Source organism: Hypanus sabinus, chromosome 22 (assembly GCF_030144855.1).
Source record: "Hypanus sabinus isolate sHypSab1 chromosome 22, sHypSab1.hap1, whole genome shotgun sequence".
In the NCBI taxonomy this organism is placed as follows: Eukaryota; Metazoa; Chordata; class Chondrichthyes; order Myliobatiformes; family Dasyatidae; genus Hypanus; species Hypanus sabinus.
The window spans coordinates 4,016,340-4,304,697 of NC_082727.1; the positions used below are offsets into that span (position 1 = coordinate 4,016,340).

General features: G+C 42.1%; 2 protein-coding genes across 2 annotated transcripts in view; both read right to left on the bottom strand.

The window, feature by feature from the left end:
* Positions 1 to 106,983: 106,983 nt before the first annotated feature.
* On the bottom strand, positions 106,984 to 218,783 carry smc3 (structural maintenance of chromosomes 3). Its single transcript, XM_059946990.1, has 29 exons — positions 218,592 to 218,783; positions 203,332 to 203,407; positions 199,767 to 199,805; positions 199,030 to 199,097; positions 198,208 to 198,279; positions 197,170 to 197,249; positions 193,480 to 193,558; positions 190,234 to 190,351; positions 188,859 to 189,034; positions 188,359 to 188,439; positions 187,678 to 187,842; positions 178,225 to 178,346; positions 173,586 to 173,799; positions 172,676 to 172,779; positions 171,471 to 171,570; positions 163,075 to 163,235; positions 162,385 to 162,526; positions 161,853 to 162,003; positions 151,607 to 151,760; positions 148,323 to 148,473; positions 147,650 to 147,808; positions 145,162 to 145,269; positions 144,196 to 144,304; positions 139,763 to 140,010; positions 126,678 to 126,890; positions 124,814 to 124,984; positions 120,952 to 121,129; positions 113,638 to 113,744; positions 106,984 to 107,573 (listed from the first exon to the last, which is right to left on the bottom strand). The coding sequence occupies exons 1-29, from the start codon at positions 218,604 to 218,606 to the stop codon at positions 107,502 to 107,504; spliced, it is 3,633 nt and encodes a 1,210-aa protein (XP_059802973.1). The 5' UTR covers positions 218,607 to 218,783; the 3' UTR covers positions 106,984 to 107,501.
* Positions 218,784 to 278,607: 59,824 nt separating this feature from the next.
* Positions 278,608 to 288,358, bottom strand: part of dusp5 (dual specificity phosphatase 5) — a 15,038-nt gene continuing 5,287 nt past the window's right edge. Inside the window, exons 3-4 of the mRNA XM_059946991.1 lie at positions 284,323 to 284,542; positions 278,608 to 282,053 (exon numbers count right to left, since the gene is read on the bottom strand). Of these exons, the coding sequence (XP_059802974.1) occupies positions 281,659 to 282,053; positions 284,323 to 284,542 (615 nt within the window). The 3' untranslated portion in view covers positions 278,608 to 281,658. The remainder of the gene's footprint in view (positions 282,054 to 284,322; positions 284,543 to 288,358) is intronic.

A 288,358-nucleotide genomic window follows, 5' to 3' on the forward strand; every position in this document is an offset into this window, starting at 1 on the left:
CAAACCATCTCAAGAATGGGTTTTTTCTCAAAGTATAATTCAGTCATTATGTCAGCAGACCACTTCTATAAGGAATGATGAAACCTTGGTTGAAACATTCATTCAGGCAGACTAATGTGTACCCTGGAATTATCAAGAGCTCCACACAAACCGTCTGCTCCAGATTTTACAGATTTTATAAACAAGAGAAATCTGCAGATGCTGGAAATTCAAGCAACACACACAAAATGCTGGAGGAACTCAGCAGGCCAGGCAGCATCTATGGAAAGAATACAGTCAACGTTTCAGGCCAAGACCCTTCAGCAGGACTGGAGAAAAAAAGATGAGGAGTAGATTTAAAAGGTGGGGGGAAGAGAGAAGAAAACACAAGGTGATTTAGATGAGGGCATTGAAAACTATATCAGCAAGTTTGCTGACGATACTAAACTGGGTGGCAGTGTGACATGCGAAGAGGACGTTAGGAGAATACAGGGAGACTTTGATAGGCTGGGTGAGTGGGCAGATACTTGGCAGATGTCACTCAATGTGAATAAATGTGAAGTTATCCACTTTGGAAGCAGGAACAAGAGGGCAGAGTATTGTCTGAACGGTGTAGTTAGGTAAGGGAGAAATGCAAAGAGACCTAGGAGTCCTAGTTCACCAGTCAATGAAGGTGAATGAGCAAGTGCAACAGGCAGTGAAGAGGGCAAATGGAATGTTGGACTTTGTTACAAGGGGAATTGAGTACAAGGGCAAGGATGTCCTTTTGCATTTGTACAGGGCCCTGGTGAGACCACACCTGGAATATTGTGTACAGTTTTGGTCTCCAGGTTTAAGGAAGGACATTCTGGCAATTGAGGAAGCGCAGCGTAGATTCACTAGGTTGATTCCTGGGATGGCAGGGTTGTCTTACGCAGAGAGATTGGAGAGATTGGGCTTGTACACGCTGGAATTGAGGAGATTGAGAGGGGATCTGATTGAAACGTTTAAGATAATTAAAGGATTTGATAGGATTGAGGCAGGAAATATGTTCCAGATGTTGGGAGAGTCCAGTACCAGAGGGCATGGATTGAGAATAAGAGGTCAGTTATTTAAAACAGAGTTGAGGAAGAGCTTCTTCTCCCAGAGAGTTGTGGAGGTGTGGAATGCACTGCCTCGGAAGACGGTGGAGGCCAATTCTCTGGATGCTTTCAAGAAGGAGCTAGATAGATATCTGATGGATAGGGGAATCAAGGGATATGGGGACAAGGCAGGGACTGGGTATTGATAGTGAATGATCAGCCATGATCTCAGAATGGTGGTGCAGACTCGAGGGGCCGAATGGTCTACTTCTGCACCTATTGTCTATTGTCTATTGTCTATTGTGATAGGTGAAACCGGAAAGGTGTGGTAAAGAGCTGGGAAGTTAATTGTTGAAAGAGGTAAGGGCTAGAAAAGGGGAAATCTGATAGGAGGGGACAGAGGGCCATGGAAGAAAGAAAAGGGGAGGAGCACCAGGCGGAAGAGATGGGCAGATAAGAAGATAAGGTGAGAGAGGGAAATGCGAATGGGGAATAGTGAAGGTGGGAGTGGGCAGTGGTGAAGGGGGGGAATGGTGAAGGTGGGGGGGGGTTGGGCAGTGAGTGACATCACTAGAAGACTGAGAAATCAATCTTCATCAGGTTGGAGGCTACCCAGCCGGAATATAAAGTGTTGCTCCTCCAACCTGAGTGTGGCCTCATCACAACAGTAGAGATGGCCATGGACTGACAAGTTGGAATGGGAAGGGGAAGTGGAATTAAAAAAGATGGCCACTGGGAAATCCCGTTTGTTCTGGTGGACAGAGTATAGGTGCTTGGCGAAGCTGTCTCCCAATCTATATTGGGGCTCACCGATACACAGGAGGCCACAACAGGAGCATGGGGCTCAGTATATGATCCCAACAGACTCACAGGTGAAGTGTTGCCTCACCTGAAAGGCCTGTTTGGGGCCCTGAGTGGTAGTGAGAGAGGAGGTGTAGCATTTGTTCCACTTGCAAGGATAAGTGCCAGGAGGGAGATCAGTGGGAAGGGTCAAATAGGCAAGGGAGTCACCTAGGGAGCAATCCCCCCATAAAGCAAAAGAGTTGGGGGTGGGGTGGGGGGGGGAGATGTGTTTGGTGGTGGGAACCCGTCGGAGATAGCAGAAGTTATGGAGAATTAAGTGCTGGATACAGAGGTTGGTGGGGCTGCAGGTGAGGACAAGAGGAACCTTATCACTGGTAGGGTGGCAGGAGGATGGGGTGAGGGTAGACATGTGCGAAATGGAAAAGACGCAGCCGAGAGCAGCATTGATGGTGGAGGAAGGGAAGCCCCTCTCTTTGAAAAAGGAGGGCATCTTCTTTGTTCTGGAATGAAAAACCTCATCCTGAGAGCAGATGCAGCGGAGAATAGAGAAAAAGGAATGGCATTTTTACAAATAGCAAGGTGGGAAGAGGAATAGTCCTGGTAGCTGTGCGTGTGCATGATATGAAAATAGACATCAGTAGATAAACTGTCTCCAGAGATAGAGACAGTGAAATTGAGAAAGGGGTAGGAGGTGTTGGAAATGGACCAGGTAAGTTTGAGAGTAGGGTGGAAGCTGGTGGCAAAGTTGATGAAGTCGACGAGCTCCCATATAGAATATATAATCATATAATATATCAACAGGGCAAAAAGGGATCAAAAACTGTTCATTATTGAGCATTTGAAACTGCGATTCTTTGATGGTGGCTTGCTAAATGTTGTGGTTGGAATGAGTTTACCAGTGTGCACATGGCTAATCAGAGGCAGAAGGTTTCCTACTATTCCAGAAACCAACTCTGCCACTTAATTCAGACACCAATGCTTCTGCCATTCCAAAGAAACATTATTCAGAATCAGAAACAGGTTTAATATCACTGACAAACATGAGTTTGCGGCAGCAGGACAGTGTAATACATAAAACTTACTATATAGTAAAATAACCATATAACAATTACAGCACGGAAACAGGCCTTCTCAGTCCTTCTAGACCATGCCAAATGCTTACTCTCACCTAGTCCCACTGACCTGTACTCAGCCCATAACCCTCCATTACTTTCCTGTCCATATACCTATACAACTTTACTTTAAATGACACCTGCCTCTACCACTTCTACTGGAAGCCCGTTCCACACAGCTACCACTCTCTGAGTAAAGAAATTCCCCCTCATGTTACCCTTAAACTTTGCCCCCTAAGTCTCAACTCATGTCTTCTTGTTTGAATCTCCCCTACTCTCAATGGGAAAAGCCTATCCACGTCAACTCTATCTATCCCCCTCATAATTTTAAATACCTCTATCAAGTCCCCCCCTCAACCTCCTACGCTCCAAAGAATAAAGACCTAAATTGTTCAATCTTTTCCTGTAATTTAGGTGCTGAAACCCAGGTAACATTCCAGCAAATCTTCTCTGTACTCTCTCTATTTTGTTGACATCTTTCCTATAATTCAGTGACCAGAACTGTACACAATACTCCTAATTCGGCCTTACCAATGCCTTGTACTATTTTAACATTACGTCCCAACTCCTATACTCAATGCTCTGATTTATAAAGGCCAACATACCAAAAGCTTTCTTCACCACCCTATGCACATGAGATTCCACCCTCAGGGAACTATGCACCATTATTCCTAGATCACCTTGTTCTACTGCATTCTTCAATGCCCTACCATTTACCATGTACGTCCTATTTGGATTATTCCTACCAAAATGTAGCACCTCACACTTATCAGCATTAAACTCCATCTGCCATCATTCAGCCCACTCTTCTAACTGGTCTAAATCTCTCTGCAAACTTTGAAAACCTACTTCATTATCCACAACGCCACCTACTTTAATATCATCTGCATACTTACTGATCCAATTTACCACCCCATCATCCAGATCATTAATGTATATGACAAACAACATTGGCCCCAGTACAGATCCCTGAGGCACACCACTAGTCACCGGCCTCCAACCTGACAAACAGTTATCCACCACTACTCTCTGGCATCTGCCATCCAGCTACTGTTGAATTTATTTTACTACTTCAATATTAATACCTAATGATTGAACCTTCCTAACTAATCTTCCGTGCGGAAATAAGAATATATAAAAACAAATTAACAGTGCAAAAATCCAGCCAAATAATGGAGTAGTGATCATTGGCTCATGGATCATTCAGAATCTATTGGTGCAGGGCAAGATGCTGTTTTTAAAACTGTGTGTGTATGTGTATATATATATATATATATATAGATATATTCAGGCTCCTGTACCTCCTCCTTGATGATAGAAATGAGAGTCTTAGATATGAGGTTCCTTCATGAGTATTGAAGCTAAAATATTCATCAGTTCTGATTCATGAAAGTTCATTGGAATTTGCATTGGCAATATTTTTGTGTTCATACCATGTCACTAAGATAGATAATCTTGTTATTAACATTTTGTGCTTGAAAGATCTTGCTGTGCATGTTGACAGTTACATTTCCTATGTCACAATACTAACTAAATTTTAAAAGAACTTAACTGCTCACAAAGCATGCTTTGCACAACCTGAGATTGTGGAATGGAGAAGTTTTTACTAGTCAGGAAATTGCTGAACTTTGCTTATGATTTTGAATGCATTGGATAAAACTGGCATTGCAAATCAATAATATCATGCCCAAAGTTCCTTGTAATTACCGCTATAGGATTGTTTCTCCATGCAATGGGATATTCACTTTCATCATTAGGTTGGGGGCTGAAAATTTTACCCTGTGTTAACTACCTCAGCAAATATAATCAGTCAGATTCAGTACCCTTCAGAAAATATCAAACTGGTTCGGCAAATAGATGTTTTGTGAGCCAGTTTGTCGAAGCAGAACTATTCTTGAATGCAGAATTTGGTGAAGTTTTAACTAGAATCTTCCAAGTTTCATTGGTAGACTTTGCCTAAAACCTAGAATTAAAATTGGAATAACTTTGTGCCAAATATATTGCTATAGTTAGCAGAATATTGTTTCTGAAATGTCTGTCCGTATATTTACAGACTTACATACATGTAGGTTATTTATCTTTACTGCCACTTCAGCACATCTTCTTGCACCATCTGTGAACCATTGTGTGCTTCTGTGCTCATCACTCTTTTTAATATTTATTTATTTGTAGTATGTCACTGTTTATGCCATGAGCTTCACATGGTCAAGAAATTTCATTGTACCCTGGGGCATATCACAATAAACCAATCTGAATCTGAAAGTCAGACACATATTCCTCTTCTCATTGAGTTTGACCTTCCTGTCACATAGTGCAACAGTCCATGTTTGTTAAAACTCCTACTGGAGCTTTTAAGTATTGGCAACTTTAAGGCTCTATTGTATTCAGATTTTATCCATTAACATCAAATGGGCCATTGGAGATCCTTGAAAGATATGGGTGGAATAAATGAAAAAGTATTTTGAGCACCAACCATAAAATATCTCAAATCTGCAAAAAAAATTATGCTTATCTATGAAGGGAGGGGAGTTAGAATCAAAATCAAAAGCAGGTTTATTTTGTATGTGTTGCTCAGATTTCCAGCATCTGCAGATTTTCTCTCATTTGAGCAGGTTTATTATCTCTGTTATTCGTTCTGAGGCAACAGTGCATCTGTCCTGAGGAAGGAACTTAGCCTAAAATGTCAATTGTTCATTCCCTCCATAGGTGCTGAGTTCCTCAAGCATTTTGTGTGTGTTACTCACTTCTATAAGCATTCTTGCTGAATTAAAAATTAAAATCACTAGCATGAGATGGTCCTTTTATGTGAATTAAGCTATAATATCACTGGGTTTTCAGAGAGTTAAAATTAGATTCCAGAGGCCCTTTTAAAAAATTGGAAGTTTTAATCTGATATTGAAAATGGTATTGCAGAAATGCAGAAATTATTAATGGGCCTTAGTGAGCTGACCAAACTTAAAGTGTTAAAATTTCCAGTTTGCCCCGTCAGCTTTATCAAATATCCAGCTGTCTCAGGAAGTTGCACAATGTCCCACAGAAATACATTTCAAAAAGTACAATCTCGGTTTGTCTTGAATTCAAGCAGCTGAGACCTGTAGTCATCCAAAACCGACACTTCATCCAATCCAAAGCCTTATTTATACAAGTTTTAAGAACTAGGAGACAACAGTTAAGTATTTACTTCCAACACTGTACTGAAGCCAAATGAGTTTCACAAGGGCATACAACGTTGCTGTCAAATGAGTGTAACGATTGATCGATTAGAAAGATATTTCATTGTGAAATTCAAACTGAACTGCACAATATTAGATTGCATTGTATCCACATAGTGACTGGAGAGCTGTAACCCTAGATTAACTGAATTCATGAATGTCTGGCCCTTGGTTCATATGATCTAAGCAAGACTTTTTTTAAAAAAGTTAATCCAATTATATCTATCTAAAAGTAACCAGTCAGACATAATTCAGTTTTTATCTAGGGCTGTTTAAGAAAACAAACTTGTACATATTTAAAAGTGGATAAAAAATCCTCTCTCTGCCAAACTATATTTAAAAAGTGTAAACAAAAGAGAGATATTAGGATCTGGAACTAAACAGAACCTATTCGACTGGACAAATAAGTGGGTTGTAGAGGGAAAGGGACAATAAACATTTCAGGTTAGCACTTCTCATCACGACTGAACGAGGGAAGATATCCAGTTGGAAGAGAGCAGAAGGGGCAGCAGCTGGTGTATCCTGGCGGGGAGAGGTGGAGGAGGGAAGGGTGAAGGCTGGAAGGTGGAGACAGCAAAAGACCGCGGTTAACGCAATCTGAAGGGAAAGGAAGGTGGAGAATGAAACCAAACAAGAAGGGCTGGGCAGCTAGGGACAGTGGGAGGAATGGTGAGGTGATGTCCAGCTGAGGGAGAGGAAGAAACCTGACTGACAGGAGCTGGGAAAGGTGTAGGCAAAACTGGGCAGATTATTTATTGAGATGAAGTGCGGAGTAGGCCCTTCTGACCCTTTGATCCGTGTTGCCAGCAATTCCTCAATTTAATCCTAGCCTAATCATGGGACAATTTACAATGACTAATTATGTCAGGTATCTGGAGCACCCAGAGGACATACAAACTCCTTACAGTCAGCGGCAGGAATTGAACCTGGATTTCCTGTACTGTAAAGTGTTGTGCTAACCACTATGCTACAGTGACACTCGAGCAGGATGAGAGAGGGGAAGTAGATTACCTGAGATTGGAGAAATCAATATAGATAAGGTGTCCTTCTTCTGGTCTGAATTTGGCCTGAGCTAGACAGGGGAAGGGTATGAGGACAATATGGGAAAGGGGAGTGGAACTGACATGTTGATAATTGTGAGCTCTGAGTGGTCGTGGTGGATGGAACACAGTGCTCGGCTGCAGACAGTGTTTCACTGGATGGAACACGGTGCTCGGCTGCAGACAGTGTTTCACTGGATGGAACACGGTGCACGGCTGCAGACAGTGTTTCACTGGCAGTATCATTAAGTGTGAGATCCTGCAGCAGGTCAATTATTCATCAACATATCAACAGCTCCTTTTCCCCCACAGATTCTGCTCAGCCTGCTGAACTCCTCCAGTAAATCGTTTTTATCTCAACTATGGAATTGGATTATGGTTACTTTGTGCTTTATCCTAGCGACATTGAAGAGTCTTTTAGGTATGCACGTGGATGACAGAAAATTGGAGAGTTATGAAGAAGGGATGCGTTAGATTGAACTTTGAGTTGCTTAAAATGTCAGCACAATGTGGGCCAAAGTGCTTGTTCTTACTGTACTGTTTCATGCTCTTCATTTCAATCAACACACCTTAGGGCATTTGCCTAGCAAAGCTTTATCCTGTTCTGAATTGACATTGGACCATAAGACATAGGAGTAAAATTAGGCCAGTTGGCCCATCCAGTCCACTCTGCCATTCCATCATGTCAGATGTATCATCCCTCTCAACATTCCCCCCCTACTATATTTCACAACCATACTAATCAAGAACCTATCAACCTCTGCTTCAAATACTTCCAATGACTTGGCCTCCACAGCTGACTGCGGCAATGCATTCCACAGCCGATCACAGGTGATGAACTTTGTATTAGGGGATAATGAGAAGGTGCATAAATTTTATCTCCTAAATGACAGGTTGTGTGTTTTAATTTCTAGACCCTAAAATGTGAGCACAAAATCTAGCTTGGCTCTCTAAAAGGATGCTGCACAATCACGTGAGACCTGAAACCAAAGATACACAGATCCACTCATGTGAATGTAGAAGATCCCATGTCACATTCTGAGGAGTTCTCCTGTAGTCCTGGCCATTATATCCATTCCACATCTGATCAGTATATCATAGATGGTTATGAGAAAAAATCTGTGTGACCTTTGGTATCATGTTTTCCTTTTTACACAATAAAATACTCTTCATTGACTGTAAAGTCACATTATAGAAGTTGATATATAAATGTGTCCACCTGCAAACTTTATCACCTAGGTCATAATGACATTATAGCTCATTCCTTTTATGACTGTCAGCATTGCAAACGGAAAACTTCAGCTACGTTTTCTATGATCCTTCGGGGGGGAGAATATCCACCTATTGCAATGCTTGTACTTTTTGTGACATTTACTATGATATTCACATAACCAAAAGCATATCATCAGTTTAAATGATTTGTCCCTGAGGATCAATTGCATGCAAAAAAATGCAAAACTTCCCTTGGAAAACAAGATGATAAGGAATTTTTTCGCCAGAGGGTGGTGAATTTGTGGAATTCATTGCCACAGATGGCTGTGGAGGCCAAGTTATTGGGTATATTTAAAGTGAAGGTTGATAAGTTCTTGATTAGTAAGGACATCAGAGGTTATGGGCAGAAAGCAGATGAATAGGCCAAGAGGGAAAAGTAGTGGACAGAGGGACGAAAGGCCTAATTCTGCCCACGTATCTTGTGATCTTTTGGTCTTATTAAATCAGATGATCTGGCTTCACTTGGAGCTTTAGGTTTTCAAATAGAACCGGGGAATGGAAGGAGAAGAGGAAATGGAAGAATTGAAATAGTTTGTTGTTTGAAGAGCCAAGCGTCTGGAACACCTCGGTCAGATCAAATTGAAAAAGGAAGCCACACTGTTGGCTTTATAAGGAGTGCATGACACAAGCAATGAAGCAGGAGAGTGGGGGGCAGGGGGGGAAGGGATAATCCGATACTGGAGACATTCTGCAAAGACTTTAGCTCAGCAGTCTGCAGATTTAGCAATTCTTTAGCCACACATGCGCTGCCAGCCACACTCTGCTGAATTCTAAACTCCCAAACAAATCTCAGAGCACATCACACTTTACAACAATCTGATTGAATATTTGGGGGTGACAGCACCACTTATCAGATAAAGGATTTCTGGAAAAATTTAGGCTGTGTGCTGAAATGCAATTTTGCTAAACCCTGGCGGGCAAGCACGCATGTCTTAAATGCTATGAGGTGAGCATGTGAGCGTATCTATTATTTATGCCGCAGATATTTTTAAGCTGTTGATTGGCTGGAACACTTTGCTGCTAGCAACTCATTCTACGAACCGCAAGCCTCACCCCCAATCTCATCCTCCCACTGTGCGGAAGGCCCGGACAAAAATCATTTTCACCTAGTTCAATCCATAAACTACTCATTTGTAAAGCAGACAGACACAAATACACATGGATCATGTTTGTTAGCAGATTTCTAGCTATTACAGCTGTGAGCCAGTAAGTTGAGCAAGGATCAAAGGCAAATGGAGTTGCTATTTTTTTGAGGGGGGTGAATGTTGGTTGGTGTTTCCCCATAGTTTAATGACAAGTATACATGTACGTATATCCTGTCAGGACAGTTTCTGTCTTATTGTATTTAGAATAGTGAGTGTGTGTGTGTGATTTACTACATATAGTAACAGGGCATCACAGTAGTGTAACGCTTTATGGGTTCAGTTCCAGCCACTGCCTGTACGGAGTCTGTACATTCTCCCCGTGACCATGTGGGCTTTCTCCAGAGGTCCCAGTTTCCTCCCACATTACAAAGGCATATTTGGAGCATACCATGTTGGAACTGGAAGCATGGCAATTCTTGTGGGCAAATGTTGCACTTAATTGTACATTTTGATATCTATGTTACAAATACAGCTAATCTAACCTCAATATACAAAAAGAAACAAACCTTCCTTCTTATATGTGTGCCTATTCAAGAATGGTCAGACACACAAAACAAAGTGCCCACATGCTCACGAAATGTGTACACAATGCAAGTGCAACCCCAATTACCCTTGAATTATACTCAAAATTATTAACCAAAATTGCAATCCTCAACTCTCATAATAGAATGCAAAAAAAAAATGACTGAATGATTCTCATTTCATTCTAGAATAATTTAAATGCTGTCTGGTGTGTATTTGCACTTTATATGATAATCCATATTTGTGGATTATCCATTACTATAGTCCATTACTATAATAATCACTGAGAGCCACACATCAAAAATACCTATATGACCTCTACCTAGTTATTTCCAATTAGATTTCCAGCAAAGAACTGACAAATTATTTCTATAGCAGCCATTTCAAAGGGAGATTAATTACTGTCATCTTAATTAAAATTCCACTCGATATTTGAAAAATGAGGAACAAATATTTCAGTCTGGGGAGGAAGGAATGGATTATGTTTCTGTTGAAGTAGTTTTTTTTTTGCAAAAGGGCTTTACTTTAATCTGGCAGGAACACACATGTTTCAAATTTCTCCTGAATATTTCTCACAACTGGGAAGTCTGTGGCCTCCTTTTAATTGCGTGAAAGTCGGACTCTGGAATAAGCTTGTAGATATTGCTCGGTATTATGTTTGGTTTCTGTGGACTTTCGCATTATACAGGTAGTGAAAGGTTCCTCTTTATAATTTGCTCGTTCGTGACATTTGTGAGGTATTTATGAATTTATATTTATAATCCCTATTTCACTGAGAAAACGCTAAAGAATTGTTGGTTTTCCTCGCAGGATAGGCTGCTGGTACTAAAATATGCGATTGGTCCCAACACACTCGGGACACGCGGAGACGATTCGGAGATGGTTTTGTTTCAAGCATTAATACCTAGCATTAAGATCTTTGTACAGAGCCGATGGCGACTTGATGTAGAGAGCGCAGATTAGGAAAATGTCTGTATCTTGGAGTTGAAAGTCGGAGAATGAAAGTTTTCTCAGGAACCATGCTGCTAATTTGGCCAAATAGAAATCCGGGCACCGAAGACGTTTGGAAGAGCTTAAGGCAACGGTGACGAAGGTTTTCGGCCCGAAACGTCGTCACTACCTCCTCCCATAGATGCTGTCTGGCCAGCTGAGTTCTGCCAGCATTTTGTGTCTTTTATTTATTTCCAGCATCTGCAGATTCACTCGCGTTGCCTTAAGGCAACGGTGTATCATCTGCCCCAAGTTTCGCTAACAAGTCGTGAGCACACAACAAGGAAACAGAAACATTTCATTAGTTTAAACACGTACTTCAAGAAAGTACCAGGATAACTAAGTGAAAATGATAAGATTATGATATTTCTGGCTCAGAGTTCACTGACTATTTACCAAAATGTAATTTTTCCAAAAATGATCAAATATGATGCGGTATGTAAGGAAAATCAGAACTGTGCGAGTGGCAATCACAGAGTTAAATTTTCAATTTGTTAAGGATACTACGCTTGAAATTAAAGCCCAAGCATAATGATTTCAATTAACAGCATTGAAATTTAGACCAAGACCATAAGATAGAGGAGCAGATTTAGGCCATTTGGCCCATCGAATCTAATCACCCTTTCATCATGGCTGAAACATTTTCCCTCTCCGCCCCAGTCTCCTGCTTTCTCCCGTATCCCTTCATGCCCTGATTAATCTAGTTTATTTTGCTTCTCGTACAAAAATTAGTTTATGAGGAACGTTTTCCAAATTGTTTATCAGTGCTTTCAGAGTCCTCTTAATAGTCCAATCAAATAGAACTGATATCCACGCTCACGTACATTTAAATACAAACAAAATCACTTGTAGATCCTATCACAGGCATCAGCATCTAAACGTACAAACAACGACACAACCATACACACAACTACAAACACTGACACAGCCGTACAATCACACACACACACACACACTCACACATACACCTATACACACCGACACACCCATACAATCACACACACGTACAAACGCCGACACAGCTATACAATCACACACACACACACACACATACAAACACCATCACAACCATACAATCACACACATACGTACAAACATCGACACGACCATACAATTACACACATGTGCAAACACCGACACAACTATACACACACACACACACACACACACACTTACTTGTAATCCAGTCACAGAGACGATCACATAAGAACAAATCTTAAAATCCCTGTAAAGAAAAATAAGTTTACCGGCGACAAGTAAAAGTTCAAACGTGTACACACACACACACACACACACACACACACACACACACACACACACACACACACACACATACCCACACACACACACACACACACACATACCCACACACACATACACACACACACACACACACATACCCACACACACACACACACACACACACACACACACACACATACCCACACACACACACACACACACATACCCACACACACATACACACACACACACACACACACACACACACACACATACCCACACACACACACACACACACACACACACACACACACATATACCCACACACACACACACAGATTCCCACTGTGTTGAATAAGCCTCAGGATTTACAAGTCTAATGCGGTTATTATGGTTTGCGGGCTGAGTATCAAGTAATGAGCCACGGTCTCGGTATTACTGGGTTGTTCTCGGAACAATATTTAAAGGGAGACGAGTCTAACCGCTGATTCAACGTATTTTGTGCCATTGTCGACAGTTGCGGTGAAGCCTGCATGAATTCTCGTCGTTCATGGTCCAGAAAGTGGGGACAAGCATATTTTGGCACATTGTAATTTGCAACAATTACCCCCTGAAGGGAATAAATATCCCGCTGCACATTTATCAAATGGTGCAATAGCGTTTCAGGACGAAACATAAAGTACTTCAAGGTGTTTACAGTATAAAACTGAAAAGAAATCGTAAACATTTTGAAAGTTGTCCAAAATATTAAATTAAAAATTCGAAAGAAAAACATTAATCTTCACCCAACTCTGCTAGAGTGTAATAAATAATCGGAACTGGGTCGGATATTGATATCATAATTCGCTGTGCATACATTTCGTTGTTAATTACAAGTTTGATCAATAGAAAATAGAACAAGTGTTCGTAGTTATTGTTGATAATAGTGCGAGCGATTTCAGAGAAACTTGTACAGGAACTTAAATGTTTAAACAGACAGATTGTAAACAGGTGGGCAACAGGGAAACCTAATGATTACTGGCCGCGCATTGCGAACGCCCCTGGCACTATTAATTATAACCTGTGGTTTGATCTGTTGACTTTAAAGCCTACATGAAAATTGAGACAAGAGGCAAAAATAACACCTCGTTCAGTAATGATATTCCAGGGAAGGGCGTGTTTAGGTTGGTTACCATCCTTCCTCAGAATGTTCGACAACTGAAACCGATGTAAACCGAAATAGCGCAGTAACTTGCTTAATTCGGCGAGATAATGACTATTACCACCAAGCGAATAACTATTAAGCCTAAAATAAATCTCCTGGGGGTTCACTCAGTATCTTTCGGTTGCTGGTTTCCAAATGATGGATCAAGTCGGAGTGGATGGACTTGAGCGAAACCTCACTGAGAGAGTGTCCTACAACGCTTCAGACAGTACCCCTTTGACCGCGTTTTGGTGTCTCTGAAAACGACTTGAAGGACTGTTTATCAGTGAAGGGACTCAACCAGAAACCACAGCCATTGATGCTGCCTGCTTGCTGAGTCCTTCCAGCGTTTTTGTGTACGTTGGTACGTTGAAAGTCCGACTCTGAATAGTAAATGTTACATTGGCACTATGGATTTTGATGGGCTTTATAGGAAGGGCCTTCTTAAAGCAATTCCATTGCTAAACAACCAATAATAAATGTCTTTGCAAACCTTTTGAGTTTTGCTCTGTGCTTGCTTTCGTCCTTTTGTAAATGCATTTTATAAGAAATGGTGTTATTTTTGGAATAAAAACGCTATGTGACATTAAACAAGACATTTCTGCCATGAAGCTCAGTGAGGCAGAGGGACAGAGGGTATCCACTTAACGCCGGGGTCACAATCACTGATTATATAGCATTTTGAAAAATGAGACAAAACGCTGTTGTTACTGCAGACCTGAAATCAAATGTTCCCCGGCCTGTTCAACATTTGCCGCATTCCTTATTTTTTAAATAAAATCTAATTCGTGTCTGAACCACATCGGCATCATAATGGGAAGAATGCCGATCAAACTTCGAAAAGGAACAATATGAATCTAATGGAAATGGTAGGAATTAACAGACGTGTTTGATTGCCTTTTCGTTGCTCGGAATTGAGTACAACATTGCTGTATAAAGGGGTGTTATCATAATATCGTGTGCAAGGCAAAAGAACAAGAAAATACTGCAGAAACTGGAAATCTAAAATTAAAACAGAAAGTGCTGGAAATCCACAATGGGAATGGGAGCAATCATCGACAAAAAAAAAGGCGACATCTTTACTGGAGTGATTAGACTCAGGAAACCAGGAGGGCGCCCACAAGCCTGGCCTCCTATTCAATACGATCACGGCTGATCTGTCCGGGAGCGCATCTCTTCTTCTGTGTAACACACACACACAAAATGCTGGAGGAACTCAGCAGGCCAGGAAAAAAGCACAATCGAAGTTTCGGGCCGAGACCCTTCAGCAGGAAGGGCCTGTTCTGTGTAGGTTCCCAAATGACCTTAATTTCTAATTCTTTCAAATGTATATACAGTATGTACCTCATATTAAAATACCTCCCAGTGATCTAGCCTCCACAACCTTCAGGGACAGAGAATGAGAGATTCCCCATTCCCTGCAAAAACTTAATTCAGTCTTTAATGACTTTCCCCTTCCGCTGTAAGTACGTTCTTTTGTTGGAGTCTCTCCCTCTTGTGTAAACGTCTCCAACATCTCGTCATTATGTTTCCGTAAAAAAACAAATTATATGGGAGCAGAGTGAAGCCGAAACCTTTGATCAATAACCAATCAACGTCTGTTTTAAATATACTGTACCCAGCGAATGTAAGATCACCCCTCCTCCCTCTAACCTGAAAAGAATACAGACCCGACCTATCTAATCTTTGCTGATTCCAGAAATTAACCAGTAAATCTCTTCGGCTTTCCTCTCACGTATAAGTCTGCATACAGTATTACATACACCGGGAGGGCGACACGCTTCGTGCCACGGACTTCGGAGTTCAATCCCGATGTCTTCTGAAAGGAATGCGTTAGGTTTCTCCCCCGGTGTTCCGGTTCCATCCCACAGTCCAAACACGTGCCGGTTATTGACATTGTCCCGTGTTTATGTTAGCAGTAAGCCGGGGGTTAACAGGCTATCTCTAAATAAAGGGGTCCAGTGACAAGAGAACCTGTCGCGACAGTTCAGACATTATTTGCTTTCAATATCGTGAAGGTTTTAGACGAAGCTCATTATTTCTGCAGCTGATGCTGCGCTTTTAACGACAATTTCAAGCAAGTGCCTTGTTTGTTTTCAGATTGTACGCTGCAAAAATATGTGAAAGTCATCTTCCAAAGATGTGTGTACAATTCCAAATGCGACAGAAAACAGGAGCTGCCTAAATATTGACTTGAAGACAAACGTTAACATGCATCTTTCCTAAAGTAACATACTTTCAGCAATCATAAATAACAAAAAATAGACATGAAAATAATTTTGGAACAGCGGGAAGTCCACGCTTCAATTTGTTGCAATCATTCCAGGTGATTGACTTTAAAAGACGTTTCATTTCTTCCCAAGCAATTTAAATAATCGTATCTGCAAGGTGAATCTTTTAAAGTGAATGCTTGCTGAATTGTAAGTAAACTTCGCAATTTTACATCAATTCTTACAGACTCCGATTTAGTTCATTAGGGGCAAGTTCATTCTAAATCGAGATCCCATTCTGACGCCCGTGTTGTCGGGAAAGATCCACTGTTTTACGAAGTAGCAGATATTATATGATCTCTTAAAGAGGATCCCTTAACGGGAACTGGGACTGACTTGTCGAAGTATTGCCATTTTCCGACAACGTACAAATCGCTTTAGGAAGCTACTGTTTTAGAGGTTCGAGCGCACACTAAAAAGAAATTTTAGATTTTATCTGGAACTATTTTCTTCCAAAAGTAGTACTAAGCACAGAACTTGAAAATCTTGCTTGGTTAGGGGACTGAATTGTGAACCGAACTGCCTTGAGCTTGAGATGTGCGCTACACATTTGAATGTGGATACTATATATCTCTGGAGCGGGTTATATGCCTTTGTGCGAGCTCAAAGAGGACTTTACAGGAGGAAACATAATGTGTAAAATCTTTAATGAGACATTTGAAAGGCCATCATAATTTCATTTTGAAGAAACTGTCAGATTGGAATTACTACCGTTATCATCCAGTTTCCAAAACGGGCTTTGAATCTCGCCATTACGTAAAAACAAAAATGCAGTATGTAATGGTACGTCTTTTCCCGCTTTTGCACAACAATCTTCCACAAACTCCCAGTAGGAACAGTCAATATTCTAGCACTGCGCAGTCGCTACATGCGTCAGCGATTTGCATCTTCGGCACATGATCGTACAATTTAATAAAATAGTCATTCCAAACATTATGACTAAAAATGTTTTCCTTGAGGGTTCTCTGCAATTTTCCATGCTATCAACTCAAATCGATAAAATAAAAATTAACGAGATTTGCTTCCCATTTGAATTTATAGATTTATCCATCTATTATAGTTTGATTTGAAATGAGATTATCTTAATGTTGCATCCAAGTGTTTACACTTCATTTTGCTGACTTTAAAGAGATCCATTTACTTGTGATATTAAATATAGATCAGCATTATCCCGCATGTTTACCGTTCTAAGTCATTTCCCTTCAATTGATTTTATCCTTACATTTTATCTCCCCCAGTGCGCATGTCTTACCATATCTTGGACCGAGGGACGTTTACAGACCTCAGGAAGCAAGGACGTGCCAGTGTCGCCATCGGCTCTTCTCGTTAAGGGAACATATCTGGGTTTTGCCTCATTAAGAGTTGAAGTAAACACTATTCAAATGCCCATGTTGTAATAACCTCGGAGCTTCAACGTGTTTCCTTCTGCTATGCCCAACTTCTTATTTTCTCAAACCAGCTATTCGAAGTTTTCTCCTAAACATCCTGCCACAAGTGGATCTAATTAAATGATCTTAAGATAAACAATGTTAAAAATGATTGCTTTATTCGCCATCAGCCATTAAACTGAAAACAAGTCCCAGGCATCGAAATATCTTCCATTTATATACTTTTAATGAAACTAGGTACCCTTCTTCCAGTTACAAAAAAATCCTTTTGTCAGAAATAATACAGTGTGTTTATTTGGTAAAATGTAAAGGAGTTTGTTTGTAATTCAAGAGAGTTGGGTAATAATGTGCATTGTTACTGAATGAAAATTTCAGACAGTTAACAGCAAAGTTTGAAACTACCCCGCTATGATCTGTAGCTTACAGCTTTCTAGAAATTACTCTTTGCCTTGTCCTAATGTATAGGCAAATTTGGAGAGAATGTTTACAGTATTAACCTATTTGTCAGTTAAATATAAATGCAAAAAATATATGTAGGTATTACATCCAATATTAAGTAATGCAAGCAACTACTTTATAAAGTTACAATTTATAATCCATTAACAAAATGACTTAGGCCAACTGAAGTGGGGGGGAGGGGAACAAAGATATTTAAGTTTTTTTTCGCTTTCACATTATTAAGTAATCGTTGCCTGGTGAGAGTTCTTAAAATATTTTTTAAATTGAAAAGATCCATTGCACACCTAATAGCTAAGAGTCCAGTACTAGTGACCTGTAATACACACCAATCGCTTACTCTTGACGAATAAAGAATTGTTGAAAATAACCGCGACAATTAACCAGTAAAATACTCTCACTTTCTCTCCACACCAGTCGAAACATTGAAAAAAAACGCCTCCGAAACACCGTTTTCTCTGCTCCCAATTAAGTATATATTGTTTAAAAAACAATCATCTACCCTTACCAAATAAGTTATGGAGAACTTTGATCATTAACTAGTAAAATACTCTCTCGCGCTCTCCCCCACTCCACCATCCCAAGCTCCTCAAACACAAAATTTTGCCTGCTCCCAATTAAATATTTATTGCTTAAAAACACAGCTGCACAAATTGGCTCAGCTCATAAAAAGTGACAGCCGTTTCTTTAATATCAGGCAGGGGCTCCAGATGGGCAGTTTGTGATGCCGACTTCCTCTCACCGAGTTTTCGAACCGCTCGGGCAGATGATTTCTGCCGCGTTTATGGATCGCCTGTGCGTTAGTCATGGTACCAACTAAACATGCACATTTGTTCTCCGCTTTTGCCAGAGGGGGAAAACTGTGGATTTTTATGCTTTTCGGGGATATGAAAGGATTTGAGTAAATGTTCTGATTACCTTGATGTGGTGGGTGGCTGCCCTGCTGATGTTTCTGGATCGGAGCCCGGAGTTTGGGCAGCCATGTCACCAGTATTTCTATCGGGTTGTTTGTTCATACCGCAGTCACTGGTTTGTTTCTTCTTGCCAGCGATACCTGCTAATACTCAGCCTCCCCTCTAATCCAGTCCCAACAAGAGCACTACGGCGAAAAACTCCCCGTCGCTGTCGCTTTAAAGAACGGATGGGACCCGGCTTGATGTGCTCAAAGTTGGAGCAAGCTGCCGAATCCTCGGATTCTCCGATTTCTCCTCCGGGGATCTCTGACAACTTCATTCACTCTCTTGAAGAGCGCCTTCAAAGGGTTAGGCAGGAAGCAGGTGAATTTTCGGAAGAAACAGACAGAAAGTCAATGGGTCGCCCAGCTCCTGCTGATAGGCCAGCCTGTCTCCCAGTAAGTGCAATTGACGGACAGCAGACGAGAACATCGACATGCCCTTCTGTAGTTGATGCGTCTGGAATGCTATTAGTCACCCAGTAGGTGCAGAATCAGCCCGCAAGCAGCTGCTATTCTGATACCCCGGACAGCAGCTGGGTCAGATTGCAATGTGGCCAGTGTAGAGCTCTCAGACACACCTCCTCTGGATACCCCGTACCCTGTATGACAGTGCAGTCTCACTGTCGTAAATCAGGAGAGAAATTGTTGATTAAAAATAAGCCAGACCACTGCTTCGCACCCAAAAAGGAGCGGCAGTTAATAATATTACTATAAGTACATGAATGACAGGTAAAGTGTCTTGCATTGGCCTTTTCTTCAGACATGCACCTCAGTCACATATTAGTCTCAGTGATATTTCCCAGAATCGAACTCTATATAATACCAAAGGACATGTTTTTAAGGTGAGGGGGTGCGATTTCAAAAGCAAGTTTGTTTGTACGCGGAGAGAGCTGGGTACCCGGAGTAAGCTTCCTGGGATGGTGGTAGAGGCAGATACATGAAAGGGTTTTTAAGAGACGTTTGGATCGGCTCGTGATCTTGAGTAAATAGGAAACCATAAGATACAGGAGAAGAATTAGGCCATTTGGCCCGTTAAGTGTAGTCCATCATTTCATCATGGCTGATCCAATTTTCCTCTCAGCCCCAGTCTCCAACCTTTTCTCCGTATCCCTTCATACCCTGACCAATCAAAATTCTATCAACCTCTTCCTTAAATACACATGAAGATTTGACCTCCACAGCTGCCTGTGGGCAAAGAATTCCACAGATTCACCACTCCCTGGCTAAAGAAATTCTTACTCAACTCCGTTCTGAAAGGATGCCCCTCTATTCTGAAGCTATGTCCTCTGGTCTTTGACTCTCTCACCATAGGAAACATCCTCTGCACATCCACTCTATCGAGGCCTTTCACCATTCAATAGGTTTCGATGAAGTCACCCCTCATTCTTCTGAATTGAAGCGGATGCAGACCCAGAGCCATCAATCCTGGAATCATCTTGGTGAACCCACTTCGAATTCTCTCCAGTTTCAGCACATCCTTTCTAAAATAAGATTCCCAAAACTGCTCACAATACTCCAAGTGAAGCCTCACCATCATACCATTATATTCTATAAAGCCCCAACATTACATCCTGGTTTTTATAATATAGAAACATAACATAGAAAACCTTCAGCACAATAGAGGCCCTTCAGCCCATAAAGCTGTGCCGAACATGTCCTTACCTTAAAACTACCTAGGCTTACCCATAGCCCTCTATTTTTCTAAGCTCCATGTACCTATCCAGGAGTCTCTTAAAAGACCCCATTGTTTCCACCTCCACCACTGTCACCAGCAGCCCATTTCACACACTCATCACTCTCTGTGTAAAAAACTTACCCCTGACATCTCCTCTGTACCTACTTCCAAGCACCTTAAAACTATGACCTCTTGTGCTAGCCATTTCAGCCCTGGGAAAAGCCTCTGACTATCCACATGATCAATGCCACTCATTATCTTGTACACCTCTATTGAGTCACCCCTCATCTTCCGTCGCTCCAAGGAGTAAAGGCCGAGTTCACTCAACCTATTCTCATAAGACATGCTCCCCAATCCAGGCAACATCCTTGTAAATCTCCTCTGCACCCTTTCTATGGTTTCCACATCCTTCCTGTAGTAAGGTGACCAGAATTGAGCACTGAACTGCAAGAGGGGTCTGTCCAGGGTCCTATATAGCAGCAACATTACCTCCCAGCTCCTAAACCCAAACCCACGATTGATGAAGGCCAATGAGCTGTTTGCCTTCTTAACCACAGAGTCAAGCTGTGCAGCAGCTTTGGGTGTCCTATAGACTCGCACCCCAAGATCCCTCTGATCCTCCACACTGCCAAGAGTCTTATCATTAATACTATATTCTGCTATCATATTTGACCTACCAAAATGAACCACTTCAAACTTATCTTGGTTGAATTCCATCTGCCACTTCTCAGCCCAGTTTTGCATCCTATCAATGTCCCGCTGTAACCTCTGACAGCCCTCTATGCTATCCACAACACCCCCAACCTTTGTGTCATCAGCAAACTTACTAACCCATCCCCCCACTTCCTCATCCAGGTCATTTATAAAAATCACAAAGAGTAGAGGTCCCAGAACACTTCCCTGAGGCACACCACAGGTCATCGACCTCCATGCAGAATATGACCAGTCTACAACCACTCTTTGCCTTCTGTGGGCAAGCCAGTTCTGGATCCACAAAGCAAGGTCTTCTTGGATCCCATGCCTCATACTTTCTCAATAAGCCTTGCATGGGGTACCTTATCAAATGCCTTGCTGAAATCCATATACACTACATCCACTGCTCTTCCTTCATCAATGTGTCTAGTCATATTCTCCAAAAATTCAATCAGGCTCATAAGGCACAACCTACCTTTCACAAAGCCATGCTGACAATTCCTAATCATAGTATGCCTCTCCAAATCTTCATAAATCCTGCCTCTCAGGATCTTCTCCATCAACTTACCAACCACTGAAGTAAGACTCACTGGTCTATAATTTCCTGGGCTATCTCTACTCCCTTTCTTGAATAAAGGAACAATATCTTCAACCCTTCAATCCCCCGGAACCTTTCCCATCCTCATTGATGTTGCAAAGATCATCACCAGAGGCTCAGGAATATCCTCCCTTGTCTCCCATAGTAGCCTCAGGTACACCCCATCCGGTCCCGGTGACTTATCCAACTTGATGCTTTTCAAAAGCTCCAGCACATCATCTTCCTTAATACCTACATGCTCAAACTTTTTAGTCCACTGCAAGTCATCCCTACCATCAGAAAATCCTTTACTGTAGTTCATACTGAAGCAAAATATTCATTAAATCCCTCTGCTGTCTCCTCCGGTTCCATACACACTTTTCCACTGTCACACTTGATTGGTCCTATTCTCTGACATCTTAACTTTTTGCTCTTCACATATTTGTAGAATGCCTTGGGGTTTTCCTTAATCCTGTCAGCCAAGGCCTTCTCGTGGCCCCTTCTGGCTCTCCTAATTTCATTCTTAAGCTCCTTCCTGCTAGCCTTATAATTGTCTAGATCTCTAGTATTACCTGGTTTTTTGAACCTTTCATAAGCTCTTCTTTTCTTCTTGACTAGATTTACAACAGCCTTTGTACACCACGGTTCCTGTACCCTACCATCCTTCCCCGTTTCATTGGAATGTACCTCTGCAGAAGCTCACGCAAATATCCCCTGAACCTTTGCCTCATTTCTTCCGTACATTTCCAGGAGAACATCTGTTTCCAATTTATGCTTCCAAGTTCCTGCCTGATAGCCTCATATTTCCCCTTACTCCAATTAAACATTTCTCTAACTTGTCTGTTCCTATCCCTCTCGAATGCTATGGTATAGAATTGTGATCACTATCTCCAAAATGCTCTTCCACTGAGAGACCTGACACCTGACCAGGTTCATTTCCCAATACCAAATCAAGTACAGCCTCTCCTCTTGTAGGCTTATCTACATATTGTGTCAGGAAATCTTCCTGAACACACCTACCAAACTACACCCCATCTAAACCCCTCACTCCAGGGAAATGCCAATCAATATTTGGGAAGTTAAAATCTCCCACCACAACAACCCTGTTATTATTACGCCTTTGCAGAATCTGTCTCCCTATCTGCTCCTCAATGTCCCTGTTACTATTGGGTGGTCTATAAAAAACACCCAGTAGAGTTATTGATCCCTTCCTGTTCCTAACTTCCATCCACAGAGACTCTGTAGACAACCCCTCCATGACTTCCTCCTTTTCTGCAGCCGTGACATTATCTCTGATCAACAGTGCCACGCTCCCACCTCTTTTGCCTCCCTCCCTGTCCTTTCTGAAACATTTAAAGCCTGGCACTTGAAGTAGCCATTCCTGCCCTTGAGCCACCCAAGTCTCTGTAATGGCCACAACATCATAACTCCAAGTGCTGATCTACGCTCTAAGCTCATCCGCTTTGTTCACAATACTCCTCACATTAAAATAGACACATCTCAAACCATTGGTCTGAGTGCATCCCTTCTCTATCACCCGCCTATCCTCCCTTTCACACTGTCCCAAGCTTTCTCTATTTGTGAGCCAAACTTTCTTCTTCCATCAGTTCCCACCCCCCAGCAATTCTAATTTAAACTCTCCTCAATAGCCTGGGATTCAAGTGCAACCCGTCCTTTTTGTACAGGTAACATCTGCCCCAAAAGAGGTCCCAATGATCAGGAAATCTAAATCCCTGCCCCCTGCTCCAATCCCTCAGCCATGCATTTATCCTCCACCTCATTCTATTCCTGTACTCACTGTCACAGGGCACAGGCAGTAATCCTGAGATTACTACCTTTGAGGTCCTGCTTCTCAACTTCCTTCCTAACTCCCTGTAGTCTGTTTTCAGGACCTCCTCCCTTTTCTTACCTATATCATTGGTATCAATATGTACCACGACCTCTGGCTGTTCTCCTTCCCACTTCAAGATATCATGGGCGCCATTGGAAACATCCCAGACCGTGGCACCTGGGAGGCAAACTACAATCCATGTTTCTTTCCTGCGTCCACAGAATTCCCTGTCTGACCCCCTTTCTATAGAGTCCCCTGTCACTGCTGCTATCCTCTTCCTTTCCCTCCTACCCTTCTGAGCCACAGGGCCAGACTCTGTGCCTGAGGTGTGACCACTGTTGCTTCCCCCAGATAGGCCGTCTCCCCCAACAGTATTCAAACAGGTGTACTTATTGTTAGGGGTGACAGCCACTGGGGTACTCTCTAGCATCTGACTTCTGCCCTTCCCTCTCCTGACTGTTACCCACTTATCTGTCTCCCCAGACCCTGGAGTGAGTACCTGCCTATAGCTCCTCTCTATCACCTCCTCACTCTCCCTGACCAGACAAAGGTCATCGAGCTATATCTCCAGTTCCCTAACGCAGTCCCTAAGGAGCTGCAGCTCAATGCACCTGGTGCAGATGTGGCCATCCGGAAGGCTGGGAGTCTCCAGGACCTCCTACATCTGATACTGAGCACAGAAAATCAGCCTCACACACATACTTCCTGTCTGTATTCTGCACAGATAACCTATCTCATTTGACCCTTTATCGCTGAAGCCCCATTGAGCCAAAGCCTTCCTACTCTGTCTCCCTTTACTCCATTGCCTACTTCTAAGACCCACACTCTATAAAGCTGTCTTCTTTTTAAACTTTTCTCGCTGTTCTCACTAGCTGACCTCCACGTGCTTGCGCAGTCATGCCCCATTCAAACTGCTGAAGAAATAATTTATATTCTAGTCCTCTTGAAATGAATGCTAACATTGCGCTTGCCTTTCTCAACCTGCAAATTAACCTTTAGGGAATCCTTCCCATATCCCTTTACATCTCCTTTTTTGTATTTTCTCTCAATTTAGAAAATAGTCAATCCTTTAATATCTTCTACCAAAGTGCATGACCAATCCCTTCTTGACACTGTACTCCATTTCCCGTTTCTTTGCCCATTCTCCTAATCTGTCTAAATCCTTCTGTAGCCATTCTACTTCCTCAAAACTACCTGACTCTCCACCTATCTTCATATTGTCTGCAAACTTTACAACAAAGCCATCAATTCCATCATCCAAATCATTGACATAATTGACTTCTCCCTAGTAATGGTAATTTCACAAATTTCATGACCCCTGACACCTGGAATTTCCACCATACTGCTAGTGTCTTCCACCACAAAGACTGATGAAAAATACTTAATTAGTTTGTCCACCATTTTGTTACCCCCTATTACTACCTGTCCAGCATCATTTTCCAGTCCAATATCCATTCTTACATCTCTTTTATTCTATGTTCAACGTTTTATGATTTCAGTCACAAAACTTTCTGTCCATGTGTATGATTAGAGCTTTTTATACTGTAGGAATGGGTTCTTGCATGGCTTAAATTAAACTCTGCATTACTGTTTAATTAGTCCCCTGTGCTTCTACACGTCTTCCCAAACATAAAAGCATCACACAGTGTAGGACCACATGAACATTTTGAACTCTCCTCACCCCACACTGAGTTGTTATAGGCCAGGTTATCCATTTCCCATACAGCATTGTGCAGCCCATTATTCCAGGTCTGAGAGCCGGTTAAATAATGTCAGTGCAGAATGCTGAGGGGCAGTTTCACTCCAGTATCGTCTGTCGTAGACAAATAAGATGTTAATGGAATGTGAGGTTGTACCTCCTTGCGCCTCCTTTAAGCAAAGTATCATGAAACTGAAATAAAGACCATTTAACCCGGCTGTAAAATGTACCTTCACTCACCTCAACTCGTTTGTTTGCTTGCTTGTTTATTTATTATTCACACTATTTGTCTTCTCACGGTTGCCATGGTAGCACGCACACAAGCATGACACTATTAAAGTGAGGAGTATTCTGGAGTTCCAAGTGCAATCCAGTGTTGCTGTGCCTGGAGTATCTGAATGCGTGGGTTTTATCTGGGTTCCTCGGTTTCCTCCCACAGCTCAACGGTGATTTAGATAGGCTAGTCAGTCATTCTAAATTATCCTGTGATTAGGCGAAGGTTTGTTAGGGGCTTCTGGGACACTAGTTTAAAAAGCTTACTCCATGCAGTATTGCTAAATAAATTTTACACTCAGTTGTTTGCCTGTCATTGCTAATGTGTAGTTTTTCACAAATTATATTGAATGTCTGTATTTTCCTTTAAGTGACAGCAAGAAAATGAATCTCAGGGAGTATATAGTGACATTGATAATAAACTTACTTTGACTTGGACTTAAATATAAGAGACTGCAGATGCTGGAAATCTTGAGCATCACATACAAATTGCCAAAGGTGCTCAGCACATTAGGCAGCGTCTATGGAGATGAATAAACAGTCAATGAGTTCCTCCAGCATTTTGTGTGTGTTGTTTCAGTTAAGGCAGCTGTTTCTGTCTTAATGTAAGGGAGCAACCAATCGGGAAATAATACTCAGTTATCTTACAGACCCATGAATTTTTCCGATAAGCTAGCGGGGATATGTTAAACATGTTGATCTTAGACCAAAACATAGACTATACTTTCACCTCCATAAATGCTGCCCAACTTCCAGCAAGTATTTTCTGTGTCTGAAAAATGCAGATTGTTTTTCAGATATTTCAAAGTTGAAAGTAAATTTATTATTGAAGTATGTATATGTTACCATATACTAACCTGAGATTCTTTTCTTGCAGACAATCACAGGAAAACAAGCCAATACAACAGAATCGATGAATAAACTACTGACCACCAATATGCAAAATACAACCGTGCAAATAAGTTTAAGTAAATAATTAACACTGAGAATGTTAATTGTAGAGTCCCTGAAAGTGAATCCATAGGTTGACTTTTGAAGTTATCCATGCTGGTTTGTAAGAAAAATTCTCCTCAAAGACAGGAGAACTGAAACAATCACCTACGGAGTTTACTTCCCACACTGCCCTGTCTGTGACTTTAGATGCAACAATCATTCACAAACCGACTTGACCGGAACTCATTAATGCAACTGTTCTGCACATGCTGAGAATATTGAATAACACGCACAAAATGCTGGAGAAACTCAACAAGTCCATCTTTCAAAGTTTCTCCAGCATTTTGTGTGTGTTGGTTGGCACTCTATCCACCACTGTAAAAAAAAAGTCACAAGATGAACTGCTCACCACTTGATTGGCACTTTCTAAATCCACCACAACCAAAGCTTTCCTCTTGGTCACACGCCAGCTGAACCACCCCGGTGTCACTTGGCAGAATATCATTGATCCTTCGTCAATGATAGGTCAATCTGTCGGAACTCCCTACATAAAAACACTTTGAATACACCTCCACTGAGTGGACTTCAGCAGCTCAACACCTTTTGAAGATGTTATAGGGGGAGAGGCCCTGCTGTAACTCCAACATCCCATCTGTCAGGCCTCCAGTCTCCACCCAGCTTACTGGGGTCACCTGCCAATCCTTTCCAACAAATCACCTGCAGTCTATTTGAACCTGGCTCTCAGCCACAGTTCACCCATCAAATCCTCAGCTAGTTTCTTCTAGCCTTCAGCTACCTGGTTGACTTGACATGTTATTGACATCTGTTATTGTTATTTTACACATTAGTAAAATATTGTTTACAGCTAAATCATCCCTGCTGCCCTGCTTCTACATCAAGCCTCCCCTACATTTCCTATGTGGGGCCCAGAGCTTCACCACACTGAATCTACAGAGTACATACACCCTGTTCCACATTGGCCAGCGGATGAGTGGAAGTCTTCTTTCATGACACCCATTGGCCACTACAAATGCTTGTTGATACCGTTTGGACTTTCCAACACTCCAGCAGTTTTCCAAGCCTTCATCAACGAGATCCTCTGAGACATGTTAAACAGGCATGTGTTCGTCTCCCTCAATGGCATCCTCATCTTCTCCAAGGATCCCAAGATCACGTCTGTCTTGCATGTTCAGTTCTTCAGCATTTCCTTGAAAAGCAGTTGTATTTCAAGTTACAGAAATGCCAGTTCAAAGGCCCAGTCAATTCCTTCCTGTGTTAAATCGTTTCACCTCAGAGCAGAACCACGGACTCAGAGAAAATTCATGGTGTTGTTGAATGGCCTGGATGGAGCTCCTTCAAATACTTACTGCACTTCTTGGGCTTCAACTTCTATAGAACTACAGTTAAATTGCCACTCCTCTTAACTCCCTCACCGAATCACCTACCTGGCTGATTGCCTTGGACTGCACTTTTGGTGAAGAAACTTCACCATTCTCCACCCTCTGAACCCCTCTGGACCTTCTGTGGTAGAGCTGGACACATGGGCCCCGGGGCAAACCTCTCTCAGCAAGGACCAGGCAGCAGGTTGCTCTCTCGTGCCTTCTTCTCACACAAATTCAACTCTACATAGTGCCATTATGGAGCAGGAAACAGAGAGCTACTCACCATTCAATGGGTCTTGGAGGAACGGAGGCATTGGCAGATTGGAAACATGAGGCGCTTCCTGATCAGGACTGACCACCAGAACCTCATCCTACAACAGAACCACCAGCTTGCTGGGCCGACTTCTTTGACCATCTCCTACTGCCTCAGCTCCAAGAGCACTAATGCATTTACTCTGACATGACAGTTCAACCCAGCTGAAACAGAGGTTGACCCTCAGCTCAACACTTCACCTTCCCAGTTCCTTTTCGAGAGTCTTGAGAACAAGATTGTAGACCCCTGCAACACAGGCCTGCACGCAGGCACTCCAGTGAGCCCACTCTCACCCCTATCCAGCACAAGACAGACTCTGGACTTACTGTGGTGCTGGGTCTGGTGGCCCACCGTCTACATCAGTTTGTCCTCAATGGGCCCAGTCCAATTCCTCCAACCAATGCCCTCTGGACTCCTGTCACCCCTACCCATCCCATGACACTCGTGATCCCACATTGCCATGGATTTCATCACTGGTTGGCCACCTTATGATGTAGCCACAGTGATCATGACAGTGGAGGACCAGTTCTGCACAATGGCCTTCATCATTTCCCTTCCCAAAATCCATCAGCCGTTATGTCAGACCAGGACCCACAATTGTCTCCCCTTCTGATGAGCCTTCTGCTCCCCCCTCTGAACCTCAGTGAGTTTGTCCCCTGGCTATCAACCACGTATCAATGTTCAACCAGAAAGAGCCAATTAGAAGGTTTTGTGATGCTTCACCACCTCTAACCCTTCCATATGGAAAAGGTATTTGATCTGAGCTGAGCTCTCGCACTATCTAGATACGTTCTCTGCCGTGGGTCTCACACCCGTTGAAGTGCTTCATGGTTACCATTGTTCCCTACAGAGGAGCCAGCAATGGAGGTCACATCTGACATGGCCCTGGTTCACTGATGCCAGAATGCTTGGAAAAGGGTACAGAGAGCCATCCTGGTTCTCAGCTTTGTCTACTGTTGCCGGGCAAACCCCTGGCAGTGCCCAACTAGACTACTCCAGCATTTACTCAAGCATGTCTGGCTGTCCACTCGACTCCGCCCCTGCACACCAACTCCAAGAGCTCTCGCCCATCACTTCAACCCAGTCACTTACCATCTCCAGCTGTTGTGCACAGACCACTCAACCCAGCTGGGCCTGCACGGCTGCTAGCATGGATGCTGGGAGGTAGTCCAGCTTAAACAGTTTGCCTTTTGATGGATTCACATCATTGTAGGTATGCAGTACCAGATCAACTGGGAAGGTATGGACAGGAGGAGAGATATTGGGTGTCCTCCACTTTCATCTTAGATCCAGTGCACATCGAGGAGTTCCAGTGGACCCATCCAAATCAACATAGGCCATCAGATGCCAGCTGTTTGAAAGGGATGCATTTAGTCAGCTCTGCACATACAGGCAGCCCCCAGTCTCCATGCAGTTAAGAGGAATCACTTGCAGCCTATTTAAACCCAGCTCTCAGCCACAGTATTTGTTCGCCCATTGAAACAGCCAGCCTCTGCCAGTTGCTCCTAGCCTTCAGTTGCCTTGTTGTATTTTGAGGCCTGTTAGTCTGCTTGTGGCCCATGTCTGGTAGTCTGAAAGTCCGGGTCAAGGACTGGAGGTTGGAGGCCCTGTGTCTGTGATTCTGAGAGTCTGGGTCAGGGACTGGAGGCCAACGGTCCTGTGTTCGTTATTCTGAGAGTCCAGGTCAGGGACTGTCTGAGAGTCTGAGACTCTGGGTTAGGGACTGGAGGTCGGAGGCCCTGTGTCTGTGATTGTGAGTGTTGTAATGTGAGCATTTTATAAGTAAGTTCATACTAATCGGGAAGCTGCTGGTAACGAGAGGCTGGTTCCGGGGTCAGCGGGGTTTCACTTCCGGTGTGCATTGTATATAGTTCCACCACCCAGGCTGCACGAGGTACCTGGAAGCTTCTGTATTATAAATATCATTTGCCGTCCCAGATGAAGATGTTCTTTTGGCCATGAAATTGTCGAGTGGTCCTTTTTTTAAAGTAGAAGTTACCACATATTTTTGGCGACAAGGTGAACTGGTTTTGCGGATGTGTCAGCTCGTTTCGATCAGGAGCTGTGAGAGGACGAGGAGCCTCACGTTTGGATGGCGACCTTATGCCAAATACAAGACTGAACTGAGTCTGCAGGATGGCTGCTTTTTCTGGGGGAGCGAGGGTCATTTACCCCCGGCCATTTACAGATTGTGGAGGAAATTCATGAGACTCACCCAGGGGTGTCTCGAATGAAAATTGCAAGATCCTACGTCTGGTGGCCAAGAATGGATCAGGATCTGGAGAACAAGGTAAAATCACGCACACAATGTCAGACCAATCAGAACATGCCACCACCAGCTCCTTTGCACCCATGGGAGTGGCCTGTCTACCCCTGGTCTAGGCTACATTTGGACCGCTGGCCCCTTTATGGGGCAGATGTTTCTTGTAATGGTGGATGCACATTCCAAATGGATCAAAGCTCACATCATGAGCAACATCACAGCCCCCTCAACCATAGACAAACTCAGGCAAGTGTTTGCGGTCCACGGGTTGCCTGACACTCTGGTCACTGATAATGGCCCGACGTTCACCAGTGAGCTGTTTGGTGAGTTCATGCAGCAGAATGGCATTCATCACATTCGGACGGCCCCTTTCCACCCAGCCTCAAATGGTTTGGCTGAGCGGGCTGTTCAGACAGTGAAGGAAGGCCTGAAGCGAATGACTGGGGACTCTCTTAGTACCCGGCTTTCACGTTTCCTGTTTAAATACCGCCTCACGCCACAGACTACGACTGCACGCACTCCAGCAGAGATGTTGATGGGGTGTAGGCCTAGGTCAAGATTGGACCTGCTGCGCCCGGACATGAAGGCAGAAGTGGAGAGAAAGTAGGAAAAGCAGAAGGAGGGACATATTCAACACGCGCGAGACAGACATTTAGAACCGGATGACAATGTCTATGTGAGAAACAATCAGCAATGGCTACCTGGTGTTATTCTTAAGCAGAGTGGTCCAGTCTCCTATGTTGTTAAGCTCACTGATGGGTGTGTTTTCCGCAGAAATCAGGACCATGTGCACCTGCGTCATGATTCCGGCTCGGAGGTAGACAGTTCCATGGAGTTTCCAATGGTGAGACAGACTACTGGGGAAGCATGTCCACCAGTAACTTTGCCAGAGAGTGAGACGCTGGCAGAGGGGTCAGGATCCCCTGAAGAGGATGGGCATTCTCACGTGGTTCCCCTCTCATGTCCCCAACACTAGATCCACCCAAAACATCCTCACCAGCGATGCCTGCTGGGTCACCGGGGTAGTGCGTAGATCGCAGCGCCCTCACAAACCACCTGACAGACTGAATCTTTGATTGGATAGCTTCTTTTGTTGTTAGATTGAATGTTGAATTTGCCACGATTTTTAGGTGTTTTGTATTGGTAACCTGTCGATAATGATACCACTGTTTTTATTTCCCAGTTCTTCTATATTTGGGGAATGTTGGATTTTAAAGGGGGAGAAGTGTTGTAATGTGAGTATTATTATCAGTAAGTTAATACCAATCAGGAAGCTGTTGCTAACAAGAGGCGGGTTCCGGGGTTGATGGGGTTTTTACTTCCGGTGTGCATTGTATGTAGTTCCACCATGCAGGCCGCACGAGGTACCTGAAAGCCTCTGTATTGTAACTATCATTTGTCGTCCCAGTAAAAGTTCTTCTTTTGGCAATAAAATTGTCGAGTGGTCCTTTTGTAAAGTAGAAGTTACCACCCTGAGAGTCCGGGTCAGAAACTGTAGTTCGAAGGCCCTGTGTCTCTGATTCTGAGAGTCTGGGTCAGGGAATGGAGGTTGGAGGACTAAAGCATCCTATCCTGAGATTGGAGGATTGTGTGTGTGTGTGTGATGTTCTGCTGAACATTGTGGGCATACTATGTTGGTGCCGGAACATGTGGTGAGACTTATCTAAGCACATCCTCAGATATGTTGATGTTAATGGAAACAACATATTCCAATGTGCATTTTGATGTACGTGTGATAAATAAGTAAAACAGAATAGAACCTTAGAACATTACAGCACAGAAACAGGCCTTTTGGACCTTCTTGGCTGTGCCAAACCATTTTTCTGCCTAGTCCCACTGACCTGCACCTTGCCCATATCCCTCCATACACCTCTCATCCATATACCTGTCCAAGTTTTTCTTAAATGTTAAAAGTGAACCCCTATTCACCACTTCATCTGGCAGCTCATACCACACTTCCACCACTCTCTTTTCCCCCTTCACCCTTAACCCACGTCCTCTGGTTTTTTTCTCCCCTGGCCTCAGTGGAAAAAGCCTTCTTGCATTCACTCTATCTATACCCATCATAATTTTATGTACCTCTATCAAATCACCCCTCATTCTCCTACGCTCCAGGGAATAAAGTCCTAGCCTATTCAACCTTTCTCTGTAACTCAGTTTCTCAAGTCCCGGCAACATCCTTGTAAACCTTCTCTGCACTCTTTCAATCTTATTAATATCCTTTCTGTAATTCAGTGACCAAAACTGCTCACAATACTCCAAAATCGGCCTCACCAATGTCTTATACAACTTCACCATAAAATTCCAACTCTTATTCTCAATACTTTGACTTATAAAGGCCAATGTACCAAAAACTCTCTTTATGACCCTACCTACCTGTGACACCACTTTTGGGGAATTATGTATCTGTATTCCTAGATCCCTCTGTTCTACTGCACTCCTCAGTACCCTACCTTGTATGTTTTACCTTGGTTTGTACTTCCAAAGTGCAATACCTCACACTTGTCTGTATTAAACTCCATCTGCCATTTTTCAGCCCATTTTTCCAGCTGGTCCAGATCCCTCTGCAAGCTTTGAAAACCTTCCTCACCTCCAATCTTCGTATTATCAGCAAATTTGCTGATCCAATTTACCACATTATCATCCAGATCATTGATACAGATGACAGATAACAGTGGACCCAGCACTGATCCCTGTGACACACCACTAGTCACAGGCCTCCACTCAGAGAAGCAATCCTCCACTACCACTCTCTGACTTCTCCCATTGAGCCAGTGTCTAATCCAATTTACTATCTCACCATGTATACCTAGCGACTGAATCTTCCTAATTATCCTCCCATGTGGGACCTTGTCAAAGGCCTTACTGAAGTCCATATATACAACATCCACTGCCTTCCCTTCATCCACTTTCCTGGTAACTTCCTCAAAAAACTCTAATAGATTGGTTAAACATGACCTACCACGCACAAAGCCATGCTGACTTTTACTAATAGGTCCCTGTCTATCCAAATACTTGTAGATCCTATCTCTTAGTATTTGAATCTGAAAAGTTCATAGCTTTCTTATTTGACCAGCGGTCAATCTAGACATCGGAAGTTTTGAGGAGAGGGGACTTCAATAAGGTCCACTGGTTGTCCTCTGTATAAACGTATAAAAGGAAGCAGTATAAAGGGTCGCTGCAATGAAAAAGAGCTGTGACCAGTGACCAATCTGTGCTTGGGATTGATTACTAAGAGCAAATTAAAGGAATGTAGAGGCAAGCACAGCCGCCATCATCTGAGTGGACAGAGTCAGAGTGGTGATCTTGAGGCTTCAATGAAGAGAGGCAAAGAAGTCAGAGAAAACAAAGGAAAGAAAAACTCAAGGTTAAAATTTTGTTTCTCCTTCCCTTCCTTATACTGCTCAGCTAGGACAGTAGAGATGTCAGGCAGGATAGTGAAATGCTTCTCTTGTGAGATGTGAGAAGGTAGGGACCCCTCCAGTGGCCCTGATTACCACAACTGCAAGAAGTGCATCCAGCTGCAGCTTCTAACAATCCCTGTTAAGGAGTTGGATCTGGAACTGGATGAACTCTGGATCATTCGGGAGGATGAAGGGGTTGATAGACAGGACACATAGAGAGGTAGTTATATCTAAGGTGCAGAACACAGGAAACTGGGTGACAGTCAGGAAGCGGAAAGGGGTTAAGGAGTCAGTGCAGAGAACCCCTGTGGCCAACCCCCTCAACAACAGGTAGATCATTTTGGACACTGTCGGAGGGGATGACCTAGCAGAGGAAAGTCACAGTGGTCAGGTCTCTGGCACTGAGTCTGCCCCTGACTCAGGAGGGAAGGGGGAAGAAGATTTTCTAAAATCTGAGGTGCAAAGGGACTTGTTAATTTTCTGTGAGTCTGTGGTGAGAAAGGCAAATGCAATGTTAGCAATTATTTCAAGAGGACTAGAATATAAAAGTAATGTTGAAGCTTTATAAAGCACCGGTGAGGCCTCAGACTATTGTGAGCAGTTTTGGGCCCCTTATCTTAGAGAGGATGTGCTGAAACTGGAGAGAGGCCAAAAGAGGTCCACAAAAATGTTTGCAGGCTTGAACGGCTTGTCATATGAAAAGTGTTTGATGGCTCTGTGCCTGTATTCACTAGAATTCTTCTCATGCATAGTTAACATGGCTTTGTGAAGGGAAGATTGTGCCTCACGAGCCTGATTGAGTTTCTTGAAGAGGTAACAAAAGAAATTGATGAGGGTAGGGCAGTGGGTGTGGTCTACATGGACTTCAGCAAAGCATTTGACAAGGTTCCTCATGAGAGACTCATCCAGAAAGTCATGAGGCATGGGATAAGTGGAACCTTGGCTGTTTGGATAAAAAATTGGCTTAAAGGAAGAAAGCAGAGGGTAGTTGTGGAAGGGAAGTATTCTGCCTGGAGGTTAGTGACTAGTGGAGTGCCGCAGGGATCTGTCCTGGGACCCCTGTTATTTGTGATTTTTATAAATGACCTGAATGTAGAGGCGAAAAGATGGGTGAGTAAGTTTGCAGATGACATGAAGATTGGAGGAGTTGTGGATGGAGCTGTAGGTTGTCGAAGGTTACAAGAAGATATAGACAGGCTGCAGAGTTGGGCAGAAAAATGGCAGATGGAGTTCAATCTGGACAAGTGTTAGGTGATGCATTTTGGAAGGACAAACCAGAAGACTGTGTACAGGATTAATGGTCAGTTACTTAAGAGTGTGGAAGAACAAAGGGACCTTGGGGTTCAAATCCATACATCTCTCAAGGTCGCTGCACAGGTTGATAGGGTAGTTAAAAAGGCCTATGGGATGCTAGGCTTCATTAACAGGGGGATTGAGTTCAAGAGTAGAGAGGTCATGTTGCAACTCTACAAATCTCTGGTGAGACTGCACTTAGAGTATTGTGTTCAATTCTGTTCACCTCATTATAAGAAGGATGTGAAAGCTATGGAGAAGGTGCAGAGGAGATTTACCAGGATGTTGCCTGGATTGGAGAACAAGTCATATGAAGCAAGGTCAGCAGAGCTGGGACTTTTCTCTTTGGAGCATAGAAGAACGAAAGGGGACTTGATAGAGGTCTACAAGATTATGAGAGGCATAGATAGGGTGGATAGTCAGTACCTGTTTCCCAGGGCACCAATAGCAAACGCCAGAGTGCATACGTACAAAATTAAGGGAGGGAAGTTTAGGGGAGACATCAGGGGTAAGTTTTTTACACAGACGGTTGTGAGTGCCTGGAATGACTTGCCAGGGATGGTGGTGGAGGCAAAAACATTAGGGGTATTTAAGAGCCTCTTGGACAGGCACATGGATGAAAGGAAAACAGAGGGTTATGAGATACTGTAGGTTTAGTACTGTTTTTTAAGGATTATATGGGTTGGCGCAACATGGAGGGCTGAAGGGCCTGTACTGTGCTGTAGTGTTCTATGGTTCTATGTTCTATGGTATTCAGAAGAATAAAGGGTGACCTGTTTGAAACCTATCAAATATTGAGAGGTCTTGACAGAGTGAATGTGGAGAGGATGTTTCCTATGGTGGGATTGTCTAAGACCAGAGGACACAGCCTCAGAATAGACGGGCATCCTTTTAGAACAGAGATGAGAAGGAATTCCTCTAGCCAGAGGGTGCTGAATCTGTAGAATTTGTTGCCACAGACAGCTGTGAAGGGCAAGAGGTTGATAGATTCTTGATTGTTCAGGGCATGAAGGAGAATGCAGGAGACTGGGGGTGAGAGGGAACATGGATCAGCCATGATGAAATGCTAGAGAAAACTTGATGGGCCAAATGGCCTAATACTGCTCCTATATCCTATGGTCTAATCACACTGATTAGAGCAAAAAGAGTCATAGGAGACCAAAACTAGAGGATCTGAGAAATATTTGGAGGGCGCAAGGTTGAAGGAGGGAATGATAAGCCTATGGATATATTTGAAAGAAAGGTTGAGAGTTGAAAAGCCATTAATGAGGAATCAATGGGTACTCAGAGTGTGGCTTGGTACCAATTAAGATAGGAGCAGCAGAGTTTGGTTCAGCTCAACTTCATGACAGGTGGATGACAGGAATTTGGCAGTGCTTGTCTTTTACTCAAAATCCAACTTTTAATGCAGCATTTAAAACCATGGCACACAGTTTCTACAGACTGTAATAAAGAAATTTCGTTTTGGGATTGTGTGCAATTATGTAAAAAATGCTGGCTTTGAGTTGAGATGTTTTCAGTTGTATATCCTTTTCGATTTGGATCCACATCAGACCCTGATGACAATCTCAATCGGAGAGGCCCCTGGATGGCAAGCGTGAGAAATGAGAAATGCTACTCACACAGTGGTTTGGGGAATGTTGGCTGCAATTGGCAAAGGAAGATTATAAAGAGCAGGGAAATAGGGTCAGAGTTCACAATTCCAGTTGCTGCTGTTAAAGAAGGAAGGCAAGCAATCATATCCTTGGAAAGACCCCGCTACACCTGGTACTGAGTGAAAAATAATCAATACGGATTCTAAACCCACAACCAGCTACAGATAAGTCTTTAAAGAAAAAAAGCACAAGTGAGTCCACAGATGCCAGAACTCCAGAGTAACACACTCAAAACACAGCAGTTCAGACAACATCTATGGAGAGGAATAAAGAGCCAAATTTCTGATGCCCCTCCTGCTCCAGCCTGAGAGTGGCCTCATCATAGCAGACCTCTCCAAGAAAGTTTCCTCTTCAGCCTGGTACCATTTCTACCTATCACCCCCTGCTCTACACTTCACCTTTCTTCCCCCTCACCTAGTATCACCAATTATCTTCTAGCTTATTTTCCTTCCCCTCATCCCCTGCCCCCATCCTTTTGATTCTGGGTTTTCCCCCTTCCTTTCCAGTCCTGAAGAAGGATCTTGGCCCGAAACAGAGACACTTTGCTCCTCTCCATAGATGCCTCCTGATTTGCTGAGTGCTGTTACGAATGAGGAGCAACTCTGATGGGCCGAAGGGTGCAAAGTCGACCCCCCACCTTTTTGAGAATCGCAAAATCGCTATTATTTCGGGTCTGATACCAAGGAAATGAGAGAGAGACAACACAGAGATACACAAAAGTGGAATGTCTCCTCCTAACAAAAGTGGAACAGAACCACTGATTACTGCTATTGTCTCTTGGAGAAGGATTGTGTATTGAGTACTGTTCTATTCATTGAAACCCCTCAGGGGGCAACCAGAGTGGTCTGGTTGATGGGTTGCATCATCCCAACCTGATTGACACCTGAGACCCCATGAGTGTGGATAAAAGTAAGGTCTAGGGAACACCCCTCAGACACACCAAGAGAGACGCTACAATACCGGTGGGGGCTTGTGTGTGTGTCCACCCTTGCCTGGGTGACGAGTCCATCACAGAAGAATGGTCTAGCTAAAGGACGGAGGGGTCATACGTGAATGGCCACAACAACAACAGCACATCGACGAATCAAGGTCGAAAAGGAAAGTCGGCAAGTCAATAGCTGTTACTCTCTCTCTCTCTCTCTCTCTCCAACAATTGCAACACCACGATCAACAACTACTGCAGCCTGCATGAACTGAACTGAACTTTATATTTCCATCGGACAATTCATTATCCCCTAGACAACAATAGAGTTTATTTCTTATTGATTATTATTATACCCGCACTTTTAGGTTTAGTATTGATGACGTGTGTTATCTGTATATTTGCATTGGTGTTATTTTTGTGTATTTTTACTAATAAATACTGTTAAAAATAGTATCATCAGACTTCAACAGATACTCCTGTCTTTGCTGGTAAGATACCCAGTTACGGGGCTCGTAACAACTTGGGGCCTCGTCTCGAGATTTGATACCAAATTGGAGGGCCAGTGCATCGGGCTTTTAAGTCCAGACTTGGATCTGGTTGCACAGGTAACCAGACAGGAAACCAGCAAAGATGGACATAGACGAATTTGCAAAAAACCCGACTCCGGAGGCGCTAGAGGATGCCACAAAGTCGGACTTGGTAAATATTGCGAAAAAATTAAAACTCACAGAGGTGAAGTTGTCAATGAAAAAGTGAGAGATACAGAGGGCCATAGCTCAGTATTATGTTAATAAGGAGGTGTTTTCAGCTGAGGTAGTGGAACCTATCCATGAAAAGGTACCAGCTATTGGGACAGCTCAGTTAGAGTTGGAAAACTTAAGGTTGGAACAGGAGAAAAGGGAGTATGAGCTCCAGCTAAAGGAGTTAGAGGCGAAGAGGGAGCATGAAATTAGGTTAAAACAGCCGGAAGCAGCTGAAAAGGAGAAGGAGCATGAAAGAGCTGAAAGGGAGAAGGAGAAACAAAGGCAGCACGAGCTGGACATGGAGAAGTTAAAGCAAGAGAGAAGGGTCCAAGGGGCGGACAGAGAGGAGAGGTTTAATGTTAGTAGGGAGTTTAGGTTAGTACCTTTGTTCGAGGAGACGGATGTTGATAGTTATTTCTTGCAATTTGAAAAGGTGGCAGTGAATCAGAAGTGGCCCAGAGATCAGTGGGTGGCATTGTTACCAAGTGTGTTAAAAGGGAAGGCACAACGGGCATATGCGGTGTTGTCTGTGGAGGAGGAGGAGTATGAGAATTACGAGGAAGTAAAACAGGCCATTCTTCGGGCCTACGAATTGGTACCTGAGGCATATAGACAAAGGGTCAGAGATTTAAAGAAAGTGTGGAATCAGACGTATGCAGAGTTTGTCTATGAGAAGGTTGTGCTCTTGGATCGTTGGTGTGCGGCAGAAAGGGTGGAAGAGGATTTTCGGCATTTCAGAGAGTTAATTCTGATTGAGGAATTTAAAGGTTGTGTTTCAGATGATATCCAGATGTATTTGAACGAGAAGCCGAATAAGTCCATATCCGAATTTGCCAGGTTCTCAGATGAATATGCCCTAACCCACAAGACAAAGTCTTCCTCGAATAAGAGTTACCAGAAAGACAGTAGGAACGGTAGAGAAAGCCCGCCGGCTGAGGCAAAAATTCAGCCGAGAGCTAGTGGTAAGAGTAAGGAGGAAGAAAGGCAGGCTGGCAGGAGGGTTCCTGGCTTGACCTGTTTTAATTGTGGAAACGTTGGTCATATTGCATCTAAGTGCTTTGCTCCGAGGAAGGAGACAGGAAAAGGGAACACAGCAGTCCCCACAGGCTCTATTGAGTTGATCAGCAAATCAACGAGAAAGCCCCAGGTAGATAAAGTACAAGAGGGGCATGAGAAATTTATTTCAGAAGGGACCGTGTCTGTGAAAGAGGGAGAAACACCAGTTCCAGTGCGGATCTGGAGAGATACTGGAGCTGAGCAGTCATTGATTCTCAGTAAGGTATTAGATTTTGGTCCTGAGACTGGAGAGGTAGTTTTGAGAGGCATAGGAAAAGGGACAGAAGCTGTACTTTGCATGGGATCATTATAAATTGTGATCTGGTATCTGGACCAGTTGAAATAGGGGTGCGATCAGAACTTCCGAGAGCTGGTGTGGACGTCCTTCTTGGTAACGATTTAGCAGGTGGTGAGGTTTGGTCAGCAATGAAGCTGACGAGCCAGCCTGTAAGTGTTGAGGACCCACCCCTAGGTTCCAAGATGTATCCCGCATGCGCGATCACTCGCAGCATGTCGAGAATGGCAGCTGAGAAAGAGACCAGTTTAAATCAGTCCAGTATCGATTTGGCTGAGACATTTTTACTGACCCTGTATCAAGAGGGGTTGGGGGGTGGTAAAACGTAGAAGAGGGAGGTGAAACAGAGTAAAGGAGAGGAAGTAGACCTACCCTTAGCCAAGAGGGAATTTAAAGAGGCACGGAGTAAAAATGAGAAACAGAGAAGGCTGTTAGAAGGTCCAGGGTTGGACATGGATAACCATATAACCATATAACAATCACAGCACAGAAACAGGCCATCTTGGCCCTCCTAGTCCGTGCCGAACTCTTAATCTCACCTAGTCCCACCTGCCCGCACTCAGCCCATAACCCTCCACTCCTTTCCTGTCCATATACCTATCCAATTTTACCTTAAATGACACAACTGAACTGGCCTCTACTACTTCTACAGGAAGCTCATTCCACACAGCTATCACTCTCTGAGTAAAGAAATACCCCCTTGTGTTTCCCTTAAACTTCTGCCCCCTAACTCTCAAATCATGTCCTCTTGTTTGAATCTCCCCTACTCTCAATGGAAACAGCCTATTCACGTCAACTCTATCTATCCCTCTCAAAATTTTAAATACCTCGATCAAATCCCCCCTCAACCTTCTATGCTCCAATGAATAGAGACCTAACTTGTTCAACCTTTCTCTGTAACTTAAGTGCTGAAACCCAGGTAACATCCTAGTAAATCGTCTCTGCACTCTCACTAATTTATTGATATCTTTCCTATAATTTGGTGACCAGAACTGCACACAATATTCTAAATTTGGCCTTACCAATGCCTTGTACAATTTTAACATTACATCCCAACTTCTGTACTCAATGCTTTGATTTATAAAGGCCAGCGTTCCAAAAGCCTTCTTCACCACCCTATCTACATGAGACACCACCTTCAGGGAACTATGCACTGTTATTCCTAGATCTCTTTATTCCTCTGCATTCCTCAATGCCCTACCATTTACCTTGTATGTTCTATTTGGATTATTCCTGCCAAAATGTAGAACCTCACACTTCTCAGCATTAAACTCCATCTGCCAAAGTTCAGCCCATTCTTCTAACTGGCATAAATCTCCCTGCAAGCTTTGAAAACCCACCTCATTATCCACAACACCTCCTACCTTAGTATCATCGGCATACTTACTAATCCAATTTACCACCCCATCATCCAGATCATTTATGTATATTACAAACAACATTGGGCCCAAAACAGATCCCTGAGGCACCCCGCTAGTCACCGGCCTCCATCCCGATAAACAATTATCCACCCCCACTCTCTGGCATCTCCCATCTAGCCACTGTTGAATCCATTTTATTACTCCAGCATTAATACCTAACGACCAGACCTTCTTAATTAACCTTCCATGTGGAACTCTGTCAAAGGCTTTGCTTGAAGTCCATATAGACTACATCCACTGCCTTACCCTCGTCAACATTCCTCTTAACTTCTTCAAAAAATTCAATAAGGTTTGTCAAACATGACCTTCCACGCACAAATCCATGCTGGCTACTCCTAATCAGATCCTGTCTATCCAGATAATTATTAATACTATCTCTAAGAATACTTTCCATTAATTTACCCACCACTGATGTCAAACTGACAGGTCTATAATTGCTAGGCTTACTTCCAGAACCCTTTTTAAACAATGGAACCACATGAGCAAAACGCCAATCCTCCGGCACAATCCCCGTTTCTAATGACATCTTAAAGATCTCCGTCAGAGCTCCTGCTATTTCTACACAAACTTCCCTCAAGGTCCTGGGGAATATCCTGTCAGGACCTGGAGATTTATCCACTTTTAAATTTCTTAAAAGCGCCAGTACTTCCACCTCTTTAATTGTCATAGGTTCCATAACTTCCTTACTTGTTTCCCACACCTTACACAATTCAATATCCTTCTCCTTAGTGAATACCGAAGAGAAGAAATCGTTCAAAATCTCTCCCATCTCCCTCGGCTCCACACATAGCTGACCACTCTGATTCTCTAAGGGGCCAATTTTATCCCTCACTATCCTCTTGCTTTTAATATAACTGTAGAAACCTTTCGGATTTACTTTCACCTTATTTGCCAAACCAACCTCGTATCTTCTTTTAGCTTTTCTAATCTCTTTATTAAGATTCCTTTTACATTCTTTATATTCCTCGAGCAATTCCTTTACTCCATGCTGCCTATATCTATTGTAGTCATCCCTCTTTTTCCGAACCAAATTTCTAATATCCCTTGAAAACCATGGTGCTTTCAAACCTTTAACCTTTCCTTTCAACCTAACAGGAACATAAAGATTCTGTACCCTCATAATTTCACCCTTAAATGACCTCCATTTCTCTATTACATCTTTCCCATAAAACAACTTGACCCAATCCACTCTCTCTAAATCCCTTCGCATCTCCTCAAAGTTAGCCTTTCTCCAATCAAAAATCTCAACTCTAGGTCCTGTCCTGTCCTTCTCCATAATTATATTGAAGCTAATGCTATTGTGATCACTGGACCCGAAGTGCTCCCCAACACATACATCTGTCAGCTGACCTATCGCATTCCCTAACAGGAGATCCAACACTGCCCCATCTCTAGTCGGTACTTCTATGTATGGTTGCAAAAAACTATCCTGCACACATTTCACAAACTCTAAACCATCCAGCCCTTTTACAGAATGAGCTTCCCAGTCTACGTGTGGAAAATTAAAATCTCCCACAATCACCACCTTGTGTTTACTACAAATATCTGCTATCTCCTTACACATTTGCTCTTCCAACTCACGCTCCCCATTAGGTGGCCTATAATACACTCCTATCAGTGTTACTGCACCTTTCCCATTCCTCAATTCCACCCAAATAGCCTCCCTAGAGGAGCTCTCTAATCTATCCTTCCAAAGCACCACCATAAGATTTTCTCGGACAAGCAATGCAACACCTCCTCCTCTGGCCCCTCCTACTCTATCACACCTGAAGCAACTAAATCCAGGAATATTTAGTTGCCATCACACCCTTCCTGCAACCATGTTTCACTAATAGCTCCAACATCATAATTCCAGGTATCAATCCATGCTTTAAGCTCATCCACCTTTCTTACAATGCTCCTAGCATTAAAATAGATACAGTTAAGATACTCTCCACCTCCTCCTCTCTTTTCATCCCTAACAATGCATTCAAATTTATTATCCTTTTCTTTCTTCTCCCTTACATCTTTGGGCTGAGCGCATCCCTTCTCCATCACCTGCCTTTCCTCCCTCACACACTGTCTATTTACTTGCTCTACTGGTGAACTAACCTCCTGTCCCATGGTTTCCTCAAATTGATTCCCGCCCCCCCATCTTACTAGTTTAAAGTCTGCCTTGTAGCCCTAGCAAACCTCCCCGCCAGGATATTGGTCCCCCCAGGAATCAAGTGTAACCCGTCCTTCTTGAACAGGTCATGCCTGCCCCAGAAGAGGTCCCAATGTTCCAGAAACTTGAATCTTTGCCCCCTGCACCAACCCCACAGCCACACATTCATCCTCCACCTATTTCCATTTCTACTCTCACTGTCGCGTGGCACAGGCAGTAACCCCGAGATTACTACCTTTGCGGTCCTTCTTCTTAACTGCCTTCCTAACTCCCTATACTCACGTTTCAGGACCTCTTCCCCTTTCCTACCTATGTCATTGGTACCTACATGTACCACGACCTCTGGCTCCTCACCCTCCCACTTCAGGATATCTTGGACGCGATCAGAAACATCCCGAACCCTGGCACCAGGGAGGCAAATTACCATCCGGGACTCCTGATCACCTCCACAGAACCGCCTGTCTGAACCCCTGACTATCGAGTCCCCTATTACTATGGTCCTCTTTCTTCTATCCCTACCCTTCTGAGCTACAGGGCCGTCCTCTGTGCCGGAGGCCCAGCCACTGTCACTTCCACCAGGTAGGCTGTCCCCCCCAACAGTACTCAAACATGAGTACTTATTGTCAAGGGGTACAGCCGCTGGGGTACTCTCTAGTACCTGCCTCTTCCCCTTCCTGACCGTGACCCACCTATCTGCCTCCCGTGGCCCCGGAGTGACCACCTGCCTGTAACTCCTCTCAACCACCTCCTCACTCTCCCTGACCAGGCGAAGGTCATCGAGCTGCAGCTCCAGTTCCCTAACTCGGTCCTTCAGGAGCTGCAGTTTGGCGGACCTGGCACAGATGTGGACGTCCGGGAGGCTCAGAGACTCCAGGACCTCCCACATCCGACACCGAGAACAACAAGCTGCCCTCACACTCATACTTCCCAAATAACTGAAAATAGCAAGAACTAAAAGATAAGCCTACTGTGCCCTCTTCCGCCTCAGCCCCCTGAGCCCAAGCCCTACATTCTGCTCCTGGCACACACCGCTGCCCGCAAACGAAGCTGCCCGCTTCTTAAGGCTGCGTTCTTTTTATATCTTCCCTCCTTCCCAGGCCTCCTCACGCGCCTGCGCAGTCCCACCTCTCAGAACTCCGATCTGAGACGCAATTGGACAATTTGAAAATGGGCGCCACCGCACTTCCTCTCAAAGCCTCGCTGTCCTCTTCCAAAAGAGAACTACCTCACTCAGTATCTCCTTTATATATCTTCCCTCCTTCCCAGGCCTCCTCACGCGCCTGCGCAGTCCCGCCTCTCAGAACTCCGATCTGAGACGCAATTGGACAATTTGAAAATGGCCACCGCCGCACTTCCTCTCAAAGCCTCGCTGTCCTCTTCCAAAAGAGAACTACCTCACTCAGTATCTCCTTTATATATCTTCCCTCCTTCCCAGGCCTCCTCACGCGCCTGCGCAGTCCCGCCTCTCAGAACTCCGATCTGAGACGCAATTGGACAATTTGAAAATGGCCGCCGCCGCACTTCCTCTCAAAGCCTCGCTGTCCTCTTCCAAAAGAGGATGATCTCTCTGGCTTGACAGAACTGTTTGAAGAAGTTGAAAATTTTAAATGTGTTCCCAATAATGAAATTAGGGCAATCCTAGATGAAAAGGATGCCATTACCTGCTGGGTTAGCAGATGAGGTTGTTTTAACCCACAGGGTTGAGTTTACTCTGGAAGGGAGTTGCCCAGAGAGTAACTGGGAGGATCAGGGGAACTTAGAATTTGAAAAGGGGACGGGTATTGAAAGCCTGGAAGAGGCAGATGTCCCATCTGAGTGTGTTCAAGATGTGGATGCATCTGGTACTGAACCTAATAATGAAACTCTGGAAAAGTCTGAGGTATCTGATTTAGTTGAAAAGGAATGCAGTCCTTTTGGGTCAGATGGACTTGGTTCAGTGAAGAAAGGGTTAACCTTGGTACTAGTGGGAAGTGAGAATTCCCAGTTGTTTGTGTTAGAAGGTGTGTTAAAAGTTAGAGAGGAGATGGAAGCTGGTCATGTGAATATTATTATTGAAGGGGAAGGGAAAAGTGTAGTTCCTAAATTGAATTAAAAAAAAATTAAAGTCTGGATTGGTGTCAGAAACAGTAACCAGGCTGAAGGAACAATGGCTTGTTAACAAGGTGCCTGTGAATCAACTACAATTTGATTTGGACTGTAAAGGTACCCCACTCGCTAAAGTTATTCAAGGGTGTGCTATGAAGAGGCAGAATTTGAAATGTTGTTTCGACAAAGAGGGATCACTTGCAGATGTGAAACTGAAAATTAATAGAATGAAGGGTCCTGAAGATAAAATTAATGACTTGCTTAAAAATAAAGAATTGTGTGGAAGTTCGAAAGATGGACTAAGTTTGGAAAACATTGTTGATAAAATAACTCCTATGAAAGGAGTATGCGAAAGCCTATTCCACACTGGTGAGCAAGCTAACCACGTGAGAGTTAAGTGGAAAAAAAGGCGAAGGTTGACAAAATGCCACTTTAAATAACAAGATCTGGTTTTGAGGGATTTCGACAAAGCATGTAAATAATAAAGACAACACCATGGAAGATTGACTGTTAAGTTTAAAAGTAAAATAAAGATTAGTATTTGCATAAACTTTTGTAATGTACTATAGAATAATCACACATGTATTGGTTCACATTTTGTATTATATACTTAAGATCACAACCCTTTAGTTTTGTTTTTGCTGAAGAAAAGGAATAAAAAAATAAGTGGTTATTAAATTGGAGTCTGATGCTACAGGAATTTATTAAGGTACAAGATATTAAGATATTAAAGGAAGTGACAATGTAATTGATAACTGTTTAGATGCTAAATTGAATGTATAACTGTATTACTCTGTAGTGAAAACTCTTGTATTGTGTTAGATTCTGAAATTCGGTAAGGCTCTGTATTAGTTAATTTTCCCCTTTTGGTGAAAATTCTTAGAAGGATGGGGGTGTTACGAATGAGGAGCATCTCTGATGGGCAGAAGGGTGCAAAGTTGCCCCCCCCCTTTTAGAGAATTGCAAAATCGCTACTATTTCAGGTCTGATACCAAGGAAATGAGAGAGAGACAACGCAGAGATACACAAAAGTGGAATGTCTCCTCCTAACAAAAGCGGAACGGAACCACTGATTACTGCTATTGTCTCTTGGAGAAGAATTGTGTATTGAGTACTGTTCTATTCATTGAAACCCCTCGGGGGCAACCAGAGTGGTCTGGTTGATGTGTTGCATCATCCCAACCTGATTGACACCTGAGACCCCGTGAGTGGGGATAAAAGTAAGGTCTGGGGAACACCCCTCAGACGCACCAGGAGAGACGCTACGAGACCGGTGGGGGCTAGTGTGTGTGTCCACCCTTGCCCGGGTGATGAGTCCGCCACGGAAGAATGGTCTAGCGAAAGGATGGAGGGGTCATATGTGAATGGCCACAACAGCAACGCATCGACGGATGAAGTTCGAAAAGGAAAGTCGGCAAGTCAATAGCTGTTTCTCTCTCTCTCTCTCTCTCTCTCTCTCTCTCTCCAACAATTGCAACACCGCGATCAACAACTACCGCAGCCTGCATGAACTGGACTGAACTTTATATTTCCATTGGACAATTCATTATCCCCTAGACAACGATAGAGCTTATTTCTTATTGATTATTATTATACCCGCACTTTTAGGTTCAGCATTGATGACGTATATTATCTGTACATTTGCTTTGATATTATTTTTGTGTATTTTTATTAATAAATATTGTTAAAAATAGTATCATCTGACTTCAATGGATACTCCTATCTTTGCTAGTAAGACACCCAGTTACAGGGTTCATAACAGTGCCTCCAGCTTTTTGTGTGTGTCCTTTAAAGACAATAAAGAAAGATTCCAGAACCTACAAAATCACTTGTGTGCAAAGACTAATATACCCTAGAGTAAACTTGTTAATTTAAAAATCTATACAGCCTAAGTAAATGTGATCACAATGTGTCAACTGTCACTTGGTTAGGAGCACATATACTTGAGTAAGAAAATCTGTTTCTGGATGAGATGCTCTGTCTTTAAAGTTCCTGTTATCCAATCTCTGCAAATTTCCTTAATCAATATATGTATAGTCTTAATCAATACAATTTAATTGATGTGTTGGCCTGGATTAGAGAGCAAGTCTTATGAGGAGTACAAGATGGTAAGAGGCCTAGATCGAGTGGACAGCTAGCGCTTTTTTCCCAGGGTGGCAATGGCTAATACAAGAGGACAATTTTAAGGTGATTAGAGGAAAGTACAAGGGGGATGTCAGAGGTAGATTGTTTTATGCAGAGTCCATGGAAGGTACTGCCGGGTGTGGTGGTAAGGGCAGAAACATTAGAAAATTTAAGGAATTCCTAAATAGACACTTTGATGGAATAGAAATAGAGTGGTATGTGGGAGAGGAGGATTACATTGATCTTGGGAATAGATTAAAAGGTCATCACAGCATCAGTAGCTGAAGAGCTGGTTGTGTGCTGTATTGTTCTTTGTTCTCTGTTAGTCATCATCTCTAAAGCCAATCATCTGGTCATTACAACAGAGTGTTGATGAGAACTTCCCATCAGCAAATTTTATATGAAAATAGTGAGTGGATTTTAAAGGCCTTTAAAACATTTTGAGACAATATGAAAGATGCTATTTCAATGCAGATATTCCCTTAAAGCTTTTTTTGCTAACTACCTTACAACACAAAGTTGAAGATCATAAAGCATTCCTCCAGCAGTGAGGCAGGAGTTATCAGTAATAAGCTGATCCTCCAGGGTTTTTGTCTCCTCCATGAAGCTGTGGAATGCAGCTGAAAGAATCATTTCCTCTCGCTACCACTACACCTCACCATGCATCCCCGTGTTCCACCACAAATCTCCATGTATCCTCATGGATCACCACACCTCTTCACCTATCTCCATGATCAACTACACCTCTTCCATGTATTCCCATGGTCAACCACACCTCTCCATTCATCCTCATGGTCAGCCACATCTCCATTTACCCTCATGGTCAACCACACCTCTCCGTTCATCCCCGTGGTCAACCACATCTCTCCATTCATCCTCATGGTCAACCACACCTCTCCGTTCATCCTCATGGTCAGCCACATCTCTCCATTTACCCTCATGGTCAACCACACCTCTCCGTTCATCCCCATGGTCAACCACATCTCTCCATTTACTTTCATGGTCAACCATACCTCTCCATTCATCCCTATGGTCAACCACAACCAAGCAGTTCATTAAATAAAAGTCAATTTCTTAAAATCCCTAGCAACAGGGGTTTTAAATAAAGTCAATCAAATGCTGTGTCCTGATATCAAGCAAGAGTTATACAAGTCAAGAGGCACATGAAAGCTTGTCTGATGAGGAAAGGTATATAAAATCATCTAGAGGTATATAAAGGTATATAGAGGTATATAGCAGCACATAGAGGTATATAAAGGGATATAGAAGCATGTCTATAAAGGTGAATGGTATGTTGGCATTCATAGCAAGAGGATTTGAGTACAGGAGCAGGGAGGTTCTACTGCAGTTGTACAAGGCCTTGGTGAGACCACAACTGGAGTATTGTGTGCAGTTTTAGTCCCCTAATCTGAGGAAAGAAACTCTTGCAATAGAGGGAGTAAAAAGAAGGTTCACCAGATTGATTCCTGGGATGGCAGGACTTTCATATGAAGAAAGACTAGATCGACTGGGCTTATACTCGCTGGAATTTAGGAGATTGAGGGGGATCTTATTGAAATGTGTAAAATTCTAAAGGGATTGGACAGGCTAAATGCAGGAAGATTGTTTCCGATGTTGGGGAAGTCCAGAATGAGGGGTCACAGTTTAAGGATAAAGGGGAAGCCTTTTAGGACCGAGATGAGCAGAAATTTCTTCACACAGAGATTGGTGAATCTGTGGAATTCTCTGCCACAGGAAATAGTTAAGGCCAGTTCATTGGCTATATTTAAGAGGGAGTTAGATATGGCCCTTGTGGCTAAAGGGATCAGGGGGTATGGAGAGAAGACAGGTGTAGGGTTCTGAGTTGGATGATCAGCCATGATCATACTGAATGGCAGTGCAGGTTCGAAGGGCCGAATGCACCTACTTTCTATGTTTCTATGTCTGATGAGGAAAGGTTGAGTGAGTGAGCACTTTTCTCTTAGAGTGGAAGATGAGAGGTGACTTGATAGAGTTGTACAAGATGATAAGGGGCATAGATCAAGTGGGCTGCCGAACATCTATTTTCCCCCGGGGAGTATATAGCTAATACCAGGCAGGCTCAATTTCAAAGTGATTGGAGAAAAGTATAGGGGGATGTCAGAGTTAAATTTTTTTACACAGAGTGATATATGTGACAAATGCCCTGCCAAGGGTGGTGGCAGAGCAGATAAATTAGGGACATTTAAGAAACTCTTAGATAAGCACATGACTGGAGAGCGATGTAAGAGGGAAGGGTTAGATTGATCTTAGAGTACGTTCAAAGTTAGACACAACATTGTGGCTGAAATTGCCTGCACTGTGTTCTATGTTCTATGCTCCATGCTCCAATGAAAAACTATGTTCTATGCTCTATGCTCCAATGAAAAACTATGTTCTATGCTCTATGCTCCAATGAAAAACAGCTTGGGAAGAAGGTAAACTGAAGGGCACAGCGCACAGGCAATAACGGCAAAGGACAGAAAGTCAAGAAAAGGAAATGCAATGTGGCAAAAATATAAATCATGGGTTTCCCAACGCTGTTTTAACAGGTTCCCAAGCAATCCATGCAAATACAAATTACTAATTCAATGTGCAAATTTTAGCATACCAGTTTGAGATTTTAAAATATTTTAGTCACGGTGTATTAGCAAGATACAGCATCAAAACCAGCTTTTCAGCCCACTGAGTCTGTGTTGCCTCACATTCTCATCAACTCTAACCCCACAGCCCCTGATTTTACCACGAGCCAACACACAAGGAGAAAGTTATAACAGCCAATTATTTGGGATGTGGGGGAACTCACAGGATCACAACTCTACACAAACAGCACCAGACATCAGAGTTGAACACAGGTTACTGGAGCACTGTTAGTTAACTAGTTTTTGTACATGAGATATACAGTATGAGTGATTAGATTGGTTATGTTTCCTCATTAATAATTCATTGTAATTCAGTAATTACAGTTTAGTGTCTTGATTTTATATCATCTCATCAACATCAGAGTACGATGGACAAATATCCAGCCAGGTGTGGACAAAGATCGGCCAGGTGTGGACAATATCCAGCCAGGTGTGGACAAAGATCGGCCAGGTGTGGACAATATCCAGCCAGGTGTGAACAAAGACAAGTCAGGTGTGGACAAAGACCAGCCAGGTGTGGACAAAGACTGGTCAGGTGTGGACAAGTACTAGGCAGATGTGAACAAAGACCAGCCAGCTGTGGACAAAGATCAGTGAGAATGTGGGATGGTGCCAAGTTCACCCAGATCAGTAGCTTCAGGGATCAGAGATATGTGTAGATGGGGGACGTGAGGGCCAGAGGCCCCCTAGGTCAGCAGGTCAGCAAGTCAGCAGGTTAGCAGATGGAGGCCTGGAGTTCATGGTCCTGTCATTGATGAAAGCTGGGGTTGATAGCAAAGGTTGAAGCCTGAAGGTCAAAATCAGAGGCCCAGAGTTTGTGAGTCTGTGAGTCCACTGGAGGCTGGAGGCTGTAGACCCTGAAGTGGCCTGCCCTGAGGGTGGAGGACTGTCTGTGTGTGTGAGCAGGTGGGTGGGAGGGAGGAAAGGAGTTTGTTGTTGTTGCTAAATTCTGGGGCATGCTGTCTGCTATGCTTGCACCGAACGTGTGGTGACATTTGCCAGCTGCCCCCAGCACATCCTCGGGCTGTATTGGTTTTGAACACAGACCATGGACAGTATTTCACTGTATGGTTCAATGGGCAATTAGATTAATAAATCTGTGTCTGATGGAAGGACTACTCTGCCAATCTGTTACAGATAGGAACAATCTCCTGGTGTACAACTGTTCATTCTGTGTTAGTAGACATGAATCAAACAGCGAGTGACCCTGGCCAGAGAACAGTGCAGGAAATTTGGGTAATTTTACACAGATTAGAACGACCCCAACTGAAAGAGTGAAACTGTTCAAATCAGAACGAGGTTTCAGGGCAAGTTTTTGCAAACCAGCCAGCTGACTTCCAGGACGCACAGTAAAATTCATTTGATTTCAAGCGGCTTAAATTTTCAAGCATTTTTTAGCCACCAAACCCCAATTAAGCCTGTGCAGCTGCAACAGAGGTTTCAGCCATTGCCTTTCCTCTGCCAATTAAAAAATAACAACAAGGAAGCTTCTGTTCACATCTTTGAGCTTCAAATAATCTCACTTCTCCCTGCCAACCCAAAGAAAATTACAGCAGGTTTGACTTTAGAGGTTCTTGTGAAAAAGACAAGGGAGAGGTGTGATGGGAAAGGGACGGACACATACAACAAACTGTTGTTGGTGGTGGCGCTGTGACGTAACACTACTACAGGGTTCAATTCTGAAACACACAGTGAAATGTATTGTTTACCGAGGATGTGCTGGGGCAGCCCGCAAGTGTGGCCACACTTATGTCACTTACGTAGCATGCCCACAACTCACTAACCCTAACCGGTACATCGTTGGAGTGTGGGAGGTAACTGAAGCAGCCAGAGGAAACCCACGTGGTGATGGAGAGAACTGCTTACAGACAGTGATGGGGATTGATCTCCTGATCACTGGTGGCACAAAGTATTATACAGACTGTACACTACTGTACCATGACGTGGAGGGAGACCAGCTGGCGGTGACTTTCCTATGCACCTGCTTCCAGTTGCAAGAGGTCAAACTGCAAGGTGCTTTGGAGATTTCATGCAAAGCTTTCCTCTTAACCATTGAGATTCGTGGCCATGTATTGTGTGACACACACTTGCTGAATGGTTTTCAGTTTAGAATTGATCCCCACTCACAAACCAATAAAAGAAAGCACAATCTCACAGGAGAGAGCAACATTCTACTCTCCGATAAATTTATTCTGATCGTGATGTTCGCTCCCTTACTGTGATGTTCAATTAACAAAATACTAATACCTCCTTGCCCACCTCTCAAAATGACATCCAACAATTTGATTCAAATAATCAAGGGGTCTTGATGAAGGGTCTCAGCCCAAAACGTCGACTGTACTCTTTTCCAGAAATGCTGCCCTGGCCTGCTGAGTTCCTCCAGCATTTTGTGTGGGTTGATTCAAATAATCCATTGTTTGAAAGGGTTGGATGGTCTGTCTCAGACAGGGTTAAAACTGCCTGATTTATGGGCACTCCAAATGCATAAGCTCATATGGAGTGATAGAGACATAGAAATTACAGCTCAGAAATAGGCCCTTCGGCCCTTCTAGGCCATACTGAAACTTTTAAAAATGCTTACCCCTATCGACCTCCACCAGGACCGTAACCTACCATAGCCTACATCCTTGTACCTATCAAACTTTGCTTAAAAGTTAAACTCGAGCCTGCACCACTTGTACTGGCAGCTTGTTCCATACTTCCACAACTCTGAGTGAAGAAGTTTCCCATCATGTTCCCCTTAAACTTTTCACCTTTCACCCTTAACCCATGACTTCTGGTTGTAATCCCATGCAACCTCAGTGGAAAATGCCTGCTTGGATTCTCATAATGTTGTGTAGCTCTATCAAATCTCCTCTTAATCTTTTACATTCTAATATATACAGTCCTTACATGTTCAATCTTTCCTTATAACCCAGGTCCTCCAGTTTTGGCAACATCCTTATAAATTTTCTCTGCACTTCTTCAACCTTCCTGTTGGTAGGTGATCAGAACTGCACACAATTAGGCCTCCCAGACATCTTAAATAACTTCCACACAAAATCCCATCATCTGTACTCAACACTTTGATTTATGAAGGCCAATCTGCCAAAAGCGTTCTTTATGATCTTACCTACCTGTGACTCCACTTTCAATGAACTATGGACCTGTATTCCCAGATCCCTTTGTTCTACTGCATTCCTCAGTGTCCGACTGTTCACTGTGTAAAGCCTACCAGGTTGGTCCTACTGAAGTGCAAAACCTCACATGTGTCTGTATTAAATCCCATCTGCCATTTTTCAGCCCATTTTTCCAGCTGGTCCAGATCCCTCTACAAGCTATGACAGCCTCGCTGTCTACTACACCTCCCATGTTGGTGTCATCCACAAATTTGCTGGTCCAGTTAACCACATTATCATCCAGATCATTGATACAAATGACAAACAACAAAGGATCCAGCAACAATCCCTGTGCACTCCACTAGTCACAGGGCTCCAGTCAGAGAAGCAACCTTCTACTACCACTCTCTGGCTTCTCCCACAAAGTCAATGTCTAATCCAATTTACTACCTCATCTGTAATATCATTAAATTCAAAAATTCAACAAATGAACATGTGTTCATTCAAATATCCTATCAATTATTTCCCTCTCTCCCTCTCTCTCCCCTTTCTCTCTCTCTCTCTCCCCTCCCCCTTCTCTCTTTTCCCCTCTCTACCCCCCCCCCCCCACTCTCTCCTCCTCTTCCTCTCTCCTCCTTTCTCTCAGATGGGAATTATATACAGGCCTCCAAACAGAAGCCATAATGTGGGGTAAAATTATAATGGGAGATTAAAAAATGCATGTCAAAAAGGTGCCGTTATCATGGTGATGGGGAATTTCAATATGCAGGTAGATTGGGAAAAATCAGGTTGCTGATTTTGGATCCCAAGAGATGGAATTTGTAGAATGCCTCTAAGATGTTTTTTCATGCCCTTGAGGTTGAACCTACTGGAGGATCAGCTATTGTGGAGTGGGTGTTGTGTAATAAACTGGATTTAATTTGGGAGCTTGAGGTAAAGGAACCCTTAGGGGCATGTGATCATAATATGATATAATTCACGCTGCTATTTGAGAGGGGGAAGCTGAAGTCAAATGTATCAGTATCACAGTGGAGTAAAGAGAACTACAGACGCATGTGAGAGCAGCTGGCCAAAGTTGATTGGAAGGGAACCAGGCATGATGGCAGAGCAGCAATGGCTAGAGTTTGTGTGAGCAATTTGGAAGGTGCAGGATAGATACATCGCAAAGAAGAAGTATTCTAAAGGCAGGATGACACAACTGTGGCTGACAGGAGAAGTCAAAGCCAACATAAAAGCAAAAGAATGGGCAAATAATAATAAATCAAAAGTGGAGGATTGGAAAACATTTAAAACCAACAGGAAGCAAATAAAAAGCCATGGGGGTGGGAGGGGAGATAGAATTTGAAAGTAAGCTAGCCAATAATATCAAAAAGGATACCGAAAGTTTTTCAAATATATAAAGAGTAAAAGGGAGGTGAGAACACATATCTAAAACTGAAAAATGAAGCTGGAGAGGTAGTAATGAGGAACAAGGAAATTAATAAGTATATTGCATCACTCTTCATTAGCAGAATGCCAGAAGTTCAAGAAAGTCAGGGCACAGAAGTGAGTGCCGTTGCTATTACTAGGGAGAAAGTTCTTAGGAAGCTGAAAGGTCTTAAGGTAGGTAAGTCACCTGGACCAGATGGTGCACACCCCAGGGTTCTGAAAGTGGTGTTTGAAGAGATTGTGGAAGCATTAGTAATGATCTTTCAAGAATAACAAGGTTTTGAAATGGTTCTGGAAGTCTGGAAAATTGCAAATGTCACTCCTCTTCAAGAAAGGAAGTTACAGGCCAGTTAGTCTGACCTCAGTGGTTAGGAAGACGTTGGAGTCGATTCTTAAGGATGTGGTTTCGGGGTACTTGGAGGCACATAATATGTCAGTATGCTTTCCTCAAGAGAAGATCTTGCCTGACAAATCTGTTGGAATTCTTTGAAGAAATAACAAGCAGGATAGACAATGGAGAGCTGGTGGATGTTATGTACTTGGATTTTCACAAGATGCCACACACGAGGCTGTTTAACAAGTCCATGGTATTACAGGAAAGATACTAGCATGGATGGAGCATTGGCTGATGGCAGGAGGCAAAGAGTGGGAATAAAGGGAGCCTTTCAGATTGGCTGCCAGTGACTAGTGGTGTTCTAAAAGGGTCGGTGTTGGGATGGCTTTTTTTGACGTTGTATGTCAATGATTTGGATGATGGAATTGATGGTTTTGTGGAAAAGTTTGCAGACAATACAAAGATAGGTGGTGATGTTGGGGAAGCAGGGAGGCTGAAGAATGATTTAGACAGATTAGGCAGATAGAATACAGTGCTGGCAACTGTATGATCATGCACTTTGGTAGAAGAAACAAAAGCATTCTAAATAGAGAGAAAAGTTAAGAAATATGAGGTATAAAGAGGCTTAGGAGTCATTGTGTAGGATTTCCTAATGGTTAACTTGCAGGTTGAGTTGGTGGTGGGGGAGGGACATGTGAAGTTAGTACTCATTTCAAAAGGGCTAGGGTATAAAAACAAGGATGTAATCCAGAGGCTTTATATGGAACTGGCGATGCCTCACTTGGAGTATTGTGAGCAGTTTTGGGCGCCTTATCTAAGAAAGGATGTGCTGACATTGGAGAGGGTTCCGAGGATGATTCCAGGGATGAAAAGGTTATCATACACTGAATGTTTGACGGTCATGGGCCTTTATTCCCTGGAGCTTAGAAGAATGAGATCTCATTGAAGCCTATCAAATGTTGAAAAGCCTCAATAGAGTGGATGTGGAGAGGATGTTTCCTATAGTAGGGGTGCCTACAACCTACTATATCTTGAAGGGCACAATCTTGGTCTAGAATGGAGATGAGGAGGAATTTTTTTAGCCAGAAGGTGGTAAATATGTGGAATTCATTCTCACATGTGGCTGTGGTGCTCAGGTCATTGGGTGAATTTGTGGCGGAAGTTGATAGCTTCTTGATTGATCAGGGCAAGGTAGGTTACAGGGGGAAAGCAGGAATGGGAGAATGGAATTGAGAAGGAAATAGATCCAACATGATCAAATAGGGGAACAGACTCAATGGGCTGAATGGCCTAATTCTGCTCTAATGTCTTATAGTCTTAACATTTCCCTAGACTCCACCGTTTACTGTGTCTGTCCTGTCCTTACTTGTCTTCCCGAGGTGCAGCATTTCACATTTATCCAATTAAATTACACTTGTCATTCCTTAACTCCATTACCTAGTTGAGAAAGATCCCTCTATTTTATAAATCCTGATAATCATCTTCACTGTCAACAACATCGCCTGTTTTGAATTTAAAGATTTAAAAAGATATCAGAGGTGCAAACTATTTTGATTGTAAAATAATATTGTAGGATAAATTATTTATTGCGCGAGGCAAATAAAGAGAATGGGGATAGAAAAGTTTCTTAAATTTAAGTGCATCGTCTTCCTCCTGGTGGATCATTCTGCCTTGAAGTGCAGTCGAGGAAACATTGCAGAACTGTGAATTGGAAGGATTAGGTGTTAATTAGAAATCAGCAGGGAATAGCAACAGATGGCAGAGACACCACCCTTGATTTTTAGATCAAAGTCAAGGTCAAACTACAAATTGTGGTTCAGAGCAAAAGTGTAATTTGAGATGAGAGGCCATGTCATTTGGGCTTTCCTCAGGGCACAGGTCAATCTTGTCATGCTATAGATTTAGATATCAGGTCCTGCCATTCTTTCTTGTTTATGCATATAGCATTACACATTTGAATTCGTTAAATAAAGAGTTACACATTACAACTTCACGTGTTCATAACGTATCAATGCCTAACGTGATAAGATTCTCACTATTCGTTTCAAGATTAAAGGGTTACCATTGCTCAAAACAGCATAGCAGAAAATTATACTCGTGGAAAACTTGTAGGTAATTTCTGGATAACAAGAAAATCCATGCCAACAAAATTAACGGAGGATAATTTTAGGATAATCAGAAACTTCTTTTGCACATTATTTGATTGTGAGTAGCTTTTCATTGATTCTATTGTATTGCTTTGTTCTACTCTGAATGCCTGCAAGAAAATGAATCTCAGAGTGGTATATGGTGACATATACATTGTATATATACATACACTCCCTTGTTCTTCTAGATAGTGTGAGATTATTTTACACCCATTTCATCTGAAAGATAGTGCTCTGACACTGGAACATAAGGCATAAAACTCTGAATCATTTTGCCTCCTAACCCCTTTGAGATGGGCTAAGTCAGAAAAGCTAAAGAAGTTTATGCTGACAGAGATAAGTAATTGCAAATGTTTGTCGCTTCGTTTTAATGTCATTATTATTGATAGAATTGTCGGCATTTGTGACCCATCTGGTAGCTTAATTGCCCAGGTTAGAAAGTTGCAGGCTCACAAGCATTGTGTATAAAAGACCAGGTTGTGGAGTGGAGTGAAGCACTGATGGAATGATATAAATCCTCTTCCTTTGTTTTTGATGTTGATTCAGAAGATCCCAATGCACCATTTTGAATCAAAGGATGAGAGTGAGGTTCAGGTCTGTTACAAACACTTGTAACTATATCCCTATATTCTGCATTCCTTTAATGCTTTTTCCATGAGCTATCTCAAAGTCTGATGTGATGTATGAATTGTATGGATAGCATGCAAAACAAAATTTTTCACTGTACCTCTGTAATTGTGACAATAGTAAATCATTTAGTTATTTCTTAGTGGTCATTTTCTAACTCTCTATGTGGGAGCTTGCTCTGTGCAAATTGGTTGTTGTTTTCCCTCCATTACCACAGAAGCCATAAACACATGCGTGGTTGTGATGTGTGTCCAGACACACCAACATCTTCTCCAAGGAACTTCACCCTGTTGCAGTGGAGAGGCTTGTGAGCTCCTGAGGTCCAGGAGAGGTGTCTTAAGAGAGGAACTTAAGCTCCTAGTCGAGACATCCATGATGGTAAGGTTCCAGAGAGAGATAGAGAGAAGCAGACAGAGAGAGAGTGAGACAGTTACACGGAAAGTGAGAGATGAGCAAACGGGGGGGGGGGGGGGAGAATGAGAGGCAGATAGAGTGAGTGACAATGACAGACTGGCAGAAAGAGAGCGAAAGCGAGAAATACGTTCAGTGAGAGAAGGATGGGTGGTCAGAGAGAGAGAGAGAGATAGAGGAAGAGAGAGAGGAACACAGGGAGTGAGAGGGGGAGAGAAAGGCATAAGGAGATACAATTATACAAGAGGTTTTCATGAACTGTTTTGCAGCCAATATTTCTGAGTTGTGATTTAAGGACATGGTTAAGGACCTTTTCATAGGTGAGAAGACACTTGCTGTTCTTGGAAATTGGACCTTTGTAACTTTGAGAGGGGTTGGTGCTTCATTGCTGCATTATAGTACATTATAGGAGTTGGTTTTATATTCAGATATTGAAATAGAGCCATGACCTCTGACCCAGATGCCAGAGTTCAAACTGCAGAGCCATAGCTTTTATGAATGAGTAGATGAGTTACCATCCTGTAGAACCCTGAAGTGCAAGGAAATGCATAAATGTCATCAAATAGTTGGATTAAAAGGTACCCTTCCAGGTGAGGCAGAAAGAACTGTGTAACTCAGCCAGCCTGGTCTTTTTCATTTGCTGCTCACAATGTGGCCTTGTTTACATCTACAGGAATCACGTGTAGACTGGGCAACTGTTCTTCAGAGCGTCGGACTCTGGCCACAATGCCTATCTTGAACTCGGCAGGTCAGGTAGCATCTATGGAAAAGAGTAAACAGTTGATGTTTTGGGCCGAGGTGCTTCTAAGAGAGTCAAGGGGACCTGAAGAAGGGTCTCAGCCCGAAACATCGACTGTTTGCATTTTTTCACAGCTGCTGCCTGACCTGCTGAGTTCCTCCAGTATATAGTGAGTGTCCCTTTCGATTTCCAGCTTCTGCAGGTTTTCTTGTGCTTTTGGTTTCTATTTGCATGTTATTTTAGCTTCCCTTCCCAATCCCACACTGAGCGGTCTGGTCCACTGCCAGGTTGAGATCAAATGCATATTAAAACAACCACACTTGGATACCCTCCACTTCAATGAAGATAAGATACCCTGTGCATTGAAAGACAATACAGTGAAGTATGTTGTTTGCCCAATAAAACCAATGTGGAATTTTCTAGCTTCAGCACCTGTAACTCAAATCCCCTTTGTTCCTTTCTCACTCTCTCCAGTCCACTCGAGAGTCCTCTTCCTTTGTTAAATGTTTCCATTCCCAAACCTCCTATATCAAGCCTTGTTTTCCTTCTCCACTCTTCCATCTGTCTCTCACCAACAGCCTATCTATTTGGGCTTCTACTCCCTTGGTTCATTTTTCCCATTCCCCTCACCCTCCTGAACATAGTCTCCATTTCCCTCTCCACCTTCTCAACCAATTCCTACTCTTCTCATCAAAACCCTTTTCTGTGTCCACCTACCACCTCCCTCCCCTGTGTTTCAATACTCCTCCACCTGGCTCCATCTGCCTATTATCTCTCTCATCAGGTTTCTCCTATCCTCTTCCACACTGTCTCACCCATCCCCGTTCTACACTCCCTGTCCTGATGCAGGGTCTCAAACTGAAATGTTGACTATTCCTAAACACAAAAGATTCTACAGATGCTGGAGACCCAGAGCAATAAACACAGAGTGCTGGAGGAACTCAGCAGGTCAGGCACCATCTATAGAGAGGAAAAAACAATTGGCGTTTTGGCCCGAGACCCTTCATCAGGACTGGAAGAGAAGGAGAAAGATTCCAGAATAAAGGGTGTGTCTTTGACTATTCCTTAATCTTCACAAATACTGCTTCATCTGCTGAGTTCTTCCAATAGTTTAATTTTTGATCAATCCATCAACATCCTCCAACTGCCCATCTATCAATTATTCATGAAAGCTCTATTTTAGTTACCTATCTATCTACTTATCTTTCTTTTCCATGGTGTGATAGAGTGTAAAACGACCCCTATTATAACAGGAAACTATTCTTACAATCTATTTAAACAGCTTTTGTTACTAAAGGAAAGCTAGTGAACATTTACAAAATCCACCACATCAATTCAGAAGCTTTTACAACTGTTAGTGCTGTTTGCCAATTAATGTAGTGATAATTGATGTCTGGATCTCATTAGTCATTTGCTAAAATGCTTTGAACCAATTAAAGCATCCAGCTGGGATTAATTATTGTTATAAAACTGTTTAAAATCTGTAACAGTTTACATAGGAGAGACTAAAAAATGTCTAGTGTCACATTGCCGATATACTGTGACAATTTCAAGATGTTTTGCTTATGTAATTTAAAATATTTCCTAAGTGATAGTTACATTACATAAGACAGAACGCATGATTCAGATGACAATAGAGTTTTTTTAACGTGAACTTCGCATGGGAAATTTCTGCCCGCTATTGGTTGCTTGTGAAAACATCTCCAATTCACTTGGAGGCTCCTGCTAAAAGATGTTATGTGCTTAAAATAAAAATGGAATTTACTTAAAACTGACCCATGAGCTGCTAAATTTTGCTTAGAATTTTTTTTAGTTTAAGAGAATTAATATCAGGTTAGACCAGGGGTCACCAACCTTTTTTGTACCACGGACCAGTTTAATATTGACAATATTCTTGCAGATCGGCCAAGGGGGGGGGGGGGAGGTGTTAATCACGACTGGAATATAGATGATAAGTCAACTATAAGTGGCTTATAAGTATTAGCATACTTAAGTGGCTTAGCACTTATAAGTGGCTAATACACTCAATTTTGCTTCTAAAAGGGTTTATCTAATGAATTTAATATTAAACACACAGCGCATATTTTTCTTGCATGAACATAGTGTTAAGTCAATTATAACTCACTTGTAAGTCAATAGCATCATAACATTTTAAGTAACGTTTGGATATTAAACACAGCACATATTTTCTTCCTATGAACATATAAAATTATTGCAACACACCAGTGAGAGGACAAGGTAAAGGCCGGAGGTCCCCATGCACAACGGTCACAGTCCGGAGGGAGCGACCAACTGTGCGAGGAGTGCAACAGGGCGTGTGCCAGTCCCCCTTGTAGGTAGGTAGGATCTATCGGCTGACAAAATTTTGGCTTGAGGAATGACTTTCAGTAGATTGCAGTGAGGTAGCTGCTCTGCTACTTATGAAACCCTGAGCCCAAATTAGGTCATCTGTGAATATTTTAGCATCGGGTTCCCCACGAACATTCTATGCGCTAAGATGGTTTAGAGGCGGCGCCCATCTGTCCGTGCTCCAGGCCAGTAGCAACGGCACTTCTCGCCGGCTGCGTGAGTCGGCCCGTTACCCCAGGCCAACCAAAGATCCCTGGTGTGAGGGTATCACTGTGTTTAGGCGACTGCTGACCTCGCGTGGGTAATGACTTCATATGCGTAATGACCTCAAGTGCGTTCAAGTTCAACAGTGGGCGTGACAGGGAATAAGGAAAGGTGCAGCTGACTCATATCGTTTCATATCGACAAATCATATTGTTTTCTCATGGGCCGGTAGCACACGCTTTATGGCCCGGTACCGGACCGTGGCCCAGTGGTAGGGGACCACTGGGTTAGACAGCACTAGAGGGAAACATGTCACTGAAAACATTTTTATTTCATGTGGTAATTCCACCAATTTTAAAAGTTTAAAGAAATATATTTTAATGAAGCTAGAATAAAAAGTAAGTGTGTTTTATGTTGCCAGCTGAGTGTATCGGTGCTTAAAAGAGTTTTTAGTTCTTGCTCTAGCAAATGAGTTTGTGTGAAAACTTTACCATAATACTGAGGAGTGTTTGATAGCTCTGGGCCTTTACTCACTGGAGTTTGGGAAAATAAAGGGAGATCTAACTGAAACCTATTGAATATTATGGTACAGTGGACATGTAGAGGATGTTTTCTATTGTGGGGAAGTCTAGGACCAGAGGATGCAGCCTCAGAATAGAAGGATCTCAGTTTAGAACAGAGATGCGGAAGGATGGGTGAGTAAGTTTGCAGATGACGCAAAAATTGGAGTTGTGGATGGAGCTGTAGGTTTTCGAAGGTTACAAGAGAATATGGAAAAGGTGCAGATTTGGGCAGAAAAGTGGCAGATGGAGTTCAATCCGGATTAAGTGTGAGGTGATGCATTTTGGAAGGACAAACCAGAAGGCTGAGTACAGGGTTAATGGTCAGTTACTTAAGAATGTGGATGAACAGAGGGACCTTGGGGTTCAAATCCATACATCCCTCAAGGTCGCTGCACAGATGGATAGGGTAGTTAAGAAGGCCTATGGGATGCTAGGCTTCATTAACAGGGGGATTGAGTTCAAGAGTAGAGAGGTCATGTTGCAACTCTACAAATCTTTGGTGAGACCACACTTAGAGTATTGTGTTCAGTTCTGGTCACCTCATTATAAGAAGGATGTGGAAGCTATGGAGAGGGTGCAGAGGAGGTTTACCAGGACGTTGCTTGGTTGGAGAGGAAGTCATATGAAGCAAGGTTAGCAGAGCTGGGACTTTTCTCTTTGGAGCATAGAAGAATGAGAGGGGACTTGATAGAGGTGTACAAGATTATGAGAGGCATAGATAGGGTGGATAGTCAGTACCTGTTTCCCAGGGCACCAATAGCAAACGCCAGAGTGCATACGTACAAAATTAAGGGAGGGAAGTTTAGGGGAGACATCAGGGGTAAGTTTTTTACACAGAGGGTTGTGAGTGCCTGGAATGACTTGCCAGGGATGGTGGTGGAGGCTAAAACATTAGGGGTATTTAAGAGCCTCTTGGGTAGGCACATGGATGAAAGAAAAATGGAGGGTTATGGGGTAGTGTGGGTTTAGTACTTTTTTCAAGGAATATATGGGTCGGCTCAACATCGAGGGCTGAAGGGCCTGTATTGTGCTATAGTATTCTAGTGTTCTAGTGAATTTCTTTAGCTTTAGAGAGTGGTGTATCTGTGGAATTCATTGCAACAGTTGGCTGTGAAGGCCAAGTCATTGGGTATGCTTTAAATGGAGGTTGATAGTTTCGGAGGTGTCAGTGTTGCAGTTGAAAAAGAGAAACTATGAAGCCATGAGGGAGGAGCTGGCCAAAGTTGACTGGATGGATATCCTAGCAGAAAAGACAGTGGAACAGCAATGGCAGGTATTCTTGGGAATAATGCACAACGTGTAAAATCAGTTCATCCCCTGGAGAAGGAAGGATTCAAAGGGGGGAAAGGGGCCACAGTGGTTGACAAAGGAAGTCAGAGATTGCACAGCATTAAAAAAAAGGAAGTATGACAGAGTTAAGGTGAGTGGGAGGACAGGTGATTGGGAAGTTTTTAAGGAATAACAGAACTTAACTAAAAAGGCAATACAGGGAGAAAAAATGAGGTACGAATGCAAGCTAGCCAGGAATATAAAGGAGGATAGCAAAAGCTTTTTTAGGTATGTGAAGAGAAAGAAGATAGTTAAGAACAATGTTGGGCCCTTGAAGAATGAATTGGGTGAAATTGTTATGGGAAACAGAGAAATGGCAGAAGAATTTAATAAGTACTTTAGATCTGTCTTCACTAAGGAAGACACAAGCAATCTCCCAGATGTATGGATGGGCTAAGGACATAGGGTAACAGAGGAAATGAAACAGATTGACATTAGGAAGGAAACGGTGATGAGTAGACTGATGGGACTGAAGGCTGACAAATCCCCAGTCCCAGATGGTCTGCATCCTAGGGTACTAAAGGAGGTGGCCCTGGAAATTGCGGATGCATTGGTAATCATTTTCCAATGTTCCTTAGATTCAGGATCAGTTCCTGAGGATTGGAGAATGGCTAATGTTATCCCACTTTTTAAGAAAGGAGAGAGGGAGAAAACAGAGAACTATTGACCTGTCAGCCTGACATCGGTGGTGGGGAAGATGCTAGAGTCCATTATTAAAGATGAAATAGTGGCATATCTAGATAGCAGTGATAGAATTGGGCCGAGCCAGCATGGATTTACCAAGGGTAAATCATGCTTGATTAATCTGTTGGAGTTTCTCGAGGATGTAACCAGGAAGTTAGAAGGGGGAGATCCAGTGGATGTAGTGTACCTCGATTTTCAGAAGGCATTTGATAAGGTCCCACATAGGAGATTGGTGGGTAAAATCATGGTATTGGGGGGAAGACATTGACATGGATAGAAAACTGGTTGGCAGATAGAAAGCAAAGGGTAGCGGTGAATGGGTGTTTCTCGGAATGGCAGGTGGTGACTAGTGGGGTGCCACAGGGCTCGGTATTGGGACCACAGCTGTTTACGATTTACGTCAACAATTTGGATGAAGGCATTGAGAATAACATCAGCAAATTTGTTGATGATACTAAGCTGGGTGGCAGTGTGACATGTGATGAGGATGTTAGGAGAATTCAGGGTGACTTGGATAGGCTGAGTGAGTGGGCAGATACTTGGCAGATGACGTTTAATGTGAATAAGTGTGAGGTTATCCACTTTGGGAGTAAGAACAGGAAGGCAGATTATTATCTGAATGGTGTAGAGTTAGGTAAGGGAGAAATACAAAGAGATCTAGGAGTCCTTGTTCATCAGTCACTGAAGGTGAATGAGCAAGTGCAGCCGGCAGTGAAGAAGGCTAATGGAATGCTGGCCTTTATTACAAAGGAAATTGAGTACAAGAGCAAGGAAATCCTCTTGCATTTGTACTGAGCCCTGGTGAGACTACACCTGGAGTATTGTGTACAGCTTTGGTCTCCAGGGTTAAGGAAGGACATCCTGGCTATAGAGGAAGTGCAGAGTAGATTCACAAGGTTAATTCCTGGGATGCCTGGACTGTCTTACACAGAGAGGTTAGAGAGACTGGGCTTGTACACACTGGAATTAAGGAGATTGAGAGGGGATCTGATTGAAGCATATAAGATTATTAAGGGATTGGACAAGATAGAGGCAGGAAATATGTTCCAGATGCTGGGAGAGTCCAGTACCAGAGGGCATGGTTTGAGAATAAGGGGTAGGTCATTTAGGACAGAGTTAACGAAAAACTTCTTCTCCCAGAGAGTTGTGGGGGTGTGGAATGCACTGCCTCAGAAGGTAGTGGAGGCCAGTTCTCTGGATGCTTTCAAGAAGGAGCTAGATAGGTATCTTATGGATAGGGGAATCAAGGGATATGGGGACAAAGCAGGAACCGGGTATTGATAGTAGATGATCAGCCATGATCTCAGAATGGCGGTGCAGGCTCGAAGGGCCGAATGGTCTACTTCTGCACCTATTGTCTATTGTCTATTGATTAGTAAGGGAGTCAAAGAATATGTGGAGAAGGCAGGAGAATGTGATTGAGAGGAATCAGCCATGATGGAACAGACTTGATTAGCCAAATGGCCTAATTCTGCTCTCATGTCTCACTTTGAGTAATCAGGGACATTTCAAGTGCACTTTGCCCCGGTTTTGAAATTGTCTCCAAAATGTTTACCTCTACTCCAGTTAAGCCAATTGCTTTCTCAAGCTTCTCAGTTCACTTGCTTCATATCATTAACCTTTCTGAAGAGGCTCTTTCAGCCCAATCTGTTCCTTCAAACTGAATTACCCATCCTGGATCTTGGTCTGAAGTTCAGAAACTTCTGAGTCTTCTTTACACTGGGTCATTCCATTCCCTCAGAGACAAGGGTTGTCACTGCGACGGGGGAAACAAAATCATCTCTATCTATTATACCCCCCAGCATGGGAAACAATCATCTCTATCTATCATACCCCCCCCCAGCATGTGAAACAATGACATCTCTATCTGTCGTACCCCCCCAGCATGGGAAACAATCATCTCTATCTATCGTACCCCCCCAGCATGGGAAACAATCATCTCTATCTATCGTACCCCCCCAGCATGGGAAACAATGACATCTCTATCTATCGTACCCCCCCAGCATGGGAAACAATGACATCCCTATCTATTGTATACCCCAGCATGGGAAACAATGACATCTCTACGTATCATACCCCCCCCAGCATGGGAAACAATGACATCTCTATCTGTCGTACCCCCCCCCAGCATGGGAAACAATGACATCTCTATCTGACGTACCCCCCCCAGCATGGGAAACAATGACATCTCTATTGTACCCCACCCCCAGCATGGGAAACAATGACATCTCTATCTATCGTAACTCCCCCCAACATGGGAAACAATGACATCTCTATCTATCGTACCCCACCAGCATGGGAAACAATGACATCTCTATCTATCGTACACCCCAGCATGGGAAACAATGACATCTCTATCGTACCCCCCCCCCCAGCATGGGAAACAATCATCTCTATCTATCGTACACCCCAGCATGGGAAACAATGACATCTCTATCTATCGTACCCCCCCAGCATGGGAAACAATGACATCTCTATTGTACCCCACCCCCAGCATGGGAAACAATGACATCTCTATCTATCGTAACTCCCCCCAACATGGGAAACAATGACATCTCTATCTATCGTACACCCCAGCATGGGAAACAATGACATCTCTATCGTACCCCCCCCCCCCCAGCATGGGAAACAATCATCTCTATCTATCGTACACCCCAGCATGGGAAACAATGACATCTCTATCTATCGTACCCCCCCAGCATGGGAAACAATGACATCTCTATTTATCGTACCCCCCCAGCATGAGAAACAAAAACATCTCTATCTATCGTACCTCCCACTCCCAGCATGGAAAACTAAAACAAGCTGCACACTGAATATGCAACATTAGAAATTACGCCAAACTGGAAAGAAATTAGAATACTTGAAACATTCAGCAGATCAGGCAGGAACCGTACAAAGAGCAGCTGAGTCAAAGACAGGCAGACAAAATGCTGGCGGATCTCAACAGGTCAGGCATTATCCAACGAATAAACAGTTGATGTTTTGGGCTGAGACCCTTCTCCAGAGCTGAGGAGGAAGTGGGGAGATGCCAGAATAAAAAGGTGGGTGTGTAAGGGGAGAGAGACTAGCTGGAAGGTAATAGGTGAAGCCAGGTGGGTAGAAGACGCCAAGGGCAGGAAGAGAATGTGAAAGGAGAGGAGTGTGGGCAATAGGAGAGGGGAAGGAGGAGCAAGTAAGACGTAAGTGGGAGGTCAGATTTGGGTTTCGAGGAAGGGGGTGGGGTGGGATATTATTTTACCCAAAGGAGAAATCAATATTCAAGCCATCAGGTCGGAAGACACCCAGATGGAATATAAGGTGTTGTTCCTCCATCCTCAGAGGTTGCCTCAGCTTGGCATAAGAGGCGGCCATGAACTGACATGTCAGAACTGGAATGGGAATCAGGATTAAAATGTCCCGCTTGTGGTGGAATGGTGCAGAGATGCTCGACGAAGCAGTCTCCCAATTTACAACAGGTCCCACCATCGGGAGCTACGGACACTATAGCTGAGCCCTGCAGATGCACAGGGGAGTGTTGCCTCACCTGGAAGGACTGTGGGGCCCTGAATGGAGGTGAGGGAGCAGGTGGAGGACTCAGACTGGTTGCAGAGGTATGTGTCAGGAGGGAGATCAATGGGGAGAGACGAATGGACAAGGGGGTTATGGAGGGAGCAATCCCTGCGGAAAGTGGTGGAGGTGGAGTGGTCAGATCCGTTAGATGGTGGAAGTTGCAGAGGCAAATGTGTTAGATGTGGAGGCTGATGGGGTGGTAGGTAAGGACAAGAGGGCTCTACCACTATTATGGTGGTGGGAAAATGGGGTGAGTGTGGACGTACAGGAAATGGAGGAGATGTGGGTGGGGGAGCATCAACAGCAGAGGGAAGGAAAGGAAGAAGGACATCTCTGATGTCATAAAAACATAGAAAACCTACAGCATAATACAGGCCCTTCAACCCACAAAGTTGTGCCGAAACACATAACATATAACCATATAACAATTACAGCACGGAAACAGGCCATCACGGCCCTTCTAGTCCGTGCCGAACGCTTACTCTCACCTAATCCCACTGACCCGCACTCAGCCCATAACTCTCCATTCCTTTCCTGTCCATATACCTATCCAATTTTGCTTTAAATGACAATACCAAACCTGCCTCTACCGCTTCTACTGGAAGCTCATTCCACACAGCTACCACTCTCTGAGTAAAGAAATTCCCCCTCATGTTGCCCTTAAATTTTTGCCCCCTAAGTCTCAACTCATGTCCTCTTGTTTGAATCTCCCCTAATCTCAATGGAAAAAGCCTATCCACGTCAACTCTATCTATCCCCTCATAATTTTAAATACCTCTATCAAGTCCTCCCTCAACCTACTACACTCCAAAGAATAAAGACCTAACTTGTTCAACCTTTCCCTGTAAATTAGGTGCTGAAACCCAGGTAACATTCTAGTAAATCTGTACTCTCTCAATTTTGTTGACATCTTTCCTATAATTCGGTGACCAGAACTGTACACAATACTCCTAATTCGGCCTTACCAATGCCTTGTACAATTTTAACATTACATCCCAACTCCTATACTCAATGCTCTGATTTATAAAGGCCAACAAACCAAAAGCTTTCTTCACCACCCTATCCACATGAGATTCCACCTTCAGGGAACTATGCACCATTATTCCTACATCACTCTGTTCTACTGCATTTTTCAATGCCCTACCATTTACCTTGTATGTCCTATTTGGATTATTCTTACCAAAATGTAGCACCTCACACTTATCAGCATTAAACTCCATTTGCCATCGTTCAGCCCACTCTTCTAACTGTCCTAAATCTTTCTGCAAACTTTGAAAACCTACTTCATTATCCACAATGGCACCTATCTTAGTATCACTGGCATACTTACTAATCCAATTTACCACCCCATCATCTAGATCATTAATGTATATGACAAACAACATTGGCCCCAGTACAGATCCATGAGGCACACCACTAGTCACCGGCCTCCAACCTGACAAACAGTTATCCACCACTACTCTCTGGCATCTCCCATCCAGCCACTGCTGAATTCATTTTATTACTTCAATATTAATACCTGACGGTTGAACCTTCTTAACTAACCTTCCATGCGGAACCTTGTCAAAGGCCTTACTGAAGTCCATATAGACAACATACACTGCTTTACCCTCGTCAACTTTCCTCGTAAGCTCTTCAAAAAATTCAATAAGATTTGTCAAACATGACCTTCCACGCACAAATCCATGTTGACTGTTCCTAATCAGACCCTGTCTATCCAGATAATTATATATACCATCTCTAAGAATACTTTCCATTAATTTACCCAACATGTCCCTACCTTAGAAATTACTAGGCTTACCTATAGCCCTCTATTTCTCTAAGTTCCATGAACCTATCTAAAAGCCTCTAAAAAGACCCTATCGTATCTGCCTCCACAACAGTTGCCGGCAGCCCATTAATGCCTTTCATCATCTTATACACCTCTATCAGGTCACCTTCCATCCTCCTTCACTCCAAAGAGAAAAGGCCAAGTTCACTCAACCTATTCTCATAAGGCATGCTCCCCAATCCTGGCAACATCCTTGTAAATCTCCTCTGCACCATTTCTATGGTTTCCACATCCTTCCTGTAGTGAGGTGACCAGAACTGAGCACAGTACGCCAAGTGGGGTCTGACCAGGGTCCTACATAGCTGCAACATTACCTCTCGGCTCCTAAATTCAATTCCACGATTGATGAAGACCAATACATCGTACCCTTCTTAACCACAGAGTCAACCTGCGCAGCTGCTTTGTGCGTCCTATGGACTCAGACCCCAAGATCCCTCCGATCCTCCACACTGCCAAGAGTCTTACCATTAATACTATATTCTGCCATCATATTTGATCTACCAAAATGAACCACTTCACACTTACCTGGGTTGAACTCTACCTGCCACTTCTCAGCCCAGTTTTGCATCCTATCAATGTCCCGCTGTAAGCTCTAACAGCCCTCGACACTATCCATAACACCTCCACCTTTTGTGTCATCATCAAACTTACTAACCCGTCCTTTCACTTCCTCATCCAGGTCATTTATAAAAATCACAGAAGTAAGGGTCCCAGAACAAATCCCTGAGGCACACCACTGGTGACCAACCTCCATGCAGAATATGACCCGTCTACAACCACTGTTTGCAAGCCAGTTCTGGATCCACAAAGCAATGTCCCCTTGGATCCCATGCCTCCTTACTTTCTCAACAAGCCTTGCATGGGATACCTTATCAAATGTCTTGCTGAAATCCATATACACTACATCTACTGCTCTTCCTTCATCAATGTATTTAGTCACATCCTCAAAAAAATCAATCAGGCTCATAAGGCACGACCTGCCTTTGACAAAGTCATGCTGACTACTCCTAATCATATTAGGCCTCTCCAAATGTTCATAAATCCTGCCTCTCAGGATCTTCTCCATCAACTTACCAACCACTGAGGTAAGACTCACTGGTCTATAATTTCCTGGGCTATCTCTACTCCCTTTCTTGAATAAAGGAACAACATTCGCAATCCTCCAATCCTCCGGAACCTCTCCAGTTCCCATTGATGACGCAAAGATCATTGCCAGAGGCTCAGCTATCTCCACCCTCACCTCCCACAGTAGCCTGGGATACATCTCATCCGGTCCCGGTGACTTATCCAACTTGATGCTTTCCAAAAGCTCCAGCACATCCTCTTTCTTAATATCTACAAGCTCAAGCTTTTCAGTCTGCTGCAAGTCATCACTATAATCACCAAGATCCTTTTCCATAGTGAATACTGAAATAAAGTGTCCATTAAGTACTTCTGCTATTTCTTCCGGTTCCATACACACTTTCCCACTGACACACTTGATAGGTTCTATTCTTTCATGTCTTATCCTCCTGCTCTTCACATACTTGTAGAATGCCTTGGGACTTTCCTTAAACTTGCCCGCCAAGGCCTTCTCATGGCCCCTTCTGGCTCTCCTAATTTCCTTCTAAAGCTCCTTCCTGTTAGCCTTAAAATCTTCTAGATCTCTGACATTACCTAGCTCTCGGAACCTTTTGTAAGCTTTTCTTCTCTTCTTGACTAGATTTATTACAGCCTTTGTACACCACAGTTCCTGCACCCTACCATAACTTCCCTGTCTCATTGGAACGTACCTATACAGAACTCCACACAAATATCCACTGAACATTTGCCACATTACTTCCGTACATTTCCCTGAGAACATCTGTTTCCAATCTAAGCTTCCAAGTTCCTGTCTGATAACCTCATAATTCCCCTTACTCCAATTAAACGCTTTTCTAACTTATCTGTTTCTATCTCTCTCCAATGTTATTGTAAAGGAGATAGAATTATGATCACTATCTCCAAAATGCTCTCCCACTGAGAGATCTGATACCTGACCAGGTTTATTTCCCAATACCAAATCAAGTACAGCTTCTTCTCTTGTAGGCATATCTACACATTGTGTCAAGAAACCTTCCTGAACAAACTCTACCCCATCTAAATCCCTTGCTCTAGGGAGATGCCAATTTATATTTGGGAAATTAAAATCTTCCATAATGACAACTCTGTTATTATTACAACTTTCCAGGATCTGTTTCCCTATTTGTCCCTCGATATCCCTGTTACTGTTGGGCGGCCTATTAAAAACACCCAGTAAGGCTATTGACTCCTTCCTGTTCCTAACCTCCACCCACAGAGATCCATAGACAATCCCTCCATGGCGTCCACCTTTTCTGCAGCCGTGACACTAACTCTGATCAACAGTGCCACGCCCCACCTCTTTTGCCTCCCTCGCTGTCCTTTCTGATACATCTAAAACCCAGCACATGAAGTAACTGTCCCTGAGCCTTCTAAATCTCTGTAACGGCCACCACATCATATCTCCAAGTCCTGATCCACACTCTCAGCTCATCTGCTTTGTTCACAACACTCCTTGCGTTAAAATAGACACATCTCAAACCTTCCATCCGAGTGCATCCCTTCTCTATCACCTACCTATCCTTCCTCACACGCTGTTTCCTAGTTTTCTCTATTTGTGAGCCAGCTGCCTCTTCCCCAGTCTCTTCATTTTGGTACCCACCTCCCAACAATTCTAGTTTAAACTCTCCCCATAGACCTCCCCACCAGGATATTGGACCCCCTGAGATTCAAGTGCAACCCATCCTTTTCGTACAGGTGACACCTGCCCTAGAAGAGGTCCCAATGATCCAGAAATCTGAATCCCTTGCTCCAATCCTTCACATTTATCCTCCACCTCATTCTATTCCTATACTCACTGTCGCGTGTCCTGGAATGGAAAGCTGCATTCTGGGAACAGATAAGGCAGAGGCGAAGAAACTGATGAAAGTATTTTTACAGGAGAAAGGTGAGTTGAGATAACCGTGGGAATCAGTAGATTTATAAAAGATGTCATTTCACAGTTTGGCTTCAAAGATGGAAACAGAGAAATCAGGGAAAGGAAGGGAAAGGACAGACCAAGTGAATTTAAGGACAGGGTGGAAGATGGAGGCAAATCGATAAAATTGACAGTCTTCATTGTAGCAGAAGATGATTTGGGGAGTATAACTAGGGAAGCTTCAAACATAGACTGTTCTGCATTGCCAATGAAGAGTCAGATATGGCTGGGGCTCATGCAAATGCCCATGACTACCCCTCAAGTTTGGAGAAAATGGGAGGAGTCTATGGAAAAATTGCTCTGGCCGAGGACCAGTTCTGCCAGATGGAGGGCAGGGATTGGTTGGGTTTTTCATCAAGAAAAAAGCTGACATCATTAAGGGCTACTTGATGGTGGGGGGGGGTTCAGAAGCATATAGGGACTGAACATCAATGGTGAAGATGAGGCAGTCAGGACTAGGGAATTGAAAGTTACTGAGGAGATCAAGGGCATGAGAAGTGTCATGGATGTAGGTGGGAAAGCGCTCAACCAAGGGGGAATAGAATGGAATCATGATATGAGGATATGAGTTCAGTAGGGCAGGAGCAGGCAGAGACAATACAGTCCAGTTTGTGGATCTTGGTTAAGAGGTAGAAGCAAGCAGTGTGGGGTAAGGGAACTATGAGTTTGGTGGCAGAGATAGGGGTTCTCCAAAGTAGATGAGGCCAGTGATGATGTCAGAGAAGGTTTCCTGATGGTGTGGTCCTCCTCAAGGGGTAGGTACGAGGAAGTGTCTGAGAGTTGCTGCCTAGCCTCAGTGTGCCACACGACAGCACCCCGTTTGTCTGCATGTTTGATGGTAAGGCTGGGATTGGTGCAGAGAGAGTGAAGTGTAGTGTGATTGGAGGGGGTAAGGTTTGAGGAAGAGAGAGATGCCTTGTTGGCAATTAGAGATGAAAGGAGCCACAACAGGCAGGGAACCAGAGTGGGGTGTCCAAGGGTTGGAGATGAGAGAAGGGGGTCATCAGTGTGAGGTGTGGGGTGACAGAAGATGAGATTAACGTTGTAGCAGGAGTCATTGACCTTTCAAATGCCAGCAGTATTTTCTGTTTTTATCTCATACGTCCTGCAGCTTTTAATCTTCAAGTTACATTTACACCCTTCTCATAACAAATCATGGTCATCTGGAAACAGCTTTAATCGAAAACCCAGATGGCGCTGGCAATACATGCTCACAAAACTACTCCAGATTCTTATTTTGAGCTCTGATGGCTGCAATTTCCTTTTAAGAAACGTACTTACTAACCGTCTAAGTGAACCAGTAAAATTATTTCAAACACGAAAAATCTGCAGATGCTGGAAATCCAAATCAACACACACAAAATGCTGGAGGTACTCAGCTGGCCAGGCAGTGTCTATGGAAAAGAGTAAACCGTTGATGTTTCAGACCAAGACCCTTCATTGGGACTGGAGGAAAAAAGATGAAGTGAGAGAAGAAGGTAGGGGAGGGAAGGAAGAAGTTCAAGGTGATGAGAAACCGGAAGAGGGAAAGAGGTGAAGAGTTGGGAAATTGATTGGTGAGAGAGATAAAGGGCAGGAGAAGGGGGAATCTGATAGGAGAGGGTAGAGGACTATGGAAGAAAGGGAAGGGGGAGGAGCACCAGAGGGAGGTGATTTGAAGGTAAGGAGATAAGGTGAGAGAGGGGAACAGGAATGCGGAATGGTGGGTGGGGAGGAGCAATTACCAGAAGTTTGAGGAATCAATTTGCATGGCATCAGGTTGGGGGCTACCCAGACAGAATACAAGGTGTTACTCATCCAGCCTGAGTGTGGCCTCATCGGAGCAGTAGAGGAGGCTACAATCTCTTTCACCAAACAACTTCCCAGCTCTTTACTTCACTCCTCCCCCCTAACAGTTTCACCCTCCACCTTCCCTGTACCCTCTGTCTTACTCTGATTATCCTTACCAGTCCAGCCAGAGGGTCTTGACCCGAAACATCAACTGTACTCTTTTTCCATAGATGCTGCCTGGCCTGCTGAGTTCTTCAAAAATTGTGTCTATGTTGCAACGATTTTATTTTCATATATTTGCTGTTTGCCTTCTTTTGCATACTGTTTGCTTGTCAGTCTTTGTTTATGCGTAGCTTTACATTGATGCTTTTGTACTTTGATTTACTGTAAACCTGCTGGTCGTCACAATCTGGTTTAAGTGCTAGGATGCATTCCTTAGGAATATTTCACAGAACATCCCACAACCTAATGAATCATCCAGCATTGAAGGAAGTTTCCACAAGGTGGTTGGCTAAACTCTCTCTTCTGTATTGAAGGAACACATACCAATCCTCATGGAGGGATCAGAAGTGGTGAGAGTGAGCATTTTCAAATTCCTGTGTCAAGATCTCTGAGGATCTAACCTGGTCCCAATATATTGACGTAGTTATAAAAAAGGCAAGGCAGTGGCTATACTTTATTAGGAGTTTGAAGAGATTTGGCATGTGAATAAATACACTCAAAACTATATTTGTACTGTGGAGAGCATTCTGACAGGCTGCATCACTATGTGGTATGGGAGGGGCTACTGCACAGGACTGAAAGAAGCTGCAGAAGGTTGTAAATCTAGTCAGCTCCATCTTGGGCACTAGCCTACAAAATATCCAGGACGTCTTTAGGGAGCAGTGTCTCAGAAAGGCATAATCCATTATTAAGGACCCAGCACACAGGTCATGCCCTTTTCTCACTGTTACCATCAGGTAGGAGGTACAGAAGCCTGAAGGCATACACTCAGCAATTCAGGAACAGCTTCTTCCCCTCTGCCATCCGATTCACATTGAATCTTTGGACACTACCTAACTTTTTTTTAACATACCGTATTTATGTTTTTGCACTTTAACAAAATCATAATTGATTTACTTGTTTACTTATTATTATTTTTTCTCTCTGCTAGATTATGTATTGCATTGAACTGCTGCTGCTAGGTTAACAAATTTCACGTCACATGCAGGTGATAATAAGCCTGATTCTGATTTTTCTTGCAGGATCTAAAAGGAGGCATATTTGAATTTTGTTCTATCCTCACTGTAAATAAAATGAATGAAACTACAGAACACAAGTTAGGAACCACAGAGAAACACTTCTTGTAGCCTAACCTAATATTAATTGTATAATTTACACAAGGACTTTTAATGACTGGAATAATGTCACCCTAATGATGTCTGCAGGAGTTGCCTTTTATCTAACTCACATAAAAATACTCACATCAGATTGCAAAGAGATTGTAAAACTCAGGTCACAACTTGCCCTTGGCAAACACTGGGACCACAATGTCAATAAATGTCTGGAATGGAATGGACACATGCTGATGCTATCGTAAATCAAAAACAAAATGACTGATCTGCCCACCAGTATATACAATAAGGTTGTAAAATGCTTCAGTCATGCAGGCTTGACAACCAGCAAGATCCAAAATTCAAGATTGTTTAATGTCATTTCCAATACACAAGTGTAAAAAAGAATAAAATAATTGTTACTCCAGATTCGATAAGCACAAAACTACATAAAAAGATAAAGAACACCTTGATAAAAACACACAATAATTATAAATACATAAGATAGTTTAAATGCATAGATTGATTTACGTCCATAAGTGATGCTAGGAACAGGAGTTAGTTTGAGCATTATTGTTGTCATTGTTGAGGACAATGAGATTGCATTATAAAATAACACATTGGCAATCCAATCACTAAAGCCACCATGTCTACAATTAAAATGACATCTGAGTTACTCTGAGTGACACCTAAGTTACAAGTGTCTACACAGAAGGTGACTCTGACAGGAAATTATAAAGTTGTCTTGGTGGGGTTTGTGGAAGAATGAGTCAATCAGTGGAGGTGTTGATCAGCCTCAGTGCTTGGGGAAAGTAACTGTTTTTGAGTCTGGAAGTCCCGGCGTGGATAATATGCAGGCTCCTCCCTGACTGGAATGGGACAAACAGTACATGAACAGGAGGGATTCTTGAACTACAGTGCTAGGTCAGGTTTGTAATGAAAGATAAATTGAATTGAATTGAAATTATTTCTTAAATCCTTCACATACATGAGTAAAAATCTTTACGTTACGTCTCTGTCAGAATGAGCAATGTGCAATTTATAGTAATTAGTAATAAATATTCTGTACAAACGGACAGTCAATATAGCATAGAAATACAGTTGTATCACCGTTAACTAATAAGTCTGTTGGCCTGGTGGAAGAAGCTGTCCCAGAGCCTGTTGGTCCTGGCTTTTATGCTGTGATACTGCTTCCTGGATGGTGGCAGCTAGAACAGTTTGTGGTTGGGGTGACGCGAGTCCCCAATGATCCTTTGGGCCCTTTTCACACACCTGTCTCTGTAAATGTAAATGTTCACAATTACAGATACGCTGGGCTGTCCACACCACTCTCTGTAGAGCCCTGCGATTGAGGGAAGTACAGTTCCCATATCAGGCAGTGATGCAGCCAGTCAGGATGCTCTCAATGGTGCCCCTGTAAAACAGAGTCAAGGTGGTACATTTGTCTTACGGTATTGAACCAAAATTAACCTTTTAATAAGAAGACATTATTTCCTTCTGTAGTATCTTGCAATCATTACCACATGCCTGGGGTAACCAAACCCATCTCTGGTTTCAAAAAGGGCCTTGAGGAATATAAAGAAACCAGCCTGGCCTGCTGAGTTCCTCCAACATTTTGTGGGTGATACTGTGAATTGTTACCTGTTTGAATTTGAAAGGCCCAAGGACAACCTATGTTAGGATTTATTTTATTTTAGAGGACAGCACAATAAACGGGCCTTCCGGCCCAATGTTCCCATAACTTATGGACTCATTTTCAAAGACTTTTCATTGCATAGTCTTGATATTTATTGCTTGCTTGCTTGTTTGTTTGTTTGTTTGTTTATTTATTTATTTATTCATTCATTCTCTCTTTTGTAGGTCTTTGCACAATTTGTTGTCTTTTTCACATTGGTTATTTGGCTCTTGGATTTACTGTGTATTCCTACAAGAAAACAAATCTCAGGGTTGTATATGGTAACATATACTGTATATACATCAATAATAAATTTACTTTGAACTTTCTTGAGCTTTTTTTGAACATTCCTGCACTACTCAATCACACTACTAACCCATATGTTTTTGGAAGGAAGCCAGAGGATCTGAAGAAAGCCCACGTAGTCACAGGGAGAACATACAAACTCCATAGAGACAGCGGCAGGAGTCTGATCCCGTTCAGTGACACTGCCGCCCTCGCGTTCACTGAGATACCACTTGCTGCCTCCAGCCTGTCAGCCATTCCACTACCCATGCCAGTGTCTTTCCTGGTACATCACAGGATTTTATCCAGTTAAGCTGCCTCATGTGTGGATTTGATGTTAAATTTATAATTTGCACTTGATATCAAAATAGGGGAGAAAACAAAAAGACAAACAGAACACGTTTTCAGTATTCACGAGGAAATCTGCAGATGCTGGAAATTCAAACAGCGCACACAAAGTGCTGGTGGAACACAGCAGGCCAGGCAACATCTATAAGGAGAAACACTGTCGACGTTCCGGGCCGAGACCCTTCGTCAGGACTAACTGAAAGGAAAGATAGAAAACTATCCTTCCTTTCAGTTAGTCCTGACGAAGGGTCTCGGCTCGAAACGTCGACAGTGCGTCTCCTTATAGATGTTGCCTGGCCTGCTGTGTTCCACCAGCACTTTGTGTGTGACGTTTTCAGTATTATTTATTTGCTATTTATTATTATTATTTTGTATTTACACAGTTTGTCCTCTTTGGCATATCGGTTGTTTGCCAGTCTTTTGTGTGTGTGTAGTTTTTCACTGATCCTATTGAATTTCTTTGCTTGACTCTGAATGCCTGCAAGACAATGAATCTCAGGTAGTGTGTCATGATGAGTGCAAACTCTGATAACAAACTTGCTTTCATTGTAATTGGCTACTATCGTGATATGTTGGATGCTGATGTTTTCGATCCGAGCTTCAAGAATGAGGGATAAAATTCGTTGCTTATGACTAAGTGCTAGGAGAACAAAGAGATTGGGAAAGGAGGGTAGTGAAAGCAGAGACTAACAGTGAGAGAAAACAAAGGCGGAAAAGAAACACCAGTTTGCTAATTAGCAATAAATACCATTCAACCATTGTAGATAAAAGTTAACTTATCAGATAGCCCTGTTCAAAGAATTCAATACCAAAGAAGCTTCCGGAAAGAAACAGAAAAACTGTAACCACTGAACAATTACAAATACTTTGGTAATTATAAACAAATACAAACAAGCATAAGAAAGTTAATCTACAAGGAAAACAACTATTATGCACTTGAAAACTTCTGTGTGCCATTCCACCAAGGTGGCACAAATGGAAAACAAAACAGAATAAAGTTCTACTGAGAAAGTGAAGAGTGGCTGGATAAAGTGCAAGGGCTGTGACAAGGTAGACTGAGAGATCAAGAGTTCATCTTTATTGTACAAGAATCTACTAACAGTGGGAACACAACATTCTGACTATACGTGGTTAGTATAGAATGAAATCTTAGCCTAGATTCCCTGTTATATGGAGAGACTCAGGGGGAACAAGGAAAATCAAACAACTGGAGCTTTGCGGGCAAATCTGGAAAGTCAGTACAGTATTTTGGACCTGGGTTAGAACTTACAAAGGCTAATTTGTTCCTTTGCCAATTTTTTTAAGTTTGGGCTCTGCTTGACACAAATGTTAATGATCCTGGCATCTGCAAAACAACAGGTGTCTGTACTTCAGCAATGAGATGAGTGAGCAAATCTTTTACCATTCAGTGGCCAAAAGTCTGTGTTGCTGTCTGGGATATCTGGTTTGATATCTGTCCTCTTGCTGCATAGACTGTCCGTATGATGTAGCCATTTTATTAGGTACACCTGGACACTGTTTCAATATCTAATCAGCTAATCACATGGCAGCAACTCAATGCATAAAAGCACGTGGACATGGTCAAGACTTCAGACCAAGCATCATAACGGGGAAGAAATGTGATCTAAGTGACTTTAACCATGGAATGATTGTTGGTGCCAGATGGGGTGCTTTGAATATCTCAGAAACTGCTGATCTCCCGGGATTTTCACACACAACTCTCTGTAGTATTTACAGGGAATGGTGCAGAAAACAAAAAGACATCTAGAGAGTGATTGTTCTGTGTTTGAAAATGCCTTGTTAATGAGCAAGATCATAAGAAAATAGCCAGACTGGTTCAAGCTGAAAGGAAGGTGAAAGCATAACCATGAACAACAGTGGTGTGCAGAAGAGCATCTCTGAACACACAATGCATCGAACATGAAATGGATGGGCCACAGCAGAGAAGACCACAAAGATACGCTTAGTGGCCATTTTATTAGGTACAGGAGGTCCTCCTCTTCTACAAGATCCCTTCTCCGAGGATTGTCAGCTTGTCGCAATGGAGAGCCTTATGAATTCCCAAGATTGCGAGAGTGATACCTAGAATGGTAAGGTCGGGGGTGGGGGGGGCAGTTACAGGTGAAGTGATCCAACTATGATCTCCATGGGGGAGCTGGTGACACATCACAACGGCAGTGAAGGTGGAGGAAGGCTGCAGCTGTAAAGGGTGCCCAGTCATCTTGCACTCCATGCCACTGGGCCCTGATCCCGATCTGTGCAGAGGCTGCCCGTGCAGCAGTCTCCCCCATGTTAAGCAAAGTCAAACACAAGCTTGCTGCTCAATCACACTACTATAAGATCTCATAAAAAAGATTTTAATAGATATACCTCACCTCATTTCTCACTTGGGTAAAAGCATTAAGAGCACCCTCCCCAAAATTGTCCATTGTTGGTAAAATTCAATCTCATAGACCCTTCCCCAGAGGGGTTTTGGATCTGAAACATTAACTTGTTTTTCTTCCCACAGATACCGCTTGACTTGGAGAAAGTGAGATTACCTTTAGACATGACAAAGTGGGAAGAGAGGGTAGTATTATCAGTCAGAGAAAATGTCATGGTAGTGATCAGTCAGGCAGACTGGAGAACTCATCAAGTGAGACTTTACGGGTAGAACTGAGGAATACAGCAGTCAAGAGGTGATGCCGCAACTTTAAAAAAATCTGGTAAGGCCACATCTGGAGTACTGTGTACGGTTCTGGTTGCTCCACTACAGGAGGGATGCTGAGGCTTCGGAGAGAGTGCAGAAGTGGTTTACCAGGATGCTGCTTGGTTTAGGTGGCATGTGCTGTCATGAGAGGCTGGATAAACTTGGGCAGTTTTCTCTCTAGTGACAAAAGCTGAGTAGCTTTATAAGGTTTTTAAAGGCATAGACAGAGTAGGCAGAGAGTATCTGTTTCCCACAGTAGAAGTGTCTAATACTAGAAGGCGTCCATTGAAAGTGAGAGGCGGTAGTTTCAAGGAGAATGTGAGGGATAAGTTTTTTCACTCAGAGAGTGGTGGATGTCTGGAATGCATTGCCTGGTATGGTGGTAGAGCCAAATACGTTAGAGGCTTTTATGAGATGTTTAGACAGGCACATGAATGTGGAGAAGAAGGAAGAGTAGGGACGTTGTGTAGGTAGGATTTGTGTTTGGGCACAACTGAAGGGCCCGTTCCTGTGCTGTACTGTTCTATGTTCTTAGCAGCTCGTGGTTGAGCACACTGGGGGATCAGTTATTCTGGACTGGGTGTTGTGCAATGAAACAGAATTTATTAGAGAGCTTAAGGTAAGGGACCCCTAATGTTTGAGAAGAAGCTAAAGTCAAATGTTTCAGTATTACCATGGAGCAAAGGGAATTACAGAGCCATGAGAGAGGAGTTAGCCAAAGTTGATTGGAAGTGAAGAGTATCAGGGATGACAGCAGAGCAACAACGGCTGGAATTTCACGGAGCAATTCATAAGGCTTTAGATAGATACATCCCAAAGAACAAGAAGAATTCTAAAGACAGGATGATGCAACTGTGGCTGACAAGAGAATTCAGAGAGGGCATATGATAGTGGAAAGTTAGAGCTTCTACAAACCAACAGAAGGCAACTAAAAAGGTCATATAGAAGGAAAACATGGAATATGAAGGCCAGCTAACCAATAATATTAAAGAGGATACTAAAAGTTTCTTCAGAAGTATAAAATGTAAAAGAGAGGCAAGAGTAGATATTGGACCGCTGGAAAATGATGCTGGAGAGTTAGAAATGCAGGACAAGGAAATGGCGGATGAATTAATAAGCATTTTGCATCAGCCTTCACTGTGGAAGACTCTAGCAGTATGGTGGAAATTCCAGGTGTTAGGGCTCATGAAGTGTGTTAAGTTGCCATTACCAGGGAGAAGATGCTTGGGAAGCTGAAAGGTCTGAAGGTAGATAAGTCATCTGGACCAGATGATGTACACCCCAAGGTTCTGAAAGAGGTGGTTGAAGAGACTGTGGAGGCATCAGTAATGATCTTTCAAGAATCACTAGATTCTGGAATGGTTCCAGAAGATGAGAAAATTGCAAATGCCACTCCTCTTCAAAAAGGATGAGAGACAGAAGAAAGGAAATTATAGGCCAGTTGGTCTGAACTCAGTGGTTGGGAATATGGTGGAGCTGATTGTTAAGGATGTGGTTTTCAAGGTACTTAGAGGCACATGTTAAACTAGGCCAAAGTCAGCAAGGTTTCCTTAAAGGAAAATATGGCCTGATAAATCTGTTGGAACTTTTTGAGAAAATATCAAACAGGATAGACAAAGGAGAATCGATGGATGTTGTGCAGTTGGATTTTCAAAATGCCTTTGACAAAGTGCCACATATAAGTCTGCTTAGCAAGAAAAGAGCCCATGGTAATACAGGAAAGATACTGGTGTGAATAGAGCAATGGCTGACTGGAAGGACTATTTTCTAAATGAGGAGAAAATGCAAAAATCTGAGCTACAAAGGGCCTTTGGAGTCCTCATGCAGGATCCATGAAGTTAATTTGCAGGTTTGAGTCAGTGATGAGGAAGGCAAATGTAATATTGGCATTCATTTTGAGAGGACTAAAGCCAGTATGTAATGCTGAGGCTTTATAAGGCACTGGTGAGGCCTAACTTGGAGTTTTTTTTTTGCAGTTTTGGCCCTCATAGCTGAGAAAGAATGTGCTGTCATTGGAGAGCATTCAAACAAGATCCTCAAAACTGATTGCAGAATTGAAAGGGTTATTATAATATGAGGAACACTTGATGGGTTGAGCATGTATTCACTGAAATTTAGAAAAATGAGGGGTGACCTCATTGAAACCTATTGAATGTTGAAAGGCTTCCAGAGAATGGATGTGGAGAGGATATATCCAATAAAAGGGTAGTCTAGGACCAGAGGGCACAACCTCAGAATAGACGGACATCCATTTAGAATGGAGGTGAGGAAGAATTTCTTTAGCCAGAGGGTGGTGAATCTGTGGAATTTGTTGCCTCAGCTGGCTGTGGAGGCCATTGAGAGTATTTAGGGTGAATATTGATAGATTCTTGATAAGTTAGGGCATGAAAGGAGATTTGGGTTGAGAGGGAATTGAATCAGCCATGATCAAATGGCAGAGCATACCTAATGGGCTGAATGGCCTAATTCCGCTCCAGTGTCTTGTGAGTTTAGGCTCCAAGACCTGGGCCTCAGTGCCTCTTTCTGAAACTGATTTCCTCACTTGCAGATCTATGGTCCAGGTGCAGGTTGATGGGATGAGGCAGATTAACATTTCAGCACAGGCCGGATAGTAATTTCTGAGCTTCAGCATTCTGTGATTCTATGCAGACCCCAGCTAGTACCAAAAAAGGAAACCGGAAGTCCATGAGCCAGTCCGCATCCTAGCGATAGGATACGGAGAGGGTCAACGATTTCAAATTCCTCAGTGTCATCATTTCAGAGCATTGGTCCCAGGCTCAGCACGTAAGTGGCCTAACACCAGCGTCTCTACTTTCTTAGAGGTTTGCGAAGATTCAGCATGTCATATAAAACCTTGACAATCTTCTATAGATATGTGGTGGAGAGTATATTGACTGGTTGCATCATGTCCTGGTATGGAAACACCAATGTCCTCAAAGAGAAAAGCCTACAAAAAGTAGTGGATACGGCCCAGTCCATCACAGGTAGAGCCCTCCCCACCACTGAGCACATCTACATGGTGCGCTGTCACAGGAAGGCAGCATCCATCTTCAAAGACCCTCACCATCCAGGCTGTGTTCTCCTCTCGCTGCTGCCATCAGGAAGGTGGTACAGGAGCCTCAGGACAGACATCTCTGGGTTCAGGAACAGTTATTAACCCTCAGCCATCAGGCTCTTAAACCAGAGGGGATAACTTCAGTCAGCTTCACTTCCCACAACCCATGGATTGATTTTCAAGGACTCTTTATCTTGTGTTCTCAATATTTATTATTTAATTATTGTTATTATTTTGTTTGCTTTTTCTCTATTTGTGCAGTTTGTTGTTTGCACATTGGCAATTTGTCCATCTTGTGAGTGGTTTTTCATTGCTTCTATTGTATTTCTTTGTATTTATAGAGAATGCCCACATGAAAATTAATCTCAGGGTTGTATATGGGGGCAATAAATTAGATAATAAATTTACTTTCAACTTTTTTTTCCCTGGAGCACAAGAGATTGAGGGGAGATTTGATGGACGTATACAACGTTATGACAGGTCTAGAGAGGGTAAGTGTAAGCAGGCTTTTTCCACTGAGGTTGGGCGAGACGTCATGAGTTAAATGAGAAAAGTGCAACTGTTAATGTAAAACCGACATGTTCAGTCAGAAGGAGCTCTGAGTATGGAATGAGCTGTATGGATGCGAGTTCAGCTGTAACATTTAAGAAAAGTGTGAACATGTACATGGGAGAGCTATGGAGGACTACGTTCCAGGTGCGGGGGTTAATGGTACGAGGCAGAATAACAGATTGGATGAGCTGAGGGAACTTTTTCTGTGCTGTAGTGTTCTTGACTCTATATGTGGAACTCTGGACTGAGAATAAAGACTAAGGCTGGATGGTGATGTCACCTGGTAATATGGCTTTATATATTTATTTTTTCATAACTGGAGATATGAAGTTAAAATAATGATGAAACAGAAATTAAATGAGCAGGTGTTTAACGTAACTCACAGTATCAATATTCATCTACCATTGTTGGTTTAACTCTATTGTTTTTGATCAAGTCAGTGGGTAATTGCACCGACCTTGCAATAATTCTGACTGCCAGTAACACTATCTCAAGGGTTAGTAGTCCCAGAGTCGATGCGCGCATTGAATCTTTCCCAGCGCACGTGCAGTTTTCAGTCGGTGTGAGGCAGACTCTGGATGTGGCACAGAATCTAAATAGCACTGTGTGTTTAATGTTACAGTCAGCACCTGTTGTATCACAAATTATCAAAAGGTCAATCAAATTGTTGGATAAGCACAAATTAAACAGACGTGGCACAAACCCTAAACTTTTCATTTGAGTTATTAACAAATATTCCAGTAGATTTTTATCCACATTTTATTTTTACATTTAATGATATACAGTGTGGAGCCAGCCCTTTGAGCCACTTGGGTGAGAAATGCCCCCAATTTAATCCTCGCCTACTTAACATTTACTAATTAACCTACTAACTGGTACATCTTTGGACAGTGGGAGGAAGCCAGTCATGAAGAGGACATACAAACTCCTTACAAGCAGCGGCAGCGAATGAACCTGCATTGCTGGTACTGTAAAAGCGTGTGCTAACCACTACGTTGCCATGCCACTCCTCCAGATCAATTCATGTCCTAATTGGTGAGGATCTTTCACGACGGATGCCGACTTCTTGAGTCATCATGATGTCCGGATGGTGGGGAGGCTAGTCCCCATGATGGAGCTGGGGAGCTGTTATTTAGTTCTAATACATAGATAAATTCTGTCAAAGTAGTGAATGTAGACTTCAGTCCTCCTCTGAACACCGCTCTATGCTAATCATTTCATCTCTTCACTCTTAACAAAGGTGATGACTATGAAGAATTAAAATGCAGAGACTTTGGAGATCTAATTAAAACAGGTGTAACAGGCAAGTGGATATTGTTGGAATGATACACTGAAGGAATCCTGAAGCACACCCAAAAAGTGACTTACATCGTAGGTGCAATTAGTTTTTAACATTTAATAACTATGTACTCAGTGGCCACTTCATTGGGTACACATGTATATCAGCTCGTTAATGCAAATATCTAATCAGCCAGTCATGTGGTATCAAATGAACAGATAAAAGCATATAGGCATGGTCAAGAGGCTCACAACAAACATCAGAATTGGAGAAGAAACATCATCTAAATGACTTTAAACCGTGGAATGATTGTTGGTGCCAGATGGGGTGGTTTGCGTGTCTCAGAAACTGCTGATCTCCTAGGATTTTCACACTAGGGTTTTTCTCCTAGAGTTTACAGAGAATGATTAAAAAAAAAGTATCTAGTGAGTGGCAGTTCTGTGGGCAAAAGTGCCTTGTTATTGAGAGAGATCAGAGGAGAATGGCCAGACTGGTTCAAGCTGTCAGGAAGGTAACAGTAACTCAAATAACAACAGTGTGCAGAAGAGCATCTCTGAACACACAACTCATCAAACCTTGAAGTGGATGGGCTACAGCAGCAAGATACCAAAAGAGGCCCTATAAAGCCTCAGCATCAAATCCTGGTCCTTATATTCCAGCCCTCACTGCTATCATTGTAATTGCCTTCCTTGCCACCAACACAATTTGCATTTTAGCCTTTAGGGAATCCTACACAAGGGCAACCAAGTCCATTTGCAACTTGGATTTTAATTTATGCCTTTATTCCTTCTACCAAAATGCCTGACCATCCACTTCCTTAAACAATGTTCACTTCTTTGCCCTTTCTCCCAATCTGTCCAAATCCTACTGCAGACTCTCTGGTTCCTCAGCACTTCCTGCCCCTCCACCTACCTTTACATAATATGCAAATGTGGCCACAAAGCCATCTAAATTGTTGACATGTAACGTAAAAAGAAACTGTCCCAATAGCAAACTGTGAGGAACACCACTAGTCACAGGAAGCCAACCAGAACTGGCCCCTTTATTCCTACCTTTGCCTCCTGTCAGTCAGCCAATCTTCTCTGCATGCCAGTATCTTTCCTGTAATACCACAGGCTCCTAACTTGTTAAGGAGCCTCATGTGCAGCACCTTGTCAAAAACCATGTATACAACATCCACTGTTAATCCTGTCCATTATTTCCTCCAAGAATTCTAACAAATTTGTCAGGCAATATTTCACTTAAGGAAAAACATGCTAGCTTTGGCATACTTTATTTAAAAACCTCCAGATACCCCAAAACCTCATCCCAGATAATGGACTCCAGTATCTTCCCAACCACTGAGGTCAGATGAACTAGCCTTTAATTTCCTGTCTTCTGCCTCTCTCCCATATTGAAAAGTAGAGTTAGTTTTGGTTTTCCAGTCCTCGCGATCTATTTCAGAATCCAGTGATTCTTGAAAGATTATGACTAAAGCCTCCACACTCTCTTTAGACTCCTCTTTCGGAAACCTAGGGTGTACACCATCTGATCCAGAGGATTTATCATCCTTCACACCTTTCACTTTCCCAAGCACTATACTCTAAATAACAGCAACGACACTCACTTCTGCACCCTTTTCGCTTCAAATTCTGGCATATTGCTAGTGTCCACCAGAGTGAAAACTGACACTTCTTCTGTGAGGGAGGGGGTCAGATATTTTTATTGTCACTGTTTATTCTCTGTGGGGAGGGATGTCCGGGATTGTTATTGTATGTTTATTTTCTGTGGGTGGGGGTGTCAGGGATTGTTATTAAAACTTTTTTTCTGCAGGTGACAGAATCAAAGATTGTTATTGTCACTGTTTATTTTCATGGGTGAGGAGGTCGGGGATTGTTATTGACACTGTTTATTTTCTGTGGGGAGGGGGTCAGGAATTGTGATTAAGTATTTATTTTCTGTGGGGAGGGGTCGGGGATTGTTCAAATCAGGTCAAGTCACTTTTTATTGTCATTTCAACCATAATTGTTGGCACAGTACACAGTAAAAACGAGACAATGTTTTTCAGGACCATGGTGCTACATGAAACAATACAGAAACTACACTGAACTACGTAAAAACAACACAGAAAAAGAAACTACACTGGACTACAGACCTACCCAGGACTGCAAAAGTGCACAAAACAGTGCAGACATCACAATAAATAACAAACAAGACAAAAGGCACAGTAGAGGGCAGTGAGTTGGTGTCAGGCCAGACACTGGGTATTGAGGAGGCTGATGGCTTGGGGGAAGAAACTGTTACATAGTCTGGTCATGAGAGCCCGAATGCTTCAGTGCCTTTTCCCAGACGGCGGGAGGGAGAAGAGTTTGTATGAGGGGTGCGTGGGGTCCTTCATGTTGCTGTTTGCTTTGCGGTTGCAGCGTGTGGTGTAAATATCTATAATGGCGGGATGATCTTCTCAGTTGACCTCACTATGCGCTGCAGGGTCTTGCGTTCCGAGATGGTGCAATTTCCGAACTAGGACGTGATGCAGTTGTTCAGGATGCTCTCAGTAATGTAGAATGTGGCGAGGATGGGGTGTGGGAGATGGACTTTCCTCAGCCTTCGTAGAAGGTAGAGATGCTGCTGGGCTTTCTTTGCTATGAAGCTGGTGTTGAGGAACCAGGTGAAATTCTCTGCCAGATGAACACCAAGAAATTTGGTCCTCTTAACGAACTCTACCAAGGAGCCATCGATGTTCAGCAGGGAGTGATCGCTCCGCGCCCTCCTGAAGTCAACAACCATCTCTTTTGTTTTGTTCACATTCAGAGACAGGTTGACACTGTTTATTTTCTGTGGGGAGGGTTATCGAGGATTCTTATTGACACTGTTTATTTTCTATGGGGGGGGGGTCAGGGATTGTAATGGTCACTGTTTATTTTCTATGGTGAGGGGGTCGGGAATTGTTATTGTATGTTTATTTTCTGTGGGGAGGAGGTCAGGAATTCTTATTGACACTGTTTATTTTCTGTGGGTGAGTGGTCAGATACTGTTATTGTCTATTTTCTGTGGGGAAGGTGTCAGGGATTGTTATTGTTTTTTTGTGGAAGTGAGGGAATCGGAGATTGTTCTGTCATTGTTTCTTTTTGTGGAAGTGAGAGGAGTTAGGTATTGTTACTGTCACCAGTGTTTTGCTGCAGGGAGGGTTTGGGGAACTTTTGGGTCTCCAGGTTTTGTTTCTTCTCTTCTTGGTGCCGGATGATGGGTTGTTGACATTTTTTCTTTTTTTACCTCCCATAGTTTTTCTAAATGTCATGGCTATCTGGAGAATAAGAATATCAGAGTTGTATTGCCAATAAAATGAACCTTTGAACCTTTAAAATACATATTCTTTTCATCCGCCATTTCCTTGGTGCACATTACTACCTCTCCAGTGTCCTTTTCCTGCAGTTCCATATCCACTCTCACCTCTCTTTTCCTCTTTGTATGTCTGAAAAAAATGTGTTCTACTTGATACTATTGATTAGCTTACTTCATAGAACCATAGAGCCATAGAACATCACAGCACAGAAACAGGCCTTTTGGCCCTTCTTGGCTCTGCCAAATCATTTTTCTGCCTAGTCCCACTGACCTGCACCTGGACCATATCCCTCCATACACCTCTCATCCATGCACCTGTCCAAGTTTTTCTTAAATGTTAAAAGTGAGCCCACATTTACCACTTCATCTGGCAGCTCATTCCACAGTCCCACCACTCTCTGTGTGAAGAAGCTCCCCCTAATGTTCCCTTTAAACTTTTCCCCCTTCACCCTTAAGCCATGTCCTCCGGTTTTTTTTCTCCCCAGGCCTCAGTGGAAAAAGCCTGCTTGCATTCACTCTATCTATACCCATCATAATTTTATATACCTCTATCAAGTCTCCCCTCATTCTTCTACACTCCAGGGAATAATGTCCTAATCTATTCAACTTTTCTCGGTAACTCAGTTTCTCAAGTCCCGGCAACATACTTGTAAACCTTCTCTGCACTCTTTCAACCTTATTACTATCCTTCCTGTAATTTGGTGACCAAAACTGCACACAATACTCCAAATTCAGCCTCACCAATGCCTTATACAACTTCACAGTAACATTCCAACTCTTATACTCAATACTTTGATTTATAAAGGCCAATGTACCAAAAGCTCTCTTTACTACCCTACCTACCTGTGATGCCACTTCTAGGGAATTTTGTACCTATATTTCTAGATCCCTCTGTTCTACTGTGCTCTTCAGTGCCCTACCATTCACCTTGTACGTTCTACCTTGGTTTTTCCTTCCAAAGTGCAATACCTCACACTTGTCTGTATTAAACTCCATCTGCCATTTTTCAGCCCATTTTTCCAGCTGGTCCAGATCCCTCTGCAAGCTTTGAAAACCTTCCTCACCTCCAATCTTCGTATTATCAGCAAATTTGCTGATCCAATTTACCACATTATCATCCAGATCATTGATACAGATGACAAATAACAATGGACCCAGTATTGATCCCTGTGGCACACCACTAGTCACAGGCCTCCACTCAGAGAAGCAATCCTGCACTACCACTCTCTGACTTCTCCCATTGAGCCAATGTCTAATCCAATTTACTACCTCACCATGTATACCTAGCGACTGTATCTTCATAACTATCCTCCCATGGGGGACCTTGTCAAAGGCCTTACTTAAGTCCATGTAGACAACATCCATTGCCTTCCCTTCATCCACTTTCCTTGTAACCTTCTCGAAAAACTCTAACAGATTAGTTAAACATGACCTACCACGCACAAAGCCCTGTTGACTCTCCCTAATAATTCCCTGTCTATCCAAATACTTTTAGATCTTATCTCTTAGTATCCTTCCAATAATTTACCTACTACTGACATCAAAATTACCAGCCTATAATTTTCCGATTACTTTTAGAACCTTTTTTAAACAATAGAACAACATGAGCTATCCTCCAATCCTCCAGCACCTCACCCGTAGATATCGACATTTTAAATATATCTGCCAGGGCCCCTGCAATTTCAAAACTAGTCTCCTTCAAGGTCCGAGGGAACACCCTGTCAGGTCCTTGGGATTCATCTACTCTGATTTTCCTCAAGATAGCAAGCTCCTCCTCCTCTTTAATCTGTATAGGTTCCATGACCTCACTGCTTGTTTGCCGTATTTCCATTGACTCCATGCCAGTTTCCTTAGTAAATACAGATGTAAAAACCCACTTAAGATCTTCCCCATTTCTTTTAGTTCCATACATAGCTGACCACTCTGATCTTCAAGTGGACCAATTTTATCCCTTACTATCCTTTTGTTCTTAATATGCCTGTAGAAGCTCTTTGGATTATCCTTCACTCTGACTGCCAAAGCTAGCTCATGTCTTTTTTTAGCCCTCCTGATTTCTTTCTTAAGTATTTTTTGCACTTTTTATACTCAAGTACCTTATTTTCTCCCTGTTTCCTATACATGTCATATATCTCTCTCTTCTTCTTTATCAGAGTTCCAATATCCCTAGAGAACCAAAGTTCCTTATCCTTATTCACTTTGCCTTTAATCCTGCTAGGAACATACAAAATCTGCACTCTCAAAATTTCTCCTTTGAAGGCCTCCCACTTACCAACGACATCCTTGCCAGAGAACAACCTGTCACAATCCATGCTTTATAGATCCTTTCTCATTTCTTCAAATTTGGCCTTTTTCCAGTTTAGAACTTCAGCCTGAGGACCAGATCTATCTTTATCCATGATCAAGTTGAGACTAATGGTGTTATGATCAATGGAACCAAAGTGTTCCCCTACACTTCCATCACCTGTCCTAACTCGTTTCCTAATAAGAGATCTAATATTGCATTCTCTCTTGTTAGTACCTCTATATATTGATTTAGAAAACTTTCCTGAACACATTTTACAAACTCTAACCCCTCTATACCTTTAACAGTATGGGAGTCCCAATCAATATGAGGAAAATTAAAATCCCCTACTATTACAACTTTATGTTTCCTATCTGCTATCTCTATGCAGATTTGCTCCTCCAATTCTCACTGACTATTGGGTGATCTATAATACAACCCCATTAATGTGGTCATACCTTTCCTGTTTCTCAGCTCCACCCATATGGCCTCGGTAGACAAGCCCTCTAACCTGTCCTGCCTGAGCACCACTGTAACATTTTCCCTGACTAGCAATGCTACCCCCGCCCCACCCTTCATCCCTCTGCCTCTATCATGTCTGAAACATCAGAACCCTGGAACATTAAGCTGCCAGTGCTGCCCCTCGTGTAGCCAAGTTTCACTAATGGCTTACAACAGGGGTGAGCAAACTTTTTGACTTGTGGGCCACAAAGGGTTCTAAGATTTGACAGGGGGGCTGGACCAGGAGCAGATGGACGGAATGTTTTGGTAATACACCTCATAAGTGAAAATAAAATATCATGGGATATGTAGAAAACATGTGCTTTGATTTCAATTGAAAATGAACAAATGCATTACAACAAAATATCTGTCTTTGAAGTCCCATGGTATTTAGCTATTTATTGAAATGACTTTTAAAACACTGAAAATTAAATGAATAAAATACTGCTTTTTTAAATAGTAAGTTATTATTTTAAAGCACTGAAAATTCTGTTATCCTTCAAGATATTATCATCATCACTCTCCTCCTGACTGTCTTTATTTCAAAAACGGTAGGAGATGCAGGTCTACTTGTCCTGCTCCTTCTTATTCAATTGTCCCGTGCCAAAACTCAACAACGACCAGCACAAGGACAGAACAATGACAGCGCGCCAGTATGCGGAGCGCGTTATTTGATCTGGAGCGCATTTTTTATTTTGAGAACGTACGTGCACCTGCGCACTACTCATGTCCATCACTTAACAGAAATGACATGTAACATGTAAGGCTTATTGAAAAAAATATTTTCAAATGCATTTTTTACATAACACAACGAAGAAACTTATTTTTAACTTCAGTGGGAACAGTGCTGTTGGTCTCCCTTTTTAGCCAGCACATCAAAGTCTGGATTTAGTTTTGTTGTGGCAATTCTCAGGATGGATCTGAGGTGTTGGTCAGTTAACTTGGATCTGTGGCTGCCTTTGTTGATGTTCATGACACTGAACGCCTGTTCACACAAATAGGTCGAGCGGAACGAAGAGTAAAGCGCAAATGTGGAGTAATACGCTGCACCTCAACAAAGGTCAATGTATATAGAGTGCGTCATCTATTGGGAAAACGCCAGAATTGCGGGGAAAAAACGTTAACAAGGTTTATTAATATAATTTCATCAAGTTCTGCGGGCCGGATTAAAAAGCTTAACGGGCCGCATATGGCCCCCAGGCCGTAGTTTGCCCATGCCTGGGCTACAATATCATAATGCCATTTGTCAATCCACACCCTCAGCTCGTCAGCCTTCCCCACAATACTCCTTGCATTGAAATAGACACACCTCAAAAGATAATTACCACCACACACAACCCTTCTATTTGTGACTTCACATGAAACTTTAACATCATTTATTTTCACCCCTGCTCCACTATCTACTCTGGCACACTGGTTCCCATTCCCCTGCAAATCCAGTTTAACCCCCCCCCTCCCAATAGCACTAACACACCTCCCTGCAAGGATATTGGTCCCCTTTTGTAGTTCAGGTGTAACCCATCTCTCTTGTACGGGTCCCACCTGCCCCAGAAGAGGTCCCAATGATCCTGAAATCTGAAACTCTGCCCCCTACACCAGTTCCTCAGCCACATTTTCATCCTCCAGAGCATCCTACTCTTACCCTCACTGGCATGTGGCACAGGTAGCAATCCTTGTTATTTCATCTTTTCTCTCCTTGTTATTTTTTTAGTTCCCTTCTGTTGGTTTTTATAAGCTTCCAAATTCTCCAACTTCACACTAATTTTTGCCATGTTGTATGCCCTCTCTTTTCCTTTTATATTGACTGTCCTTTTGACCTCCCTGATCACTGTCTCCTAACTTCAGCTCCCTAATCAAATCTGGTTCATTACAGAATACACAACCTAGAATTGTTTTTTCTCTTGTGGACTGAACCACAAGCAGCTCTAAGAAGAAAATTCTTTGACATGAAGAATTATCTCTGCTCCTTTTCATCTATTCTGTCTGACTCATTGAATATTTCCAGCATTTATACGATTTTTTTTCAGATTTCCAGCAGTTGATGTCTTTTGACTCCCAATGGAAGTCAGAAAATTGCAAATTCTGGCTTTATTTCAAATAATAAACTGACATTTTACAGTTTATTATTTTATGCAACATCTCAAGCACTTTGCATTTTCTCTTGCAGAAGAAAGCCTTTAACAGGGAAGGAACATTCCTCAACACATGATGGGCTGTGTATCAACACATTGTCTGCAAGCAGGAACAAAGGCTAACAGTGCCCTCTGCTGTCCCAGCTGAGCCATTAACCATAAATGCCAGAAGGATGTGTTACTGCTATTGATAAACCTGTATCCAGATTTCCGGGAAAACGGCCATAAATTTGGAAGGAGTATTTCAACAAACACCCAACAAATCTTAGCAATCCCGATTTGGAATTTATTCAGCCATGCAATAAATGAGAGATTACACTGTTTTGCGATGTAAACGGATGGAGGACTTAGACAATAACTGCAGTTGCCTCCATTGTGACTTTCTTACTCTAAATGTTGCATATAGGACGTCAACATTCATCACGCTATTTTAAGTGGATCTTTTCTGACATATACAGAGGGGATGATGCCACTAGGATTTTGTCCTGACCAAAAGAAATCGTGAGATTAGTAAAGTTGGAACACATCACTTAAAACTGAATAGTTTAGCAAAGTCAGATCTTATTAAAATGGAAAGGGAGCAGCTTCTGTAAGCAGGTGACTAGACAAAGGCAAGCAGAACTTCAACAGTGAACCCAGCCCTCTGAAATATTTTTCAGTTCAATCCACTAGTTGCTGCTGTACATTGTAAATGGCATCTCAGTGGCCTAACACTGAAGGGACCAAGGAGTAACCCTTTCTAAATCGGGTATTTACTGACACTGACCACTATCTCAATGCATATTTTCTCCCTAACAGCACACAAGCTGTGATTTTAAACAAGAGGTCCACACTAGAGTCAATTTAACATGCTGACGCTGACCAGGCTCTCAGGGAACTGTACGAGACCATCTGAGTACCCGCCCTGGGATGCCGTTTGGTTATTATTGAGGTGAGTGTGACAGGACGCTAATCATTCAGACATGTTACCATGGTCTATTTAAGTCTGGAGACTGCACACCCAGAATCTGCCTTCATTGTCACCGGTGACTTTAATAGAGCGTCACTGTTACAGTCTCTCTGAAGTTTCGCCAGGTGAGCACGCGGTGAGATAAGATAGCACACTCAACCACCGCTACTCTCCCTTCCGCAACGCTTACAAAGCGATCTTCCACCACCCCCCATTTGGAAAATCAGATCACTCCTCCATCTTGTTGCTGCCAAAATACAGGCAGAAGCAGAAACAAGAGGTGGCCATAGTTAAAACCGTCCACTGTTTTATGGCTTCCATGCTTCCATGCTAAAGGACTGCTTTGATAACGTTGACTGGAATGCCTTCCATGATGAGGATATCTCCGAGTTCACGGATGGGGTCACGAGTTTCATCCAGAAGTGCATCGAGGATTTTGTCCCCCAGAAATCAGTCAGGATCTATCCAATCTAGAAACCCCAGATAACTGTTCTGTGTGAACAGAACTTACCATGCGAGACAGAGCTTACGTAGCTGGTAATCAGCAAGAGCACAAGAAATGCAGCTATGATCTGCGTAATCATCAAGACAGCAAAACAATACAGGGATGAGATCCAGACACAACTCTCCACCAACACACGCAGCTTATGGCAAGGTCTGCACACCATCGCAGACTTCAAAGCTAAGTGCACTGCCTCTCTCCCAGATGAGCTAAATCATTTTTACACTGAATTCGATGTTGCCAGCACTGAGCCCCCGAGGAGAACTGCTGAAGCAACCTGCACCTTGGTCATCTCTGAGGCTGAAGTACGCAGGTTTTTCCAATGAGTGGACAGTCGCAAAGCTGCGGGACCAAACGGCATCCCAGGGCGGGTACTCAGAGTGTGTATGGCACAACTGGCAGGTGTATTTACGGACATTTTTAGTTTCTCCCTCTCCCAGTGTAGAGTTCTCCTGCTTCAAAACATCCACTATTGTCCCTATACTTAAATAGACCATGGTAACATGTCTGAATGATTAGCGTCCTGTCACACTCACCTCAATAATAAGCAAATACTTCAATAGGCTGGTCAACGACTACATCTGCAGCATGCTACCACCCACACTGGACCTCCTAGAATTCACCTACCAACACAACCGATCAACAGATGATACCCAGCTCTACACACCATCCTTACACACCTATAGAAGCTGCACGTTTATGTGAGGATGCTGTTCTTGGACTACAGATCAGCATTTAACACCATAATTCCCTCCAAGCTTGACAAGAAACCAACTTAATTCTATTCTGCTGTTATCTATGAATGGGGCTGGTATATAAATGGGTTTACTATAGTCACATGTACCAAGATAGAGTGGAAAGCTGTTATTTGTGGGTCATCCAGATAAATCAGTCCATACGTAGTTACATCAAGGTAGGAGGAAATGAGAAAGAAATAGAATGTACAGAGAAAGTGTAATCCAGCTGACAAATGGAGTTCAAGGGTCATGAAACTGAGATGACTTTAAAGTTCAGAGAGCAGAACCCAGAGCTCTTTTAGTTTATTAAACTTGAGCAATTGCCACAAATATGTACAAGTATTATGCCATAATATCTTTTCTAAGAAATATGAAATTACCAAAGATGACATAAGACCGTAAGACCTAGGAGAATTGGGCCATTCAGCCCATTGAGTCTGCTCTGCCATTCCACTATGGCTGATTTACTATCCCTCTCAATACCATTTCTCTGCCTTCTCCTTGTAACCTTTGACTCACTGATTATCGAGGAACCTGCCATATATACCCAATGACTTGGCCTGCACAGCTGTCGGTAGCAAAAACTTCCACAAATCACCACCCTCTGCCTAAAGAAATATTTCCTGAACTCTGTTGATGGACATCCCTCAATTCAGATGCTCTGTCTTCTGGTCTTAGACTCCTCCATTACATGAAACATCCTCTCCACATCAACTTTATCTAGGCCTTTCAATATTCGATCAGTTTAATTGAGATCCCCATCATTCTTCTAAACTCCATCGAGTACAGGCCCACAGCCTTCAAAATCTCCTCATATGTTAACTCTTTCATTCTTGTGAAAATTTTCATGAAACTCCTCTGAACTCTTTCCAGCCCTCCTTTCTTAGATGCTTAAAACAACTCGCAATACTCCAAATGCAGTCTGCCCAAAGCCTTAAAAGCCTCAGCATTGCATCTTAGCTTTTGTATTCTAGTCTTCTTGAAATGAATGCATTTGACTTCTTCAACCTGCAAGTTAACCTTTAGGGAACCCTGCACAAGTGCTCCCAAGTCCACCTACACCGCTGATCCTTGAATTTTCTTCCCATTTATAAAATAGTCCACACCTTTATTCTTATATCCCTACACTATATTCCATCTGCCACTCTTTGCCATTCCCCAATCTAAGTCCTTTTGCAGCCTCTCTACTTCTTCAAAACTACCTGCTCTTCATATCTTCAAATCATCCACAAACTTGACCACAGCCATCAATTCCTTCATTCAAATTATTGACATACTAAAGTGAAAAGTGGTCCCAACACCAACCCATTAATACCCAAGGATACACATTGTACTAGTCACCAGCAGCCAACCAGAAAAGGCTCCTTTTATTCGCAGCCAATCTTCTATCCATTCTACCACATTTCCTGTAATACAATGGGTTCTTATTTTGTCAAGCAACCACTAGGGCTTAGGCCAGAGACCAGAGACCACAGACAGCAGATGTGTGGCACCTTGTCAAAAGCCTCTGATCATCCAAGTGCACAACATCCACTAATTCTCTTTGCCTATCCTACTTGTTAGTTCCAAAAAGAATCCCTTCAGGCAAGATTTCCCCTTTAGAAAACATTGCTGACTTTGGCCTACTTTATCATGTGCCTCTAAGTACCCTGAACCCTCTTCCTTGTTAATAGACTCCAAAGTCTTTCCAACCAATGATGTCAGGCTAACTGGCCTATAATTTCCTTTCTTCTGCCTCCCTCCCTTCTTAAAGAGTGAAGTGACATTTGCAATTTTCCAGTCTTCAAATTATTACTAATGCCTCCACAATCTCTTCAGCCACCTCTTTCAGAACTCTGGGGCATAATCGATCTGGTCCAAGCAACTTATCTGCCTTCAGTCTTTTCAGCTTCACAAAAACCTTCTTCCAACAATTCTCACTTCTGTCTTGATTCCCTTGAATTTCTGGCATTCTGCTAGGGTCTTCCACAGTGCAGACTGATGCAAAGTAACTTAAGTTTCTCCACAATTACTTTGTCCCCCATTACTAGCTCTCCAGCGACATTTTCCAACAGATACACTCTCCTTATATTCTTTATATATCTGAAAAAAACGCCTTGTATCCTCTCTAGTCCTGACGAAGGGTCTCTGCCCTAAACGTCGACGTTGCTTCTCCTATAGATGCTGCCTGGCCTGCTGTGTTCCACCAGCATTTTGTGTGTGTTGTTTGAATTTCCAGCATCTGCAGATTTCCTCGTGTTATCCTCTCTTATATTATTGGCTCTCTTGCCTTCGTATTTTATCTTTTCTCTTTCTATAGATTTCTTGTAGTTATCTTCTGTTAGTTTTTAAAAGCTACTCAATCCTCTAACTTCCCACTAATTCTTGCTGTATTTTATGCCCTCTTTTGCTTTTATGTTGCCTTTCACTGACCTTGCCAGCCATGGATGCCTCCGTCTCCTTTCAGAATACTTCATTAGAATCTTTTAGAATACTTCAGATTACTGTACCTGTACTGTGTGTTATGAATTTCTCGCAGAAACTCCAGCAATTGTTGGTCTGCTGTCATCCCTGCTAGTGTTTCCTTCCAATTAACTTTGGCCAGCTCCTCCCTCATGCCTCTGTATTTCCCTTTATTCCACAGTAATACCAATACATCCAATTTTATCTTCTTCTCAAAGTACAGGTGAAATCTATCATATTATGATTACTGCTTCCTAAGGGTTCTTTTATCTTTGACTCCTTAATCAAATCTGGGTCATTACATAGCACCCAATCCAGAATTACTGTTCTCCTAATGAGCTCAACCACAAGCTGCTCAAAAAGTCATCTCTTAAGTGTTCTACAAATTCCCTCAGCACCAACCTATCTGCATATTGAAATCCTCTATTATAATTGCAACATTGCTCTTTTTGCATGCCTTTTCAATATCCCATTATAATTTGTAACCCACATCCTGGATACTGTTCGGAGACCTATAGATAACTCCCATCGGGGTCTTTTTACACTTGCAGTTTCTTAATTCTACTTAGGATTTTACATCTTCCAATCCTCTGTCACCTCTTTCTAAGGATTTGATTTCATTTTTTAACTGAAGAACCACCCTACCCTGTCTGTCCTTTCGATACAATGTGTATCCTTGGATGTTCAGCTCCTAACTATGATCTTCTTTCAGCCACAACTTGGAGATACCCACATCATACCCGCCAAACTCTAACTGCACTACAAGACTATCTATCATATTCTGTATACTATATACATTCAAATATAATATCTTCAGTCATGTATTCATCACGCTTTTTTGATTTTGGCCCCACTGACTGCAATATCATCCTACCATCTGTCCTTCCTCACAGTCTCACTAGGCACTATATCCACCTGTATCACTGCAGTTCCCACTCCCCTGTCAGATTAGTTTAAGCTCTCCCAACAGCTCTAGTAAACCTGCCCACAAGGATATTGATCCCTGTCGAGTTCAATGTAATCCATTGCCTATATACAGGTCTTTCCTTCCCCAAGAGATCCTAATGATCCAGAAATTAGAAACCCTGCCCCCTGCAACAATTCTTCAGCCATATGTTCATCTGCCAAAACAGCCTATTCTTACCCTCACAGACAGCAATTCAGAGATTACTACCCCGGATGTCCTGCTTCTCAGCTTTCTGAGTAACTGCCTAGATTCTCATTTCAGGACTTCCTCCCTTATGTATGTTGTCAGAATCAGAATTAGGTTTATTAACTGTCGTGAAATTTGTTAACTTAGCAGCAGCAGTTCACTGCAAAACATAATCTAGAGAAAAACAAGTTACTTACAGAGTATGTATATTGAATAGATTGAAATCATGCAAAAACAAATAATATATATTAAAGTATTGAGGCAGTGTTCAAGAAGTTCAATGTCCATTTAGCAATCGGATGGCAGGAAACTAAAGCACCAAGAGAAAGAATCTGATAAACTCACCTACCTTTCTAATCATCTGCCTTCTCATATCCTCTTCTAGTTGCCATTTATTTCCCTTTTTCATCCTTCTTCCCCCTTCCTTTCCAGTCCTAACGAAGGGTCTCAGCCTCAAACGATGACTATTTATTCATCTCTATAGATGCTGCCTGGCCTGCTGAGTTCCTCCAGCATTTTGTGTGTGTTACTCTACAAATATCTAAAAACCAGATCTTGTTTAATTACCAACATGGATATGCTTAACATTAAAACTAGAGGTTTCTTCTTTTAGAATAACTTACTATTATTATGCAGTCCAGTAATTTGGAAATCTTCTCTGAAGTGGAACGATGATCACCCAACAATGACTTTTATGTTTATTAAAGAAATACTGAATTGACGTGATGTACTCACAACATAATGGTATTTTCTTTTTGGACGGAGAACAGATAAGCTTGTCTGAGTATTCCACAGAAGTACTGGAGGATAACGGGTTGCTTGAACCAACCAAAGCTCAATTTTTTAGATTCCTGTGCAAAACATAATTTCTTACAGAAGCTTCCTCTGCAGAACTGGACAAGTTTTTCTTGGATGCTGACACACATTCCAAAGCCTGTGCATCAAGATGTGAAGGTTAGAAAGTCACATGCAGTAATTCTTCAAATTGTACTAACCTATGTTACGATGTATACTGACTGGCCTCATCACAGCCTGCTATGGAAACACCAATTCCCTTGAATGGAAAACCCCACAAAAAGTACTGGTTACGGCCCAGTCCATCACTGGTAAATCCCTCCCCACCACTATGCACATCTACATGAAGTGCTGTTGCAGAAAAATAGCGTCCATCATCAGCAACCCCCCACTACCCAGGACGGGCTCCCTTCTCATTACTACCATCAGGACTCAAGACTCCACATCACCAGGCTCAGGAACAGTTATAATCAGACTCTTGAGCCAGCAGGGATAACTTCACATGTCCCATCAGTGAACTGTTTGCACAACCTATGATCTCACTTTCAAGGACTCTTCATCTCATATTTGGTATTTCTTGCTTATTTATTATTTTTTCTTTCTTTTTGTATTCGTAGTTTTTTGCCTTTTGCACATGAGTCTTTCATTGATTCTATTATGGTTATTAGATTTATTGAGTATGCCGCAAGAAAACAAATCTTAGGATTGTATATGGTGACATATACGTACTTTGATAATAAATTTACTTTGAACTTTGATAACACACATCACCCAAGACAGCAGTATCTGCATGTCAACATTATGAATGCTCTTAAAATAAACAGCTTCCCAATGGTAGTACAGAGATCAGGTAATACTGTGACGTCAGCAGTTGCTCAGTGGGGACCACAGTACTTCTTTATGTTTATAGAATTCTGCTGCTGTGGCCCGTCCACTTCAAGGTTTGGCATGATGCATATTTAAATGCTGTTCTGCACACAACTGCTGTAACGCATGGTAATGCTGCTCACTGGGCATTGTTTTCACAACGTTCTCTGTAAACTCTGGAAATGTTGTGCGTAAGAATCCCAGATCAGCAGTTTCTGAGAAACTCAACCATCATTCCACAGTCAAAGTCAAACACATTTCTTCCCCATTCTGATGTTTGGTCTGAACAACCACTGAACCAGATGAGACTAAAGTTGAACCTTCTGGCAGAAATGCACATCACTGTGTTTGGGGAAAAAAGGCACTGCACACCAACACCAAAACCTCATCCCAACTATGAAGTATGGTGAAAGAAGCATCAATGTTTGAGGCTACTTTGCTGCCTCAGGGCCTGGACAGCTTGCAATCATTGAAGAAACAATGAATTCAAAATTGTACCAAGACATTTTACGGGAGAATGTCAGGGTAGTGGTCCGTCAGCTGAAGCTTAATAGAAGTTGGATAATGCAACATGACAATGATCTGAAACACAAGAGTAAATCAACAACAAAATGGTTTAAAAATGTTTTGGAATGGCCTTGTCAAAGTCCTGACCTCAATCCTATAACAATGTTGTGGAAGGACCTGAAGCAAACAATTCATGCAAGGAAGCTCACCAACATCCTAGAGTTGAAGCATTTTTGTAAGGAAGAATGGCCAAAAAATTCCTTCAAGCTGATGTGCAGGATTGATCAACAGTTACCGAAAATGTTTGGTTGAAGTTACCGCTATATAAAGAGGTTACACCATTACTGAAAGCAAAGGTTCACACACTTTTTCTAAAAAATACATGTAATATTGGCTCTTCTTCAATAAATAAATATTCTTTTGTGTTATTTATTTAACTGGGTTCTCCTTATGTAGCTGTAGGACTTGTGTGAAGATCAGATCACATTTTAGGTCACATTATGCAAAAATAAAGAAAATTCTACAGGGTTCACAAACTTTCCAGCAGCACTGTTATCTCTCCCAGATTCTTACATGCCACCATATGCACCGAAATTCCCCATCACCTACCAACTTGCACCCCTCTCCCTCCTTTTCTGGCTTCTGCACCCTGAAACGTTGACTGTTTAATCCTCTTCATGGATGCTGCCTGACTTTGCTTGAGTTCCTCCAATACTCGTGTGTGTTACACAAACTAAACAGCTTTTTGAAACATCTTATTAGATATAGCTTCAAAGTAACAATTCTTTCCTTTTCAGGTCGATGGATTTAATTAGCATTTACATCAGAGTTCAACCTAAGTCAGTGCATGCAGAAAGTCAGATCACAGTATTTCCGTTATGAATTTGTATACTTTGTGAGGTGTCAAGTATTACAGCAAGTTACTATATGGTTTCTAAACCAAATTAGATCCATAAAAGAATTTGCAGCACACGCTCTCCGCTGTAACCCACAGTGGTTTAAATCTATATGTAGAATTGATAGCATCATCACTTTTAATATACTGGTGAATCAATCTATGAATCATTTCCTAATTATATGAAAGGAACATGATGCATTTACAACTTATTAAACATTTAAAGTTCATAAATGAGTGCGCAGAAATGCAAAAATATACATCGGTTGTGGACTGAATCATAGAATGAGATAACACTGCCATCATCATCTAATTCCATAAATCAAACATTACTAACTGGTCTAATGGCTTAATTGACCATATGACCCAGAAATGGGCATCACAAACAAGACGACCAATATTGGCCTGACTTTGAACCTGCAGCTTTGCATTATTTGGATCTTATCTGCAAAATCTCAAGATGCACCATACATTTCACCCTGAATCAAATTTACGATCATAGACATACATACACAGGTATAAATGACATGAAAACTAGCTACTTACAACAGCAGCAAGGGACAAACACAAATTAGCATATATTTGATTAGGGTAAGTTATACATAACAAGTGTTCAAAAGGTCATCTCTTTATAACATGAACATGGAAGCTTTAGAGAGGAGGCAGATGAGTTTTACCGGGATGGTCCTTGTAATAGAGAGTGTGTTTTATAAGGATAGGTTCAGTGAGTTAAGGCTTTTCTCTTTGGAGCAAAGGTTGAGATGTGCCTTGGTAAAATATACAAGATGATTGAGAGGACAGTCAAAGTTGGGCCCTTTAAGACAGAAACAGGTGAATTTATTATGGGGAACAAGGAAATGGCAGACGAGTTGAACAGGTACTTTGGATCTGTCTTCACTAGGGAAGACACAAACAATCTCCCAGATGTAATAGTGGCCAGAGGACCTAGGTTAACACAGGAACTGAAGGAAATTCACATTAGGCAGAAAATGGTGTTGGGTAGACTGATGGGACTGAAGGCTGATAAATCCCCAGGGCCTGATGGTCTGCATCCCTGGGTACTTAAAGAGGTGGCTCTAGAAATCCTGGACACATTGGTAAACATTTTCCAATGTTCTATAGTTTCAGGATCAGTTCCTGTGGATTGGAGGGTAGCTAATGTTATCTCACTTTTTAAGAAAGGAGGGAGAAAGAAAACAGGTAATTATAGACCAGTTAGCCTGACATCAGTGGTGGGGAAGATGCTGGTCAATTATAAAAGATGAAATAGCAGCACATTTGGATAGCAGTAACAGGATCGGTTCAAGTCAGCACGGATTTACAAAGGGGAAATCATGCTTGAAAAATCTTCTGGAATTTTTTGAGAATGTAACTACGAAAATAGACAAGGGAGAGCCAGTGGATGTAGTGTAACTGGACTTTCTGAAAGCCTTTGATAAGGTCCCACATAGGAGATTAGTGGGCAAAATTAGAGCACATGGTATTGGGGGTAGGGTACAGACATGGTCAGAAAATTGGTTGGCAGACAAGAAACAAAGAGTAGGGATTAATGGGACACTTTCAGAATGGCAGGCAGTGACTGGTGGGATACCACAAGGCTCGGTGCTGGGACCACAGCTAATTACAATATACATTAATGATTTAAAATGAAGGGATTAAAAGTAACATTGGCAAATTTGCAGATGACACAAAGCTGCGTGGCAGTGTGAAATGTGAGGAGGATGTTATGAGAATGCAGGGTGACTTGGACAGGTTGCATGAGTGGACAGATGCACGGCAAATGCTGTTTAATGTGGATAAATGTGAGGTTATCCACTTTGGTGGCAAGAACAGGAAGGCAGATTACTATCTGAATGGTGTCAAGTTAGGAAAAGGGGAAGTACAATGAGATCTAGGAGTCCTTGTTCATCAGTCACTGGAAATAAGCATGCAGGTACAGCAGGCAGTGAAGAAAGCTAATGGCATGTTGGTCTTCATAACAAGGGGAGTTGAGTATAGGAGCAAAGAGGTCCTTCTGCAGTTGTACTTACTTACTTACTACTGGTAATTATAAAGATGTTGATTCAACATAATTATGCTATTTAAGCAGGATTTTCAGCCTGTAACTTTAGCCCCTAATGTGAGGTTATCCAAAATTTAGACTTAAGTTCTCAGCCTCGCTGCACTGGTGACCTACATTAGTCTGTCCTCCTGGAGAGACCATACCTGGAGTATTGTGTGCAGTTTCAGTCTCCAAATTTGAGGAAGGACATACTTGCTATTGAGGAAGTGCAGAGTAGGTTCACAAGGTTAATTCCCAGGATGGTGGGACTGTCATATGTTGAAAGATTGGAGTGACTGGGCTTGTATACACTGGAATTTAGAAGGATGAGAGAGGATCTGATTGAAACATACAAGATTATTAAGGGATGACACGCTAGAGGCAGGAAACATGTTCCTGATGTTGGGGGAATCCAGAACCAGAGAAAACAGTTTAAGAATAAGGGGTAGGCCATTTAGAATGTAGTTGAGCAAATACTTTTTCACCCAGAGAGTTGTGGATCTGTGGAATGCTCTGCCTCAGAAGGCAGTGGAGACCAATTCCCTGGATACTTTCAAGAAGGAGTTAGATAGAGCTCTTAAAGATAGCAGAGTCAAAGGCTATGAAGAGAAGGCAGGAACGGGGTACTGATTGTGGATGATCAGTCATGATCACAGTGAATGGTGGCGCTGGCTCGAAGAGCTGAATGGCCTACTCCTGCACCTGTTGTCTATTTACACCATATATCTATAGTGGGGAGAAGAGAGAGACTACTTACTACTGAATATCCTGTATCCATCTTACATTTTTAATACTATTAAACACATTTCACTAAAGAACTTAACTAAAAAACTAAAGAACTTAAATGAGGTACTGTCCCTGTTAAAGTATGATGCACACGACCTCTTGCAGATACCCCTCAATCAAAAAGTTTGGAATTTAGTAAATATTGGGCTCAGTAATAGTAACCTCAAAACTACTGTAAGGTCATAAAAATTATCTGGATCTTTCAATATCTTTTGAGAACTACATCTCTCTCTCTCCTTCAAATAAAATGATGCGTCTCAAAATAGACTGTCAGTTTTAGGAGCTTGGTGAGTGAGAATCATGCCACCATAAAGAGACTATCACTGTGCTGGATAGGGAAGGCTCAGGGCAGATCTGGCAGCTTAAAAGTAGACTTCCAAGAGTTACAAAGAAAGATTATAAAATTTGATATTCACTGGAATTTAGGACAAGTTGTAACAATTAAGGGGGAAACTTTTATTTAAATTTACCTAGCTTATATCTAGAATGGCAGAGAGGACAAATATTCCCACTAATTGAGGAATCTGAAATGAGGAGGTGTGTAAAATTTAGAAGTTTCTACACAATGAATGATAGGGAATTCCACTGTAAGTGCCATTTAATCCTATGTTGATTGTTAAAATCCAAGAGCGAAGGAAATTAAATGATATGGGGAAGGCGGGTAATACGGAGTTAGGTCACATGCAGGGCTTCGACCCAAGATGTTGACAATTCCTTTCCTCCCACAGATGCTGCTCAATCTGCTGAGTTCTTTCAGAAGTTCTATTTGTTGCTCCTGATTCCAGCATTTGCCTGTCTCCACAAGCTTTTTGAATGCAGGGACAGGGTTCAAAGAATCAAATGGCCTCCTTATATTCCTGGAGGCATATCTACCCTTTCCCAAACTGTTTAATCCCTTTGATCAAAATTTATAAATCCTAATTTTAAAAGTAATCACCCCAGCATCAATTGTCATTCAAGTCCCTCTGCTTCTCTAGTAGCTGTCAAGCTTACATTTATAGTATGTGTTACTTTGTGATCAATTCATGCTAAATCTACCCAAAAAAGTTAATGTGTTTCCTGTCTGGTACACATACAACTTTAAACAATGTGATAAACCTTATTACTGCAGGTATTTTCTCTGGTACTATAACCACTCAGCAGGAAGGATGTGATTGCACTGGAGAGAATACAGATTCACTAGGCTACTGGAAGACTTTGGTTAGGGGAGAAACTGAACAGGTTATGGCCAACAGGAGAGGACACAGTTTTAAGGTGCTTCTTTGTAGCTACAGAGATGTCAGGGGTATGGTTTTTATGCAGAGAGTGGTGAGTGCATGAAATGGGCTGCCAGTGATGGTGGTGGAGGCGAATACAATAGGGTCTTTTAGGAGACTCCTGGATAGCTTAGAAAACTAGAGGGTTATAACCCCAAGAAATCTCTAAAGTAAGTACATGTTTGGCACAGCATTGTACGCCGAAGGACCTATATGGTGCTGTAGGTTTTCTATGTTTCTTTCTATGTTAGAGGTGGCCGAAGGTCACCTGAAAGAGATGCATGAAATTATAAAGGGTAGAAACAGTTAGTTTCCCCAGTGGAAATATCAAATACTGGAGAAACTCTTAAAAGATTTGTGAGGCAATTTTTTTTTTAAATGCAGAGTGGTAGGAGGCTGGAACAAAGCATCAGGGGACCTAAGGCCTATTCCTGTGCTGTACTATTCTACGTTAGTAGTCAGAAATAATTAGATTAAACTGAAAGACATCAGAATTGCAATTTAATAAGAATTAAATCACCATAGAAAAACACTAAAATATATTATCTAACATTTTATTGCAACCCTTTAAACGAAAATACAACAAGAGGGAAATGGTAAAACTTATACAGAACAAAGCTACTGCAATGGAAGATACAAAGTGTATAAACAACTGCAAGGAACTTTACAAAGCCAATGACATACTTAAACTTTGCATGCAGAGGGTATCTGAAGCAGATATCTTTTTTTTTAATAAAACACAGCAACAAGGAGTCATAATTCAAGCCAAATTCCTTCAAATAAAAATCTGCTCTGCTCACTTCATAAATGCCATGAAGGCTGATTAAATTTACCCTGGTTCATTCTCAAAAGTAGAAGTTAGAATTTTTAAGTAGCTATGTAAAATGCAGTGATTATATCTAGAGTTTAGTAATGATATGAGCACAATTAGTGCAAATCAAAACTGCAGATAAAAAGTATACAACTTATGTTCAATTGACTGGGAAGCAAATCCTGCCGTTATTATCCATGTGTGGTATCGTCTTCCACAAAATCTTTAGCTTGTTCAGCTGTGATCACATCAATATGACTGACCTGTATATAAATAAAGGAGCCAAGTACATAAAATGCAAAAGCATGGCAACTGAAACAAGTATTAACGAAGAAAAGGAGAATCTTTACAGGAGGAACTAGAGCAAATATTACCATGAAAAGAATTCATATACCAGTAAATTACATCAAATTCACCACACCAATTCCTGATGTTGATGTACAAGAAGTTAGCTGTCTGGGTTCTTATTCACTACTGATAAAGTTGACCTTATTCAAACACAAAAATTTAAGTTTTACAAAGTAGATGCTGAGACAATGTTTCTCAAAATGAGAGTATCTAGAACCAGAGGCATAATTTCAGAATGAGGGGTCTGAAATTCAAATAGATGAAAGAGCTGGAATTTTCTAACCTAGATAACTGTGAAGGTAAGAGTTACTGAATATATTCACAGCTGAGACTAATAAGTTTTTAAACTACAAGAGTATGAGAAGAAAGTAGGAAAGTGACTTTGAGGCCATGATTTTACAAGGCAGTCTCAAGGAGTTGATTAATTTACCTTTGCGTAAATTCTAAAATCTGTATATTTAAAAAAAAGTGTAATAAAGGAAAAGCAGTGTTTTCAGATTCCTGAGTTTTCCAAATTTATAACCAAGTGCTCAAAGTGTATTTTGAAGCTTGATAAGTTATCTTATCTACAATGTTACACATCAATGAAAAACTCTTTACTTCCATTCCAAGGAGGCTTAGTCATTTATGATATAACTTCTATTTAAAAGAAATTACTTCAACTTACAGATTACAAGGCAGGGAAGAGAGAGAATAAATCATTGGAAAAACATCATTTCTTAAGAGCCTAGAATTTGCCTGTGTTGTTTGAACATTCCTGGGAATCTCATTACAAAGTTTGCTTACCTGCTTGAATTTTTGCCCACTCTTTGTCCTCCCAAACCATGCCCCACCCATTTTCTTCCAACCTGTCACTAATGACACTCTGTAAAAACTGCATAAAATTGCCAAGTCCCAGTTTAATAGTTTTTAAACTAATAAACTTGTCTCGGGCTTCCAGCCAGGTACAGGTTATCGCTTTTAACTGATGCTTTAATCACTAATTCTGCCAACTTCATCAGGGATGACGCCTAGGCATGTCTAGTCCGGTGGTATATATATCCCATGTTGTTCGCCCCTCTTGATTGGTTAGTGCTCATCTGGTCAGGTTTCTGCTCTCCCACCTTGTTTACAATCGGATTCCAGTTCTTACTTAAGGGTGAGATCTTCTCCCTTGTTAAAATTCTTTTCTAGTTTTACTTTAATGGCTTCTTTCACCAGGCGGTCCCAAAAGTCAATGGCATGGCACAATAGTTTTGTCCCATCAAAGTTAATCCTACAGCCATTGCGAATGCAGTGTTCTGCTGCTGCCAATTTCTCCAGGTAACCCAAACAGATACATCTCCTGTGCTCCTTGATGGGGGTTTCCACTATGCGTTTCAACTGGCTGATACGCGCTGATCCATATTCACAGGGAATCCTGTAAGCGCCAGTCACCTGGATTCCCAGATCATCTCTGACCCACATAAGCTGTGATTTGAGCTTCCTTACAGATTTGTGGATGTTATTAATCTGGTATTTCTTCAGGATCCTGGCAATCCTTCCAAAAGCTGTGGAAGTAGGGAAACTACCCAGATACCCCAAATACTTCTTCAGATACATCAAAGACACCTTCATTGTGTTGCCTCATGGACTCCAGGCACTCCAACAGTTCCACAACCATCTGAACAGCATACATCCAAATATACAATTTATGATGGGAGACTGAGAAAAATGGTTGCCTCCCATTCCTGGACAGTCATATTAGATGGAAACCAGGTCAGTACTGAACCTCAAGAGAGAGAACTTGTAGGGATAGCTTTTTATAACAGTTTTTGTTCAGTCCACTAGGGATTGGCTGTGCTGGACTCAGTGTGGTGCAATGACTTGGAGTTGATAAGAAAGCTTAAGGTAATTTGAGAAGGGGAAACTAAATTCCATTGTGGTGGTATTTCAGTGGAATAAAGGAAATTACAATAGCATGAGAGGGGAACTGGCCAAAGTTGACTGGAAAGGGACGCTAGCAGGAGGACAGCAGACCAGCTATGACTGGAGTTTCTGTGAAAAATGATGAAAGTGCAACACAGGTATATTCCAAATAAGAAGAAATTTTTGAATGCAAGTAGGACATTACTGTGGCTGACAAGTCAGAGCCAAAGTAAAAGCAAAAGAGAGGGCATGCAAGGAAGCTAAAGCTAGTGGGAAGATAAGAGGATTGGGAAGCTTTTAAAACTTTGCAGAAGAAAACTGAGGAGGTCATTAGGAAGGAAAAGATGAATTATGAAATGAAACTGGCAACTAATATCAAAGATCATACTAAAAGCTCCAGTATATAAAGGGTAAAAAAGTCGAGGGTAGATATAGGACCAATAGAAAATGACCCTGAAGATATTTTAATGAGAGAGGCAGAGGAACTGAATGCTTATTTTGAGTTAGTAAATTTGCTGATGACACAAAGGTTGGGGGTGTTGTGGATAGTGTGGAGGGCTGTCGGAGGTTACAGTGGGACACCGGTAGGATGCAAAACTGGGCTGAGAAGCGGCAGATGGCGTTCAACCCAGGTAAGTGTGAGATGGTTCATTTTGGTAGGTCAAATATGATGGCAGAATATAGTATTAATGTAAAACTCTTGGCAGTATGGAGGATCAGAGTTCTGTCTAGTTTTTGTAATGTGTCATGTAACACCATGGTCCTAAAAAATGGTGTCTCATTTTTACTATGTACTGTACCAGCAGTTATGGTCAAAAAGACATTAAAAGTGACTTGACTTGACAGAGGGATCTTGGGGTCAGAGTCCATAGGACACTAAAAACGGCTGCGCAGGTTGACTCTGTGGTTAAAGCGTACGGTGCAGTGCTCTTCATCAATCACGGGATTGAGTTTAGGAGCCGAGGGGTAGTATTGCTGCTAATATAGGACCCTGGTCAGACCCCATTTGGAGTACAGTGCTCAGTTCTGGTCACCTCACTACAGGAAGCATGTGGAAACCATAGAAAGGGTGCAGAGGAGATTTACAAGGATGTTGTCTGGATTGGGGAGCATGCCTCATGAGAACAGGTTGAGTGAAATCGGCCTTTTTTCCTTTTTGAGTGAAGGAGCAACCTGATAGAGGTGTATAAGATGATGAGAGGCATTGATCATGTGGATAGTCAGAGGCTTTTTCTCAGGGCTGAAATGGCTAGCATGAGAGGGCAGTTTTAAGATGCTTGGAAGTAGGTACAGGAGATGTCAGGTGTAAGCTTTTTTTTAAACACAGAGAGTGGTGAATGCGTGGAATGGGCTGCCGGTGACGGTGGTGATACGATAGGGTCTTCTAAGAGACTCTTGCGACAGGTACATGGAGCTCAAAAAAATAGAGGCTATGGATACCCCTAGGTAATTTCTAAGGTAAGGACATGTTCGGCATAGCTTTGTGGGCCGAAGGGCCTGCATTGTGCTGTAGGTTTTCTATGTTTCTATTAGTCTTCACAGTGGAAGACTCCTGCAGTAGACCGGACATTCAAGAGTGTCAAGGAAGTGAAGTAGGTGCAGTGAAAATTATGCCAGAGAAGGTGCTCAGGAAGCTTAATGGTCTGAGGGTGGATAAGTCTCCTGGACCTGATGGAATGTACCCTCGGGTGCCAAAGGAAATAGCTGGAGAGACTATAGAGGCGTTAACAACGATCTTTCAAAAATCGATTCTGGCATTGTACCGGATGACTGGAAAATGACAAATGTTACTACATTAATTAAGAAGGGTGGGAGGTAGCAAAATGGAACCTATAGACCTGTTAGCCTGACATCTGTGGTTGGGAAGTTGTTGGAATCCATTGTTAGGAATGAGATTATGGACTACCTGCAGGCACATGACAAGATAGGCCAAAGCCAGCATGGTTTCCTGAAAGGAAAATCCTGACTAACTATCTACTGCAATTTTTTAAGGAAATTACATGCAGGGTAGTCAAAAGGAGATGCAGTAGATGCGGTGTACTTTGATTTTCAGAAGGCCTTTGATAAGATGCCACACATGAGGCTACTTTGCAGGATAAGAGCCTATGGAATTACAGGGAAGTTACTAGCCTGTGTGGAGCATTGGCTGATTGGCAGACAACAGAGAGTGGGAATAAAGGGATCCTACTCTGGCTGGCTGCTGGTTACCAGTGGAGTTCCACAGGGGTCAGTGTTGGGACTGTCGTTTTTTTACAATCGATGTCAATGATTTGGTCTGTAGGATTAATGAATTTGTGGCTAAATTGACCAATGATACAAAGGTAGGTGGAGGAGCGGATAGTGTTGAGGAAACAGAGCCTGCGAGAGTCTTAAGATAGTGTAGGAGAATGGACAAAGAAGTGACAAATGAAATAGTGTTGGAAAGTGTACCGACATGCACTTTGGTGGAAGAAATAAATGGACTATTATTTAGATTGGGAGAGAATTCAAAATGCAGAGATGCAAAGGGACTTGGGAGTCCTTGTGCAGGATACCCTAAAGGTTAACCTCCAGATTGAATCAGTGAAGAAGGCGAATGCAATGATGGCATTCATTTCGAGAGGTATAGAATATAAGAGCAGGGATGTGACATTGAGGCTCTATTAGACACTCGTGAGACCACACTTGACAGTATTGTGTGCAGTTTTAGGCTGCTTATTTTAGAAAGGATATATTGACATTGGAGAGGGTTCAGAGAAGGTTCACGAGAATGATTTCAGGAATGAAAGGTTTACCGTTTGAGGAACGTCTGGCAGCTCTTGGTCTGTATTCTCTAGAGTTCAGAGAATGAAGGGGGATCTCATAGAAACATTCCAAATGTTAAAAGGCCTGTACAGATTAGATATGGCAAAGTTATTTCCCGACAAGAGGGCATGACTTCAGGATTGAAGGACTTCCATTTAGAACAGAGATATGGAGAAATTACTTTATTCAGAGGTGGAAGCAGCTGTGGAGCCAAGTCATTGGGTCATAAGGAAGAGATAGATAGGTTCTTGATTAGCCAGGGTATCAAAGGGTATGTGGAAAAGGCAGGGGAGTGGAGATGACTGAAAGAATTGGATCAGCCCATGATTGAATGGCCTAAGACCATAAGATATAGGAGCAGAAGTAGGCCATGATCTAACAGAAAACCACTCACATGGACTTATACCTCAATAATAACAGCCACCATCATGCCTCCCAACTCAAGAGTGATTCTTTCTACTAACTGTGCAATAACTATTTCGGACCCAGAGCGTCTCCATGATGAAATATGCATGATGTTCCTAAAGGACAGGTACAAGGTGAATGAAATCAATTTGACCCTTAAGAGAGCCAATGGAAAAACCATAAAACCGAACAACAAGGAGGAATCGCCTGTCTTCCCTGTATTCCCATGGTTTCTGAATGGATCGCAGGCTGAATGGCCTACATCTGCTCCTTTGTCTTGTGATCTTGAGGATCCTGAAGAAAAATCCAGATTAATACCACCCACAAACCTGTAAGGAAGCTCAAATTACAGCTTATGTGGGTCAAAGATGACCTGGGACTCAGGATGGCTGGCGTTTACAGGATTCCTTGTGAATGTGAAGCAGCGTATGTCGGCCAGACAGAATACATAGTGGAAAACCGTATCGATGAACACAGGAGGTGCATTCATTTGGGTTACCCAGAGAAACTGGCGGCAGCGGAACATTGCATTCGCAATGGCCATAAGGTTGACTTTGACAGCAAAGAACTACTGTGCCATGCCAAAGCTTTCGGGGCCACCTGGTAAAGGAAGCCATTGAAATAAAACAGGAGGGATGGATGATGGGGGAGTCTATAATCACTGGACTAAACATGCCAAGGTATCATACCCGATGAAGATGACATAGTTTGTCATTGAAACGTCTGTTAAAAATTGCTATCTGTACCTGTCTGGAAGCCTAGGAAAAGTTTACTCGTCATATACACTGGGAAAGCACTAGATCCTTTTCCAGTTTTTAAACTGATCAAATAAATCAGCTTTTCAAAATAAATTTCAAATGTAATATAAATAGTTTACATCATCCAATTTTCTAGTGAAATTACCTTATTCCTGAATTTCACTCCATAGAACTTGTCTGCAGACTCAAGCAATTCCGGCCTGAATGTAGTTGTAATGAACTGGGCATGTGAAGAAAGCTCGGATATCATATCTATTATGAGAAAGATTATTAATAAAGGAGTAAAATAAGCAAAATTACAAATTACAAAATCATAAATATCAAGTAAATGGCAACTAGTCTAAATTAACCAACTTTTAAAGAATGGTGCTGACTACTAAATGACAGGTTCGATTTAGCAATTAGAACCAAATTATTTGAATGCAGCCATCACGACAGGAGGTCTAGATGATGAGTTTGCACGTACTGAATGCTAAGAGCCTGCCAGGTACCTAGCAGCTAAGGTAACCCATCTATTCATTTGATTTGACCTTGTACACATAGTTGCAAACATAATCCAAATATCACGCCTCTCCTCAGCACACCCACTAACAATCAAAGCACAACCACTGGTTCAGCGATTATATTAAATTTAAATTGGCATTAAATTGTAAATTCTCACTCATATTCACTATTTGTTCACTCCCCTCCCCCCAAACCTAACAAAATAATCAGGCCAAGTAGTTCCAGTAGTGATTTCTGGACTTACTAAGTTTGCCCTGTTGATTTAATAATGCACAGCCATCAATCCAAGTCTCTTTCATTCTTTATTTTATTGATACCAGTCAGAAGTTACCTTGTTCTGCCTTCTAAATTAACTCTACAATGGTTCATATACTTTTGTTCTAGTTTCTTCATTCGCTAAATCAGAAAATATTGTTTGGTAACTTGACACTTCCATTTCTCGTAACACTGCTTTGTGACAACCAGATAACTTAGGAATATAATGTTCAGCTGCAGCCCAAATACCAATACTTGTGAAGTCAATAGCTGCATCAGATTTTTATAAAGATTCATGGCATTCACCCAGCTCTTCCTTGTTTACTTTGACTCCAAAATGTTTATGTTTCTTTGGGTGGGGGGAAAAGTTCAGATTTGGTGGGAGCCTAAGATTTGGTATGTCATCAAAGACTCTAGAAAATTTCTAGATATACCATGAACAGGATTCTAATTCACTGTCCGGTATAGAGAGGCCACTGCACTGGATTGGAAAAAGCTGCAGAATGTTGCAAACTCAGCCAGCTCTTCCATAGACACTAGCCACCCCAGCACAGAGGACATCTTCAAAAGGCGATGCATCAAAAAGGCTGCATCCATCATTAAGGACCTCGATCACCCAGGACAAGCCCTCTTTGCTCCATCAAGAGGAGAATCTACAAGAGCATGAAGACATGTACTCAATATTTTAGGAAAAGCTTCTTCCCCTCCACCACCAGGTTTATGAATGGACAATGAACTGATGTACACTATCTACTTTTTTAAGCTCTTTTTGAACTACTTATTTAATTTTTACAATTTCTTATTGTAATTTAATTGCTTTATTATGTATTTTTTAAATTATATTTTATTCAGAAACATTTGAAACCCCGTAGCTTTGTTACTATCACCAGATCTACATAACGATGGTATCAGAATACAAGAGGGAGATTGAAAGCTTGGCTGAGTGATGCAATAACAACCACCTCTCTCTCAATGTCAAATAGACCAAGGAACTGATTGTAGACTTCAGGAGGGGGTAACCAGGGGTCCACGAGCATGACAACATATTTACTTCTTTAGGAGTCTGCGTTGGTTCAGCATGTCATCAAAAATTTTGGTAAACATCTACAGATGTGTGGTGAAAAACGTGCTGACTGGCTGCTTTACAGCCTGGTATGGGAACACCAATTCCTGTCAATGGAAAATCGTAAAAAAGGCAGTGGATTTTATCCAGTGCATCACAGTAAAACCCTCCCAACCACTGAGCACATCTACATGAAACTTTGCCTTAGAAAAGCAGCATCTGTCAAAGATCCTCACTACCCACGCCATGCACTTTTCTCACCGCTGTCGTCAGGTTGAATGAAGGTACACGTGCCTCTTGACTCGCACCACCAGCTTTAGGAACAGTTACTACCCCTCAACCATTAGGCTCTTGAACAAAAGGGGACAGCTACACTCATTTGAGGACTCCATTATATTGTTATTTCATGCTCATTATTTATTGCTATTTATTTGTGTCTGCATTTGCAGTTTGTTTACAGCTCACAGTTATTGTTCTATAGATTTGCTAGGTATGCCCACAGAAAAAGTACCTCAGGGTTGGATGTGGTGACATGTACTCTGATAAATTTTACTTTGAACTTCTCTGATAAAACTTATGCCTAAAATTTATTACAGCTTTTTCTTATTTAAATATATTGTTTTTTTCCCTTTATGGATGAATCACAGGACAAGACTGTGCTGTGACAATAAAATCATCTAAAAGCAAAAACTGCAGATGATGGAAATCAGAAATAAAAAAAAACAAGATGCTGGAAAAACTCAGCATATCGATGGGAAGTGCACACGACAAATGCTGGCTGACGTATGGCATGCTTCCAGCATTTTCTGCTTTCATCTCAATAAAACAAAATGAAATACTCAATACGAGAAACTCAGGTGAAGGACTGCATGAAAACAATTCAGCAACACTTAAGAAATTAAGTAGCTTTTTTTTTAAAAAACACCCACTCCAACTGTCTTTCTGCCTCTACAGGTGTTGGTTATTTATATGCAGTTTGTTACGTCCCAACATCACTTCCTGTTCACAAACTTTTTTTAAAACATCATTTCCTGCATGGGTTAATTTGGTTTATTACTTACAGTAAACAGTGTCCTAAGACACCCATCTCCATCCACTCTTTATTTCAAAGTTCAAAGCACGTTTATTATCAAAGTATGTATACTATATACAACCTTAAGATTTGTCTCCTTACAGCCAGCCACAAAATGAAGAAACCCAATAGAACCCATTAAAAAAGTTTATCAAATACCCAAAATACAAAAAAATAAATTGTGCAAACAATAAAAGTAAGCAAACAACATTCAGAACTAAAGTTCACAAAGTGAATTCACGGTCACAAAGCTAGTCCAGGATAGTTAGTTGCAGGCCACAGCCTCGGTTCAGTGCACAGACGAGTAAACTTTGCCAAGCAGCGAGCTGAACATTGGCCCATTCTTCACCCCCGAACCCCGACACCCTAACCTTTTTAATCTGGCCAAACATCGGCTTATTTCTCGCTCTCAGACCCAAGCCCTGCCACCTCAATTTGGCCTATACTTGGCATTTTCAATCTGGCCCAGTATTTAAATCTGTCAAATATTGACTTGTTCCTTGTTCTCGAGCCCGGGCCCCACCGCCTTGACCCTGCCTTGCCTTGGATCAGTCACTTTGAATCAGCTCAAATTGCAAATTAAATTTTATTATCAAAGTACATATGTCACTATATACAATCTTGAGATTTATTTTCCCGTGGGCATAGTCAGTAAATCTATAGAATAGTAACCCATCCACTCCAACAATGGCCAAACATTGGTTCGTTCCTCACTCTCAGGCCTCAGCCCTGCCACTTTGATTCAGCCCATACACATCACCCTGCAATTGTCCCACTCATTCAAGACTTCAGTTCACACTGCCAAGGTGTAATGGCAATTCACAAACTCATCTCCAAAAGGGAAGTTACAGGCTACTGGTCGTAGTGACTAGTGATCAGAAAAAAAATATGATTAATACAGCAGTTAGCAAGATTTATTTGCTGCCAGTAAGGCATCACCGTGTTTCACAACCGCCATCTTAAACCAGAAACAGCAATAACTGTGAGTCTTAAGCTTCATTCATATTGATAAACATTTAGTACTTTGGAGGAAGTATTAGGCTTATCACTATTCAGCTATCATTAGGTATGAATTTGGTCAACTCCGCGGCATAGCTATAGTATGCTGCATGTGTGTATTATCTTGTTTAACGCTGATCGTGAGAATATCAATAATATTAAGCTTTCTCAAGCTGAAAAAAGCTTCCAGCTTAGATGATTTTTGAGAAGATGTTTAACTCACTCCCTAACTTTGTACATAATGCACTGACAGGGCAGTAGAGTGAAAAGATAACCTCTTCAAAGGCATTGTCTGCGGACTGGTGACGCATCTGAATGCCGTACACTACAAAGTCAGCTTCCGACCTGAGAAACGTTGATTACCAAAATATAGAGGACAGAATACAGCACATTGATGTCTATGCACTGATCAAGGAGTCCACAATCAGCATAGCTGCAGCACAAACATGTGCCAGTGTTGAAGCAGCAAGAACGAGAGTGATTTATGTTAAACGTGAAGGTGAAATGCAAACGTAAGCTCGCATAGACATGGAGAAAGTATGTATTAACAAGGAGATTACATGTAAAAAAGCCGCATTACATGCACTCAGGGAAGAGCATGAAGCTGAGGCTGCCTTAGCAGAGGCAAGGTGTATGAAACAAGTGGTGAACCAATCAGCCATATTTTGTCATCACAATAGCCAATGTAGTTTTCCAAGTATGTCCAAACACACTTTAGCTACAAAAAAGACAATGCTCCAGCTCTACAGGTAGAAGCTGTTCACACCACTCAGCCAACATGCCTTTCACTCACTCCTGGCTTTCGTAGTCAATGTCTACAGCAGCAAAGATCCACAATACTTCCTTCTGTAGTTTTAACACAGCAAAGTCAGGATCTGCTACTGATACTATAACATCTGCAGAGGCACGGACAAACTGAGCTTACATCTATTCCAAGACACATATTTGGCAAACTTTTCTCCACAATGGTCTCATTCAGGAGCTGAAGAAGCATTAGATTTGGCTTGGTATCTAGCTTGCTGAGACCTTGTCAGAGCAGGACTAAAAGAGTTTGACAACCAGTCAGCTAGTTATCTATCCTGGAAGTCAAGATTGCAATGTTGTGGAAGAACTAAGTCTCAAACTTAGTGAAGAGCTAGACTGGGGTTAAAATGTGGAGGGGGGGGGGGGTCATTGCAACATGCAATAAAGGTTAGAGCAGTACACTTTGATAATGAAGCTACAAGTTTGAAAATGCTGTGGCAGTGACTGGACAAGCTATGGCTCTCCAGAAGCAATTTAAGAATCCCTTTTCAACAGACTAGACAATTTTACAAAGCTCTCAAATGAAGAACCGCAGAAGTTACTGGAGCTCACAGATCTGCTGTCAGAACTATAAGCTGCAAAAAAAGAGGGTCACCTATCAGGACTGAGTTTCTTGGATACTGCAAGAGGAATGAACCCTACAGTGGGGAAAGTACTGAACAACATGCAAGAATGGTGGATAACTGAAGGGTCTGAGTATAAAACAAAACATGGTACCCTTATTCCACTATCTTCATTCTATATATGATCTGTCTGCTGACATACAGAAATGCGAAATAACCCTAGTTTTATACTCTCAACCTCTGACTACAATTCATTCAGAGAGGCTTCCAGCAGAAGCATGGAAACCAAAAGTCCGATCACAATCAACAAAGTGAGGTAGAACAGTTAAAGACTGTGCAGTAAGACTGCTTTCAGGACTGTTTTGAAATTGTCCTTCTTTAAACACTTAATTAAATGATAATTTGACTTTTAGTTTCAGTACTTAAGTTTGACATTATGGATGTCAGATGGGAAGTGTTCTGCCTCTGGAGCTGCTGTTCGTTTTGCATGCAGTTTGTTAGTAAGCTATATTTAAACTATTTTCCGTGCAGGTTAATTCCAATTTCAATTTGGAGCAAACTCGGCAGAAAGATATCCATCTCAATCCACTCTATTTTCCATTGAAATAGCAATATCTCTCAGTCATAAGCTTTTTTAAACATTTAGCAGATGTACTTTGAAGTTAGTACTACATTGATTGTAACTCATTACCAACCTATTGTTAGGCCATAAGTTTGTTCTATCCACAGCATAGGTATAAAATGTTGCATGTGTGATTTGCTTTGTTCAACGCTGATTGTGAGAATAATTCAGGTGCACAATGATTCTATATTAAATCTAATATGTGTTTTACTTAACTTATTGCAGTTTCATAAAATTCTCACATTAAAAACCCTGAACCTTCTGGCTCTGAGGTGTTTAACTTCCAGCCTAGTTTTGTACATAGCATAATGTGAGGGCAACAGCCACTTTAAATATAAAGTGAAACACAACTCTGACTTAGTACAGCACAGCAAAGCAAATCAGTAAATGGACTATTACTTCTGTCTATGTCACCTCTTAAACTTTACAATTTATACAAGGTGACCCTATGTTGTTATTTCCATAACTCAGTCAATAATTAATTATCAACTTCAACTGCATGAAATGCCCTGGTTCACATTTTTACAGTTATGCCTAGGTATTCCATTTAGCAGCTCTGTAAGAGCAGCTGTTCTGCTTTCAGCCTCTTTGGGTTATTGTTGAAGATAAGGGATGATGAGATATGTGCATCATCCAATTAGGATGATGGAAGGTTTCCCTGGTGAGGGACACCAAGGTTGGGCTTGGGGCTTTTGTTCGGCAGGAGATGAAGAGAGAAGATGCTGAAGAGAACAGGATTCACCCAGTGTGGGACCGTGATTCAGTGAAGCCAGGTGCCGAGATCGATTGAGGATAGGTGAATATGGTGATACCTTGAGCTCCAAGTAGACTGTTTAATTAAAATGGGCCCTTTTCTTTACTGACCCATTAGTTAAATTAAGATTCATAAATATAGTTCCTTTAATCATATGCTGTGTACTGTCTGTTACTTCATGGCATTAATTTGTAACAGGGTAGCAAATGTCACAGCATCCACACAAATCAGGGTTTGGGATGGGAGAACCGCCTCAATCTCACAGGTTTGGTGGGTCTGCAGAGCGCTTCCTCAGACTTACACAGCCAAGGAAACCAGGATGTTTCATTTACATTGGCATTGGCATTTTTTTGGGGGGGGGGGGGGGGAAGAGAGGGACACATTAGCGTACTGGTGGCACAGTGTACCACCGACCTGCATTCAATTCCTGCCATTGCCTGTAAGAAGTTTACACGTTCTCCCTATGACTGCGTGGGCTTTCCCAGTCCAAAGATGTGTGTAGGTTCATCGGTCATTGTAGACAGTCCTGTTATTAGGCTAAGGTTATAATGGAGGCAGCTGTGTGGCCAAAAGGGCCTATTCCGCACTGTATCTCAGTAAATAAAATTTTAAAAATAAATAGTTGGGAGTAGTTAATCTCAGTTAAGGCAGATGGAGATCATGATTTCACTGATTAATATGTTGAACTTAAGGAACTTAATAGCCTACTTTCTACATTTGAATAAAATAGAACTTCACTGTCTCTATGACATTCTTTTCAACATGCCAATGAAGCAAAGCCAAGAAGTGCTTTGAAATCACCAATTCTGTTTGGAAAGTTTACCTGAAACAGCTTTTCTGTGTTGAGCATCCAGGGCCTGGTCAATTTCATCAAAGAGGTAAAAAGGTGCTGGGTCACATTTCTGAATGGCAAAGATTAAAGCAAGTGCTACTAATGATTTCTGACCCCCAGAAAGCTGCTGCATTTCTCGCATTTCTCCTTGTTTTCCCGTAAATGATACCTGCCAATGTTAGAAAAGGAATTAAAATGCTGTAAAATCTATCAACTATGCAAAGACAAGCATTGATAAATTAGATTCTGAATGGTCTAATCTCACACTCTGAAAAAACAGTAGTTAACATGAAAACCAGTCTGCTCTATTTATGAATTTAAAGGACCTGTTACTAAATTGCAGCATCACATGTGCATCACAAGCGACAACATCCAAGACAACCCCAGAACCTATAAATAAAACATGCTGACAAAGTTAAAAATCTGAAAAGAAATGCTCAACAAAACTACTAAAACTTGTCACAAGAAATTAAGCTTAGAAGTTTGTGCATTCTATTTGTGTAACAAAACATGCAATAATCAGATTGAATATTATAATTCTCTATAACTGTCTAAAACATGCTAATTTATTCTTTGATTTCACAAAAATCAAAACTAAGTTTTCCAACTTGATTCATTAGGTTTATGAAACCTCTTCATCTGTAACCATTAAGTAAAAATAATCTACAGATCATCGATCAGCCATGATCTCAAAATGGTGGTGCAGGCTCGAAGGGCCAAATGGTCTACTTCTGCACCTATTGTCTATTAATTACACTGGACAAATTTCTTTCAGAAGTGTTGCTTCCTCAGAATTTTTTGTTTGCTTGAAGCTGAACATAATCTAACTACTTGGATTACATAGCAATTTGGAGAAACAAACAATGAAATTTTATTAAATATAACACACTTAATTGTCTAACAATGCTGAACAAACCTTTTGCTAAAATAAGATCAACTTAATTTAAACTTTATTCAAGCTAAAAATGTTTTGTTGATGATTTTCAATTGTACTCAGTGTCTGATACTTCTCGCATAAGTATCCAACAATAATGAGCCAGCACTGATGGTCTGCAGCTCCGATACTATTTCTCTACGACAATGCCAAGACTTGCAGGGAAGAAGTCTAAATGGGAATACAGAAAATGAATCTTTAGCGGCATGGTTTTATATGCTGAAGCATGAGGAGGTGTTTGCTTCCCTGAGGCAAATCAGGGTGGATAATCCCCAAGGCCTGACAAAGGTGTTCCCTTGGACCCTACAGGAGTCAAGTGCAAAAATTGCCAGGGCATAAGCACAAATACTTAAATCATCTTTAGTGACAGGAGAGGTACTAGAGGATTGGAGGATAGCCAATGTAGTTCTGCTATTTTAAAAAAGGCTCTACACAGAAACCAGGAAATTGCAGGCCAGTGAATCTGACATCTGTTGTGGGAAAGTTATTGTAAAGTACTCTAAGGGGCTGGATATACACGTATTTGGATAGACATGGACTAATTACGGATAGTCAGCATGGCTTCGTGCATGGTAGATCATGTCTACCATCTTAGTTTTCTGAGGAAATTAATTAGGAAAGTAGATGAAAGCAAGGCAGTAGATGATGTCTACATGGACTTTAGCAAAGCAACTGAAAAATGCATGGTCATGCACTTTGGTAGTAGAAATAAATGTGCAGACTATTTTCTAAATGGGGAGAAAATCCAGAGACTTGGAAGTCCTTGTGCAGAACACCCTGAAGGTTAACTTGCAGGTTGAGACAGTGGTGAGGAAGACAAATGTCATACTTGCATTCATTTCATAAGGTCTAGAATACAAGAACAAGGACGTGTCGCTGAGGATTTATAAGGCACTGGTGAGGCCTCACCTTGAATATTGTGAACAGTTATGGGCCCCTCAGCTCAGAAAAGATCTGCTGGCATTAGAGAGAGTCCAGAAGAGGTTCACAAGGATGATTCCAGGAATGAAATACGAGGAACATTTGATGGCTCAGGGTCAGTACTCGCTGGAATTCAGAAGGATGGGTGGGGGGGGGGGGAATTTCATTGAAACCTTTCAAGTGTTGAAAGGTCTAGACAAAGGTCCTTGTATGTGTACAGGTACTTGGCGATTAAAGTCTGATTCTGATTCTGACAGAGTAAATGTGGAAAGGTTGTTTCTCATGGTGGGAGAGCCCCAGGATACAGGGACACCTGAGATGCAGAGAAATTTCTTTAGTCAGAGGTGGTGAATTTGTGGGATTTGTTGCCACATGCAGCTGTGGAGGCCAAGTCGTTGGGTTTATTTAAGACAAAGATTGATAGGTTCTTAATTGGAAATGGTATCAAAGGTGAAGGCTGGGAATTGGGGTTGACGAGGAGATACAAGGGAAAAAAAGGATCAGCCATGACTGAATGACAGAGCAGACGATGAAACAGATGGCCTAATTCTGCTCCTATTTCTTATGGGAGGCTGGTCAAGAAGGTTCAGTCCCTCATTATTCAGGATGAGGGAGTAAATTGGATTAGACATTGACTTTGTGGGAGAAGCCAGAGAGTGGACGAGGAGGGTGGTCTCTCTGACTGGAAGCCTGTGACTAGTGGTGTGCCGCAGGGACTGGTGCTGAGTCCTTTGTTTTTTGTCATCTATATCAATAATCTGGATGATAATGTGGTTAACTGGATCAGCAAAGTTGCAGATGACAGCAAAATTGGGGACATATTGGACAGTGAGGAAGGCTGTTATGGCTGCAGAGGGACTTGCATCAGCTGGAAAAAAGGACTGAAAAATAGAAGGTGAAATTTAATGCAGACAAGTAAGAGGTTTTGAACTTCGGTAGGACCAACCAGGTTATTACACAGTGAATGGTAGGGCACTGAGGAGTGTGGTACAACAAACTATCTGGGAATACAGGTCCATAACTTGTTGAAAGTGGCGCCACTGGTAGAAAGGGTCATAAAAGAAAGGTTTTGGCATATTGACTTCCATAAATCAATGTATTGAGTACAGAGATAAGATGTTATGTTGAAGTTGTATAAGATGTTGGTGAGGCCTAATTTAGAGTACTGTCTGCAGTTTTAGTCACCCACCTACAGGAAAGGTGTAAACAAGGTTGAAAGGGTAAACAGAAAATTTACAAAGTTGTTGCCAGGTCGGGAGGACCTCGGTTATAAGGAAAGATTGAATATTCCTAAGATTGTAGAAGACTGAGAGGAGATTTGATAGAGGTATACAAAATTATGAGGGGTATAGATAGGGTATATGCCAGAAGGCTTTTTCTACTGAGGTTGGGTGGGACTACAACCAGAGGTCATGGGTTAAGGACGAAAGGTGAGAAGTTTAAGGGGAATGTTAGGGGAAACCTTTTCAATAGAGGGCCATGAGAGTGTGGAATGTGCTGCCAGCACAAGTGGTGCATGCGAGCTTGATTTCAACGTTTAGAAGTTTGGATAGGTACATGGATAGTAGGGGTATGAGGGGCTATGGCCCCAATGCAGATTGTAGGCAGTTTAAATGGTTTCAGCATGGACTAGATGTTGTCAACTAGCTGCATGTAGTTTGGTGTTTTCTAATTGCCAAGAAAATTTTCAACAATGCTTTCCATGTAATTTTCTTCAGTCCCACTAGAAGTTCTTTAAATTGTGTGTCAATGACAACCTGATTGATTTCTGGACCAACATAAATCCTTTCCTTGATCTTGGCATCTCTAATTCTGACTTGAATTATGAATTGAAATAATAAATATGTGATTTCAAAAAAAAATGGTACGATAGTAAAGTACTCAGGAAGCAAACTCTTTTTTGTCCAGAGTTATTCAACCCTAAAAACACAATCACTGAAAACAAGGCTTGCAGGCATACAAACTGATTAAATTTTACACGCAATTGGATTCAGTTACCCTAATTCCAACTCCTGTGAATTGATCAACAGATGGCACGCTGCTCTGCGATGCACTGCCTTCACCCTCATCCTGTGACTGGCTTCCTTCTGCATCACCTTTCTTCATAACCAAGGATGCTTTACCACCTGGGACTAACTTCGTAAACACCTCACTGAAATTCTTGGATACCTGTTCAGAGTAACATTTCAAAATGTTTCATAGTTTAAAAAAATGACAACATAGATGACACATTTTCTTTTTTTACATTAATGTCACACATTGTTATTGCATCAGAATTAGCTCAAGCAGTATTGTTAAACTCAAAGCTCGCTAACATTTAACTGTTCAGCTGCCGACCATGCATAAACACACAGAGTAAAACTAGTTGTTAGAGAAATTTTTCTCCACTTAATACAAAAGATGCACTCTATATTGAAGCCTCTGCTTATCATCATCTTACAGGCAACTTCTTTACAAGGAGCACATTGTCGAAAGTCATAAAAATGCCCCATTCAGTTCCATCAATTGCATCCTATCACTACTATAATTTAGTTTGCAGATAGTTGTCAATTAATTGCTGATTAATGCAACTGTAACAAAGTTTTAATCAGCTTTATGAAGAAATTTAAGGAAGTTTAATGCAATACCTGGTATAGGCTAAAGATGTTCTGTCATTTTTCCTTGGATGAAATTTTGTCTCAACTATTTGCCACCTACCAATTCATCAATAATTCTATGCTGCCTATCAAACCATCTCCCTCTCTACTTTGCACCATAATGGCTTCCAATTTATCATAATGCTGTCTGCATTTTGCTATCACCACTGAATTATAGACAAACCATTTATTTAACAGCATAATTAAAAGCTTTTGGCCAAACAAATTCTTTAAACCTCTTAACAATTTTATGACTGTAAAAATTCGAACTCAAAATATCAAGATTTGCTTTTAAGCAAAGGGCACTGAAAACAATTGTCTGTTTAACTACAATATTCAGAAATTTAGAAACGAGTAGTTCATTCAACGAGTAAATCAGGTACTACCCTGACAATAATCATACTTACTTGGTTCTCAAGTGAAGCAAGCTAAATACCAAGCTCACTCAGCACAGGAGCAAGGAGCTAAGGATACTGTAATATTTGTTTGCAATATCCTTAGCGCCATCTTGAAACCCCCTCACAAATAAAGGCGGGGTACTTCATTCATCTGTAGCACTTTGATGTTACACATTGACTAACTAGGACACTTCAGGAGTGGTCTAACTACCCACTACCCACAATCTTGATGGCTAACCGAAGTACATGAATGTCCCACAGATCATGGATCAGACTTGAAAACAAATGGCACAGTAGTGTATGCATGACAGAGTTGCAATGGTTAGTGCAACGCTGTACAGTGCTGGTGAACGGGGCTCAATTCCTGTGCTGTTTTGTACTTCTTCTGTGACTGTGTGGGTTTCCTCCAGGTGTTCTGGCTTTCTGCCGCTTTCAAAACACATAAGGATTAGTAAGGGTTAGTAAGCTGTGTGCATGCCATGTTGACACTCGTAGGCTTTGCCCAGCACATATTCAGGCTGTGTTGGTTATTGATGGAAATGATGCATTTCACATGTTTCAATGGACATGTGACAAATAAGCAGAATCTTCTCTAAAAGTGATTTTCACTAAGCCTTTAATATAAATATCCACTCCACACTCCCCATCCCCCCACAACATTAATATTTACGGGAGTTACAAAGTTTACATTGAATGTCCATTGAGGATCAAAAATACTACATTGCAGAAAAAGATACTAGTTATTTTGAGCCATTTTTTGAACAATAACGTAGTACAGATTTAATATTCACCTATATTATAAACTATTAATATCACACAATATTTTACCTGCTTGAAAGTAAGCTGTATGGCTTCATATTTTCTCAACTCAAGTACATTCATAAGCTCCATAATGGACTTGTGGCCACGGTCAAGCTCTTCTTGTCGCTTCATGAGTTTCTCCTTCTGTTCCGAGAAATTCACAAATTGGTCCAAGGCCTTTTTGTTGACATGACTGTACTTCTTCAGCTCCTGATTACACTGTTCCAATTTCCGGAATAGCTGGAAAAGATAGGAAACAAATAGAAAAAAATAACAAACAGTAGAAAACAACTTTCAAAAAGCAAAACAACACCAGTAGGTTCTAACAAGACAAACTTTAAATTTTAAGTGCCAAACTAAAAATTTCCAAACCAATTCATGCAGTGACTGATGTAAATACAGCAAAATATTACATTATTATTACCTGTATGAGATTTATAATATTCTGGTTTTACTGAAGGTATCAATAGAGGCGCATTATATTAATTATCCACAAAGCCCTTGTTATGATCACACAGGCCTCAATCCCACCAGGAAATACCATACCTTTGTTGAACTGCCAAATTTAATACCCATTCACACTTGCATCCTGGCAGATATCCTAGTAACTGTCAGCAAGTTTGGGACTTGACACAAATCAATTAAGACTATAAGGCATAGCAGCAGAATTAGGTCATTTGGCCCATCGAGTCTGCTCTGCTATTCAAACATAGCTGATCCTTTTTTCTCCTCCTCGGCCCCACACCCCAGCCTTCTCCCTGTCACCTTTGATGCCTATCAATCTCTGCCTTAAATACAGACAACGATCTGGCCTCCACAACTGCCTGTGGTAACAAATTCCACAAATTCACCACCCTCTGGCTAAAGAAATTTCTCCACATCCGTTTTAAATGAACGCCCCCTCTATCCTGAGGCTGTGCCCTCTTGTCCTAGATTTCCCACCATGGGAAACATTCTTTCCACATCTACTCTGTCTAGGCCTTTCAACATTCAAAATGTTTCAATGAGATTTCCCCTCATCCTCCTAAATTCCAGCAAATACAGACCCAGTGCTATCAAATGTTCTACGTACGATAACACTTTCATTCCCGGAATCATCCATGTTAACCTCCTCTGAACCCACTCCAATGCCAGCATATCTTTTCTTAGATGAGTTCAAAATTGTTCGCCATACTCAAGGTAAAGCCCACCAGTGTTCCATATAAAGCCTCAGCATCACATCCCTGCTCTTGTATTCTAAGACCTATTGAAATGAATGCTAACACTGCATTTGCCTTCCTCACCTGCAACTTAACCTTTAGGGTGGTCTGCACAAGGACTCCCAGGTCCCTTTGCATCTCAGGTTTTTGGATTTTCTCCCCATTTAGAAAACAGTCTACACAGTTATTTCTACTACCAAAGTGCATCACCATGCATTTTCCAACATTGTGTTTCATTTGCCATTCTCTTGCCCATTCTCCAATCTAAGTCCTTCTGAAGCCTACCTGTTTCCTCAACACTACCTGCCCCTCCACCAATCTTATCATCAGCAAGCTTCGCAATAAAGCCAACTATTCCATCACCTAAATCATTGATATATAGCATTAAAAAAGCAGTCCCAACACCAACCTCTGTGGAACACAACTAGACACTGACAGCTAACCAGAAAAGGATCTTATTATTCCCACTTGCTGCCTCTTAGCAATCAGCTAATGCTCTAACCATGCCAGTAACTGTTCTGTAATACCACTGGCTCTTAATTTGGTAAGCAGCCTCATGTCAAAAGGCCTTCTGAAATTCCAAATACATCCACCGCATCCCCTTTATCTATGCAACTTGTCGTCTCCTCAAATTCCAATAGGTTTGTCAGGCAGATTTTCCCTCCCAAAAATCATGCTGACTTTGTCCTATCTTGTCCTGTGTCAGCAAATATTCTATAGCCCTCACCCTTAACAAGTGACTCGAACATCTTTTCAACCATTGAAGTCAGGCTAATTGGTCTATAATATCCTTTCTGCTGTCTTCCTCCTTTTTAAAAAGTGGAGTTGCAATATTCCAGTCCTCTGCCATCATGCCAGAGTCCAATGATATTTGAAAGATCATTACCAATGCCTCCACAATCTCTATCGCTACCTCTTTCAGAACCCTAAAGTACAATTCATCTGGTCCAGGTGATCAATGTACCCTGAGGTCTTTCAGTTTTTCGAGTACCTTTTCCCTTGTAATAGTAAATACACTCATTTCTCTTCCTTCACACTCTTCAACATCTGACACACAGCTAGCGTCTTCCACGGTGAAAACTGATGAAAAACATTCAATTAGTTAATTTGCTTTCTCCTTGATCCCTATTATTTTTCACCAGCCTCATTCCCTAGTGGTCCTATATCCACTCTCATCTCTTTTACTATTTTTTACATAGTTGAAACAGCTTTTACTATCCACTTTGATAATGTTTGCTAGCTTGCTTTCAAAGCTTTCCAATACTCTTATCTTTCCCTCTCTCATGTCATCTCTTTGCCCACCCAATGCCATTCTCTGGTGCTCCACTGCCCCCCCTTTTTTCTATGGCCTTCTGTCTCTTTCACCAATCAACTTCCTAGCTCTTTGCTTCATCCTTCCCCATCCAATTTTCACTTATCACCTTGTGTTTCTCTCTCCCTCCCCCCTCCACCCTTGAAATCTACCCTTCAGCTTTTTTTTCTCCAGTCCTGCTGAAGGGTTTCGGCACAAAACACCGACTGCTTTTTTCCATAGATGCTTCCTGACCCACTGAATTCCTCCAGCATTTTGTGTGTGCTGCTCTGATTTCCAACATCTGCAGATTCCTCCTTGCTGAAATGTTGAAAGGACTAGATAGAGTAGATGTGGGGAGGCTTCAAGCAAGAATATGGTGACGGTATCCAGAACTAGAGGGCACAGCATCAAAATAGAGGGGTGACACTTCAGAAGTGAGGTAAGGAGGAATTTTTTTCGTTTGAGAGCAGTAAATCTGTGGAATGCTCTGCCACAGACTGTGGTAGAGACCAAGACCTTGCATATATTTAAGGTGGAAGTTGATTGGTTAGGGCATCAAAGGATCTGGCGAGAAGGCAGGTGTATAAGGTTGAGTGGGATCCAGGATCAGCCTTGATGGAATGGTGGAGCAGACTCAATGGCTGAATGGCCTAATTCTGCTCCTACGTCTTATGGTCTTCTTGAATTATTGTAAATATTTTCTAATGATGCTAGAAAGTTCGTGAACCCTGAACTATTTCTCTATTTCTGCATAAATATGACCTAAAATATGATCTTCATGCAAGCCCTAGAACTACATAAAGATAAACCAATTAAATAAATAACACAAAAAACATACTTTTTCCTTTATTTATTGTGAAAAATGATCCAATATTACATGTATTTGTTGGGAAAAACGTGAATCTTCACTTTCAGTAACCGTTGTGCCCCCTTTATATCCATAACTTCAACTGAACGTTTTCGGTAAATGTTGATCAGTCCTGCACATTGGCTTGGGAGGAATTTTAGTCCATTCTTCCTTACAAAACTGCTTCAACTCTGAGACGCTGGTGGGCTTCCTTGCATGAACGACTTGCTTCAGGTCCTTCCACAACATTTCTATAGGATTATGGTCAGGACTTTGACTCAGCTATTACAAAACATCATTCTTTTTAAACCATTCTGTTATTGATTTACCTCGTCTTTGGATCATTGTCTTGTTATATTATCCAACTTCTATTAAGCTTCAGGTGACAGACTGCTACCCTGACAGTCTCCTGTAAAATGTCAACCTACAATTTTAATTCATTGTTCCCACAACGATTGTAAGCTGTCCAGGCCCTGAGGTAACAAAGCAGCCCTAAACTATGATGCTCCTTCCACTATGTTTCACAGTTGGAATGCGGTTTTGGTGTTGGTGTGCAGTGCCCCTCTACCTCAATACAGCAATGTGTATTTCTCCAAAAATTTCAACTTTTTTCTCATCTGTCCACAGAACATTGTCCCAGAAGCACTGTAGAACATCCAGGTAATCTTTTACAAACTTGAGACATGCAGCAATTTTTTTTTTTGAGAGCAGTGGTTTCCTCCGAGGGATCCTTCCATGAAGACCATTCTTATTCAATGTTCTTCTTATAGTGGACATGCCAACAGACTTTAGCAAGTTCTAGATTTCTGCAGGTCTTTTGCTGTTGGCCTTCGGTTCTTCACCTCCTTCAGCTCTTGGTGTGATCTTTGCAGAATGCCCACTCCTAGGGACAGTAGCAACAGTACTGAGTTTCCTTCATTTGTAGACAATTTCTCTTACTGGGGACTGATGAATGCTTAGGTCTTTAAAAATGCTTTTGAAGCCTTTTCCAGCTTGATGCATCTCTACAATTCTTCTAAGGTCCTCAGAAAGTTGTTTTGATTGAGGCATGGTGCACATAAACAGATCTTTCTTGAGAAGAGTAGGGTCTGTCAGTAACCTGACTTTGTGTCTTTTTTTAAAATATAGCCCATGGTGCCTCTACAACCCACACCTTCAATCTCATCTCATTGATTGGAACACCTTTAACTCCAAATAGCTTTTGTAGAAGGCATTACCCCAGAGGTTTACATATGTTTTCCAACAAATACATGTAATTTTAGATAATTTTTCTCAATAAATAAATAAATGAACAAGTATCATGTTTTTGTGTATTTATTTAATTGAGTTAGCTTATCTAGTTTTGGGACTTCTGTGAAGATCAGATCATATTTTATGTCATATTCATGCAGCAGAAATAGAAAAAATTCTACAGGGTTCACAAACTTTCTAGCACCACTGTATAAATAAAATGGAAATACTCAGCAAGCCAGTCCACATATATGAGAAGAGAACCAGAATTAGTATTTCAGATAGTCTCTGTAACATTGACATTTCTCTTCGCAGCCTGACCCTTTCCTACGATTTCGAGCAATTTCTGTTTTATTTAGACTTCCAGCACCTGCCCTCCCCAAACCAGATTTTCTTTATATAATTGATTAATTAATACTTTTGGAATTACTGTTTTGAATTAATACTGTTGGCGCGTGGCCTAGTGGGCAAGGCATCAGACTAGTAACCTGAAGGCCACTGGTTCGAGCCTCAGCTGAGGCAACACGTTTGTGTCCTTGAGCAAGGCACTTAACAACACATTGCTCTGCGATGTCACCAGTGCCAAGCTGCATGGGTCCTAGTGCCCTTCCCTTGGACAACATCAGTGGCGTGGAGAGGGAAGGTCTGCAGCTTGGGCAACTGCCAGACTCCCATACAACCCTGCCCAGGCCTGTGCCCTGGAAACTCCAGGCGCAGATCCATGATCTCTCGAGACCGACGGATGCCACCACCACTTTTGGAATTGTTCTGAATGTCAGGGAACATCTAGGTCGACTGCTGGCAAACCTAGCATTGTGGCTTTATATTTTCAAAGTTTCTCCAGGTATTTCACGTGGGGCGATCTAGCTTTTACAGAAAGAATCTGGCCCATATATTTTCCCATAAATCAACACCAGCAACCAGAACCATAACACCAGAACAATAGGCTCTTGCACAAAATTGTGTACTGTACATCTTTTATGATGGCTCTGAGCTTTAGATGGCTTTACAGAATGGATACATGGTCAAATCATATGGATGATAAGAATTTGCAGGAAAAGCCCAATGAATCTACCAATCTACCAAAAGCCCAATGAATCATTTCATGACTCAGCATCACAATCAAAGATGTCCTCACTGGAATGACATCTTTGAGAAATACTGATCATAGTTTATGGAGGATCTCTGAAATATACCAGAGCTTGATGCATTAACTTTGTTATTCCTGGAATCGACTGTCCCACCTGAATTTTGCTTTGAATATTACAAATTTGAACCCAAGTGTACTATTTACTGATGACTTCATCTGAAATGGAAGTCAAGTGATGTAGAGAATAAACGTATGAAGTCACCAAACTGGCATCAGTAGAAGACAATCATTACTTAAGTATTAAAGTCATTTTTAAAGTACATTACCTCAACTCCCTTACTTCAGCATTTTCAAACCTTAAACCTAATTCTGATTGCGATGACTACATTGAGGTGCATTATCATTGACATACAGGGCACTAAAATTACTGTTGAATCAGAAAGTGTAAAACAAGTTCTCTTAAAAATTGTTTGCACTGTTTTTATCATAGTAAGTAATATAGAAGAGATCCAAGACCACAATAACCTATTTCAATGTGATACATAATGCACAAAAAAAGCACAAAAAAAAACACTCTTTTGTTAGATATAAGTGCACCTCACTTCCACTTGCCACTATACTGGGAAAAACATTTTAGATCACTGCTGCAGTTAACTTTGTCAGAGGCACAGACTGCTGTCATTGAGCACTAAGAATGAGTGAATGAATGCTTAAGGTACAAGATAATTAAGCGAGAAACAACTCCAAGCCTACATACACTGTCTACTGCAACCTGTATTTCGCCTTTAGTATGGAGAATAGTTGAGTCATTCAAACAGTAGCATCAACCCACATCCTGCAGATTTTTCTGATCGAATCATCTCCAATAAAATTCACATTTATAAGAATCAGGCAGGTACAAATTCTGCCCTGAACCAGTTTCCTACCTACTAACTAGGGCAATATCCTCTTCAAAATGATGACAATAAATCTTTTCACAACACACAACTAAATGTTGTTAATATTTTGTGCTGCAACATTTGGTAAGATAGTTCAGAGAATACAACAATAAAAATATTAAGAGCCAGTACCAGCAGGTTTAATCTGACCTCCTAAACTCTGTGAAGTTAGCACTTTATTTCCATTACTGCATGGGTTTTCTCTGAGTGAGTTAAATTTGTGGACTTGTAGGTTAATTAGCTACAATAAATTGGCCCTGCTGTTTAAGTTAGTGGTAGAGTCTGAGGAAAGTTGAGAGAATAAAATGGAGTTAGTCTACAATTAATGTAACTGAACGCTTGAGGGTCAGTATGGACTCAGTAGGGTGAAGGACCCCTTTCCAAGTTGTATCACTAGAAGCAGCTATAGATTTCATCACAGGAATTATGATATTGTAGCCATTAGTGAGCTGCAGGACTGGCAGCTCAATGTTTTGGGTTTCGTTGTTTCAGATGTGACAGAGCGGAAAGGATTAAAGAGAGAGGGGTGGAATTACTAGTCAGGGAAAATATTATGGTAGTGCTCAGTCAGGACAGACTGGACAACTTGTCTAATTAGGTGTTATAGGTCGAACTGAGTAATAAAAAAAGGTACAGCCACATTAATGTGGCAATATTACAGTCCAAAGGATTTAGAGGAACAAATTTATAGAGAGCACGATGACTATTTCAAGAAACATAAAGTTGTTACAGTAAGTTATTTTAACTTTCCAAATTATCGGCTGGGATTCCCATAACAAGTCCCTAACAAGAGTGTGCACAATACTTGATCAACTATTAAAGAATGAGACAGGGCAGGTGACAGAAGTTTGTGTAGGTGAACTTCACAGGTGATACCAGTAATCACAATGCTATTAGTTTCAAAGTAAATATGCAAAAAAGACAGGTCTAGTCTATGGGTTGACATTCTAAATTGGTGAAAGGCCAATTTTGATGGAATCAGAAAGGATCTGGCAGTGTGGATTAGGATGAGCCACTTTCTGGCAAAGATGTACCTGTTAAGTGGGAGGTCTTCAAAAGTGAAATATTCAGAGTACAAAGCTTGTATGTGCTGTCAGAATAAAAGGTAAAGATAAAAGGGTACGGAACCTTGGTTTTCAAGAGATATTGAGGCCCTGGTTAAGAAAAATAGGGAGATGCATTGCAGGTAAAGGCAGGTAGGAACAAATGAAGTGCTGAGAGTATAAGAAATACAAGAGAACACTCAAGGAAGAAATCAGGAGGGCTAAAAGAAGGCATGAATTTGCCCCAGCAAACAAGGCGAATCTAAAGGGTTCTGACAGATATGTTAAGAACAAAAACATTGCAAGGGACAAAATTGGCCCTCTGGATCATCAGAATGGTAACCCATGTGTGGAGCCAAAAGATGGGGGAGATCTTAAATGATTTTTTTTGCATCTGTATTTACTCAGGAGATTGACACAGAGTCTATAAGGCAGAGTGCCATCAACTTCATGGACTATACAGATTACACTGGAGGAGGTGTTTGCTGTCCAGAGGCAAATCAGAGTGGATAAATCCCCAGAGCCTAACAAGGTGTTCCCTTGAACCCTGCAGGAGGTAAGTACAGAGATTGTCAGGGCCCAAGCAAAGATATGCAGGTGAGGTGCTGGAAAAAGCTAGCCAATGATGTTTCATCAGGAAATTAGAGGTTAGTGAGCCTGACAACAGTAGTTGGAAAGTTATTGGAAGGTATTCCAAGGGTCTGGATGTATGAGTAGTTGTATAGGTATAGACTGATTAAGGATGGTCAGCATGGCTACATGCATGGTATCTAACCAATATTAGAGTTTTTTGATAAGTTACAAGATAAGCTGATGAAGACAAAACAGTGGCTGATATCTACATGGACTTTAGCAAGGCACTTGACGAGGTCTCGCATGGCAGGTTGGTCAAGAAAGTTCGGTCACTCGCCATTCAAGGTGAGGTACTAAATTGGATTAGACATTGACTTTGTTGGAGAAGGCATCGTGTGGTTGCCTCTCTATCTAGAGATCTGTGACTAGTGGTGTGGCGCAGGGATTGGTGCTTGGTCCTTTGCTGTTTGTCATCATTATCAATTATCTGCAATGACAGCAAATTTGTGGATGACACCAAGATTGGAGGTGTAGCAGACAGTGAGGAAGGCTACCATGGCTTGTAGCATGATCTGTACCAGTTGGAAAAATGGGAGATGGATTTAAAGTGCAAGGTGTTGCAGGTATTGTGTCACCAACCTGCAGGAAAGAGGTAAATTAGGTTGAAAGAGTACAGAGAAAATTTACAAGTTTGGTGTCAGATCTGGAGGACCCAGTTATATGGAAAGACTGAATAGGTAAGGACTCCATTCCTTGGAATGTAGAAGATTTGAGATGAGATTTGATAGAGGTATACAAAATTATGAGAGGTACAGATGGGGTAAATGCAAGCAGGCCTTTTATACTGAGGTTGGGTGGGACTACAACTGGAGGTCATGGGTTATGGATGAAAGGTTAAAAGTTTAGGGGGAACATGAGGGGAAACCTCTTCATTCAGAGGGTCATGCCAGTACGTAGTGCATGCGAGCTCAATTTATAGGCTTAAGAGAAGTTTGGATAGGTACATGGAGGGCTCTGGTCCCAGTGCAGATCAATGGTATTAGGCAGTTTAAATGGCTCAGCATGGACTGGATGGCCAAAGGACCAGTTCCTGTGCTGTACTTATCAATGACTCTCTGATTCTAAAGCAGCATAAGACAATTTTTCCCCAGGAAAAAAAAAGAAAATAAGACACCAAAGAAGGTATAAAATTTCAAAATTACTTTACTGCCTAGGGAAACTTTGGAGGAGTGGGAGAGCAGCCAGATGTCCTGATACGTATTGGTACAACGACATTGGAAGAAAAAGCAAAGAGGTTCTGAAATGAGAATTTAGAGAGCAAGGTAGAAAGCTGAGAAGGAGGACCTCCCAGGCAGTAGTTTCTGGATTGCTGCCTGTGCCACATACCAGAAAGGGTAGGAGCAAGATGATATAGCAAATTAATGCGTGACTGAGAACCTAGTGCAGGGGGCAGGGTTTCAAGTTCTTGGATAATTGGGATCTCTTCTGGGGGAGGTATGAACTGTTCAAAAGTGACGGGTTGCACCTGAACCCAAGGGGAAGCAAAATTCTCGCGGGCAGTTTTGCTTGAGCTGTTGGAGAGGATTGAAACTAATTTGGCAGGGGGCTGAGAATCAGAGTGAAGGGTCTCAGGATAGGACAGATAGTAAAAAAGCAAAGATAGCATGCAGTTACACTGTCAGGAAGGGCAGACAGATGATAGGCCAAAATTGCAGCCAGCAGGATGAGTATCAATCAGTGCAATAGGGATTCAGATCAAAAAGGGTAGCAAATACAGTACTCAAAGTGTAACATCTCAACGCATGGAGTATAAGAAATGAAGTGGATGATCTTGTTGCACTATTACAGATTGTCAGGTATGATGTTGTGGCCATCACTGAATCGTAGCTGAAGAGTGGCTGTAGTTGGGAGCTGAATGTCCAAGGTTACATGTTGGAGGGTTAGGAAGGTTGGCAGAGGGGGTGGCATGGGTCTGCTGGTAAAGAATGGCATCAAATCAGTAGAAAGATGTGACAAGATGTGGAAGATGCTGAATCTTTGTGGGTTGAGTTCAGAAACTGCAATAAAAGGACCCTGATGGTAGTTATATAGAGACCTCCCAACAGTAGCTGGGAAGTGGACCACAGATTACAACAGTAAATATAAAAGGGGTGTCAAAAGGGCAAGTCATGGAAGTTTTCAACATGCAAGTCAATTGGAACAATCAGGTTCGAAATGGATCTCAAGAGTGTGAATTTTTTGAATGCCTACAAGACCGCTATTTAGAGCAGTTTGTCATTACGCCTATACTGGATTGAGTGTTATGTAATGAGCTGGAGGTGATTAGGGAGCTTAAGGTAAAAGAACCTTCAGGAGGCAGTAATCACAATATGATTGAGTTCAACTTCAAATGTGATAGGGGAAAAGTAAATTCAGATGTAGCAGTATTTCAGTGGAGAAATGAAAATTACAGTGGTATGAGGGAAGAGATGGCCGAAGTGAAATGGAAGGATATGCCAGCTGGGATGACAACAGAGTAACAATGTTGTGAGTTTCCAGGAAAAATGAGGAGGTGCAGGATAGATGTATTCCAAAAACAAAAGAAAATACTCAAATGGCAAAATAGTACAACTGTGGCTGACAAGGGAAGTTAATGTAAAAGCAAGAGACAACAAAGCAAATATCAGCAGGAAGATGGAGGATTGGGAAGCTTTTAAAAACTAAAAGAATCATTAGAAGGGAAAAGACGAAATATGAAAGCAAGCTAGCAAACAATATCAAAGTGCTTTTTCAAGTATGCAAAAAATAAAAGAGAGATGAGTGTGGATATAGAACCACTAGAAAATGAGGCCAGAGAAATAATAACCGGCACCAAGGAGATAGCAGATGAATTAAATGAGTATTGTGCAACAGTCTTCAATGTAGAAGACAGTAGCAGTGGGCCAGATGTTAAAGGGTGCGAGGGAAGAGAAGTGAATGCAGTTTCTATTACAAGGGAGAAGGTGCTCAAAAAGTTAAAAGACCTAAGGGTTCATAAGTCACCTGGGCCAGATAACTGCACCCAAGGATTCTGAAAGAGGTAACTGTAGAGATTGTGGAGGCAGTAGTAATAATCTTTCAACAATTATTGGACTCTGGCATGGCACAGAGGACTGGAAAATTGCAAATGTCACTTTAATAAGAAAGGAGGAAGGCAGCAGATAGGAAATTAGAGACCAATTAGCCATGATTGGGAAGATTGGACACGCAAGGAGGGTTACAGGGAGGCGGCTGGGGAGTGGGGCTGAGGAGAGGGAAAAAAGGATCAGCCACGATTATACGGCAGTGCAGATAGATGCACAGAAAACCTACAGCTCAATACAGGCCCTTCAGCCCACAAAGCTGTGCTGAACATGTCTTTACCTTAAAACAACCTAGCCCTCTATTTTACTAAGCTCCATGTACCTATCCAAGAGTCTCTTAAAAAACCCTATTGTATCCGCCTCCAACCCACCATCACCGGCAACCCATTCCACGCACTCAGCACTCACTGCGTAAAAAAACTTACCCCGACATCTCCTCTGTACCTACTTTCAAGCACCTTACTCCCTTGTTTTTGCCATTTCAGCCATGGGAAAAAGCCTCTGACTACCCACACAATCAAAGCCTCTCATCATCTTATACACCCCTATCATGTCACCTCTCATCCCCTATCACTCCAAGAAGAAAAGACCAAGTTCACTCAACTTATTCTCATAAGACATGCTCTCCAATTCAGGCAACATCCTTGTAAAAGTCCTCTGCACCCTCTCTATAGCTTCCATATCCTTCCTGTAGTGAGGTGACCAGAACTGAGCACAGTACTTTGTGTTGTCTGTACTTCATAGTACTTCATGTCCCCTGACATCCAGAACTTCCAACATAGTGCTCGTGTCTTCCACAGTGAAGACTGATGCAAAATATTTATTCAGTTCGTCCATTATTTCATGGTACCCGATTACTACCTCTCCAGAATCATTTTCCAGCAGTCCAATATCCACTCTCGCCTCTCTTTTACACTTTAGCAACTATAAGTTTAATACATAGCAGCATAAACACATGGAGAATAAAGAAGCAGATTACGTCAGAGAATAAATGAAGGTGACTCATGCAGTATTAAGACAGGCATCGGAATATGCAATGCAAATCATCAAATGATTCACTCAACCTGCAGATGGCGCTCATAACCAAACTTCAAGTATATGCAACACTTTTTACAAGTTTTTCAATTTAGTGAAGCAATCACTTCAGAATATGTATACCTAGTCAAAGAGGTTGTACACGCCAAATTTAGTAGCTTCCATGTCCAATAATTCTCCCGCCCAAAGGCCTTCCATTATGAAACATTAAGATAATAGCAGGTGATGCTAAATTGAAAACTTTACACTATCGCTAGTGCTGCTTAACCCCCTGCACACAATAGAATTGGGGAACAACTCATCAAATTTAGTGACTTCCACAATCTGCAGAAATGTACACTTCATTCTTCCATATATATAGTATCTCAGTTAAGCTCAAAAGGAATGTACAAAACAATCATACGGTAAAGTCAAAGGGGTGTGATTTACGTGTAATCCATGGAAGGCCAATGGAACACTTTCACTTTTATGCTAAAGTATGGGAACACCACCTGGATGTTGCCTTCCAAGTCTCACACCATCATGACTTGGAAATATAATACTCATTCCTTGACATTCATGCTCTCTCCCAAATAGCATTTGTATATCTGCACCTCAAGGACTGTAGAATCTCAAGAAGTTGGAAGTGAACTGCCACCTCAGGAGCTATTAGGTATGCTGACTCAGCCTATATCCCTTGATTGAATGAACAGTAAAAGAAATGATGCCAGAAATGACTTTTCTTTTCTATTTTGGAATACTCAGTTGTTCAAGATATAATACCTGCTTGAGACTCAATGTTTGATACTTTTCAAAAGCTTCCTGTGGCAATGAGCCCAATTCTCTGATTTTCTTCATGCATTCTTCTTTTTTCTTAAGCAACATGCCCTGCCGGTTTGTCATCTTCTCCAGCTCCTTGGTGTCATGGTTAATAGCATCCATATGATCTTTCTCCATGCTCTTCCAGCGGTCCATGCTTTTAAGACGATCCTTGGTTTCAGCTTCTGTTTTGTCTATCAAAGCTTCCAGTTCTGTAAAACAAATATTTTAGCACAATTATCTCTCCAGCGATCAGTCTAATCCAATATTAACACAGAACTCACCAGATGTTAATAGTTAACATCACAAGAACTAATCTTATTTAGATAATGAAGGTTCGTGGAGTGCTTTTCGAATATCAACTACTGCGGTGAAAAAATGCCTAATGAATATTTATTCACTTGAGTTCATTCAATTATACTATATAAATAAAATTAATCCATGGTTTCTAACCAGTTAAAGGAAGCACCAATTGCATTCAGTTGCCTGGAACACAACTCATGCTCCCAAAATTAATTTCTGATCCTGCCCATAAACTGCAATTCAAAAAAGCATAATCTTCTTTGAACAATTCACAAAAACAGTATTTTCAGCCAAGGTGACCATGGCTCGACAACAGTGATTAGAATATCCTGATTCAAAAAAATGCTGTCATCAGTAACGTCAGTATGTGGATGGAGCAATAAAGAGTAAATTGAACAAGTTACATTTAATAGAGTTAAGTTTGTAGTTAATAAACCATGAAACAATACAGCATACAACATAATACAGCATAATCACAAGATTTACAGTCAGAGAACACACTGATCATGAAGCATATAGATATGAGTACATAAGAGTAATAGAGTCACAGAACACCACAGAAACCAGGTCCTTTGGCCCACCTAGTCCAGGCTAATTCTGCCTGGTTCTATCGACCTCTCCATACCCCTCCCATCCACTTGCCTATCCAAGTTTCTCTCAAATGTGGAAATCCACTCCGCATCCACACTCTCATTCCCTTAAAATTTTCACCTTTCACCCTTAAGCCATGACCTCTACCTTTAGTCTCACCCAACTGCAGTTGAAAAAGCCCGCTTAAATTGATCCTATCTATACCCCTCATAATTTTATGTACCTCTGTTAAATCCCCCTCGTTCTCCTAAGCTCAAGGGAATAAAGTCCTATCCTATTCAGCCTTTCCCTGTATCTCTGGTCCTCAAATCCTGGCAAACCCTTGAAAATTTCAATGCACTCTTTCAACCTTATTTACATCTTTCTGTAGGTAGATGACCAAAAAATGAGGTAGACCTCATCAACATCTTATACAACTTCAACATAACATCCAAACTCCTGTACTCAGTACTTTGACCTATGAAAGCCAATGTGCCAAAAGTTTTCTTTATGACCTTATCTACCTATGAAGCCACTTTCAAGGAATTATGCATCTGTACTCCCAGAACCCTCTGTTCTATCACACTACTGCTCGATGGTCCTACTGTCCTAATGCCGCGGTTGGTCCTCCAAAAGTGCAGTATCTCACACTTGTCTCCATTAAATGCCATCTGCCATTTTCAGCCCATTTTTTGCCAGCTGGTCTAAATTCCTCTGCAAGCTTTGAAAGTCTTCCTCACTGTCCACCACACCCCCAATCTTGATGTCATCTGTAAATGAGCTGATCCAGTTCACCACATTATTTCACAGATCGCTGATATAAACAATAAACAAAAATGGGCACAGTACCAATACCTGTGGCACACCAGTAGTCCCAGGTCTGCAGTCAGAAAGGCAACCATTTACTACCACCCTTTGGCTTCTTCCACAAAGCCAATGTCTAATCCAATTTACTACCTCACTTTGAATGCGAAGCAAATAAACCATCATGGTGAACTTCCCATTCATGACCTTGTCAAAGATCTTGCTAAAGACCATGTAGACAGCAGCCACTGTTTTGCCAAAATCAACTTTTCTGGTAGCTTCCTCAAGACTCTCTGGAAAATTGGTTTGACACAACCTACCACAAAGTCATGCTGACTGTCCCTAATCAGATCTTGTCTCTCCAAATACTTATATACCTGTTCTCTTAGAATACCTTCCATTAACTTACCCACTACTGATGTCAGGCTCAGCCAACTATGAGTTCCTGGCTTATTCTAAAAGCTTTTCTTAAATAAAACAACATTAGCTGTCATCCAATCCTCCGGCACCTTACCCATGGCTAAAGACATTTTAAATATCTCTTCTAGGGACCCTGTAATTTCTGCACAATCCTCCCATAGAGTCTAAGGAAACACACCATCAGCCCCTCAGGATTTATCCACCTTAACTTTCTTCAAGACAACACCTCCTCCTTTGTAATCTGTAGAGGGTTCATGACCTCACTGCTGCTTCTCCTCAATTCTATAGACTCCATTTCTGTCTCCTATGTAAATACAGATGTAAAAATCCCATTTAACATCTCCCTCACCTCTTTCAGTTCTATACAAAGCTGACCACTCTGATTTCCAGAGGACCATTTTTGCACCTTGTTATTCTTTTGCTCTTAATATATCTGTAGAAGCCCTTGGGATTCTCCTTCACCTGTCTCCTAGAACAACTTTAAACCTTCTTTTATCCCTTCTGATTTCCTACTTTGTGTCTCTTGCATTCCTTATACTCCAGAAGCACCTCATTTCCCCCTTTCTACTTATACCTGCTATGCATCTTTTTTCTTAACCAGGGTCTCAATATCTATAGAAAACCAAGGTTCCCCAAGACTACTATCCTGTACTCTCAAAATTTCACATTTGAAGGTCTCCCACTTACCAGGTACATCTTTGCTTGAAAACCTGCCCAATCCACACTTGCCAGACCTTCCTAATATCATCCAAACTGGCCATTCTCCAAATTAAAATACCAACTCAAAGAGCAGACCTATCCTTCATAATTATCTAGAAACTAATGGCATTATGAAAGTGCTCCCCTACACAAACTTCTGTCACCTGCCTTGTCTCGTTCCCTAATATGAGATCTAGTATCACACTCTCTCTAGCTGGGACCTCTATGATCTGATTAAGGAAACCTATCTCAACACATATGACGGATTCTATTCCATCCAGCCCTTTTACGGTGTGGGAGTCCCAGTCAATATGCAGAAAGGTAAAATCACTACTATCACAACCTTATGTTTCTTGCAACACTCTGCAATCTCTCTTGAAGAGAGATTGTTCCTCTAAATCCCACAGACTGTTGGGTGGTCTATACATAACCCAATTAACAAGGTCATTCCTTTCTTATTCTTCAGTTTCATCCATATTTCCTCAGTAGATGACCTCTCCAGTCTGTCCTATCTCCCGCTGTACCATGTCTAAATCATGGCCTGGAATATTGAGCTGCTAGACCTCCCCTCCTGCAACTAATGAAGCATTTTGTATCTAAAATCTGTGACTTTACTACATGTGCTTTACAGAATAATTGTCTCAAGAGTTAACAAGTCAGATGATGTCAGAAATGTTTGTTATACAAAAAATATAACGAGTAAGTTAATTAAAACATATCAAAATGGAATTTAGGAAATGCATGTTAGACAAGGATACTGCATTTATTGAGATACAGCGCAGAGTAGGCCCCTCCAGCCATGTCACTCAGCCACCCTCGATTTAAACCTAACGTAATCAAGGGACCATTTAACCTACCAACCAGTATGTCTTTGAACTGTGGGATGAAATCATAGCACCAGGAGCAAATCCTTGTGATCATGGGGAGAATGTACAAATGCCTTACAGGCAGCACTGGGAATTGAACCCGTGTTGCTGGTAAAGTGTTCTGCTAACCCCTACTCTACTGTGCTGCCCCAGAAATGATACAGAAACAAAGGCAAAAACAGTTAACACATCAACCTGCCATTATGCAGTTAAATAGTTCAAGCATCTCAAAGGACTGAACAGTCTCTTTCTTCTGCTGTTTCTAGGGATATGGACAACAATAACAATAGACTCTGTCCTACAAATTACAAATGCAAATCTCTAAGCATTAGCATTAATGCAAACAAATCCACAACTCCACATCAGTCTCAGGCTGAAATACTAAAATTTGCAACTCCAGTGTCCTAATACTTAGACCATCACAAAACACCTACTCTGATGTAGCACAGAGAACCACTGCTTCACCTTCGGCTAATCCAGGCCTTTGGCATTTTCAATAACCCATTGTAGTGTTCTCCTATAATATACAATTCCTTTTGATTTTGTTCCCCCCCCCCAACACTAACATCAGCTATACTTTCGATCACCAAGCTTCACACTTCTAAAATACTTAAACACTAGAATATTACAGCACAGCTATTCGAAGCCTTTAATTGAATTCATGGAACTGTGTTACAATTCTATAAACTAGAACAAAAGGCAAAAAAAAGTCTGGGCACTTAAAATTGTTCCAACCTTCTGCCCTTGCAGTGGTGTCCCTCACACGCTTGTTAATGGTCTCCAGTTCAGTAGTTGTGGCTGTTAGAGCAGTGTTGCCCTCAGTTTCTCGCAGGTCATTTAACTCCTAAGTAAAGGAAGTACGCAATTAAATTCATCATATCTTGACACCCATTCTCTTCAATTTGCAACAAAGACCACAACCAATCTCAACACAGTACAGCTGGTCACAACACAACAAAACACAAAATTCCACAGAGCACACAACAGATTTACAGGATTGTGTAAATCATTCATGCCATGATAAAACATGTATTATCTAAACCAAAAGTACTGGCAGAGGAAAACATTCTGAACCTGTTAAGTGTGCATATTTTCACTGTGGGATTTCTCTGAGAGTGTACATAAACCACCGAACATTTTAAATTAAGCTTCAGAGTTAAGCACCTCTTCAGGACACACAAACTTATGCCACAAGACAATAATGTTCACTCATCCCAACACTCTTTGATCCTCTTGACATAACAGGATAATGTTATATGAAAGATATGAAGATTGTGGAAAAGGAGCAGAAGTAGCTTACCAGGATGCTGTCTGGATTAAAGGGTATGTGTAAGGCTGCACAGTTCTTTTTAAGAGTTTCAGGGACTGATGAGACACTTGATGGAGCTCTTTAAAATTATGGGATTTAGATAGTCAATCAGAACCAATCCCCAAGGTAGAAATGTGAAATACTAAAGGATATACTTTTAAGATTAGAGGGAGCAATTTTTAAAAAAATACAGTGGTAGGTATATGGAATGGGTTCCCAAGAAAATCAGACAGTTTCAAGTTTAAGAGGCACATAGTATGAAGGGAATAGAGAGATATGGGAGATGAACAGAAGGATGACAGTATAAATTAGCATCACGGGCTAAATATGTCGGAACTGTAACCAAACCACTACATATGTATTTGTTTAATCTATTAATCAAGTAACTTTACCTGCTCAACCTGGTCCAAGCGCTTCCTCAAATTTTCACTGAGATACGTCTCTAATCTGGTCATTATACCTTCTAACTTAATCCGTTCATTTAATAATTGCCGATTATCCTAAAAGAATAAATAAAAGATAAAACAGTCTTAAACTATATTATATTCAGAGTGCTGATCCTTCTCAATCTGTGCTTAAATGGAAAGCACTTTCAAGCCATCTTCTGCATATTTGCAGGTTCACAATAAATTGCAGATGCTAGAATCTAGAATATCAACAATTCCTTCGCCCTTCCCCTCAGCCCACAGATGCCTCCCAACCCAAGTTCAGGACTTCTGCATCTATTCATTTACAGCTCAAGACTAAGGCAGAATTTCAGTTGGTTGCAAGGAAACATATAGATCAGCTGGTTTAGTGGTGTAGCAACAACAACCCTGCGCTCAACATCAGTAAGACCAAGGAACTGTGGACTTCAGGAAGGGGAAATCAAAGGAACACACACTGGTCCTCACTGAGGGAGCAGCAGTTTCAAGTTCCTGGATGTCAACATCTCAGGAGATATATTCTGAGCCCAACATATTGATGCAGTTTCAGAGGAGGTTCATCAGCAGCTATATTTCATGAAGAGTTAGAGGAGAATTGATATGCCATCAAAGACTCTCACAAATTTCTACAGATGTACCATGGAAAGCGTTCTAACTGGTTGCATCGTAGTCTGATATGAAGGGGCCATTACAGAGGATTGGAAAAGGCTGCAGAAAGTTAAACTCAGCTAGCTCTATCATGGGCACTGGGCTCCCCAGCATTGAGGACACCTTCAAAAGACAATGCCTCAAAAGTGGCACCCTTCGTCACCCAGGACATACCCCCTTTTCATTACTACCATCAATGAGACTGTACAGGAGCATGAAAAACCACTAAGTTTCCCTCTACCATCAGATTTCTGAATGGACAATGAACCAATGAACATTACCCAGCTGATTTTTTGCTCTCTTTTTGCACTTTTATTTTTTTATATATACCACTGTACTTTTAATTGTTTTATTATTAATAAACAACAGATTTCATAACAAACACCAATGATATTAAATCTGATTCTGACTCTGTTTACAATCAAGTGATTTCTATACTGCAGTTAGTGAAGCCGGCTTAAGATGGATATTAACATATTGACCGATTTTACACCTGCTTACAGCTCAGTTATTTACAAATGATAAATGCCTTGAGAGTCACTTTTTATATCATATCTCAACCTAATCCCCTGATGATATAAATAACTTGGTGCATTTGCAATGTGACTAATTCTATCATGACTTTTCAAAACTTTGACCTAAACCATTAATTTAATTAGCAACTCATTTGACAAGCTCGCAGATGGAATGTGAAAAATATATTTCAATTCCGAGTCCAAAGAATAGACAATAGACAATAGGTGCAGAAGTAGACCATTCAGCCCCTCGAGTCTGCACCGCCATTCTGAGGAATGAGAATAAATGAGGGAAATTCTGAGAAATTTTCCATAAAAGGAAAATCTAGCTGATAGTCTAATGCAGTGCCCAATATAACTATTATTTTGGGGAGCAGGGTTTGCTGAATTAGCTCCAAAGTTTCTTGTATAAATCTCTAACATTCAGAAACATCTTTGGAACACAGATTACATAATACATTCTACACTCAGTGGCCACTTTATTAGAAATACCTGTTAATGTAAGTATCTAATCAGTCAATCATGTAGCAACAACACAATGCATAAAAGCAGGCACACATGGTCAAGAGGTTCAGTTATTCAGATCAAACAACAGAATAAAGAAGGAATCTGACCTAAGTGACTTTGACCATGGAATGATTGTTGGTACCAGATCAGATGGTTTGAGTTTCTCAGAAACTGTTTATCACCTGGGCTTTCATGCAAAACATTCCTCTAGAGTAAACAGAATGGCATGACAAACAAAAAAATATGGTGAGTGGCAGTTCTGTAAAAAAAATTGTGTCATTTGTTTTTATATGTCAATGTTCACTCATTGATGCCTGGGCATTTTTCATGGTTTAATGGTTCTTTAAGATTGCTTCTATAGATGGGTTTGTGTTGGCACGTGGCCTAGTGGATAAGGCATGCATCTAGTGATCTGAAGGTCACTGGTTCGAGCCTCAGCTAAGGCAGAGTGTTAGGTCCTTGAGCAAGCCACTTAACAACACATTGCTCTGCGACGACACCGATACCCAAGCTGCTTAGGTAACTGCCGGTTCCCCCATACAACCCTGCCCAGGCCTGCACCTTGGAAACCTTCCAAGGCCCAAATCCATGGTTCATGAGACTTAACGGATGCCTATTTTCTACAGATGGGTTCAGAGAGCAATCATTTCTTTCTAATTACATTTCAGATTTTTTTGTTTAACTACAAAGCTTCTACTGAACTGTATAACAAAAATTAAAGGCAGAAATTTTCAAACTCTTAAATAAGGAAACTTTATAATTTTTTGCATCACCAAACACTGTACCTGTTGGAGCTGTCGGATTTCATCATTGAGTGCATCAACTCGCTTTTGATCTTCCAGGCTAAGCTGTGAAAGCAGATCTGTGCCAAGTTCAGCCTTCAAGGACTCTCGCGTTGATTCCATAGCATGTAAACTTGCTTCTAGACTCTGCAAACTTCGTTGCTACAAATAAAATGGGGAAAAATTAACTTTATTAAAAACTTTGGTGAAAACTCAATAAATTCCCATCCAGTACCAAACATACAATTTTTATCACAGAAACTACTATCTTGTTCACCACTAACAAAATTATTATTTGCGTTACCATATTCTTAAAGAATAAGGAAATGAAAAGTCAAACTAGTGGAGCTGCCTATCATAGTTCTAATGACTTCAGGTGTGCCTGAGTGGAGTATCCATTGTGTCCTCATGACCATGTGGACTCTCCCCATATGCTCGTTTCTTCCACATCCCATGGGCGTGCTGCTTCCTAAATTAATTGATCACTGTAATGTGTCTAGTAGATTGGATTGCAGTAAACTATCGATGGGGCAGGGAAAGTGATGAGAATTTGGAAAAATATGGTTACAGGAAAGAATGATAGGGGTATGGTGGGATCACTCTATGAGTACAGCCTGAATATACTGAATAACCCATGTCAGAAAAGCGCTCAAATATTTTTTCAGTTAATTGGTACCTTAGGCATGAATGTTTTTTCAGATTGTTGCCTCTTCTCTTTCAACATCTTCATCTCTGAAAGAATGCTGTCTCGTGATGCCTTAAACTTTCTCTGTTGTGTTTCAATCTGCTGCATTTGATTCATCAACTGATCGATCTCATTATTAATCTGTATGCTGTGCTAAGGAATGGCATATTCACAATAATGTGGTGAAAGCACCCTAAGTAATATAAGCAAGCAAAATAATTTTAACCAGTGAACAAATTCGCTCAATGTTTGGGCAAAATCATTAATTCAAATGAACAAGGAAATAATGGTCCCTTTTACAATTTACCTTGCAGCATATAAACCAAGTCAATGGATGGCCACTTAAAATACGAGGGGAGATTAATAAGTTTGTGGCCTAAGGTAGGAAGAGTCAATTTTAGAAAACCTAGCATATTTATTTTTCAACATAGTCCCCTCCTACACTTGCACACTTAGTCCAGCGGTCGTGAAGCATACAGACCTTGGACCTCCAGAAAGTGTCCACAGCAGGGGTAATTGATAAGTTCATGGCCTAAGGTAGAAGATCGGTTATACAGCTCTCCTTACATGAACATGCAGTTCAACTCTTTGAGTAATTATGCAGAAAATTTGAAGTTAATAACTCATCTCCTTCTACCATGGGCCATAATCACATAATACATAGTGCAAGAGAAGGAAATACATCTCATTTTGTGGCAATAAAATTACTTACAACAAGCTCAAACAGCAGATAGCTATACAGAGGCATGGTTTAGAGTCAAATGCAGGAAAATAGCATAAGTGAAGCATCAGAACTTTCAAGAAGTTATAACGCAGAGCAGCGCCACCAGCATAACAAAGACTTTGACTTCAGCTTCAAAATTCAAACTATTTCATTTTTTTCCAAAAGTATTAGATCCTTGTGACCATCCCAGGATAATATTTATTTTTGCTTAAACAAGAAAAAATCTGCAGATACTAGAAATTCAAGCAACACACACAAAATGCTGGACAAACTCAGCAGGTCAGGCAGCATCTATGGATGAGTACAGCTGACATTTCAGGCCGAAACGCCTGCTGAAGGGTCTTGGCCTGAAATGTCGACTGTATTCTTTTCCATAGATGTTGCCTGGCCTGCTGAGTTTCACCAGCATTTTGTATGTGTTGCTATTCATCTTCTTAACTGGCCTAAGAATCTCTATAAGACAAAAGGAGATGCATTTTATTTAACACTTCTATCAACTAGTTCTCAAAGCATTTTACAGTCAAGAATGTGCTGTGATAATGTAGGAACCACATATGTGCTGTCAAATCAATAAACCTGCCTTTGGGATCATGATTGAAGGACAAATCTTACCAAGATGTTGGGGATAACTACCTGTAATTGTTCAAATTAGCACATTATATCTAGCTGCAAAGAGTTTAATACATAATGGCAAAGTGTCTCAATGAACCTGCAAGCAGATATCAGTTCAGGGCTGAAAACTAAAAATACAACTTCAAACCTGACTCCAAATGTAGTGGATTCTGGTTAATTGAGCCATTGGTTAATCAGGGTGGCACTTATTTGGAACAACTTTTAAAGAACAAAAACAAATTGAAGAAAATTGCTGGATTCCCTTCGTTTATTTGAGATACTGTGCTGCCTAACTGGAGCAGAGACCTGCCGAACAAGTTCTGGTCAGTGTCAGTCAAGCACTAGTATGCCTGTTATACACTATACTGTACTTAAAGTGAACACTATTTAAATACACCGTGTTTGTGATCAAAACCCAGATACAACCAGGAGTGAAAATGAAATGATTTCATTACTTCAGCAAGTTAGGAACTGCAAAGAATTTGAAGGAACCTATTGACAATCATCTTGAATGTTATAATGAAAAGGAAGATTTGGAAAATGCAGTCACTCAGAACATTGTATGAAGGCAGTCCTTTATCTGCACTAAGTGCCCACAATGATGTTGTTCGCTGCATACACTGAATGAATTCCACTGACACTATTAGGAACTAATACAGTTTTATACTACTATAAGACTATTGGAAATGTTCTAATCGGTACTATTTCATTAGATACGTAATTTATGACACAGTTTTTAACAGTTCCTTTTTAACTATTTCCATGAAACTTTGGTGAATTGGGCAGCTGCTTAATTGAGCCAAATGTACTGGTCCCAATGTGTCCCATTATTAGTTTACTTTTGTACATGTAACTAAGCTGTAAACAAAAAGTCACATATTTACATGTTTGAGTTAAAGAAGCTTTTTCTGTGAACCATATATCTCATTAGCTCAAACATGCGCAAAGTCAATTCCTGTTATTTTCAGAATTTGCATTGTGCTTTAAAGAGTATGGTGTCATAAGTGCATTCTGTTTGTCCTATGTTGATGACATTAATTGAGGATGAATCATGCAGATCTAAAGAGTCTTGTATACAGCTGTGCACTCATTATTAGCTACTGCTTAATGATATATCATACTGACTCACTGCTATCAGGAGAGTCCAATTTTTAACAAACCGATTAAAACAACACTTTTCATACAATTTATTTCTAAGAAAACTAATGGTGAAGCGTCGCTGAAACTAAAGTGAGTTCTATTTTCTTTTGTTTCCTCTACACATCATTTCTCCAGAAAGATTACCGTCATGAGGAAAATCAGTGAAGACTTACTCGGATCATTTGCTAATCAAATTAAGACAGTGTTCATTTGTTAAACAGATACTTCTACTCAATTTTCTACATCTTGACACAAGTTATTTTACAAAACATTGAAAACAATTCTCTCAAACGTCATTTCATTTGTGAAACAAACTTAATTTCACAAGGTTAAACATGAGTGTGTTTGAGAAAACTAAAAGGTACGACATATTACTATCTCGGAATTTCCAGATGCATGAATTTGTAGATGCAGGTTGAAAAAAAGAGAAAATGAAGATGCTGAGAACATGCTGCAAATTTCACTAATTTGTTACATTAAAAATAAAAAATCTGAACATATAGCATATTATTGGTACTCCACTGTTGTTAGCAATATTGGATGAATGTATGTACTGAACAATGGCACAGAAATAGGAGACACCATGCCAATTTCAGTTTTGTAGAATATAAAACCTACTCCCCACCCCTCACCACCTCCAAGTCCAAAGAAACTTTTTACAGTTACTCACAGCTCTCTGAACATTATACTGAATTTTCTTTCCATATTTTTCTCATTGAACCACAGCGTGTAAAACAAGACAAGAAACTTGAGTCACTAACACATCTTTTATATCATTAAAAGGCATTTCTGAAGGATATTTTCAATATTTCTACGGAGATTTTCATTCAGTTTTGCTTCCAGTTCAGTTAATTCCTCCTCTGCTTTCCGTGCATCCTTTTGAAGTTCCAGCCTTGATTTTCGGGTATCGTAATAGCCACCAGTAAGAGCACCACGGTGACTAACCTGGTCCCCTAGAAGATTTTAAACAAAATGAACAATAAATCATAATTCTTGCCACATGCTTGAGATTAGCATTTACAATGTTTCAAAACACTAGAGGGGAGCAAACACTGATATTTAATTATTCAGAGTCCAGTAGAATATTTATGAAAGAGCCGTGACAGAGTCATGAACTTGCCTGGTGTCTGCACCTACACCCCTCCATTCCCACCCCAGCACTCCTTCTCGGCCATCTGCCCCACACCCCTCCTGCAGCACCCCACCCTTGCCATTCTTAAAATTCATTGCTCCTGCCAGATTTGCAAACATGCTCTCCATTCCACACTAACAAATACAGTATTCGATAAAGATCTTTAAGACACACACACACACACACCTAAGATTTTTGCAGAGTACTGAAACTGAGCAAAAAACAGAGCCATTGTGGCAATGGATTCTCAAATTTATTGCTAAGTCCATTTATGGGTTGGATACAGCTATAAATTTTCATTGAGGGCTTCTGAAAGAAATCAAACAGGAAAGGAGAGGATAGGTAAAACATTTATTCACTTCTAAGCACAAGCAGCAAATTGTCCCAAAGCAATATCCAGATGCTTTTTCAAAATGTATTTTCCAATAAGAGCTATTCTGCCGGATAACACACACTTGAAAACTGTAGGTACACATCTATATCTCAAATAAGGTGTTATTTGCTTAGGACATGTGATTATTTATGTGGTAGTCTTCATTAATTGATGAAACCATGATCAATAGACTATAGTTTGACAAAGGTGAACATGATCCAGAACAAAATTAAACAGATCAACTGAATTTCTAGACTAAAAAAAATCAGCTGTTTAGAACTTTAGGACCAGCCCATAATGCAAAGGGGGGGAAGCTACGATGGCATAGACAGCAACTTATTCAAACTCATCTACGGAAACAGCCTAACTTCTACCTTTAATGTCTCTCTCTTTTTCCTTTTCAAGGCGGATGAGGTCCTGTCGAAGACCCTGACCTAGAGCTGCACTCCAAACTCCAGTTTTTTATGATGTTGGTTCCCATTCTCAGGGCTCAATGGCTGGTCATTTTTCAATATCCCAAGAACACGGCCCAAAAGATGAATGCGCCTTCTTAGGTTCCAAAGTTTTCCAGCCCTGGGGACGAGCTAATTGTATGTTGGTGACACCAACTGAAGTGTTACGGGAAAATATGGAATATTGGGAACAATGGATCAGCTATCAGGGGCTCTGTCTCAGCGAATAGCGTGCTCTCTTCCTCTTTTTGGTGGGGGAGTTTTTTGATGATTCTCAAGTCAGAGAACTTGGGAAAAAAGTGATGCGGCAAACTTTAACTGCATAAATCAGCTAGTTGTTTTATGTCTCCCCTCTCAGAATGACAACTCTCTGCCCAATCATTTCTTCTCACAGCCAAGTTTACATGTACATCTCACAATGACAGATCAAATGATGATTATGCATTACCATTACACTGCAATTTTATCCACTGCATGCAAAGTGTAATGATAGGATTCATAGCTATTATGCCAAGACAAGGTTCAAGCCTCTACCCTTAACTATTACAAAATGATCCACTTTACCAGCTGTTAATGACAACAATTAGTGGTTATGGCTGCTAAAATGCAGTTTGCACAGCTATTTTAAAATTCCAAACAAAGTCAATTAGAGTTGAAAAATTAAAAGGGAAATTAAAGGAAAAACTAAGACAAACGTACAAAAGTTCAAAATTCTGATTCTATATACATCTGTTGCTGTTGCATTTCCAACCAAGTGAAATTCAAGTATGGGGCCAAAATAACAACTTTGATACAATGATGTAAAGTTGTAAAAAAAAATCAAAAAGTCTGCTGCACTTTGACAATGATGAACGGATATCATCTGAAAACATCAATTTGCACAGAGAAATTGCACATAAAAACCCATCATCTCGGCTGTGGATGAGTCAGCCTCCTCAATCCTCCTACAGAACAGCCAAATTACCTCAGGTGTAGAACAAAATTTACATTAATATTTCCAGCTAAAATAGGTGCACGTCCAGCTAGTTCCATTAGAAAGACTTCATTACTCTTATAATATTACAATAATTGAAGCTTTAGTAGTTCAATAGTCTGAGACAAAATAAAGCGTATTGAATATTGATCCCAGTCCGGCTATCCTACATAACCCACACCATCACCCAGCACTGAGTCACAACTAACCCAAGCAGCACCAGAAATCAATAAGCAGAATTGGTTAGCAGACCACTGGCTATTAAGTGCGCAAAACTGATTAACTTTCTATATTTATATCCAAATAAGTTTGGAATAAGCATTAAATCCATAAACTTCATGCAGAAGGCATTCTCCAAGTCAATCGTGTCTAATGTATACTTAATCCCTAGCACAGGGTTCATTGAGACAATTGCTTTAGAAATAAATAATACTGTGTGTCCCATGTTAAAAAGCGTCCAGTTATTAAAATACGAAATGTTCAAAGTTAAAATTTATTATCAGAGTACGTACACGTCACCACATACAACTCTGAGATTCTTTTTCTGCGGGCATATTTAGCAAATCTATAGAACAGTAACTAAAACTATAACATCAGGAACAGTAAACTAAACTGTCCAAGTGCAGATATAAATAAATAGCAATAAATAACGAGCATGAAGTAACAATATAACAGACTCCTCAAATGAGTGTAGCTATCCCCTTTTATTCAAGAGCCTGATGGTTTAGTGGTAGTAACTGTTCTTGAATCTGGTCATGCAAGTCCTAAGGCACCTGTACATTCTACCTGATGGCAGCAGCCAGAAAACAGCATGGCCTGAGTGGGGAGGATCTTTGATGATGAATGTTGCTTTTCTATGGCAACATTTCATGTAGATGTGCTCAATGGTTGGGAGGGATTTACCATGATGTACTGGGGCAAAACCACTACCTTTTGTACAATTTTCCACTGACAGGCATTGGGTTTCCCGTAGCAAGGTAGTCAGCACATTTTTGCCAAGAAGTTTGACAAGGTTTTCGAAGATATGCCGAACCTCTGCAGATTCTCGAGCAAGTAGAGATACTGTCATGCTTTCTTCACAATATTTATATGATGAGTCCAGGACAGGTCTTCTGAGATAGTGACACTAAGGAATTTAAAGTTAATGACCCTCTCTACCTCCGATGATTACTGGCTCATGGGCCTCTGGTTTCCCTCTCAAGTCTACAATCAGTTCTTTGATCTTATTGACATTGAGAGAGAGGTTGTTTTTATTACACCAGATAGCCGGGTTGTCAATCTCCCTCCGGTATGCTGATTCATCACCCCCTTTGATATAGCCCAACAGTGGTGTCATCAGCAAACGTGTATATGGTGAATGCCACAATCAAAACAAATCAGATTCTGCTGGTGGGTGAGGGGTCCTTCGCAAATCATCCATCATACATACAGCCTTTACCTTTTCTCCTGAGCCAGGTTAAAACTTTCAGTGCAATACTCCATTGCACAAATGTTTTCCCCAATTATGAATTTAAAACCCACAGAATCAGGGCTCAGTTTATCTATGCCAATGGTGGTGTACATCTACATAATCCCATCTGCCATTTAGATGTTAAAACAGCTACAGTTTTGTACAAAATTCAACTCACTTCACCAAAAACAACTCACTAGATGGGTAAAACAACATCCCAGGTGGGCACTCACTTCATCCTTTTGCAGACAATGATGTGTAAATTGGCAATTGCAAGAGACCTGCTTGTCAAGTGCATTGAGATATCATCACGTTATTTCATTTTCACTCATTCCTCTTTTTTTCCATCCTGCACTGATCCTGCACCTCTACTAGTTTTTGTATGTTTCTTTTTTTTTAAATCTTATTTACATAACTTTGGACATGAATGGAAAGGTTACTGGACAGAGGGATTAGGCCAGCAAACAAAATCAATGACGTTATTGTGTGTGTGACTCAGAAGACTGGGTGAGGAGGAATACTTGTGCCCAACCAACAATTTAGAGCATATTAACATAGTAGTTCCAGAGTACATAACCCCAACTAACTGGTAGTTTTCTTGAGGACAGCTTACTCCAGATCCCTGATGAAGCCCATATCGGAGTTGCACTCTATCAGAAAGTGGAGCTTGATCAAGCTGACAGCTATACATTCTCTCTGCCTTTTAAATGCATTAAGAACATAGAGAAGTCCAGCCTAAGGTTATCAATTTGATATGAAATGATCCAATCCCATTTTCAGCACAGATCAGAGATGAACAGGATGCTTCATCTTTCAAGGATGTTTCAAGAACATCCTCAACTCTCAGTTTTTATTTATCCAGCTGGTAACCTCATTCATTGAGGGAGCTCAGAGTACAGCATCTGGTTTGAATCTTCTGTCAGGCATGTGAATGATTTGGCCTGTCCATCAGAACAAACAGTCTAATTATCACCCAGCAGCCAAATCATTCACATTTTCATTATATATGAGAGTCTAACAGTCTGGGAGCAAGAGCTTCTTTTACAGTTGTTCTTTTTTTGTTCTTGTTCTGTGCTGACCCAGAATGTGTGGCAATACATTCTGGGCAATCTGAAAGTTCAAACTGAATAGCAAATGAATGGAAAAATAAGTTTAATACAATTGTTCTATCTAAAATGGCAATCACATGAGTGCCATCAAATATGATCTCTTTCTTATTACTAAATCGACATTTCCCTCAGTCACATCAACTGTCTTTCCTACTCCCTTTACTGTTTTATGGGAGGCGGTGGGTAACATGACTGCAAGCTATATTTGAAATCTGAAGAGAAAATACAGCTTTCAGCAAATTTTGTACCTCCAAACAAATACTTCCCTCAACACCTATTGAAGTGTTATACCATGTAATACACAAAGTTAAACTGAATGAAAAGAAAACTGCAATCAGATTAAAGATACTTCAGAGAAAAAAATACAGTACATGATAGCTCAGTTGATTCTATGAGTGAGCTGCAATAAGCAATAAATATAGTAACCAAGATGAAAACAAAAACAAATTTTGTTTTCCATTTTATCACGTCATAAATAAGATGCTGGCAAATGAGTGGTTGAAAGATCGTGGCAGTTTAAAACTGTTCCTGAAAACAATATCCCATGTGGTGGAGATACAAAGCGTAACCAAATATTGCTTTCTGCATTAATTGCAGTTGGTGACTCATCTAATAGGAGCAAAGCAAACTCATAACCCCTTCCTCAGCTTTCATCTAAACAAAGCTGTCATTCCAGATGAATCATCAATGAATCACAACAATATCACGTTAATCATACATCAAATGTCCTGGAGCATTCATTTTAATAACACTCACCTAGAAAGACATGATAGCCGACTTTAAGCTGATTTTACTTTGTCTAAGTAAACTGCAAATAAATATTCAGCAATTCTAAATATAAGCTGATAAATACCCATATGCAATGGACATATTACCCATTTCATTGCTTCAAAAGTTGTACTAGATTATCCACATGATCAAGTAACGTGCACGTCCGTTGTTTAATTCACAACTTTATTTTTTAAAACACTGCATCCATCATCTAAATGTAAGAATATTAGATGTTAAATTCTCTGTTGATTTCACACATTATTCTCCAGTCAGTTTTACAAATGTAACTGTCTTTTTGAGCTTTATTTATAGTAAGGATTCAACAGCAAAATACTACTCAAGCTAGAAATCCGACATAACAAAAAATGCTTGTGATTATTATATCAGGTACCATTGCTGGTCTCTTACACTGGTATAATAAAGCTCAATGCAAACCTAAACAGATCTCAGTTTCCAACTGGGTATATTAAAGACTTCTACTCTCCAAATCACACAACTCCAGCATTTAGAACACAGAACAGTACAGCACAGAAACAGGCTATTCAGTCCACATGTTGTGCCAAACCAGTTAAAAGGAAAATCAAAAACACCTAAACACTACCTACACATTGTCCATATTACTCCATCTTCCTTACATCCATGTGCCTATCGAATTGTTTCTTAAAAGCTTCTAATGTATTTGCCTCTCCCACTATACCAGGCAGTCCATTTCAGCCATCCACAATGATGAGTAAAAAAAACAACCTTCACACCCCCCCCCCAAACCTACCCCCTTTCATATTAGACATCTCAACCCTAGGAAACAGATGCACTCTGTGCCGCTCATAATGCAGGTTTATTCAGAAAGTCAGAAGGCATGGGATCCAGAGAAGTTTGACCACGTGGATTCAGTATTGGCTTGCCTGCAGAAAGCAGAGGGTCGTGGTGGTGGAAGTACATTCAGATTGGAGGGTTGTGACTAGTGGTGTCCCACAAGGATCGGTTCTGGGACCTCTACTTTTATGGTTTTTATTAACGACCTGGATGTGGGGGTAGAAGGGTGGGGTGACAAGTTTGCAGACGACACAAAGGTTGGTGGTGTTGTGGATAGTGTAGAGGATTGTCGAAGATTGCAGAGAGACATTGATAGGATGTAGAAGTGGGCTGAGAAGGGGCAGATGGAGTTCAACCCGGAGAAGTGTGAGGTGGTACACTTTGGAAGGACGAACTCCAAGGCAGAGTACAAAGTAAATGGCAGGATACTTGGGAGTGTGGAGGAGCAGAGGGATCTAGGGGTACATGTCCACAGATCTCTGAAAGTTGCCTCACAGTTAGATAGGGTAGTTAAGAAAGCTTATTTAAGGTGTTAGCTTTCATAAGTCGAGGGATAGAGTTTAAGAGTTGCAAGGTAATGATGCAGCTCTATTAAACTTTGGTTAGGCCACACTTGGGGTACTGTGTCCAGTTCTGGTTGCCTCAGTATAGGAAGGATGTGGGAGCATTGGAAAGAGTACAGAGGAGATTTACTAGGATGCTGCCTGGTTTAGAGGGTATGCATTATGATCGAAGATTAAGGGAACTAAGACTTTACTCTTTGGAGAGAAAGAGAATGAGAGGAGACATGATAGAGGTATACAAGATATTAAGAGGAATAGATAGAGTGGACAGCCAGCGCCTCTTCCCGAGGGCACCACTGCTCAATACAAGAGGACATGGCTTTAAGGTAAGGGGTGGGAAGTTCAAGGGGGATATTAGAGGAAGGTTTTTTACTCAAGAGAGTGGTTGGTGCATGGAATGCACTGCCTGAGTCAGTTGTGGAGGCAGATACACTAGTGAAAATTAAGAGACTACTCTAGACAGGTATATGGAGAAATTTAAGGTGGGGTGAAGACAGGGTTTAAGGGTTGGCACAACATTATGGGCTGAAGGGCCTGTACTGTGCTGTACTATTCTATGTTCTATAATCTTGTAAAGCTCTATCAGATCTCCTCTCAGCCTCCAATCCTCCAGAGAAAATAATCTAAGTTTATCCAGCCTCTCATGACAGCACTCTTCTGTACCTTCTCCAAAGCCTCAACATCCTCCCCATATTCGGGCAACTTGAACTGTACAATATATAGGTTTCCCCCCGCTACTCGAAAGCACGGCGTTCCTATGAAACTTTTCATAAGCAGAAATGGCGTAAAGCGGAGAAGCAATTACCATTAACTTATATGGGGAAAATTTTTGAGCATTCCCAGACCCAAAAAAATAACCTACCAAATCATACCAAGTAGCACATAAAACCTAAAACACTAAGTAGCACATAAAACACTAACATATAGTAAGAACAGGAATGATATAATACACAGCCTATATAAAATAGAAATAATGTATGTACAGTATAGTTTCACTGATCAGAATCAGTAAGATTTAACCAAAACTGATTTGTAGAGGGAAAAAAAACAGCACATACACGCATGCACACACACCTGCCCGTGCAAGGCTTCACAGTCATGGTAGCCTTTCTTGGGGTAAACACAAGCTTAAAGCGGGTGCCTTTTTTCATAAAAGCAAAAATCCTCTTCTGATTTCTTTCGGTTAGCAAAAGCAGGTACTAATGTAGATCTTTTGTAAAAGCGAAGTGGCTTAAAGCAAACTTTCATAAATCGGGGTACACTTGTACTCTTAGCATTAAAATATACATCTTCAAACTCTTTGACCCATCATACCTGTTAATTTGTTTTTTCCTTTCAACACTTTCCCTGACATCTACCTTCCTGTCTGATTGTTCCCTCACTGACTTGGGGCTCGTTTCCAGCCCCCTGCAAAACTAGTTTCAACTCTCCCAAGTAGGATCAGCAAACCTCATGACCAGGGTACTGGTTCTCCTCCATTTCAGGTACAGCCCATCCCTCTTGTACAGGTCATCCTTTCCGCAGAAAATGTTCCAAGAACTTGAAACCCTGTCCCTTGCACCATCTCCTCAGCCATTCATCCATGCTATCACCCTATTCCTATCTGCACCAGCTCGTGACACCAAGAGTAATCTGGAGATTACCAACCTTGAAAGTCCTTCTCTTCAGCCTCTTTCCTAACTCTATATCTTCACTGAATAGGACTTCTTCCCTTTTTCTGCCTATGTCATTGGTGCCAATATGCACCACTACCTCTGGCTGTTACCCCTCTCCTTTTGAGAATGCCACTCCAATACATCATGGACCCTGGCACCTGAGAGGCAACACACCATCCAGGTGTCTCTTTTGCTGCCAGAGAATCTCCTTTCAGTGCCCCTAACTACTGAGTCCCCTATAACTACTGCATTGCCTGTTGAGCCTCAGAGCCGGCCACAGTGGAACCCTGCACTGACATCATAATCCCCTTACCTCTCATAGCAATCACCCATCTACTGTCCAATCTACATCTATACTCTGGATGTAAGTCTCGTCTATATCATCTTCAGCCTCCCAAATGATCCTGAGTACATCCAACTCAAGCTCCTTGATCCAGTTCATCAGGCACTGACATAGGGTGCACTTCCTGTAGATGTAGTCATCAGGATACAGTCAAGTGTCTTGAATTCCCACATCTAACAGGAGGAGCATTCTATCCTGACCAATCTATACCAAAAAAGAGAAAGTCTTGCCTCTTCTTAACTGTGCCTTTGCCTGTTCACGCCAAAGCCTTCACACTCTATCACTGGCACACTTCAATAAAGGTTAAGCCTATCCTTCTTTTACTTGCTTAGGTTAGGACTCTGAAACCACACTTTCCGCACCTGTGGAGTCCAAAAAGACTGGCCTTGCCCAAATCTGCTTTTATTCTCTCTCTCCTGACTTCCATAGGGCTCTGATAATGACACACTCTTCTTGCTTAAGCTAGGCTTTACCCTAGTCCTCCCTTTAATACTTGCACTCCAAGCTTCTTCCCTCTGGTAATTTCAGATTTCATTCATCTCCCCTTCAAAATACCACCCCAAAACATACATTGTTATTCACTAACTTTTATCACAATCTTTCTGTCAATATCATCACCACTTGGACATTTCAATTTCTCCCAGCACCCAACCTTTGATGGACAATCCCTTTTGTTCACTTCACCCCACCGTTATTCCTGTAATATATAACTTTATCTTTAACATCTTCCAGTTTCATTTGTTCCTGTGCATTGAATGAAACATTTTCCAGATTTTTCTGTTTTGATTACAGGCTGTTAAGAACATGTTCACATTCATGTCAATCCATTAATAAGCATCCCAGAAACGATACTCCAGTCATTAGTAGTTTTTCAATGTTGCATAAGTGCAACATAATAAGCGACATATTGAGAATTACATTATGAACAGATGGCTCCTAAGAAACAAACCAGAAACCAGAATTTAACACTTCATCTAAATATTCCCAGGGGTTATAACTGTATTGTAACAGAACTCTTGAAATGAGAAATAAAAATTATACCACACAGTTACTGCACAACTTTACAAATTAAAACAATTTGGGATTGAAGTTGACCTTTCCAGTGCAATAACCTCAGAATATTCAGTAATTTAGCATGTTACAAAGAAATGGAAAAAGATGATAAAACTATAAGGTATAGGAGCAGAATTACATCATTTTGCACCCTTACCTATCAAACTCTGCTATAAATATACTTGATGACTTGATCGCCACAGCTATCTATAGCAAAGAATTCCACAGATTCACCACCATTGATACTGTAGCTATCATTTCCACATCAAAATATGACATAATTTTAACAAATACAAGTTACACCTGGAAACATCCAACTTGATAACAGATCCTTAACTAAGTTATTATTTATACATACCTTCCAGAGTAATGCAATCCATGTTGAATGCTCTGGCCAACTGAGTGGAAACTTCCATACTGCGACATATTAACGTTTTACCAAATACATGTTTGTATGCTTTATCAAATCTTTGAATGTACCTCAATTTACTGATCATTGGGATCGCATCCTGGAAAGTAAAAATTACATATCATAAGCAAGGTACAGAAACAAAAACAGCTAAAAAGGATTAGATCTGAAAGTTGACTGAACCAAATACAAGATTATAAATGATCAAATTCTGGACCACTAATATTTCAGCCCAGAATAAATACTTTTTGCACAATTACTAATCTGGAAACCTCAACCCCCCCCCCCCCCACCACAAAAAAAATTATCTACAGATTCATGGAATTTTTTGTCATTAAAATTACAGCTATAAAAATTTAATTTTAAAATTAGATACTGGGAGAAACTAGATATTTAAATATTTGCATATGGTTACTTCAGTGATTGGAAAGATTTGAGAGATGGAAGTATAAAATACAGTGGAAAAGAGTTGCTTACGCACATTTGTTTCAGGATACGCTGTATCTCGAACATCCAGCTTGTTTAAGGGAAGAAAAGTAACTTCACCAGGGAAATTTTGTTTATTAAATTCCATCAAAATCTTTGTACTAACTTCATCAGACTCCACAATATGATAAAACAAACTGAAAACATAAAAGATAGTTGAGACTCTTAAGTTCCATTTCTTAAAGTTCTCTAGCAAAATATCTATCTAGCAAAATGACATTAGGAGCAATTAACAAGATGTCAAAAAAAAGTGTAACATTTTCCAAGTTAATTATTTTTTCTCCTTACTAAATGTTCTTTTCCTACAGGATTTATTCCTCGTGGCTTTATAACTGTTTTACCTCAAGAAAATCTAAAACATCAGGCTATACAACATGTGAAAGTTTGATACAGTGGAACAGTAAGGGAATGCTATAAACACACAGAGCTTCATTACAAGTTGTCACTGTAATGATAATACAATTCCAAAGTTCCCCAACACACACAAAATGCTGGAGGAACAGCAGGGCAGGCAGCATCTAGGAAAAAAGTAGTCAACATTTCAGGCCATAACCCTTCGGCATTTTTTGTGTGTTGCTCAGATTTCTAGCATCTACAAAGTTCTGCATATAGCATAATCTTTTTAATGAAGAACAATTAACATTATATTCCGCAACAAAATCCTTATTTCATAAAAGTTGTTTACCGGTTTCCTGCAGTAACTTCCACACAGGTATAAAAAGCTGGATCACATTCAAAATTATTCATTACAATCCCATGATAGCCGTTAATGATGTGTGTGTTGATGCCTTTACGACCAAAGTGTTCTAATACTTTGTTTATGCTATCAATTCCATTCAAAATTGCCTATAGAGAAAAATCAATATATCAGCCTGTTAGATATTAGAAAATACAACTTGGCTCAAGGTGAGTATTAGACATGTGTAACTAAGCTTCTGACAATCCTGGAAGTTGTATCTCAAACTTCAGTTTCCAGCTCTGAAGTCTGCAATTACTGACTTTCAGTCATGCATTCAAAAACAGGCATCAAATAGAAAAAAGGACTTCCCTTGAAGATAAACAGAAAAATAAAGGATAAAATTAGGCTAAATACTTCTTTCAAATGTAGTGAGGAAGTGGGAAAAGGATCACTTAATGACTACCATGAGAAACAGTATACAGATTTGATGCAAAGCAAGCAAAAAAACATGAAATTTTGGAAATGCACCATGGATTATTTTCTCCCACACTACTTGTAAAAATGAGCTGCCACAATGAACGAAGCATACATTTTTATATAACAACACACAAAATGCTGGTGGAACACAGCAGGCCAGGCAGCATCTATAGGGAGAAGCGCTGTCGACGTTCCGGGCTGAGGCCCTTCGTCAGGACATTTTTATTTTTATTTTGTTTTTGTGACTGAATTTTCTCAATCCAGATAAATGTGTGGTACTACATCTCCGGAGATCAAACTAGGGAAGGTTTTGTATAGTGAATGGTAGAGCCCTGGGGTGTAGTATGGACTAGAGAGATCTAGTAGTGCAAATGTACATTTCACTGCAAGAGGTTCTGAAATAGATAGGGTGATAATATCTGACATGCTGGCCTTCACCACACCAAGCACAGTTCAGGAGGTGAAGTTACTTTGCAGTTACAATACAGTGTAAAAGTCTTAAGCAGGTGTAAAAAAACGGTAAAGTGAAGATGCTTTCAAAAATAATGAAAAGTTTCTAAATATCAAGAAAAACTATAAAGAGCAGTAAACAGTAAAAAACTAAAATCAATATTTGGTGTGACCACCCATTACCTTCAAAACTACATCTATTATCTTATTATCTCGTCATGCAGTTTTATAAGAAAATTGGCTAGCTGGTTATTCCAAACATCTTGGGAGAACAGGCCACAGTTCTTCTGCCAACCTTGGCTGTCTCGCTTGCTTCTGTCTCTCCAGACAGCCTCAATAATATTGAGATCAGGATTCTGTAAAGGCCATACCATCTGTTGCAAAACTCCTTATTCTTGAAAAAGAATCTAGCACTTTGAAAGGAAAAAGGATCTAGTGCTTTATCCTAAGGAAGGGTCTTGGCCCATAATGTCGACAGTGCTTCTCCCTAAAGATGCTGCCTGGCCTGCTGTGTTTTACCAGCATTTTGTGTGTGTTCTAGTGCCTTGTTCTTCTTTTTACTGAATATAGTTCTTGGCATCATCAGGAGCATCCCTGAAGGTATTGTACATTGAAGATTCCATTAATTCTGACTCCATTTGCAAACTGCAGTCCCAAACCTGCAGGGAACCTCTGCTGTGTTTCAAATTTTGACTCATCAGTTCAGAGTACTTGCTGCCATTGTTCAGCACCCCAGTACTTGTGTTTTTGTGTGCAGGTGAGTCCACTTTGGAGGAATTGTTTTCTGGCAAAAACTCTTCCATTGAAGACCACTTCTGACAATTTGGGTTCAGAGCTGATGACAGTGCTGGACTTCCTCAAATTTAGAAGGGACGTCAGTTTGATGTATCTCTTGTCTGCTGCACTCAGTTTCATTGGCTGACCACATTTCTGATCCTCAACCTTGTCCATTTCTTTGCAGTTCTTTAGAAGAGCTTGGATAGTACATCTTGAACCTCCTGTCTGCCACTAAATTTCTGCTTGGGAAGAGACCTTGCTGATGCGGAATGACAACCTTGTGTCTTGTTGCTATGTTCACTCTTGTCATGACGTAATAATTGATAATCTGAAGGTTAAACTGTCACATCTGCCACACCTTCACATTTTAGTTTGGTTGTCTTTTGTCCAGATTGATCCCTTCTATACCCGTTTGTTTTAGTTTATCAGTTTAGTTTATTCACCTCATTATGTCATTAATCAATAGCATCCAGTTTGTTATCTTTGTTTAATCACGCATTGGGCTACAAAAGTGGTCTTGTGGCGACCCACCTTCTGCGCAGGCGAACCGGCTCACAAATAGCCAGCGCGCGGGGAGACTTTGGTAATGCACCTTTGACGTCATTTCTGCCTGGGGAGGGTGGGCGCTAGGGCTTAAATGCCAGCGCCATGAAGTTTGAATAAACTAGTCTCGAAACGACTTACCGACTGCGTGTCGTTATTTCAGCGCTGTGTGTAGCACATCGCTACATTGGTGACCCTGACGGTCCAAATGGGATTTGGACAAAAGATGACTGACTCTTTATCTGTTCACGCAGTTTTGCTAAAACCACCGACTTTCTGGACGCTGCGACCACGCGTGTGGTTTAGCCAAGCAGAAGCCCAGTTCCAGATTCAGCAGATATCTTCTGATTCCATGCGTTACTACCACGTGGTGAGCGCCCTTGACCAGGAGACGGCCGCCCAGGTTGCGGATTTCATACAGTCGCCCCCGGAAGAAGGCAAATATGAAGCATTCAAAGCGCTGCTCATAGGGACCTATGGCCTCTCACGGTGTGAGCGGGGTGCCCGCCTGCTTCACCTGGACGGTTTGGGAGGCAGACTGCCGTCAGCATTGATGAACGAGATGCTGGCCCTGGCTGACGGACACAAGCCCTGCCTCATGTTCGAGCAAGCATTCCTAGAGCAACTGCCCGAGGACATACATCTGCTGCTGGCCGATGCAGATTTCAGTGACTCCCCAAAGGTGGCGGCCCAGACAGACATGCTATGGAAAGCCAAGAGGGAGAGTGTGGCGTCTGTCGGTCAGATTACCAGGCCACGCGCCCAACAGCAGACCAGACCAGGCACACAACACAGAGAAGGAGTGAGGAGACCAGTGAACACCAGCGGTGGGGCACAAAAGCCCGCCGTTGTCGCCCGCCCTGCAAGGGCTAGGGCCAGGACCAGCTGCCGCTAATGACTATGGCGGCTGGCCACTAGGGCAGCCTCTTGTACGTCTGGGACAAACAGTCGGGATGCCGCTTCTTGGTTGACACCGGAGCGGAAATCAGCGTCTTGCCCCCGACGGGGTACGACACCCGCAACAGGAAGCCAGGACCCACCCTGAGGGCCGCAAACGGCAGCACTATACGGACCTACGGCACCCACACAGTGCAGCTGCAGTTCGGCACCAGCCAGTTCACGTGGAACTTCACACTGGCCACCGTGGTCCAACCACTCCTGGGGGCGAACTTACAGCCTGCTGGTCAACCTGCAAGGGAAAAGACTGGTACATATCAAGACTTTCCAGACATTCTCCTTGGGCGAAGCCAAGTTGTCAGCCCCACGCTGTCACGCTCCATCACGCTGTCGGACAACGAATTCACCAGAATCCTGGCGGACTTTCCATTGATTCTGGCACCGCAGTTCACGGCAGCCATGCCCAGACACGGGGTTCAGCATCACATCACGACCAAGGGACCACCCCTCCACGCCCGCGCATGAAGGCTCCCCCCAGAAAAGCTCCACCTGGCAAAGGAGGAGTTCAAGAGGATGGAGGAATTGGGGATCGTACGGAGGTCCAACAGCCCATGGGCCTCCCCCCCGCACATGGTGCCCAAAGCAGCTGGGGGTTGGAGACCATGCGGCGACTACCGCAGACTGAACGAGGCTACAACTCCAGACCGCTACCCCGTGTCGCATATACAGGACTTTGCAGCAGACCTGCACGGGGCAAGAATATTTTCCAAAGTAGACCTTGTCTGGGGATACCATCAAATCCCAGTGCACCCTGAAGACATCCCCAAAACAGCACTTATCACCCCGTTTGGCCTGTTCGAGTTCCTCCGAATGCCGTTCGGCCTGAAGAATGCCGCACAGATGTTCCAGCGGCTAATGGATGCAGTGGGACACGACCTGGACTTTGCGTTCATCTTTTTGGACGACATCCCTATAGCCAGCAGTAGTCGCCAGGAGCATCTGTCCCACCTCCGCCAGCTCTACTCCCGCCTGAGTGATTTTGGCCTCACGATCAACCTGGCCAAATGCCAGTTTGTTCTCGATACCATCGACTTCCTGGGCCACAGGATTACCCAAGACAGGGTAACACCTTTGCCCACCAAAGTAGACGCGATCCGCCACTTTGCCCGGCCCAACACTGTCAAAGGCCTGCAAGAGTTTGTTGGTATGGTGAACTTCTACCACCGTTTTCTCCCCTCAGCAGCCCACATCATATGCCCTTTGTACACCCTGATGTCGGGTAAAGGCAAAGACATTACTTAGGACGAGGAGGCCGCGGCCGCTTTCATTAAAGCCAAGGAAGCCTTGGCAGATGCCACAATGCTGGTGCACTCCAGAACGGACGTTCCAACCACACTCACGGTGGACGCATCCGACACAGCAGTCGGTGGGGTGCTGGACTCATCGAGAGGCGCTGGCAACCCTTGGCGTTCTTCAGCAAGCACCTACGACCACCCAAACTCAAGTACAGTGCTTTCGACCGGGTGCTGTTGGCACTGTATCTGGCAATCCGGCATTTCAGGTACTTCTTAGAAGGCAGGCTGTTCACCGCGTTCACGAACCACAAACAGTTGACCTTCGCATTCATGAAGGTGTCCGATCCCTGGTCGGCTCGCCAGCAGTGACATCTGTCCTACATCTCCAAGTACACGACGGACATCCAGCATGTCTCGGGAAAGGACAATGCCTTGGCGGACGCACTCTCCAGACCAGCTGTCCAGGCCCTGTCCCTGAGGGTGGACTATGCAGCACTAGCAGAGGCACAGCAGGCAGACGACAAGATGCCCAGCTACAGAATCAGAATCAGAATCAGACTTTAATCGCCAAGTACCTGTACACATACAAGGAATTTACTTCCAGCAGATGTTGTCTCTCTGCTCATAACAATAATGATGATAAATATAAATGAAAATATAGATTATACATACAAGTAGTGCAATCCAAGTAATAGTTAGCCGACAGTTAACCGGCAGTTAACTGTTCAGCAAAGTGACCGCAGTAGGGAAAAAACTTCTCCAGTGCCTATTAGTCTTAGTCTGGAGGGATCTGAAGCGCCTACCAGACAGAAGCAGTTCAAACAGTCCGTGCGCAGGATGGAAGGAGTCCCTTATGATGTTCCCCGCTCTTTTCTTCAACCTGGAAGAGTACAGGTCCGCAGTCTCGGGTTTGCAGCTGCAAGACTTTCTCGTAGGCCCAGGTGAGAGGACCCTCCTATGCAACATGCCTACTGGCCAACCTCGCCCCATCGTCCCAGCAGCCTGGAGGCGGCGGGTTTTCGACTCCATACACAATTTGGTGCACCCATCTATCAGGACAACCATCCGGCTGGTCTCCAGCAAGTTCGCGTGGCACGGACTTCGCAAGCAGGTCAGTGAATAGGCCACAATGTGCGCGCAGTGCCAAACAGCCAAGGTGCAGCAGCATACTAAAGCCCCTCCGGAGGTTCGACCACATTCATGTGGATATCGTGGGCCCCCTACCAGTGTCCCGAGGAGCATGGTACCTCCTAACTATGGTAGACCGGTTCATGAGGTGGCCAGAGGCGGTCCCGCTTACCGACACATCTGCTGATTCCTGCGCCCGAGCACCGATTGCAACCTGGGTAGCACGCTTCGGGGTACCGGCCCGCATCATCTCTGACAGAAGCGTCCAGTTCACCTCTAGCCTGTGGTCGGCTGTGGTCAGCCTGTTGGGAATGCAGCTACACCACACTACTGCCTACCACCCACAGTCAAACGGACTAGTGGAACGTTTCCACCATCACTTGAAGTCGGCTCTCATGGCCCACCTGAGAGGACCTAAATGGGTGGACGAGCTTCCCTGGGTCCTGCTTGGAATTCACACAGCGCCCAAAGAGGATCTGCACACCTCGTCGGCTGAGCTGGTGTACGGCGCACCCCTGGCCGTCCCAGGAGAGTTCATACCAACCCCAAGGGGGCAAGAGGAAGAACCCACAGCAGTCCTGGACAGACTACGCAAAAGGTTCGGCAACCTGGCCCCCGTACCAACTTCACAGCACTGACGGACCCCGACCCATGTACCCAAAGACCTGCAGGACTGTAAGTTTGTGTTTGTACAAAGGGGCAGACACCAGGCACCGCTACTGTGGCCGTACGAGGGGCCGTTCAAGATGATCAACAACAATGGGTCTTCGTACGTTCTGGACATTGGGGGAAGAGAGGAGGTTTTTCACGGTGGACTGACTCAAACTAGCCCATGTGGACTTGGCGCAGCCAGTCGAGGTTCAGGCACCGCGGCACAGAGGCAGACCTCCCAAACAGAGGCTGATCCAGACTGTGGACATTGGGGGGTGTATCGCCGGTTCTGGGGGGGTGGTGGGGGGGGGGGGGGGGGGTTATGTGGCGACCCACTTTCTGCACAGGCGAACCGGCTCACAAATAGCCAGCGTGTGGGGAGAGACTTTGGTAATGCACCTCTGATGTCATTTCCGCCCGGAGAGGGCGGGCGATAGGGATTAAATGCCAGCACCGCAAAGTTTGAATAAACTAGTCTCGAAATGACTTACCAACTGCGTGTCGTTATTTCAGCGCTGTGTGTAGCACATCACTACAGTGTATTATTATTTTCTTTAGCAAATTACAGAGAAAATTATGTAACATTTTTTGGAAAACTAAAATTTTCTCTTTTCTAGTGACACACTAATACAGAAGACAAAAATAAACACCTAAAACAAGATTTATATTATAAAAATCTCGGGTGCCTAAGACTTTTGCACTCTATTGTATATAAGACAATTAGTGGGGCTGTACTTTTGAGTACTGTGTACAGCTTCAGTTGACCTGTTATAGGAATTACGTTAAGTAAAGAATGCAGAAAATATTTACCAGAATGTTCCCCAGACTTGGGGGCTCAGTTATAAGGTGCTGGGGTAAACTAGGGAGTTTATTTCCTGGAACCTAGGAAGTGATCTGATAGATGGTTACTAGATCACGAGGGGCATAAACAGGGTGAAAGCAGTCTTTCTGCCCCTGAGGAAACTATAAACAAGAGGGTATAGACTTAAGATATAAAAAGGGGCATCAGGGCAATTTCTGCACATAAATTGTACACTCTGAGAAAGAGCTGCCAGAAACATCATAGTAGTGTAGTGGTTAGCACAATGCTTTACAGTACAAGTGACACAGGGTTCAATTCCAGCCACTGCCTGTAAGGAGTTTGTACATTCTCCCCGAACTGCACAGGTTTCCTCTGGGTGCTCCAGTTTCCTCCCACAGCCCAAAGGTCTAGCAGTTGGTAGGTTAACTGGTCATTGTAAAATGTCCCATGACTAGGCTAGGATTAAATCAGAGGTTGCTGGACAGCGTGGCAGGAAGGGTCAGAAAAGCCTACTTCACACTGTATCTCAATAAACAATAAATAAATAGCTGATAAAAACACAAAATGCTGGCAGAACTCAGTAGGCCAGACAGCATCTATGGGAGGAGATAGTGACTATGTTTCAGGCCGAAACCCTTCAACAGGAGTGAGAAGTAAAGCATGGGAAGTATCACGGACATAGGTGGGAAGGGATTGAATAAGGGGAGATAAAACAGAGTCGAGATAGACAGAAATTAGTTCAGTGGGGCAGGAGCAAGCAGAGACAATGGGTCTGCCTGGACAAGCAGGTTTGTGAATCTTAGGTAGGTGGTAGAAACGGGAAGTGCAGGGTGTGGGAACTATAAGTTTGGTGGCCGTGGATGGGAGATCACCCAAGCTGATGAGATCAGAAATGGTTTGGGAGACAATGGACTGGTGCTCCCTAGTGGGGTCATGGTCCAGGGGTAGATAAGAGGAGGTGTCAGCAAGTTGTCATTGTGCCTCCGCTACGTACAGTCTGTATGGATGAGCTGGGCTGAAGAGCATTTTTCTATTCTTTATCACTATGATTGAGACATCATCGTTATTGAAACACAAAGCCTAAAACAATTTGCACTATTCAACAACAAACATAAACAGTAAAGTTATTCATCTTCCTTCCAATAAAAATCTGAGTGCTTTAGCAGTCTACTACAGGTACATCGGAGTTTGTGGTTAACTTCACAAATGAGGCAAATACTTAATAGAAACAACACGGACCAAATGCAATTGAGCTTGTATTCCCCAATTTAGCTATAAAAGAGAAGTATTATCCAAATTACAATTACCAAGTACAAACTGTATTCTACAATTCTGCTCTATGTTAGTTTCAGCAGAGCTTTACTGAAATTAACGAGACTTACTTTTCCTGTTGCACCTCGAAGTAGCTGCTGTTTCTTTTCCAACTCTTCTCGTTTTGCTGCCAATGCTTGCTGTTCAGCATTTTCTTCCCGCCATAGGTAGCTAATGAATAAAAAGCACCTGGTGTAAAAAATGTTGATACAGTCCCAAAATATATTTTGCTATATTCTCAGACCATGGTCCAAACACTTCTCAATCTCTATAAATGACATAGAATTGTTGCTAGAAAGACAATCCCGAGAAAGCAAGAACAAAATTCACCACCGCAGCTTTGAAATTTTAATCAATAGGAAATAAAAATATTGTATTAAAGTAGCAAACACAAAATACCAGAGGAACTCAGCAAATCGGACAGGATTTACGGAGAGAAATTAACAGTCAACATTTCAGGCTGATACCCTTCACCAGGATTCCTTGAAACATTGACTGTTCATTTGTCTCCCTAAAAGCTGCCTAACCTGCTGAGTTCCTCCAGCATTTTCTGTTTATTCTTCTGGATTTCTGGCTTCTGCTGAACCTCATGTTTGTATGAAAGTAAAGTTGATTTATGAAGCTATTAGATTTTAAAACCCATCGATTCTCCAAGTCCTCATGAAGGGTCTCAGCCCGTAACATCAACTGTTTATTCCCATCCATAGATGCCGCCTGGCCTGCAGAACTCGTCCTGCACATTGTGTGTATTGCTCTAGATTTCCAGCATCAGCAGTACCTCTTGTGTCAATTCCCTAATAATCTTTCAAAAAAGAAGTCCACCATCTTTGAATTGATATTTAAGGTAAATCATATTCAACATTCTTTAATTAAAAGTTAAGTTTTTCAGTGGTCCAGCAGGCTACCTAATTCTACCTTCTTACTTCAGTGTAATTCACTGTGGCCACTACACATTCCAATAATGATGCAAAACAAGCTATCAAGTTTATGTCAAACAAAAAAATCTGCAGATGCTGGAAATCCAAAGCAACACATACAAAGTGCTGAAGGACCTCAGCAGGTCAGGCAGCATCTATGGAAAAGAGTGAACAGTTGCTTTGGACCAAAACCCTTCTTCAAGACTTCTTCTGTTATGCATAACTAAAGTGAATTAATGGGGTGTAACATTTATATAGAACAACTTTAAATGTTTCTGAGAAGTGTAAGTAATTTGTGTGTGTAAGTGTAAACACTATTCATTGTTTAAAATCATCACAATTTATTGTTTTTAACTTACTTCCTCTCACTTTGTAGCTCATCCTTTCTGTTTTTTACTTCGTAGTACTTCTTGTCGAGCTCCTCCACTCGCGATTTCATTTCAGCCAGATCTTGATCAAGTTTCTAATAATGAAAATATCTTCAATTTATCAGTGTTTTTAATCCTAAAATGCTTAATTATTCCTGATCAATGAGTGATGGATTTTTTTTGATATTTATTATAATCACTATAGCTGCCCATTGATAACTTAGCTCTGTTCTGGAGGAAGTCAAGATATGATTAGACATGCAACTCCCCCAGCACAGTATCTTGGGGAGTAGTGAGGGAGTCATAAGCAGATGAAGGTTTTTTTCATCAAAAATGCCTATTGAATTATAGCTGATACAACACCAGGACTTTTCTGCATCTTCTAAGCACAATGGACTACATTTAAAATAAACAATAGCTAACATTTAATGACCTAGTCCTAGAGGAAAAACTTAAGCTGAATTAATTGTCCAGAGGCCACATGCCAAGGGGGCTAGTTTAAAATGTATACACCAGTAAAATACAGTGTGGTCAGAAACGACTGACATTCTTTTTAATTTACAAATGTTAATTAAAGCAAGATATGCAAAGAGTACCATGCAGCCTTGAAGAATTTCCCCCGAGAGCATAATATTGAAGTACCAGCCTTCTTCATGTACCCAGGTTTTTGCACTGGAATGTGCACCCAAAACCTGACTTAGTTGAAACTGTTACCACTGATCAAAGCTGACAAGGCTTAATTTTGTTTATGATTCTAATCATTTTTCACATTCAAATCCATCTTCTGGCCACTAATACAAGTCTTCTACAGGGAGTTTCCTCAATTTAAAAGGAATTATTGCCAAAACCACAATGCAAAAATGGAAGATACCTCAATCCTTAAGTGATATTAATTACTTACACTGTACTGTTCTAAATTTTTCTCTTTATTGGCTTCTGTATCCTCTAGGTCTTTGGTAATTGCAGCAATTTGTCGTTTTTTATCATTGATAGCTTGATCAAGTGACCGCAGCTCTTTCTTGATCCATTTATCTCTTTCCTCTTTTGATGTAAACTGACTTCCTCGACCCTGTTTGGCATACAAGTCTGTTCTTTCCTGGGTAGCTTGTGCCAACCTAAGAAAATGAAAACAAATTGAATGCAAATGAAGACTACCAGGACTTCTAATGGTTCTCTCAGTATTTCACATCAGATCTTTACATACAAAAGATGGTGTTTTCAAAATAATTTCCTAAATTTATTTCCTCAATAAATTGCTAGAGGACCTCTTTCTGTTTCTCCTTCAAATTCTATTCCAAACAGAAATATTGACAGATTTGATTTAGTGAATTAATGTTGGCAGATCACTTCAGACAACTCCAAGATGTATTTTACAGAAAATGACCAAATATTCAAAGCTCTTTAAATTGCAGTGAGCTGAACTATTCTGATCCCATTATCAAGTTAACTTAAAGTATGGTGATCAAACCTCACAGAAAATTAAATGCAAGTTCAAATTATTTTACATGTTCAAATTACAATTGATAGCAAGGCTGAGAATGGATTCTTAACTACTATCAGAAAAAATGAGCATCCAGCACAAAATGTGAAAGACAGAATATTCAGTGCAAACACCAATACTGATCAGAAAGAGTAAACAAACAAGGCATGCAGATGATATATCTTTCTTCCCACTTACCAATGTAAAACAAAGTGGAAGCAATAAAAGATTTAATTGACAAACACAAATGGGCCATGACCTGAAATGTATATTATACAGTCTAATACTTCTTAATCAAAATATGCTTCACTTGAATTTTACACAACTTTAAACACTAATATATAACTTTGTCTTATTACACTGTATTCCTTGTGGTGCCAGGTTAAAGGACGTCTCAGAATGCGTCCACAGCTTTTTGGAGTGGGAAGTAGAGCAGCCAGATGTCTTGGTCCATATTGGTACCAATAGCATAGGACAAGAAAGCAAAGAGGCCCTGACAAGAGAAGTTAAGAGAACTAGGCAGAAGGCTGAGAAACAGGACCTCCCAGATAGTAATTTCAATGAGGGTAGAAAGAGATATTTTGGCAGATAAATGTGTGGCTGAAAGCTGGTGTAGCTGGCAGGGCTTCAGGTTCATGGATCACTGGGATCTCTACTAAGGGAGGTATGACCTGTACAAAAGGGACAGGTTGTACCTGAACCCAAGGGAACCAATATTCTCACAGGCAGATTTGTTGGAGCTGTTGGGAAGGATTCATACTAATTTGTCAGGGGGATAGGAACCGCAGTGAAGGGACTCGAGATAGGACAGATGGTAAAAAAGCAAAGATAGCTTGCAGTCAAACTGTCAGGAAGGGCAGGTTTAAATTACAGCCAGCAGGGCAAGTATTAGTGCATTAAGGATACAGAATCGAAAAGGGTAGCAAATACATTACTCAAAGTGTTATATCTCAATGGATGGAGTATAAGAAATAAAGAGGATGATCTTGTTGCACTTTTACAGATTGTCAGGTATGATGTTGTGGCCACCACTGAATCATGGCTGAAGGATGGTTGTAGTTGAGAGCTAAATGTCCAAGATTACACATTCTATCCGAGGGATAGGAAGGTAGGTAGAGTGGGTAGCGTGGCTCTGCTGATAAAGATTGGCATCAAATCAGTAGAAAGATGTGACATAGGACAAGAAGATGCTGAATCCTTATGGTTTGAGTTCAGAAACTGCAAGAGTAAGAGGACCCTGGTTGCTGTTACATACAGGCCTCCAAACAGCAGCTAAGAAGTGGACTACAGATTACAACAAGAATTAGAAGAGGCATGTCAAAAGGGCAATGTTATGATAGTCATGGGAAATTTCAACAAGTACATTGATTGGGAACATTAGATTGGTAATGGATCTCAAGAAAGTGAATTTGTTGAATGCCCACGAGATGGCTTTTTAGAGCAGTTTGTTGTTGAGCCTACCAGGGGATCAGCTATACTGGATTGGGTGTTATATAACAAACTGGAGGTGATTAGGGAGCTTAAGATAAACCCATACGAGGCAGTGATCACAATATGATTGAGTTCAACCTGAAATTTGATAGGGAGAAATTAAAGTCTGACGTAGCAGTATTTCAGTGGAGTAAAGGAAATTACATTGGTATGAGGGAGGAGTTGACCAAAGTAAATTGGAAGGAGATACTGGCAGGGGTGACAGCAGGGCAGCAATGTCTGAGTTCTGGGAAAAACCAGGAAGGTGCAGAATAGAGGAAAAAAAAACATAGAAAACCTACAAGACAATACAGGCCCTTCAGCCCACAAAGCTGTGCCGAACATGTCCTTACCTTAGAACTACCTAGGCTTACCCATAGCCCTCTATTTTTCTAAGCTCCAGGTATCAATCCAGAAGACTCTTAAAAGACCGTCATTTCTGCCTCCACCACCGCCACTGGCACCCATTCCACGCACTCACCTCTCTCTGCATTAAAAACTCCTCTGTACCTACTTCCAAGCACCTTAAAACCATGCCCTCTCGTGCTAGCCATTTCAGTCCTGGGAAAAAGCCTCTGACTATCCACATGATCAACGTCTCTCATCATTTTATACACCTCTGTCAGGTCCCCTCTCATCCTCTGTCGCTCCAAGGAGAAAAGGCTGAGTTCACTCAACTTATTCTCATAAGACATGCTCCCCAATCCAGATGTATTCCAAAAACAAAGAAATACTAAATATTCAGTGGCAAAGTAGTACAACAGTGGCTGACAAGGGCAGTCAAAGCAAAAGTAAAAGCAAGAGAGGGCATACAACAAAGCAAAATTTAGTGGGAAGCTTTAAAAACCTTCAGAAAGCAAGTAAAAGAATCATTAGGAGGGAAAAGATGAAATATGAAAGCAAGCTAGCAAACAATATCAAAGTGGATAATAAAAGCTTTTTAAAGTATGAAAATAAGAGATATTGGACCACTAGAAAAGGAGGCCACATAAATAATAACGGGGGACAAAGAGAGGCAAACGAACTAAGCAAGTATCTTGCATCAATCTTCACTGTGGAATACAACAGAAGTGTGCCAGATGTTGAAGGGAGTGAAGGAAGAGAAGTGAGTGCAGTTACTATTATAAGGGAGAAGGTGCTCTATGGATACACAAGTCATCCAAACCAGATGAGTTCTGAAAGAAGTAGCAGTAGAGCTTGTGGAGGCATTAGTAATGACCTTTCAAAAATCGTTTGACTTGGGCATGGTGCCAGAGGACTGGAAAATTGCAAATGTTACTCCACTCTAAGAAAGGAGAAAGACAGCAAAAAGGAAATTATAGACCAATTAGCCTGACCTCAGTGGTTGCGAAGATGTTGGAGTCAATTCTTAAAAGATGAAATTATGGTATTCTTGGTGACACAGGACAAGATCGGACAAAACAGCATGATTTCCTTAAGGGAAAATCTTGCTTGACAAACCTGTTGGAATTCTTTGAGGAGATTACAAGTAGGATAGATAAAAGGAATGCAGCGGATGTTGTATATTTGGACTTTCAGAAGACCTTTGACAAGGTGCCACACATGAGGTTGCTTACCAAGTTAAGAGCTCATGGTAATACAGGAAAGTCACTAGCATGGTTAGCGCACTGGTTGATTGGTAGGAGGCAGTGAGTGTAAAATAAATATAATGCTTTTTGTATTATTTATTTAATTGGGTTCTCTTTATCTAGTTTTAGGACTTGAATGAAAATCTGATCACATTTTAGGCCATACTTATGCAGAAACAGAGAAAATTCTACAGAGTTCACAAGCTTTCAAGCACCACTGTATATCAGCAGATTCCACTCATCAACCCTTGGCCTAAGAAAAACAAGTCAAAACAAAGACCCTCATTTGCTTGCAATGAATTGCGGGAAAAGCTAAAAGAAGCTAGAAAATGGTCATTTCTATATTACCATGACACTTGGCCTGAAAATTCCATAGATCGTGATTTTGGTCATTTTGCCGTGAAAACTTGTGGGGCTTGGAAATGAAATTAATCCATAAATTATGAAATATATCAAAATTGCATGAGGGTTACCAATGCATTTATTTAAATAGGTAGGTGGCTATCAACAGGCTATTAAAACATGGCAATGCACTGTAAGCATCCAAATCCCACCCTGATTGCTGAGCAGTGACCCCTGCTGGAAAACACAATAAGGCCAAGGAAAGGGCCAAGTTAAGCATTCCCCACAACAAATAAAACACCAATACCCATCTACCGCCCTTGAAGTAAAAAAAACATGCAAAGGCCAGCTCTGTACTAAACTCCACCAAGATCATTATTTCTGACGGTGCTTGCAGCTGTCCCTAGGCTACAAATGCTTGACTTACGGACAACCCTGCATGCAAGTTCCCCTTTCTCCCATCTTTTATTAATTGTTCTTTCTTATTGTTCTATTCAGTTTTATGTGCTTTGCTGCCATTCACTGCAATACAATGGAAGTTACCACAGAGTAAATTTTGTGGCTTCTGACTTAACAAACATATTTAACGTGGGTGTCGGAAAAAACAGAGCCTGTTCTTTACCAGGGAAAGCCAGTATTTCAAACCATTTTCCACAAACCTTGCTATACCATTTTCTTCTTTTTCTTTAACAGCACTGAATTTTGGTTCTGTTTCTGCAAGCTCTTTTTGCTTCTCTTCAATTTTTTCTAGCAATTTTTGCCTTTCCTTCAAAAGACGTTTCTACAAGAACAGAGAAAATACTTATATGAACACAATGCATTTTATTTTAATCCCTGCCTCCATCGTATCAAACTAAAGACAGTTTATGGGGCAAATACTATGCATACCATTTGACATACTGAAAATAATCAACCGGAAATTTGCAGACCAAGTTCACAACATGATTTCCATGGGTTGAGGCAGTGCAGCAAGTAGAGGTATTAGAGGATTTATATGCACGGTTATATCTGTGCAGCAGTTCAATTAGTTATAAAATAATGCTGGAAACCTAACAGCTGAAATTTATAATCATCATGTACAAGCATACTGCAAAGCAGACACAGTATCAGTTATTCAAATACCATCTGCAGATGACAATTGTTTTTAATGGAAAAGATAATTCAGTATTTTTTGATAGAGCTACTTGATTGATACGTGCACTAAATGAATAACATGGTCCAATTCCAAACAATATTTAAGGCAAATTTACTTCATTAGAACAATCAACAGCTGTTGATGTACATTACAATAAATCTTCCATACAGTATATACATATTACATACAAATCTTTCACCCAAATCACTTACACCTTTCAAGTGGAATGATTAATACTCACCATTTTGTACAATGAATTACATAAAAAGGGTAGAAAGATAGAACACTAAAGAATGGTATCTATTTATGCATCATTAGACTGTTAGAAATAACTTGCATTCATCAAGAGGACCTTAAAGCTCTCCACTTCTTTCTTGATAACAGACCTAACCAGTTCTCCTCTACCACTACCCTCTTCAGTCTCGTGGAACTGATCCTCGCTCTCAACAATTTCTCCTGCTCCTCCCACTTTCTCCAAATTCAAGATGTAGCCATAGGAATCCACATGCACCACACCTATGGCTGCCTTTTTATTAGCCACATCGAACAGTCCATGTTCCAAGTTTTCCTAACTAATTCTCCCTAACTCTTTCTGTGCAACACTAACAACTGCATTGGTGTTGCTTAATGCTCCCTTGCTGAGCTCATGAATTTCATCAACTTTGTCTCTAACTTGCAAGCTGCCCTTAATTTCACTTCGTCCATTTCTAACACTCTCCTCTTTCTCAATCTGTCTCCATCTCTAGAGACAAACTGTCTACCAATAGTTTTTATAAACTTACCAATTCCCATACCAATCTTGACTATATCTCTTCCCAACCTGCCTCTTGTAAAAATGCTATTCCCTTTTCCCAGTTCCTTCGTCTCCAACACATCTGTTCCCAGGATGAGGATTTCCTTTCCAGGACATCAGAAATTAACTCCTTTTTCAAAGATTTCTTTTCCTCCACCATTGTTGCTGCCCTCACCCACATCTGTTCCATTTTCTGGACAGCCACGCTCACCCTATCATCCCACTGCTTTAACAGTTATAGAGTTCCTCGTGTCCTCATCTAGCTCTATGAGCCTCAGGTTCAACACATTATTTTCTACAATCCCCACCAACTTCAATGGAATCCTACCACCAAGCACATCTTTACCTCACCCCATTCTCCACAAGGATCATTTACTCCTCGATTCCTTAGCCCATTTGACCCCCCCCCCCCCAAAACACTAATTTCCTCCAGGCAAATATTCTGGTAAGTAACGTAAATGCTACACCTGCCCATTTACCTCCTCCCTCACCTTCATTCAGAAACACAGACAGTCCTTCCAGGTTTACTTGTGAATCTGATGGGCTGACTACACCATCCAGAGCTCCCATTGCGGTCTCCTCTACACTGGTGAGACCCAACATAAATTGGGGGTATGCTTTGTGAAGGATCTCCAATCCACCTGCAAAAAGCGGAGTTTCCCGATGGCCAATCATATTAATTCCAATCTCCATTCTACTTCAAGCATGTTGGCTCATGACCTCTTCTGTCCTGATGCGGCCACTCTCAGGATGGAGAAGCAACACCTCATATTCTGTCTAGGTGGCCTCCAACCTGAAGGCATAAACATCAATTTTTCCTTCCAGTAGTTTTTTTTTCTCTCATCCCCTTCCTTATTCTATTCCCCACTCTGGCCTCTTGTCTCTGCTCACCTGCCTATCACTTCCTTCTGGTGCCAGCCCTCCTTCCCTTGATTCCGTGGTCCACTCTCCTAACCTATAATATTCTTTATAGTATAATACAAATAGAAGGGTTGTGTGTGGTGGTAATAAATCTTCTGAGATGTGTCTATTTCAATGCGGGGAGTATTGTGGGGAAGGCTGACGAGCTGAGGGCATGGATTGACACGTGGAATTATGACATTATAACCATTAGTGAAACTTGGCTACAGGAGGAGCAGGACTGGCAGCTTAATGTTCCAGGGTTCCGATGTCTCAGACGTGATAGAGGCAGAGGGATGGGGGGGGGGGGGGGGGGGGGGTGGGGTGGCATTGCTAGTCAGGGAAAATGTTACAGCAGTGCTCAGGCAGGACAGATAAGAGGGCTTGTCTACCGAGGCCATATGGGTGGAGCTGAGAAACAGGGAAGGTATGACCACATTAATAGGGTTGTATTATAGACCACCCAATAGTCAGCGAGAATTGAAGGAGCAAACCTGCAGAGAGATAGCAGACAACTGCAGGAAACATAAAGTTGTGATAGTAGGGGATTTTAATTTTCCACGTATTGATTCGGACTCCAATACTGCTAAAGGTCTAGATAGGTTAAAGTTTGTAAAATGTATCCAGGAAAGTTTTCTAAATCAATATATAAAGGTAGCAACTAGAGAGGATGCAATATCAGATTTATTAGGCAACAAGTTAGAGGACAGGTGATGGAAGTGTTTGTAGGGGAACACTTTGGTTCCAGTGATCATAACACCAATAGTTTCAACTTGATCATGGATAAAGATAAATCTGGTCATTGGGTTGAAGTTCTAAACTGGAAAAAGGCCAAATTTGAAGAAATGAGAAAGGATCTATAAAGCATGGATTGGGACAGGTTGTTTTCTGGCAAGGATGTATTTGGTAAGTGGGAGGCCTTCAAAAGGAGAAATTTTGAGAGTGCAGAGTTGGTATGTTCCTGTTAGGGTTAAAGGCAAAGTGAATAAGAATAAGGAATCTTGGTTCTTGAGGGATAGTGGAACTCTGATAAAGAAGAAGAGAGAGATGAATAACATGTATAGGCAACAGGGAGCAAATAAGATGCTTGAGGAGTATAAAAAGAGTAAGAAAATACTTAAGGATAAATGCAAAAGGGGCGAGGCCTCTCTTATTCATATGTACTGATCCTGTCCTAGCTTGGAGAAATTTTGGAAAGATGTCTTCATAACTTTATCTTATATTCTGAACCACCACTTAGAACCTAACCCTTTAATTGTTTTGTTTGGTTTTTTGGGTGAGACAGATTTACGTCTGAGTTCCACTAAGTGTTGAATATTATCTTTTGCTTCTCTCCTGGCTAGACGTTTAATCCTCCTTAGATGGAGAGATGTTGCCCCGCCCACGCATGCTCAATGGCTTAATGATATTATGTCCTGCTTAGACCTTGAAAAAATTCATTATTCAGTTCTTAATTTGGATATAAAGTTCCATAAGGTCTGGAGACCTTTTATTGAGTACTTTCATAACCTTCCTCTTTACTAAGGTTTTTTTTTCGGTCCCTTGCTTTCAGCTCTGTTTTTTGGTAGTAGGCATTATTATCTTCTGTTTTTAAGTGTATTTACAGTTTTGGGGGTTTGATTGTCCTGATTTATATTCTCTATATTGTGTTGTGGTTGGTCTGGAGTTTTTTTTTGTTGCGGGGCTTGGGGAGGATACTAATTTTACATGTCTTCAATTTTGGTGCTTTCTCAATTGTCTTTTTTGTATTATTGTATGTTTATTTTTGCACTGTGTTAATTTTCTTCATTTTGATTTGGGTTTTTTTTCTGTCTGTAGTGATGTAGAAAATGCATAAAAAAACTAATTTAAAAAAAAAGAAAATACTTAAGAAAGAAATCAGGAGGGCTAAAAGAAGACATGAGGTTGCTTTGGCAGTAAGGGTGAAGGATAATCTTAAGAGTTTCTACAGGTATGTTAAGAGCAAAAGGATAGTAAGGGATAAAATTGGTCCTCTTGAAGATCAGAGTGGTCGGCTATGTATGGAGCCAAAAGAAATGGGAGAGATATTAAATGGTTTTTTGCATCTGTATTTACTAAGGAAACTGGAATGGAGTCTATGGAAACAAGGCAAACAAGTTGCAAGTTCATGGAACCTATACAGATTGAAGAGGAGGAGGTGCTTGCCATCTTGAGGACAATCAGAGTAGATGAATCCCAAGGACCTGACAGGGTATTCCCTCAGACCTAGAAGGAGACTAGTTTTGCAGTTGCAGGGGCCCTGGCATATATATTTAAAATGGCAGTATCTACAGGTGAGTTGCTGGAGGATTGGAGGATAGCTCATGTTGTTCCGTTGTTTTAAATAGGCTCTAAAACTAATCCAGGAATTACAGGCCAGTAAGTTTGACGTCGGTAGTAGGTAAATTATTGGAAGGAGTACTAAGAGATAGGATCTACATGTATTTGGATAGACGGACTTATTAGGGAGAATCAACACGACTTTGTGCATGGTAGGTAGGTCATGTTTAACAAATCTATTAGAGTTTTTCAAGGAGGTTACAAGGAAAGTGGATGAAGGGAAGGGAGTGGATGATGTCTACATGGACTTCAGTAAAGCCTTTGACAAAGTCCCGCATGAGAGGTTAGCTAGGAAGATTCAGTCTCTAGGTATACATGGTGAGGTAAATTGGATTAGATATTGGCTCAATGGGAGAAGTCAGAGTGTGGTAGTGCAGGATTGCTTCTCTGAGTGGAGGCCTGTGACTAGTGGTGTGCCACAGGGATCAGTACTGGGTCCATTGTTATTTGTCATCTATATCAATGATCTGGATGATAATGTGGTAAATTGGATCAGCAAATTTGCTGATACAAAGATTGGAGGTGTAGTGGACAGTGAAGAAGGTTTTCAAAGCTTGCAGAGGGATCTGGACCAGCTGGAAAAATGGGCTGAAAAATGGCAGATGGAGTTTAATGCAGACAAGTGTGAGGTATTGTACTTCGGAAGGACAAACCAAGGTAGAACATACAAGATAAATGGTAGGGCAGTGAGGAGTGCAGTAGAAGAGGGATCTAGAAATATAGGTACAAAATTCCCTAAAAGTGGCATCACAGGTGGATAGGGTAGTAAAGAAAGCTTTTGGTATATTGGCCTTTATAAATTAAAGTATTGAGTATAAGAGTTGAAATGTTACGGTGAGGTTGTATAAGGCATTGGTGAGACTGAATTTGGAATATTGTGTGCAGTTTTGGTCACCGAATTATAGGAAGGATATTAATAAGGTTGAAAGAGTGCAGAGAAGGTTTACAAGGATGTTGCTGGACTTGTGAAACTGAGTTACCCAGAAAGGTTGAATAGGGTAGGACTTTATTCCCTGGAGCGTAGAAGAATGAGGGGAGACTTGATAGAGGTATATAAAATTATGACGGGTATAGATAGAGTGAATGCAAGCAGGCTTTTTCCATTGAGGCTAGGGGAGAAAAATACCAGAGGACATGGGTTAAGAGTGAAGGGGGAAAAGCTTAAACATTGGGGGGGGGGGGGGCCTTCTTCACACAGAGAGTGGTGGGAGTGTGGAATGAGCTGCCAGATGAAATGGTAAATGTGGGATCACTTTTAACATTTAAGAAAAACTTGGACAGGTGCATGGATGAGAGGTATATGGAGGGATATGGTCCAGGTGCAGGTCAGTGGGACTAGGCAGAAAAATGGTTTGGCAGAGCCAAGAAGGTCCAAAAGACCTGTTTCTGTGCTGTAATGTTCTAAGGTTCTATAAACAAGCCTGGTCAAGAATACCATCTGCTTTGTCAAAGAGGAGGAAAGACCAACAGAACACCAGAAAGCAACCTGGTTGCGCTTCACTGCGCAGGACTGGAAGCTAAACGCATACCTGGGAAAACAGCTGCAGTTTCCTCCCCACATCACAGAGACTATATTGCGTTATGTTATGACATTCTGTTATGGTCCGACTCATTGAAGCACGTTCTTATGCTTGAGCTTACCATGCCATGGGTAGAATGCATGGAGGAGGCCTATGAGCTGAAGAGAGCCAAGTATGAAGATCTGAAGAACAACTGCCAAAGAAGAGGCTGGAGAGCAAAATGTTGGCCTGTGGAGGTCGGGTGTCATGGCTTTGCAGGCCGGTTGCTCTGCAAAGTATACACTGCACTTGGAATCACGGGAGATAGAAGAAGAGCCATTTCTACCACCACAGATGCAGCAGAGAAAGCATCAAGATGGCTCTGGATAAAGAGGGTGATCCATGGGTTGCTGCTAGGGCACAGGCCAAGGTCTGATCAACACCGGTCAGGTCACCTGGGCAAGGATGTATGATGTTGAAAGACATGAAACACCTGACGACCCCAGGTAACATCACTGATGATGTGCCCTAGCTTAGCATCATGCAGATGTTTCTCCAAGATCTTCTCCTGCCCTTTGCCTTTTCCACCTATCACCTCCCAGTTTCTTATTTCAGTTCCACCCCCACCCTCCAAGCTTGACCTATCACCTGTCAACTTCTTCCCCCTTCCCCTCCCCCAACGTTTTATTCTATCATTTGCCCCCTTCCTTTCCAGTCCTGATGAAGGGTCTTGCTCCAAAAAGTCAATGGTATTCATTTCCATTGATGCTTCCTGAGCTGCTGAGTTCCTCCAGCATTTTGTGTGCTGCTCTGGATTTCCAACATCTGCAGAATCTCTTGTGTTTAACCTAAAAAGGTGCTTGTATAAATGTAAATTATCAGAAAAATTCTCAAGCAGACACTGCAAGCCACCCTCTCAATATCCTAGCTTTTGAAACAAAGGACATGGTCTAAAACCAATTCTACTGTTTAAAGATTACTTAAATAGAGAATTCTCACAAAGCTTCATGAAATAATTACTACTCAAAACAGCCAGTCAGCTGAACTATGAACACGTGCTTTGTACAGCAACCCAGTCCATCCTATATCCTAATTATACCTATCCTGCACTTCCTTCTCCCCACAGTCCAGTATATTTGTTATTTTCAAATACTTATCCCGTTCCTATCTGAAAATAAATGAATGCAATACTACTTAGAAACATAGAAAACCTACAGCACAATACAGGCCCTTCAGCCCATAATGCTGTGCCGAAAATGCACTTACTTTAGAAATTACCTACAATTACCCATAGCTCTCTATTTTTCTAAGCTCCATGTATCTATCCAGGAGTCCCTTAAAAGACCCTTTTGTATCCACCTCCACCGATGAAAGCCTTTCCACTCACTCAGCACTTTCTGAGTAAAAAACTTACCCCTTACATCTCCTCTGTACCTACTTCCAAGCACCTTAAAACTGTGCCCTCACGTTTTAGCCATTTCAGCCCTGGGAAAAAGCCTCTATCCTCACAATCAATGCTTCTCATCATCTTATACACCTCTATCAGGTGACCTCTCATCCTCTGCAGGCTCCAAGGAGAAAAGGCCAAGTTCACTCAACCTATTTTCATAAGGCATGCTCTCCAATCCAGGCAATATCCTTCTAAGTATCCTCTGCACCATTTCTACAGTTTCCATGCCATTCCTGGTGATCAGAACTGAGCATAGTACTCCAAGTGGGGTCTGACCAGGGTCCTATATAAGCTGTAACATTACTTCTCGGCTCCTAAACTCAATCCTATGGTTGATGAAGGCCAATACACCATACCCTTCTTAACTACAGAGACAACCCGTGCAACAGCTTTGAGTGTACTATGGACTCAGACCTCAAGATCCCTCTGATCCTCCAAACTGCCAGGAGTCTTACCGTTAATACTAGAAACTATCATATTTGACCTACCAAAATGAACCATTTCACACTTATCTGGGTTGAACTTCATCTGCCACTTCTCAGCCCAGTTTTGCATCCTATCAATGTTCCGCTGTAACCTCTCACAGCCCTCCACAATATCCACAACCTTTGTGCCATCAGCAAATTTACTAACCCATCCCTCCATTTCCTCATCCAGGTCATTTATAAAAATCACTAAGAGTAAGGGTCCCAGAACAGATCCCTGAGGCACACCACTGGTCACCGATCTCCATGCAGAATATGACCCTCTACAACCACTCTTTGCCTTCTGTGGGCAAGCCAATTCTGGGTCCACAAAGCAAGATCCCCTTGGATCCCATGCCTCCTTACTTTCTCTAAAAGCCTTGCATGGGGTACCTTGTCAAATGCCTTGCTGAAATCCATATACACTACATCTACTGCTCCACCTTCATCACTGTTTAGTCGCATCCTCAAAAAATTCAATCAGGCTTGTAAGGCATGACCTGCCTTTGACAAAGCAATGCTGACTCATTGGTCTATAGTTTCCTGGGTTATCTACACTCCCTTTCTTGAATAAGGGAACAACATCTGCAACCCTCCAATCCTCTGGAACCTCTCCTGTCTCCATTGATAATGCAAATATCATTGCCAGAGGCTCAACAATCTCTGCCCTCACCTCCCACAGTAGCCTGGGGTACATCTCGTTCAGTCCTGGAGACTTATCCAATTTGATGCTTTCCAAAAGCTCCAGCACATCCTCTTTCTTAATGTCTATATGCTCAAGCTTTTCAGTCTGCTGTAAGTCATCCCTACCATCGCCAAGATCCTTTTCTGTAGTGAATACTGAAGCAAAGTATTCATTAAGTACCTCTGCTATCTCCTCCGGTTCCATACAGTTTTCCACTGCCATATTTGATTGGTCCTATTCTTTCAAGCTTATCCTCTTGTTCTTCACATACATGTAGAATGCCATAGGGTTTTCTTTAATCCTGCTCACCAAGGCCTTCTCATGGCTCTCCTAATTTCATTCTTAAACTCCTTCCTGCTATCCTTATAATCTTCTAAATCTCTATCATTACGCAGTTTTTTGAAGGTAGTTTTACTCTTTTTAAGGTGGTATACTCTTGCTTTTCCATGCATTATACCTTCATTTAGGCATTGACTCAGGTCGATATTTTAACTCAAATTTTACTAAAATGAAATTCCTTCTTTTTATCTTTCAAGTGCATTGAACGTACAATGTAAAAAAGCTCTCCTGTATTTCTCTCATTGAATCCAATTAAGAAAAAAAATTGCAATGCGATATCCCATTCCCTAAAATATAGAGCTGTAACAGTTGAACAGATGACAAGAGGAGCAGGGGTTTTGCAGCTGGACAGTCTGAGAGTTTAAGGACCCGATTTCAGATTTCAAATTACCATGTGGAATCTCTTCTTCCTGCAACAGTCTGGCTATTCTGTGATCCACTTTCCTCTCCTTCCAAAAACCCACCCAATTCATTCAGCAGTGAACCTAATTATACTTATTTTCTTACCCTTTGCTCGCTGTTCCCAGCCATTTCATCCTGCAAATCCTTTGCCCTCAGCTCCAGCTTAGTCCTCTGTTTAATCTGTTCCTGTCGTTCGTGAGTTAGTTGCTCTTTCTCTTCCTTCATTGATGAAATCTTTGCTCTCAGTTCACGTGCCACCCTTTCAATATCCTTGTTTTTGGAAAAGAGATGTTTAGTTCAAATATAATTGGCAAGACAAACAACATTCTACTTCGCACAAGATCAGTTGGATCGCACACCATAGCATAAACAAACAAGGGGAGAAAGAAAATCGAAACAGCTTTCAATTGGTTGTACACAAGACAATGGAATAAGAATTCAACTTTTTTTTGCATTTAAGTAAATAAGGTAGCTTTTAAAATCTTATCAAATGCGTGCAGTTCGAGTTGGTTTTTAAAAGCTGGACTTCTGAATATCAAGATGTCTTAAACATTAACCACCAAAACCACATGAAAGCAAATATGCAAGTCAAAAGGCAAACATTCAAAACCTTTCTGAAATTCAGGTCAAGTTGGGAATGTTTTAGCTAACATTAATTGGTTACAGCTTAACAATTTTCATTGAGAAATCCTGAAATAATTTTTAAAAATCTATATAATCCACCAGTGCACTTTGCTAATTATATTCCAACAACTGTAAGTCACAGACCTGCAAGAAAAATATTACCTCCATTTTATCTCTAGCTTCTTGCTGTGCATCACGCAACTGCCTTGACTTCTCACCACTGGTCTCTCGTTTTGCAGAAAGCTGCAGAAAGGAAAAAGTTCTGTTCTAATCATCCAAATAGAAGAAATAAGTTTTAAAAGTCATAATGACTAAACCAAATATATTCTAAGTATTATCAAGAAATGTAATAGTCATAATAAATTTCACCCTAAATATACAAACCCTCATCTAGTACATTAAAAATTATAAAGAAACTAAAACCTACTATACTCCACTGAGATGGAACTAATTAAGAATAAATGCCAGGAAAGCAGAAATTCACACAAAAAAAATACAGGAAAAGCTAGCTTGATACCAATAGCATGAGATTTGAGATACTTTTCCCCCAATCTATTTTTTCAAGTCAACATTACACTATTCAGTACACATAGAAATGATGATATAATGGAACTTTCCAGAGAGAAAAAGTGCAGTCACACAAATGCCCAGCTCCTTCTTACCTCATCAAGTTTGGCACGAGTCTCATTCAGTTCCTGATTGTAAATAGTATATTCCAGTGCTCTTCTCATCTTATCCCATTTTTGATATTGTGCCAACTCCTCCTTTTCATCTTCTAGTGTATGCAGACGCTCCTCGATGTACTTCAACAATTCATTAATCTTTTCTCTTTTACCCTCTGCAATACACACAGAAACTGATCATTAGTATATCATTCTTTGAGAGAGTGCACTTAAGTTTCCTAATCCGGAGGAGACGATGATTAGTCTCAGAATAGAGCAGGGGCCTCATACCAAGGGGTATGTGGACACCAGGTTGGGAACCCCTGTAATACTGGGACATTACTTTAGAATGAAGATGAGAAGGAATTTCTTTAGCCAGAGGGTGGTGAATCTGTGGAACTCATTGCCACAGGTAGTTGTGGAGGCCAGGTCATTGGTTGTATTTAAGGTGGAGGTTGATAGGTTCTTGATTAATCACTGTGTGAAAGGTTGCAGGAAGAAAGCAGGAGAATGGAGTTGAGAGGGAAATAGATCAGCCATGATGAAATGGTAGAACAGACATGATAGGTCAAATGGCCTAAATCTGCTCGTATGTCCATAAGACATAGGAGCAGAATTAGGCGATATCATATGGTCTAACCGCTAAAGATGGACAGCAAACTTCCAAAAAGCAATTGTACCAATATCAAAAACCTGTTTTATATTCTGAACCAAACACCAATAAAAAACCAAGCTGATGCCATCAAAATATTTTTCACAAGACCACTGCAGCAAGTTTAAAAGCCTACGTACTAAAGATAGATCAAAACTTAAAGTTCATAATTTACCTACAGTATTGCACCACCTAACATATTTGCATCTTTGAACCAAGCTTTTTTTTTGAAAAATGGCAAATGCAAAATTTATAGATTTTCCCCATAATGATCAGGCATCAAACTAATCCAAGTTTCAGTTTGCTTCACTAAGGTCACAGTTAGCAAACATAAAACATCAACAGGCACTAAGGACCATAAAAAGGCACTAAGGACCATAAGACATAGGTCACCAGCACTTTAAACATTCTGAGACCATCATTAATACTGAGAAGATCAAAGCAGATGTGACACCCTGATAACTCCCCAGTTTCTCTTCTCAATTACCATCCTATTGTTGAGGGAATAAATCATAATTAACTGCATCTCATTCATAGTCGATTGATACATAATAAGCCAAAAAGCCTCCTCTGCCTTTTGATGCTCCAACTTCAAAGAATGCAGAATAATTCAAATGGCAATGAACAAAAACAGAAGAGCTCCATCGAGAAACTAATCTACATTTTTATTTTTTAAGACAAAGTTTGAAGTAATATGTAAAAGCATAGTCTTAGTTTGCTCACCAGTTTCTTTCATAAGATTGATGCTCTCCTCTTTACGTTCATCATATACTCTTGTACCAGCAACTTCCCTCAAAAGTTTCAGTCGTTGAGAGTCTGGTGCTGTTGCCATTTGATTAATCTAATCAAAACAAATACAAAAAGCTCACAAAATGCATTGTGGAGATAACCCAGAAAATACTTGTCTACAATATCAATGGAAATTACTTCTCAATATTTACTGAGGGGGGAATTGTTGCTCGCTGCCGCTTATGTGTGGGAGAGGGGAGCTGGGGGGGGGGGGGGTACTTTGGAGTTCTCACATTTAACTGTTGTTCATTTTTTTGGGGCACTTCTCCATTTTCATGGAGGTTCGTGAAGTAAAAACATTTCAAGATGTATATTGTATATATTTCTCTGACATTAAATTGGACCATTGAACCTCTGAAAGACTGCAACAAGCTCCAAAGCCATTTTCAAGTACCACTTCAAAAAATACCATGTACTGATTACTCAGGCCACAAGAACCTCACAACAGTGAATCCTGAACTGCACAGAGAGCAGTATGTATTTCCCCCACTCAGAAAATGGCAACACCTTGGGGAGGTGGTATGTTCAACAAACAAGCCCACTGACTAAAGGAGATATATCCCTCAGTAGCAGCAAAAAATAATCAAAGTGGGATGGTGGTGGACAGGATGTGAAATGGGCAGATGACTTGAAAGCAAGCACGATGTAATTTAATATACCCAATCCTATAAATAAAAATTCTATAATGTGTACTTTCAATTTAATATCCTTTTAAATATAATCATGTGCATGTCAAATAGGCTCTCCAAAGCTATAAAAGTGTAATATTTAACAGATTTTTTATAATTTTATGCTTTATCTTTGAAAATATGATTTGCAAGTATACATTGTATATTCCATTCAGAAAATGCTGCAACAATGCACACAGTAATTAAGTCAATCAGCCCCTAGACCTAAAGTTGGTGATTCATGTTGAATTCATAGTGAGCAAAACAAAGCAAATATGATTCATGACTAGGTCAGCATGTTCTACCTTACCAACCTAAAAAGAATAAATAATTGATTTACAATATGAAGCTAATGCAAATACATAAAGCTACCTTAAAATTACAGGCAGATAAAATTGATTTCTGCCCTACTCATCTCCTTCAGGATACTTTCGAATTATCCTCTTATATTAAGCACAAATGTTTTGCATTTGTTACAAAACATTTTATGTTGCACCCTCGAAGAGATATTCTGTAGCAGATCAGAGGAGGATGGAATTTTGGAATATCACAGTGTCATTGGGCTATTAAACAACAATCTAGATTTAGTCAAAGAACCATTTTAAAGCACTAGATCCATCAATTTTCTTCATTTCCAAATGAGTGGTTTCTGTTTGGAAATTTTAAATCAATATAGTTAATACACACTATTCCACTTCAACTTTCTTCTGTCCAAATAAAAAATTCTAAAATACAAAAATCAGCAAATTTAAACACAAAAGCTTGTGCACTGTCACTGATGAAAGGAGGGACATATGGGGGTTTACATCTGAGAGATCTGGCATTCAATGACACTCTCAATTTTTGCTTTAATGAACAAACACTTTAACATAAAACAATTGTTTTTACTTACCTTCAACAGTTACTGTTTAAAATACTGCAATCATAATACAAATCGTAAGGCAAATATTACAAGCAGCAGAGTGAAGGGTAAATTTCAACAGGTGTGTGTGTGTGTATGTATGTATATATATATATATATATATATATATATGCATATACACACACACACAAGGGTTAGATTTTCTTTAAAATGTGGGACACAAATTGCTGAGACATCATGGTCCTCTCCAATCTAAAATCACAACCGTCAATGTATTTGGTCTTTTTTTGCATTCTGACATTATTTTCATGTGGACAAAAGCTCCAAAGTCAAATTGCATTCACACTTACTGCACAATGCTTATAGATGGTTCATCTGTCTGAGGTAGATAAGTGGAATGAATCATGAAGATAAGCCAGAAAAGATGTTCATTTCCTGCTACCCTGCAGATCCAGACCACTGTAAGTACCAAATCTATCAACAAATCTCCATCTCTCAACTTTATTGTTGCTTCCAGATTACCATTTGATATTCCAGGCTTCAAATTTGTTTAATTAGGAGTGCAATATTGGACAATCCAGCAGCAAAGCTGTTTTAATCAACAGGTTTCATTTGAACAGAAATAGCAAAGTGTAGACACAAACAGTATTCTTTTGCAGCTTGTTTTTTGAATTATAGAAATACAAGCCCTCTGGGGCATCAACAACAGCTACAGGGATATCCAGGGAATAGGTGGGAGAGTGACTAAGGCGGCCAAAGTCTACAATACAGCACCCATGCAAAAATTATAATTTAAAACTTACATCGCCTGGATCTCTGCACCTTTTCTACCAGTTATGTTAATATTAACTTGCATAGTTCACAATCACTTCAAAAACACTGAGTTTTCTATTAGTCACCTCTATTTTAGTTTGCACATAAAAGGGGGACCTACCACACTAAACAATTGCACCTCTCTTGTTCCAGTGAAAATGACAGCAGCCAAAGTCTCAAGAGTAATGGACTTAATGCTTTGAGAACAGTACATTCACCATATTAACCCTGGCAGGATGAAATAAACCCAAGGAAATGGCACTATCCATTTTTTAAAATGTCTCCAAGATAACCTAACAACAAAACACGTACAACACTTCTTTCATGACTCACTGTATATTTCTTTAGACTACCAACAAATGAAAATGAACCTCATTGAGGATGATCAAGATCTCATACCACACTAAACCAAATTGACTTAGCTCTATATTTGGTCCAACTTAATTTGGCCGCCAGATTTAAAATATCCACTATGATGTGACTTCATTTAATGCCCACATAATTCAAAATATAAAACATTTTAAATGGTACAAATGCAGTGCTTTCTCTAGTACTCTGTGTCTAAGATAAAAATGAAATATCAAAATAGTTACAAAATTAAGGCCTAGTTCAACTGTCTTAAAAAAACGTTAAGCCTTCATGCTCTACCTACCTTAAATTTTAGTCCCATTGCTGATAGTTTAATGTGTTGCTAATAAGTATCTTTCAACTCTTCAAATTTACCAAAAAATAAAGTTAAATTGTTAGATTGAATAATAGATCTTAAATGTATTATTGGAAAGCCATTAAAAACATTTTAAGTCAGGAAAAACTATTTGCATTTCTAAATTCTATTACCTTTCCTTGTTTGACAATATAGTAAGGATTGCTTCTAGAAAACCCAGCACTCTCCAGAAGATTCATCACATCGTTTTTCCTATTGCAACAAAAACAGGATTGAAATTTGATGAGCAAACACAAGGAAATCTGCAGATGCTGGAAATTCAAACAACACACACAAAATGCTGGTGGAACACAGCAGGCCAGGCAGTATCGATAAGGAGAAGCACTGTCAACATTTCGGGCCGAGACGTCGACAGTGCTTCTCCTTATAGATGCTGCCTGGCCTGCTGTGTTCCACCAGCATTTTGTGTGTGTTGTTAAAATTTGATGTTAAATTTAAGATTCCAGCCACATCTATGGAACCAGCTGAAGCAGCACATCTTGTGTGCAGTTACTAGTCTAAATAATACATTTAATAGTAAACACAACATAGCTTGCAGATGGTGGAAATGCTGCAGGAACTCAGCAGGTCAGGCAGCATTAATGGAAAAGAGTAAACCGTCAACACTTCAGGCCGGACCCTTCCTCAGGACAGAGAAGGGAAAGATGCCAGAATAAAAAGATGAGGAAAGGGGAAAGAGGCTAGCTGGAAGGTGATCGGTGAAGCCAGGTGGGTGGGAAAAGTCAAGGGCTGGAAAAGAAAGAATCTGAGAGGAGAGGAGACTAAACCATAGGAGAAAGGAAAGGAGGCGGCGATCCAGGGGAAGTAATAAGCAGGTGAGATGAAGTAAACTATCAGAATGGGGAATAGAGGAGGGGGGAGGGGGAAGAGAGAAAGGGGAACTTGTTCATTGGAAGAAGAAATCAATATTCAAGCCACCTGGTTGGAGAGCCCCAGACAGAATACAAGGTGAAGCTCCTCCACCCTGAGGGTGGCCTCATTTGGCACAAGAGGCCATGGATCGACATGTCAGACCAGGAAAGGGAATCGGAATTAAAATGCTTGGGCTCTGTGAAGTCTCACTTATGGCAGATGGTGCAGGGGTTTTGTACAAATAGTGCCTCAATTTACGATGGGTCTCACCAATGTAGGAGGCAGCAACGAGAGCACTAGACACAATAGCCGACCCCAGAAAATTCACAGGTGAAGTGTTGCCTCACCTGGAAGGACTATTTGGGGCCTTGAATGGAGGTGAGGAAGGAAGCGTACAAGCAGGAATAGAACTTAAGCCGTTTGCAGGGATAAGCGCTGGGTGGCAAATTAATGGGAAGAAATTAATATACAAGGGAATTACAGAGGGAGTGATCCCTGTGGAAAGCAGAATTGGGAGGGCGGTGGGAGGTAAAGATACCTTTAGTGGTCGGATCCGTTTGGAGATGGCGGAAGTTGCAAAGGCAAATGTGTTGGACGTGGAGGCTGATAGGGTGGTAGGTAAGGACAAGAGGGACTCTATTAAGGTGGTTGGAAAATGGATTGAGCGGGAAATGGAGGAGATGTGGGTGAGGACAGCATCAATAGTACAGGGAGGGAAGCCCTGTTCTTTAAAGGAGGAGGATATCTCTCATGTCCTAGAATAGAAAGCTGCATCCTGGGAACAGATGCAGTGAATGTGAAGAAATGGGGAAAAATGAAAAGCATTTTACAGGACATAGGGTAAGAAATAACCATGGGAATCAGTAGGTTTATAAAAGATGTTGGTTGACAGCTTATCTCCAGAGATGGAGTCAGAGAGATCGAAAAAGGGGAGGGAGGTGTCAGAGATAGACCAAATGAATTTAAGGGCAGGATGGAGGTTAAGAGGCAAAGTTGACAAGCTCAGCATGGGTGCATGAAGCATTGCCAATGCAATTGTCAATGTAGAGGAGGAAGAGTTGGGGAGTATAACTAGGGAAGGCTTCGAACATAGACTGTTCTACATTGCCATTGAAGAGTCAGACATGGCTGGGGCTCATGCAAATGCCCATAACTATCCCTCAAGTTTGGAGAAAATGGGAGGAGTCTATGGAAAAATAGCTCTGAGTGAAGACCAGTTCTGCTAGATGGAGGACAGGGATTGGTTGGGTTTTTCATCAAGAAAAAAGCTGACATCATTAAGGGCTACTTGATGGGGGGGGGGGGGGGGGCAGAAGCATATAGGGACTGAACATCAATGGTGAAGATGAGGCAGTCAGGGCTAGGGAATTGAAAGTTACTGAGGAAATCGAGGGCATGAGAAGTGTCGTGGATGTAGGTGGGAAAGCGCTCAACCAAGGGGGATAGAATGGAATCAAGATATGAGGATATGAGGTCAGTAGGGCAGGAGCAGGCAGAGACAATACAGTCCAGTTTGTGGATCTTGGTTAAGAGGTAGAAGCAAGCAGTGTGGGGTAAGGGAACTATGAGTTTGGTGGCAGAGATAGGGGTTCTCCAAAGTAGATGAGGCCAGTGATGATGTCAGAGAAAGTGTTCTGATGGTGTAGTCCTTCTCAAGGGGTAGGTACGAGGAATTGTCTGAGAGTTGCCGCCTAGCCTCAGTGTGCCACACGACAGCACCCCCTTTGCATGTTTGATGGTAAGGCTGGGATTAGTGCGGAGGGCAACGCATTCAGAGGTAAGGTTTGAGCAGGAGAGAAGTGTTGGAAGTCAACGCACTGATGCTTCATCAACAATTCAAGATGAAAAGATCCAGAAAATAATACATCCTCACTCAATAATTCAGTGAGTTCTGGTTGATTAAGAAACACCAGGACCAGTACATTTTAGCCCAACTAATTGGCTGTCCCAATTAGCTAGTTTAATGGAAATAGTTAAAAAGGTATAAAAAACAAACTAAAATTTAACTAGTAACAAATTATGTATTAAAATTTAATACAGAATAAATTGGAACACTACCAATACTACTACAGTACTATAAAACTATGTACTACTTTCTAACAGTTCATAACAGAGGAAATCATACAGTGTACACTGCCATGTTCTTTTCATTGACTGTAAATGAATCAGAATCAGGTTTAGTATCACTGGCATATATTGTGAAATTTGTTGGATTGATTCTATTGTGGTTATTATTCTATCATGGATTTATTAACTATGCCCAGAAGAAAGTGAATTTCAGAGTTGTATATGGTGACATACATGTTCTTTAATAAATATACTTTGAACTTTTTTCTTGCAATTATCCAGCTGATGCCAAGGTGGCACAGGATGTTCCCTGTGAAAACCGTCACTGTCCTTAGGCTGTAAAAATTGTTTGTTGCTTCATTTTACAGCAAAGATAATCAATAAGTATTTGTTTGTTACTGGTGGGGTTAAAGAATTGAGCAGTGGCACTGCATACCACATGCCAACAAATTTTTTATCACATGCCATTGGTTCACCACTTTACTCTGGGCAATTTCACAGAACAGTTAAGAACAACTACATTGGAGTGGGACTGAGCAAGTAAGAGTGCCAAATTTGCTTCCCTAAGACATAAATCAGTTGGGACTTTTCTATCAATCTAATACCTTCATGGTCATGAGCCATAAGCAATTTTACTGATGTACTTTGAACTGAAATAATATTACTCAAATCAAAATTCAAATTCTTTTTCTTTGAATTATTAGTCCAATCCACTGGCATAATAGTGTAGCAATATTAACATACTCCATTTATCAGTATCTGACAACATACTTAAAAACTTATGGTTACCTTCTGGATGTGCAAATAATAACATAAAAGTGTTATGCTATTTCCTTAGTACAGTTTTCTCAAAAAGCTGAAATGGAAAAAATTTAGAAACCTACGTCACCATTTTCTTGTCCAGAAAGTACTGATCCTTCTTTGCTCCAATGACACGACGAAGAGAAACCTCCTCTTTGTCAATCTATAAATGAAATAGACAACACTTCAATAATTATAAATTGTGCTATAACAACTCATTTCTGCATATCTTAAGCAAGTCAATAAAATAATACCTCAATCAAGACAATTACTTACAAGTTCAGCTACAAAACCACTGATCTTGGTTTAGTAAACTTGCTCTATTTTAATGAAGATTCACAGTGTACAACTCTTGCAAAGCAATGATAGAACAAGAACTACACTCGATTCCTAATTCATTCCGTGCTAATATTATAAGAACAAATGAAATTGGCCTGTCAAGCCGGCTCTGCTGAAATGGCTAATCAGGCTCAATGGTTCTATTTGCTTCTAAGACCATGGCTGATCTAGCCAAGGATTTAACTTCACCTACTTGCCTTTTCCTCATAACCCCAATTGCTTGCTGTGCAAAAATCTATCTGGGTCTTAAAAATATTTAATATTTTTAATATTGCCTCTACCGTTACCCTGGGCAGAGTATTCCATAGATTCACTATCTTCTGGGAAAGGCTGCTTATCCTCATCTCATCCTAAAGCAGACTACCAACGCAGTCACACATGAAAAGCCTGATCTACCTAATACAGGATTTTCAGAACATCACATTTTGGTCCATCACATTCATGCACAAACATAAACACACACAAAAACAGTGCAGTGTAACATGTTTCATCTTATCAAAACACAAAATACTCTGTTGTTCATTTACTCAAGTGAGAGGATTAAACTTTCCCACCCAACTTAGGAGGTCACAACCCTAAGTATATTTAGGCTTACACATCTTACTGCCACGGGAACATGAGAGAATACTCATGTTTGAACATTTGGTAACAGTACCTTGACAATGACTTCAATTAGTGAAGCCTGGCTTTCAGACTATATTTCCTTCTTGACTAAAAGGCAGATTTAAAAAGTTCCCCCTCAACAGAAAGCAGACATGACACTCAACGCAGAATTTACTTACAGGTAACCTGTTGTCTGAATTGTCAAATATTATTTCAACAAATGCAGAAATAACACGAGGTCCAGTTCCTTCCTAAAAGGACAGTTAGAACTTATGTTTGAATAACTCAAGGATAAATTGTGGAAAACACACACTGTTACAAAGCCAAACATACAGAAGTTAAAATATCCACATATTTATTTCAAAAACTGAAAAATAATTGGAAAATATAAAACAACCAACATGCTAGAAATCAAACAAACAGAAAATGCTACAAAACTCAGGTCAGGCAGCATCCAGGGAAACAGAGACAATTAATGTGTAAGATCAGAGACTCTTGATGTGATACTGTGCTCTCAGTTCTTCCAGTAGTTTATGTTTAACTCCAGATTCAAGCATCTACAGTCGAGTATCTCCTGCTGAATTTTTCCAGCATTTTCTGAGTTTAATCAGGAAAAATAGGTTGAATAGCTTCCCTAATTAAGTATAATAGGGAATTAATTTTTTTTTACAACTACATAATTCTTCAGATAAACATTTAGATTTTACAATGCATTGAGAAAAGAAAATTAACCCCAAAACTTGGCTCCATTTCTTTAACCAAAGCTAGCACTAGGCCCAGAATTACAGGATTCTCTATCACATTATTCCTCAAGTCTGCCAAGCAGAAACTAAGAGAAGGATGAGTTTGCCTCAGTAATTAGAAGGGCTTCACAACAATTCACATATTTAAATATAAATCACACAGATAAATGAACAATCCCCTCAAAATGAAGGTGCACAACATATTTCAGTTAATTAATAATCATGATCAGAAATTAGCCTGCAGAAGTAAACACTTACATGCAGCAGAGCAAGCCTCTGCTCTGGACGAAGGTGGCTGAACTCATCACTAAGTACAAACTGAATAGCTACAAGTATGGAGGAAAGAGAGAGAGAGCAGAAAAAATTGAAAAGTAGAAAATATAAGTTACATCAAATAGATCAATTTAAACTCCTGACCTGACTGTAGCCTGAAGTCTTCACTCCCAGCTACCAACATTAACCTTTCACTCCTTTGCTCATCACAAACATAGCCATGTCTTAAATAAGGGCTCAAAAACTCAGTTTCCATCACCCTTCAAGAAAGGCAGCTCCAATGACTTAGAACCTTAAAAGAAAGCATTTTACCTTATGTTTTAAACAGGCATTTTTTAACTATTAATGCTGAATACTAATTTGATTCTCCCACATTAGAAACTTCTTCATCCTGTCAAGACTGTTCGGAATTTTAAATACTTCAATCAAGTAATTTCTCATTTTTCTTCCCTTGTCAGACAACCTAAGTATTGCATATGTCTCTATAATTGTGGAGTGCAGTTCCCCCTACTCAGTCAATGAGCTAGTTCTATCACATCATATTGCAAATCCACAGAAAAAGTGTGCTAGAAAAAATAGAAGACAAGTTCACTGTAGAAACATTCCACATTCCTAAAGTCCATGAGGGTTATAGTATTAGCTCATTACAGTTTACATGAAGTACATCCTAAAATTTCAATTTCTAAGTAACAGCAAATCCTAAATAAAGGATCCGATCTTACCATAGAAGAAGTTACTTTTTCCAGATCCATTTCGACCAACTAAACAGAAAAATTATAAATGTTAATATCCTATATTCCATTAGTTAATAGCATTGCACAAGGTTTCAGCTTTAATAGCAATAAATCAAGAAAAAAAACATTACAGGGAAAAACATTGCAGAAATAGGGTATGTCTAATTAAATAGTTTGAAGGAAAAATGCCCACTTTTTCCAATTCAGACCTTATCTGCCTATATTGCAGACAAATGCAAAGTACCCATTAAGTTCATCTACCATTTCTTTGTCCCTCGTTACTACCTCACCAGCATCATTTTCCAGTGCTCCAATATCAACTCTTACCTCCCTTTTACTCTTTATAACTGAAAAAAACTTTTAGTATCCTGCTTTATATCATTGGCTAGACTGCCCTCATATTCCATCTTTTCCCTTCTTATAGATTTTTAATTGCCTTTTGTTGCATTTTATAAGTTTTCCACTCATCCAACTTACTACTCACTTTTGCTACCTCATATGCCCTTTCTTTGGCTTTTATGCAGTCATTAACTTCCTTTATCAATGACAGTTGCCAACCCCTGCCATTTGAGAACTTCTTCCTCTGTGGGACGTATGTATCCTGCACCTTGTGAAATATTCTCTGAGCCTTCAGCCACCTCTGCTCTGCCATCATCCTCCTCCTCTCATGCCTCTGTAATTTCTTTATTCCATTGCGATACTTATACATGCGAATTATGCTCCTCCTTCTCAAATTGCAGTACTATGATCACTGCCCCCTAAGGGTTCCTTTACATTAAACTCCCTAATATGATCTGGGTTATTACGCAACACCCAATCTAAGATAGCCTTTCCCTGAGTAAGCTCAAGCACAAGGTGCTCTAAAAAGCCATCTCATAGGCTTCCCTTTCTCCGCTGTGTGTCTTTTAAGAAAATAAAACTTAGTAGCCATCTGGCATCAGCAAAATCCCATAAAATACAAAATGAAACAGCTAACCAGTTGCCAGCATTGGAGGAAAACGGGAGTCTATACAGAGCAGTGGACCTGCCCATTCCCATCACACATACAGCTCTCCTCAGCATGAAAGACATTCACAACAGGAAATGTCTCAAGAAGGCAACATCCACTTCAGGGATCCCCCCAATATCTGGGCCAAGCTCTCTTCTTGATGCTACCTGTGGTGAACTACATATACCTGTCTGGACACGCCCCCTGCTCCTGTGGCTCCAACCACAGACCCCTGTATAAAGGTGATTGAGGTCAGAGCCCGGACTCTCTGTCTCCAGGATGTAGTATGGTGGTCAACCACTGCTTGTTCCTTCTCCCAGTCAATAAAAACCGATATCTCGCCTTTACGTCTCAGAGAGAGTTATTGATGGTGCATCACTACCATCAAGCAAAAGGTACAAGTTTGAAAACCCACACCTCAAGGTTCAACCACAGCTATTTCCCTATCACCATTGGGTTTTTAAATAAACCTACATACCCTAATAATTACTTAGACTTTATTTCTATTTCACTTTTCCTTGTGTAACTTACGTATAATTTATTTTAAATTAAATTTACATTAATATATTTGCCTTGCTTATAATGTATAGTGCTGCTAATTTTCATAGCATTTATGCATGTACAGCTCTAACAATAAACATGAACATTATCCTCCGTCCTCCTAAAAGTATTTTGAAACTCCATTACTTGGCATTCTTGGGACTTGGGTCAAGCTAGTCTGGCAGATTTTTCTGATTTTTGAAAACTACTCCTATTGATACACATTTATTTCATTTTTTGAAGTTACACGATGGTATCATAAATTTACCAGTTAACCTGAACAAGTTTAAAGTTAAGAGTGCAACTAGAAACTAGTAAACCAGACATATTTAGTCAGGCAATAAATAAAACGATAGCAGATCATGAGAATTTTACTGCAGTACTGGATCCATTGCGACACGTGAATGACCAGATAAACAATTAAGACTTTAAACAATGGCCACTCTCTATACTCCAAGAATCAACTTCCAATATGTTTGAAAGGGGAACCCAGTGGTGATGTTTCCAATAAGATCAGTCTTGCTACTGACAATGAGAGAACCAAGGCTTGAAACAGTCAGGATATTTTCTATCTACATATTTTAAGGAAGGCTTAAAATCAGAAACTACTCTATTCCAATTTCAACTTGGTGATTTAGGTAAATTTGACTTTCACACTTAAGTACAAAACCCTGCTGCCCCCTCACTGGATCCCCTGCCGTTTGTGTACCGTCCCAACCGCTCAACAGATGACACCATTGCCATCACCCTCCACCTGGCCCTAACCCACCTGGACAAAAACAACACATACATTCGGATGCTGCTCACAGACTTCAGTCCTCAGTCAGTCCGGATCAGGAACAGCATCTCCAACACCATCACACTGAGCACGGGGCTCCCCAGGGCTGCGTGCTCAGTCCACTGCTGTTCACTCTGCTGACCCATGACTGTGATGCAACACACAGCTCGAACCATATCATCAAGTTCGCCGATGACACGACCATGGTGGGCTCACGACTCATCAGCAAGAATGACGAATCAGCTTACAGAGAGGAGGTGCAGCAGCTAATGGACTGGTGCAGAGCCAACAACCGGTCTCTTAATGTGAGCAAAACAAAAGAGATGGTTGTTGACTTCAGAAGGGCACAGAGCGACCACTCCCCGCTGAACATCGATGGCTCCTCGGTAGAGATCACCTGGTCCCTCAACACTAGCTCCATAGCAAAGAAAGCCCAGCAGCGTCTCTACTTTCTGCAAAGACTGAGAAAAGTCCATCTCCCACCCCCCATCCTCATCACATTCTACAGGAATTGCATTGCGAGCATCCAGAGGAGCTGCATCACTGACTGGTTTGGAAATTGCACCATGTCGGATCACGAGACCCTGCAGTGGATAGTGAAGTCAACTGAGAAGATCATCAGGGTCTCTCTTCCCGCCATCATGGACATTTACACTACACGCTGCATCCGCAAAGGAAACTGCATTATGAAGGACCCCATGCACCCCCTCATACAATCCCTTCTCCCTCCTGCAGTCTGGGAAAAGACTCCAAACCATTCGGGCTCTCACGGCCAGACGATGTAACAGTTTCTTCCCCAAGCTATCAGACTCCTCAATACCCGAAGCCTGGACTGACACCTTGCCCTATTGTCCTGTTTATTATTTATTGTAATGCCTGCACTGTTTTTGTGCACTTTATGCAGTCCTGTGTAGGTCTGTAGTCTAGCGTAGCTTTCTCTGTGTTTTTTTTAACGTAGTTCAGTCTAGTTTTTTGTACTGTGTCATGTAACACCACGGTCCTAAAAGATGTTGTCTCATTTTTACTATGTACTGTACCAGCAGTTATGGTCGAAATGACAATAAAAGTGACTTGAATTGACTTGACATTTTGCATGCAATTCAGTGAGAACCAGATGTGTTCAAACAGCAATTTACAACTAAAAGCAGGGTTTATACCCATGCAATACAATTGTTTGAAGTTATCAGGGAACTTAAAACAAAATAACTGGACATCTACTTTTTTGATTACTAAGCTCAGAAACTCACCTATAACGTTGTGCTTGGAGCTAAAGGGATCAACAATTGTTTGATCCCTGTAGCTGCGAAAACCCTGGATAATTACCTGAAAGAAAATGTGTAATTAGAACTATTTTGCAGTATTGTAAAATTAAATTTCATATTTAGATTTCAGATTTAAATTTCATATATAATAAGATTCAATGTACAGGGCAAGAACAACTTCAAAACAAAACAAAATCCATCATAATTCTTGTTCTACAAGAGAACTTATTTAAAAAAATTACTTAAATCAAAATAAGTGCTCATGAACTTTTGTATATAACCATATAACAATTACAGCATGGAAACAGGTCATTTCGGCCCTTCTAGTCCATGCCAAGCGCTTACTCTCACCTAGTCCCACTGGCCCGCACTCAGCCCATAACCCCCCATTCCTTTCCTGTCCATATACCTATCCAATTATTTTTTAAATGACAAAATCGAACCTGCCTCTACCACTTCTACTGGAAGCTCGTTCCACACAGCTTCCACAAAGAAGTTCCCCCTTGTGTTACCCGTAAACTTTTGCCCCCTGTCAACTCATGTCCTCTCGTTTGAATCTCCCCTACTCTCAATGGAAAAAGCCTATCCACGTCAAATCAATCTATCCCCCTCATAATTTTAAATACCTCTATCAAGTCCCCCCTCAACCTTCTACGCTCCAAAGAATAAGGACCTAACTTGTTCAACCTTTCTTTGTAACTTAGGTGCTGAAACCCAGGTAACATTCTAGTAAATCTTCTCTGTACTCTCTCTATTTTGTTGACATCTTTCCTATAATTCGGTGACCAGAACTATACACAATACTCCAAATTTGGCCTCACCAATGCATCGTACAATTTTAACATTACATCCCATCTCCTATACTCAATCACGAGGAAATCTGCAGATGCTGGAAATTCAAACAACACACACAAAATGCTGGTAGAACACAGCAGGCCAGGCAGCATCTATAGGGAGAAACACTGTCGACGTTTCGGGCCGAGACCCTTCGTCAGGACTAACCGAAAGGAAAGAGATTTGAAAGTAGTGGGGGGAGAGGGAAATGTGAAATGATAGGAGAAGACCGGAGGGGGTGGGATGAAGCTATGAGCTGGAAAGGTGATTGGTGAAAGTGATACTGAGCTGAAGGGAAAGGATCATGGGATAGGAGGCCTTAGGAGAAAGAAAGGGGGACGGGGGGAGCACCAGAGGGAGATGGAGATCAGGCAAACACTAAATATGTCAGGGATGGGGTAAGAAGGGGAGGAGAGGCATTAACGGAAGTTAGAGAAGTCAATGTTCATGCCATCAGGTTGGAGGCTACCCAGCCGGTATATAAGGTGTTGTTCCTCCAACCTGAGTTTGGATTCATTTTGACAGTAAAGGAGGCCATGGATAGACATATCAGAATGGGAATGGGACGTGGAATTAAAATGTGTGGCCACTGGGAGATCCTGCTTTTTCTGGAGGACCGAGCGTAGATGCTCAGCGAAACGGTCTCCCAGTCTGCGTCGGGTCTCACCAATATATAAAAGGCCACACCGGGAGCATCGGACACAGTATACCACACCAGCCGACTCACAGGTGAAGTGTCACCTCACCTGGAAGGACTGTCTGGGGCCCTGAATGGTGGTGAAGGAGGAAGTGTAAGAACAGGTGGAGGACTTGTTCCGTTTAAAAGGATAAGTGCCAGGAGGGAGATCGGTGGGAAGGGATGGAGGGGACAAGTGGACAAGGGAGTCCCTGCGAAAAGCAGAAAGGGGGTGGGGGGAGGGAAAAATGTGTTTGGTAGTGGGATCCCGTTGGAGGTGGCGGAAGTTACGGAGTTATATGCTGGACCTGGAGGCTGATGGGGTGGTAGGTGAGGACAAGGGGAACCCTATCCCGAGTGGGGTGGCAGGTGGATGGGGTGAGGGCAGATGTGCAGGAAATGGGAGAGATGCATTTAAGAGCAATGTTAATGGTGGACGAAGGGAAGCCCCTTTGTTTAAAAAAGGAAGACATCTCCTTCATTCTGGAATGAAAAGCCTCATCTTGAGAACAGATGCAGTGGAGACAGAGGAATTGTGAGAAGGGGATAGCCTTTTTGCAAGAGACAGGGTGGGAAGAGGAATAGTCCAGGTAGTTGTGAGAGTCTGTAGGCTTATAGTAGGTATCAGTAGATAGGCCGTCTCCAGAGATGGAGACAGAAAGATCAAGAAAGGGGAGGGAGGTGTCAGAAATGGGCCAAGTAAATTTGAGGGCAGGGTGAAAGTTGGAGGCAAAGTTAATGATGTCGACGAGCTCAGCATGCGTGCAAGAGGCAGCGCCAATGCAGTCATCGATGTAGCGATGGAAAAGAGGCGGATGGATAACGGTATAGACTTGGAACATGGACTGTTCCACAAAGCTAACAAAAAGGCAGGCATAACTGGGACCCATATGGGTGTCCATGGCTACACCCTTGGTTTGGAGGAAGTGGGAGGAGCCAAAGAAGAAATTATTGAGAGTAAGAACTAATTCCGCTAGACGAAGGAGAGCGGTGGTAGAGGGGAATTGGTTAGGTCTGGAATCCAAAAAAAAGCGAAGAGCTTCGAGACCATCTCGGTGGGGGATGGAGGTATATAGGGACTGGACGTCCATGGTGAAAATAAGACGGTGGGGGCCAGGGAACTTAAAATCACTGAAAAAATTCAAAGCATGAGAAGTGTCACGAACATAGGTGGGAAGAAATTGAACAAGGGGGGATAAGACAGTGTCAAGGTATGCAAATTAGTTCAGTGGGGCAGGAGCAAGCTGAGACATTAGGTCTACCTGGACAGGCAAGTTTGTGGATCTTGGGTAGGGAGGTAGAAACCGGAAGTGCAGGGTGTGGGAACTATGAGTTTGGTGGCAGTGGATGGGCGATCCCCAGAGCTGATAAGGTTGGTGATGGTATAAGACACACTCAATGCTCTGATTTATAAGCATACCAAAAGTTTTCTTCACCACCCTATCCACATGAGATTCCACCTTCAGGGAACTATGCACCATTATTCCTAGATCACTCTGTTCTACTGCATTCTTCAATGCCCTACCATTTACCATGTATGTCCTATTCTGATTAGTCCTACCAAAATGTAGCACCTCACACTTAAAAGTATTAAACTCCATCTGCCATCGTTCAGCCCACTCTTCTAACTGGCATAAATCTCTCTGCAAGCTTTGAAAACCTACTTCATTATCCACAACGCCACCTATCTTAGTATTATCTATATACTTACTAATCCAATTTACCACCCCATCATCCAGATCATTAATGTCAAACAACATTGGACCCAGTACAGATTCCTGAGGCACACCACTAGTCACCGGCCTCCAACCTGACAAACAGTTATCCACCACTACTCTCTGGCATCTCCCATCCAGCCACTGTTGAATCCATTTTAATACTTCCATTATTAATACCTAATGACTGAACCTTCCTAACTAACCTTCTGTGTGGAACCTTGTCAAAGGCCCTACTGAAGTCCATTTAGACAACATCCACTGCTTTACCCTCGTCAACTTTCCTCATAACCTCTTCAAAAAATTCAATAAGATTTGTCAAACATGACCTTCCACGCACAAATCCACGTTGACTGTTCCTACTCAGACCCTATCTATCCATATAATTATATATACCATCTCCAAGAATACTTTCCATTAATTTACGTCAAACTTACAGGCCAATAATTGCTAGGTTTACTCTTAGATCCCTTTTTAAACAATGGAACCACATGAGCAATACGCCAATCCTCTGGCACCATCCCCGTCTCTAATGACATTTGAAATATTTCTGTCAGAGCCCCTGTTATTTCTACACTAACTTCCCTCAAGATCCTAGGGAATATCCTGTCAGGACCCGGAAATTTATCCACTTTTATATTCCTTAAAACGCCAGTACTTCTTTAATCATCATAGTTTCCATAACTTCCCTACTTGTTTCCCTTACCTTACACAATTCAATATCCTTCTCCTTAGTGAATACCGAAGAAAAGAAATTGTTCAAAATCACCCCCATCTCTTTTGGCTCCGCACACAGCTGTCCATCCTGATTCTCTAAGGGACAAATTTTATTCCTCACCATCCTTTTGCTATTAATGTAACTGTAGAAACGCTTTGGATTTATTTTCACCTTACTTGCCAAAGCAACCTAAAAGATTCTTTTTACATTCTTTATATTCCTCGAGCTCCTCTTTTACTCCATGCTGCCTATATTTATTGTAGATCTCCCTCTTTTTCCGAACCAAGTTTCCAATATCCCTTGAAAAATATGGCTCTCTCAAACTTTTAACCTTTCCTTTCAACCTAACAGGAACATAAAGATTCGGTACCCTCAAAATTTCACCTTTAAATGACTTCCATTTCTCTATTACATCCTTCCCATAAAACAAATTGTCCCAATCCACTCCTTCTAAATCCTTTCGCATCTCCTCAAAGTTAGCCTTTCTCCAATCAAAAAACTCAACCCTGGGGCCAGTCCTATCCTTCTCCATAATTATATTGAAACAAATGGCATTGTGATCCTGGACGCAAAGTGCTCCCCAACGCATATTTCCATCACCTGACCTATCTCATTCCTTATCAGGAGACCCAGCACTGCCCCTTCTCTAGTTGGTACCTCTATGTATTCCTGTATATGACTTGGACTTGGCTATTTAAAAAAAAAATGCATCAGCAATTAGACAAGAATGATCAGAAAACCAAGCAAGCTGTTGCTAAGATCGCTTACTATGAAGTTGTGTGTACTTACATTATTTTACCATTTCCAAAATTTCATAGCAGGTTAGAAATACACCTCTACCTTATATGTACAATTGCCCCGATTCTGCTCTCAAAGATTTGAACTGACCCATGATGCTCATACACTTTGCAAAATCACGTATATCCTCTGCACGCCTCTCCCCAACACCCATAGAAAATAAAAAGGCTTTTTCCAACCAATCATAAACAAAATACAGCCCATGAGAGCATAACCCACATAAATACTCCTCTTTAATGAAGAAACCATGAAGTGGGTGATTGCCTTGTAGGTCACCTGTGCCTAGTCTGCATCTCCCATGCAACTGCCACTTAAAATCAATACTCAACTGTAATCTTTTGTCTGTGGCCTCCTGCACCGTAATATTGAGGAGCAACTCAAGCTCAAAGAACAACACTCCATTGTCCATCTGACAGTTTGCTATCTTCTGTACACATTAGCAAATTCCCCAATTCTACACAATACGATCTTCTTGACATTTTATGAACCATTTCTGCCCACCAGCTTTTTCTTTTCTCTGGTTATAGGTTGGGGCAGAATTCATGGGATGAGCCATGTTGGTGCGTTGCAAAATCAATGCAGATAAAGTTGGAGTGAGCAATTCAGAGAGGAGTCAAGGCAGAGGAGTTTTGATGCCCGACTGCTAGGTTAGATCACTCTAAGCGCTGAACCAATTTGGAGAGGTCGAGAACAGCTTGCTGGGTGGCACTGTCTAGGCCCAGAGCATGCCGCAGAGCCCAGGTCCTAACATGAGGCATGATCGCTGTTTGGACAATTTAAACACTGGCCCAGAGAGACTGGAAAGGCAGGGTGTTGGGACCCAAGGTGAGAGTGGAGCCGATTTTGCTAACTCTCCTGAGATGCTCACTCTTCTTCTGCAACACTGAGACTACAAGACTGCCCCGGCTGCTGTTCTTCATGCCTGCGAGCTTCGCGGCCATTTGCTCCACTAAAAAGATGAAATGAGATCAAGACTTTGAGCCCAATCCGGGAACTCAAATCTAAGGAGTCAATTTGGTTTCAAATGCTTGTTAGCAAGATTTGTGATTTTTTTTCTTTTTCTGCACATTGGGTGTTGGTCTTCATTTTTCTTAAAGGCTGCCTGTGAGCAGACAAATCTCAAGGTTGCATTATTCATACATTCTTTAATGTGTGAATTCTTCATAAATCCACTTAAATCTTGAATTTATTAAGTGTGTCCAAGAAGGATTGCTGAGAAAATATGTGGAAAAGCTGACTAAAGGAGAGGCCATAATGGATGTGGCACTAGGTAATGAACCCTGGTGGGTGAGCATTTCAGAGACAAAAACCACAACTCCCAGACCTTCAGCACAGCCTTGGACAGAGATAATATGGGAAAACATTTAAATGGAAAAGGAAAATTATGATGCTATTAGGCAGGAACTTGGGTGCATTCTATGGGAACAAATGTACAATGTGGAGATTATTTCGGGTTGGGGTTCTGTGTAGGTTAGTCTCACTTCTGGGCAGGGAAATGATGGAAGGGTGAAGGAACCACAGTTGACAAGAGAAGTGAAACATCTAGCCAAGAGAAAGAAGGACCATAGTTAAGGTTTAGAAAGCAAGGACCTCACAGGACTCTTGAGAGGTCCAAGATAGCCAAGCTTCAGAATCAGAGTGGATAACTTCACTCACCCAAACATTGAACTGATTCCACAACCTATGGACTCACAAGGACTCCACAACTCACGTTCTCAACAATTACTTAAATTTTTTTTTGTATTTGCACAATGTTGTCTTTTGAACACTGGTTGTCTGTCAACCTACATGTGTAGTTTTTCATTGATTTTATTGAGTTTTAACTGTGAATGTCAGCAAGAAAATGAATCTAAGGGATTCATCAAGGGATGGTGGCAAGTATGTCCTTTGATATTAAATTTACTTTGAACTTTGCTGAAGGAGGCTAAGAAAGAACTTGGGAGAGCTAGGAGACATTAGAAAGCCTTGAGTAAGAAAAGGAGGATGACTAAGGTGAGGGTAGGACTGATAAGGGATAAAAGAAGAAACGTATGCCTGGATTCAAAGGAAGTAGAGGAGGTCCTTGCTTCAGTAGTCACCAGTGAACGTTATAATGTGAGGTCAAAAGTCATCATCTGGAACATAACAAGGTTAACAAAAGAGGACATGCTAAAATTTTTGAAAAACATTAGGATATACAAATTCTTAGGACAGGACAGGATACATTCAGGTTAATACAGGAAGCAAAGGAAGAGATTACTGCAGCTTTGACTATACTCTTTGCATCATCAATGGTCACAGGAGTAGTACCAGAAGATAAAGGGTGAAAATTGTTATTCCTTTGTTCAAGAAAGGTCATTGGGATAAACCTAGGAATTATAAAAGAGTCTTATATTAGTGGTGAGCAACATTATTGGAGAGGATTCTTACAGGCAGCATTAAGAAACATTTGGAGAAGTATAGTGTGATTAAGGATAGTGAGCAGGATGTGCCTCATGAGCATGATTTAATTCAAGGAAGTGACAAAACAAATTTATAGAAGTAGAGAAGTTTATATAAGTTGACAGGACCACGAGGCATGGAACACAGGGAAACTCGGCTGAGTGGATTTGGAAAATCCACAGAAGGCAGAGGGTGGTAGTGGATGGAATGTATTCTGCCCGGAGGTCAGTGACCAGTGGTGTTCCAGAGATCTGTTCTGGAACCCTGCACTTTGTGATTTTTATAAATGACTTAGATGAGAAAGTGGTAGGACTGGTTATTAAATTTGGTAGTGGTGGTGTTGTGGTTGGTTAGAAGATTGCCAAAGGTCACAGTGTGGCGGCTCATTTCCTAGCGTATGCGAACCGACTCACAATTAGATAGCCTACGGGGGTTTGCGAGCACAGAGCTTTGGAGCCTCTTCGCCATGGGGGGCCGGTTGACAGAGGCTTAAAAGTGAGGCTGAAGTTTTCGAATAAAGTTTTTCCTTCGACTGCAGTTACCGACTCCGTGTCGTAATTTTAGCGCTGTTTGTAGCACACCGCTACAATTGGTGACCCCGACGGTCCAAACGATTTTTGGACCAGAAATGACCGACGCCGCCTCTGTTCATGCGGTTTCGTTGAAACTGCCGGGTTTCTGGACACAGCGCCCGGACCTATGGTTCCAGCAAGCCGAAGCCCAATTCCACGTTCGCCGGATCACCTCAGAAGACACCCGCTACTACTACGTGGTGGGCTCCCTCGACCAGGACACAGCTGCCCAGGTCGCGGAGTTCGTACAGTCGCCCCCGGCAGACGGCAAGTACACGGAATTCAAAGCCCTGCTCCTCAGGATTTTCGGACTCTCACGGCGCGAGCGGGCTGCCCGTTTACTGCACCTGGATGGCTTGGGCGACAGACCTCCATCGGCTTTAATGAACGAGATGTTGTCTCTGGCCGAGGGACACACAGGCCTCATGTTTGAGCAGGCATTCCTGGAGCAGCTGCCCGAGGACATACGCCTGCTGCTGTCCGACGCGGATTTCAGTGACCCCCGGAAGGTGGCAGCCCGGGCGGACTTGCTGTGGAACGCCAAAAAGGTGAGCGGGGCGTCCATCGCACAGATCACCCAGCCACGCTCCCGGCAGCAAACCAGTCCAGACCCGGCCGCAGAGCCCACTAACCCCCGGCCCAATGACCACTGGTGCTTCTACCACCAGCGGTGGGGCGCAGAAGCCCGCCATTGCCGCCCGCCCTGCAAGTTCCCGGGAAACGCCAGGGCCAGCCGCCGCTGATGGCTACGGCGGCTGGCCATCGGGATAGCCTCCTGTATGTGTGGGATAGCAGGTCGGGACGCCGCTTTTTGGTCGATACTGGGGCTGAGGTCAGCGTTTTACCTCCGACAAGTTACGACACTCGCAGCAGGGCACCGGGTCCCCCCCTGAGGGCCGTGAATGGCAGCACAGTAAGGACCTATGGCACCCGTCAGGTGCAGCTACAGTTCGGCCCCAGCCAGTTCACGTGGGACTTCACACTGGCCGCCGTAGCCCAACCGCTTCTGGGTGCGGATTTTTTGCGAGCTCACAGCCTGCTGGTTGACCTGCCCAGGAAGAGACTGGTACACGCCGAGACCTTTCAGACGTTCTCCCTGGGCGCGGCCCAGTTGCCAGCCCCTCACCTCGGCTCCATCACGCTGTCCGACAACGACTTCACCAGGGTCCTGGCGGAGTTCCCATCGGTTCTGGCACCGCAGTTCACAGCAGCCATGCCCAGGCACGGCGTACAGCACCACATCCCGACACAGGGACCACCCCTCCATGCCCGTGCTCGGCGGCTTCCCCCGGACAAGCTCCGACTGGCGAAGGAGGAGTTCCAGAGAATGGAGGAATTGGGGATCATCCGGCGGTCCGACAGCCCCTGGGCTTCCCCCCTGCACATGGTGCCCAAAGCGACGGGGGGCTGGAGACCGTGCGGCGACTACCGCAGGCTGAACGAGGCTACCACACCGGACCGCTACCCTGTGCCGCACATTCAGGACTTTGCGGCAAACCTGCACGGCGCCCCGATCTTCTCCAAGGTCGACCTTGTCCGAGGGTACCATCAAATCCCGATGCATCCTGACGACGTCCCCAAGACGGCTCTCATCACCCCGTTTGGCCTCTTCGAGTTCCTCCGCATGCCGTTCGGCCTGAAGAATGCCGCACAGACGTTCCAGCGGTTAATGGACGCGGTGGGACGGGACCTGGACTTCGCGTTCATCTATTTGGATGACATCCTCATAGCCAGCGGCAGTCGTCAGGAGCATCTGTCCCACCTCCGTCAACTCTGCGCCCGACTGAGTGAGTACGGTCTTACAATTAACCCTGCCAAATGCCAGTTCGGACTTGATACCATTGACTTCCTGGGCCACAGGATTACTAAAGACGGGGCAACCCCTCTGCCCGCTAAGGTAGATGCGGTCCGCCACTTCCCCCGACCCACCACGGTCAAAGGCCTTCAGGAATTCGTAGGTATGGTCAATTTCTACCGCCGCTTCCTCCCTTCAGCTGCCCGGATCATGCGCCCCCTGTTCGCCCTGATGTCGGGTCCGAGCAAGGACATTACCTGGGACGAGGAGTCCGCCGCCGCTTTCGTTCAAACGAAGGAAGCTTTGGCTGACGCCGCAATGCTAGTACATCCCAGAATGGACACCCCTACCGCCCTCACAGTGGACGCATCAAACACGGCAGTCGGTGGGGTGCTGGAGCAGCTCATCGCAGGTCGCTGGCAACCCCTGGCGTTTTTCAGCAAACACCTGCGGCCACCCGAGCTCAAGTACAGTGCTTTTGACCGGGAACTGTTGGCGCTCTACCTGGCAATCCGGCATTTCAGGTACTTCCTAGAAGGTCGGCCCTTCACCGCGTTCACGGACCACAAACCGCTTACCTTTGCGTTTACGAAAGCATCCGACCCCTGGTCATCCCGCCAGCAACGCCACCTGTCCTACATCTCTGAATACACAACGGATGTCCGGCACGTCTCGGGTAAGGACAATGTCGTGGCGGATGCGCTCTCTCGCCCTACCGTTCATGCCCTTTCCCAAGGGGTAGACTTTGAGGCACTGGCAGAGGCACAGCAGGTAGATGAGGAGATTCCGAGTTACAGGACTGCAGTCTCTGGTTTGCAGCTCCAGGACTTCCCCGTGGGCCCAGGTGAGAGGACCCTACTCTGTGACGTCGCCACCAACCAGCCCCGTCCGGTCGTCCCCGCAGCCTGGCGGCGACGTGTTTTCGACTCCATTCATAACTTGGCGCATCCCTCCATCCGGACAACTGTCCGGATGGTTTCCAGCAGGTTCGTTTGGCACGGACTCCGCAAACAGGTCAGTGAATGGGCCAGGACGTGCATGCACTGCCAGACGGCCAAGGTTCAGCGGCACACCAAAGCCCCACCGCAGCAGTTCCATCCCGCCCACCGGCGTTTCGACCACATTCATGTGGATATCGTGGGCCCCCTGCCAGTGTCGCGCGGAGCGCGTTACCTCCTGACTATCGTGGACCGGTTCACAAGATGGCCAGAGGCGGTCCCGCTCACCGACACCACCTCCGAATCTTGCGCCCGAGCCCTGATCGCCACCTGGATATCCCGCTTTGGTGTACCAGCCCACATTACCTCCGACAGAGGCGCCCAGTTCACCTCCAGCCTGTGGTCAGCTATGGCCAGCCTTTTGGGGACTCAGCTGCACCACACCACTGCCTACCACCCACAGTCGAACGGGCTAGTGGAGCGTTTCCACCGTCACCTGAAGTCGGCCCTCATGGCCCGCCTGCGAGGAGCCAACTGGGCGGACGAGCTTCCCTGGGTCCTTCTCGGCATCCGCACAGCGCCCAAGGACGACCTGCACGCCTCGTCGGCCGAGTTGGTATACGGCGCGCCCCTGGCCGTCCCCGGGGAGTTCCTACCAGCCCCGAGGGGGCAAGAGGAAGAACCCGCTGCAGTCCTGGGCAGACTTCGCGAGAAGCTCGGTAACCTGGCCCCCATACCCACTTCACAGCATGGGCGGCACCCGACCTGCGTACCCAAAGACCTACGGAACTGTAAGTTTGTGTTTGTACGAAGGGGCGGGCATCGGCCACCGCTGCAGCGGCCATACGAGGGGCCGTTTACGGTGCTCCGGAACAACGGGTCCACGTTCGTGCTGGACGTTGGGGGGAAGGAGGAGGTTTTCACGGTGGACCGCCTCAAGCCGGCCCATGTGGACCTGGCGCAACCGGCCGAGTTTCCGGCGCCTCGGCGCAGAGGCCGACCTCCCAAGCAGGTTCTGGCCCAGGCTGTGGACATTGGGGGGTGTATCGCCGGTTCTGGGGGGGGGGTTATGTGGCGGCTCATTTCCTAGCGTATGCGAACCGACTCACAATTAGATAGCCTACGGGGGTTTGCGAGCACAGAGCTTTGGAGCCTCTTCGCCATGGGGGGCCGGTTGACAGAGGCTTAAAAGTGAGGCTGAAGTTTTCGAATAAAGTTTTTCCTTCGACTGCAGTTACCGACTCCGTGTCGTAATTTTAGCGCTGTTTGTAGCACACCGCTACAACAGCAAGATATTAACAGGATGCAGAGGTGGGCAGAGGAGTGGCAGATAGAGTTCAATCCAGAAAGATGTGAAGTGACACAGTTTAAAAGGTCACACCTGAAGCTTAATGGCAGAATTCTTAGCCATGTGGAAGAACAGAGAGATCTTGGGGTCCACATCTGTAAATCCCACAAAATTGCTGCATATAAGGGTGGTTGAGAAGTCATGTGTGTGTTGGCCTTCATTCAAGGTAATGTTGTAACTCTATAAAACTTTGGTTAAACTACACTTGCGTTCAGTTCTGATCACCACATATTTGAAAAATGTGGAAGCTTTAGAAAGTTGCAGAGGTTTACCAGGATACTTCCTGGATTAGATAACATGTCTTTTTTTTATTGAGTTTTCAAATGATTAAAGAAAAAATATATACCCTTCCCCCTCCCCCCAACATCCCTATAGAAAAAAAGAAAAAGAGAAAGAAAAAAAAAGAAAGAGTGCCTGGATATTGGAAGATCCCCACATGCTCCACGGAGTTCATAATAACTTTAGTATATATATTTATTTCTTTCCCCAAATAACCAATTATTTTATCTTCAGTGCACCTATATATTTAATCCTGTCTTTTGTAAATAAGGGCGCCAAATTTTCAAAAATGTTTCATATTTATCTCTTAAGTTATAAGTAATTTTTTCAAGTGGAATACAGCTGGAAATTTCATTCTTCCAACAATCTATACTTAAGTATGAATCCGATTTCCAAGTAACTGCTATAGCCTTTTTGGCTACTGCCAGTGCAATTTTTATGAATTAGAGAACATGTCTTATGAGGATGCTGCCTTGATTACAGAATGTTTTATGAGGAAACATTGAGTGAGTTAGCACTTTTCCCTTGCACTTCGTGGAACTTGATAAAAGTGTACAAGATGATAAGAGGCATAGACAGAATGGACAACCAACACCTTTTTCACATGCCCGCAATGGCTAATAAAAGAGGGCATAAATTTACGGTGATCAGAAGAAAGTGCACAGGGAATATCAAACGTGACTTTTTTTTAAACTTAAGTGCATGGAACACACTGCTGAGGCAGATACCTTAGGAACATTTTTAAAAATCTTAGATAAGAAAAACTGAGGATTATGTAGGGAGGGAGGAGAGGATGTAATTATGTAGGAAGTGGGAAAACTACACACACAAAATGCTGGTGGAACACAGCAGGCCAGGCAGCATCTATAAGGAGAAGCACTGTCGACATTTCGAGCCGAGACCCTTCGTCAGGACTAACTGAAAGGAGAGATACTAACAGATTTGAAAGTAGTGGGGGGAGGGGGAAATGCGAAATGATAGAAGACCAGAGGGGGTGAGATGAAGCTAAGAGTTGGAAAGGTGATTGGCGAAAGAGATACAAAGCTGGAGAAGGGAAAGGATCATGGGACAGGAGGCCTCGGGAGAAAGGGGGAGGGGAGGAGCACCAGAGGGAGATGGAGAACAGACAGAGTGATGGGCAGAGAGAGAGAGAAAAAAACAACAAAATATGTCAGGGATGGGGTAAGAAGGGGAGGAGGGGCATTAATGGAAGTTAGAGAAGTCAATGTTCATGCCATCAGGTTGGAGGCTACCCAGCCAGTATATAAGGTGTTGTTCCTCCAACCTGAGTGTGGATTCATCTTGACAATAGAGCAGGCATGGACAGACTTATCAGAATGGGTATGGGACATGGAATTAAAATGTGTGGCCACTGGGAAAACTATCTCTCTTGATCTCGTCACTGGAGATTCAGAGTCATTCAGTCCTGCCACTCTGATCTGGCCCATGCCTTCTTTATCCCAGTCAATATTACTTAACATTACTTTTCGTCAATGGGATCTTGCTCCTTCTTACATCCATCTTAAGGTTTAAGGTTATAAATATGCTAAGGACTTGTAGGAGTGGTGGAGTTGTTACTTATGTTTGGGGTAGAATAAGATTTGGGGGATGCGGATCAGGGATTGTATGGGTAACGATGTTAAAATTAGAACTGGGGTAAGGTTGGGAGATGGTGGTCAGAGGCTTGGCCGGGGAGGATGCAGCAGATGAGTTTTCAGATTTGTGGGAAAGTGAAGGTTAGGGGGGTTTTTTTTGATAGAGGTAGGTTTGGGGGATGGAGATGAGAGGCTGGAAGGGACCAGTCCAAAGAGGTTTCTGCCTGGTCTACTTCCTAAGCAGCTGTTCCAGAGTACCATATTGCCTTATGCCTACCTGCAAAATGGGGTGGGTACCCTCTTGAGTTGGTCTGCCTTAAGGGAGGGATCTGTAACAGGGATCGTACGGGGCTGTGCACGAGTTCAAAGACGACAAAACTTCCCTACTTTTAGTAGTTTTTAGTGATCTCTTCTGTATCTGGGTGTATGAGGCCCTAAGTCTGAAATAATTAACAAGAAATAGTCCTACTCTCAAATCTCTATTTTGATGGATCCAATCAGTCTTTTTAGGCCCAGTTTTGACCATTTGGGGAGCAGGTTTGAGATCTCCAGAGAACCTGTCCAGGGCCCAACACGCAAGTGCAATTACAAAGAAAGCACACAGTGCCTCTCCTTCCTTTGGAGATTCTGCATGACATCCAAAACCTTTTCAAACTTCTAGAATAGTGTATTTCCTGTTTGCAAAACAAGTATGGAAACACCAATGCCCTTGAACAAAAGAGCCTACAAAAAGTTGTAGATATGGTCCAGTCTATCACAGGTAAAGCCTTCTCCACCATTGAGCAAATTTACGTGAAATGTTGATGCAGGAAAACAGCATCCATCATGAGGATAACACCCAGAACATGCTCCTTTCTCACTGCTGCCATCAGGAAAAAGGTACAGAATTTCAGGACTAACACCATCAGGTTCAAGAATAGTTGAACCAGTGGCGATAACTTCACTTGCCCCGTCACTGAACTGTTCCCATACCTATGGACTCACTTCAAGAATTCTTCACCTCATGTTCTCAATCTTGTTATTCTCGATTTATTAGCTCTTCTTTTAGTATTTGCAGTTTGTCGTCTTCTGCACTCTGGCTGAATGTCCCTGTTGGGCGGTCTTCTATTAATCCTATTAAGGTTATTATTTTATAGATGTATTAATTATGGCTGCAAAAAAGTGAATCTCAGGGATGTGAAAGTTGACAAGTGTACATTGGTAACAAATTTACTTTGTTTTGTACTTGTAAATTGATCTTGAAGTAGGGTCAGTACTGCATTGTTCCATATTCTTCGCTTAAACTTCGAGGACCTTGTTTATTTTTATTTCCTAACGCTCCCTTGCCTACATCCCAAGAGACTCCAGGTTTACATCCTTCCTTTTATTACTCCAAGTCTCCTCAGCACTCTCAGGCCTTCCATACCAACAAACACACTGACGGCTCTCCACCAACATCACCAGGCTCGTCTTTCTCCTTCCTTCTACAACAGCCTGAAACTCTACACCCACCTCCCGGCAGCCTCGGCCAGGTCGCTGTAAACCCCGTTTCCACCCCCGGTCGTTCTGGCTTTTACCTGTTTAATGTACATTTCTGCAGATGCAGCCCGACCTGGCCGCAACACCCCCACCGACACGGGTTTAAGCAAAGCGACGGTGACTGTTCCTCAGCAATTCTCGTCAATGATGCGGCCAAAACTGAGGGCCACAGAAAACAAAACAAATTCAAAGCCGCCAACTCTGCGCCAAGCGAGGAAATGGCGGCAGCTGCCCGCCCTCTGCCAGCAGCGACTGTAGGGAAGGGGGCACACAAAAATTACTAGGGCAGTAAGAAGGTAAGAACAGATAAATAACCACAAATTCACAAACACACCCTATATTAATTACACTTTCAATTTTAATTTTCATGTACTCATTGAAATTTAAAGAAACTAAAACCTATTTTCTTCCATTGTTTTCACTGCCATCCCTTTTTTGACTTGGTATAGTCTAAGTGAGGTCAAAGATTCGGCGCCAAAGAGGATGTCCGGAGACTGCGGCTGCGCATTATATTAAAGGCGCACTTCGTCCTTTCAAACGTCATAAAATTATCTGTCGGCAGGTTTTATTTCAAGTTCAACTTTATTGTCATCACAGAGACAACCAAACGAAGCAAACTTCCTCTAGACCATAAAACCTGTATTACACACAGCCCATAGAACAAAATGTTACCAGAAATAAGCTAGTAAATATGATTCTGACAACACACACAAAATGCTGGTGGAAAGCAGCAGGCCAGGCAGCATCTGTAGGGAGAAGTGCTGTCGATGGTTCAAGCTAAGACCCGTCGTCAGGACTAACTGAAAGGAAAGATAGTAGCAGATTTGAAAGTAGGAGGGGGAGTGGGAAATGCGAAATGATAGGAGAAGACCGGAGGGGGTGGGATGAAGCTAAGAGCTGGAAAGGTGATTGGCAAACGGGATACAGAGCTGGAGAAGGGAAAGGATCATGGGACGGGAGGCCTCGGGAGAAAGAAAGGGGGAGGGGAGCACCAGAGGAAGATGGAGAACAGGCAAAGAGTGATGTGGAGCGAGAAAGAAAAAAAAGGAGGAGGGAAAAATAACTAAATATATCAAGGATGGGGTAAGAAGGGGAGGAGGGGCATTAATGGAAGTTGGAGAAGTCAATGTTCATGCCATCAGGTTGGAGGCTACCCAGCTGGTATAAAAGGTGTTGTTCCTCCAACCTGAGTATTGGCTTCATCTTGACGATAGAGGAGGCATGGATAGACATATCAGAATGGGAATGGGACATGGAATTAAAATGTGTGGCCACTGAGAGATCCTGCTTTCTCTGGCGGACAGAGCATAAACGTTCAGTGAAACGGTCTCCCAGTCTGCGTCGGGTCTCACCAATATATAAAAGGCCACACCAGGAGCACCGGACGCAGTATACCACACCACTCGACTCACAGGTGAAGTGTCGCCTCATCTGTCAAGATGAAGCCACACTCAGGTTGGAGGAACAACACTTTATATACCGGCTGGGTAGCCTCCAACCTGATGGCATGAACATTGACTTCTCTAACTTTCTGTTAATGCCCCTCCTCCCCTTCTTACCCCATCCCTGATATATTTAGTTTTTTTCCCTCCTCCTTTCTCTCTCTGCCCATCACTCTGCCTGTTCTCCATCTGTTCTCCTCTGGTGCTCCCCTCCCCCTTTCTTTCTCCCGAGGCCTCCCATCCCATGCTCCTTTCCCTTCTCCAGCTCTGTATCACATTCGCCAATCACCTTTCCAGCTCTTAGCTTCATCCCACCCCCTCCGGTCTTCTATCATTTTGCATTTCCCCCTCCCCCCACTACTTTCAAATCTCTTAGTATCTCTCCTTTCAGTTAGTTCTGACGAAGGGTCTCGGCCCGAAATGTCGACGGCGCTTCTCCCTATAGATGCTGCCTGGCCTGCTGCGTTCCACCAGCATTTTGTGTGTGTTGCTTGAATTTCCAGCATCTGCAGATTTCCTCGTGTTTGTCTTTTAAATATGATTCTGAATATGATTCCCTGTAATGCACCATCAATAACTCTCGGAGACGTGAGGCGAGATATAGGCTTTTATTGGCTGGAAGAAAGAACAAGCAGCAAGTGACCACCACACAACATCCTGGAGACTGAGGAAGGGGCTGTGTCTCCAATCGTCTTTATACTGGGGTCCGTGGGAGGAGCCACAGGAGCAGTCAGCAATGGGGGCAAGTCCAGACAGGTATATGTAGTTCACCACAACCTGTAACGTTTCCAGTACAGGGAAACATTAACCAGTAAACAACTCCCTGTCTAAGAGATGAAATCTCAGCGGTGGCAGGGTATTCACTAGTCTCACAGCCGGGCTGGAAGAGAAGCTATCACCCAGTCTGACAGTCCTTGTCCAGATGCTCCTGTACCACGTTCCTGCCGGTACTGTGTCAGTGATTGTGGGATAGGTGGTAGGGAACCTCAATGATGTTCCAGGCTGTTCATCTATAGTGCTCCAATAAATGTCACAAATGGTGTGGGGGGGGGGGGGGGTGGTCCTTGTGATCCTCTCAGCAGTTTTTACTATCCATCATAGGGTGTTGTCGTCCGATGCCTTGCAACTCCCATAACACACAAGGATGCTGCCAGACAGGATGCACTTGATGGTGCTCCTGTAGAAAGTTTTGATAATGAATAATTTGTTCTGATGGTTTTGAAACTTTGCTGGAAACCTTCACTATTATTTCATTTTTTGATCGAAAAGCTCCAGAATCGGAGCCTCTATAACTGGATCCTTGAATTCCTCACTGGCAGACCACAGTCTGTGTAGATTGGAAATAACATTTCCTCCTTGCTGACAATCAACACTGGCGCATCACAGGGGTGTGTGCTTAGCCCACTGCTCTACCGTCTACATCCATGACGAGGCATCTATAAATTTGCTGATGATACAACCATTGTTGGCAGAATTTCAGATGGTGGCAAGAAGGCATAGAGGAGTGAGCTAGATCAGCTGGTTGAGTGATGTCACAACAACAACCTTGCACTCAAAGTCAGCAACACCAAAGAACTGATTGTGGACTTCAGAAAGGGTACACACACCAGTCCCCTTAGAGGGATCAGAAGTGGAGAGAGTGAGCAATGTCAAGTTCCAGGTTGTCAATATCTCTGAGGATCCAACCTGGACCCAACATATTGATGCAGCTACAAAGAAGGCAAGGCAGCGGCTATATTTCATTAGGAGTTTGAGGAGATTTGATATGTCACCAGAAACACTTGCAAATATCTACAGATGCAGCATGGTGAGCATTCTAACTGGCTGCATCACCATCTGGTATGGGGGTGGCTACAATTTAGGATTGAAATAAGCTGCAGAAAGATGTAAATTTAGTCAGCTCCCTCATAGGTACTAGCTTCTGTAGTATCCAGGTCATCTTCAAGGAGCAATGCCTCAAAAAGGCAACATCCATCATTAAGGACTCATATCATCCAGGTCATTGCTACCATCAGGGAGGTGTACAGGAGCCTGAAGGCAGACACTTGGCCACGCAGGAACAGCTTCTTCCCCTCTACTATCAGATTTCTGAATGGACATGAACCATCTCGCCTTGTTTTTATTTCTATTTTTGCATTACTTATTTAACTACAGTATTTAATATATACTGTATATGCTTTATATAATTCACAGCTTTTTCCAATTATAACCTATTGCACTGTACTGCTGCCACAAAGAACAAATTTCATGACACATGCCGGTGATATTAAACCTGGTTCTGATTCTGATTCTGATTCTTGAGAACAGTTCTGTTTTTTGCAGATATTTTTGTAGGCTTTATATGTGTAAATCCTGTGGAATATTGATGAGTTAACAATGTTAAGACTTAATCAAGTTTATTGTACTTAATACTTCATGAATCTGTCATGGCTCCAAAAATTAACTCTTCACAAATACTGTTTTATTGATATTTTTAATTTTTATTGCACAGTTCCAATATCTGCAGTATTTTGCTGTACTGGAACTCAAATGTTAACTTAGCAAATCTATGTTGATGGCAATACATTTCACTGCATAACTGCAACTTGAAAGGAAATCCAAAATGTGTCTGGCAAACAAAGGAAAGGAAGCAATGAAACAATTGTCAGTGCTTTAATATTCAGAATCAGAATCAGGTTTAATAGCATACGTTGTGAACTTTGTTGTTTTACAGCACAGCAATACATAATAACAAAAACTATAAATTACAATAAGTCTGTGTGTATATATATAAAAGTAAAAGGAGTAAAAAGGGAGGGGAACTGCTGAGATAGTGTTCATGGGTTTAATGTCCATTCAGAAAACTGATGACAGAGGAGATGAAGCTGTTCCTGAATCATTGAATGTGCGTCTTCCCGCTCATGTACTTCCTCCTGAATGGTAGTGTAGGGTAATGTAATTGGTGGAAATGTATGTCATTCAAAGCCACCGACATTGAGTTGGGGTTTGCTTTAAGGAGCCAGTCTGACGTGACGACATAATTACATGAAGTACTTTTACTAAACTCTGTGTTCAGAGTTTGGAGTACAATAAATGAGTTGTCATGGTTTTTCTTAAACATAAAACACCACCACCATTTTTTTGTGAAAACCTACAATAGCAATGAGAAGAGGTCAGGTCCTGGGTGATGGGGGTCCTTAATGATGGATGCCACCTTTTTGAGGCATTGCCTTTGAAGATGTCCTTGATGCTGGGGAGGCTAGTGTCCATGATGGAGCTGGCTGAGTTTACACCTTCCTGCAGCATTTCCTTTGTGGTGACCCACTCCATACCAAACAGTAATTCAACCGGTTACAATGCTCTCCATGGTACACCTGTAGAAAATTTCTAGTGTCTTTGGTAATATACCTATTCTATGAAAACTCCTAATGAAATGTAACTGCAGTCATGCCTCTTTGTAACACATCAATATGCTGGGCCCAGGATGGGTCCTCAGAGATTCTGACAGCCAGGAACTCGAAACTGCGCACTTTTCCACTTCTGATCCCTCGATGAGGACTTGTATTTGTTCATTCGACTTCCCTGTGCTGGTCTTACTGAGAATAAATGTAAGGTTGTTGCTCTGCACCACTCAACCAGCTGATCTATCTAAGCTCCCTTGGCACCATCTGAAATTCTGCCAACGTTGTTGTGTCATGAGCAAATTTATAGGTGGCATTATAGAGAGAGTAGAACAGTGGGCTAAGCACGAATCCTTAATGTTCATCAGTGTTGATTGTCAATGAAGAGGAGATATTATTTCCGGTCTGCCCACCCTGTGGTCTCCAGCTGAGGAAGTCAAGGATCCAGTTGCAGAGGAAGGTACAGAGGCCCAGTTTCTGGAGCTTGTTGATTAAAACTGATGGTATGACTGTGTTGAACACTGAGCTGTAGTCATTAGACAGCAGCCTGTCGTAGGTAATGCCATTGTCCAGGTGAGCCAAGGCCGAGAAAGGAGCCAGTGAGATTGAAACCACTGTAGATCTATTGTGGCGATAGGCAAATTGCAGGGTGACCAGGTCCTTGTTTAGGCAGGAGTTGATTCTAGTCGTGACCGTTACACGTGTATGTACATTTTGACCCACATGGGTTGCTGTTAATCTGCCCTGTGCATTATGTAATGAACGGAATGTGAGAGGGCATTCTAGGCAGGTGATGAACAAGCAAAATAAATAGACCCAAATTTGTTCCTCATCTCTCCGTCTCTCGTGTATGTTATGCAGCCACCCGGTTTCCTAGTACCACAAACAGAACAACTAGCAAAGCGGTGACAAGTCTTCATGCAATATTGATTGTTTTGTTCCCTTCAGCGAGCAAAGTACATGTGCAACACTAGCAGAGCACCGCTCTGTAATGTGGGTGTGCAAAAACAGGACGTCGCATGCCATGTGAGAATGGTGACTGGTAGAGGCAGGTTGGGAATTGTCATTTAAAGTAAAATTAGATAGGTATGTGAACAGGAAAGGAATAGAGGGTTATGGGCTGAGTGCAGGTCGATGGGACTAGGTGAGAGTAAGCATTCGGCATGGACTAGAAGGGCTGAGATGGCCTGTTTCCGTGCTGTAATTGTTATATGGTTAAGCTTGTTGAGTGAAAAACCTGAGACGAGAGAATGACAAAGGGATGGTAAAATAAAATGAACAAGAGAGGGGGAGAGAGACGATTAAGACTCATCAACTCTTTTGGAACTTGATTTGAAAATGATGACAATGTTTGGAAGCATGGGCCTGTTTGACAAAATGACAGAGAAATAGAGCTCAAACATTTGAATATTTTGTACAGGCAAATCAAATTTCAGATGATATTTGTGTTCCAACTTTTCTGACCATGCTGGGTCCAAAAATGTTTAATTTATTGCATAGTTTAGTGCAAACTACTAGGCCTAACTAGGCCTGGTGATAGAGTTAAAGTCGTAAAGGATTCACCTAAACATTTGAGTATTGTTGAGAGGTTTAGATTTCATAACCAGAATCAAGATGAAGATGAGTCTATTTCACAGTTTGTGGTGGTTCTGAAGCAATTGTCTGAACACTGTGATTTCGGGCAGTTGCTGAATGACACTTTACACGATAGACTGTGATGTGGTCTGCATGGCGAGGCAATTCAGAAATGTTTGCTTACAGAAAACAGAATAACATTACAGAAGGCAATTGAGATTAGTACATTGCTGGAGTTAAAAAACAGCTATTAAGTGCATCTTCTCAAGCTCAAGTTTCCACTGACTTTAAGAATAAGACACATATTGGCAATCGATGTTGCCATTGTGGCAAAACTGGGCATTCAGCAAAAGAACATTGATACCAGTATTTAGCTTAGAGAAAATGTGGCAAGAAGGGACATATTGAATGCAGCTTCAAAAGTAAAAAGACATTGTCAACAAAAAACACTGTAAAAAAAAAAGACTTTGGAAAAACAGAAAGAAAGATGTGAACCAAGTGGAGTATACTGAGGATGGACTGAGTGACTCTCACCCTGTGGTTGAAGAGGTTTTGCGTGTTTTATCTGTTTCGGGACACAAAGGTATCTATTGGGTGACCCTGCAGTTGGATGGGGTCACAGTGAGGATGCAGGTGGACACGGGTGCTGCAGTATTACTGGTGTCAGAGACAGTTTACAAGGAGAAATTGCAGCATCTCACCCCAGAATGGGCAAGGTTCACTTTAAAGACTGACACTGATAAAATTGTCCCATTGATGGGAGTAGCACATTTTACAGTGGAGATTAACAAGCAGAAAGAGTAACTTCCACTGTACTTTGTCAAACGTCGTTACCCAGTGCTTCTGGACTGCTCATGGTTGGAGCAGCTCAAACTCAACTGGCGTGAAGTGCTCTTGATTGGTGGAAGCACTGGTTTCTAAAAAGTTAGAGAGTCATAGAAAAGTACAGTGCAGAAACAGGCCCTTCAGCCTATCTCATCCATGCTGAAATATTTAAACTGCTTAGTCTCGTCAACAAGCACCAGGACCATTTCCCTCATACCACTACCATCCAAACTCTGCTTAAATGCTGAAATCGGGCTCACATGCACAACTTGTGCTGACAGCTTGTTCCACATTCTCACAACCCTCTGAGTGAAGAGGTTCCTCTTAAACTTTTAACATTTCACCCTTAACCCATGACCTCTGATTCCACTCAACCTCAGTGGAAAAAGCCTGGTTGCATTTACACTATCTATACCCCTTACCTCTATCAGATCACCTCTCAGTCTTCTACACTCCAAACTGTTCAGTCTTTCCTTATAACTCAGGTCCTCCAGACCTGGCAACATCCTTGTAAATTTTCTCTGTACTCTTTCAACCGTATTTACATCTTTCCTATAGGTAGGTGACCAAAACTTCACACAATACTCCAAATTAGGCTTCAGCAATGTCTTATACAACTTCACCATACCACCTCATCTCCTGTACTCAATCCATTGATTTATGAAGGCCAATGTGCCAGAAACTTTCTTTACGACCCTCTCTACCTGTGACACTTCTTTCAATGAATTATGAACCTGTATTCCCAGATCCCTTTGCTCTACTGCACTCCTCAGTGCTCTACTGTTCACTGTGTAAGACCTACCCTGACTTGAAAACAACCTGTCTCAATCCACACTCACCAGATCATTTCTGATACCATCAAAATTAGCCTTTCTCCAATTTAGAACCTCAACCCATGGACCAGAACAATCTTTCTACATATTTATTTTGAAACTAATGGCATCATGATCATTAGATGCAAAGTGTTTCCCTACACAAACTGCTGTCACCTGCCCTGTCTCATTCTTTAATAGCAGATCAGGTATTTGAAGAAATACAAGGAAGTATGTGCAGTATGAGAGGAATTAAGCTGGCTGTTAAACCCTACATAGCACCCAAACACCTGAAGGTATTGGAGTATAAAGTTGCATTGTTTGCTGTGTAACCAAACCTATGCTGTCAGTTTCGTATTTGCTATTTGCTATGTATGTATCCAATTTAGTAGGAGAATGAAATCTCTGTATTGTCTCTGTACTATTGAACACATCAGTAACTTAAGAATGTAGCCAAATAAGAAGATAATGGTGTGTTAATGAGAGGCTAGCTAAGAGATAACTGTGGCCAGGGATGAGGTAACACGTGGCCCAAAAAGTAGATTAGAACATGATTAAGTTAATGGGTAGAAACAATAGTGGGAAGTCGGGAGCTGATGTACTGGTGATATGCAACTGCAGACTGATTGGATATGCTAATGCAACTAAACCAGGAGATTGTTATAAAAATGCTATCTACAAGAATCACCGGGCAATCAGCGACTAGCTCAGCTTTGATTTGCAAATTAAAGTTTAACACTTCTTGAAGAATCTTCTGTGTCTCCTGGTCGTTTGTGGGGCACAAGAAACCACAACAAAGGCAAGGCCTGTTCCTCAAACCCTCAAACCAAAGGCAGAGGCTGAATTGGAAAAATTGGTCCAGAGTAAGGCATTGGAACCAGTGTAAATGAGAGCACTGGTTTCTGTCCTAAATGAAGATGCCTCTTTATGTCATTGTAGAGATTTCAAGGTAACCATTAACACGATTCTTATGGTTGAACAATACCATCTTCCCTCACTGATTACTTTTTTTCAGGACTGGCTGGAGGACAGACATTCTGATTTGTGTCAAGCGTACTTGCGGATTCATGTGGAGCCAGAGTCACAGGAGCTGTTGAGCACAGAGACTCACAAAGGACTCTTCAGCTTGGGAAGGCTCCCACCAGCATTGCCTCAGCTCCACACTTTTTCAGCGAGCAATGGACCAGATCTTGAGTGGGTTGACAGCAGTGGAATGCTATTTGGAAAACTTATTCATTACTGGGAAAAGTGAGCATGAGCACCTACAAAACTTAGATGCTGCACGACAGAGACTCAGGGAATATGGGAGGACAAGTGTGAGTTATTTCAACCTTCCATTGAATATTTGGGACCATGTGATCGACAACTCGGGGCTTCACCTCCAAAGGTGGAGGCTCCACAGAATGCAGGTCTCAGATTACTCAAGACTACTAACATACCATGCAAAGTCTGTTCCTAACCTAGCTAGCATGCTGAGATAATTGCATGAGCTTTCAAATAAATTAACGCACTGATCGCTGTGATGGGCCTTTAAAAAAGATTGAAACAGCTTTGTCACAATTCAAGCAACACACACAAAATGCTGGTGGAACGCAGCAGGCCAGGCAGCATCTATAGGGAGAAGCACTGTCGACATTTCAGGCCGAGACACTTCGTCAGGACTAATTGAAAGGAAGTCAAAATGCGAAATGATAGGAGAAGACTGGAGGGGGTGGGGTGAAGCTGAGAGCCAGAAAGGTGATTGGCAAAAGGGATACAGAGCTGGAGAAGGGAAAGGATCATGGGACGGGAGGCCTAGGGAGAAAGAAAGGGAGAGGGGAGCACCAGAGGGAGATGGAGAACAGGCAGAGTGATGGACAGAGAGAGAAAGAAAAAAAGGGAAGGGGGAAGAAAACTAAATATATCAGGTAAGAAGCGGAGGAGGGGCATTAACGGAAGTTAGGGTAGTCAATGTTCATGCCATCAAGTTGGAGGCTACCCAGCCGGTATATAAGGTGTTGTTCCTCCAACCTGAGTGTGGCTTCATCTTGACAGTAGAGGAGGACATGGATGGGATCTATGAGGTTGGTGGCAGTGGATGGGAGATCCCCAGAGCTGATAAGGTTGGTGATGGTTTAGGAGACAGTGGCCTGGTGCTCCTTAGTGGGGTCATGATCAAGGGGTAAATAAGAGGAAGTATCAGAGAGTTGTCGCTGTGCCTCGGCCAGGTAGAGGATGAGGCTTTTCATAAAATGCTATCCCCTTCTCACAATTCCTCCGTCTCCGCCGCATCTGATCTCAGGATGAGGCTTTTCATTCTAGGACAAAGGAGATGTCTTCCTGGCATAGGTGTTCAGCAAAATGGTCTCCCAGTCTGCGTCAGGTCTCACCAATATCTAAAAGGCCACACCGGGAGCACCGGACGCAGTATACCACACCAGCCGACTCACAGGTGAAGTTCCCCCCCTCCCTTTTTTTTCTCTCTCTCTCTGCACATTACTCCACCTGTTCTCCATCTCCCTCTGGTGCTCCCCTCCCCTTTTCTTTCTCCCTAGGCTTCCCATCCCATGATCCTTTCCCTTCTCTAGCTCTGTATCCCTTTTGCCAATCACCTTTCCGGCTCTCAGCTTCACCCCACCCCCTCCGGTCTTCTCCTATCATTTCGCATTTTGACTTCCTTTCAGTTAGTCCTGACGAATGGTCTCGGCCCAAAATGTCGACAGTGCTTCTCCCTATAGATGCTGCCTGGCCTGCTGCGTTCCACCAGCATTTTGTGTGTGTTGCTTGAATTTCCAGCATCTGCACATTTCCTTGTGTTTGTCACAATTCAAAGTATTCACACACTTCAGCCAAACACTGTCCTGCCACGCAACACTCTATGATGTGGGGGCAGTTATCTCACACATCACCCTACGGTGTGGGAACAATTATCTCACACATCACCCTACGGTGTGGGGGCAATTATCTCACACATCACCCTACAGTGTGGGGGAAATTATCTCACATATCACCCTACGGTGTGGAGGCAATTATCTCACATATCACCCTACGGTGTGGGGGCAATTATCTCACATATCACCCTACGGTGTGGGGGCAATTATCTCACACATCATGCCATCAGGTGGAGAGCATCCAATCGCTTTCACAACAAGGACATTAAGCAAGGCAGAAAGCTACGATGCCCAGATTGAGCAGGAAGCACTTGCAATTGTTTTTGGAGTTAAGAAATTCTATCAATTCCTCTTTGGTTCACAATTTACTCCACTGACAAATCATCGCTCCTTGATGTCAATTTTTGGCCCACATGCAGGCATTCCTTCCCTGTCAAATGTAACGTTCCCTCTGCAACTGCCTGGTCCACACATCCCTCCCCACAGATCTCCCCCCGGCACTTAGCCCTGCAAGCGTAAGTGCTACAGCTGTCCCTACACCTCCTCTCTTACCACCATTCAGGGCCCCAAACGGTCCTTCCAGGTGAGGCAACACTTCACCTGTGAGTCTGTTGGGATAATCTATTGCATCCGGTGCTCCCGGTGTGGCCTCCTCTACATTGGCAAGACACGACGCAGATTGGGGGACTGCTTCATCGAGCACCTCCGCTCCGTCCACCAAAACAGACAGGATCTCCCCGTTGCCACCCACTTCAACTCTCCTTCACATTCCCATTCGGATATGTCCATACATGGCCTCCTCTACTGCCATGATGAGGCCAAACTTCGGTTGGAGGAACAACATCTCATATACCGTCTGGGTAGTCTCCAGCCCCTTGGTATGAACATCGAATTCTCCAACTTCCGGTAATTCCCTCCCTCTCCTTTCCCCCATCCCACTTTCACTCTGTCTCCTCTTCTAGCTGCCTATCACCTCGCTCATGACTCTGCCTTCTTCTACTACCCATAGTACTTCCCTTTAGATTCCTTCTTCACCTCTCCTGCCTATACCCTCCTTGCTTCCCCTCCCCCACCCCTTGATCTTTCCTCTGATTGGTTTTCCACCCTCCCCCCACCTTCTTTATAGGGCCCCTGCCCCCTCCTTTAGTCCTGACGAAGGGTCTCAACCTGAAACGTTGACTGCTCCTTTCAACAGATGCTGCCCGACCTGCTGAGTTCATCCAGCTTTTTTGTGCAGGACACTGTGGTGTGGTGTTTGAGAGAAATGATTCTTAAGGAGTCCATTTAGAATGTGCTGACACAGAAAGAACGTGCAAAGCAACTTGCAGGGCAACGTATAAACCAATTTGCAAAATCAGGATGAAACAATAGCTTGCTGATTAAAGAAGCGATACGGGTAACGGGAAGACATGCTTAACGGTTGAACAATAACGGTGTTAATGCGCTGAGGCTGATAAGTGGGCCAAAGGGGTAATCACATTTGTAATTTTGTAATGAGATTAAAGAAGAATGTAGGGTATAAAAAACTGTGCAAAGTGTAATTCGGCACTCAATCTAGCAGGAGCTGGTTGGGTCCGACTCTGCAGACTCGAAAAATAAAGTTTACCGTTCTGCAAATTGCTGAGACTCAGTGTGTTTCTGACAGTGTTCATGAAAGAAATCTCACACAGCGACTTCTGGGGGCCAGGACTAGAAGCAACCATTGAAAAAAAGGCCAACACATGCCCACATTGTCAGTGAGTGAGAAATGTTCCTCAGCTTACTTCTTTGCATCTATGGGAACAGTGACCTGAAGAACCACGGCAGAGGATTCACATAGATTTTGCAGGATCTGTAGAAGGCCACAAGGTCATTGGAGGACACACTCAGCAATTGGCCCAAGGTTGCAATCACGAACAGCAGTACGTGTGGAAAATGCACTGAGGAGCTACGTTCCACTTTCAGCCATTTTGGACCTCCTCAACAGATTGTAAATGACAATGGCCCAAAAATCCTATCTGATAAGTTTATTAAATTGGCCTTGCTGAACGATTTGTACAAACAGTGAAACAAGCTCTCAAGTGGGAAGTGGATCCCTCGACCAACGTCTTAGCACTTCCTTGGTTACAAACTGCAAAACACCTCACATCAACCATCAAAATAGTTCCAGCCTCTGCACTGATGGAAAAACAGCTTTGGACCAAGCTTCATGTGCTTAAACCCCCAAACGCAAAACAGATGGTGCTAAATGAACAGAAAACCCAAGCAGAGAGATGTGTCAGAGCAGAGTACAGAAGTTGCACAGCAGGAGAGAGAGTACGCGCCTTGAACTACGTCTCTGGGGCAAAGTGGATACCTGGGACAGAGGTGGCACATCTGGACCTGTTTCGTACACAGTGGAAACCAGTAACCACAACATCTGGAGAAGGCATTTGATCAGCTGCTCCCACTTCTGAAGCCACTGAAAACCAACACAAAATGACCAATCCAGATCCAGTTGCAGAAATGGAACAGGATTCTGGAATAACGACCGGAGAACCTCCATTAAGATCAAATGACAGAGCCGGTACTCTCCCATCACTTGTGCCCCCTAGTGACAATCCAATACCCGAGCAAAGACGTATACATGTACCACCAGGTCATCAAAATGGGCAGATTGCATCTCTAGTTTAGTGACTAACCCTCAGCACACGGGGCAAAATAATCCTCAGGGTTACAGTATCTGGGAATGGGGCCAGTATTCCCTCTTTCCCTAGCTTAGAGAAACAAAATGTTCTTTGGTGTTGGTTGAATGTGATGATTACTCCATTGAGTTGTATGTTAATAATTCAGCTGGTCTGTGAATGGGAAGGGGGAAAGCCTTTAAAATAGAGAGAGAAGGATTTGTTACGTATTCATGTATATTTGACTCTTACTGTCAAGCTTGCCTGTGTGGTACATACTGAATGTAGTGAGAGCATTCTGGGTAAATGACTCACAAGCTCCACATTTGTCTCTCACCTCACCGTCTCCCGTGTGTGTTATTCACAGCAACCGGTTTCCTAGTACCACAAATATAACAAGGACCAACCTGGGTGGTGGGGGTCCCTGATGGTGGATGCTGCTTTCCTACGAAAGTGTTCCGTGTGGATGTGCTCAATGGTGGGGAGGGCTTTACCCGTGATGGAACTGGGCCGTACCCGCTATATTTTGTAAGATTTTCCATTCAAGGCATTGGTGTTTCGAACCTGTCAATATATTCCCCACCACACATCAATGGAAGTTTGTCAATGTTTTAGATGTCATACCAAATTTTTGCAAACTTCTAAGAAAGAAGAGAAGTTGCTGCGTTTTCTTTGCAATGCATTTATTTGCTGGGCCCAGGACACATCCTCTGCATTGATAACATCGAGGAATTTAAAGTTGCTGATCCTCACCACCACTGATCCTCCGATGAGGACTGACTCATGGACCACTGGTTCCCTCCGCCTGAATAGTCAGCTTCTTGGTCTTGCTGACACTGAGGAAGCAGCTGTTGTAGAAACAGTTAGACATATTTTTAACTTCCCTCCAATATGATCTTTGATATAAGACGACTCATTCAGAAGTGAACGTGGTGAAACACACAAAATGCTGGAGGAACTCAGCAGGCCGAGCAGCAACTATGGAAAAGAGTAAATGATTGTCGCTTTGGGCTGCAACTTGGACTTTCCATAGATGCTGCCTGTCCTGCTGAGTTCCTCCAGCACCTTGTGTGTGTTCCTTGGATTTGCAGCATCTGCTCATTTGCTTGTGTAAGTGACCCTGGTGTTCGAATATGTTCTCCTTAAGCCCTTTACTCCGACTGGCGCATAGACCTCTGACAGAGTTCTCCGTCCTGGGGAACGGACCTCCAACAGAGTCCTCGGTCCTGGGGTACGGACCTCCGACAGAGTCCTCGGTCCTGGGGTACAGACCTCCGACAGAGTCCTCCGTCCTGGGGTACGGACCTCCGACAGAGTCCTCAGTCCTGGGGTACGGACCTCCGACAGAGTCCTCCGTCCTGGGGTACGGACCTCCGACAGAGTCCTCCGTCCTGGGGTACGGACCTCCGACAGAGTCCTCGGTCCTGGGACACGGACCTCCGACAGAGTCCTCCGTCCTGGGGTACGGACCTCCGACAGAGTCCTCCGTCCTGGGGTACGGACCTCCGACAGAGTCCTCCGTCCTGGGGTACGGACCTCCGACAGAGTCCTCGGTCCTGGGGAACGGACCTCCGACAGAATCCTCCATCCTGGGGTACGGACCTCCAACGGAGATATCGGTCCTGAGATCGTAAGCCCTGTTGGTTCTGCTTTCACCAGACCCCTTCATATGCCTTGAGGATGAAGATCCTTTCTCTCACAGAGATGGCTCCGGGCTTTTATGGGGTGGAGTTGCTTGCACCATGGCCAACCTTCCACCTTTTGCAGCCAGGTTTGGGATCATCAATGGCAGAGTTTCAGGGTACGTGAAGGGTACTGGAAATGCTTGCCTGTTGCTGTGTACAGTACTTCAGGGTCCAATTTAGTAACAGTAACTATGTTCATCAGGATTGTCTGTGCACATTTAGGGATCTCATTTAAAATTCTCAAAGGGATGCGAAACCCAACATTAAAAGGGAATTGGGAGATGACAGCCCATCGGACTTTGCCAGTTAAACGCTCTGCTTGATTCAAGATTCAAGGTTGTTTATTATCATTCTTCAGTGCACAAGTGAAAGGGAGAATTATTATTCTGGAATCAAACCTGCATGAAAAGCATAATAAAGGCAGGTGTGTGGAGTTGAGTGCGATCCGGGATCAGCCTTGATGGAATGGTGGAGCAGACTTGATGAGCTGGATGGCTTAATGCTGCTCTTATGTCTTATGGTCTTAAGTGTAAATGTAAAAGCAATCCTATAAAGCACAATGTTCTAGCGACTATAAAGTGGCATTGTATTGCATTGGATTGTATTGGGGGGGAATGAAAGGTGCGGAGGAGCTGTGGAGAACAGTGCATGGTGCAGATGTATAACCATATAACAATTACAGCACAGAAACAGACCATCTCGGCCCTTCTAGTCCATGTCGAACAGTTACTCTCACCTAGTCCCACCGACCTGCACTCAGCCCATAACCCTCCATTCCTTTCCTGTCCATATACCTATCCAATTTTACTTTAAATGACAATATCGAACCTGCCTCTACCACTTCTACTGAAAGCTCATTCCACACAGCTACCACTGAGTAAAGAAATGTCCCCTCGTGTTACCCCTAAACTTTTGCCCCCTAACTCTCAACTCATGTCCTCTTATTTGAATTTCCCCTACTATACCTATCCAATTTTTTTTGGGGGGTAGGTTTCATGGGTGGAGGTGTTGATCAGCTTGGAGTAATAACTATTTTTAAGCCTAGTGGTCATAGCGTGGATTCTACATAGCCGTCACATATTGTTGGCCTTTATCTGGCACCTTTCTGCATATTGATTCTTGATGATGAGCAGGTTGCTGCTTATTGTGAAGTTTTAACTACATGTTGTGAAGCCATCCTATCCACTGCAGTGCAGTTTCCGTTCCACACAGCAAAGCAGATGTTAGAATACTCCCAACTGCAGATCTCTAGAAGGTTGTGAATATTAAGGTGCATGGTCCAGCTCTCTTCAGCCTCCTCAGAAACTAGAGGCATTGGCGACCTTCTACCACCAAATACATCTTTTCATCCACGCCAATTTCCACTTTCCGCAGGGATTGCTCCCTCCGTTATTCCCTTATCCATTAATCATTCCCCATTTATCTCCCTCCTGGCACTTCCCTACAAGCAGCAGAAATGTTACACATGCCTATTCACCTCCTTCCTCACCTCCATTCAGAGCCAAATACTGCCCTTCCAGGTGAGGCAACATTTCGTCTACTGTATGCATTGCTCCCAGTGCGGCCTCCTCTACATTAGTGAGACACAACATAGATTAGAGGACCGCTTTGTCAGGGACCTCCACTTCATCCCAGTAGCCAACTGTTTTAATGCCTATCCTCATTGCCGTTCGAACATGTTGGTCCATGACCTCCTCTTCTGCCATGATAAGATCACTCTCTAGCTAGAGCAACACCTCATGTTCCATTTTAGGAAGCCACCAACCTGGAATGTCAACTGTTTATTCATTTCCATAGCTGCTGCGTGATCTGCAGGGCTTCTCCTGCTTTTTTGTGTGTTGTTTTAGATTTCCAGCATCTGCAAAATATCTTGTGTTCCCTGACCATGGAGGTTGTGTATCTGCACGGTATTTTGTGTTCCTTGACGGTGGAGGGTGTGTATCTGCACGGTATTTTGTGTTCCATGACCGAGGAGGGTGTGTATCTTCACTGTATTCTGTGTTCCCTGACCATGGAGGGTGTGGATCTTCACTGTATTCTGTGTTCCATGACCGAGGAGGGTGTGTATCTGCATGGTATTCTGTGTTCCCTGACCGTGGAGGTTGTGTATCTGCACAGTATTCTGTGTTCCCTGACTGAGGAGGGTGTGTATCTGCATGGTATTCTGTGTTCCATGACCGAGGAGGTTGTGTATCTGCACGGTATTCTGTGTTCCCTGACCGTGGAGGTCGTGTATCTGCACGGTATTCTGTGTTCCCTGACCGTGGAGGTTGTGTATCTGCATGGTATTCTGTGTTCCCTGACCGTGGAGGTTGTGTATCTGCATGGTATTCTGTGTTCCCTGACCGTGGAGGTCGTATATCTGCATGGTATTCTGTGTTCCATGACCGAGGAGGTTGTGGATCTTCACGGTATTCTGTGTTCCCTGACTGAGGAGGGTGTGTATCTGCATGGTATTCTGTGTTCCATGACCGAGGAGGGTGTGTATCTTCACTGTATTCTGTGTTCCCTGACCGTGGAGGGTGTGTATCTTCACTGTATTCTGTGTTCCCTGACCGTGGAGGGTGTGGATCTTCACTGTATTCTGTGTTCCATGACCGAGGAGGTTGTGTATCTGCACGGTATTCTGTGTTCCCTGACTGTGGAGGTTGTGTATCTGCACAGTATTTTGTGTTCCCTGACTGTGGAGGTTGTGTATCTGCACAGTATTTTGTGTTCCCTGACTGTGGAGGTTGTGTATCTGCACAGTATTTTGTGTTCCCTGACTGTGGAGGGTGTGTATCTGCACAGTATTTTGTGTTCCCTGACTGAGGAGGGAGAATTCTGAGTCATATAAGAGTTCAGTGTGAGATGTGCACTTTCAGAAGTTTGAAACTGCTCACAGTTCTCACTGCTGTGCCACTGATTTGAAGGAGTAACGCTGCCAGCAGAACCTCTAAATAAACACTTTGGCCTTCAGAAGAGCATTAGCCAGATGCAGAATGAGGCCATTCGGCCCATCGACTATCTCCACCTTTCCATTATGGCTGTCCTTTCCCCGTAACCTCTGATGCCCTGACTAATCAAGAACCTATCAACCTCCACTTTAAATATTCTCAATGATTTGGTCTCCACAGCTGCTGTGGCAATGAATTCCACAAATTCACCACCTTCTGGCTAAAGAAATTCCTTTTTATCCGGACATCCCTCTATTCTGGTCCTAGACTCATCTACTTTAGGAAACATCCTCTCCACATCCACTCTATCTAGGACATGCAACATTCAGTCGGATTCTCATTTGTCTAAACTTTAGCAAGTACAGGCTCCATTCATCATGTGAACTGCAGCAGTTCCCTTTTAGTGAAACTCAATCGCCAACTATATCAGCCTATTGCAGTCTCACTTCTGCAGCTTTTCCCAACCACAAATTATCACTCAACAGATCTGAATCCTCACTAACATCAAGCTTCCGTTCTAGGCCACTCCTAAAGATGGGAAAAGAATGTATATTTAAAAATAACTGCTATGAATAAGTGACAGAATTGGTAGAGACACTGCCTTCCATCTCCAGGGACTGGAGTTCAGTTCCCACCCTTGGTGTAGTCTGTGCATGGGTTTGGTTGTTCTCCCCACAATTGCGTGGATTTCCCCTGCTGCTCCAGTTACTACCAACGTTCCAACGGTGTGCATCTCAGCGAACCTTGGACGGCCTTGATGGGAACATGAAGAGAGTAAAATAGTGGGATTGGTGTAAATGCCCAACTGATGGTGAGCAAAAGGCCTGATTCATTACCGTCTCTCTCTGTGATCAAGACTGAAATGTTACAGATTTTAGCTTTCGACACAGCTACCATACTCCACACAAGTACTTCAAAATCAGGTTTATTATCACTGACATACTGTATGATGTGAAATTTGTTGTTTTGTGGCAAGACTTAAAAATTACTATAAAAATAAAAGAGGAATAATGAGGTAGTATTCATGGGTTTATGGACTGTTCAGAATTTGTTGATGGAAGGAAAGAATTTGTGCCTTAAATATGGAGTGTAGGTGTGCAGGCTCCTGTACCCCCTGTCCAGTGGTAGTAACATGTCCCAATGCTGTCGGTCGTTTGATACAACATTCTTGGGGCACTGTCTCTTGACGACGCTGTTGATGGTAGGGAGGGTAATGCAAGTGAAGGGACTGGCTGAGTCCACAACCCTCTGCAGTTTGTTTCCATCCTACCCATTGAAGCTTCCATAACAGGCAGGCAGAATGCTCTCCACCATCCACTTCAATGAGTTATAGCTGGTGGCACCTTCTTTGTGATTGCATCAGTGTGTCGGGCCCCAGGCTGATCCTCCAATATCGACTTCATTATGGGCATGGGACCGTCAGAAATGGAAAAGTCATTGAGCCCTCCAATACTGCAATGTGCTGTGCTATTTATGACTGGGTCACAGTTAGAGCTGGAAAATTGCCTCCTTTTGTGGTATCTAATCCTGGGCATGATTTGTTTTACAATAATAAGTTAATCAGAATTTAACAGGACAGTTCCGTTATTAAGATTCCAAGAATTTATGTCTAGTGAGTAATTATAATGGTAGAAATAATCACAACGCTCCAGTGTATCAATATTTTGAATTATGCATCCACATTCCTCATACAGTTCAGAGGCTGCATTACTTTTGAGTCCAACCTTGGACAGCTATAATGACTTCGACTGATTTACCCACTGTATCTGTGAGGCTGCACAGAGCCAGCCTTTGACTTAATTATAAACTAATCAGCATTTACTTCCAGAGGATATTCCAAAGCAATTAAAAGTGTTGAGGGGTAGGTACCGTTAAAGTTTAACGGCCGCAAAGTATCAGACGCTGTCTATCGTATGGCTAGTGACTCACCTCCCGATCGTCTCAGTCTTTCTGTCACGAGTCGGGAGGGTGATAAAATACTCCACATACCTAACATCAGGACAAAGCAATCTGCTTAATCCCCACCCCAGTAGTAAACCCTAAACATTCAAAGTTCAAAGCTCATTTATTATCGAAACATTTGCCTTCCCCACAGACAGCCACAAAACAATGAAAACCATGGAACCCATTCAAACAGATCAACTCCATTTCTCACCAATCTTGCATGTATCTATCCAGGAGTCTCTTAAAAGATCCTATCATATCCACCTCCACCACAGTCGCCGGCAACCCATTCCACACACTCACCACTCTCTGCATAAAAATCTTACCTCTGACATCTCCTCTGTACCTATTTCCAAGCTCATTAAAACTGTACCCTCTCATGTTAGCCATTTCAGCCTCTGATCATCTTATACACCTCTATCAGGTCACCTCTCATCCTCTGTCACTTCAAGGAGAAAAGAACAATTTCACTCAACCTGTTCTCATAAGGCATGCTCCCTAATCCAGGCAACATCCTTGTAAATCTCCTCTATGGTTTTCACATCCTTCCTGTAGTGAGGTGACGAGAACTGAGCACAGTATTCCAAGTGGGTCTGACCAGGGCCCTACATAGCTGCAACATTACCTCTCGGTTCTTAAACTCAATCCCATGGTTGATGAAGGCCAATGCACCACTTCTAAGCCCAGTTTTGCATCCTATCAATGTTCCACTGTAACCTCAGACAGCCCTCCACACTATCCAAACCTTTGTGTCACCAACAAATTTACTAACCCCTCCACTTCCTTATCCAGGTCACTTACAAAAATCATGAAGAGGAAGGGTCTCAGAACGGATCCCTGAGGCACACCACTGGTCACCGACCTCCATGAGGAATATGACCTGTCTACAACCACTCTTTGCCTTCTGTGGGCAAGCCATTTTTGAGTCCACAAAGCAAGGTCCTCTTGGATCCCATGCCTCCTTACTTTCTCAATAAGCCTTGCATGGGTACCTTATCAAATGCCTTGCTGAAATCCATATACACTATATCCCCTCAATGTGTTTACTCACATCCTCAAAAAATTCAATGAGGCTCATAAGGCACGACCAGCCCCTGACAAAACCATGCTGATTATTCCTAATCATAGTATGCCTCTCCAAATGTTCATAAATCCTGCCTCTCAGGATCTCCATCGACTTACCAACCACTGAAGAAAGACTCACTGGTCTATAATTTCCTGGGCTATCTCTACTCCCTTTCTTGAATAAAGAAACAACACCTGCAACCAGCCAATCCTTGTTTCCCACAGTACCCTGGAGTACATCTCATCTGGTCCCAGAGACTTACCCAACTTGATGTTTTCCAAAAGCTCCAGCATATCCTCTTTCTTAATGTCTATATGCTCAAGCTTTTCAGTCTGCTGTAAGTCATCCATACAATTGCCAAGATCCTTTTCCATAGTGAATACTGAAGCAAAGTATTCATTAAGTATCTCTGCTATCTCCTCCAGTTCCGGTTCCATACACACTTTTCCACTGTCACACTTGATTGGCCCTAATCTCTCATGTCTTATCCTCTTGCTCTTCACATAATGTCAGGAACGGGGGCTGGTTGCACCCAAACGCAGGACGCAGACACTGAAGTACTAGGGGAAGGACAGGATGGAGATGCCATGGTATGTAAGGGTTAATGCTGGCAGGAGGATCCCAGAGTTCAGATGAGGCAGGCAGGCAGGCGGATCCCATGGTTCAGGGCAGGCAGGCAGATTCCTCATGGCGGGCTGAAGGGATCCTGGGCAAGGCCGCCTCCCAGGCGGAAAACACAGAGGCCTGGGCCAGTAGCGGACACCTGGGCAGGTGCAGGGCACAACCCTTAGGGAGCAATAGGTGGAAGGGGCAGAACCCAGCCAGGCAGCGGTAGTCCAGCCGAACCCACCCAATGGAAGCAAGGGGTAGGAAGGGACAGAACCCCCACCGGGCAGCGGCAGTCTGGCCAGACCCGCCCAATGGAGGCAAGGGGTAGGAAGGGGCAGAACCCCCGCCGGGCAGCGACAGTCCAGCCAGACCCACCCAATGGAGGCAACGAGTAGGAAACTGGGTCCAGGGCAAGCAGCAAAACTACAGTGATCCACTGGGTACATCAGTAAATTGGGAAAGGCAACCGACAGCATGGCAGCACAAGCAAGGAGAATAAGGCAGATCAGCAGGACCAGCGCACAGGAGAGAAGCAGGGGAACAAGACCAACCGGATAGAGCATATACAGAACAGGCCAGCAACCAGGGCAGAACAGGATTCCAAGAAGGGTGCCAACCAGGGCAGAACAGGATTCCAAGAAGGGTGCCAACCAGGGCAGAACAAAACAACCACCCACACAGTCTCCGTCCCACGGCCCCTTATAAACACCTGCAGCCGAATTGGCCACAGGTGTGCCTCCTTGATCCAGGCTGATCTTAACTGGCTCAAAGGGGCCGGGAGGGACAGCTGCAAGACCCGGAGTCCGGAGCACTCAGACCGGATCGAGACCCAGAACGCGGATTCTGGACCGGACCGGACCCTGACACATAACTTGCAGAATGACGGGGTTTCCCTTAATCTTGCTCTCCAAATCTTTCTCATGGCCCCTTCTGGCTCTCCTAATTTAATTAAACTCCTTCCTGTTAGCCTTATAATCTTCTAGATCTCTATCATTACCTAGTTTTTTGAACCTTTCGTAAGCTTTTCTTCTTGACTAGATTTTCAACTGCCTTTGTACGCCATGATTTCTGTACCCTACCATCCTTTCCCTGTCTCATTGGAATGTACCAATACAGAACTCCGCACAAGTACCCCCTGATCATTTGCCACATTTCTGCTTTACATTTCCCTGAGAACATCTGTTCCCAATTTATGCTTCCAGGTTCCTGTCTGAATGCCTCATATTTCCCCTTACTCCAATTAAATGTTTCCCTAACTTGTCTGTTCCTATCCATCTCCAATGCTATGGTAAAGGAGTTAGAATTGTGATCACTCTCTACAAAATGCTCTCCCACTAAGAGATCTGACATCTGACCAGGTTCATTTCCCAAAACCAGATCAAGTACAGCCTCTCCTCTTGCAGGCTTATCTACATATTGTGACAGTAAACCTTACTGAACACACCTAACGAACTCCAACCCATCTGAACCCCTTGCCAATCAATATTTGGGAAATTAAAATCTCCCACCACAACAACTGTGTTATTATTACACCTTTCCAGAATCTGTCTCCCTATCTGCTCCTCGATGTCCCTGTTACTATTGGGTGGTCTATAAAAAGACCCAGTAGAGTTATTGACCCTTTCCTGTTCCTAACTTCCACCCACAGAGACTATGTAGACAATCTATCCATGTCTTACTCCTTTTCTGCAGCCATCCTGCACTATCTCTGATCATCACAGCCACCTCTTTTGCCTCCCTTCCTATCCTTTCTGAAACTTCTAAAGCAGAGGTGGCCAACCTTTTACATTCCATACGTCAATTTTTTCACGCACAAGTTTAGATGCACCATACAACTCTTGTACCCCCATTCAATTCTTGTAAAAATATGTTAACATAGACATATTTAGCATTTTTACATGATATATTGATTTAATATTAAAAACAAGATAAACATTACCTTAATGAGACTTTTAAGTCTGTTTTGATTTTGCCAAGCTTTTAATGTTTGGAGTTAAATTTCTTACTGAGAGCAGCAGAGAATTCTTCAAATTTGAATCAGTCAATCACGACCTCGTTTTGTTTTTAATCAATTTCATGGTTGAAAATTCTTGTTCAAAACTGTACATCGTTCCGAAATGACAGATATAACTAAGCAAATTTTCTTAGTTCTGGAAAATGTTCAGAGGGTAATGATCACCAGAAATTAATCATGTCAGAAGCAATTGGGAATGAGGGAAGCTCATCAAATTTCATGTTCAATAATGAATTTGTTTTCAAGTCAATAAGTTCCATTTGTATGTTCATGATTTTTGGTTCATGAAGTGAAAATGGGTTTATAAAGTATGCAGTCTTCTTCCTTAGCAAAATCACAAAAACAACTTTCAAATGACTCTTGCAATAACCTGATTTTTTCAATATATTTTGTTCATTGACTTTGCTCTTTTAAGTGTGGAAACTGGCTCAAATTCTCATTTTCTAACTGAGAGATGAACAGTTTTAATTTCACCTTGAATGCATTGATACCATTTACTAAGCTAAGAAACAATTTGTTCTTGCCCTGGAGTTTTAGATCATTGAGATGGCTGGTAACATCAACTAAAAATGCTAAATCAAATAGCCAATTGTTATCACATAAACGGGCTCTTTCCTCAGACAGCTCATTTCTCTCTTTTAGAAAGTTATGAACAGTATTTTTCAGTTTCCAAAATCTACTCAGAACCTGTCCTCTAGAAACGAGATCGCCATATTCCAAATCTAACACTTCACAATATTCTCTGATTTCTCATCTGTTTAACCCTCTTGCTCTAATTTTATTCATGTATTTCACAACCAGTAATATAACATGCTGCAAGTTTAAAGTTTTTCCACACAGTGACTCTTGGTGTATAATGCAGTGATATTTTAGTAGAGGATGACCTAGAAAGTTTTCAAGCAAAGTTGTAGTTCCAGTGGCTTTACCTATCATTGACCGCATTCTGTCAGTACAAACACCGATGCATTTACTAGCATCTAGTAGATTTTCTGGGCATGATTTTATATTGTTAAATATGTCTGATCCTCTTGTTTTTCCATGAAGCGACTCAAGACTGTTAAGTTCTTCAAAGATGCTAAAATTATCATCAATTCCTCTTATAAAAACAGTTAACTGGACTACATCACGTATGTCAGCGGATACATCAAAGCTAAAGAAAAGAAAGTACACGCATAGACAAGGTCTTTCAGTTGCTCTGATACATCATGACAGAGTTCTTCGGTGCGTCTCGTAACGGTTTGCTTTGACAGAGCAATTTCCTTTACTTTCCTTTCAATATTTTTATCACTAAGACATCTTGCAAATATTTGGAGACAAGGCTTAACAATTTTTTCCATCAGAGAAAGATTTCTGTTTTTTGGCCAACGCTAAAGCAATTTCGTAGGACGCTTCTGTCTTCACCAAACTTTCACAACTTCTTTTAACAAATTTTCTTTTGCTCATTTTCTTTTGCACTCTCATGGGTAACTGAATGTAAAAACAAGGCTTAATTTTTGAAAAAGTACAAAAGGATGAACAAAGCACAACTCTGTAGCGCATGAGTGTCAGTTGTAAACTGACTGGAAAAAACCTGCGACACACCACTGGTGCAGACGCCTGGCGCCTCAGGGTCAAACAAGTATCAAACGTGTATTGAACAGTTATGGAATGACTGCAGAACAAAAGTCCTTCTTTCCTAGTTTGACTCATTGAACATTTTTGAAAAATTGAAAACAGATTAATGTGAAAGAAGATAACATTCACCAAAAAGATGTGCACGAAATAATAAAATTGCTAAAAATAATTGCTAAGTCTAAGCTACTTGAATTCCTGTTATAGATTTTTTTTCTACAAATCGGTTTTTGGTTAAAACTTTTTGCACAAGTAAGCTTACTTTTTTTATTATTATCACTGGGATGCAATGCGCCACTTTTGGTACATGCGCCATAGGTTGGCCATCCCTGGTCTAAAGCCTTGCATTCTAAGTAATCATTCCTGCCCCTGAGCCATCCAAGTCTCTGTAATGGCCACAACATCATACGAGGGTAATTGATAAGTTTGTGGCCTAAGGTAGGAGGAGTCAATTGTAGAAAACATAGCATATTTATTTTTCAACACGCAGAAAGTTTGAAGTTAATTACTCATCTCTTTCAACCTTAGGCCACAAAGTTATCAATCACCCCTGCTGTGGACACTTTCTGAAGGTCCAAGATCCATATGCTCCACGACCGCTGGACTAAGTGAGTAAATGTAAGAGGGGACTACGTTGAAATATAAATGTGCCAGGTTTTCTAAAATTGACTCCTTCTACCTTAGGCCATGAATCTATCAATCACCCCTCATAGGTCCAAGTATTGATCCACACTCTAAGCTCATTCGCTTTGTTCATAATACTCATTGCATTAAAATAGATACATCTCAAGCCATCAGTCTGAGTGCGTCCCTTCTCTATCACCTGCCTATCCTCCCTCTCGCAATGTCTACAAGCTTTCTCTATTTGTGAGCCATCCTCCTCTTCCTCAGTCTCTTCAGTTTGATTCCCACCCCCCAGCAATTCTAGTTTAAACTCTCCCCAATAGCCATAGCAAACCTCCCTATCAGGATATTGGTCCCCCTCGGATTCAAGTGCAACCCATCCTTTTCACAAAGGTCATGCCTGCCCCAAAAGAGTTCCCAGTGATCCAGAAATCAGAATCCCTGCCCCCTCAAATTCCTTCGCCACACATTTATCCTCCACCTCATTCTATTCCTATACTCATTGTCACGTGGCACAGGCAGTAACCCCGAGATTACTACTTTTAGAACATAGAACATATAACAGTACAGCAAATTACAGGCCATTCGGCCCACAATGTTGTGCCGACCCTCAAACCCTGCCTCCCATATAACCCCCCACCTTAAATTCCCCCATATACCTGTCTAGTAGTCTCTTAAACTTCACTAGTGTATCTGCCTCCACCACTGACTCAGGCAGTGCATTCCACGCACCAACCACTCTCTGAGTGAAAAACCTTCCTCGAATATCCCCCTTGAACTTCCCTCCCCTTACCTTAAAGCCATGTCCTCTTGTACTGAGCAGTGGTGCCCTGGGGAAGAGGCACTGGCTGTCCACTCTGTCTATTCCTCTTAATACCTTGTATTCCTCTATCATGTCTCCTCTCATCCTCCTTCTCTCCAGAGTAAAGCCCTAGCTCCCTTAATCTCTGATCATAATCCATACTCTCTAAACCAGGCAGCATCCTGGTAAATCTCCTCTGTACCCTTTCCAATGCTTCCACATCCTTCCTATAGTGAGGCGACCAGAACTGGACACAGTACTCTAAGTGTGGCCTAACTAGAGTTTTATAGAGCTGCATCATTACATCGCGACTCTTAAACTCGATCCCTCAACTTATGAAAGCTAACACCCCATAAGCTTTCTTAACTACCCTATCTAACTATTAGGCAACTTTCAGAGATCTGTGGACATGTACCCCCAGATCCCTCTGCTCCTCCACACTACCAAGTATCCTGCCATTTACTTTGTACTCTGCCTTGGAGTTTGTCCTTCCAAAGTGTACCACCTCACACTTCTCCGGGTTGAACTCCATCTGCCACTTCTCCGCCCACTTCTGCATCCTATCAATGTCCCTCTGCAATCTTCGACAATCCTCTACACTATCTACAATACCACCAACCTTTGTGTCATCTGCAAACTTGCCAACCCACCCTTCTACCCCCACATCCAGGTCATTAATAAGTATCACAAAAAGTAGAGGTCCCAGAACAGATCTTTGTGGGACTCCACTAGTCACAACCCTCCAATCTGAATGTACTTCCTCCACCACGACCCTCTGCCTTCTGCAGGCAAGCCAATTCTGAATCCACCTGGCCAAACTTCCCTGGATCCCATGCCTTCTGACTTTCTGAATAAGCCTACCCTTTGGTACCTTGTCAAATGCCTTACTAAAATCCATGTAGATCACATCCACTGCACTACCCTCATCTATATGCCTGGTCGCCTCCTCAAAGAACTCTATCAGGCTTGTTAGGCAGGATCTGCCCTTCACAAAGCCATGCTGACTGTCCCTGATCAGACCATGATTCTCTAAATGCCCATAGATCCTATCTCTAAGAATCTTTTCCAACAGCTTTCCCACCACAGACGTAAGGCTCACTGGTCCTGCCTTTTGAGGTCCTGCTTCTCAACTGCTTTCCCAACTCCCTGTAGTCTGTTTTCAGGACCTCCTCCCTTTTCCTACCTATGTCATTGGTACGAATATGTACCACAACTTCTGGCTGTTCTCCTTCCCACTGAGAGTAAAATCATCAATGACATAGGACCTAGTGAGATGGTACTGGAATATTGTGTGTGGGCCTGGTCTCTAACTAATGAACAACGAACATAGATTTGTGTTCGAAGATGTGCAACATAGATTCAGTACGTTGATTCCTGAGAAGAGACGGAGAGGAGGATGTTTTTCAAGGACTGATAACCTGACTGTAGTAATTTTCTCTGCAGTTTTGAAGACTGGTAGATGATGTCATGACATAATCAATGACATAATCATTATGAAATGACATAATCCCATACTTGTCATTTTCTTAACTCCCTCAGACAGAAGTCTGACAACATCAACAATTTTTATCTTCTGTGCATCACCTGGGTGGAGATGGAGGCACCACCATTTGAAGAAACATTTTGAATTTTGAAGATGCTTTTGTATATAAAGCTTTCCTGCCAACAAATGTGGAACTCACAAGGTGTTTTGCAACAGCTGTCCTGCTACCATAAATGTAACAGGCTAACCATAACACCACATGAGGGGGAATCATAGGTTAGACAGACTAACCGTAACACTACGTGAGGGGGCATCATAGAAACCTACCAGATCTTGAAAGGCCTTTATAGGGTAGACATGGAAGAGGATGTTTCCATTTGGTAGGAGAATCGAAGGTCAAAGGGTACAAACTGAGAAAATGTCCCTTTAACATTGAGATGAGGAGGAACTTCATCAGCCAGACCACAATGAACCTATGGAATTCGTGCAACAGAGGGCTGTGGAGGCCAAGTTATTGAATGTAGTTAAGGCTGAGATTGATAGATTCTTAACTGGTAATGGAGTTAAAGAGTTAAGAGGAGAAGTTGGGAGAATGGGTTAGGAAAAGAAATTGACCATAATTGAATGGCAGAGCAGACTCGATGGGCCAAATGGTCCAATTCTCCTCCTGTATCTTATGGTCTGATGGTCTACCACCATCCCCTTGGTTTCCTTCCAAGACTGTCTGCTCTGATCTGAGTCAGCATCTGGAATCTCCCTCAATGGACCAGAATGGTTTAAAAAATGGTTCATGAGCAAACCAGCCTCCGGGTCCAATGTATAATTCTCTGTAACTTCCACCACCTCCAAAGGGATCCCGCTACCAAACACATCTTTCCCTCCCCCCACTTTCTGCTTTCCTACGCGACTCCCTGGTCCATTCGTCCCCCCCCCCCCCATCCCTTCCCACCGATCTCCCTCCTGGCACTTATTCTTGTAAGCGGAACAAGTGCTACACCTGCCCTTACACTTCCTTCCTCACCACCATTCAGGGCCCCAGACAGTCCTTCCAGGTGAGGCGACACTTCACCTGTGAGTCGGCTGGTGTGGTATACTGCATCCGGTGCTCCCGGTGTGGCCTTTTATATATTGGTGAGACCCGATGCAGACTGTGAGACCATTTCGCTGAACACTTATCTGTCAGAAAAAGCAGGATCTGCCGGTGGCCACACATTATAATTCCATGTCCCATTCCCATTCTGATATGTCTATCTATGGCCTCCTCTACTGTCAAGATGAAGCCACACTCAGGTTGGAGGAACAACACCTTATATTCCGTCTGGGTAGCCTCCAACTTGATGGCATGAACATTGATTTCTCTAACTTCCATTAATGCCCCTCCTCCCCTTTTTACCCCATCCCTGATTTATTTATACCCCTTCTCCTTTTTTTCCTCTCTCTCTCTCTGCCCATCACTCTTTGCCTGTTCTTCATCTCCCTCTGGTGCTCCCCTCCCACTTTCTTTCTCCCATGATCCTTTCCCTTCTCCAGCTCTGTATCCCTTTTGCCAATCACCTTTCTGGCTCTCAGCTTCACCCCACCCCCTCCTGTCTTCTCCTATCATTTTGGATTTCCCCCTCCCCCTCCTACTTTCAAATCTCTTACTATCTTTCCTTTCAGTTAGTCCTGACGAAGGGTCTCGGCCCAAAACATCGACAGTGCTTCTTCCTATAGATGCTGCCTGGCCTGCTGCGTTCCACCAGCATTTTGTGTGTGTTGCTTGAATTTCCAGCATCTGCAGATTTCCTCGTGTGGGCAAAACACTGGCCAATGAATTCACAAACAAGAGAAAATCTGCATGTGCTGGAAATCCAAGTAACACACAAAATGCTGGAGGAACTCAGCAGGCCAGGCATCATCTGTGAAAAACAGTACAGTCGGTGTTTCGGGGTGAGACCCTTCGACAGGACTGGAGAAAAAAAGATGCGGAGTGGATTTAAAAGGTGGGGGGAGGGGAAAGAGAAACACAAGGTGATAGGTGAAAACTGGAGTGGGGGGGGGATGGAATAAAGAGCTGGGAAGTCGATTGGTGAAAGAGACACAGGGCTGGAGAAGGGGGAGTCTGATAGGAGAGGACAGAAGGACATGGAAGAAAGAAAAGGTGGGAGGAGCACCAGAGGGAGGGGATGGGCAGGCAAAGAGATAAAGTGAGAGAGGGAAAAGGGGATGGGGAATGGTGAAGTTGGGGGGGAGGTTCATTACCAGAAGTTTGAGAAATCAATGTTCATGCCATCAGGTTGGAGACTACCCATACAGAATATAAGGTGTTGTTCCTCCAACCTGAGTGTGGCCTCATCACAACAGTAGAGGAGGCCATGGATAGACATATCAGAATGGGAATGAGAAGTGAACTTGAAACAGGTGGCCAGTTCTTCTGGGGACAGAGCATAATGCTCGGCGAAACAGTTTCCCAATCTACATCGGGTCTCACTGATATTTAGGAGGCCACATCAGGAACACTGAACACAGTATATGACACCAACAGCCTCACAGGTGAGGTGTAGGGGCAGGTGTAGCACTTGTTCCACTTGCAAGGATAAGTGCTAGGAGGGAGATCAGTGGGGAGGGACGAATGGACAAGGGAGTCGCATAGGGAGAGATCCCTGCGGAAAGCAGAAAGTGGGGGGGGAGGGAAAGATGTGCTTGGTGGTGGGATCCCATTGGAGATGGTGGAAGCTTTGGAGAATTATGTTCTGGATGTGAAAGCTGGTGGGGTGGTAGGTGAGGATAAGAGGAACATTATCCCTGGTGGGGTGGTGGGAGGATGGGGTAAGAGCAGACGTGTGTGAAATGGAAGAGATGCGGTTGAGGATAGCGTTCATGGTGGAGGAAGGGAAGCCCATTTTTTTTGAAAATTGAATTGGATGTATTTGGATCCCATTAAATAAGATAATTTAAATCTGTTTTCTTGCTGCTTTGGGCTGAAGAAGACTGAAAACACTCCTGTTTATCTTTAAATAATGCCACAGGAGCTCTAAGTTCGAAGCAGAGTTTATTGTCATACACCTGTATGCACAGGTGCAATGAAAAACTTACTTGCCACAGTATCAGAGGCACATAGTAACAGCTAAACAGTTTTCCCAAGAAACACATAAATTACTCACAATTTTTACAAGAAAGAAGACAATTAGAACAAAAACCACCTGTGGCAATGCCACAGTTTAACTCACATCTGGGGAGGCAAGCTCTGCATTGTGACACTCCCTCCATGGCTGGAGCAGAATCTCAAAGCCGACAAATTCTAGCAGTATTTTCCACTTTTGAGGTTGTAGGTGTTGTCTTGTGTCTCAGTCTAGATGTTGTGCTCATCTACGAAATGGGACTGAAATACTGAGACAGCACTGGGGAGCACACGGGGAAACTGGACACGTCAACAAGTAACCATTACATAATATCAAATTCTGATGACGAATACTCCTGGATTATAATGCCTCAGAGTATGGAAGAAGATTGCATTAAACTGCATTTATTTCTGAGCAGAAAAGAATTACCAAAACACTGGATCGTAGGGCATGAGCGGAAGAGCCAAAAGGAGAGACTGGAGAAATTGGGCTGTGTTCTCTGGAGTAGTAGAGGCTGACAGTAGATTATGAAAGTTTATAAGAGGCTTAGACAGGGTAAGCAGCCAATATATTTTTCCCCAGAATTGAAATACCTAGTATTTGAGGGCTTCATTTAAGTTGAAAGGAGATGAGTTTCTTATCCAGAGCAGTGGATGCCAGAATTGCACTGCCTGGCTGCTGAAAGCAAACATGATGAATGTTTGAAATGTTTGAAAATATGATGAATGCAGAGAGCCTGGAGGGATATGGACATTTGATAAGCAAAAAGGATTGGTTTTGCTACTTGTTTGTTTGTTACATGCACCTGTTAGGGTGCATTCTCCAGATACCTTATGAGGTAACCGTAGCCTTCAGCCAGGAGCAGATGTCATCAGGTGGTTCCCAATGGTCACAGAGTGTTTCGATCCTTAACCATGACACTCTCCAGTTGGTGGGCCGGCAGTGGTGGCCGAATCACTGCCCATCTGCTCCTGGCTTCCAGCTTCCCTCCTCTCGCCTATACGAAATCAAATAAGAGGCCCGTTCTCCCTCTTCCCCCATCCTACGAGCTGCTTGTTTTTTGCTCCTTTTGTCTAGGCCCAGAGCTGACAACAATCGCCATGCTGATTTGGCTGGGAAACCTCTGCAACTGATCTCCACAGGGAACAACCATGCCTGCCATCCCTGGTCTTTGCACTCCTGCACTAAGAGCTGGTACTTCAAAGCCTTTCTCTCGTGGGTCTCTTTCCATCCCCCCTCCCACTGCACTGTCAACTCAACCAGAATTATTTTCCAGTTTTAGTTGACCACAATACAATGTCCGGGCAGAGGGTTGTGTGCACCACCTCCGGGAACTGCAGCCTCCTTCCCACATCGACCCTCATCTCCCAGGACCTGGCCGTTAGCAGCAGGTTTGGCTTTTGTTGTTTGGTTATGAAAGGTCTAGCTCCCTCTTTGATGAAGGAGATGGCCTTCCTCAAATCTGTGCCAGCCGTCCTCTTCTTGCACCTCTCTCACTCTAGTGCATATATGTCAAACTCAAGGCCCGCGGGCCAAATCCGGCCCGCGGTGGAATTATCTTTGGCCTGCGAGATAATATCTAATTACTATTAAAGCTGGCCCCAGTAATTGAAGCGCCTATGGTGTATGATATGGCTAATGCTGAGTTTATTCAGGTACCAGGTTTTCAGGGTTTTTAGTGTTTATTTGGTTTCCCTGGTTTATTTCCTGAATATCATTAATGAATAATTTTTTTTCTATTAGAGGGGTCCTGCCGGTATATTGCATGCACCACTAATACTACAAATCCCACAATGCACTGCCAGTGCATTGCTCGCGCTTGCCTTAGTCTCTCATCAGCATCCTTATGGCGCTAGTCACGTGTGGTCAACTTTCAGCAATCCCTCACCCCAAAAGTGGCTGAACGAAAGGTGGACTTTGAAAACAGGGGTTTTCAAGGCAGGTGGGAGGCAGAGCATATGTTCGCAGATATAAAGGGCAAACCTGCTTGTCTTGTGTGCGGAGACGGTGTGGCTGTAATTAAAGAATATAACGTAAGACGACACTATGAAATGAAACACCATGACAAATACAAACATCTGGACAAGAAACAGAAGCCCGCGATGTGCGGTCAAAAGAGTGGATTGGTGGGCAGGATCCGGGAGAAGATGCGGGAAGAAAACGGCGCAGGTGAGCTGACAGCTTATCACTGCATCATACACCAGGAATCGTTGTGTGGCAAAGCCTTGAAAATGGAACATATAATGAGCACCATAACACGAGCAGTTAACTTCATAAGAGCCAAAGGTTTAAATCACTGTGAGTTCAAGTTGTTTCTGGAGGAGTTGGGTTCAGAATACAATGATTTGCCCTATCACACAGGTTAAGCCAAGGAAAAGTGCTGAAAAGATGTTTCGAGTTACGTGAGGAGATCTGTCAGTTCATGGAAAGCAAAGGGAAAGACACAACAGAGCTCCGGGATAAAAAGTTGCTTTGTGAAATGGTGTTTCTGTGTGACATCACGAGCCATCTCAATGCGCTCAACCTGCAGCTTCAGGGGCGGGGTCTTGTGATCACAGACATGTACGCTGCAGTGAGGGCTTTTAAAACCAAGTTGCGCCTGTGGGAGACGCAGATGCAGCAAGAAAACTTGAGCCATTTTCCGTGTTGCCAAACTATGAAAGAGCAGGTTTCTACTGCAGTGTTCCCACGTGCAAAGTTTGCTGAAAAACTTAGCATACTTGGTGCCGACTTCACACGGCGATTTGCCGACTTTGAACCCCAAAAAAGCAGGTTTGAACTGCTCAGTAATCCATTTGCAGCTGACGTGGAAAGCGCACCAACCAACATACAAATGGAGCTGATTGAACTCCAATGTTGTGACACACTCAAGGCAAAGTATGACTCGGTGGGCGCTGCACAGTTTCTACGTTTCATTCCCGACACAATGCCCCAGCTGCGTACCCAAGCTGCTCAAATGCTCTCTATGTTTGGCAGCACATATCTGTGTGAACAACTGTTCTCTTTGATGAAGATAAACAAAACATCACACAGGAGTCATCTTTCTGATGAACACCTTCGCTCAATTCTGAGGATTTCCTCAGCTCAGAGCCTGACTGCAAACATTGATGAACTTGCATCCAAGATGAGATGCCAAGTATCTGGCTGAATCACAGAGTGTTGGCCTGTGGAAAAATGTCTTCATTAGAAATTACTCCGGAAAAGCTGCAGATAAAGCCATAAGAAATAAATGCAACTGATGTTTTATTTATTTAATGTTCAATGTTGCTTCTGTAGGCAATAACCTAAGCTTTGTTAGTTCCAGGTTAATATGTGCAATAAATTCATTTCAATAAGTTTTACAATAAACGCTGAACCAGTCCGGCCCTCAACTTGTACCGATTTTTAAATTTTGGCCCACTGTGTATTTGAGTTTGACACCCTTGTGTTAGGTCTACATTTGTGTTTGCTAATGCTTGATTTCAAACGGTTTATTAATGGAAAAGGTATGGCTCCCAAAACAATCTTAGCCGAAATAGCATCGTTTCTTTCTCGTTGCCTACTTTCTTGTAATCTACGTCTGTGTTAATACCAATCATAAAAAGAATACTTGCTAGGCAATCATAAAAAACAAAATTCGTAAAGTGAAACAATTTTAGATATAGCAGAGACTGAGACACATGAGAGCAGGTTGAAAAAATGAAGGCAACGAAAGCTGTGGGAGCATGCGCGTGTACACAACTGATCCGGCCTGCATGAAGTCGTATTTTTCTCAATCCGGCCCGTGACCTAATATGAGTTTGACACCCCTGCTCTAGTGTGTCAGCAAGAACCAGCAGCACCTTATCATGGTGCCACCTACACCGTCCTTGAATTAGAGCCGTTTAACACCCGGACAGTATATGAGCCAGTGTCCCCTTTTGACCAGAGCTTACAGTTTTTGTCCTCTCTCATCCCCCATGTGTACAGATGTAATGGCGAAGGAAGGGTGTCACGGATCACAAGAGGAAGGAAATACGGAAGGGCTCCAGTCTCCATAACTCTGCCCATGAGATCTTGTGCTTGCGCAGATCCCATTTTGTCCAGGCACCCTGAGACACTGGTTCCACTGCCTTTGACATCTGCTTCTCTTCCTCACAGATCCGTACTTCTGCCTGTACCATGTCTCGCCTGTTCCTGATGCTTGTGTTCACTGCTGGAAGTGAACTGAGCCGAGGCCTTGCTGCCTGATGCAGGGGTTGCTGATGATACCTCACAGCTTCAGAGAACACACTGTCTGTTCTACTGCTGCGTTGGCTGCCCACTTGCGTCAGATCTGGTTGTAATGCCTGCTTGCTTTACCAGGTCGTCATTGGAATCTCTCAAGCTTAGTAAGGCTCTGCATTTAGCCACCTTGAATTCCTCCACAACAGATGACAGGGGAAGCTGCAGCTGCCCGGATTGAACAAAGGGGCCCACTGAAGAGAAGCTTGGGGGATCTCCTAACCATCTCCCCAGGTGCTTGTTGGTTTTCCTCTCGATGCCCTCTGCAGCAGTCATGGGGAACTTGTGAAGTGTGAAGAGCCAGAGAGGCCTGGGCAGAAGGCCGTATTGGTACAGCCAGGTCTTGAATTTACCGGGAAGTCTGGATTTCTCAATCTTCTTCAGCCATTCGTCTGCCTGCTTTGGTGACATTGACCCCATCTGTCAGTGACGCATTAAACCACTTCCCCAAGCATTTTATCAGGTTATCTTCGATGGAAGGGATGACCTCACCCTGAACTTGGAGGCTAAACTTTCTAGTTACTTTGCCCTTTCTGATCACCTGGACTTCTTGGCCTTGAAGGACATCCTCGCCCAAGTGGCTACATTGTCCAGGGTTTCCAATACCCTTCTTGCTTGGACATGTGACACAGTTGTTAAAGTAATGTCGTCCATGAACCCTCATAGAGCCGGCTGGGCAATGCCTGACTCCAGCGTCGGGCCGTGGGTTACGTCTTCTGCCGCTGATATTAGGAGGTGCACTCTCATAATAAATAGGGCCGGGGAGATGGTACGCCCTGTTGGAATCCCCTTCTGGAGGTCCTTCCCACTAGTTGTGAAATGGGCTGATGTAAATCTGAGTTTGAATCCTCCTAGGTAGCTGGTGATCATGTCTTGAATAGCCACTGGGATGTAGTAGTGGTCAAGTCCTAGGTTGAGGTAATGTGGAATAGACCCGTAGGCATTCACAAGGACTAACCAGACAACTGTTAGGTCACTTTTTTCTGCTTGGCCTCGCGGATCAAATGGATAATCACTGAGTTGTGTTCCAGACACCCCGAAAAGCCTGGAATGCCGCCTTTCTGGATGGATGTGTTGGTACAGTGGTTCTGCGTCGTGTAAGCAGTCAGCTTTCTTGCAAGCACAGAAAAGAAAATCTTGCATTCCACATCCAGGTACCCTGTTCTGCCTCTTCCCCCATCCTTCGAGCTGCTAGTTCAATTAATTCAGCACAACATCATGGACTGAAAGGCCTGTATCTATCCTGTATCATTCTACGTTCAAAGTCAAAGGCAAAGTAAATTTATTATCAAAGTATGTACTGTTTATGGTGTCATATACTACCCTGAGATTCAATTTCCTTCAGGCATTCCCAGGGAAAAAAGAAATACAACAGACTTTTGTGAAAAATGTACATATACAGAAAAAGACTGACAAACCACCAATGTGCAAAAGAAGACAAAGATCATAAGACACAGGAATGGAATTAGGCCATTCAGCCCATCGAGTCTGCTCCGGCATTCCATCATGGCTGATCCCGGATCCCACTCAACCCCACGCACCTGCCTTCTCACCATATCCTGTGGTGTCCTGACCGATCAGGAAACTATCTGCCTTAAATATACACACGGATTTGGCCTCCACTATTGTCTGCGGCAGAGCATTTCACAGATTCACTACACTCTGGCTGAAAAAATTGCTCCTTACCTCTGTTCCAAAAGGTCACCCCTCAATTTTGAGGCTGTGTCCTCTAGTTCTGGATACCCTCACCATAGGAAACATCCTGTCCACATCCACCCTATCTAGTCCTTTCAGCATTCAGTAGGTTTCACTGAGATCCCCCTGCATTCTTCTAAATTCCAGTGAGCACAGGCCCAAAGCTGCCAAATGCTCTTCATATATTAACCCTTTCATTCCCAGAATAATCCTCATGAACCTCCTCTGGACTCTTTCCAATGACAACACATCCTTTCTGAGATATGAGGCCCAAAACTGTTGACAATACTCCAAGTGTGGCCTGACCAGTGCCTTATAAAGTCTCAGCATTTACTCTTTGTTTTTTACATTCTATTCCCCTTGAAATAAATGCCAACATTGCATTTGCCTTCTTTACCACAGGCTCAATCTGGAAATTGAACTTCTGGGAGTCTTGCATGAGGACTCCCTTTGAACTTCTAATGCCTGAAACTTCTCCCCATTTAGTTAATAGTCCACACTATTGTTCCTTTTACCAGAATGCATTATCATACATTTCCTAACACTATATTCCATCTGCCACTTCTTTGTCCTTTCTTCCAATCTGTCTAGATCCTGCTGCATTTATATTGCTTCCTCAGCACTACCTACCTCTTCACCCATCTTCGTATCATCCGCAAACTTTGATACAAGGCAGTCAATTCCATTATCTAAATCACTGAGAGACAATGTGAAAAGTAGCGTTTGCAATACTGATCCCTGAGGAACACCACTAGTCACTGGCAGCCAACCAGAAAAGGCTCCCTTTATTCCCACTTGCTGCCTCCTGCCTGTCAGCCATTCCCCTATCCATGCCAGTATCTTTCCTACAAAAACAATACTGAAAGCAGGAGTTGTAAAGAATCTTTGAATGTGAGCCTATAGGTCGTAGGATCAGTTTAGAGCAGTTTTTCCCACCCTTTATATGCCATGGACCCCTATCATTATCTAAGGAGTCCATGGAGCCCAGGTTGTGAACTCAGGGCTTAGAGCAATGGTTCTCTATGCCAGTTCACTGTATGGACAATGTCTGGCCTGGTAAAAAATAGGAAGAAGAACGGGCCATATGGACTCCCCTGCCGGATCTGTTATTAAATAAGATTACAGTGCCTCCACTTTTATGCCTGTTCCACAGTTATTCTATCTAAAATTTTATCTCACATTCAAATATATTAATTGACTCAGAGGCAAAGATTTCCAAAAATTTTTATGCTCTGAGAAATAAAATTGTCCATATTTTGGAATAAGATTGCCCTAGCTTTATATTCTCCTGCAGGGTAAAACACCCTCATAATTCAAAACAACAACCCTCAAAAGTAAGTGAAGGTGATGTGATAAAAACCAGCACCACGTCCTCTCACAGCACAGTCAGAACGCAGACAGCAAAAAGGGGATTTTAATCTCAAAAGTGACAACTGAGTGCTGTTCAAAGGGAAATTTTCTACAGTGAGATGAGAGTACAGGGGATGACACAAATAGTGTCCAATAAAAGATTGCTACAGGCCAAATTGCATTGATAGGAAATGAGGAAAGGAAATGTATAAATTGGCTCCCGTGATTCCTTCGGGAAGTTGCTCAGGCTCCTCTCAGTACTCATCACATTAAATCCTGAGTTTATGTCTGCACAGGCCACCTATTCAGTAACAGTTAAGCTCAAATTGATTAATCAGCTTTACAGGCGGAATTTAAATTTGCCTGCTTTTGAACCGACATGCACACGTGATAATGTAATGAGGCAAAATTGTGCATATGCACTGCCAGGTTTTCATCTTTTATTATATAATTATAAGAGGGACATTCTCCTTCTTGTTGATTTTCAACAGAGCGCAAGAGAGTATTGTCACAGTGATGGGTTTTCAGGAGATTCTTGGCTGGTGAGGGGTAGATATTATTAGTACTGGTAGGGCTAGCCACTTGAAAACACAATCACAACAGTGAACTACCAGTGTCAGTGGAACAGAGTTGAAATACAATAAGCTTAACCTCTACACAAGAGATTCTGCAGATAATAAAAATCTTGATAGACGTTGTCTGATTTGCTGAGTACAGTATATCTTGCTGTGCTCAAAGAAAAGTGGTTAGACAGTGCAACCTGCCCTAGTCAATTAAACTCCTTACTCCCGGTACCCATTGTTTACATTGGTTAACCTGCCCTAGTCAATTAACAGTCTTACTCCTGGTAGCCATGGTTTACATCGGTTAACTTGCCCTAATCAATTAACCTTGTTACTCCCGGTTACTATGATTTACATTGGTTAACCTGCCTTGGGTTTACATTGATTTACATTGGTTGGCCCTTTGTGATATGATAGTTGTTTTCTATCCCGTCATTCATGTCCTAGGTCCATTAGTAATCCTCGCCCAATTTAATAAATTTTAAAATTTATTTTTAGAACTCTATTTTCTGGTGGAAGATATCACAATTCACTATTTCACATCCAAGTTCCTGTTAATAAATTGTTCAGAGAAGAATTCTCAACATTCAATGAAATAATGCTGATTAATTTCGGCTCAAACCTTCTGCCTTGACAACTTTCAATACATAATATGAGTTTGAGAAGGCAATAAACATTTTTTAAAAATACAGGATATGATGTCACAGGAAAGCCCAGCATCTATTATCCATTGCCTGACCTTCCATGAACTGAGTAGCTTCCTCAAAGTTCAAAGTAAATTTTATTATCAAAGTACATATATGTCACCATATTCATTTTCCTGGAGGTATACTCAGCAAATCTATAGAATAGTAACTATAACAGGATCAATGAAAGATCATCCAGAGTGCAGAAGACAACAAATTGTGCAAATGCAAATATAAATAAATAACAAGAACATGAAATAACAAGATAAAGAGTCCTTAAAGTGAGACTATTGGTTATGGAAAGTGAGTGTAGTTATCCCTCTTTGTTCAAGACCCTGATGGTTGAGGGATAGTAACTGTCCTTGAACCTGATGGTTCAAGTCCTGAGGTTATTGTACCTTCTACCTGAAGGCAGCAGCGAAATAAGGGCATGATCTAGGCCTGGGTGGTTGCAATCTCTGATGATGGATGCTGCTTTCCTACGGCACCATTTCATGTAGACGTGCTTAGTGATTTGAAGGGCTTTACCCATGATGTACTGGGCTGAATCCTCTACCTTTTGTAGGATTTTCCATTCAAAGGCATTGGTGTTTCCATACCAGACTGTGATGCAGCCTGTCAATACACTCTCCACTACACACCTATAGAAGTTCTGATGACATGCCGAATCTCCACAGGCTCCTACGAAGGTAGTGCTGGATCCAGGACAAATCCCCTGAAATAGTAACACCCAGAAATTTAAAGTTACTGACCATCACCACCTCTGATCCTCCGATGAGGTCTGGCTCACAGGCCTCAGCTTTCTCTCTCCTTGGTCTTGCTGACATTGTGGTTGTTGTTATGACACCATAAACACATTTTCAATCTTGCTCCTGGATGCTGATTCATATCACCTTTGGTATATCCCGCAACAGTGGTGTCGTCAGCAAGCTTGAATGTGGCATTGGAGCTGTGCTTAGACACACAGTCAGATGCATAAACGAGTAAAGCAGGGGGCTAAGCCTACATCTCTGTGACGTTCCTGTGCCAATGGAGATCACGGAGGAGATGTTTTTGCCAATCCAAACTGACTGGGTCTACATGAGGACATCCAGAATCCAATTTCAGAGTTAATCATATAGACTACAGTCCACAAACACATGATCTCCTTCCTTAAAATATAGTAATTGATCAGATGTGCATTTATGTCATCATTACTTTCATTACAAATTGAATTAATTGAACTTATCCTTTGCCTTCATTGATCTCTGGCCTCTTTTTGACGTGTCATGACAAAACCTCCAATGTTCATCCTTCCATTCATGTCAGGGTTGAAAAGGGAACTCTGAACAAGGATCTATGCTGAGAGAGTGAAGCCTGGGCCTCGGTGGCCAACTATTTTAATTCCTATCCCAATCACTTGCTGACATGTTTGTTGCCTCCTCCTTTGCCACAATGAGGCCACTCTCAGGGTGTAAGAGCAGCATCCCATATTCCATCAGGGTAGCATCCTACCCGATGGCATTTCCTTGTGCTAAGTATTTTCCCTCCCCCTTTCCTCTTCTTCTATTCTGGCCTCTTTACCTCTTCTCACCTGCCTATCAACTCTTCCTAGTGCCCCTCCTTCCCCTTCTCCCCTGGTCCACTCTCCTCTCCTATCAGATTTCTTTTTCTCCAGCCCTTTACCTATTCCACCCACCTAGCTTCACCTATCACCATCTTGCCCCTTCCTTTCCAGTGCCGAAGAAGGGTCTAGACCCAAAACATCGACCGCTCATTCATTTCCATGGATGCTGCCTGACCTACTGAGTTCCTCCACCATTTTGTGTGTTTTGTTCTGGATTCCCATCATTTGCAGAATCTCTTGTTTTCAAGGACATTGGTTATTTGATTATAAATGCTTTCTTCAGAAGAGCAGCTGCTGAATAAGAACAATTGAGAGGAACAACCTGGAAGTTCCAAAATAGCTGTGGAGTAGAGAAGATAGGCAGAATGAGGGAGAGTCAGATATTCAACTGAAGATACCATTTGATCAAACATCTCCAATCTTCTATGTGACTTACCATCTCACCAGTCGACAAACATGATACACAGTTTGTGTCTATATCACAGATGCATTACATTAGCCCTTCAGCTCAATAATTCACAGACTTTTATTTATTTCCTTCAAATCCTTTTTGTTACTTTGATAATTATGTTAACAAGGTTAGTCACAACAAAGTTCACGGCCAATATTACATCAATGTCACATAGATCCACTTCTACATACAAAATTCTACTTACTTCAGCAACCATTGACATTTAATTTAACAGCAACAGCATTTTCAACTCTCACGCTAATGTATTTTCTCCTTATTTAATGAAATGCCCTTTACTGTATAATTAAGTTTGCTATTTTTATGATTAACATCCTTTACTCAATATCTTTGCATTTTAAATGTCACCTACAATGCGTCGGTTTAATTACGATGTATCTGTAAACTCTTCGTCAGTATGCTTTTTCTCAGGGAGTTCTGCTCTTCCACATTCAAGTGTATTTATCATGTCTATATTGCAACATACAGTGAAATGTGTCATTCGCGTTGGCATCCAACACACCCAAGGAGGTGCTGGAGGCAGCCTTCAAGGGCCAGCATGCATTTCAGCGCCAACACAGCATAACCACTATACTCAGCAGAACAGCACAGAACAACAACAAAACAAGCCCCATTCACACATACACGGTCCTCCATTCACATTTACCAGTCACTGCCTGGTCCACTCACTGCTACGGAACACTAACTGCTCACTAACCATTAGGGAACGAACACTACCTGCTCACTCACTGCTACGGAACACTAACTGCTCACCACCTGCTCACTAACTGCGAGGAACACTAACTGCTCACTAACTGCTAGGAATATTAACTGCTCACTAACCATTAGGGAACGAACACTACCTGCTCACTAACTGTTAGAGAACACTAACTGCTCACCACCTGCTCACTAACTGCGAGGAACACTAACTGCTCACTAACCATTAGGAAACAAATACTACCTGCTCACTAACTGCTCATTAACTGCTAGGAACACTAACTGTTGGGGAACGAACACTACCTGCTCACTAACTGCTAGGGAACACTAACTGCTCACTAACTATTAGGGAACGAACACTACCTGCTCACTAACTGTTAGAGAATGCTAACTGCTCACCACCTGCTCACTAACTGCGAGGAACACTAACTGCTCACTAACCATTAGGAAACAAATACTACCTGCTCACTAACTGCTCATTAACTGCTAGGAACACTACCTGCTCACTAACTGCTGGGAACACTAACTGCTAACTAACCATTAGGGAACGAACACTACCTGCTCACTAACCATTAGGGAACGAACACTACCTGCTCACTAACTGCTAGGAACACTACCTGCTCACTAACCATTAGGGAACGAACACTACCTGCTCACTAACTGTTGGGGAATGAACACTACCTGCTCACTAACTGTTGGGGAATGAACACTACCCGCTCACTACCTGCTGGGGAACACTACTGCTCACTAACTGCTAGGAACACTACCTGCTCACTAACTGCTGGGAACACTAACTGCTAACTAACCATTAGGGAACGAACACTACCTGCTCACTAACTGTTAGAGAACACTAACTGCTCACTAACCATTAGGGAACGAACACTACCTGCTCACTAACTGCTAGGAACACTACCTGCTCACTAACCATTAGGGAACGAACACTACCTGCTCACTAACTGTTGGGGAATGAACACTACCTGCCCACTAACTGCTAGGAACACTACCTGCTCACTAACCATTAGGGAACGAACACTACCTGCTCACTAACTGTTGGGGAATGAACACTACCTGCTCACTACCTGCTGGGGAACACTAACTGCTCACTAACTGCTGGGGAACAAAAGGGTCTCAAGCTCTCATTGAACAAGACCTCTCAATAGAATGATCTAATTCTCTGGTTATATGGCAAAGATCAAAGCTTGTGTTATGGCTACACACTTAATGAATGGTTTCAATAATAGAGAATCGGGTTTATTATCACCGGCATGAGACTGAAATTTGTTAACTTAGCAGCAGCAGTTCAATGCAATACATAATCTAGCAGAGAGAGAGAAAAATAATAAAAATAAAATAAAACAATAATAATTAAACAAGTAAATCAATTACGTATATTGAATAGATTTAAAAGAATGTGCAAGAACAGAAATACTGGATATTAAAAAAGTGAGGTAGTGTCCAAAGCTTCAGTGTCCATTTAGGAATTGGATGGCAGAGAGGAAGAGGCTGTTCCTGAATCGCTGAGTATGTGCTTTCAGGCTTCTGTACCTCCTACCTGATGGTGACAGTGAGAAAAGCGCATGCCCTGGGTGCTGGAGGTCCTAAATAATGGACACTGCCTTTCTGAGACACCGCTCTCTGAAGATGTGCTGTGTACTTTGTAGGCTAGTGCCCAAGATGGAGCTGACTAGATTTACAACTTTCTGCAGCTTCTTTCGGTTCTGTGCAGTAGGCACCCTCCCCCCCCCCCCCCCACCAAACCCCATACCAGACAGCGATGCAGTCGCTGTCTTGCCTTCTTTTTAACTACATCGATATGTTGGGACCAGGTTAGATCCTCAGGGACCTTGACACCCAGGGACTTGAAGGTACTCACTCCCAACACTTCTGATCCCTCTATGAAGATTGGTATGTGTTCCTTTGTCTTACCCTTCCTGAAGTCCACAATCAACTCTTCATATTACTGTGGTTGAGTGCCAGGTTGTTGCTGCAGCACCATTCCACTAGTTGGCATATCTCACTCCTGAATGTCCTCTTGTTACCACCTGAGTTTCTACCAACAATGGTTGTATCGTCAGCAAATTTATAGATGACATTTGAGCTTTGCCTAGCCACACAGTCGTGGTTATATAGAGAGTAGAGCATTGGGCTATGCTCACACCCCTGAGGGGCGCCAGTGTTGATCATCAGCAAGGAGCAGATATTATCACCAATCCACACAGATGGTAGTCTTCTGGTTAGGAAGTCGAGGAACGAATTGTAGAGGGAGGTACAGAGAAAAATTTCCATTGTTCCACTTCAATCATTTCTAAGCGTGAGTGAAATGAATAAAGAGACACTTTAAAGGATTTGACCATGATGAAGGGTCTCGGCCCAAAATGTTGACTGCACTCTTTTCCACAGATGCTGTGGGCCTGCTGTTCCTCCAGCATTTATGTGTGTTACTTTCAAGGATTCTCCACTGGTTAGCCTTGTAAAGATTGTATCTGAACCTGGCAGGTTGGACACACTGTGATACTACAGTTCCTGCTACTGTTACAAAAATCAATATTTATTTATTTATTGTCCTCGCTGTGAGGTAATTCACTGTGCCAATACAAATATGCATTAAACAAATTAGATGACATGCCAAACAAGTATATATTAAACGGAGGCAGCAAAAATTTTGCATAAAGCATCTATTTTTAAAGATGGCTTTTAAAAAAGGGGAAAAAGGATTTATAAAATCCCAATTCTCACAGATTAGGTGGCTGAAGCCGCAGCTTTACAGTGTTGGAAAAGTTAAGTGGGGGGTATATACAGGGCAAGAGTTAAAGGCGTGAGACTTTGAGGTGGGGGGAGCGGAAATACGGTTAAAAGAGGCTCCGGTGTAAGGGAAAGCAGTTTTGATGAAGGTAAGTAACTGAATCCTACAATGGAATGCTGAAGATACTCAGCATGTGGGCAGCATTAGACTACATGTCAGAGGAGCAGAATTAGGCCATTCAGCCCATTGAGTCAGTTTCGCCATTCCATCATGGCTGATCCTGGATGCCATTCAACCCCATACATGTGCCTTATTGCCATATTCTTTGATGCCCTGACCGATCAGGAAACGATCAACTTCCAGCTTAAGTATACCCATGGACTTGGCCTCCACCACATTTTGTGGCAGAGCTTTCCACAGATTCACTACTCTTTGGCTAAAAAAATTTCTCCTTATCTATGTTCTAAAGGGTCACCCCTCAATTTTGAGGCTGTGTCCTCTAGTTCTGGATACCCTCACCATAGGAAACATCCTCTCCATGTTCACCTGATCTGGTCCTTTCAACATTCAGTAGGTTTCAATGAGATCCCCCCACATTTAGAAAATGAGTACAGGCCCAAAGCTGCCAAACATTCATCATATGTGAACCCCTTCATTCCTGGAATCATCCTCGTGAGTCTCCTATGGACTCTCTCCAATGACAACACACCCTTTCTGAGGTATGGGGCCCAAAACTGTTGACAATACTCCAAGAATGGCTTGACTATTGTCTTATAAAGCCTCAGCATTATCTTCTTGCTTTTATATTCTATTCCCCTTGAAATAAATGTCAGCATTGCATTTGCCTTCTTTACCACAGACTCAACCTGTAAATTAACCTTCTGGGAGTCTTGCACAAGAACTACTAAGTTCCTCTGCACCTCTGATATTTGAACCTTCTCCCAATTTAGATAATAATCTGCACTATTGTTCCTTTTACCAAAATACATTATCATACATTTCCCAACACTGTATTCCATCTGCCACTTTTTTGCCCATTCTTCCAATTTGTTTAAAACTGGCTGCAATCTCATTGCTTCCTTGGCACTACCTTTCCCCTCCACCTATCTTCATATCACCCTCAAACTTTGCCACAAAGGCATCAATTCCATTATCAAAAATCATTGGCAAACAATGTGAAAAGTAGCAGTCCCAATACTGACCCCTGAGGAACACCACTAGCCACTGGAAGCCGACCAGAAAAGGCTCCCTTTCTTCCAGCTTGCTGCCTCCTGCCTGTCAGTCATCAGTCATTCCTCTATCCATCTCAGTATCTTTCCTGTAACACCATAAGATTTTATTTTGTTAAGCAACCTCATGTGTGGCACCTTATCAAATGCCTTCTTTTTTTTTGTAATTTATTTTTTTTATTGAAGTTCATCAAACAAACGTTTCCATAAGATGTATTTCAGACATTGTACATATATATCATATAATCATACATATCACAAAATCTCCACAAAGTATTTATCTGGGGTATACACTTATAGAAAAGAGTGGAAAGAAAAAACAAGCAAAAGGAAAGAACTACGTACAAGTAGGGAATGATCTTTTTTTTTACAACAGATTCATTGATTTGTGAGAATAAAATCAGGCCTATGAGGTATTATGTAGTTAAACCATTTTTCCCAGTATGAATCAAATTGTTCCAGCTTATGATTAACAGATGCTGTTATCTTCTCCATTTTGTAAATGCCCATTGTAATTTCCATCCATGTATTTAAAGTTGGGCTCTCCTGTGATAACCATTTCCTAGTACGAGTCTTTTTACCAGCCACCAACAGTATATTCATTAAATATTTATCCCTTTTCAACCATTCTTGAGGTATATATCCCAAATATATGGTCTTACTCCAAGGGTATTTCACATTTAAAGATGTCTTGTAGGGCATTGTGTATCTCCCTCCATTAGTCTTTGATAATAGGGCAGTCCCAAAAAATATGATAATGATTTGCATTTTGATTTCCACAATTTCTCCAGCAAACAGGGAGGTTACCATCATAATGGGATTTCTGAGAGGGCGTAATAAAATATCTTATCAAGTTTTTCCATTCAAACTTCCTCCGTTTCTGTGAATTGGTACACTTCCATTGATATCTCCATATAGTTGTCCATTCTTCCTCAGATATAATTATCCCTCTTTCCTTCTCCCATTTTGTTTTAATGTATGGTCGAATGCGTTTTAAGATTTGACAACCCCTTATACATGCTTGAAATGATTCTACTACCATTATCTGAATTATATGCTTTTCTAAAGAGCTCTATCAAGCATGTATTTGCCTTGGTTACATTTTTAAGTATCTTATTAAGATATTGTCACATCTGTAAATACTGATAAAAATCTTGTTTTTCTAATAAGTGTTTCTCTTTAAGCATTTCAAAACTGAACAGTGTTCCTTCTTTCATTATGTTGCAAAGAACTATTATTCCTTTAGCTGTCCAGTCCTTAAATCTAGCATCCAATTTATTTGGTGTAAAATCAGAGTCATATGCACACCATTTAAGAATTGCAATATCTCCCTCTAGATTATATTCTTTTATAGTAGTTTTCCATATTTTAAGAGTCAATTTCACCCATGGGTTATCAATAGTACTTATGTACCTTTGCAGGTTGTTATGCCAAAATTGCCTGTATGGGGATGGGAAGTACCCGCTCCTCAATGTTTTTCCATTGAGTGACATATGATGGGTTGCACCAAAATATCACAGCTCTCAACTGTGCTGCAAAATAATAATCTCTAAGAGAAGGCAGGCCCCATCCCCCCTTTTCTTTGCTAATTGCAAAGTTTTGAGATGAACTCTAGGCCTTTTACCCTGCCAAATATACCTTGATAGCATCTTGTTCCATTCATTGAATTGATTTTGATTAATCTCTATTGGTAGGGTCTGAAAGAGATATAACAGTCCGGGCAGTATATTCATTTGAATAGACTCAATCCTTGAACTGAGACTAAAAAAAGGAATCAGGCTTCATCTTGCCACATCTTCCTTAATTTTTTTATATAAAGGCTGATAATTACATTCTGATAATTTTGCCAAATCTTTTAGCATAATGATGCCCAAATATTTGAAAGACTCTGTGTGCCATGCCCAGGGGTATCGACTTTGAATTTCTCTTGGTGGGCTATAGTAATATGAAAGTAATTGGGTTTTATCTATGTTGATCTTGTATCCTGATAATTGACCATATTGTTCCAAGGATTGCATCAAATTAGGTAAAGAGTATGTTGGTTGCCCTAGATAGATCAAAATGTCATCCGCATAACAAGCCAATTTATGCTCTGTCCCTTTAATAGTAATTCCCCTGATATCTTCATTTTGTCTGATGTATTGAGCTAATGGTTCCAGATATAACACAAAGAGTAGTGGTGACCATGCAGAACCCTGTCTCATGCCCCTTTCTAGGGTAAGACTATTTGATAAATATCCATTGATTTTAATCCTAGCAGTAGAATTGTCATATAGTGTCTGTATAGTTTTAATAATTGTGTCTTGGAAACCAAATCTATGTAAAACTCTGTAAAGAAAATTCCAATTAACTGAATCAAATGCTTTTTCAGCATCCACCCTTATCACTATTGCTTCGATTTTATTTTTTTGTATATGATTCATAATGTGAAGAGTCCTTCATATATTGTCTTGAGTCTGGCGTTGTCATATAAAACCTGTCTGATCATTATGTATCAGTATGGGTAGAAACTCCTCTAATTGTTTGGCCATGATGGAGGTAAATAACCTATAATCTAGATTAAGAACAGATATTGGTCTAAATGACCCGCATTCCATTTTATCCTTGCCTTCTTTTGGTATAGCTGAGATTATCGCTTCCTTCCAACTGGGTGGCATTTGTGCCTTTTTTAGAGCCCAGTTCAGTGTGGGGAGTAAAACAGGAATTAACTCATTTTTAAATTCTTTGTACCACTCTGCTGTATACCCATCTGATCCTGGTGACTTGCCTAATTTAAGCCTACTAATTGCAGCTTTTAATTCAACTTCAGTTATGTCAGCAGTCATCATTCTATTTTGTTCTTCGCTTAAAGTGGGTAACTCTAGAGAATTCAAGAAGGTGTCAATTTGGGTTATGCTTCCCCCTGGAACTTTGGAATATAGCGTTTTGTAAAACACTTCAAAAGCTTCTTGAATTTCACTTAGCTTATTTTTTATCATTTTCATTCTTGGGTCCTTAATTCTATGAATTGTATTTTCTGCTATCTTTTTTTTCAGTTTCCACGCCAGTGTTTTCATAGAATAGACTTAGATCCACTTTCATAATGTCGCTATTTCAGAAACATTAAGTTTTTCCTGATTTCATGCGTAGACAAATAATTTATTTCATTCCTAATTCTTTTAATTTCTCCTAATTTATCCTGTGCCAAATTCAATTTGTGTTTTTCCTCTAGTTCCTTCAGCCTATTTTGTAATTCCTCTAATGTCTTATTCCTTATTTTTTTCTTATATGAAGATATCGCTATAATTTTCCCTCTTAAGACCGCCTTCAGAGTATCCCATAAAATGGGAGGTGAAACCTCTCCATTATCATTAAATTCTAAGCAGAGACCAATTTATTTTTTAATTTGTTACTTAAAGTATGGATCATTGAGTAGACTTAAATTTAGTTTCCAAATAGTATTCTTTGGTTTGTTACGAACCCCGTAACTGGGTCACTTACCAGCAAAGATAGAGAGGTCCGTTGAAGTCTGATGGTACTATTTTTAACAGTATTTATTAGTAAAACTACACAAAAATAATATCAATGCAAATATACAGATAATATACGTCATCAATACTAAATCTAAAAGTGCGGGTATAATAATAATCAATAAGAAATAAGCTCTATCGTTGTCTAGGGGATAATGTATTGTCCGATGGAAATATAAAAGTCACTCAGTTCATGCAGGCTGCAGCCTTTGGGGACTGCTGGGTTTGCAATGGTTGGAGAGAGAGAGAGATTTGGAGAAAAACTTGCCGATTCCTTTTATGATTTCGATCCGTCGGAGTCTCGTTAGCGTGGCCGTTCACTTGTGGCCTCTCCTTTAGCTAAGCCGTTCTTCCGTGGTGAGCCCGCCAATCCCAGGCAAGGGAAGGACGCACACGAACCCCCACCGGCTGTCGCTATTAAACGCTGTCACGGGATTTCTAGAGTTTTTCCTGGTGCGTCTAAAGGGGTTGTTCCCCAGACCCTCTTTTATCCTTACTCACGGGGTCTCAGATGTCAATCAGGTTGGGATGATGCAATCCCTCAACCAGCCCACTCTGGTTGTCCCCTGAGGGACTTCAATGAATAGTACAGTACTCAATACACAATTCCGTCTCCAAGAAACAATAGCCGTTATCAGGGGTTTTTGTTTCGCTGAGGCCAGGACACATTCCAAACCCTGTGGATTCTGCGTGTCTCTCTCTCATTTCCTGGGTTCCAGACCCAAATTAATAGCGATCTTGCGATTCTCAAAAAGGAGGGGGCGACTTTGTACCCTTCGGCTCCTCAGAGTTGCGGCACATTCGTAACAGGTTGTAGGTCAAAATCAACAGATAAATATATAGGTGCATGGTCACTTACATCTATTGTCCCAATTCCATAGGTGTTTATTTTGTCTTTGTCTTTTCCAAATGTTATGAAATAGTCTATACTTGTATATACAGAATGTGGAGCAGGATAATGAGTGTAGTCCCTTCTATCAGGGAAAAGGTCCCTCCATATATCAACTAAACCAACATCCTCAAAAAGTGTATTAACTTTCTTATGTAAAGATATAGTTTCATAGGTTTTTCTATTGGAAGAGTCTAAGTTTGGTTGTAATTGTAAATTTAAGTCTCCCCCACATATCAGGAGACCTTCTGTTTTCGTTACCATAATATCAGTAATTTTCTGAAAGAAACCAATATCACTTCCTGGTATACTCACTTCCCAATATCACTTCTATATTCAATAGAGCAACTGATTTGCCGTCTATATTCCCCCTTACCAGAATATATCTGCCTTCTTTATCTCTCATTTTGAATATTTTTTCAAAATTTAGCTTACTTGAGATAAGAATAGCAACTCCTCTCCAATGTCCTGATTTATATGAAGAGAAAAACAGATTAGTGAAGCCCATGCTCTTTATTTTTTTATGCTCATTATCACTTAAATGAGTTTCCTGTAAATATACTACATGGGCTTGTTCTTTTTTCATTTTGGATAAAATTCTCTTACGTTTGATTGGATTTAATAGCCCATTGACATTAAAACAAATGAACTTTACCTTGTCCTTAGCCATCTGTATTTATCTGTCATGTATCATTGAAATTAGAATAAAACTTACTCGATCTACTCCCTGAACAAATAAGAACCAAGAAACTCAAATAATAACAAAAAGGGCAATGAACGTGTGATTCCAAGGCTGAGGTCTCTGCGTTGAGCTAGCGGAAATGTCTAGCTGTGGGGGATAAACCCTCCTACTTGTGAGTTGAGGGCCCCCATTGCAGTATTCATAAAAGTCAGTGAACAAATCCATTACACAGAAAAGATTTCCCTGTGTACTCCTCATATATATAAAGAAACACACATAAATATATATATTTATATGTAACACTTACCCAACAGGCTGATATATGTCTAGGGGAAAAGGAGATCCAGCCACTCACCAACCCCACCTCCCGTACACGCAGGTGCTGTGGGAATCAAGGTTATGCCACGCGTACACACACAATATCAAACCATTATGGAATACACTTTAAAGAGTTTACTAAAACTTAAAGAGTACTAGACAATACAATATACATGAAAGAAAAGAAAAAGCAAAAGGCACCAAACTTATCAAAGTCCAAACCACTTCGTGCACAACCGTTGGAGCTCAATTATTGAAGTCTTCTGGCCACCATTCAACCCCCTCCGAACTCCTCGATTCGCAGCTCAGGACCATCTGAAGTGATCAAACAAACACATCTATCTTCGTCTCCTCTCCTCGGGGTACCTCCTAGCCTCGGACCCCCGCTTGAGGTCCGTTCCTCTCCCAGTTTACAGTCTCATGTCCTCTCTCTCTCACCCACTCGCGCTGATCTCCCAAAAGCCCGCCAACAATAGTTTACAGACTCAGAAGAAAGAACAACATTAATCCCAATTGGTTAACAAAGGAATACAATTCTCCTTATCAGTAAATTTTAACCCAAACAAGCTTCCAACACTCTCTCACAATAAAAAAAATTCCTGCTTTTAACAAAACAAAGAAGCCATTCTGAGTAACATACACAGTAACAATGAAAAAGAAGAAACCCCCTTTACACACACACACACACACACACACACACATATATATATATTTGGTGGGGAAAAGGAGTAAGTGAGCAAATAAAGAATAACAACTAAGTAATATAAAATCCACATTATAATAAGCAAAAAGCACAAGAGGGCTGATTCACCCACTGCCCGCATAATCTCAACCTAACTCAGCCAAACATATACATCCACCAGCCCAAAACTCAAACCTAATCCTAAAGTCCAGAAGGGGTACACACCCCCACAAACTCTAGGAACTTCCTGATTAACCCTGGCTTCAGCCCCACAAACCCTAAGTACACCCCGATTAACCCTTGGTAAACCCCCACAAACCAGATATCCTATGTCAAGAGGGGCAAGATTCAACAAAACATTTCTTGAGATAGGTATATCACCGTGTACTTTTCCTTCTGTTTAGCTTCTCAGCATTTTTAAAGTTAGCCAAACCTTATGGCTCTTCTGAAGGGGGTGAGGACTGTCTTTGGGAAACTCCCGGTCTCTTCCTGATATGTTTCTCTCGGCCTCCTCCTGTCTCCTGCCTTCTCGTTTCTCGCACTATTTCCCAAGCTGAGCAGGACAATTCCTCAGCCAGGCTTCCTTTCGTTTTGGTCACACTGACTGGCAACCCTCAGGCCTTCATGACTGTAGTTGCCTCTTCCACTGTCTGGTACAACTGTGTCCCGTTGTCATAAAGCACTTGAAGATTAGCAGGGTACGGAGTTTGAAATCTAATCTTATTTTGCTTTAATACTCACTTTACTTCAGAATATTGTTTGCATTTCTGGAGGACCGTGGGGGGGGGGGTAATCTTGGTCAAAATATATTAATTTATCCTCTAAAAACTCTCTCTTCTTACCCCAGGCCCTTCGTAGAATCTTCACCTTGGTGCTGTACCGAAGGAATTTTATTATAATTGAGCGTGGCTTTCTATCCCCGGTAGGTTACGGAACAAACACGCGGTGGGCTTTTTCGACTTCCAGCTCCATAGCTGGGGGAATATCCAGCGCGTCCTGCAGTAACTTTCCAACAAACTCCGTCATAGACGGGCCCTCCACTCCTTCAGGAACGTTGTAGATTCTGATATTTTTCCGCCGTGATCTTCCCTCCAGGTCAAGCAGTTTACCTTCTTGGTGATGTATTATTTTTATTGTCTTACTCAGTATCCGCTCTACATTTTGAACGTGATCTTCCACCTTCTCAATTCGAGTCTCTGCCACCGCTATTTTTTGATTGATGCTGGCAAGCTCTGACTTAATATCACGGAGCCGATGCTTTATATCTTTCTGGACCTCCATTATTTCTTTCAGGATTTCAAAGATATTCGCCACTTCGCCTGAACGAGGCCCAGCGGCCGCCTCGCTAGCACGTGGTCGGGTAGGAGAGCCACTCGCTGCACTCCTCTCGGACGCAGGTTCTGCAGTGTCGCTTTTTTAATTTCCATTCCTTTTCCCCATTCTTGCCCCTCTTTTCAGTTCAAATATTTTTGAAAAATATTATATTTGATGGGTTAACGGGGCTTAATACGCGTTTTTCCAGTGGAGCTAGTGAGTTAAGCTGCCATTCTCGATGATAACGTCACCAGAAACCTCAAATGCCTTCTGAAAGTCCAAATAAATGACATTCACTGCCTCTCCTTGTCCACCATGCTTGTTACTTCCCTGAAGAACTCTGATAGATTTGCAGGCAAGATTTTCCTTTTCAAAAATTATGCTGACTTTGACTTATTTTATCATTAATCTCCAGGTACCCCGAAACCTCATTCTTAATAATAGACTCCAACACTTTCCCAACCAGTGAGGTTAAGCTAACTGTCCTATGATTCCCTCTCTTTTGCCTTCCTCCCGTCTTAAAAAGTGGAGTGACATTTGCAATCTTCCAATCCTCCAGGACCATGCCAGAATCAAGTGATTCTTGAAAGATCATAACCAACTTCAGGACTCTGGGATGTAGTCCAGCTGGTCCAGGTGACTTATCCACCTTAACACCTTTCAGTTTGCCTAGCACTTTTTCCTTTGTAATAGCAATGTCACTCACTCCTGCCCCCGGCACTCACAGACCTCTGCATATAGCTAGTGTCTTCCACAGTAAAGACTGAAGCAAAATACTTAATAAGTTCAATAAGTTCCTATCAATAAGTTCAATAAGTACTTAATAAGGTTCTTTGTCCCCCATTACTATCTCACCAGCATCATTTTCCAGAGGTTCAATATCAACTCTCACCTCTCTTTTATTCTTTATATAATTGAAAAAACTTTTTGTATCCTGCTTTATATTATTGGCTAGTTTGCCCTCATATTCCATCTTTTCCCTTCTTCTAGCTTTTTTAGTTGCCTTTTGTTGGATTTTTAAAGCTTCCGAATCTCCAACTTCCCACTCACTTTTGCTACCCTATATGCCCTTTTGTGCAGTCACCAACTTCTCTTGTCGGCCATGGCTGCCTAGCCCTACTGTTTGAGAACTTCCTCTATCTATCCTGCACCTTGTGAACTATTCCCAGAAACTTCAGCCACCTCTGTTCAGCATCTGTGGAGAATGAAAGATAATTTATCTTTAACATCAACAACTTTCTTGAGAAAAGTGAGAAGTTTATATATTTTAACTGCAAAGAAAGTAAGGCAGAGAAGTAATAATAAATGGAGAGGTCTGTGATTATGTAGAAAATTAAGGAGATTAAATGAAAGAAAGGAATGATGTTTCATGGTAAAGGGGTGGTTAAAGGATAAAGAAACAACACAAAAGTTAATAACAATGTTCAAGTAAATCCAATGCTGCATGTTCAGGGGAAAGTTGGTTAAAATGAGTGGGTGAAGTGAAAAATTATTATGGTCAATGTCACACCAGCATATTACAATGAATAAATCCAGAGAGGGTAGGAGTCTCAGAAGAGTGGTCCAGGCTGAATGGAAATTTAGAAGACAAGGAGAAGGGTGGGGTGCAAACTCCTAGTCAAAGGAGATGTGCTGAGAAAAGAGTTCAACATCAAAATGAATTGAGACAGAAGCATAAGGGACTAAGACATGAAATTAAAATGTCAACTGAAGACTGGTAGCTTGAGGTCAGTTAGGAAAAGTCCAGGAGATACTGATAAAATTGTATGAAGTGAGATTGGGAGAGCAACACATCTGAGAAATTTGAAATAGTTATTGGGGTTTGTGTCTAAGATATGTTAAACAAAAAGAAAGAAAAGGAGATATTCTTGAATGAAAGATGAATTGGAAGAGCAAACCAGGACATCTTTCAAACAACACACACAAAATGCTGGTGGACATCTTTCAGTTAATCTTTAATGCAGGACATCTTTCAGTTAAGAGTGAGTCAGTGTTGTTACAGAGATCTTTATTGCCAGTGCTCTGTGAATCTTGGAATGTGACAAGGCCAGAGAATTGTAGTGAATCTTGGAATGTGACAAGGCCAGTGAATTGTAAAGTGCCAAATATTAGCTTGACCATGGATCACAGACATGCAATTATGGTAGGGAGCTAGCTCCTGATTTTACCTGGATTTTCTTTTAATGGCTCTACAGTCAGTTAGTTGTTTAATTCCAAATGCCGTGGCTCACTGATGAGAAATGACTCTTAGGATGCAAACCAGAGAATTTTCTGTACTGCATGTGGAAAGTGGGTGTTTACTGACATGACAGCATTTCTGGCACTAAATAAAGGCAGCAAATGTCCAGTGAATGATGGATCAATCTGATTACCCCTCTGTCAAGCGCCCTGGGATACTGTTCTATTTTAAAACTGCTATGAAATAATAGAATTATCCCTTAATTATCCCTTAAAAGAGAAAACAGGCACTAGTTTAATAGAATGCATGAGGATGAATTTCCTGCTACTTCTGTCAAGATTTCAGGTACAAAGGTCTGACTCTAACAAACATCTTCTCTGCTTTTAAGATCTGATGTTTTATTCTCAAGTCTTTCCTCAGATACCCAAGTCAATTTGTTATCTAGTAGCTAGAGAAGATAAAGGTATATCAACCTGCACTCAGTGGTCACTTTATTAGGTACCCGAGGGACTTTATAAAGTGGGCACTACGTACATTTCTGTATGTTTGTTGTTTGCTGCTGCTGTAGTCCATCCGCTTCAAAGTTCTGAATTCAGAGACACCACTGTTATAACACATGATTATATGAGTTACTGTCACCCTTTCTGTCCATTCTCCTTTGACCTCTCTCATGAACAAGATATTTTCACTCACAGAACTTTCTAGATTTCTGGATTTCTTGTTTTTTATACCATTTTATGTAAGCGTTAGTGACTTTTGTGCGTGAAAATCCCAGGAGATCAGTGGTTTCTGAGAATCTCAACCCACCCTATCTAGCACCAACAAACTTTCCATGGTCAAAATTATTTAGATCATACTTCTTCCCCATTCTGATGTTTGCTCTGAACAACAACTGAAGCTGACCATGTCTGCAGGTTTTTATGCATCAAGTTGCTGCCATGTGTTTGTGTGATTAAATGTTTGCATTGACGAGCAGATATACAGGTGTAACTAATAAAGAAACCACTGAGTACAACTTAAAGTCAGCCTGGTGCTTGGAGCATTTACTTTCCCAGGCAGCAAGCCTTCCGCAACTCCCATTGCTTGTGTTGTCCTGTATAAATCCTGCCCATCCGCAAATCAGCTTACTTTGCTACTCGTAGGAACCTCAGTGATTCATTATTTCCCAGAAAGGAACAAACATGGATGAATTATTTCCAACCACTGTTCCCGCTGCTGCCTGTAAGGAGTTTGTACCTTCTCCCTGTGACCACATGGGTGTCCTCCCACAGTCCAAAGACATACTGGTTGGTAGGTTAATTGGTCATAAATTATCCTGTGATTCGGCTCAGATTAAAACAGGAAATTGTTGGCTTTTTATTAACCTTTGACAGTTTAATAATTCATCATTTTATAAAACAGGGAATTAACTGCCAAAGAAGCATGATAAAAGATAAGTTGTGTATTTGACACTTCGAACTGTAGGTGAAACTGCTTTGGCACAAATGCAAGTTCTATTGAATCATTGGAAAAGGAAGTGGGCAGTTTTCTGATTCACGAGGGAGTCAAGGGATATGTGTTTGGCTTTTAGTGAAGTGATATTCATTTAGGCTTTTTTAAACAAAACATCTTTAAGCAGCATCTTTACATAACAAATGAGATTTTCTATTGCCAATTTTCACGTGTTCTAATGTTTCAAGGCAGTTTATTAAATTAGAAAATGTACTGGAAGGGATAAGGCCAATAATATAGAGACAAGAAAGGTAGATAAATGTTTAACAGAAGGTAATGTCAATGCCAGAGTTGTGATAAATTAACACAGTGACAGCACCACTTTTCTGCTGTTTACATGGAACAGATTTTAGAGTATTTTATATTATCTCAATCTCATCAGAAAATGTACTTGAATATATCATTTTACCGTGTTGCAAGTAGATGCTACATTAAGTTAAAACTTGATGGGTCTAATAAGAAATGAACATTAAGGAAGTAGCTGGAAGAAGCCATTTGGCCCCATGCCTGCTGTACTAGCCAATAAAATGTTGGATGATCTTTTATTTCCATATTCCTTCACTGATCCCATTTCCCACAATGCCCTTCATTCCTAAACAGCTATTTCATCTTCAATTACCTCTGGCTAGAGAATTCCAGAGTTTCACTACCCTTTGACTGAAGAAATTTCTTCTCATCTTTCCCAGTCCCTTATTTTTGGAATTGTGACCTATGGTTCTGTACACGCTGCTGCATCTACCCTACTGGGTCTTATGATATTTAATATATTTCACTGACTTGACTTTGTCTTCTTCTAAACTCTAGGGGCATTTAATCTCTTCCTCAGTGGGAAGATCATATCTGGAATCATGCTGGTGAAATCTCATTGCGCCTGCCTACTGCATTGTATTACTTGTTAGTAAGGGTGAGCCAGTTTCTACATAATGATCCAGGTGCAAATTCATAAGGGTCCTGAATAATTACTGTAGTGCTGTATTCTTCACTGAAGGTCAACATCCGGTCTGCCTTCCTAATTGCTTGTTTCACCTGCTTATTTGTGTAAAACAACACTCAAGTGCTCTCAATATCAGCACTTCTCAATCTCTCATGAATTGGTAAAATGTTGTTCCTATTTTTCCTGCTAAAACACTGGAACATAGATTTATCCTATATTTTATTCCATCTACCACATCTTTATCCATTTATTTTGGTTGTCCACAGCTCCTGAAGCCCTGCCTGATCCTTTTCATAACCTACTTATATACCGTCAGTCATTAGTAAAAAATGAACAATGCCTAGCTCTTTTTTGTGAAGCAGAACATGTGGATAATGAGCTATTTAAGTGTCTCTGCCCCTACACCAGGCAGCATATTCCAGGCACCCACCACTCTGCAGAAAAATTGCCCTTCACATCTCCTTCGAAATTACTCCCTCACCTTAAATGCATGGCCTCCAGCATTAGACGTTCCACCAATCAGAAAAGATATTGTCTATCTACTCATAATATTGTAGATTTCCATCAGGTCTCCCATCAGCCTCTGCTGCTCCAGAGAAACCAACCCAAGATTGTCCAACCTCTCGTTATAGCACATGCCCTCAAATCCAGGCAACATCCTGGGAAACCTCTTCTGCACCCTCTCCAAAGCCTTGACATCCTTCTTATAATGGTGTGACTGGAACTGTTTGTAAAATGAGAGTTTTACAAAGCTAAAGTAAAGTCTATCTCTTGATTAAACAATACACAGCTTTCATGACTTTAGGGGAAAAGTAAGGGCCTCTCATTTAAAAACATGAGGTTCAATAACTCATGATTATAATGCAAAATTATTATTTTCTCACTAATAGCAAGTCCTGCAATCATTTATAAGTGACAGATATGGCAAGTAAAGTTGAATGGGAGCTGATTCAAATGGATGCCTTTGACTGCAGCCTTGTTTGGGTTTAACTGTAAGGGATGAGAGCAGGAAGCAGGGTGGTGGTCACAAATGTACACACAGCTTGTTTTCAGTTTTTCTGACAGAGGATGTAAATGACTCATTGTTGAATCTATCACAGACCCTTGAGTATATAAGCAGTTGAATCTAGCTAATTTAGATGTAGATTTATTTATTAATTACATGTACATCAAAGCATACAGTGAGAAGTGTCATTTTCATTAGCAACCAACACAAACAGAGGATGTGCTGGGAGCAGGCTGCAAGTGTCACCACACATTCTGGTGCCAACATAGCATGTCCACAATGTTCAGCAGAACAGCAAACAGCCAACAACGAAAAAAGACTCTCCCCCACCACCCCACCCACACTCACAGAGGACAAGTTCCTCTGGGCCTTTGACCTCCAGACCAAGACCCTGGACTCACAGAGATCGGGCCTCTAACCTCCAGACTAGCTGATATAGGATTCGACCTCCAGACTTGCTGACCTTGGGGTTTTAACCACTGAGGCAACTCGATGCTGAAATGCCTTTATTAGGGCAGTTTTGGCAAAAGTAGCTGGGAAATGACACGCATCTCTTTTCAAAATGGCTGGTTTTGTGATAGTTACTGAGTTGTAGTTAACCATTGATTCACCATCTATGAAACCTTCTACACACAAGTTTCAAAGATCAAAGTAAGTTTATTATTGAAGTATATATAACCCTGAGATTTATTGTCTAGTGGGCATACTCAATAAATCATAATATAATAATAACCATAATAGAAGCAATGGAAACCTGCATTTGGGAACACCAGAGGTCAGAAACAGGAATAGTTTTGTGCTTGGGATTGGATCCGAAGGGTGGGCCAAGATTACAGGTGAATCTGTGGTCAGCAATGCAGTTGAAATTGGAAAAACTGGGGGAGGTTAATGGTGGCCAGGAAAGTGGGTTGGCTTACGTAGAAACTGCGACTCAAACCTTAAGGAGAACTTGCTATATCCTTGGAAATGTTGGCCACTCTATGCTATTACAACCTTAGTACATTACCAGCAGTCTTATGTGTGCCCATATCTTTATGTTGTTCACGAGAAGCTCCTGCCCCAAGAACTTGCTGTCACACTTTTTCAGCCGTGGATATTAGTGAGAAAGATATATAGTCTTTATTGACTTGGATCTTTTTTTAATTTCATTTGAAATCTTGTTTTATTGACGTTGTACAAGAAGACATACAAATTAACACCACTGCACATATTCCCAAAATGTATTGCTCATTTACAAGAGAATATTGCAACTTTCCCTGAAAGTATTCCCACATACTGTAGCTCTCGGGTTGTATACAGTACTTCACAGGGTCATGAGACAAACTTGACAACAATGCCTCTAACTCTATTGTAGTCTCATTTAACAGTAGGACAGCTGAAATAATGAAATGCAGGAGAGCACCAAGGTTATATTAACACTTAATTTACTTTTAATGTTTTAGAGGTAGCAGTTTGGTAAGATGACGGTGTGATGAAGATAGGTTTCTAGCAAAGGAGGCGTGTGGCGCTCCTTCTGTCCCCTAGCCTGTAGGTCACTCTTGGAAAAGGTGTAGAACCTGCTTAGCGCCCTCCTCCCCACCACTGGATCAGGGTCACATGAAGTCATGGAGCAGGTGGTGGGTGGTCGTATGAGCAGCTGGTGCATATCACAGGGCCTGGCTATGCAACCACTGACACCAGGTCCACAATCTCTGAAGAGTATTGATAATGACTGAGGTCACCACTCTTGTAAAGACACTGCCCAGAAGAAGGCAATGGCAAACCACTTCTGTAGAAAAATTTGCCAAGAACAATCCTGGTCATGGGAAGACCATGATCATCTACATCATACGACACGGCACATAACAAATGAATGAGTGTTGTAAGATATTCATGAGGTTACTGCTGGGATCATTCACCCCCACACTGGATGAGAAGGAAAGTTTACCTTAAGTTACACGTATGACCCCAGGTGGCTATTAGTGGCTTGATTTCTATTTGCACGGGAGAGGATCAGTCCATTGAAGTTCAGCCACACAGGTAGAGGAAGGAACGTTTTAAATCCTTTTCTTCCCTGGACCTGAGAGGAGCCATGATAACAGTGATGTACTACTTGAGTGAGCAAAGATTATGGTGTTTAGTTCCAACTTCCATAACCCTAACCCAAAAACAAATTATAAATACAAATAAATACCAGGACTTCTGAAAAGGAGGAACCAAACTGACAGCAGTTTAGGGCTTCATGTCAAACTACTGGTCTTAACACTTGACATCCTGAAGTGGGTTCCTTTTATCAATGAAATCAAATCAAGACCCATCTGAAGAAGACCAAGGAGTTCTCATGGTGTCCCAACCAATGTTTATCAATCAACCATAACAGATGAACTGAATATTCACCCAATGTCTGATTGTGGAATCAAGCTATATACAACATTGGCTGCTATTTATGTTACAACAATGGCTGCACCTGAGAAACAGAGGAATTGGCAGCAAACTCCGGTGGGGCATCCTGTCGATACAAACAACAGTACATGAAAACTTATCTTTCAATTAGATTGGACTTCAAGCATTTGAAATCTCTGTTTCCATGCAAGAAAATATTTTGTTATTATAGAATCAGATAAAACTTGATGTTTGGGATAAAAGCTTATTTCAATTGAATTAGTTTTCATTTCACATATACTTTGTTTGAACTGGTTGTGTAAACTAAAAGAGGCATTTAATCTAAACACAAGAGATTCTGTAGATGTTGTAATGCACACAAATTGCTGGAGAAGTTCAGCAGGTCAGGCAACATCTATGGATTTCTGGTGAAGACCCTGCCTCGTCATTCCTTTCCATGGATACTGCCTGACCTGCTGAGCTCTTCAAGCATTTTGTACAAGCCATTTATTGTAACATGGTAAACAAGCACAGGGATTCCAGTTCTTGAACAATGCTGATTAAGATTTGTAGTTGTTCCTCCTCTTCTTTCGTATTATGCTTGTTTTCAGAGGGAAAAAACACATTTATTGGTATTTTACCTTGTTTAACTTCACCCATATAAGACTAAGACTGTTCATGCAATTGTTTGAGACACATAGACCTGAAGTGAACACGGTGGTGTAAACGTAGAAACAGAGTACACTGTTGATATCAGCTTCGGTTTGTGTTTATGTGTTCAGAACATATGACATATGAGACATAAAACAATGGAAGGCCTCAGCTCTATTAGACTATGTGGACATGTAACAGCAAAGACGATATTGAACAGATGCTCCAAAGTTACACTGCCTTTTCCATTTCATTGGTAATGAGTTACAGTGTCAGCACTAAGCCTGGTAAGCACGAAGTATTGCAGAAGAAAAGCAGTCAAGGTTCTCCATCACCCGATGTGAGCGTTTTCATGTTTCTCCACTTCACAGTTTCTGGTGTGCTCTGTTTCAACATGAAAGTGATACCTTTATTGGACTGAATTCAAACTGATGACCTGGTGCTGGGATTGGCACTGTACTTAAGAGTGAACCGGGAAAGGTAAAAACTGAACTGTCCAAACTTTTGTTGTAGGTCAATTCCTCTGCAGAGCAGGATGCTGTGTCTCTTTTACAAGAACTGATGGTGTGGGTAAGGGGGAGCATTTCAGATTCGTAATGTAGTAGCTGGTTCATAAATCCAAAGTTAGGAGAAATAGTACTTCTCCGCTCTTTGATGTAGTCAAAGGCTTCGTCCAGTCGTAGTTGCTTGCTTTTCATTAGATAGGCTAAGCAGATTGTGGGTGACCGAGAGACCCCTGCTTCACAGTGGACTAGAACCTTCCCTCCTGTGTGTCTCACGTGATCTGCAACATAACATTGGCTCAAGTTAAATCATGGTTAAATTGTTTTCCAAAATGTGATTTGCCTGTACACTCCATTCAATAAGTTTTCAGCTAAGTATGTTTTAGTCAAAAGGTACAAAACAGCCAGTTTCCTCCCACATTCCAATGGCATACAATTAGGGTGAGTAAGTTGTGGGCATGCTATATTGGTGCCAGAAGCATGGGCTGCTGAATACAATTATCACCCATTTATTTTGACTGAAACTTGCACATTGGAATGTTGAAACTTACAGTGAAATGTAAATGTGACAAATAAAGCTAACTTTCTTTCTTAAAAAAAATAATTGCATGGTGAACAGGTATGGAAAGAATGTCTCACTTTATTTTCTCCTGTAGTTACTAGTCATTGAGACTAGTAACAGGTCTAGTGTTAATCTCCAGTGACTGGATTAAACATAGGATATTTTTCCATTGCTGTGGTTCAAGGCATGCATTTAACAACTGTCACATTTTTGGAAGTAGGTATTCCTGATCAACTGCAAGAATTTCATTGTGTCAAAGAACAATTGAACATGTTTTTCCACTGTTGCACATGCTTGCTGGATATTATAAATGATATCTGGTTGATCATAATATCAACCAGATGCCTGGAATTTTAATAATTAGTTCTGATTCTGTTATACAGTGCAATACAGGCTCTTCGGCCCACAATTGTTGCCAACCCCTTTAATCTACACTAAGATCGAACTATCTCTTCCCTCCAACATAATCCTCTATTTTTCTTTCATCCAGGTGTCTAACTAGGAATCTCTCTATTGTCCCTAATGTATCTGTCTCTACCACCACTATGGCAGTGAATTCCACATATCTACCACTCTCTGTATAAAAATCCTACCTCTGACATCCCTCCTATATGTTCCTCCAATCACTATGGCTGCTCATTTTAGCCACTTCTACCCTGGGAAAAATCTCAGGATGTCTACTCTATCTATGCCTTTTAGCATCTTGTACACCTCTATCAAGTCACCTCCCATTGTCCTTTGCTCCAAAGAGAAAAACCCCAGCTCACTCAACCTGTTGTCATAATGGACATCTATTCTGAACTTTATATATCACAGTGCTCAGGAACAGAATACTTCCCAAAACCAAGTACACCCAAAAGAGGTCTACTTGGTGTTCAGTCAAATATAAAGCTCACTCTTCTCTACAATATGTCACTTGTAAGAAACCCCACTATTGCACTACTTATAGAAACCCTAAGTCTCATTGAATAACTAGAGTCAAGTTAGAACTAATTCTACATTTTAGAGTAATACATACTGGAAAAACGCCACTGGTCAGGAAAGGAATAAATTTCCTATGGACAGGAATAAAGAGTTGACATCATGAGCCAAGACCTTCTTAAGACCATAAGACATAAGGATTCCTGAAAAGTTTTGGCCCGAAATATCAACTGTTCAACAGCTATAAAATAAAAGAATATGAGGAACAGCTTAATCATTATTTTCCAAGAACCGTAGTCCTTATGCTGGTTTATCATGTTGGAATAAATAGCTCGTACAAAATGGTGGATCAGGTCTCAGCCCAAAACGTTGACTCTTTATTCATTTCCATAGATGCTACCTGACCTGCTGAGTTCCCCCAGCATTTTGTGTGTGTTGCTCTAGGTTTCCAGCATCTGCAGAGACTCTTGTGTTTTATACTTTAGATCCACATTTGAACTCTGGTCAATTATTAGCAAGACTGATTTTGGAATCAAGGGAAATGGTTCATAGATCAACAATCTGCTCAAGGATTTAAGCAGGTCTAATCTGGTGGGTGGGGAGGGGAGTTGTCCACATTTCTGGTCCTGATGTAGGGTTGTGAATGGAAGTGTCTATCATTCCTTTACCCCCACAGATGCTACTCAGCCCACTGAGTTGCTCCAGATTCCAGAATCTGCAGTTTCTTGTGTCTCCCAATGGCTCATAGTCTTCAGTGGAGAGAAAAACAAGCATTGTCAATATTAATCCATATTGAAATGCCCCCTTTTCTTTGGCCATTTATATAATGGTTTTAGACAGGCATTTCCATTGTAACTTTCTGCAGAATGTGACAGAAATCTCATTGAGCCAATAGTTAGAGATATGAAAGGCCTATAAGCTGGATGAAAATGAGGCCTTTAATTGATAGAATCGTGACATTGATCAAAGGTAATTCTCAATTCTGGCATTGAATCAATGCCAAAGAGTGCTTTAAAATAAACATTAAATAATTGGTAAAGACAAAAATCTACACAATTGGTACATACCAATGAAGTCTATTGCTTCCTGGAAATGGGAACTTATATCTGCTGAGGCACTGTCTTCTACAGGGATGAACTTGTAAAGGTAATTGCTTTTGAAGTATTCTGCACAGCTTCGGGAGACGTTTAGCAAAGCAGTGATGTGCAGATCATCTAAGAAGTCCGGTCTTGAGGCGTGGTAAGCACTGCCCAAGTATAAAAAAGGCAGAATCTCCACAGGCTTCCCCTGGAAATTGAAGAAAACAAAGATGGTAAATAATAATTTGAACAACATGGTAGCACAAAAGCTCATGAATACCAAAAGCTGATTAAGGCACCTCACAAATGGTTTTGTCATTATTTATTTTCCTGTGGATTTCTAGACCACAGAGAATAATGGTCAAGGCCCAGCTTATGGAAGGTGGTTTTCTCACAAATGGAAATCCATCATCAGCCAAAGAAGCATTTCAGCCTAACCAAGAAATTTCCATGTAGGATTATCATTTTCTAACGTATATTAACCATTTCAGCATTCTGACTTGCTCCATTTCCCGTTCATGTTCTAAAGTGAATTCAAAGTGGATTCAATCCAGAATAAAAATAGAGCATAAACATGAACTATGTTAGCATTGACATGAGGAAATCTGTGCTCCAAACAACTGCTGCAAAATCAGAAAAACAAAATGGTAAACAATCTCTAGAGGTGGCTCTAGATCTCTATCCTGTGATGCTGATAATTAAATGAACAGACTGTGCTGAGAAAGAGACATCAGCCACATCCACTCACATCCTGTTAAAGTGGTCGACAATTTTATCTGCGTGGGCACATGCAAGCTAACATCATTAGGCATAAGTGACCCACTCTGATGATCTGTCTGGCTGAGCAGAACAATATGAAACAGGATGAAATTATTCATCTGGAGCATTTGTTACCGATGTGCTTTTTGGGCAAATTTCGTTTGACTATTACAATGTAAACATTTCACATTTATATTGTGTTTACACTTATCCCACTCAGCTTCTTGCTCCTACCTACTTCCTGCTGGCTTTAGAAGCAGCTCTTAGCCTGTTTTCATAACTGCAGATATCAGATCTCTTGAACAATTTGCTGTGTTGAATGATAGGTGCATTTGCAATATTATGTATATTGTTAGTCACACCATCACAGTGATGGGTCAACCAGGGACCAGGTGCATCCATACAGGAAGGGAAAAAAACAAACAAAGTAGAAATCTCACTGGGCCATTATTGTCTGATGCAGATTATATTGTGGCATTTTTAGAGCAAGTGCCTCATCTATGCACTCAGGCAGAACTAGAAAGGGAATGAAAATAGAAGACATTGTATGTTGCAGTTATCTCCTGGTTTAAATGATATTTGTTAAATTAATTTGTCCTATTTCCAACATCTTAAATAAAACTGAGGACCAATTTTCATCCATCTTGGATCTGCTAAACAATGTCCACTTAAAGCTAAAACCGTTTCCTCTAACCTGGCAAGTGACTAGTCCTGGGCCTGAGTGCAATAAAAGGAAATAGATGAATGGGGATATGGGGATTGCCCAGAAACCCAAGACTGCCGATCCTGCCCAGTGCTTTAATAATTCAAATGGGATCTCTCTTAAAAAAATATCACAAACCCAAACGTACTGACAAAGAACTTCTTGGACTATATGCTAAATGCGACAATCACTTGCGGACTGGTCAGGAGAAATTTTGAACAAGTAATAGCTGACTCTAGAGAGACAAAGATAACTTCTATTTTAAAGATAACATCAGATCTCCTAGGAAAGCCAAGGTAGAGGAAGGTGGTTTTATGACATGTGCTATATGTAATGCTTCTAAACTTTCAGGCACAAATTCAGTCACAGGATGAAAGAATGTATGTGGTGTTAAAGTTGGCCTCAGGAATCAGCCACTCCTGGATAAGGGAACCATGCACAGAGTCTGTTAATACATTCTGTCATGTTCACTGGAGGTGGAAGTGGGTGTCTGTAGTGTTCAGTTTAAAAAAAGAATTTGATCTGAATTAGCAAGTGGGAAAAGTTTTCTACTTCCATTATCAACAACAGTCTGATATACATTATTGGTTCAATTATTTGATCTCCAGCTAAAGCTATAATACTGACATCAGGGAGTCCAGTCCAGAGGAAATAGCTAGGAACAATTTATTTCCTTAAGTTAATTATGATATTAAATATTAATTTAATTGTACACTAATCAGAGGCAAATGTATGCTGAAATTACTTTAAATGTTAATGTTGTTACAGACTTGTTCCACTGGTATCAACTCAATTATGATCATGGGACTTCACAACATCCGTTCTGGAGACATGAGTAACTAGATTATCAGTAAATGGATTTGAATACACATCTGATGCAGTAACCATTTCATGCACTTTGCCCAATTGTCTAGGTTATCTTTGATATATAGATGGAGCTTAATCTCCTAGAACTCTTTTAAGTGTCTCAGCTGTTGTCTAATATTTAAGGAGTCTTTGAAAATTAGGAGCTCAAATCCAGCAGAACCTAAGGGCCATTAAGTATTCCCTGCACTCCTGTACACTTCAGAGACATGTATTACCTATTGAAACATCTCAAAATGCCACAGTGATAGAACATTACATAAATAACAGTGTAGTACAGGCCCTTCAGCCCACAATGTTGAGCCAACCCTTTAATTTACTTGAATCTCAGTCTAATTCTTCCTTCCCACATACAGTAGCTCCACATTTTTCTATCATCTTCATGTCGAACTAAGAGTCTCTTAAATGTCCTTAATGTATCTGCCTCTACCACCTCTCCTGGCAGCAGACTGCATGCATCCACCACTCTGTGTGTACAAATCTAATTGTGCTTTTCCACTATACTTTCATCTAATTACCTTAGAATTACACCCTCTCATACTAGCCATTTCCACCCTGCGATTAAAAAGCTTTGATGTTCACTCGATCTATTCCTCCTATAATCTTGTACATCTCTATCAAGTCGCATCCCATCCTCCTTTGCTCCATAGAGAAAAGCCCAGCTTACTCAGCCTATCATCCTAAGACATGCTCTCTAATCCAGACAACATCCTGGTAAATCTCCTCTGGATCCTCTATAAAGTTTACACATCCTTCCTGTAAGGAGGCAACCAGAAATGAAAACAAATCTCCAAGGTGGTCTATCCAGGGTTTTATAGAGCTGCTACATGGCCTCACGGCTCTTGAACTCAACCCCCTGACTAATGAAAGCCAACGCCATATATGCCTTCTCAACCACCCTGTCAACTTGCACTGCAACACTGAGGTCCCTCTGTTCCTCCACACCGTTAAGAATCCTAACATTAATCCTATACTCTTCCTTCAAGTTTGACTTTCCAAAGTGAATCACTTCACGATCTTCTGCCTTGGTAGGCTACAACATTGTCACTGCCTGCGGTAGTCCCTAGCCCATGGCTCCCTCAAAATAGACAAGGATCAGCAGGATGTATTCAAATCCCAGATATCCTCCTTATGAGTTGTGGTGAACTACATATACCTGTCTGGACATGCCTCTCTGCTGACTGCTCCTGTGGCTCCTCCCACAGACCCCTGTATAAAGGCGATTGGAGGCACTGCTCCTCCCTCAGTCTCCAGGATGTTGTGTGGTGGTTTCTTGCTGCTAATCGTGGTCTCTTGCATCTAATAAAAGCCTATCATTCGCCTCCCGTCTCCAAGAGTTATTGATGGTGCATCATGAGTTTAGAGAAGCCGAGTGAAAATTGTGGACAGGGAGTACTCTCCCTGGCTTCCCAACCTGCCCTGACAAGCAACTCCTGCTTCATCTCCACCTCATCAGCCACCTCAGAACTCTCAGAACTGGAATGGATGCCAGAGCAATTGCAGAAAAAGGCAATGGGGGAAATATACATTGCAGTTTTATGTCAATTGTGCCTTTCATGAGAAAAATACACTTCTGTTGTTGTCAGCATTATTGTGATCTAAATGATCATTGGAGGGTGAAGGGCACTTTCATTAGTGCCATACGTTCTCATTTAGTTTCTGGTAAAAGCTAAGAGCATGATACAAAGTCCTCTCAAA

Bases quoted from the DNA above. Each gene is read 5' to 3' on its own strand.
- smc3 (XM_059946990.1), bottom strand. The intron at 148,474-151,606 runs TATCCTTCAGAA...GCACAGCATACA, and splicing joins CTCCGTAGAAATATTGAAAA to GATTAATAATGAGATCGATC. The intron at 145,270-147,649 runs GTACAGTGTTTG...TTATTCTTTTAG, and splicing joins AAATCCGACAGCTCCAACAG to GATAATCGGCAATTATTAAA.